The sequence below is a fragment of the Callorhinus ursinus genome, unplaced genomic scaffold (assembly GCF_003265705.2).
Source record: "Callorhinus ursinus isolate GAN/ISIS: 27379988/994484 unplaced genomic scaffold, GSC_fseal_2.0 scaffold4, whole genome shotgun sequence".
NCBI lineage: Eukaryota > Metazoa > Chordata > Mammalia > Carnivora > Otariidae > Callorhinus > Callorhinus ursinus.
In genome coordinates, this window is record NW_027397066.1 from 128,882,782 (window position 1) to 129,161,294 (window position 278,513).

The 278,513-nt window shown below is 41.4% G+C and overlaps 4 protein-coding genes across 7 annotated transcripts in view; all 4 read left to right on the forward strand.

The window, feature by feature from the left end:
* The window catches only part of MND1 (meiotic nuclear divisions 1), a 73,917-nt gene extending 39,321 nt beyond the window's left edge, over positions 1–34,596 (forward strand). For 2 of the 3 annotated variants that reach the window (XM_025874340.2, XM_073891227.1), the window contains 4 exons: positions 15,818–15,892; positions 18,458–18,572; positions 28,488–28,532; positions 34,351–34,596. In XM_025874340.2, coding sequence (XP_025730125.1) covers positions 15,818–15,892; positions 18,458–18,572; positions 28,488–28,532; positions 34,351–34,457 — 342 coding nt within the window. In that variant the 3' untranslated portion in view covers positions 34,458–34,596. The remainder of the gene's footprint in view (positions 1–15,817; positions 15,893–18,457; positions 18,573–28,487; positions 28,533–34,350) is intronic. The other variant, XM_073891228.1, reaches the window with a different exon arrangement.
* Positions 34,597–84,798: 50,202 nt separating this feature from the next.
* Positions 84,799–243,391, forward strand: TMEM131L (transmembrane 131 like). The gene is made up of 35 exons (XM_025874341.2): positions 84,799–84,989; positions 85,694–85,764; positions 93,936–93,979; positions 165,013–165,081; positions 169,532–169,655; positions 170,700–170,816; positions 171,951–172,061; positions 192,280–192,357; positions 192,553–192,706; positions 194,051–194,109; positions 194,425–194,533; positions 196,220–196,313; positions 196,816–196,969; positions 197,796–197,966; positions 199,295–199,364; positions 200,457–200,574; positions 201,663–201,804; positions 203,394–203,503; positions 204,724–204,796; positions 207,271–207,398; positions 209,307–209,449; positions 211,039–211,225; positions 211,419–211,604; positions 212,190–212,339; positions 212,701–213,326; positions 219,375–219,523; positions 228,222–228,346; positions 231,218–231,384; positions 233,152–233,334; positions 236,030–236,108; positions 237,212–237,294; positions 237,965–238,085; positions 239,105–239,196; positions 242,116–242,255; positions 242,981–243,391. The coding sequence occupies exons 1-35, from the start codon at positions 84,866–84,868 to the stop codon at positions 243,254–243,256; spliced, it is 4,827 nt and encodes a 1,608-aa protein (XP_025730126.1). The 5' UTR covers positions 84,799–84,865; the 3' UTR covers positions 243,257–243,391.
* Positions 243,392–266,089: 22,698 nt separating this feature from the next.
* LOC112825777 (toll-like receptor 2) lies at positions 266,090–266,902 on the forward strand (the record flags this gene model as incomplete). Its single annotated transcript, XM_025873923.2, has 1 exon — positions 266,090–266,902. A coding segment is annotated over one exon (798 nt), but the record flags the coding sequence as incomplete, so codon positions are not given.
* A 2,030-nt stretch (positions 266,903–268,932) lies between these two features.
* The window catches only part of TLR2 (toll like receptor 2), a 12,310-nt gene continuing 2,729 nt past the window's right edge, over positions 268,933–278,513 (forward strand). Inside the window, exon 1 of one of the 2 annotated variants that reach the window (XM_025874343.2) lies at positions 268,933–269,244. The gene's annotated coding sequence lies outside the window, so the exon portion shown is untranslated. Of the gene's footprint in view, positions 269,245–269,370; positions 269,474–278,513 lie in introns of those variants that run through there. The other variant, XM_025874342.2, reaches the window with a different exon arrangement.

A 278,513-nucleotide genomic window follows, 5' to 3' on the forward strand; every position in this document is an offset into this window, starting at 1 on the left:
TAGCCTACGTAGCCTCTATCTTAAGATATATGTTTTCTGTGCAGTTTTTTAGAAATAGGGAAAAATAACTCAAATTCAGGCAACTACCTTGACAAACTAGGGATCCCTAGGCTGGTCCCCACTGTTCTATCCTCAGTCCCTCTCCCTTCTTGCTCTGCGCATTCTTCTTGGGAAATCTCTCATCTACTCCTGTGACTTCCATTGCCATCCACATACTTTTGATTCCCCAGTTTTTGTCTCCTGCCTATACCTCTGCACCAAGCTCCACACTTGTGTGTTCAGCTACCAGCTAGACCTCTCTCCTTGAATGGCTGACAGGCAAATCACAGTCATATGTTCACAGCTCAGTTCATTACCCAAACCTGCTTCTGTGTCTTCTAGACTCTGGAACTACTGTCCACTTAGTCACCCAAACCAAGTAGTTATCTTAGGGGTTTTTTTCTTCCTTTCCTTCATATCCAGCTCATGCTAAACCTCAGTTGATGCTACACACTGATAATCTCTCCAATGTCTCCCTTTGTCTCCAGCCCTACTGCCACTGTTTTGGCTTAGATTCTCATTCTCTGGCCCAGAATTTTGAATTATTGTCTTCACCAGTCTCCCTGTCTCCAGTCTTCACTTTCTCCTATCTGCTATCGTAGTTATCTTTAATGTCCTTTGGATGTTTTCCCACTCTTGAATAATAAAGTCCAGATTCCTCAGCCTGGCTTTAAGGCTCTCTGTAATCTAGCTCCTGCCACTGGCCAATCTAATAACCTGCTGTGACCCCTTCGCTAGCCCTACAGACCAGTGACACTGAATTGTTTACAGCTTCCTAAGTGCTACTCGTTTTATATCTTTGTGTTTTTACATGCTGGCCTGGCTCGCTCTTTTTACTAGTGCAGCTAACAAACTCCAACCTGCCCATTAGCCAGGGACATATATCCATTAAGACCCACCTCAAGAATCTTTCCTGAGTTTTTATCCCCTCCTCCTCAACAGTTTAGAACTTCTTTGTGCTTTGACCATCTCATATATATTTCTTTTATAGAGTGAAGTCTTTATGTGCCTTATTCCACAGCAGACGTTCTTTGAGGGCAGAGATATCTTAATCATGTTTTTTCCCCAGCATGGAATGCAATTACTGAGACATGTAGAGACATAATAAATGTTGTTGAGTGAAAGCATAAATCAATACAGCTTACTGTTTAGTTTCAGTCCCAACTATTGTGTTCTTGGTCTAGGAGCCTTCCTCCTTGGCCTGTAGTTTTTCTTTGTCTTCCAGTCTACAACATATAGCAGTAAAGATGATTTCCACTAAGTAGCCTGATGGGTGGGGGGAGGAATTCAGCCTTGGAAATGTCATATATATGAATGATTAAGCATGAATTTTAAACTCCATACTTTCTTTTTACCACCACTTTACCTGAATTATAGTTTGCTGAACACTAGCTCAGCATTACCCAAAGTAATTCTGTGGAATGGATATATAATATGTGTTAGTTAAAAGGAAAGTTCTATAATCAAAGGTATTGGGGGATCCTGGATTAATAAAGATAAACTAGTTTATTTGAGTTCTCAGATCCTATAATATGCTGGTATATACATTGTGAATCTTGACCCATTTTCTTTTTTTTTTTTTAAGATTATTTATTTATTTGAGAGAGAGCACGAGCAGGGAGAGAGGCAGAGGGAGAGGGACAAGCAGACTCCCCGCCAAGCAGGGAGCCTGACAAGGGGCTCAATTCCAGGACCCTCAGCTCACGATCTGAGCCAAAGTCACGCTTAACCAACTGAGCCACCCAGGTGCCCCTTACTTGATCCATTTTCATGAGGGATTAATGTTCCATGGAACACACTTTGGGAAATGCTGCCCAACATTATGGTTCTTTTATAAACATGAATCAGGATATTTTCAGCCACAAATAACCGAAAAGTAGATCCAAATTGGGTTAAATAATAGGAGTTCTCATATAAGAAGTTTGGAGGTGGGCTGTGTCAGGATTGGTTAATCTAACCACAGGTTGATGACTGGCTTCTCTGCCATTTTTTGCTTTCCCTTTTTGGATGCAGGTAGCTACTACAGCTACTATGTCTTCCATGACAGTGTTCAAAGCTGGAAGAAAGAAGGATGGATTTGCTTCTTGTACGTCTCTTTTTTTTCCAGGAAGAAAAAATCCCAGAATGCCCCCCTTTCCCAGCTAGGCTTTTCTTTATGTCTCATCGGCCAGCTTTGAGTTACGTGCTCACGCTGGAAGTGTAAGCCCTCATAATTCATCCTCTGCGACTGGAGGAGGACCCGCTTCTCTCTGAGCACACTATTACTCCAATCTGAACAAAGCTGGAGTTCTGTCTACAAAGAAAGGCTGTAGAGAGGCAACTAACAGAGCCAGCCTGCAAAATTATATCTTTGTGTCATGTCTTTTACATTGAATGTTCTTATTTTCCCCATTGTCTCAGATAATCAAGAATAAATATACATTTGATGAGATTGAGTGACTAAAAAATTGGGAGCGTATGAGTATATAAACTAAGTATTTTTGTTGGTGAAGAATTTAAACTAATAATTACAATGGGTAATATTATAGCTGTGAAGCTTGCATGACTTTATGCTCAGAATTGGGAGATTTTTGATAGGACTTACGAATTCAGAGATTTCCCTTTTATATTTGTTTGTTTATATTTTCTTTTGTAGTAGGTAGCTTTAGACTAGGCTTTTTAAACTTTCCTTCAGGAATTATTTTCCTTTGCTATTGGAGCTAGTTGCTGGATGTTTGAGAAGCCTGACTCTAGAGCTATAGAATTCCCTGTACTCTTCTGTGCTTCATGTGAGTTACAGGTTTGTGACCTCCATTTTTCACTCATAACTATCTTCTCCCCAAATCAGCCAACCTGGAAAAGATTTACTCCCCAAAAAAACTGAGCCTACGATTTTGATGTCATGCCACCAAGTGGTGGCAGTGTCAAGATATAAGAATATATATATTAATTACTTGGGATAGCCCTAATTTCAATTAGTTTGGCCTGTCTTACCCTCAAAAAACATCAATATTTTATACATTTTAATGTTTCAATATTTATAATGTCTGTGGCTGCTTTATGTATTTAGAAGTTTCATGAAAATAGCCCTATTAGTTGGCTGTTTTTTGTTTGTTTGTTTATTTGTTTGTTTGTTTAAAGTATGGTTCTTACTTGACCAAAGGGTATGGTTCAAACTTCCAGGCCTATATTTCAACAGATTCAAACAGGGCTTTGTTCAGGCTCCCTAGTATTTATATTTATTTGTAACTGTAAATTTCCTACACTACAACTCTTTGAAAAATAGGTTTAGATTAGATGCAAAACAACCTCAATTTAAAAATTTTTTTTTAGATTTTATTTATTTGACACAGAGAGACATAGCAAGAGAGGGAACACAAGCAGGGGGAGTGGGAGAGGGGGGGAGCCCGATGCGGGGCTCAATCCCAGGACCCTGGGATCATGTCCTGAGCCGAAGGCAGACGCTTAACGCCTGAGCCACCCAGGCGCCCCCTCAATTTTAAATTTTGTTAATTATTACATTTTTATTTTTTTTAATAAAAAATAAATTTATTTATTTATTTATTTGAGAGCGAGCGAGCAAAAGCAGGGGGTGGGGGGGCCAGTGGGAAAGAATCTCAAGCAGAATCCACACCAGGCACAGAACCTGACATGGGGCTTGATCCAAGGACCCTGAGACCATGATCTGAGCTGAAACCAAGAATTGGACACTCAACCGACTGAGCCACCCAGGCGCCCCTAATTATTGTATTTTTAAAAGCCATATCTATCTCACCTTTCAATAATTTCTAACAGACTTGCTGCAGATCTTAGTTTGGTTGACTAGTCACGACTCTTGCATTCGTTTACCATCTGAATGTGCTGGGTTGCTCTCTCTACTCTGCTAAGGCTAATTTGGCTATGGAAGAGAAGACTTTAGGTTGCCTTTTTAATCCTTTGAAATCCAAGTTCTTGTGATTCTTTCCACTATAAGAGGCAGAAATAGAAAAAGAAGAATGGGCTTTATTTTCTTAAAAAGATAAAAACCTTTATGAGCAGGTCCTCTAATCACTGACTTTCTCAACACTGTTGTCTCTTTATGACTTGTTCTTTGGCTTTATAAATTTAATGTGGAGTTTATTATAACATGACCTAAATAGAAATTTAAAGCTTTAAATTTAAAGCCTATTTAAATTAAATGTAACTTTGAGCTTAAACTCTTGAACTGATGTTTCTTAGCAAGTAATTTGTTGTATTTTAGATTGGTGGCTTCTAATGAAACTAAATTACTTAAAGAAACTAACTTATTGGATCAAAACATTTTAAATAGCATTTCAGCAACATTTTTATTAACAATTTTAATAGTGGAAATCTTAATTCTTGTAAGTATTCAGAAATGGTAAGAGTAAAATGTGGGCATATTATTTCCCGGTGCTCTTGAAAGGCAGTATGAAAATAACCAATTCCTTATGTAAAAATAATTTTGCTGATTTTACCATCTATGTAGATCTATTGGTTGATTCTGTCAATTATTACATAAAAGTATGGAATTGGCCAGCAATCCTGGAGTGTGTTGGGTATGAGTGTCCCCATGGGCTACATGTGAGCCATAGTCAAAAGTGAGGGACCAAGAGGCCACTGGAGCTATGTTCACTTCTGCCCAGAGAGCACTGGAACCTAGCATAGTCTGTGTGGAATGAACCTCTGAAAAAGCAGACTGGAAGGGAGTGAGGGGCAAGCAGGAGAAGGGAGATGGTGAGTTGTGGACTGTTGTGTAGCCCTCAGAGGAATAGAATGTATCTTCTGCATCGTGTGGATTATAGATAGGGGGATGCGACAGGGAAGCCTACAAAGAACCCAGGAGTTTAGCCATGCAAGGGTTTAGCTTAAACATCTGTCAGGCCCAGAGAGCACTGAGGCATGTTAGCAATAGTACCTAGTCTATGCTTATTTTCTATCCCCTTTACCTATTTTCTCTCCCCTTCTCCAGGCCTTGGTAGGGGTGGGGGACTGCAGAAACTGCAGTCAGTGGACTGGAGAGAGAACAGAAACTCTAGTCTGGGAAAGAAAAGAGGACATTGTGCCTCTTCTAGCAAAAGACCCACTGGCAGCCAGCTGTGGCTGAAAAGGGAAATCTTACCTTTAAATCAAGATTGAAAGTATTGATTATTTTGTTAGACATTGTAATTTCTGAATCAAGGCTTTTCTTGACAACTTAAAATAATTGTAGATATTAAGAGTCATCAGGGAAGTCATGGACTCCCACCTCTTCATCCAGTGGCAGAGAAGTACTTCCCTCATTGAGCTGTTTTTAAAATGGCAGTTGGGGGCAGGAATTAAGTTGCTTTTATGATTTTACCCCATGAGTACAGTGCAAAATATGTATAGGTTATTTTTTAATACAAAAATATTAATAATACAAATCTCATCTTTATACCTAATTCTAAGTCTCCCCTTAATTAAAAAAAAAAATTCACCTATTGAAGAAACAAGTATGTCATTCCAGATAATTTTAGGCTTGCCCTTCCAAGTGGATTTTGGGTTTCCTTCTCAAGCGTATGAGTTTCTTAATAGAGATTCCCTATCTAGGGGATATTCTTTTCTTTTTTTTTAATTTTTTTATTAACATATATTATTTGTTTCAGGGGTACAGGTCTTTGATTCATCAGTCTTACACAATTCACAGTGCTCACCAGAGCACATACCCTCCCCAATGTCCATCACCCAGCCACCCCATCCCTCCCACCCCCTTCCACTCCAGCAGCCCTCAGTTTGTTTCCTGAGATTAAGAGTCTCTTATGGTTTGTCTCCCTCTCCGGTTTCATCTTGTTTCATTTTTCCCTCCCTTCCCCTATGATCCTCTGTTTTGTTTTTCAAATTCCTCATATCAGTGAGATCATATGATAATTGTCTTTCTCTGATTAACTTATTTCGCTTAGCATAATACCTTCTAGTTCCATCCACGTCATTGCAAATGGCAAGAGTTTGGGTTTTTTGATGGCTGCATAATATTCCATTGTATGTATGTATGTGTGTTTATATACACACACACACACCACATCATCTTTATCCATTCATCTGTTGATGGACATCTAGGCTCTTTCCATAGTTTGGCTATTGTGGACATTGCTGCTATAAACATTGGGGTGCACGTGCCCCTTTGGATCACTACATCTGTATCTTTGGGGTAAATACCCAGTAGTGCAGTTGCTGGTTCATAGGGTAGCTCTATTTTCAACTTTTTGAGGAACCTCCGTACTGTTTTCCAGAGTGTCTGCACCAGCTTGCATTCCCACCAACAGTGTAGGAGGGTTCCCCTTCCTCCGCATCCTTGCCAACATCTTTCGTTTTCTAGGAGATATTCTTGCCCACAGTGCTGATAGACGTAATAATTCCCATTTATTTTCATTATTCACTGGGGTCCTCTTAAAAGGAAGAGCGGATGTTGGTAGACAGTAACCTCTGCTGCATAGCCCTCATCTCTGAGTTTGTCATATTAGAACCCAGTTCTCATGTCAGAAGGGTCTAATCCTCCATAACTTTGTATCTGACTTGCTTCACTTCATCAGTTGGATTTTGCATGTCTTTGGCTTTCAAAATATCTGAGTGACTTTTAATTGGATTCCAACTATAGTTGCAACTTCTAAGTCTATTTTCACTGTACTATAAGGCTTCTGGTGGACTTTCTTTATCTTCCATGTCTCTTAACTACTTTTTATTTTTTTATCACTTCCCTAGAAATCAAAATAGTTCATTTTCAGAGAGTTCAATTTCAAATAGTTCATTTCCAAATCGTCTTGCCTTTTCCTTCTTATAATTTCTTTAGTTTTCCATTTCTCCTTTTATTACTTAATCTTATTGAACATACATACTTCTGACATTTCTAATTGAAAGAATGCTTATTTCCTGTTTGTTGTGTACTGCTCTGACTCTGATAGTTCATTTCTTCACATTGTAATTTTGATTATCGTGATCTCATCTTCAGCAGGTATATTATGTATGAGAGTTTGAGTTCTTTGGGTTCTCAAGTATGTGTTTACTGAGTGGCTTCACTTTCCCTTTGTGTTGCTTTCTTAATGCAATCCTCTCTTTAGTTCCTGTGTCCATTATTTAAGATTTCTGGTGTACTTTTCTCATTTCCAGGTTCTTCAGTGTGCTGCACGGGTTGGGTTGCTGGAAATGTGATCTCCCTGTTAAATGGAGTACTAATTTGCTAGCTTCACAGAGTGTTATTTTTTTTAACGAGCACTATCCTATTGCTTAAGGAGAAACAGTTCAAAAATATTCAGCAGTCAGTGCTCACTACATGCCTTGAGTTATTTGTTACTATAATTAGTGAAAGATTCAAGCCATAACTGTGTATATAGTGGGCACTTCATAAAAGCTTATTGAATGAATAACCTTCCTGGCATATGTTACTTTATTCTGCCCACTCTTGTTCCTTGAGACTTAGTTCTATAACCCAATATAGAGGAATAAGAATGTTTTAAATCTGCTGTCTTCCAGAATAATTCACAGCATTCATTGTTAGCCAGCAGTGAATGAAAATAGACTATTATTAAAGCTTTATGTGTTGTAATAGTTAAAATGTTTACCATGGTAATGGCAAAAAAACCCAAATTTATTTGGCATCAATGATAAGGGTGGAATTAATGAGTCATTCAAATTAAATTTTTTCAAAAGTAGAGCATAATTCAGGCATCATTTAATCAAGATTGTGACTCTGTTTCTCTGCATTTTTGTTGACTTTGCCTTTTGTGTGATACCCCTGTCCTGAAGTTGGTTTTCTAGACTGTTGTGAGATGGCTGCCAGCAGTGATTTGGGCTGTTTGCTTCCTTGTAGCCTTGGATTTTAGAATCCGGAGGGCAGGAGAGAGTTGTTTCCCATAACCATTAAAAAAAAGACTGACTTCATTCTGATTCATACCACTTGAAATCAACTACTGTGGCAAAGAACATTCCATACAGTGATAGACTTAGGCAAGGGGTCATTGGCTGTCCCTCAGTAGCACCCAAAATAATATTAAACCCTAACAAGAAATGGGCAAGACATACATGAAGAAAACTACAAAACTCTACTGAAGGACATGAAAGACCTCTTTAAAAAATGGAGCAATATAGTCATAATGAGGAAACTATAAAAATGTCAATTTATGTCTGTATAACTAATGTGGTAACTAAAATCCCATTGGATTATTATGGATGATTCTCAAGTTCATGTGGTAGAGAAATTGTAAGAAGGATCAAGAAAGTATTAAAGAACAGTGAGGTGGGATTCTACCTTTTAGATATCAAAACAAATATATTGCTATAGTAGTTAAATTTGCTACTTGTGTAAGGGTAGACAAACATAAGTAGAGCAGTAAAAAGCCATAAACAGGCTTATGTATACTTGTTTACTTTATGACAAAGATTCTATACATCTTTATCAGCTCAGTAGAGAAAGGACAGACTATTGAATGAGTTATAGAGATAATTGGATATCCATTGAAATGAATTGAATTTAGAGCCCTACCTCACATCATTTCCAAAATAAACCAGAGGCCTTTTACAAAGTGAAAGGTCAAAAGAATACTCTACAAATAATAGAAGGAAATTATTTGTACAAAATTAGTTTGAGAGGCTTTTCTATGCAAGACACACTATCTGGAAGCCAAAAGGTAGATGATTTGCCTAAAAAAAATTAAAACTTGTACATTGAAAGACAACATTAAAAGTCAAACATATATAACCAAATGATTACCATCTCTCACATAGTTCCTAAAAATATAAGAAAAGGATAAAGTGGGGTACCTGGGTGGCTCAGTCAGTTAAGCATCTGTCTTTGGCTCAGGTCATGATCCCAGGGTCCTGGGATTGAGCCCCATATCGGGCTCCCTGCTCAGTGGGGAGCCTGCTTCTCCCTCTGCCCACCGCTCCCCCTGCTTTATGTTCTCTCTCTCTCTCTCTCTCTCTCTCTCTCTCTCTCTCCCTCTCCCTCCCCCCCTGTCAAATAAATAAAATCTTTCAAAAGGGGGTAAACAATGCAATAAAATAATGGTCAAAGGGTATTAAGTCATTGAAAAAATACATATGGGGCGCCTGGGTGGCTCAGATGGTTAAGCGTCTGCCTTCGGCTCAGGTCATGATCCCAGGGTCCTGGGATCGAGTCCCGCATCAAGGAGCCTGCTTCTCCCTCTGCTTCTCTCTCTCTCTCTCTCTATCCCTCTGTCTCTCATGAATGAATAAGTAAAATCTTTAAAAAAATACATATGATCAGTAGGTAGATGAAATGCTAAATCTTAATAATCAAAGACATGCAAATTAAAACAGTAATGGAATGTCATTTTCAGCCATCAGATTATCACTATTTTAAAATGCCAGTAACCACTATGGGGAAACCTGCAGGGAGTAAGCCTGTTACATACTATCAGTGAAGGTCAAAATGTCTAAAATCAAAGTTAAACATTTACTTCACACATGTTATAAAAGAAAAAACTATAGATAACAAATGTTGAAGAAACTGAACCCTTGTGCATTGCTGGTGGGAATGTAAAATGGTGAAACTATTGTGGAAAACAGCCTAGTAGTTCCTCAAAAAGTTAAACATGGAGTGACCATATGATCCAGCAATACCACTTTGAAGTATATGCCCAAAAGAATTGAAAGCAAGGAAGGGACTCAGATACTTGTACACCAGTGTCCATAGCAGCAGTATTCTCAATAGCTAAAATGTGGAAACAACCCAAATGTCCATCAACAGGTGAATGGATAAACAAAATGTGATATATACATAGAATGAAATATTTGTTATTCAGCCTTAAAAAGGAATGAAATTCTGACATGCTACAACATGGATGAACCTTGAATACATTTTGCTAAGTGAAATAAGTCAGACACAAAAGGACAAATATTGTGCGATTCCACTTAACTGAGGTACTTAGAATGGGCAAATTCATAGAGACAGAAGGTAAAGTAGAGGTTACAAGATGCTGCATGGAGAGGAGAATGGGGAGTTATTCTTTAATGGGTGTAAAGTTTCTGGGGTGATGAAAAATTCTGGACATGGGTAACGGTGATGTTTGCTCAACATTGTGAATGTACTTCTACCACTGAATTATATACTTAAAATGGTTAAGATGTTTAAATTTTATGTGTATTTTCCACAGTAAAAAGTGCTAAGACTGCCTTCAGCTCAGGTCATGATCCCAGACTCCTGGGATCGAGTTCCGCATCGGGCTCCCTGCTCAGCAGGGAGTCTGCTTCTCCCTCTGACCCTACCCCCTCTCATGCTCTATCTCATTCTCTCTCTCAAATAAATAAATAAAATCTTTAAAAAAAAATGTGCTAAAAAAAAGTTACATGTTTATGTCTTGAGCCATCAATTTTGCTTATACTATATGTTATAGAAAGTCTTATATGCATGCACGGAGATTTATGTCAAATGACGGGAGTGTTGGAGGCTTGCTATAATGAAAAATGGGACATTAGTAAAATAGCTATTGATAATAGAATAATAAACTAATAGTATGGAGACAGTAGAAAAAGAATGAAGACATCACCAGATGCTGGTGAGGATGTGGGGCAATAGGAACTCTCATTCATTGCTCTTGGGAATGCAAAATGGTACAGCCACTTTGGAGGAGAGTTTGGCAGCTTCTTATAAAACTAAACAGACTCTTATGATCCAGCAATTGCACTCCTTGAGATTAACCCAAATGAGTGGAAAACTTATGTACATGTCAATGCTTATAGTAGCTTTATTCATAATTGCCTAAATTTGAAAGCGACCAAGGTGTCATTCAGTATGTAAATGCATAAATAAGCTATGGTACATTCAGACAATGGACTGTTATTCAGTGATTAAAAGAAATGTATCAAGCCATGAAAAGACATGGAGGAGCCTAAATGCATATTACTAAATGAAAGAAGCCTATCTAAAAAGATTGCATAATGTATGAATCCAACTACGTGACATTCTGTAAAGACAAAACTATATAGACATTAAAAGGATCACTGGTTGCCAGAGGTTGGCAGGAGGCAGGGATAAATAGGCAGAGCACAGAAGATGTGAAGGAAAGGGCGCCTGGGTGGCTCAGTTGGTTGAGCGACTGCCTTCGGCTCAAGTCATGATCTTGGAGTCCCGGGATCAAGTCCCGCGTCGGGCTCCCTGCTCAGCGGGGAGTCTGCTTCTCCCTCTGACCCTCCCCCCTCATGCTCTCTCTATCTCATTCTCTCTCTCAAATAAATAAATAAAATCTTAAAAAAAAAAGATGTGAAGGATAGTGAAAATACTCTGTATGATACCATACCAATGAATACATATCATTATGCATTTGTCACAACCATAGAATGTACAACACAAAGAGTGAATCTTAATGTAAACAATGGACTTTGGGTGATAATGTGTCATTGAAGGTTCAATGGACCACTCTGGGGGGGAGGGTTGAAAATGGTGGGCTTCATTTGAAAATGAAGATGAAACTGTTTCTTTTGTCTGTGGGGGCAGTTTCCAAGTAACCCCCTGTACCTTCCATCCAATTTTGCTATGAACCTAAAAGTGCTCTGAAAAAATCTATTAAAAAAAATTAGGAGCACCCAGGTGGCTCAGTCGGTTAAGCATCTGACTCTTGATATCGGCTCAGGTCATGATCTCAGGGTCAAGGGATTGAGCCCTGCGTGGGGGTCTGCGCTCAGTGAGAAGTTTGCTTGAAAGTCTCTCTTTCCCTCCCTCTGCCCCTCCCCCCACTTGTGTGCACGTGCTCTCTCTCTAAAATAAATTAAAAAAAAAATGAAGTAGGGACGCCTGGGTGGCTCATTCAGTTAAGCATCTGACTTTGGCAGGGGTCACGATCTCGGGGTCCTGGGATGGAGCCCTGCCTTGGGCTCCGCGCTCAGCGGGAGTTCTGCTTGTCCCTCTGTCCATCCCCGCTCTCTCAAATAAATAAATAAAATCTTTAAAAAAAATTAAGTAGACCTACGTATATATGTTGACATGGAAATTTCACTAAAAACAGCAAGTTACAGAACATAACAAAGTATAAACCTATATGTGTTTGAAATATTCTTTATATTGACCTATATCTGAAAATAAAGCAAAGGAATGGGACAAGAAGGATGCCCACTAGACTTTACAGGGGTCACCTGTGGAGACGGGATTCTGGGCTTGGTGCCGAAGTGGGGAGCAAAAAGTCACTTTGTTTAAATGCTTCTGCATTGTTTGAGTCTTTTAAGATAAAAATATTCATTTCTTGAGAATACATTCAAATATTGCTTATAATGGGAAAATAATTTTCTAAATAATAGTGACATATGCTTATTATATAGAAAGTTTAAAAGTATGTTCCACAATACAGAGGTAATCATTTTTAAAATTTTGTGCATTTCTTGCATTTTTTTCTGTCATTAGACTCTCAAATGTATTGACAGTTTTGTTTCCAGCTTTTAAAAAACTCTATTCTGTATTTCACAGTGTCATTAAAAATTCTTCCAAAACATTTCCTTTGGCTACATAATTGTGGCACATTCATACCATGAAATAATTGATTTAACATTTCTCTATTGTTAAGGCAATTACATGGCTCCCATCTTTATATATAAATGTCTTTACACTGTTCATAGTTTTCTTTATTACTGATGCCTAAATGAAATATCACCTTAAAAAGTGAATTTTAAAGTTGTAGGTACTCTAACAAGATTTTTTAAATATATAAAATATTAAAGTAAATGATACTGCTCTTTTTTCTTTTTTTAAGGAGCAACGAGACATAAAACCTATTTTTCCCTAACATACTGTATTTGAATTTTGATAAAGCAGTAGACTCATCTGGTTCCTCTTGCTGTTAACTCTTTTCTGCATTCCCTATTGCCTGACATTCTTTCCCACCTATGAAAACTTCTCTATTCCTTCCCTAATGCTTTGAAATCTTTTTATTTCTTAAAAGGAGCAAATCAGAATTCCAGTGTAGCCAGCTTGAATCAGTCTTTCTGTTCTTATGAATAGGCAGTTCCTCCAGGCAGTGAATTAGCTCTTTAGAAAACATTGGCATTATGTTTCTCAACCCTGAGTGTCTGTATAGGTGGTCTGGAATGCATTAAAGAGAGGCATTTGTCAGATCCTCAAATCTAAAGATGAAATTCTCTTCTTACTACTTATGAGTCGTTTTTGTTGTTGGTATTGTTTGTTCTGAATCACTGGGTTTTACACAATTTTTTAGTGAAAGTTGGAAATGGATTTGGTATAGTATATAGTTGGCTCTTGTCTTATTTATGGAAATGTATATAGAGTGTTCTTCAAAGGAATTTTATGCTGAATACCTTTCTGGAATATAGAGTATCACTCATTTTTCTATTTTTGTAAATGCGGACTTTTGTATTTCTTTTAGTGACAGAATTATTAAGATTTTCTTTGTTGTTTCTAGTTCAGGCTACAATACTTAGCAGTAATTCATTTTTGCTGATGAACTAGATAATAACCTCCCATATATTAATATCTTGTGTATTGTAGTTGGGTTGTTATTTTAACAAAACAGGTTTTTGTTAAGATCAGTAGTTCTCAAAAATGTGGTGCCCCCAAACCAGAAAGCATCAGCATCACCCATCACCTGGGAGCATGTTAGAATGCAGACTATTAGGTTCTACTTCAGACCTCCTATTCAGAAACTGGGAAGTTGTAACCCAGCAACCTGTGTCTTAATAAGCCCTTCAGGTGATTCTCATACATGCTGAAGTTTGAGGACTGGTTTAGGTAATATCTATACGGTGGCTAAAAATATCAGCTCTTATCACTTGAAAGCCTGGGTTTGGTTTAATTCCAGGTATGTGTTAAGAACTATAGCATATTGCTTCTAAGAGATGTGTAGATGAAAAGCTGTTGTAAGGGCTGCCTTACAAGAGTTGGTTTCATTGTTTCCGGTAGTTGAGATTTTAAGAACAGAGTACCAAGAATCCTTCACCATGGAGCTGAACCAAGTTGCTTCAGTACTTAGGATAGATAGCAGAATCTTCTTATTTGATCACATCATTTAAGTTGTGCCTTCCTCCATTACCAACATCCTTAAAATGACAAACCATGAAATCACATTTAAAGCAGATATTTTCAGAGTTAAGGAATTCCCGAATTAGCTCTCTTTCAAATGCTTTTAAGTTATAAATAATTACAAACAGACATACAGTACCTGGAAGACACTTCATTAATGTAATTAAGATATATATCCGCTATTTATTGGCTTATTTCTGTATAATTATTAACTATTTGGATAACATCTACCTATCTAGTTATTTTAAGAACATTTTTAATGGCAATATGTTATGCTAATAGGTATATGTATTTTTTCACTGGAAGATTCTCTATTCCTGAATTTAAATGTCACATGTATTTATTAATTATTTCAGGTGAGTCCTGCAGGGTGGAATATTAACTTTTTAAACATGGTGTTATTTTATAAATGGAAGCCCTTGTTTTAAAGAACCAGATCTCCTTGTTAAATTTGGGACTTTAAAACTTTATTTTGGCTCCTAAATGTATAGCAGATTTTTTTTTTTTTTTAAACTTAGGAAGATAATTACTCTCAAGAGGTATAACTGGTTTGGTGGTGGTGTCTTCTTGGCATCAGAGATGGATCTTGTTCATGCTGTGGATTAGAATCAGTGACTAGGTGAACCATTAAAGGAAAGCTGACAATGTTTCCTTTATGCATATTGAGAAATGGAAGATTTCCTAAAGCCAGGGTAAAGCTACTAACTTTTTGAAGATACCATTTGTGATTTTTAATCTATGACACATAATAAACATTATTTACCCTCTACATATAAGTAGGTCATATTGTAAAAGGTCAGCTTCTTATAATCAGCTTAAAGAAGTCATTCATCCAATTATTAATTATTTTCTAAATGTTTGTAACTCAAGAGTGAGGGAGGAGTAAAATATATTTTAAGGAGACTCTTACCCAATCATATGAGGCTGAAATTTCTAACTAGCAAAAGATGTGGTAGAGAATTTAATATTGGGAATATCCTGTGATTATTTAGTCATGGGCTAGGTGAGATTAATAAAATTGAGAAGACAGGGAAGCAAAGTTTTGAAATTAGCCAGTCCTTTTTGGGGTGGGCTCAGCCACATGCTAACGGATATTCTATATTATGGTCTCTTTATGCTGGTATTATTTGATCCATTTCCACATACAACTTACTACTTTCCAAGCTTAGTACAATACTTGAACTGATCATTTTTAAAGTATGTAAAACATGCATAAAATCAGCAACAGCTCATAGATTTTTTTCTTCTTTAAGAATTTAGTATATCAAGTATGTAATTCCTCATAACGTACCTGATTTAAGAATAATAAGTGATGCATTCATTTTTGACTTTATGTTAGTGAAACAGGCCATAATACTACAAATCTATAAGAAACAGTCTAGGGTATTTTCAAAAGACTTTAGGCAGAAGTGAAATGAAATTTGAAGGAAGAATTTATATAAAACTTTTTTTTTTGAATTTTCAAATTCAATTTCTAACTAAATAATATACCTCAAGTTACTTGGCATGGAATTGGGGGACCTGATAAATAAAGATTGCAGAAAAGATTGAAAGCGTATTATTCACTTTTCTGACTGGATAAGAGGAAATATTTTTGAACCTTTTTTTTTTTCATTCTGCCCTAATGATTCATGGTACTTGGTTTTCTTCAAATTAGAGAAGTTAGTTCCCATTGTAGTCTTTGACTTGTTTGTTACACTGACTTGGGGCTAAAAATAAATCTCATTTTGACTTCTTGACTCATAAACTTCATGTTAAGCAAGTTTGTCTTAGAAAGCCATTTTATTTGTTTTAATTTTCTAGTTATCTGAGGGAAACCAAAAGCACACAAATCTGCAGAAAAGCATTGAGAAAGCTAAAATTGGCCGACATGAAACAGTAAGTTTGTAGATTCTTTAATAATGTCAATTGTAAATAGAAGAGTAAGAACTTAGAGCTTCCTGTGAGGAGTGTACCATTCCTACCAGAAGAGAGGTGAGTACAGCAAAGGACATGAACATTGGACCTGATAGGATTCACTAATTGTAAATCTACGTTTATTTTTTATTATTGTATTATATTGTATATGGCAACATAGCATAGAAGCATAAACCCTGAGCCAAACAGCCTGGGTTTGAAACTCTCCTAAATTCTCTGTTCTCAGTTATCCCAGTTGTAAAAATAGGGGATAAAATCTACCTCATTAGGTTATTGTATGGATTAAACTAGCTAATATTGCATAGCACTCAAAAGAGTACCTGGTACAAGGTAAGCCCTTTATAAATGTTTATGTAAAATTTTAAGAGTCATGTTTTTTAAGTCTTGGCACAGAACAAATTGACAACTATCAATATATTATCCTTGGGGCTTTGTAATATTTCTAAATTATTTCAATGAATATTGACTTATTTTAAAAAGTATTATGAAGTATTATGTTAGGGGTTTTTAAAAATCACTTTACTTTCTAGTTTCATCATTATCTCAAGTATGGATTTATGACTTGAAAAAGTATTAAATATCTACATGCACCATGAAGCATTCCATCTAGGCCTCTATTTGTACCACTTAATTGTGAAAGAGACTCAAAAATAGTCACATTGTAGAAAAGAATACACCACAGGCTTACAGTGGCTTTTCAAAATTATTTCACATACCTTCTTTTATGTGAATAGTCAGCAGTCACAGATAGGAAGTGGAGAATGGTAATTTTTGAAGAATATTTAAGGGAAGGTAAGATCTGGGCATAACCTGAAGCTGTTGTATTTCTTTCATTGACAGTAGCGATTACCATTTCTTTATTTGATCCTTTTTTTCTTCCTTAATGTTGGCAATAAATTGTAGGTGCACCTTCAACTAATATTCATGCCCAGAAGTTGTCTGCTGAGTGTTACCCAGTCCCCTGGATCCATTGTACCTGGGAAAAATCCTTGTGGGTGCTGCAGATTCTCAGAGGAGTATAGTAGTTTAGAAAGGCTCCTGAGAAAGATGAACTCTTGTGTTCATCCTGAGCACACAAATCAGGATTTTTCAGAAACACCTAGCCCCCATTTACTTGGCATTATTCATGGTGATGATGTTGCTGCTGATGACGATGAAGAAGAAGAAATAGCTAACATACATAATCTGCTCTCTGTGAGCCAGGCAAATACTATCCCAGAGCATTTTATATTCATTGAATCCTGCCAACAGTGCAAGGAGGTAGCCACTATTACTATCTCCATTTTTAATTTGAGAAACTAAAGGCACAAAAAATTAACGTGGCAAAGATCTAGTAACAGTCTGAGATGTCTCCCAGTTCAGGGTGTCTGGAGAGTTATCATTGCTTTCACATAGATTCTTCACCATTTGCTGCTTTTCTTTTTTCATTGTGGAGCATGCATAATTTGGCTGTGGATGGCAAATAATAACAATCTTAACATTATCATTATTTTTAAATCTCTTCTGAGTTGTGCTAATACAGTATATACTGTAATCATGTGGTGGCTATTTACATTTAAATTAAAATAAATGCAATTAAATTTGGTTTTTCAGTAACAATAGCCTTATATCATATACTCAGTAGGTCCCATGTGGCTAATGTTTCCTGCATTGGAGAGCACAGATCTAGAACGTTTCTGTCATTGTAGAGTTCTGTTGGACTATGCTGCTTCAGACCATGCTGCTCTGTGTATGCATTCCCTTGTACAAATGCTAGTAAAGGAGCCTTTCTTCTCTTTGCAACAAAAGAGAACAGTTACAGGCAAAAGTCAAAAAATACAAGCACCAAAATATAAGCTAGCAAGAAACCTTAAGTAAGTCCCATCAAGGCAATTTAAACTCCACTTGGCTCTGCTTCAGGCTTATCCTATGAATCTGTACCATAACCGTTCACACATATGAATTGAAAACTATGGCACTGTGACTTCTACCTGTTAGAACTATGGCTAGAAATTTCAAATGGTGTTTATTGGATCTTGTTGTTTTAAAAGCTTTATTCTGGTTTACCTTTAAAGGAAAATGATAGGAGGCCACTAACAATAATTTCTTATTTCTGATATCTTTAAATATCTTTAAAGGCTAATCATCCTTAAAGGTTGAAAAATTGTCTATCACACTTTTAAGGAAAATTGTATAATGATGATGTTGCCATAAAATATTGTATATATTGACACAATCTTATGAAACTAAGAGGCAGTATCTTTTCCTAACATTTGATAATCATCTAATAGATGATTTGCTAATCATCTATTTATGAGCAGTCCATTCTACATATTAATTCCCATTCAACTAGTCAAAATATATGAAAGATGCTTGAGATTTCAGAGAAAAATAAGAGTTGAGTTGTATGTGTATATGTAATACTGTCCAAAAGCCTAGTGTACATTAGTTATGAGAAATAAAATGAAAATGTTTACAAAATGTATAACCTTACAACACGTGGTATTTCGCTTGTTTTAATTGTACATAAAACTATTTTGAATGCAGGAAGAGCGAACCATGCTAGCAAAAGAGCTTTCTTCACTTCGAGACCAAAGGGAACAGCTAAAGGCAGAAGTAGAAAAATACAAAGAATGTGACCCACAAGTTGTGGAAGAAATACGTAAGTTTATATCACACTTGGAAGGTTTTTTAATGTTTTTTTTTTAATTTTTAGAGGGAGGGGAAGAGAGAGAGTGGGGGGAGGAGCAGAGGGCTCCATGTCCAGTGTGGAGCCAGTCACGGGGCTCAGTCTCACAACCCTGAGATCATGACCTGAGTCGAAACCAAGAGCCAGATGCCAAACTGACTGAGCCACCCAGGTGCTCCCCCCGCTTTTTTTTTTAATTAAAAAAAAAATTTTTTTTTCTTAGAGTGCACGTGAGGGGAGGAGCAAAGAGAGAATCTCAGGCAGACTCACACCTTGAAAGTTTTTAACTTTGTCAATGAAAGAGACTTTATACCTCTAGTTACCTAGTAACCATTCTTCATGTATATGAGAAAATCAAGCCATTAATGGTATTAATATTACATTAATATTTCCTTTAAAGAGTCTTAAGGCATTGAATAGTGATAACTTTGAAATCATAAGCATTTTAAGAAGAAGGAAGGTAGATAAAGTAGAAGGATAAAGACAAAAAATACAAGTTTAGGAAACTGAGGAGTCAGAGGAGTTAAGGTGCCCCAAGTACATTGACTCGAGAATGAAACCCACCATTATCTTCTAGGAGAGATAATACCAAAACTATGATTTTTCAAGTTACAGAAAATCAGTCTGTGCATTGACTTGCCTTTTGAATATACCAGTAATGTTTTCCTCTACTTGAAAACTAATCTCCAAAGCTTTGTTTTGAATAATTTTTATATATTTATGTAAAGATAGAAATCTGAATATTTAAGGAAGTGAAAGAATATATTATAAGGACACTGCATGTAATTGCTTAGGAAAATATGTATAACTTTCATCCCATTTTTCTGTCTTAGCTTGTCTTTTCATTTAGGGAACTCTACCTAGTGGAACGTTTATTTAAAAAAAAACTGATAGTATGTGATTGAAGGCTTTGAGAGAAATCAAAAATATTTGGTACTTTAAAATTAGCTTGAGAATAATTTGATTAAGGGGGAGGACAATTAAGTTGTCCCTGATGGTAGTCTTTGCAATTAAAAAATATTTGAGCAGTTCAGTTTGTGCAATCTAAAGTTAAACTTAATTTTAGAGACAGGTCGCTGCTTTGTACATCTGCAGGAGGCATTAATCACATACGTGTAGTCCACAGTCTAGTTGATGGTGTGTATTGGCCCTGGTTCTGCTGATTACCCAGGGCGATTTTCAAAAAGAGGTGGGGGCAGAATAACCTCTCTTCCCCTGAGCCAGTCATTTTCTGTAAATCAAGTACTTAGAGAGACGTGTTTGCTCTTTCATGCTGCCCACAGATTAATTCATTTATCATCATCCTGCAGAATAAAGTGCTAGCCAAATCTACAAAATGAACCACTTTAATCAGTCTTGAAGTTTTAACTAATATCAAATGACCCTCCTTGAACATAAGCACATCAAAGCAACAAGAGACAAGGTAGGAGGTTGCTATGGGAAGGCTAGGCCTTCTCATGAATCATCTTTAAAAGGAAATGTATGCTTCTTGTTAAAGAAGACATCAAATGTGTCATGAAAGAAACTTTGAGAACAGTTTTCTTCCCCAGATTTAATGCCTTCAGGTAATTTAGTTTTAGGATCAGCGTCGCTGTGCCCTCTAGCTCTTCATCACGAAAATTCTGTTTTCGCAGTTATGAAATCTGGTCCTTCGTATATTACTCTTATTTGGTTCTGCTTTCCTTCATGATTTCAGTTTTTTGTGTTAGGGGACTTTTTCCTTGATGATACCAATTTTTTACTTACCCAATTTCATTCTCTTTTCTTTCAAGGACCTACAACTCACAAGGCTTCTGCTTTTCTACTTTGTTGTCCCCGTTATATTGCCATTGCTCTTTCCCTGGAGACATGACCCTGACTGAGATCACCTCTACTTGTGACCTCCTATTTTTATAGTCCTTTTCATAATTTTGATTACTTCTGTCCACTCAGGAATCACTAAAACTTATTTAGTCTTACAAAACTACTCTGACCTATACTGATGGTGATCCTAAGCTGGTGGATATCTTGAGGTGCAGAAAATCCACAAGGGTAGAGAATTGTGCCAGACTGATTCATGAAGAGGGAAAACTTTTATTTCAGGCGTGTAATTTCAGATGTTACAGTTCTTGTATCTCTGAATCAATCAGCAATTTTGGCAATTTCCTCACCTCTTAGAAAGGTGAAGAAACTTGATGGAAGAAATTTCAGGGTATATAAATGATGATGAATTCTCTGGAGAGTAGCATAGCATAGTTGAGGAGGAAGTTCCAACTGTAACATATAACTGGTTCCCTGACCTCTGTTCTCCATCTTAACCCTTATGGTTGGTATTTTTCAACCTAAGGGAAAACATGTCAATGTGTATGAGAATGATGCAGGCTATGAGGTCTAAGTCATTGAGAAGAAAATGTTTTCTGGGTAACAGTGAGTTAAGAAACTTTATCATTTTTTATCAACATCAGACCTAGGTTATCTTTTTGTATTTAATTATGTAGTCACATAAGATCTGTATTTGGATCCTGTAAAATTTTGTAATGATGAATTCATTACATGTGTATTCATTTTTGACATTTTTACATTGTGCATTTCTGATCTTTATAGGGGAATGAGAGAATAAGGGTCCTTCCTTCCTGGCTTTGTATTATTTTTATTTCACTCTGTTAAAAATATTATCTATTTTAATAAAATACATTAATTATAGAGAATTACAACTTATTTAATGGACAGCAGTTATGTAGGATAATTCCGTTATTCCCTAAATATATTTTAGATGTGTAGGTAGGATATTTTTTCCTGTGGAAAGCTACCAAACTATAATCAGAAGAAAAAAAATCTTATTAAAGCCTGAACACCTGTAAAAAGAATTTTAGACTAACTTCAGTTCATACTTTTATAGAGAAATGTCCAATTCCTCTGTTTTAAAATTCAGAACAGCTAACAAATAAAATTTTATTCAAATGTGACACTTCTACTTCCAGGCAAGATAAAGTAGTAACAGATGGGATTTATTCTGCCACCTGAAAAACAACACATAAAATATATGAAATAGGTTTTAAAGTTATGTGATATCAGATAATAAAGGACAATGATTCTTAGAGAAAGAAAACAAAGTAAGTCTTAAAATTGTGTCGGTTTATTTTATTGCATTTCCAGGCTGTGGCACAAAGAAGGAGAACCTAGGCAGAGCCCTGCAAATGGAACTGAGAATCAGGGAGACCAGTGTGGCTAGAGTTCACAGGACAGCATACTAGAGAGGAGAAGTTACACAGAAAGAGGTCCCTGGGTGTCTACAGAGGGTTCCCCTCAAGTATTCGGTGAATGCAGGTGAAGTAATTACCCAAAGCTGGGGAAAGAACAATTTCAGAGAATTAGTGGGAAGAAGTACCCGGCATACACACAGGACCAAGAATAAAGCCTGTTCTCACCAGGGCGATTGGAAGAATGTATAATTCACAAGGCATCAGGTGGAGCACTCAAGAACACCTTGCCTCAGTTGGCAAGCACTAATTAGCCCTAGACTGAGCTTTGTTCTCCATCCATCTAACAAACCATAACAGCCAAGTCTTGAAAACATCAAACTATTGCAAAGTAACTTATATGCATCTGAGAACAAAGCTAAAGAATATTTCTAGAAATACAAACATACCCAGCACCCAACAAAATAAAATTCATAGTGTCTAGCATATAATGAAAGATAACCAGGCACACAAAGAAGTAGGAAAAGATGTTCCTTAGTGAAAACAATAATCCTTCAGTCAAAAACTGATCCAGAACTGACACAGATAGAATTAGAAGACAATAACATTAAAAGCTATTATAAATGTATCATATCGGGGCACCTAGGTTGCTCAGTCAGTTGGGCGTCTGACTCTTGGTTTCGACTCAGGTTGTGATCTCATGGGTTGTGAGATGGAGCCCTGCATCAGGCCTCTGTGCTCAGTGGGGAGTCTGCTTGGGGATTCTCTCCCTCTGGCCTTCCCCCCCTCCCTGCCTGTGTTCTCTCTCTCTCTCTCTCTAAAGTAGATGAGTAAGTCTTTAAAAAAAATGTGTATGTTCAAAAAGTTAAGTAGAAACATGGAAGATATAAAAAAGATTTCATGTTAAACTTCTGGAGTTGAACACTACAATGTCTGAAATGAAAAATACACTGGACTGAATTAATAGCAGATTAAGCTGCAAGAAAAAGGATTAGTGTATTTGAAGACATAGCAGTAGAAACTATACAAAATGAAACTGGAGAGGAAAAATAAATTTTTTAAATGAATGTAGCATGACATGTAGGACAACTTCAAGTGACCTAATATATTTGTAATCAAAGTCCCAAAAGGAGTGTATGCTTGGGGTGGGGTATGTGTGTGTGTACATTTGTCCAGGCCTGAAAAATGTTTGAAGAAATAACTGTCAGAAGAAATGAAGGCTATTTTTTTTTCAAATTTGATGTAAACTATAAACCCACAGATTCAAAGAAATTTAAACATTTAAGTAGTAAATGGCAGCGATCTCCTTATTACTAAATCTAGAGAATTTTTTTTAGATTTTAACTTCTGTTCCCCCACATGAGATTATTTCCTTTTGCCAAAGAGATTATTGTTTTTAAAACATGCTTTTTGATAATGAGGGGTTTCATAGGATTTGGGCTATCATGTTATTGCAGAACAGATTATACTGGATTAAAGGATTATGAGTTTCACAAATTGATTTTAATAAGATTTGGTTCTTAATAGTGTGGCTGTTGCACCCATGTTACAACAGTCAGACTAATCTCTAAGTCTGTCATGGTTTATTTTGTAACAGTTCCTCTGATAAGAGTTGTAACCTTTATATTCATGTAGCATAGCTATGTATAATCTTACTTATTTCTCAATAATTCTTGCAGGAAATATTTATATTTCATCATGCTAGATGACTTATTGATATCTATTTCAAATAAGTTTTAGCAAGATTGGTTGCAAATATCTGAGAAATGAGAAGTCAAAGCAATAATGTATAAAAAATAAAATTTAATTTTAGCTACTCTGACCATTACTTAAGTGAGAACAGATAAAATAAGTTGTAGTAAAAATTGAATTCCTACAAAAATACTTGAAAGTAAATCTTAGAAGTACTTAAGAAATTTTCTTAGAAATGTCAGGATGACAGTGAAAATGATGGAATAAGGACCTATGAAAACTTACCCTTCCATGAAAGCTGGCAAAAATTGTCACAACTTTTCCAGAATTCTAGAAACTAACCAGTGATTTACCTATTCAAGAAAAAATGGCTGAATCTCAGCAAGAATAATAAGCTTTATGGTATTTTAACTTGTCCTATTCTCATCCCCTACTCTCTAGCTCAGCAGTAACCTTGAAAAATAACAGCCGTGCATTCCTGGTATCAGAGGGAGTAAAATGGAGCTGGAGCTTTTTAAGACCCTTATTTCCCCCAAATTGTCACTATTTGACATCTTTGGTGGTTTTCTGAAAGCCACCAATAGGAAGGATTGTCCTTATTTGATCTGGCTTGTAGTATGCCTGGTAAGCAAACTAGAGACTTTAGTAGCCACACATAACAAAGAATACAGACTTTACAGAATTAGTTCAGAGAAATCACTAAACAAACAATAACAACAAGTACCAAAAACAACAACCTTGGGAAGGGGGGGATGTATCTGATTTCCAGAGTCGCCACATCATATTACTTAAAATGTCCAACTTTCAACAAAAAATTGCGAGATATTCAAAGAAAGTATGGTTCATGCACATGATGTTGGACTTGCTAGGCCCAGAATTTCAGTCAGCAATTTTAAAATATGTTAAAAGAGCTAAAGAAAAACATGTCTAAAGAACTGAAGGAAAGTTTGAGAATGAAAACTCACCAAGTAGAAAGTATCGGCAAAGATACAGAAATTATTAAAAAGGAACCAAATGAAATGCTGGAGTTGAAAACCATAACTGAAATGAAAATTTCACTCGGGATTAACAGCCAATTTGAGCAGGCAAAAGAAAGAATTAGTGACTTGGAGATAGTTCAACAGAGATAATTCAATCTGAGGACAGAAAGAAAAAAGAATGAAGAAATATCAACAGTCTCAAGAGACCTGTGGCACAGCATCAAGAGCGCCAACGTATACATAAAGGAAGTCCCAGAAGGAGAGAGGAGTGAATGGGACCGAAAGAATATTTAAAAAAAAAAAAAAAAAAAAAAAAGCTGAACCCTTCTCAAATTTGATGAAAAACAATCTATACATAGAAAAAACTTAACAAACTCCAATTTAGGACAACCTCAAAAAGATCCACATATAGACTCACCATAATCAACTTGTCGAAAGATAAACAGAGACTCTGGAAAGTAACAAGAAGGAGGTGACTCATCATACACAGGGAATTTTCAATCAGATTAACAATTTGTTTTTTATTAGAAGCCATAGAAGCCAAAGGCATTGGGGTGATATATTCAAAGTGAAGGGGGGGACATAACTGTCCACCAAGAATTCTATATCCAGAAATATTTTCCTTCAAAAATGAAGGACAAAGTAAGATATTCCCAGGTAAACAACTGAGAGTTTGTCACTAGCAGACCTGCCCTAAAAAAATATGGGAGTCTTTCTCATTGAAGTGAAAGGACACTGGACAGTAACGTGAAAAAATAAAGCACCTGGTGAAGGCTGCTTCATAGGTAAATATAAAAGACAGTATATATGTATTTTTGTTTGTATCACCTTATGGTTCTCTTATTTAAAATACAGCTGCATAAAGCAATAATCATAAGGTATTTTGTTGGGCATGCAGTATATAAAATGTAATTTGTGATAGTAACAGCATGTTTGTCTCATTAGACAAAAATTTTGACAAAATCCAACACCCTTTCATGATACAAATACCCAAAAAACTAGGAAAAGAAGTGAACTTCCTCAATTTATAAAAGGGCATCTATAATAAATCTACAGCTTACATCATATTGAATGGTAAAAGACTATATGCTTTCCTCAAGGATGACCTTCCTTACCACTTCTATTCAACATTGTACTGGAAGTTCAAGCCAGGGCAATTAGGCAAAAAAGAGAAATAAAAGACATTCACATTAAGTAGTAAGTGAGGTCAGCAGGTTGTAGGATACAAAAATCAATATACAAAAATAATGTATCTTATATGCTAACAATGAACAATCTGAAAATGAAATTAAGAAAAGTATTTACAAATGAATGAAACACTTAAGAATAAAATTAGTCAAGGAAGTGCAAAACTTATACTGAAAACTACAAAACATTGAATGAAACTAAAGACCTCTATAAACAGACATTCTGTATTTACAGAAAGACTTACTATTGTTAAGATGGAAACACTCCTCAAATTGACCTACGGGGATTCGATGTAAAACCTATCAAAATTTTAACTGCTTTTTGGTAGGAATTGGTAAGTTGATCCTAAAATTCATACGAAAATGCAAAGGACCCAGAATAGCCAAAAGAATTTTGAAAGAGGGATGCCTGGGTGGTGCAGTCAGTTAAGCAACCAACTCTTGGTTTTGGCTCAGGTCGTGATCTCAGGGTTGTGAGATTGATCCCTGTGTTGGGCTCTGTGCTCAGCTCCAAGTCTGCTTCTCTCCTTCTGTGCCACCCCCCCCCGCCGCGTGCATGTGCACACGCTCTCACTCTCTCTCTCTCTCTCTCTGTCTCTCAAATATATAAATAAATCTTTAAAAAGAAATCTTGAAAGAGAACAGTAAAGTTGGAAGACTCAAATTTCCCAATTTCAAAACTTCCTACAAAGCTACAATAATCAAGACAGTGTGGTGCTAGTATAAGAATAGACATGCAGGGGCACCTGGCTAGCTCAGTCAGAAGAGCACATGACTCTTAATCTTGGGGTGAGTTCAAGCCCCACATTGGGTATAGAGATTACTTAAAAAAAAAAAAAAGTAGACATGCCGGTTAAAGAAATAGAATTGAAAGTCCAGAAGTAAACCCAATTGATTTTTAAGAGCAATAGTGCCAAGACTATTTAATTAGGAAAAAATAGTGTTCTCAACTAATGGTGCTGGGTATAACTGGTTATCCATACCAGTTGCAAATGAATCAAACTGGACTCCCATCTCAGTCCATATACAAAAACTAACTCAGATCAAAGAACTGAATGTAAGAAACTATATAACTCTTAGAAGAAAATTTAAGTATTTATCTCTGTATCCTTGGATTAGGCAGCAGTTTCTTGGATAGGACACCAAAAGCTCAAACAAACAAAGGAAAAACAGATCAATTTGACTTCATTAAAATTAACAAATTTTGTGTATCAAGGTATCTTACCAAGAAAGTGAAAAGAAAACCCACAGAATAGAAGAAAATATTTGTAAATCCTGTATCTGACAACTGTCCAATATCCAAAATGTGTATATTTTTAAAAATTACAACTGAACAATTTTTGAAAACCCAATTTAAACATGGGCAAAGTATTAGTTTTTCCAAGGAAAATATGCAAATAGTCAATAAGCATAGGAAAAATGCTCAACATCATTAGTTATTAGGGAAATGCAAATCAAAACCAAAATGACATACTACTTCACATGCATAGGATGGCTATAATAAAAAGAATGGAAAATAATTGTTGGTGAGGATGTGGGAAAATTGGAACTTTTAGTTTGCTGGTGGTATTCTTAAAATGATACAGCCCCTTTGGAAGACAATTTAGCTCTTCCCCAAAATGTTATGCATAGAGTTACAATATGTTCCAGCAGTTCCATGCCAAGTATATATCCAAGAGAACTGAAAAAAATGTTCACACAAAAATTATTAAATTATTCATATTAGCAATAAACAACCCAAATGTCCATCAACTGATGAATGACTAAACAAAATGTGGTATATCCATACAATGGAATATTATTTGACCGTAAAAGGAATAAAGTATTGATACATGCTACAATGTGGATGAACCTTGAAAACATGATGCTAAGTGAAAGAAGCTAGACACATATTGTATCATTTCATTTATATGAAATGTCCAGAATAGGGAAATTCATTGAGATGGAAAGTAGATTAATGGTCTCCAGGAGCTGGGGGAAAAGGGAATGTGGAGTACTACTCATGGGTATGGGATTTTCTTTTGGGTGATGAGAATGTTCTGGAATTAGGTAGTGGTGATGGTTTTACAATCCTGTTCTAAAATCTGCCGAATTATACACTTTAATATGGTGAATTCTGGAGTATATAAATTATCTTTCAATGAATAAATGCCATCATAATCAATAGTATTTATGCGGGCGCCTGGGTGGCTCAGATGGTTAAGCGTCTGCCTTCGGCTCAGGTCATGATCCCAGGGTCCTGGGATCGAGTCCCACATCGGGCTCGCTGCTCCTTGGGAGCCTGCTGCTCCCTCTGCCTCTCTCTCTCTCTCTCTCTCTCTCTCTCTATCTCTCATGAATAAATAAATAAAATCTTTTAAAAATAAATAAATAAATAAATAGTATTTATGCTCAGTTGATCATGGGACTGTTATGTGCTATGTAGATTAACTTGAAAGACATAGACATAGATACATTTAATAACAAGATGTATAATATAAATTTTTTTTTAAGGTCAGGTTTACTGTAATCTAATATATACTCTAAAATTCTTACCATTAAACTTAAATTATTTTATCCTCTTGATGTTGTAAATTATTTGAGAAACACATCTTACACTTATCTTTAAAGGAACACGTACAGTAATAATGGACATTTAGGAAAGGGAAATTGTTTACCTTGACTATTCATGACTAATATAATTGAAACCAAAATTTTTTTGGGGAGTTGAGCAGGATTGTTGGATACAACATGTCATGTGTCACTATTTGAGCTTTTTACATAAACTCCTCTTTGTATAACCTTTTGTTCATGTAAAAAATGAGTCTATAAATACATGAATATGATTATTTATATATATATTTTTTTCAGGTCAAGCAAATAAAGTAGCCAAAGAAGCTGCTAACAGATGGACTGGTATGTATTATAATGGTACTGCTAAGCTATAGATAAGCTTTTTCCACACTTACTATGATATGAAATGCAGAAGCTATTTTGCCTAGTTTTGTTCAAGAAAAGACCTTTCCAGAAATGTATATATTTTTTTTTAAGATTTTGTTTGTTTATTTTTAAAGCACTCACACGTGAGAGCAGGGGGAGGGGCAAAGGGAGAGGGAGAGAGAGAATCTCAAGCAGACTCTGCACTGAGCCCTGAGCCTGACGTGGGTCTCAATCCCATGACGCTGGGATCATGACCTTAGGCGAAACCGAGTCATACGTTTAACTGACTGAGCCATTCAGGCATCCCTGTATTAAGTTTTTATTAAATCATTACATTAAATCATTTCAGTTACTTAAGTTTTTTTTTTTTTAAATCTTACTATGAGTCATTTTGTATGTAAAATACAACGTATTTTTGTAAAACCAATGACTGCTTGCAGTTTAATTTTTGTGTAATTTTTCTTAGATAAGTCACTTGGGCTAATCACTGAACTTTCATGATATTAGTGCAAGATAAAACTTTAAGAATTTCATGGAATCCTGAAGATTTGTCTTCTTGCTCACAATAATAACAGCTAACATTTGTTGAGGGCTGGACTATAAGCCAGGCATTGCAAAGAGTATCTGTGGTGCATTCTCGTTTTATCTCTGCAACAATCTTGTGAGGCAAATAGGATTATCATCCCTAATTTTAGAGATGGAACTGAGGCCATCAGGAGCCCATGGTGACACAGGGGCTAGGCAGTGAACAGGAATTAGAATCCAACTTTTCTGATCCCAGAGTCAGAGCTCTTTCCACTACATGATATTGTCTTCTCTGTGTACGTGCTTTCATATAAATGCCTCATTAATCCATTTGCCAATGGATACACCCTCTGGTCTATACCAGAGATGTTCTAAGAAATGAGAATTAATAAGGCATTTTCCCCTGTGTCTTAAAGTGTAGAAGAAAGTTAATAAAATAAGGATTGTTGTCAATTATATACAGGTATGATTAGTATTGTTAAAATCTATCTACAAATAACACTGATGTTTTTCTAGTTCTAAAGTAATGGTAACTGAACTTTTACCGTCCTGGTAAGAGTCCATAATACCTTCACATGTACTACTCATCATCATTCTATTTCTCTGGGAGAGTATGGTTAAGATCGTATTGACACAGATGCAGAAAATTTAAAGTGATGCCTTGAGTCAAAGGTGATTAGTCACTGGATGTACAAAGGTTTGAGCCAGGTTTCCTGACTCCATGTCCAGGCTTCTGTATGTCACAAAACATTTAAGAATCATGTTTCCTTGTCTATTTTAGAATTAATTGATAAAATCATTGTAATTGGCCTTTGGTTCCTATAAAATTGCAATCTTGTTTATTACAAAGTAATACATTTCATCTCATAAATAATGTAATGCTTTAATGATAACAGAAGAGGGTAAAAACAGCAAGCTAACATTAAAGAAAAGAGAAGAATGAGATGTGTGTCCAATAAGTATAAATAAATAATAAATACAGTGATATCAATTTAAATTTGAGAAATACAAAATTTTAAATGAGCAAAAAAGACAAGTGGACTTGTAGGTTAAAAATAAGAAAGTGATTTCCCCCAGTACTTCTCAGCAAAGCAGCTCAGCAAGCAGTAGGAACAAGCAGCCTGTGTATATGGTGGGAAGAACTTGACTTTGAAAGGAATCCGGATTGTGTTCTTTAGCTGCTGTATCACTTATTGAACTTCTCTGAACCTGCTTCCTCTGTGTAGATTATATCTACCTTACGTTTTCGGAGAATTAAATAAAACAATTTGTAAGCCCTTTCACACAATGTTAGATACATAGATAAATAAATACTCCCCTTTCCCATTCTTCTCTTAAAAAAATCCTTTCATGTTTTGCACTTGATCATAAACGTCCAGTTATGATGAAAAAAAGGAACATTTTGAACTTCATTTTCCCCTTACGTTATTAGTTGAGAAAGAACCTGAAACTTTTAAAATCATATAGGAAGGAAGATATTTTTAGCACAGCAGAAACAGCTGTTAGGAATTGTGTAAGACTGATGAATCACAGGCCTGTACCCCTGAAACAAATAATACATTATATGTTAATAAAAAAAAATACTTTGTAATAAAAAAAGTAAAAAAAAAAAAAAGGAACCATATTTCCATTTGAAGTTACAACTTGCTCCTTCCAACATAAAAGTGTTATGAAAATCATGGAGTTAAAACAAATTACACCTCAGAAAACCAACCTCTCTTCAAAACAAAAAGAAAACATCCATAATATTTGTAACTAAAGATTGTTACCTACTTATTAGTTAAGGGTTTGCTTTCCTTTTACCTAAAAAGGCCCTTAAAATGTGTGTAGAATGGAAGATACTTACTGTTCAGTAATTCAGTATTTCAGTTTTATAAAATGAGAGCTTACCTTAGGGTATAAATATAACTAGAAATATCACATCTAAATGATTTATGTATGGCATTAAATACACCTTAAATGTGATTTAACAACTTTCTATAAAACCTTGCTTAATACTTAAGATAGTGGAGTTTTTATGACTTTGTGTGAGAGGCATCTCAATGAGTGAGGAGGGGGATAGATGTTGTGAGGTCCTAAACACAGACTCATGTTTATGATATTGCCCATCCTATTTCTGCATATATCCTGAGGATGCCACCATGGAAATGAACAGAAATCCTGCTAGTCTTAAGGCTGTTTCTTTAAAGGAAAAACAAACAAACACTATTTCTTATCCATTTATAAAAATTTCCACATAATAGGAACATTTTATTTGACGAGGAATGAATTATCAAGATTTCAGGTAACATTGTCTTGAAGGCATAATGTGGTATATCCCCCATACAATGAAGTATTATTTGACCATAAAAAGGAATGAAGTATTGATACATGCTACAACATGGATGAACCTTGAAAACATGATGCTAAGTGAAAGAAGCTAGACACGTATTGTATCATTTCATTTATATGAAATGTCCAGAATAGGGAAATTCATTGAGATGGAAAGTAGATTAATTGTCTCCAGGAGCTGGGGGAAAAGGGAATGTGGAGTACTACTCATGGGTATGGGATTTTTTTTCTCTCCTGGTCCAGGTTTGAAGTCCATTCCTTCAAGTTTCCTGCATTGTTGCATCTGTTCTCTCATTTCCCGGCAAGCTTTCTGTGCTCTTGGAGCCTGTTCTGGAAGCTGTACACATAATACTTGATCTTTTCTCTTTAACATACATAACACTTTAGAATTATTTAGTAATAAGTTGATTTTTCTCTCTCTCGTGTCAGCTTGAAGGCCTAGACTCTCTACCTAATAGAGTACCTGTAACACGCTTTATCCCTGTCTTACACCGTTCATGAACGATTTCTCTGTAGTGGGTGATGCTGTTTGTTAGCATTTTATCCACAGTAGAACTTTCAAAATTGGGAGTCTGTTCTCAAACCCTGCCCCTGCTTTATCAATTAAGTTTATCTAACATTGTAAATTCTTTATTAGTCATTTCAACTGTATTCACAGCATCTTCACCAGAAGTAGATTCCATCTCAAGAAATCACTTTCTTTGCTCATCCATGAGAAGCAACTCCTCATCCCTTCAGATTTTACCATGAGATTGTAGCATTTCAGTCCCATTCAGGCTCCACCTTGAATTCTAGTTCTCTCGCTATTCCCACCACATCTGCAGTTACTTGCTCCACTGAAGTCTTGAACTCCTCAAAGTCATTCTTGAGAGTTGGAACCAACTTCTACCAAACTTGTTAATGTTGATATTCAGACATCTTCCCATAAATCATGAATGTTCCTAATAGCATCTAGAATGGTGAATCCTTTCCAGAAAGTTTTTAATTTACTTTGCTCACATTCATCAGAGGAATCACTTATTATCCATGGCAACTATAGCTTTATGCAGTGTATTTCTTAAATAAGATTTGAAAGTCAAAAGTACTCCTTGATCCATGGGCCACAGAATGGATGTTGTGTTAGAGCACAGGCAGAGTAGATTTAACAGAGTCCTTAAGGACTCTAGGATTTTCAGAATGGTAAATGAGCACTGGTTTCAAGTGAAAGTCACCAGGGGCATTAGCCCCTAACAAGAAAGTCAGCCTGTTCTTTGAAGCCAGGCGCTGACTTCTCTCTGGCTATGAATGTCCTAGATGATATCATCTTCCAGTAGAAAGCTGTTTCATCTACATTAAAAATCTGTTGTTCAGTGTAGCCACCTTCATGAATGATCTTAGCTGGATCTTCAGGAGAACTTGCTGCAGCTTCTCTATCAGCACTTGCTGCTTCATCCTGCACTTTGATGTTAGGGCGATGGCTTCTTAAACCTCATGAACCGCCTTCTGCTGGCTTCCAGCTCTTTTTTCTGCAGCTTCTCCAAGTCTCACCGCTCAGCCTTCACAGTACTGAGGAGACTTAGGGCCTTGCACTGCATTAGGCTTTGGCTTAAGGGAATGTTGTGGCTGGTTTGATCTTTTATCCAGACCACTCCACTTTCTCTGTATCAGCAATGAGGCTGTTTCACTTATCATTTATGTGTTCACTGGAGTAGTGCTTGTAATTTCTCTCATGAACTCTGCAATCACGACTTGAATGTCTGGCACAAGGGGCCTAGTTTTCAGCCTGTTTTGGCTTTCTCACCAAGCTTAATTATTTCTAGCTACTGATTTAAAGTGAGGGATGTGCAACTCTTCTTTCACTTGAACACTTAGAGTCCGTTATAGGGTTTATTCATTGGCCTAATACTACTGTTGTGGTGTGTCAGGAAATAGGGAGGCCTGAGGAAAGGTACAGAGACAGGGGAACAGCCAGTTGGTGGGACAGACACACAAAACCTTATTAAGTATGCTATCTTATATAGGTGCAGTTTGTGGTGTCCCAAAACAATGACAATAATAACATCAAAGATCACTGCTCACAGATCACCAGAACAAATATAATAATATTAACGAAAGAGTTTCAAATATGTGAAAATTACCAAAATGTGACATAATATATGAAGTGAGCAAATGCCATTAGAAAAATGGTGCCAGTAGATTTCCTCGACACATGGTTGCCATAAACCTTCAATATGTAAAAACTGCACTATCTTTGAAGTACAATAAAGCGAAGTATAATAAATGAGATTAGATATTTGGATTGCTTTTATTTTTTTCTTTTATTACATTGGAATAAAGATTTAACCATAAATCTTTGTACACAATTTATTTTGTTTCCTTGGGATAAATTCCTATAAGTAGATATAACACTTCTTCAGTGGCAAAATGCTTTTTAAATACCCCCCTAGAGGACACAAAGGATACATCTACTCCTATCTTAGTCTTCAGATAGAGGAGAACTACCTTCTATTCTCTTCCCTTCTCCCTCACACTGGCCTGATTATCTGGAAAGCGTTATTATCTGTGGGGAAATGAAAAAGGTCTGGAGAGAATGTGTACCCTTTGGGAACAACAGGAGCAATTGTAATTCCTGAGGTAAGAGTCCTGGCCTCTGCTGTGGAAATGTGGAAGAAACACCATTGTTAGCCTTTCCCTGTTTTTGGATTATTCTTAAGTCAGGTATTTTTTAGTGGCAACTAATTTGCTGAATTTTTAAATATGCGATCTGGTTGCTCAAAATACTAATTAAAGTATTTTCTTTCTTCAGAAATGAATTGCTATTACTTTTCAAAATAAAGCACACTTCTTATGTTGATACTTCTGAAAGTAATAGAAGTAACAAAAAAGGAATATAATTATATTTGACATGTTTTATGATTATGTTTTCAATTCTTATAAATATTTCTCAATTTTCTTTTAGATAATATATTTGCAATAAAATCTTGGGCCAAAAGAAAATTTGGGTTCGAAGAAAATAAAATTGATAAAAACTTTGGAATTCCAGAAGACTTTGACTACATAGACTAAAATGTTCGATGTTGGTAAAGGATCTGTGTCCTTGTGAATATGTAATTTTTTAATTTATTGTCCAACTAAATGTACTGAATTGCCATTTACCTGTAATTGTGTTTATCATTTTATTAATTTTAAATAAAGTATAAAATGGAGATGGTTTTCACTTTTTTTGATCTATCAAAAGCAGGATTATGACCATATTACCAAGTGGTCATCAAAGTAGGATAGTGCAAATCCACTTAGGTTTACAAATAATTTTTTAGAGTTCAAAGACATCATGACATGACAACATTCTTTAGTTTCACTCAAATATTAAATATTGAGAACTAAGGGTACCTTGGAAGTTTCTATTACAGACATACACCCACACATTAACACTTGGAACTAACCTTTAAAACTTTAATGGTTGCTCTACTGTTTTTTATTATTTAGTGGGAAAATGTATGTGATTGATTTTCAGTATACTGCATCATATTTGTGAATTTCCTATAGAAAAAATACTCAAGTTTAGAGTTAGGTAGTAATTCCTCAGTCATGAAAACTACTTTCTTTTGACTTTTTGATGCCCTTTTACTGTAAACAAGCACGTGGTCCTTCGTCCTGTTTTATGTACTTTTAAGATATAGTGGCATTAATATGGCACATATCACCAGCTAGAGTTCAGGGATTTTTTTTCAACTACCTAAAAAGTAAATTAAAAATAATTTGTTTTGTGTATATAACTTTTTTTCCAATTCAGCTTGGGTATTTAGAGTATTGTAGGCACTCCAAGGAAAGCTTAAAGAAAAAAACCAAAACTAATGTGTGTAATGCCCTTCACACATGCCTTAATTTTTTCTCATACTAAATTTGATGTTCTTTTAAGTAACTTGAATGAGATACTCCATATGTTTGAAAAGACCCAAACAGCATCCAAACCATTTGTTAGTGAATCTGGCCTTTGTATTGCATGGAATTGCTCTGGGCCTTCTTAATTACTTCCTGGAGGATGGGGGGAGCAAATTGGTCCATCTTTGTTCTTTGTTCTCAAGAGTACTTTATGTTGCCTTAGGGCAACAGCTCTTTTCACAGGAGAAAATATTTGATGTAAGTGACAGAGGGCAAAAAATAAAAATAACCAGTCATAAGCCTTTCCCAAAAACACCAATTGTGGGAATTCCAAAATTTCTCAGACAGTTTGCTGTTTATTAGGAAATGTACTTCTTTGTTGAAAGAGTATGTATGTTCCAAAAGGGAGCCATTTCTAATCCCTAAAAGATTTTGTGTACCTTTATAAAAATTGAAGTATAATTAACATACAATATATTAGTTTCAGGTGTACAGTGTAACAATTGGGACATTTGTATACTTTGCAAAATGATCATAGGAAGTCTAGTTACCATCTGTTACCATATAAAGTTATAAAAAATTTTTGTGGTCCAAACTTTTAAGATTTACTCTTAGCAACTTTCAAATTTGCAATATAATATTATTGACTCTAGTCACCACACATTACATCTCCATGACTTATTTATTTATATAACTCCGTACCCCTTGGTCCACATCTCACATTTCACCTACCCCAACACCCTCCCCTCTGGCAACCACCAACATACTCTCTGTATCTTTGAGTTTTGTTTGGTTTTGTTCTGTTTGCTTATTTTTTTAGACTCCACATATAAGATTCCATGCATTTGTCTTTCTGTCTGACTTATTTCACTTAGCATAATACCATCTAGGTCCATCTATATTATTGCAAATGGCAAGATTTCATTCTTTTTTATGGCTGAGTAGTATTCTGTTGTACCACATCTTCATTCATCCATTGATGGACACTTAGGTTGTTTCCATATCTTCACTATTATAAATAATGCACTGAACATAGGGCTGCATATATCTTTTCAAATTAGTGTTTTCATTTTCTTAGGATAACTATCCAGAAATAGAATTTTGGATTTTAGTTCTATTTTTAACTTTTTTAGAGAACCTCCATACTCTTTTCCATAGTGGCTGTAGAAATTTACATTTCTACTAACAATACATGAGGATTCATTTTCTCCACATTCTCACCAACACTTGTTATTTCGATAATAGCCAATCTGACAGGTGTGAGGTGATATCTCATTGTGGTTAGTGATGTTGAGTATCTCTCTGTTCATGTATGTGTTGGCCATCTGAATGTCTTCTTGGGAAAAATGTATCTTCAGATCCTCTGTCCATTTTCTAATTGGATTATTTTTATTTGTTACTGAGCTATATGAGTTCTTTATATTTTGGATATTAACCCCTATTGGATATGTGATTTGCAAATACCTTCTCCCATTCATTAGGTTCCTTTTTAATTTTGTTGACTTTTTTTTCCCCGTATAGAAGCTTTTTAGTTTGATGTAGTTCCATTTGTTTATTTTTAGTTTTGTTGCCATTGCCTTTGGAGTGTGATCCAAACAAAATATCACCAAGAGCAGTGTCACGGAGCTCACTGCCTATGTTTTTTTGTAGGGTTTTATGGTTTCTGGTCTTACATTCAAGTCTTTAGTCCATTTTTTTTTTTTAATGAGTAAGTTTTTAAAGATTTTATTTGAGGGAGAGAATGAGAGAGAGAGAGAACATGATGGGGGGAGGGTCAGAGGGAGAAGCAGACTCCCCGCTGAGCAGGGAGCCTGATGTGGGACTCGATCCTAGGACTCCAGGATCATGACCTGAGCTGAAGGCAGTCGCTTAACCAACTGAGCCACCCAGGCGCCCAAGTCTTTAGTCCATTTTGAGTTAATTTGTGTGTATGGTGTAAGGTAGTGATCCAGTTTCATTCTTTGCATGTGGCTGTCCTGTTTTCCCATCACCATTTATTAAAGAGCCTGCCCTTACCCCATTGTATGTTCTTGCCTCCTTTGTCATAAACTGATTGACCATATATACTTGGGTTTATTTCTGGGCTCTCTATTCCATTGATCTATGTGTCTGTTTTTATGCCAATACCATACTGTTTTGATTAATTTGGTTTGAAATTAGGAAACGTGATACCTTCAATTTTGTTCTTTCTCAGGATTGCTTTGCCTATTTGGGATTTTTCTGTTAGTTTGTTGTTAATTTATAAAGATGTAAAATATTTTTGTATATTAATTTTGTACCCTCTAGCTTTACTGAATTTATTTATTATAGTAGTTTTTTGGTGGAGTGTTTAGGGCTTTCTATATATAATATCATGTCCACAAATAGTGATAGTTTTACTTCTTCCTTTTTAAATTCAGGTGCCTTTTACTTCTTTTTCCTGCTTTATTGGTCTGGTTAGGAGTCCAATACTGTGTTGAATAAAAGTGGTGAGAGTGGGCATCCTTATCTTGCTCTTGATCTTAAGGGAAAAGCTTTCAGCTTTTTTGCTGTTGAGTATGATGTTAGCTATGGACTTGTCACATATGGCCTTTATTATGATACGTCATCTTCTGTTTATATCCACTTTGTCAAGAGTTTGTATCATAAATCGATGTTGAATTTTGTCAAATGCCTTTTTTACATCTGTCGAAATGATCATATGATTTTTATCCTTAATTTTGTTAATGGTGTATCACACTGATTGATTTGCAAATATTGAACCATCCTTCCATCCCTGGAATAAATCCCACTTGATCATGGTATATGACTTTTTAATGTGTTGTTGAATTCAGTTTGCTAATATTTTGTTGAGGATTTTTGTATCTAGGTTCATTAGGACTATTGGCCCCTAATTTGTGTGTGTGTGTGTGTGTGTATGTGTGTGTGATGTCCTTCTCTGGTTTTGTTTTCAGGGTAATGCTGGTTTCATAAAATGAGTTTAGGAGCATTCCCTTCTCTCCAGTTTTTTGGAAGAGTTGAGAAGGGTAGGGTAAGTATCAAATCTTTGAATGTTTGGTAGAATTCACTGGTAAAGATGTCTTAGTCCTAGGCTTTTCATTGGGAGTTTTTTAATACTGATTCTATGTTCTTACTAGTAATCAGTCTATTCAGATTTTTTATTTCTTCCTGATTCCATCTTTGAAGATTGTATACTTCTAGGAATTTATCCATGTCTTCTAAGTTGTCCAATTTGTTGGTATATAATTATTCATAACAGTCTCTCATGATCTTTTGTATTTCTGTGGCATCAGTAGTAAATTCTCAGCTTTCATTTCTGATTTTTTGAGCCCTCTCTTATTTTTTCTTAAGATTTTATTTTTAAGTAATCTCTACACCCAGTGTGGGGCTCGAACTTACAACCTCAAGATCAAGAGTCACATGTTCTATCGACTGAGCCAGCCAGATGCCCCAGCCCTTTCTTATTTCTTGATGAGTCAGGCTAAGGGTTTATCAATTTTATCTTTTCAAAGAACCAGCTCTTAGTTTCACTGATCTTTTCTCTAGTCTCTATTTCATTGATATTTGCTCTGATCTATATTATTTCCTTCTACTAACTTTGGGCTTTATTCTTTTTCTAGTTCCTTTAGTTGTAAAGTTAGATACTTATTTGCGAATGTTCTTGTTTCTGGAGGTAGGCCTGTATGGCTATAACCTTCCCTGTTAGAGTTGCTTTTGCTGAATTCCATAGAGTTTAGTATGTTGTATTTCCATTTTCATTTGTCTCCATGTATTTTTTTATTTCTTCTTGATTTGTTTGTTCTATTGGTTAAGTAGCATGTTTAATCTCCATGTATTTGTGATTTTTCCAGTTTTCTTCTTGTAATTGATTTCTAGATTTAAACCATTATGGTCAGAAAAGATGCTTGAATGATTTCAATCTTTTTAAACTTGAGACTTGTTTTGTGGCCTAGCATACAATCTGTCCTGATGAATGCTCTATGACATTTGAGAGAAATGTGTATTCTGCTGCTTTGGCAACTTTTTTTTTTAAGTCCATTTTATGGGGCTAACATAAGAATGATTGAGATGGGGTATGTACGTGAGCCAGCCAGAGGGTGTGCTACCCTCCCAAGCCAGTAATGTGCTTTTTTTTTTTTTTTAAGATTTTATTTGTTTGAAAGAGAGAGCACAAGTGGGGTCAGGGCAGGGTAGAGGGAGGGAGTCTCAAGCAGACCATGCTGAGTGCGGAGCCAAAACTCTGGATGTTTAAACAATTGTGCCACCCAGGCAACCCCCAGTAATGTGGTTATTTTTGTTTCTGGGTTATTTATTTTATTAATTATTATTATTTATAAATAATATAGAATATAAATATAAATATAATCTAAATATTATTTATTATTATTAGTAGTAGTAGTATGTTCAGTTAGCCAACATATAGTAATATGGTTTTAAATGTTTAAACTGACTCTTTGGGAGGTGAGATGGGGCCTGATTTATATTATTTGCCTATTTGTGTGGTGTAAATACTCCCAGTATAGTCAATTTCAGATTACCAATGTGATGACACTGCAGAGTTAGGAAAAGATGCTCAATAGCACATCATTCTGTAGTATTTCTACCATACAGATATAATAGATGCAAATAATGTCAAGGATACAGAGAAGGGTATGTAAAATAATTAGGGAGTGATGAGTTTTTACCTTCAGTATCATTGTTTTTAATATATAATGGTTCATCATAGTTTATGAAATTTAATCTTTAGAGATGGCTGTGTTTAACAGGTGGTTCACAGTTACTTAACACTTGGCTTGCCTACCCTAGCCCATCATTGTTCTTAATCTTTAAGAGCTGCATTTAAGTTTGCTCTTCCCTGAAATTAGAAATATTGATAAAGAGGCATAGGGGCATTGGTCCAGCCAAGCTCTAGGAAATCCTTAGTCCCAGGGTGGTTTTGTTATTGATGTGAAGACTGAGTACAACTGGGTTAGAACTAGAGTCAAATTACTAGTGATACATGATCAAATTTGATTTGGTAAATAATGCTATAACTGATACTCCCAATATCTTTCCAAATGAATTGTGAAGTTTAAAAGGTATTTGAGAGCTGATATCCATCTAATCAATCTTCTTCACATGTAGTTATTTTTTTAAATCTCACTATCCTATTTTTAAAGAATCCTAGGAAAGAGATTTTATAGTCTCCTAATAAGTTTCACAGTTGTTCATGGCCAGATCGTATCACTGATGTCCCTTCTGAGGATGGTCCGGGATTGATGCAATCTGTAAGGATGAATTGGATATGACTTTTCCTCTGATGTTTGCCACATCATTAGTTTAATGGGATTATAAAGTTCTTGGCCTGTCTCAGAAATAGACGCTATTATCCAACTTTATCAAACATGCTTCTCTTTAAGGGATTAAAAAAGGAAATGAGTACAGCTGCCAGCCAAGAAACAAGAAACCACCCTTATAAATCTTGAACACAAAGTCTAAATTGTAAACCTGATAAAACTGGAGGTTTTTTTGAGAACATGATTGGAATAAAATAGGAAACATTTTTCAGCCAATATGGCATCATTTGTAAGAGCAATTAAAATGTGACAGATGGTAGGAATGTATCTTAAAATCATGCATAAACTTCTTTTCAGGATATGCTTTCTGAATATTTTCCATATACCGGGAGAAAAATGTACTAACTACATTATGAAATGTCACACAGCAGTGAGTTTAAATACACTTATCCCAGCTTAATTAAAAAATATATATTTATGAGAGATAGAAGTCAGATAACATGGCTGCCTTTAGAAGTATCTGTTGAATCTCAAACTATTGATTTCTGTTAACCAAGATAAGCAAACTACAACCCCTAGAGCCAAATCCAAGGCCTGATTTTTACAGCCCTTGAGCTAAGGATGTCCTTTTACATTTTTTTAATGATGTAAAAATGGACAGGAATATGCAACAAAGGGTGTTTATGGCCTGCAAATCCTAAAATTATTTACTGTCTGACCCTGTACAGAAAAATTTGATCCAAAACTCAAAAACTGGCAGCCTATGGGCTACATATGACCTGCAGAGTATGTTTTATTTTGCATAAACTATTTTTTTTAATTTAAATTACTTGCCAACATATTCACATGGAAAATGTCACATGCAAATTGAGATTTTTCAGCTTCTTTTGGAAACTGGATGATTTAGTAACCCTAAATCTTCATTCCACATGGCAGCAAATCAACTAGAGGTAGTAGGACTGACTCAATGGTAATGAGTTCTTTTCTTGGAGGAATGCCAAGCTTTCTTCTGTATTTTTTTTAAAGATTTTTTTATTTATTAGAGAAAGCACACACGAACTGGCGGGGGAGGGCAGAGGGCGAGGGAGAGAATCTTAAGCAGACTCCCCACTGAGTGAGGAACCCAAGTCAGGGCTAGATCCAGGACCATGAGATCATTACCTGAGTGAGCTGAAATCAAGAGTCAGATGCTTAACCGACTGAGCCATTCAGGCGCCCCACAGCTTTCTTCTTTAAGTTACAGTTTTATTTCAGGTTGACGGTCTGACCTGAGATCAAACTTTAGTTTCAACTTTTCAAATTGCAGAACAAAAAATCCTGGTGCTATTTAAAAAAAATTTTTGTATTAAATTTATAAATTAACAGGGAGATTTGATATCTTCATAATGATGAAGCATCGTATTCAAGAAGCAAGAACAAGTGATATCTTTCCACTTGCTCAAGCATACCTTTGTGTTTTTCTAATGATTGCATAGTTTTTTTTCACATAGATTTTTTTACATTTCTTAAGTGTATTCTTTTTTTCCCCCAGTTTCAGTTTTTTAGTTTTTTTTTTTAATTGGAATATAGCCGACATACAATGTTATATTAGTTTCAGGTGTACAACATAGTGATTTGACAATTCTATACATTACTCAGTGCTCACTATGATAAGCATAGTCATCATCTATCACCATGCAACATTATTACAATATTATTGACTGCATTCCCCGTGCTGTACTTCTCATCTCCATGACTTACTTATTTTATAACTGGGAGTTTGTACCTCTTACTCCCTTTTACTGACTTTATCCATCCCCCCTACCCACCTCTGCTCTGGCAACCACCAGTTTATTGTCTGTAGTTAGGAGCCTATTTTTTGTTTGTTCATTTGTTTTGTTTTTGGAATTCCACATACAAGTGAAATCATATGGTTTTTGCCTTTTTTCTAACTTATTTCACTAAGAATAATACCGTCTAGGGAGGTGGGGAGATAGGTTAGCCTGGTGATGGGTATTAAAGAGGGCATGTATTGAATGGAGCACTGGGTGTTATACGCAAACAATGAATCATGGAACACTACATCAAAAACTAATGATGTAATGTATGGTGATTAACATAACATAATAAAATTAAAAAAACAAACTTAAGAAATATACTGAATTTGGTAAGCAAATAAGTATATATTAATATATTGAAATTAGCATAACAAAAAGAAAATTTGATTTATTTGAGAGAGAGCGTGTGCACACATGAGAAGGGGGAGGGTCAGGGGGAGAAGTAGACTCCCTGCTGAGCAGGGAGCCCGATGCGGGACTCGATCCTGGCACTCCAGGATCATGACCTGAGCCAAAGGCAGTCGCTTAACCAGCCGAGCCACCCAGGCACCCCCAAAAAAGAAGAAAACTTAAAGGTGTAATTCTAACACCCAGATATAATCATCGCAGTATCTTTTATGTTTTTACTGTTGGTGAATGTGTTTCTCAAAAACAAACAATTTTATAATTTTAAATTATAATTTAAACTATAATTAATTATAATTATAAATATATAATTTAAGTGATAATTATAAAGTGAATCATAATTTGCTTCCTGCATGAATAGTGTATCAGGAACATCTGGAATATCTTTCCATGTCAGTAAATGTGCATCTTCAGTACACTGCTCTCAACCATTTTTTTACTCCAACACAATTGAGGGATTAAACACGGTCTTGATAGTGATATTCAGTGTCAACTTTTTTTTTTAAGGGGTGAAGAAATAGGATGCAGAGGAGGAAACAAAGATGGTCAGTTATGTAAAAAAAAAAAAGTGGCAAATAATAATCTGCGACATCACTTTTAATGATTGTATAAGTTATAATGTTTTAAAAACAAAACAAAACAAAAAAAGAGTAATACCCTCTAGGTCTATCCATGTTATTGCAAATGGCAAGATTTCATTCTTTATGGTTGAGTAATATTTCATGGTGTATATATACATCTATGCATTTATCCATCAGTGGACGCTTGGGTTGCTTCCGTATTTTGGCTGTTATAAATAATGCTGCAGGACTGTGTATAACTTTTCAGATTAGTGTTTCATTTTTGGGGGGTAAATACCCAGTAATGGAATTCCTGGCTCATATGATATTTCTATTTTTTTTTAGAGTTTTATTTATTTAAGTAATCTGTATACCCAACATGGAGCTTGAACTCACAACCCTGAGATCAAGAGTTGCATGTTCTTTAAAAAAAAAAAAAAAAAAAGCCTCATGCTCTTCTGACTGAGCCAGCCAGGTGCCCCTGATATTTTTATTTTTAAATTTTGAGGAAGCTCCATACTGTTTTCCACAGTGGCTGCACCAATCTACATTCCCATCAACAGTGCACAAAGGGGTCCCTTTTCTCCACATCCTTGCCAACATTTTTTTATTTCTTGTCTTTTTGATATTAGCCCTTTTGATTGGTATGAGGTGATATTTAATTGTGCTTTTGGTTTGCATTTCCTCTGATGATCAGTGATGTTGGGCATCTTTTCATGTGTCTGCTGGCCATCAGTATATCCTTTTTAGAAAAATGTTCAGGTCCTCTGCCCATTTTTTAATTGGAGTATTTGGGTTTTTTTGGTGTTGAGTCATATAAGTTCTTTACACATTTGGATATTAACCCTTTATCAGATATATCATTTGCAAATATCTTCTCCCATTCAGTAGCTTGCTTTTTTGTTTTGATGATGGTTTCCTTTTCTGTGCTACAGCTTTGTGTTTTGGTGTATTCCCAGTAATTTATTTTTGCTTTTATTTCTCCTGCTTGAGGATACATATCCATAAATATGTTGCTAAGGCTAATATTCAAGAGATTACTGCCTATGTTTTCTTTTAGGAATTTTATAGTTTCAGGTCTCACATTTAGGCCTTTAATCCATTTTGGTTTATTTTTGTGTATGCTATAAGAAAGTGGTTCAGCTTCATTCCTTTGCTGGTAGCTGTCCATTTTTCCCTATACCACTTACTAAGGAGACTATCTTTTCCCTGTTGTCTAGTCTTGCCTCCTTGGTCATAAATTAATGGACTATACAAGCATGGGTTTATTTCTGATTTTCCTGTCTTGTTCCATTTATCTATGTGTTTATATTTTTGTGCCAGTACCTTACTATTTTGATTACCATAGCTTTGTGGTATATCTTGAAATCTGAGATGACTATACCTCCAGCTTTATTCTTTCTCAAGATCGCTTTGGCTAGTTAAGGTCTCTTGTGGTTCCATACAGATTTTAGGATTATTTATTCTAGTTCTGTGAAAAATGCTCTCGGTATTTTGATAGGGATTGCATTGTATCTGAAGATTGCTTTGGGTAGTATGGATATTTTAACAATATTAGTTCTCCCAATCTATGAGCATGGTATATTTTTCTATTTGTATCATCTTCAACTTCTTTCATCAGTGTTTTATAGTTTTCAGAGTATAGGTCTTTCACCTCCTTGGTTAAATTTATTCCTAGATATTCTATTCTTTTTGGTATAATTGTAAATGGGATTGTTTTCTTAATTTCTTTTTCTGCTACTTCATTATTCATAGAAATGCAACAGATTTCTGTGTATTTTGTATCTTGCAATTTTACTGAATTCATTTATTCTTAAAGTTTTTTGGAGTTTTCTATATGTAGTATCATGTCATCTGCAAATAGTGACAGTTGTACTTCATCTTTGGATGCCTTTTATTTATTTCTCTTGCAGCTAGGACTTCTAGAACCGTGTTGAATAAAATTGGTGACAGTAGACATCCTCGTCTTACTCCTGATTTTAGAGGAAAAGCTTTTGTTTTTTCACCATTGAGTATGATGTTAGCTGTGGGTTTTTCCTACATGGCCTTTATTCTACTGAGATATGTTCCTTCTTTTTTTTTTAAGATTTTATTTATTTATTTGATAGAGAGATAGCGAGAGAGGGAATAGAAGCAGGGGGAGTGGGAGAGGGAGAAGCAGGCTTCCCGCTGAGCATGGGAGCCTGATGCGGGAAGGTCCCAGGACCCTGGGATAATGACCTAAGCTGAAGGCAGATGCTTAAGGACTGAGCTACCCAGGCACCCAGCAAGATGTTCCTTCTAAAACCACTTCGTTGAGAGTTTTTATCATGAATGGATGTTTTATTTTGTCAAATGCTTTTTTGCATCTGTTGAGATGGTCATATGGTTTTTATCCTCTCTTTTGTTAATGTGAGGTATCACATTGATTGATTTGCAAATGTTGAACCACCCTTGCATCCCAGGAGTAAATTCCACCTGATCTTGGTGATTGATAGTTTTAATTTGGTTTGCTAATTAGCTAATTGCTGATATTTTGTTCAGGATTTTTGCATGTGTTCATCAGGAATATTGTCCTGCAGTTTTGGTTTGATTTGGTTTGGTTTGGTTTTGGTTTTGTATTGCCTTTGGTTTTGGTATCAATTCTGGCCTTGTAGAATGAATTTGGAAGGGTTGCTTCCTCTTCTATTTTTCGGAATAGTCTGAGAAGAGTAGGTATTAACTCTTATTTAAATGTTTGGTAGAATTCACCTGTGAGGCCATCTGGTCCAGGACTTTTGTTCGTTGGGAGTTTTTGATTACCGGTTCACTTTCTTTACCAATAATTGGTCTGTTCAAATTTTCTATTTCTTCTTGATTCATTTCTGGAAGATTGTACATTTCTAGGAATTTATCCATTTTTTTCTAGGTTGTCCAATTTATTGGCATATAATTTTTCATAATATTCTCTTATAATTCTTGGTGTCAGTTGTTATATCTCCTCCTTCATTTCTGATTATGTTTGAGTCCTCTCTCTTTTTTTCTTGATGAGTCTGGCTAAAGGCTTATCCATTTTGTTTATGTTTGCAAAGAACCAGCTCTTAGTTTCATTGATTCTTTTCTTTTTCTTAGTTTTAAGTTTCATGTATTTCTGCTCCAATCTTTATTATTTCCTTTATTCTACTAATTTTGGACTTTGTTCTTTTTCTCGTTCCTTTAGGTGTAAGGTTAGATTTCTCCAGATATTTCTTATTTCTTGAGATAGGTCTGTTCACTATAAACTTTCCTTTTAGAACTGCTTTAGTTGTGTCTCAAAGATTTTGTATTGTGTTTTTGTTTTCATTTGTCTCCATGTATTTTTTGTCTCTTTGATTTCTTTGGTGACCCATTGGTTATCTTGTCTGTAGCGTTGTTTAGCCTCCACATGTTTGTGGGTTTTTTCTAGTTTTTTTCTTGTAATTGATTTTTAGTTCCATACAGTTGTGGTCAGAAAAGATGCTTGATATAATTTCAGTCTTCTTAAATTTACTGAGACTTGTTTTATGGCCTAAGATGTGATCTCTCCTGGAGAATGTTTCATGTGCATTTGAAAAAAATGTGTATTCTGCTGTTTTAGGGTGGAATGTTCTGTATATATTTGTTAGGTTCATGCGATCTTACCTGTCATTCAAAGCCATTGTTTCCTTGTTGATTTTCTATCTGGATAATCTATCCATTGACGTAAATTGGATGTTAAAGTCACCTACTATTATTGTAATACTGTCAGTTTCTCCCTTTATGTCTGTTAATATTTAAAGTCTATTTTGTCTGATAAAAGTACTTCTACCCTCGCTCTTTGTTTTTGGATTTTTTGTTTTGTTTTGTTTTTGCCTTCCTTTGCAGGGAGTATCTTTTTCCATCATTTCACTTTCAGTCTGTATGTATATTTAGATATGAAATGAGTCTCTTGTAGGCAGCATATATGAGGGTCTTGTTTTTTTATCCATTTAGTCACCCTATGTCTTTTGATTAGAACATTTAGTCCATTTATATTTAAATAATAGGTGTGTACTCTGCCATTTTGTTCATTGTTTTCTGGTTGTTGTAGTTTTTCTCTGTCCTTTCTTCTCTTGCTCTTTCCCTTGTGGTGTGATGGCTTTCTTCAGTGTAATGCTTAGTTTCCTCTCTCTTTATTTTGTGAGTATGTATTACAGGTTTTTGATTTGTAATTACCATTAGGTTCATAGATAACATCCTATATGTATAGTAGTCTATATTAAGTTGATGGTCACTGTAATAGAATTACATTCTAAAAGCACTAAATTTTTATTCCCTCTATGTGTTTTATGTATATGATGTCATAGTTCACATATTTTTATTTTGTGTATCCCTTGACTAATTTTGGTAGATATAATTTATTTTTCTACTTTTGTATTTTAACCTCCATACTGGCTTTAGAAGTAATTAATCTACTACTTTTACTATATATTTGCTTTTAACTATAAAATTTTTTCTTTTCATAATTTTCTTCTAGTTATGGTCTTTTCTTTTCACTTAAAGAATTCCCTTTAACATTTTTTAAAAAGGTTTATTTATTTATTTTGAGAGAGAACATGCATGAATGCAGGGGTGGGGAGCAAAGGGAAAGGATCTCAAGCAGACTCCCTACTGAGCACTGAACTCAACTTGGAGCTTGATCCCATAACCCTGAGCCCACGACCTGAGCTTAAATCAAGAGCTGGACACTTAATTGAGCCACCACGGCGTCCCCCCTTTAATTAAGTTTCTTATAAGGCCCATTTAGTGGCCATGAACTCCTTTAACTTTTGTCTGTAAGACTATCTCTCCTTCAATTCTGTATGATAACCTTGATAGGTAGAATATACTTGGTTGTAGATTTTTTTCCTTTTGGCAGTTTGAATATATCATGCCACTCCCTTCTGGCCTGAAATTTTTGCTGAAAAATCAGTTGATAGCCTTATGGGATTTCCTTTGTATGTAACTGTTTTCTTTTTTTCTTGCTGCTTTTAGGATACTCTATCATTATTTTTTGCCGTTTTAATTATTACATGTCTTGTGTCCTTGAATTCAACTCGTTAGGTGCTCTCTGTGCTTCCTAGACCTAGATGTCTGTTGCCTTCCCCAGATTAGGGGAGTTAGTTTAGCTATTAGGGATAGCTAATTTAGCTAATTAGGGATTAGTTTAGCTATTATTTCTTCAACTACATTTTCTGCCCCCTTCTCTCTCTCTCATCTCCTTCTCCCTATCGTGCAAATGTTATGATGCTCAATCACATCCTTAACGTATTCTCATTTTTTATTATTCTTTTTTCTTTTTGCTCTTCAGCTTGACTGCTTTCTAATACCCTGTCTTCCAGATCACTGGTCTATTCTGCATCCTCTAATCTGCTGTTGATTCCCTCTAGTATATTTTTCATTTCAGTTATTGTATTCTTCAGCTCTTAGTAGTTTTTAAAAATATTTCCTTTCTCTTTGTTGAAGTTCTTAAGTATGCTCTTAAGTATTTTTTCCTTTTTGTTGTCATTGTAAATGGAGTCTTCTCTTCCATCTTTTGTTCTAACTGGTTATTATGTATCCAAAGGCTATTGGTTTTGCATATTACAGTTGGTCCTTAAACAACACAGGAGTTATGGATGCCAACCCCCACACAGTTAAAAATCCACATATAACTTTGGACTCTGCAAAAACTTAACTACTAATAGCCTCCTGTTGCCTGGAAAACTTACTGATAACACCAACAGTTGATTAACACATTTTATATGCCATACGTATTATATACAGCATCCTTACAATAAAGTAAGCTGGAGAAAAGAAAATGTCACTAAGAATATCATAAAGAAGTGAAAACACATTTACAGTACTGTATTTGTTGAAAAACATCCACATATAAGGGGACCTGTGCAGGTCAAACCTGTGTTATCAAGGGTCAGCTGTAATTTTACGTCCTGCTATCTTGCTTCTTTTTTTGAATTTGTTTGTAATTCTCTGAAGTTTACCAGGTATCCTATCATACCATCTTCAAATAGACATAGTTTTGATTCTTCTTTTCTAATTCTTATGCTTCTACTTCTTTTCTCTTATCTAATTGCAATGGCTAATATCATTCATAAAACTGTGGTGGAGACAGAGGACATCTTTTTTTTGTTGTTTCTGACCTTAGTAGGAATGCCATTTGTATTTCTGCATTAATTAAAACGCTGGCTTTTTATAATTTTTGTAGTATATAATTTATAATGTTAAGTATTTGTCTAGTCCTATTTTCTCAAATACTTGTATAAGGAAAGGTTGTTGAATTTGTCAAAGGCTTTTTCCCCTTCTATGGAGATAAGTATATGATGTTTCTCTTTAAGATCATTGAAAAGGTGAATGATATTAATACATTTTTTAAGGCTCAACCATCCTGGCATAAAACCTACTTGGTTATGGTGAATTATTTTCTTTTTTTTTAAGATTTCATTTATTTATTTGACAGAGAGAGATACAATGAGAGAGGGAACACAAGCAGGGGGAGTGGGAGAGGGAGAAGCAGGCTCCCTGCTCAGCGGGATCATGAAGACCATGGGATCATGACCTGAGCCGAAGGCAGACGCTTAACTGAGCCACCCAGGCACCCCGAACTATTTTCTTAATGTGATTTTAAAATCTATTTGTTAACATTTTATTTAAAATTTTTGTATCAGTATTTATGTGATACTGATCTATAATTTTTTCTTTATGTGCTATCTTTGCAGATTTGGATATCAATGTTTACTTGCTTCTTTAAAAAGATGTGGATGTTTTCTTTCATTCTGTTTACTCTGAAACAATTTATGTTTGTAACATTGGGACTCTGGTCTCGAAAGATAGTTAATTATAATTTTTTAAAAAGATTTATTTATTTATTTTAGAGAGAGTGTGCACGTGAGTGGGGAGAGGGACAGAGGGAGAAATTTTCAAGGAGATTCTCCATGAGTGTGGAGCCTGACGCAGGACTCCAACCCACAACCTATGAGATCATGACCTGAGCCAAAACCAAGAGTCAGACGCTCAACCGACTGAACCACCCAGGTGCCCCTAGTCAATTATAATTTTAAATGAGCAAAAACAAAAATTAGATCATTCTGTACATAGAGATCAACAGTATTTTGTTTTTCGTTTAAAAGGTTGTGTTGAAGTGTGTTTTCAAAAAGTTTGTTTTACTTGCCATGTAGTATTTATTAAGATATACTGAAATTGACAGACATTTGGTCTATTTTCAGTTTTATGCTATTTCCAACAATATTTTCAAAAAACATTTCCAAGAATATCTATTTGCACATTTGTGGGAGTTTTGACGATGAATTCCTTGACCAATAAATAAATAAATAAAATTAAGAAAGAAAGAAAAGAAAAAAGTCCCTATTCATGAGGAACTGATCCTCTAAAAAGAATGAAAAATATAAGAGCTGAATTTTATAGAAAAGAAGAGGAAGGGTAATGGCTTTGCGGACTTTTTAAACTGCTTTTTCCATGGGTTTTTAGAAAGGAACTCTACGTAATTTTTTATTAAATGGATCTGTATAAAATGAGCTGGGAATCTATTATGAAAAACAGATTGTAAAAAATACCGCCTTTTAGCTGGAACCTATTAATAAAAAGAAAATTTGTAATTATTGTTCACATGTCTTTAGGTTAAAGATTGGCTTTCAGAAGGTAAAGCCTAAATGTTTTCTAAACAACATCTCTAAAATATAACTTACCAATTTGGAGACTGGATTTGCTGCAGAAAGGGTGAGTTATTTTGCAAGCCTGAACTTGGAAGGCATCGTGTTTCTCATAACATTTTGAAAAGTCACTATGGGAACTTTTTACACATTTAAATTGAACAGATGTGTAATTTTTTTCTGTCCAGTTGTGGTTGTTACCATGTTTAAGTAAATGTGCTTCTTGCTTACATGGGTTTCCTGTGTTATGTGAGCTCTGGGGAGCCACACCTGACTGAGTTTAACTTGCTTAGCAATTTCCATCCGAACCGATTTGGTTTGATTCTTAGGTCAACTGGAACAAATATTTTGCCCTTAAGTCCTCTAATAAAATCAGTTTGTTATGGGATTGAAGTGGCCTGTTTGTTGGTTTGCTTATTTGTTTGTGTTTAACAGATAAAAATGTACTTTCTAACAATTCCCTTAGTGGATCCAGAAAGATAACTTCTTTTTTGGAACAGTGTCAGCATTTGGCAATAGCACAGCTTCAGGGAATAAAGTACCAGGATATCAAAATTATTTTGCATAACCATAACTGAACGTGTCTAAGAGGTTGCTTAACTTTTCTCACGTATGAACAGAATAGAAGCAGTGACAGCCACTTTATATTGCAGTGTTATAATAAGATCATTTTAAAAGGAAGGCGGTAACGTTAGAACCAAATATATTTGGAAAGGTTGGACGACCTTCTCTGTACTAGACAAAAGCTCCTGGAGAGCGTGTTGATTTTTCATTTCTATAGGCCCAGAGCACCTCACACAGGATTTGACACAAAAGACTTGCAACTTCATCATCTCCTGCCCCAAACAGATGCTGAGCATTGCTTATCAATGCTTTGACTTGAAGTTGTAATTGGCCTTCATTCCGGAAGGTAGCTCTTCCTCTCAGCCCCTACAACTGTTTCAGACATTTGCCACCCCGACTTCTCTGCTCAACCTCACTTTCCTCGGTTTTCTCTGTTAAAAAAAAAAGCAAAAGCCAGGGCACCTGGGTGGCTCAGTCATTAAGCGTCTGCCTTCGGCTCAGGTCATGGTCCTGAGGTCCTGGGATCGAATCCTGCATCAGGCTCCCTGCTCCGTGGGAAGCCTGCTTCTCCCTCTTCTACTCCCCCTGCTTGTGTTCCCTCTCTTGCTGTGTCTCTCTCTGTCAAATACATAAATAAAATCTTAAAAAAAAAACTTTTAAATTTGAGCCCTTCAGGCATACTTTCAGCTCTCTGACTGTCCTACATCCAGTTATTTTCACACCCGAACTTCCTGTGTAGACCATCCTCTCTGCTGTTGCCCATGATCCAGCTCCTTCCTGGTGGTTCAGAGACTTTGCTTCATTTTTCCTCTTCCCCTTCTCTCCGAATCTCTTCCCTCTTTTTCGCCACAGCCTGATCTTTCCTGACTCATCTCTCCAGGGTTTCATCAAACTGTATTACTGGAGAGAATCAAATACCATTCCTTCTCCTTATATTCTGATGCCCTAGGATTTAGCTAAGTTGTTCAAGGCATTTCTTGAACATATCATTCACATTCATTCAACATACCTTTTCTCCACCCATTTAATCATTTGAATATTTATTTTAAGAACTCTTATTTGCCGGGCATTATTTTAGATGATGGTATAAAGATAAATGAGTCCTATAGTCTGTTTGCCTCAGAGAATTCTAATTGAGTGAGGTAAACACATAAACAGGCAATTATAAAGCTATGAAGAAAGCCAAGGAGAGGAGCGTACATGGTGTTACGGTAACACTGAAAAGGAGCATCCACCTCACCAACCTAAACCCACACTTTCTGGATTTAGATCCATACATACAAAGTTGACTCTGAGTCCACCTCTAGATATCACTGTCCCTATTCTGGATCCCAATTCTCGATATTTGTTTGATAAATCCACACCAGGAAATAGCATTATATTTTAATAAGTAAACATAATCATTTTAAATAATAAGAATATATCTGTGTAAATACATGTAATTGCTTCTCAAAATTTACAGGTCATATGCTACCTTTTAACATAGTCATATATATATATGTATATATTTGCTTGTATACGCACAAAAATATCTGAAAGAATTCACAGGAAACTTGTGGTTAATTCTGTGAGAGGTAGAGATTTTTTTCTCTGTTCCTTTGTATAAATTTGAACTATATATTACTTGTTCAAAAAGTTAAATTATAACAGAGAAATCCTAGAAGTCTCCACAGTCTGGCCTCGACTTTTCCAGGCTTATTTTCCACTTAGTAACAGGAAGCAAATCTAGCTAGTTCTGTCTCATCATTAGTATGCAAACTTTGCTCAGCTGAGCCCCTCATCAAGTATGCCCTCTACCTAAACCCATTTCTCCAAGGTCCAGCCCAAGTCCAGCATCCTTCATAAGCCTTCTGAGACTGCCAGCTCCCGGCGACCTCTCATAAGACTCCATGTAGCGAGTTAAGGTATGTCAGTTCTTGGGGCACCGGTCTTCTATTGCTCTGTGAAGTTAACTAAATGTTCATGTTTGGATGTCTAGCTGTATCCACTAGGTTTCCAGCACACACCTCCTTACATCATCCACATAGAAAGCATTTCATATTTTTTGAACCCATTAATTCAGTCCATTCCTTGGTGGGGGGGGGCAGTTACTGCTTTAATTAAACTGTTAAATGGAAAACTAAACAATAAGCTGTTGGAAGTGTTCCCTAAATCCTTGGACTATGGAATAGTGGATTTGGAGTTAGACAAGCTTGAGTTCAAGTGCTGGCTTCAACTGGATGAATTTAGGAAGTTATTTAATGTCCCTAAGCCTTTGTGCCCTCTTTCTTAAATGCAGTTAAAACAACTGGCCTCACAGATGTTGAGTCTGGAGAATTACGTGCAATAATGTAGACACAGAAATTAACACTGTGCTAAATAGAAGGTAGTTACATCATTCTGAGTATTTGGGAAGTTCTTGCTAGGAGACAATAAAATACCCCTCAATGCAAATATAATGACAGAGGTCACTGTCACAGGTGCACTGTCTTCCAGTGCCTGGGCTCCACCAGACCTCAGTCTCTCCTTGGAGTCCTTGTTGTTGCTGCCGGTGAAGCCCACTTTCCCCCCACGTTCTCCCTCCCCCGTTTCACACCACCACAAACTCTCAACCAGCCTCTACAATCAGGGCATTCTCCACTCCTTCTAGGACAAGGGAAGATGAGTTATGGGAAATCCCAAGTAGGAAAACAGGAAACATTTTCTTATAAAAAGCATTGTTATATGTGGTAGTTAGGGTCTTTAGTAAAATTACTTATGGGCAAATGGGCTTCTTTGGCCATATCTGGAAATCTAAACCACCCCATCTAAAATTGTTTCTATGGGAAACTATGTTCCACGTGCCTGACAACTGACTTAGAAATGAGCTATTGGAATGCAACTTGTTTGGGGACTGTCTGTGGGTCAACATTCATAACTCCTTGTCAATGAAAAAGGAAATGACATTTATTCTGCTATTACTGAAACACACAGCACATGTGTTTCTATGACTGTTTCTCGAGGACACCAAGTATCTAACGTTATTTTAAATAGCAGCCACATAAACCCATTAGATTGAATTGATATTCTGGGTCTTCATTATATTTAAGTTACTAACTCCAGGAACTCAAATGTGCTTGTTAGGTATCTCTTAGACATTTTTAGAATTTAATATTTTTAAGGAAGGCAGACAGAGCCTTTCCTTTTGCAGCGCTCCCCTTGTGGTTATATAAGCACTGTGCTGAAGCGAGGCCTCCCTCCCCTTTCCCTCCGGGGAGGCTTCTCTGCCCATGTATGGTAACTGTTCCACAGCAGTTCGTGGGACTCAAGTGAGCAAGTGGAACCCTTATTAGGATCCAAGCTTAAAAGTTAAACAGCCCAGGGACTAAGATTAACAATCTCCTGTGTGTAGAACCTGGTAGATACTGTATGGAGCAACTAAACTGACTTTGGGATAAGGTTGTTCAGGGAAGAAGAGGCATGAATATAACTGATCTATATGAGGTTGCTATTCTAACAAAAACCCAATTTCCTGCCCTGTTTTAAATTCATCCTGTCCTAAGTCCCAAGAAAGCATGTTTCTAACTCTCTTACATTTCCATTTTGTCTAATTACCCCAAGGAACATCAGGTGTGTCTTTTCTTGCCTTTTCTATTTTCTTGCATCTTCGTGTATATGTACAGAAGCAACTTTCATGTACTCTTTGCTACTGTGTCCGGGGGCATCTCGAAAGTCCTCATAGGAAAACAGACGATTAACCCGGGGCGAGTCTTAAAGATAAGGTATTCTGGAGCAGGGCAGATGAAGACAAGAAAGGCCAGAGATTCTATGAGGTGATGTTTATTATTACATAATATTATGTCTATTACAAAATACAGAAAGAGAATCATTTTAAAGGATGAGATAAATAGAAGTTCTAAGATTTTCTTCCCAGAGCCCATCAGCCCGTCCTGTACACTCTGTAGGTGCAGGACCCATTTGGGAGATACTGGCGTGGCATGTGGAGGGACAGCAAGACTGGGAGAGGGGAGACGGGTATGTTTACTGTGATAATCCAGGTAAGAAGTGGGTGGGAGCTTGGGTGAGGGCAAGGAAGGCAAGACGTGGACAGATTTTAAACATATTTTACAGGTTAAATAGAGAAGACTTGATGTTTGGTTGGATGGCATGGAGGAGAGGGTCAGGGTGAGGAAGAAGACAATGCTAAAGGTGCCTCCCAAGTTTCTGGTTTGAGTGACACTTAAATGAGAGCGTCAATTTACCCTTTAAATGTAGCCGAGTGTTTTGGAGGGAAAAAAAGGAAGAACTCTTATGATCATTTTAGCTCTCTCTCTCTCTCTCTCTCTCTCTGTGTGTGTGTGTGTGTGGTTTATTTTTGTGACAGGCATTACCTCGAGCCCTCATGTTTTCTGTCTCGTCTTCCCTTTCTCTAAGGGCAGGAAATTCCCATAGAAAGCCAAGGCTTCTAAGACCCCACTTTTCTGTTGCTTCCTCTCTCAGGTACTAAATATCTTCTGGGTTATAAAAGTTACAGGAATACTTTTATTACTTGCAATTTTGTTTGTGATATGTATATTAAAATCATCTAAAATACATATAAATTTTTTAAAAAACATTTTATTTATTTGAGAGAGCATGGAGGGGGACAGGGAGAGGGAGAGGGACAAGCAGACTCCCTGCTGAGCAGGGAGCCCCACTCAGGGCTCCCTCCCAGGACCCCGGGATCATGACCTGAGCCGACGGCAAACACTTAATGGACTGAGCCACCCAGGCACCCCTAAAATACATATACATAATAAATAAATTATAACTTTTTCCCACTGATCCATTTTATGATGGTACATTTTCAGAACCACTTGAGTCTATTTCTCAGCATACAGTACACTGAAAGTAATGCTATTCACAGGTTTCTACAAAAATAAAAATGTTGAAAGAGTTTTGGTTATTCCATATGTAGGTGGCAGGCATCTTTTGCACATCTTCGGAGCTCTGGCTGGGAATCCCCTCATTAAGAGAGCCCTTGGGCTCAGTACTTCTCTGTAGGCAAATGTCAGCTGCAGCTCCTGTTAAAAAATTCCTTTCAATGGCACAGCCACTTACAGCGATTCTGAGGATCTGGAAAGATAATGGACTTAAGAGTGTTACATAAACTCCAAGTTCATATATGAATGTATGTTACTGTCTTTAAGACAAAATCACTTTTAAATGCTCCTGGGGTAGCAACTTATATAGAAATTTAATCAATCACTCAAAGAAATGTGAGAAGCTGTCAGACCCACAGTCCTGTTCCATAATTAAAAGTCTGCTTGAATGATTTTGAGTTCGGAATGAAATTGAGTGATTTGGAGTTTGGAACATAGGAGAGAAGCAGGATGTTTCTCCTAGATGCATACTGAGCAAAAATAGGTTTTTTTTAAATGCCCTGTTAGATTCTTATAATTACTTTTGCTTCGCTCTCTTAGTTAGAAAAATTAGCAAGCAAGACACAGATTTGAGCCTGTTTAGTGATGCTAAAGTCTAAGGGGAAATACTATCTATAAACTTAGAAATGTCTTGCTAATTTTCTCCACAAGAGAGAATTTGCATAACTCTTGAACTAATTTTAGAGACATGCAGCTTTGTCCTCTACAGGTATAAGTTTTTATAAAGACTTGACAACTGCTCTGGGGAGACAGGGGTTTTCTTTAATCAGTCAGATATCTAAAAGTCGTTTGTAACTATCACAAATCGTGTTCAAAAACTGCTGCTGAAAATGGGACCTGAAGTTAGAGTTGGGGTCTTCGTGATCTTACTTTGCAGACTGGTGACTGGTGCCCGCCATTTCAGTGGCAGCCCTGGAAAGCAGAAATCCTGGCTTTTGTTCAAAGGCCTGAGCCCCAGAGAGGGTTGTGGATTCCTGCTTGTAGGTAGACTGTTGGTCTAAAGGCAAGGGGGAACAGCGATGAGTGGGCAGAGTCAAAATGTCTTGGCCAAAAACACGAAGGGAAGATTTCCTTGCTATTAGAAAGAAATTCCTCCAGGCTGGGTGGAAGAGGAAAGAGAGGGAAAGTTGGGGGTCCTAAGAATGCCAGGGACTCTTGCACTGCTTCTTAGCTGCACCACTAAGAAGAAGGCGAGTTCTAGAGGGATATGGCTCTGAAGTATGTAGATGGGCAAGAATTCCCACATCCCAAATATGGCCCTGAAGCTGCCAAGAGCCCTTGGACCTGAGTGGACCTCTTTGCAGCAGGTGACATCTATGAACAGAAGATCAGAGGCACAAGCCCTTGATACTGTGTAAGACCCCAGGGCTGTGGCATAATCTTGGGGAACAGGGAGAGAGCCTCAAAAGGGGCTGAGGTTCAATCTCTCATCCAGCAGGATGGGGCCTTAAAATGGGAAACAAATTGATACAGAAAGTAAAGTACATTGAGCTGTATTTCTTACAAGAAGGAGTTCGTGGACTGAGATTTAAGACCATTACAAAGGGCCGACTTCTTTTTTGTATAAAGTGCAGAAATGCACTTCAGTTTAGCATGTCCAGGCAATTGTACTGATTCCAGAATAGTAGGGACATGAATGAATGAAGCAGTCTAAAAAGGAACGATATGGAAAGGCTTCTCAGTGCCAAGTCAGAGTCATTTAAACAGGGTCAGCTGACACAGGACTTAGACATTTATATAGGTTTAGAATTTCTGACAGGTAGCAAAGGGCCTGATGATGCTTGAGGTTTCAGAGGTGGCTTACCCACTAAAAATGCTGACATATCTATTTTTCCAGAAGACACCATTGAGGTGAAATGGGACGTGTGGCTCTGAGAAACAGTGGGAGGTAAAGCTTTCCCTATGAAATTCCTCTTTGACTAGCCAGAGAGCAGCAGATAATTTCACATGAACAGGGGGGTTATCTTCCCTCCCAGCCCAGATGTCTGGCGGGAGCTAGCAAATGGAAGCACCCAGAAGGTAGACCTGACTCCCTCAGCCAATGTCTGTGCTGGGAAAAAGCACCAGGAAGAGCCAGCCGGGCTTGCAAGTATGAACGGTGTTACTGAAAGCAGAGTGTCACATTTGTGGTATAGGAATGGTCTGCCAGTACTTTGGGGGAAATGGACTCAAAAGATGTGAAGATGGAGAGGGTAACAGTAGCAGGGAGGTAGGGACAAGCCCAGAAGAGCTGTGAGGGGAGAAATGAAAGGGAAATGACAGGAAAGGGAGAGAGGGAGAGGAGAAAGCACCACTGAGTGGGGATTTCTGATGGGACGGGAAGTGAAAACTATAGAAATAGAAAGAGGAACTTGGGGACCAGAGAACTGTGTTTCCCAGCGCGCTCCCTTGACTCCTCTCCCGGCAAAGAAGCAACCATATTAGGGGAAAGGTAGACAGGAAATGTCCCTTTGCCCCCTAGCCCCTGCTTCTGTGGCTGGATCAAATACCAGCTCCGTAATAGGGTACTGCCTAGGCTGGAATGAGGGATGTTCCCAGAGTGGAATGTGGCCCGTTTGCATTCAAAGAAGAATGAAGTTCCCATCCAACTTTAATGCTAATGCTTAAAAAAGAAGAAAAAAAGATTACAAACTGTCACTTTTTTATGTGGTGTTCATGAGGGACAGACAAGGGTAGGAAAGTAGGAGGAAAGCAATGTCTTCCAAGACGTTATTTTATCAGGCGTTTACTCAATTCTTGCTCCAGGCTAATTGTAAAAATAAATCGTGCACCTCTACCTGCGGCAGGCGGCTTGCAAACTGCAGGTGCGCTTCTGGACGTCACCGTCAAGTTCCCCGTTGTGATTCAAAAGATATTTACCGTGAGCTAAACCAACTTTATGAATCTCACACCATGTTTTGGGAACTAGACGTAGATTGCACCATGTTGAGACACCTAGAAAAGAGCCAGCGTACAGAACTGTCATTAAAACAATTTAAAGTTTAAAATCGTGGTGAAATATACATAACATCACATTTATCATTTGAGCCATTTTGAAGGGTACAGCCTGTGGCAGTAAGTACACTCGCATGGTCATGCAAGCCTCATCACCACCCATTTCCAGAACGTTTTTTTCATCTTCCCAAACCGAGACCCTGTACATTAGGTATTAAACAATAACTCCCATGCCTTCCCCAGTAGCCCGTGGGAACCACACCCTTTCACTGTATCCATGAATCAGCTATTTGAGGTGCCACATGAAAGCAGAATCAGTACAGTGTCATTCTGTGACTGGCGTATTCAATATAGTATAATATTCATTCTTACTGTAGCATGTGTCAGAATTTCCTTCCTTTATAAACCTGAATGGACCTATACTTTTTAAGGGGGAGGCATGATACAAAGGATCTCCTTTTCCTAAAAGAAAAAAAAAGTTCATATCCATATCACTTTTTAAAACCTGCCACAGCTGTGACTAAGATTTTTTTTAGTTTTTTTTTTTAAGATTTTATCTATTTATCAGAGAGAGAGAGGGAGAGAGGACACAAGCAGGGGGAGAGGCAGAGGGAGAAGCAGGCTCCCCACTGCACAAGGAGCCCGATGTGGGGTTCCATCCCAGGACCCTGGGACCATGACCTGAGCCGAAGGCAGATGCTTAACCAACTGAGCCACCCAGGCATCCTGATTTTTTAAAAGTATTTATTGGTTTGCAAAAGGAGACTGGAGCTAGATTTCAAGGTAGCATTGGTTAAGTTCCTCTTAGTTTCTGGAATGGGTTCTTTTTAATCTCACAGGCAAGAGACCAAATCCAGACTTTTTTTTCCCATTAGTGGATGAAACTGAGCACTCAGCTAGTCTTCAGTCCCTCTGAGTGTTGCTTCCCCTCTACCTTTCCTTGGCCTTCCATCCCCATAATATTTTCTGGGTAGAAGATATGGGGGTAAAAATAGGAAGAGGCATGCTTCTGCCCTTTTGATTAGAATTCCTTATACAGGAATACCATCCCTGGATCCAAATTTTGGACACTTTTATGCTAAGTGTTGAGCGGGGTTCTGGTCCTTAGATAAAGTGGATTAAAGAAATTAATAACTTTCTCCTTTCAGCTCTAACCTTAATTTCGAAAGTCTATGCCTTTTACTGAAATAAGATTCTCCTTTTCAGCTCTAAAATTGCCATGGGGTGACTTTTGACCTTATTCCCCCAAAACAAAACATCCTTTTTCTTTAATTCACTGCAGGGTGCCTGCATAATGGCTGATGGGAGGGCATGATCAGTCTCACCTTGCATTTTGAAATGACCAGCTGGCCTGAAAATAATCTCCAAAACAACTCAGACTCCGAAGTTTCTGTTGTTAAACACAGTACCTAGGCAGGACCAGGAACAATCAACAACTCATTGGCCCATCTAGCCATGCCCAGAGTGGGAGCCTAAGAAAATATGAACATTTATTTAAGCCAATGCACAGATATGATTCCTGTGACAATAATGCAAGAGAACTATCAGAAGGAAATGGTAGATGCTACAGTTTTTAGACCTTTAAAAAGTTTTAAAGATTTTTAGAGGTAGGGACGCCTGCGTGGCTCAGTAGGTTAAGCAGCCGACTCTTGATCTCGGCTCAGGTCTTAATCTCAGGGTCATGAGTGCAAGCCCCATGCTGGGCTCCATGCTGGGCACGGAGCCTACTTGAAAAAAAAAAGATTTTTAGATATATTTTCTTTTAAGATAATCCTTTCATGTTTCTTAGAAGTCATTATGAGTTGCTTTAATCTAAATTTATTTTCCAAAAGATTGAAACTAGTGAAGACGTCTATTTTCAGGCAGAACAATCAAGTCAGTGTTTCTTCCACCTCTTCAGGATGGCCAAGGAAAGGAACGGGATGGCTCCCTGGAGTTTCAGTTCACAAGTTAGTTGTCCACTGATGCTTCCATGAATAAAGTTGGAAGGAAGATCTCACTTTGGGAGCAGAGCAAAGAGGACCTGGTAGGAGAAAAACCGGGAATGAAGAAGCCCCAAGAATTCCTATTCCTGGACTCCATTCTTTGGGACATTTTTGCCTGATGTAAAGAAACATTGTCCCACCCAACCAACTTTACTGATGTGCTGCTCCCCAGCCTTAACTGGAATTCCATATAGAAGCAGCCAAGAAGGCACTGACCGACCATTACATCCTGTTGCTCTGCATCTGGGTTCAAGTCCAAGGTCTGTCTTCTTACAGCATCCATTTCTCCTTTTTAAGAATTCTTTACTTTTGCAGGAAAACTAAAGATATTACCTGAGTCTTAGAAAAGCAGGCAAGTGAGTATATTTGGGGGCTGTGACATACGAATTTTCCTAAAAGTGCTATTATTTAGCAATTGGAAATGTGTTAACTCCAGCTTTCTTGCACAGATTTTGTGTGGGTGGTTTTGACCATTTTTAGATGTACAGTTCAGTGGCATTAAGGACACTTTATGGTTATTTTAAAAAGTCTTCCACTGCTCTCCAAGCAGAGGCTCCTACTTTTTGTATAAGCCGCATCTTACGGATAGTACTTAGAAACCCTTCATTTCTCAACTTCACTTTAGCAAAATTATGAGTAGTTTATCAAGCCTTTTAAAAATAGAGATTCTAAAATGGAGTGGCTCAAAGAGTATGTCTTTTTCTTACTGGTCTATTGCTCTTCTGACCTTTTATCCACTAAAGATAGCACTTGGGTTGATCTTAAACTTGTTCTCCCTCAAGCTAAGTGATTTCATTTTGTCTATTAATAGGTATCATTGCCCACACTTTAGTCATGGTGGTTCTCACAGTGTTTCTTCTCTGAACCCTATCCAAAGTTATTTATATCGCTTAAGTTTTGAAATCTAGAAGTAATATCTATAAACTCAACTTAAAATAAAACCAAACAAAACTCACTGAGGGTTTACCAGAATAGGTTTCTGGATTGGGGTCACTAGTGCAAGAAGGAGTTACTGTTCTAAAAGGGCTGTTGAGTTTCACCCTTTCTCTTCCTGTGATTGCTCATTCTCAGCGCCTCTGTCCCTCTGCCACCTCAGATCCAGTCTTACCTTAAAACTCGACTGAAAAAAACCCTTCTTTCCTTAATTCCTCACTGTTGAAAGAGTATGGCAGTAGGGTACAAAAAATGAGAGTGTTAAACTACATTTTCCAGAGTGACAGGATTGAAACTATCCTGAGCTGTTTTCACATCTCATGTCGGGTGATTGATTTGCTTTTTTGTTCAGAAAATGTTGGCCTTGTTGAACACTGCATCTGAAACCAATGATGCACTATATGTTGGTTAATTGAATTCAAATAAAAAAAAATGAAAGTATTGGCCAGACTATGAATGACATCTTAATGGAGGACAAGCCACCCAAGCAAGAGCAAGGTTGGTGTTAAGATCATCTTGGTGATTATTGGTGCTTATGCCCCTTCCCAGCATAGTCCCATGAATGTGGGTCCTTAGGGGAGAGTTGTTGGCTGAATAAATGAATGAAGGCTAGGTAGGTTTAAGAGAAGGTGACATTCTAGCCCCTAGTAAGCCACGTAGCACAGAAGTGGAAGCAGGGGCATGTAGGGTAAGTCAGAGGGAAAGTAACGTTTGATCAAAGGTGAGGATGTGGGCCAAGTGAAGAAAATGAAAGCCTGAGTGAGTTTGAATCTGACCATGTCATCCAGGCTGTGACAACCCCAAATGTTTTACAAAGGGCTTGGAAAGAAGGTATGTCATCATAATCCTAGAGAGAAATCAATGAAGTAATTAATTAATTAAAAGGAAGGTGAGAGAAAGCAAGCAAGCCAGCTCTTTTGCCTGTTCTCACCTGCATTTTTGCATACTTGTCACCCCTTATGGGCACAATCCTAATTGTTCAGTGTCTTCCTAATACACTATACATGGGTATAGCCATACCCAGAACAAGGCCGCGTCCTTAAAAGTACACTTTGTCCTAAAATTATTCCTTTTTAAAATGCACTTCATGTAAAGTTTCTAGTTTCTCAGAGTTGGCAAACCTTCAGATTATCCTGTCATATGCATATTGAAGCCATAGTCACCAAGTACTTAGTAGGCAATACATGCTTCAAATTACTTGGTTAACATACTGTACTCCAAGTCCAAGTGGCCGATAGGCTTCATCCCCCAGGGGAACATTTGCGTTTCAAAGGAGGGTCTCATTAACTAAGTGAAACTAACTGATGGAATGATTTCATACCTTTCTGTGCCAATTCTGGGCAACCTCCTTCTTCTCTCCCCACCATCAGGCTGGAAATAGAGGAATTGGCAACTGGTCTCCTAGTTATGTTCCTATTGTCAGCCACGGGAAGCCAAGGCAGCTTCTGTAGGGGGAAAAGTCATAATAAAACCATGTTTAGAAAGTTGACTAGAGAAGGGATGTTTATTGTAGATTTGTATGAGGGCTCCAGGAGGTGATCTCTGCTGCGGCTGTTCCTGGCGCTCATAGCCATTTACACTGAGTTCAGTGGAGAAATAAAGGTAGGCTCTGAGCTCAGTACTCCTGAGGAGTGCCACCTGGTTCGGAAACATGTACCGAGTACATAAGATGCCTCAGGTACTAGGGACATAAAGACTGGTAAGATCGAGAAATGGGTGCTCAAGTCTACTTGAGGGAAACATCGACCAGGGGGTGACCAACTCTACGTGGGGGAATATAGACGAGAAGGTCATTGACTCTACCTGAGGGAGCTGGAAGAAGGCTTCAACAAGGAAGAGAGACTGGGCCTCACAGCATTTCTTATCCTGTGTGATTATAAAATCTACCATTTATCCATCTGGCTTCACCACTCTGCTACTCCTTGAGGGCAGGACTGGCCCTGTTACAGGTACAAGGGTAGTTTCATGCACTACTTGGCATAGCAGGATCATTGCTATAATTACTTTTGAAAGAATAAATTGATCAATGTAGAAGAAATGGAGAAATGCAAAAGATAGAAGAGGGTTGGATATTACACGTGGAGAGAGAAGAGCAGAGCAAAAACGTGGGATTGGGAAACTCAGTGGGTTTTTCAGGAAACACCACCCGTTCATTTCTGGAGCTTGGGGTGATTTGGGGAGAGGAATTGAAGAAGGAATGCCAGAAGTGCAGCCAAGAATCAGAGTGTGGAGGGCCTTGTAGGATTTGGACTTTATCCTGTAGGCAATAGAAACCCATTCAACATTTTCCAGCAGGGAAATAACTAGATCAAATCTGTGTTTTAGAGGAATCACCGGCAAGCAACATCAGGATGAACCGGAGGAAAGGGAGGTTAGATGTAGCAACCATCAGCCGTCCTGCCAGCGGGGAGGGGAGCGACAGCCATTGAAGAGAACATTCGAGTAGCACTGATAACTGTGGAGAGAGTTGAAAGAGGTGAAGCCAACATCTAGTTTGGTGTGAGCATTGTGCAAGAAACCAAGACAGGTAATATCAGACAAGAAGCAGGTAGGAGGAAAGAGAGATTATTAACTCCACTTGGAATATTTGGAGTCTGAGGAGACAACGCATTTCCAGGGAGAGTCACTGTGTATGCAGTCAGTAATATGAAACCTGGAAGAGAAGCTGGGGCCAGAGATGGAGTTTGGGGTGCGGTCGTTGGAGCCATTTGATGGGATGAGAAACCCAGAGCGATGTATGGAGAGAGAAGAGAAACAATGAAGCCCAGGGGGACTTGAGATATTCTTCCCCCCTTTTTAAAGTTCAGTGCCTTTCTCCCTGTTATAAACATATCTGAAAACCAACAACAGGCCCAAGTCAATGGAAATGACCCTGGATTTTTTTTTTTTTTTTTTTTTGGAAGTTCTCTAATTTCTGGCACTGGAAGAGGTGAGCTGGCCTTTTTAGAGGCAGGACTACTTCCCTGGGAGTTGACTGCTGTGTAGTTTTAGGTAATGCAAGCACTTTCGTGGAGTCAGCTCATTCAGGAGTTGACCGACAGCCCTTGAGATGTCTGCACACGAAAGCCGGTTATAGGAACCAGCCCAGCACGGAGGGGAAAGCTTGAGTCAGAGTGGCTGAACAATGGAGCTTTCAAAATGCCTCTTATTGTTACCTGGCTTGAGATGTCTGCGGTTCTGTGATGGTGGGCAGTCTAAGCAATTTCTGGTAGTGACCAAAGGAGGCAACCACAGGCAACACAGGCCTGGAACGTGACAGTGATAAAATCTGTGGTAATTCAGGCCATGTAGCTATTTTTGCGTGAATTCTTGGTGAAGGAGATGAGTAAGAGAATTAGAAGTTGGAGATTATATAGAGAACAGATGGGGGGGGTGCCAGAGGCAGGGGGTGGGGAGTGGGTGAGATGGATGAAGGGGCTGGAAAGGTACAAACTTGCAGTTATAAGAGGACTTAGTCGTGGAGATATAATGTACCGCGTGGTGAGTATAGTTAACATGCTGCATTATATATTTGAAAGTTGCTGAGAAAGTAGATCTTAAGAGTTCTCATCACGAGAAAAAAAAATTCTATGACTAAGTGTGATGATGGATATTAACTATACTTTCTGTGGTGATCATTTCACAATATCTACCCAAGTCATTATGTCATCCACCTGAAACTAAAATGTCATATGTCGATGATATCTCAATAAAACTGGAAGTAAAGGGGCACCTGGCTGGCTCAGTGGGTAGAGCATGTGGCTCTTGATCTCAGGGTCATGGGTTCGACCCCCACGTTGGATATAGTGATCACTTAAGGAAATTTAAAAAAAAACTGGAAAAAAAGAAGCTGAAGAATGTAAGAACTTAAGGAAAAATAGTTACTGGGGGATTAAACTCAACAATGATCCCATGAATAATATCATTTGATTAAAATAAGTCATGACGGGGCGCCTGGGTGGCTCAGTGGTTATGATCCCAGGGTCCTGGGATGGAGCCCCGCATCAGGCTCCCTGCTCCGCGGGGAGCCTGCTTCTTCCTCTCACTCTGCCTGCCATCCCCCCTGCTTATGCTCTCGCTCTGTCAACTAACTAACTAACTAAATAACTAAATAAAGTCATTACAAATAGCACATTAAAGATGATATAGCAGAAGTACTTGGCTGGGAATATGGTCAGGTTAGGTTTTCTGGAGAATGTGGAACCGGAACTGGCCCGTTAGTGACAGGCAAGACTCAAATGGGCAGAAGTGGGGGAGGGTGGTGGGTTATCACAGGCAGGAAGAATGCGGGAGCACAAAAGAACAAGCTTGTGTGTACACTAGAATGGTAATTGGGAGACACGGTGGCTATTTTGACTTTTTCTTTTTCCTTTTTTTGGCTAGGTATATAGTAAGGAGTAGCAGCAAGAACACGGAGCCAGAAGACCAAAGGATGGAGATTTCCAGTGATTTCAAGTGAACTAGAGGGGTTATATGTAGAAAGTACTGTAAGAAAAGACAGCAGGGTGGTCTGCCTCTCTATGAGGGATAAATAGCAGGTTTTCAGGAGACTATCCTAGCAAGGGCCTTCCAGGTGTTTCCTAGTAATTACCTAAGAAGTTTTACTGACTGCCATGATTGTATTCTACTACTAAGCAATAATATTAACAATATCTGTTAGTATTTCAGTGCCTCTGATATGCCTGTCACCGTTCTAAACTAATAAATGAATTATCTCATTTGATCTTCCCTACAATACAATGATAATAAGCGTTATTATTATCCCTGTTTTATGGATGAAGACACCGAGGCACAAAGAGGTTAAAATCTTGCCCGAAGTCATGCAGAGTGGAAGAACCAGGATGAAACCCAGACTTCAGAGTCCTACTGCCTCTGAGAGTACCTGAGGGGTGTTCAATAATGTCTTCAGACTCTGAATAAATCCCCTTAGTGTGAAGCTGGTATGACCGCTGTGAAAAGGTCAGCAGGACATCTATGCCTGTAGTCACCTTCCCCTTCTCTGGGTCAGCGTTTTCTGAGAAATGTAACCTCTGGGCGTGGGACTAACATTTCCTCCGTTGGAGATAAATGAGAGAAAAAGACCCTCCTCCTTTTGTTACCCTTGTCCCTCTCAACATTATGATAATATAGTTTTTACTGCCTGGAGATATGAATCTACAGAATTCATTAAGAACTCCGGTGCTTTCCCTTGAATCCCAAGCAATTCTGCTCCTTGTCTTTCTCACCACCTTGCATTTGGGGCACACACTACATGTGGTGTTAGAGTTGTTCATTTTTTTCCCATATCTGTCACCCGTACATCCTGGGCAGCCTTCCTGATGACTGGTTTACTTTGCGTATTTGTTTATTCAGTTTTTCCTATTTGGAGTGAGGTACTTCTGGGAAAAAGCTATTGGATGACCTATTTTTCAGTTCATTTCATAATTGCTGAGTGTCTACAAATGTACCACATGATTGATGAGCTCTGTCCTGCTTACTGCCTTCTCACCCCAAGGGAGTCCTGAAAACCCTTTCTAGACAGTAATCCAGCAATACACACTGCCTTTACCCAAACAATCTCACTTTCATGGGAAACCACAGTCTTGTGGAGATGAGGATTTCACACCATGTATCTCCTTTATACTGGCCTGAAGGTCAATAGCCACCTTATCTTAACGTTGAGGCGTGATGAGGCTGATTCAAATGTGCCAGTATATTTACATGTAGTTGATGGCCTCTCTTCCTTTTCTTTTAGTTGAGGTATAATTGACATTTAACATTATCTTACTTTCAGGTGTACAACATAATGATTCGATACTTGCATACATTGTGGAATGATCACCGTGGTAAGTCTAATTACCATCCATTACCATAAACAGTTACAAATTTTTTTTTCCTTGTGATGAAGATTTTTAAGATTTATTCTCTCAGCAACTTTCAAAGATGCGATACAATATTATTAACTATAGTCTTCTTGCTGTATACTACATCCCTGTGGCTTACTAATTTTATAACTGGAAGTTTGTATTTCTTGACCCCCTTCACCCATTTTGTGCTCTCCCCCAGCCCCTGGCAACCAATAGTCTGTTCTATCTATGAGCTGGGTTTTGTTTTGTTTTGTTTTTAGAATCCAGGTATAGGGGAGATCATACATCTTTCCTTGTCTGACTTATTTCACTTAGCATAATGCCCTTGAGGTCCATCCATGTTATCACAAATGGCAAGATTTCATTCTTTTTTATGGCTGAATATTATTCCTGTGCGTGTGTGTGTGTGTGTGTGTGTGTGTGTGTGCGCGCGCGTGCGCGAGCGCATACATATCATATCTTCTTTATCCATTCATCCATCAGTGAACACTTAGGGGGCGCCTGGGTGGCTCAGTCAGTTAAGCGTCTGCCTTCAGCTTGGGTCATGATCTCAGGGTCCTGGGATCGAGCCCCACATCTGGCTTCCCGCTGGCTCAGCGGGAAGCCTGCTTCTCTGTCTCCATCTGACCCTCCCCCCTGCTCTCTCTCTCAAAAATAAATAAATTCTTTAAAAAAATAAAATAATTTTTTTTTAAAATGAACACTTAGGTTGTTTCTGTATCTTGGCTACTGTAAATAGTGCTGCTATGAACATGGGGGTACAGATATCTTTTTGAATTAGTGTTTTCATTTTCTTGAGATAAATACCCAGAAGTGGAATTACTGGATCAATCGGTACTTCTACTTTTAATTTTTTGAGGAACCTCCATACTGTTTTCCATAGTGGCTACACCAGTTTGCGTTCCCACCAACAGTGCACAAGGGTTCCCTTCTCTCTGTGTTCTTGGCGACACTTGTTTTATTTCTTGTCTTTTTGATAATAGCCATGCTGACAGGTGTGAGGTGTTATCTCGTTGTGGTTTTTGATTTGCATTGCCCTGATGTTGAGTACTCTTGCTCCTAGCTGAGATAATAGGTCCTGGGTCTGATCTTTCACAAAGTGAGGACGCGTTCTAAATCTTGCCCAGTGTCATACCCAGATAACTGTGGTGTATTCCTGCACTTTAGAAAAGGATGCTGTTAATAGTGGAAGGTAAACCAACTATTACGTGACCAGGTAGAGCGGTGGTATTGGATACCGGTAGGAGTGGGGGCTCTTTCTGGGTTCAAATTTCAGCCCTCCACTCACTAACCGTCTGATTTAACTAACTAAATCTCAGTTTCTCTAATTAACTAAATCTCAGTTTCTCTATCTGCAAATGGTAGCTAGTACTAGTAGTATATACCTTGTAGCACCATTGCTATGTTTAAATAAAATCAGATGCTTAGCACAGTGCCTGGCAAATAATAAGAACTCAGTAAAATTTTTTTAAAGGAAAAATATAGATTTGTGGATAAGCTGGCTATTTCATTTTATTGCCATCTCGGTTGATGACAACTCTACTTTTCTGGTTGCTCAGGCCAAAAAGTTTAGAGTCATTCTTGGCTCCTTTTTTCCTCTTTACATCCCACATCCAATCTCTGTTGGGAAATCTTACTAACTCTACTTTTAAAACCTATCTGGAATCTGACTACTTCTCAGCCCCCACACTTGCCAATGCCCAGCCCAAGTTACCATCATTTTTAGACCAGATTACCCCATTAGCCTCCAAAGTGGTTTATTTCATCCTTAGACAGTCTATTCTCAACACAGCCACAAAGGAATCCCCCCGAAATGTATATCAGATCATGTCAGTGTGCTTAAAACCGTTCACAACTCTCCGTCTTTCTGGAAGTAGAAGTATACTTTGCAGCACTGACGGCGGCCCGTGAGGCCTGGCTAATCTGCCCTACACCCCCTCTGCTCTTTGCTCTCAGATCTCCTGCACGCTCTCCCTCTCTGGCCACGCTGGTCTCTTGCGCGCATACTCCTGTCACAGGGTCTCGGCTGCACTCTGCCTGGAATGCTCTGCTCCTTGATGGCTGCAAGGTTGACTCCTGCTCAAATCGTTGTCTTTTTAATGAGGCCCACCTTGAGCTCCCTACTTAAAATCATGTCTCGGACTCCCACCATCCCAGCCCCTCCTTGAGTTATGCAGGAGAAATTTCCCAAGCCCTGCTCCCACTGGTTCTTAACTACTCTCATCTCACAGCCATGAGAGGACACCTCCTTCCTTCCAGAGAGTTCCAACATTCTGGATTTGGACTCGGGTCAATGAATCCAAGTGCTTATAGTCAGTGGCTTTTACAGCAAAATGCTGACCATGATATCCGTTGTACTGGAATAAGTAGAAATAAACATAGGAGAACATTTTTCAAGAGGGACTTTTAATATGTAGACTTCCATCCTGATATTTTGAGAAGGATCCACTTTTATTGTTATAGAATTCAAATCTAATTTTATTCCCATTGTTCATAGTTTGGCTTTTCAGGAAATGAAAACACCTATTATACTTAATAGATTTGAATCATTCTTTCTTATTATAATCTTACGCATTGTCTCTCCCAAGGGGACATAATTTCATCTTTTAAAAAGTATAAAAGGTTAAATTTCCTTTATTTTGATCATGTACACTCCTATTTCAAACATTATTGTTTTCATTCCCTCAAGGTTTTAAAGTAGCAAGATCAAACACATAAACTTGGAAATGTGCAGGAAAATCTTTTATCTCAGAGAAGGACCAATAAGAAAATGAATCTCTGTATTTGAGACATAGGGGCGACCTTCAGCAGGCACCACCAGCCCAGTTCCTCTACTGTGTTGTTGAAGACCCACAGACCCGGGAAGGGGAAGGGGCTTGCCTGAGCTCACTCAGCTGGTTGACCAGAAACCAATCCTAGAGGCCAGGCCTCTTGAAGGCTAGTAGAGTTAAGTCCTCATTATCCCATACCAACTCGAAAATGATTTGGACTAATTATGCAGCCCGCCAGATTTTTTTGTTGTTGTTAGCACTCGCTCATCCATGTGGGGCACACCAGGCCAGGCCGCGATCACCCCAGCACCCTTCTGAACATGATGAGATCAGATTCGAACATAGGCAGAATCCTCTTCTATAAAGTTTGAGTACTTGCTGTGGCAATTTCTCCCTCCGGCATGAACCCACTTGTCACAAAGTATTAATTGGCTGTTTCTATGTGTGCATCTGTGGTTATTTCTTAGGATCTAATGAGGAAGGGCTGAGTCAAAGCAGAGTGGGATGGGCTAATGTTCAAGAGTGAAGAGACGATAGAGACCTGGTCAGGTGAAATTATTGGAATGGCAGTTATCACCATGGTAACCAAGTTGGGGTTCTTCAGACCCTTTGGGCCTGAGGACTTCTGAGGAGATTAACCAACTTTCCTGCTTCTCCCCAAGATGTTCCCAAAGCCAGGTTGCTGGTGACACTTACTCTCTCTTCGCCCGGCTGCTACTCCCCAGTCCTCAACAGCCACAAAAATAAAGACAAGTGTTAGCCATGTTTGCTCATGACACTTAGTGTGAATTGTTCTCTGCGCTTATTTCGAATAAGGAATAAATCAATAGGAACTCAGGTCATCAATACGGGATAGCACAGAACTGAAGCTATATTTATTCCTGACATGGCCAGGTGCGCTGGGAGCCCATTTCTGGAGTAATTGCCGAGATCTGCAATTGTTTATATAGCATTGGAAATCCTAGCTCCCATGAGACCAACATCGTCAGACTGTTTATGTCTCTCATCAGTTGAACGAGAGTCACTTTATGATCTTAAATGTGAGCGCCCCTCCATCTCGCCCTATTTCCCATTAGCCAACCTTTACCAAGAGATTGGAAGTGACATCGAGGAGACTGGGGATCCTCAAGATAAAGTCTATTGTCACTAAGGTATAGAGATTTTGTAAGCTGTTCTCTGTTTTCAGAAAAACACCCAAACATATTCTAAGAATCAAAAATGTTTAGCAAACTTAGTTTACACCGAATTAAAGGAGAAAGCATGGCGTATTCCTATTTCACGATTCCCTGTCCCAGGGGCTTAGATATTTGGAATGCAGACTGTGCCCTGTTGGCAGGGATTTGGAATCAATTTACAGTGTGTGAGATGATAACACATGTTCTGGATCAGTGGCAGGGGAATGTTTGGAGCTGTAATTCTGTCTCCCTATTAGCAGGAAACCTTGCTAAACTCACAGCTGGAGAAATGCCTAAAAAAGAACTAGGCTCTGTGTGTGTGTGTGTGTGTTTATAAAGGCAACACAAAACCCAGCCCCAGGGATAAATGCTAAATTAAGGCCATCAAAAATGAAACGGTACTTTCATCACATGGATAAACTGGTATCTAGTCCAGATGACTACCTTTCTCAGCCAGAAGTGTATAAAGTGTATACCTTTATACATCTGGGCTTAATGATACAGGAGATGTTTAACAACAGTGGAGAAAGAGAACAACCCTGGACCCAGTAGTCACAAGAAGAAAATCAAATGGAAAGTGTTCATTTTAATAAGGCATGAAGGGAGATATACAGTATTCAACGGGCAGGAGTTGAAACCTGATCTCCCTGAGGCTTGAGGTAGAAGCTGACTCTTGGCCCGGGTGAACCAAACATTATGGAGACATGTAAGTGCGTGTAAGCGCAAGCATTCAGCGAGCAGAATTCAGCAGGCTTCATGAAGCCAAATGCTAAGATTAGGCAAGAAAGATCAAATGGTGTTCTTTGAAAAGATGTAGGTAATTTGCTCATAGAGATCAGCAGAAAGAACAATTTATATAATGTAACCCTACTTTCATAGTTTTCTTAAAGTCTATAGTGTTCTGTACATTTTTATTGCCCCACTACGTTTACCCTACTTACTTAGACACATCGCTTCTCTTGCAATTATCCTGAATGAATGAATGAATGAATGAATGAATGAGTGGTCATTTGATTTAAAGTATTAAGACTACAAAAATCTGCGAGCCAGTCATGGCTGATTTGGTGTTTTTAGACTATGTCACTAATTCACAACAGGATCCATTTAATAGGGTTGGCTTATACGTTACCAAAAATCTGAAAAGAGCCAACATAGTTACATGACCAAGACAAAAATCATAGCTTCAAATAGAAAAAAAATTATGATTTTACCAACCCGTCTTCAAAATTCGAACTCTAAGAATTTATAAAATCATCTATTGATTTAGAGTTATAGTTAAAGAACACACTGGCTCATTTTGCAATCCTTTTTTGTTTTTCTGTTTTGCTTTGTTTTGTTTTTTAGAGTGAAGCCCTGGTCTCCAAGGCTTTATAGTATTTATAAATCATTTCTCAGTAGGCAAAGCACTTCTATACACATTATTTCATCGAATCCTCTCGACCAGTTACCTTTTTGTTCTAAGATAACATCTGGGCTTCTTCAGAGGTAATCTGAAGTATTTGGTCTTAATACTTGAGCAACATTTTCCTGGAGTCTTGTCTTCATTACATCAACTTCCTCTGACAACCTGAAAGACTGTCTTAGCCATTTCCTGCCCAGAACCCTGTTCCTTTTGAGCCACTGGACTGTGTACCGGCTTCCTGCTTCAGGGATGTCTTCAGTTATCTGCTCACTCAGAGAGCAGAGGAAAATCCAGTTACTGATTTCCCTTTCTCTTTTAAGTAACCGGCACCAACTGCCCCAAAGACCTGTGCTATGCTCTTCCAGTGAGTGTCCTGTTAAACCTTGTAAAATTTTCTACTCAAAACTGAAAATTTAAAATCATTTGATAGAAAAAGGCAAAAACTAATTGTTTATGACCATGGCTTCCCATGGGCTCTTGGTCTGTGTTTAAATTGACACAGCCCATCCTTGACCCTGGCACTTCTATCCCTTCCAAGTGGAGCTGGGTCTACCTGACACTTTCATAAGCCCCACACTCTGCCCAAGTGCAACACGATCCTCTACCCCATCCCAGTCTCATTGCCTAGAAATCCCTTCTTTTCCAACCTTATGTCTGTGTGCTTCTTTCTCTTTACAGTATTTAAAAAGCCTATCTGTAGATATAACTATCTTAGTTATCTTTGCCATTTCCATGTTCGTGGATTTGGATCGTATCCAGTTTGGAGCTGTTCAATAACATTGCCGTAAATGCCTCGCAGAATATCTTTTATTTAAAATTATTTTCTCAAAATAAATTTCAAGAACATTAGCGTGTCAAAGGTTATGGTCGTTTGTATGGCCATAGTCTGTATTCAGCTTGTCTTTAGGAAAAAGTACCAACTCATCCTATCCCTGGCACTGTAACGGTTGGCCTTTGAATCTTTCCCAAACTGGGTTTTATAAGGATTTGGTTTTTTTGTTGTTATTGTTGTTAATTTAATCATTATAAAATAATACTGCAGAGTTATCTTAATTTGCACTTCTAAGTGGGGCTGATTTATCAATATAAAATTTCAGGACTGAGATAATTTATAATATACAGCAAAAACAATTTCCAAGGGGGAGTAGGATTGGTCAGTCCTTCAACTCTACTGGGCATTTGGGGCACTTGGGTTGCTTAGTCAGTTAAGCATCTGCCTTCAGCTCAGGTCATGATCCCAGGGTCCTGGGATGGAACCTCGTGTCGGGCTCCTTGTTCAGCAGGAAGTCTGCTTCTCCCTCTCCCTTTGCCTCTCGCCCTACTCATGCTCCCTCTCTCTCTCTCTCTCTCTCTCTCACTCAAATAATAAAATCTTTAAAAAAAAGTCTAGGGGCGCCTGGGTGGCTCAGTCATTAAGCGTCTGCCTTTGGCTCAGGTCATGGTCCCAGGGTCCTGGGATCGAGCCCTGCATCGGGCTCCCTGCTCACGGGAAGCCTGCTTCTCCCTCTCCCGCTCCCCTGCTTGTGTTCCCTCTCTTGCTGTGTCTCTCTCTGTCAAATACATAAATAAAATCTTAAAAAAAAAAATCTGTTGAGTATTTGCCTGCATGTTGGCAGGGGCGGAACTCTTGATTGCTGTTTAGCCAAATAGTTATAGTCTAGATACTTCTTTCCTCACACACAGATGATTGCCAAAGTCTCTTAACCAATTTAGTAACCCCAACTCTCCAAGTTATTTACCCACAACCTCCAGTTTAATGTGCTGCTTATAGAGAACATAGGGGAGGGGGAGGAGGGTATGTAGCCAGCTAGGACTGGGACCTCCGTCTCCCAAGTCGCGGACACTGCCCTTTCTCCTACGTCTGGCACCTTTCCCTCCTTTCGGGGACTCCAGATATCTCCGAGAGCTGCTGGCTGAGGTCGCAGGCTCTATACAGCTTTCTGACTGTGGCGGGGCAGCCACTGCTTGAGGTTCACACGCCCGCCGTTCGTGATTCTGCCCCTTTGCCTCCTGCTGGCCTGAGTGCTGGGGCTTGCCAGCTGCACTTCACTTTGGCATATTCCTGCTGTTACCTCCAAGCTATTGTTGGCAGCTGACATGCCTCAGGTTGTGTTCCATGCCTTCTGTTTGCCCACCACCCCCTCCTGGTTTCTCTTCCCGAGAGCCGTAGGACCTGCCCCCCTGTGTGGCTGCCATGACCGGCCAGGGTCCTGGGAGGCTTGTGAGTCGTTTGGAACTGACTCCCTCCACTGGTGGAGCCCCTCCCTGATCAGGGGCCTGCAGCTTCTTTCCTGAGGGAGGTGTTTAGGGGGCCTCCATTCAGCACGATGCAGTCAGATGTCATGTTTTGTGCTCTGTACGAGTATATTTTTCAACGATCCAGCAGGCGTTCCTCTCAAGTCCTTTAGGGTATACTTTGTTCTCTTCTTCAAACACACACGCACACACACACACACACACACACACACACACGTAAACGCACACTGAATGTAGTCTGTGATGCAGCAAAACGCCATGGTTACTAGCCCACAGGTGCACACTCTGGAACCAGACAGCCTGGGTTTAAATTCTGCCTCCACCACCTAGCTCTGTGACCTTGGGAAGTTACTTAATCTCTGCCCAGGTCAGTGTTTGCACCTATTATTATTGTTTTTTGAAAAGGGAGGGAGATCATACAAGAGTAAACAGATCAAAACTTACCCCAGATGTTCCTTTTTCAATTGGTGGTCGGCTTTACTTTGCAGTTGGGGGGAAAGTAAGGAAGCCCTATATTGGCTCAGGAGCCTGGAATTTAACTACATGTTTAAAAGGAAGAACTGAAATGGGGGCATTTTCACAATATGAGGGCTTTAATTTCACATTGGCCTGGCATTCAAGGTAACATGGTAGAATCCTTCTAGGGGCCATTATGGGAGCTTCTCTCTTGAGTGGCCATACAAACTCTTGGGCTTTACCTTCTTCGGGTTCTCCTTTTGGTTCTCTTAATACAGGAAATAGGAACAGGAACAAAACAACATTATGTAGCATTTACTGGGTGCCAGGCACTCTTCCACAGACTCATCTCTCTGCCACAGCTTGTGAGGTAGATGATTATCATCTCCAGTTTACAAATGAGAAACTAAGGCACAGAGTGGTTAAGTAACTTGCCCAAGACCCCATAGATAGGACACTAGATTCTACCAATGCTTCGTTTTGCTAAGTGGCCCTAGACTGGCAATCCAGGTGTGCACCTAAGGAAAGAGTAGATTGCCCCTTACTACTTCTTCTCCATAACATCTGGCTCCCTGCTGCTGACCTGGCAGCTTTTTATTTGAACTGTAAGTGCCAAACTCAACATGATTGCGATCTGAAAGCATGCAAGGTCAGGAAGCTGTGAAATTGCTTTACTGAGTGGGTTTTGAAGTAGTAAGAAATGATGACAAAAAAAGTTCCGGCTTCTTGCTTCCAAGCTATCAGGTCTGGACAGAAAATCATATAATGATAGACAGGGAAAGGACCTTAAAGATCACATTGTTTTATGGCTTCATTTTATGGGTAAGAAAACAGGTGCAGGGAGGTGAAGTGCTTTGTTCAAGGTCATGGAGCATATTTTCTAAAATTGCAGTTAGATTGTTTAGGTGGGTGAGTCAGATAAGTATTGCTGAAATACTACTGTTGAGGTTCTATCTAGTTATGGAAATTGGTAGATGGGATTAGTCTGGGAAGCTTCAATAGCCAACATGGGTTCATATAACTGAATTCATCTATCAAGGTTACCTCACCTAGATTGACCCATTTCCTCTACTGGGAATGCTGTTGTTTCTGGAACTATGACACATTCAAAGACTAGAAATTGGTTATTCAGCATTGACGTCCTCCTAACAATTTGTTAGATTTTTGGTGCCATGAAGGCCTTTATTTTCAGTGTTTCCAATTTCAGTGTATTCTACGTACATTTCTAATGATCACCAATTGTACAAAAGGGATCATAACTACCCCTGCAATCACTTGAAGGTATAAAGGTGGTATTGCCCTGGTGGCCAAGAGCATGGATTCCAGAGACAGACTTCCTGGGCTTAAATTTTAGCTCTGCACCTTACTGGTTTGTGACCTTGGGCCATTATACCTTAACCTATCTGTGCCTCCTAGGGTTGTTGGAAGGGCTGAATGACTTAATATATGCAAAGCACTTAGGATAGGGCTTGGCACATCATAAGCACTGTATAAGGGCTCTCTATTTTACTTCTAGAAAAGGAAGTTGAGTTACAAGGAATCACTTTGGACCATGAAATGGAGCTGAGAAAGTACTTACTATTTCTGCTTCCCAGACTAAGGCTATGCCTGGTTTTATAGCTTAAGTGGGAACTTAAAAAATATTTTTCCAAAATCATCCACCAAGAAACTGACTCAATTTACAGAACTGTGATTCCTGTCAACCTTCTGAAATCTTTTACATCTTTTTTAAAACAAGGAAGAAAAAAAGCCAGCAAAGAAGAGAAAAATAAATCCTACTCACTGGTCTGCATTTTGACTTCCCAAGTAGATCTTAGTAAGTGTAAACAAGTAAGTTAATGCAGCTGTTATTTTAGAAGTTTATACACATAACTTTCCCAAATAGAGTAGAAGCAAGTATGTATAAAAGTCAGATGGATAAGAACTGTATCTCCAAAAGTATGGAGACTCAAAAGAAAAATGACAGGTTTTACTGGATTTCATATTGATCTTAATTTATCACCTGGAGGGTGTATAGGTGGGGTCTGTTTTGTAGCTATAGGTAGCAATAGTAATTTATTCTTAATGACTATAGTTGCGCCTTTGTAGATTGTTCTAACCTTCCTACAAGCATCCTAAAACAAGAAGTAGAATGAAAACATGAAAAAAATGGAAGTTTCCAAGTGAGTTCTTGCTTCTTCATCTTTAGAGACAGTATGGTACAATGGAATTAGAGTCCAATTTTAAGTCTGGATTGACAATTTACTCTTCTCAATCTCAGTATCTAACATGTAAAATGGTGACAAGATTAATCCTGTTGTGTTTTCACATAAGACATGCGAGTAAAATCAGGGTCTAGTGATGGCTAGTTCTCCCTTCTTCTTAGACATAAGCAATAATATTTTGATTAGAAAATGGTCCCCCCTCTGGGAGGACACAGCACAGGCGTGGTTTGGCCATTGGTCAGTGCCTTTGTGGCATCAGAAGGCGGCTCTTCTTCCTCCAGGCATCTTGGAGCCAGAGCCCGGCTTGGTGAATCAGAGAGCTGAGGTCAGGCCCTACTCCTTAGGCTCTTCATACACAGCTGTACTCAGCAGCCCTACGTAAATGAAGAGAAGGAGCCAGATGTGTGACAGTCAGACAAAGAGCTTCCCATGTGGAGGAAATAGCAAGTGTGAAGGCCCTGAGAAGGGGGTCAAGCCTGGTGGGCTTAGGGAACACAAAGGTCCCTGGGCTGAAGAATCGTTACCAAAGGGAAGACTGGTAGAAGATGAGGTCAGAACGGTGAGGAGGAGCCAGATCTCACTTCCCTGCAGGGCAGGGATAGGAGTTGGGATTTTATTCTAATTTTATAGGAAACCACTGGAGGGTTTTGTACATAATCTGAATTGTGTGTGTGTGTGTGTGTGTGTGTGTGTGTGTGTGTGTGTGTGTGTGTGTGAGCGTTCCTCTATTTGCTAAAGGGAATGCTGCCCAATGAATTCTGCTTTAAAAAGATAATTTTGGCTGTTGTACAACCAGATGTAAGGGGCAAGAGCAGAAGCAGAAAGACCGGTAGAAGGTAACTGTCAGAGTCTATGTGAGGGATGAGGCACTCTTACATCGGGGTAGTGGTTGAGAAAGGCTAAGTGTGGGGAATATTCTGGAGGTAAGCCCCACAGGACTTGTTGATAGATTAAAAGAGTATAAAGGGAAAAAGTATTATAGATGACCCGTTGGCTTTTGGCTTGAGCAACTAGGTAGGTGGTACTGTAGTGGACTAGAAGTTAGGAAGACGGGAGATGTGCAGGTCTGGTTACGTAGAAGCAAGAGTTTGGGACATGTTAGGTTTAGGATGCTTATTAGACCTTCAGGTAGAGATGGAAATAGGCAGTTGGAAATATGAGTGTGGACTTTGGGTTAAGTCTAAAATTATAACTTGGGACTCATTAGCTGATAGATATGATTTAAAGACTTGGGACTGGATGAGTTTATCCAGAAAGAGAAAGTATAAAGAGCATCAGGACCAAGTCATAGAGTACCCTTATTTTTAGAGGTTGAGCAGAGAAGGAAGGGGCTGCCAAGCCGCCTGAGGGGGGATAAATGGGCACTCAGAGCTGTATGTTGCACACGTCAGAAGGGCCATTCCCATGACCTAACATGATGTACCTGGTGATGACACTGTCCTTTGGAGAACGAACCAGTTTGCTAAGTGATAAGCATCATTTCTCTGGAGCCATCAGATCTTTTTTTTTTTTTTTTTTTTTTTTTACTTTTGTTGCTTTTATTTATTTTGCTAATTTAACTGATATAAAATAATGCATCGTATTTTAATGCACTTGTAAAATAAACCACCTGCTATTTTACCATTTTTCCCTTGTTATATGAGCATTCTGTTAGTATCTTTGCAGCTGGTTATTGTTAATGATGATGGCTTACTTTCATTTTGGTTTTGGTTGACTTTTCCTTTTTTTCACTTGGGATTGTTTTTAGCTATAAGTAACAGAAAACTTGACTACAGTGAGAAGGGGGTTACTTCTGCTTACCCAAACAAGTTATCTAAAAGCAGATGATCTAACAATTCCATAATTGCAGCAAGGCTCCAGACTTCTGCCTTTCCAATCCGTTATCCTCAATGTGTAGCTTTCTTCCTCAGGCTTGCCTGATGGCTGCAGACCTCTGGGCATCACATCTATATTCAAGCAGGAAGAAGCACACAGAGTAAAAGACCTGTCGTAGCTGAGCTTACTCCTTTTCATGATGAAAACAAGAGCTTTCTTTGAAGCCATGCCAGTAGAGGTCTGCTTATATCTCATTGACCAGAAATAAGCCAAACAGCCATGCCAAGTTACAAGGGTGACTGGGAAGATGACAACTTTTTGTTTTTTGTTACGTTTTGTTTTGTTTCTTTTTTGTTTTTCACTCATGTATCCTTCATTTAATCACATTTAAGCCTTTAGCGTGACCACATTCAAGGCATCCTGTATAAATCACATTCTAACCTACCTTTAAAAATTTTGTCTTTAATTTCTTAGAAATGTATTATTTATTTATTTATTCATTCATTCATTTGGGCATGGAGAGAGAGTATGAGCAGGGGGAGGGGCAGAGGAACAAGCAGACTCCCCACTGAGCAGGGAACCTGATGTGGGGCTCGATCCCAGGACCCGGGGATCATGACCCGAGCCAAAGGCAGACACTTAACCAGTTGAGCCACCCAGTCGTCCCCAAAATTTATTTTTTAATGAAACTTTTGTTATTTTTAACTTTAATTTATGCACAAAATTTATCTTTTTCATTGTACAGCCTTATGAATTTGGAAAACAAATCAGAGAGAAAGATGATGATTTTTTTGAAGATTTTATTTATTTATTTGACAGAGAGAGATACAGTGAGAGAGGGAACACAAGCAGGGGGAGCGGGAGAGGGAGAGGCAGGCTTCCCGCGGAGCAGGGAGCCTGATGCGGGGCTCAATCCCAGGACCCTGGGACCATGACCTGAACCGAAGGCAGACGCTTAACGACTGAGCCACCCAGGCGTCCTGAAAGATGACTATTTTTAACTGTGAATACTGATGCTTGGTGTTTCATTATGGAAAAGGACCATTGCTTAACACAACAGAGTCATTTGAGAATGGCAAGAACCCTTATTAATGCACCTAATCAAGTCTTCCTGAGATGAAATGAAATAAAGTTAGCGAACGATGGGTCCCCTTAAGTCAAGGGGACAATTTGCCTCTTAAGAGTACCTGATCATAACCACTAGGTTTCTGCCTTCCTCAAGAGCTATCCCTTCTGAGCATTTCCTTCCAGCAAAGATGAGGCTAGGATCCCAGCAAGGATGGTGGTGGTTGTTTGATGAAACACTTGGTTTTGTTGTCCTGATTGGGGTGAAGCCCAAAATGGATGGATAGCAAATAGCTGGTACATGCACATTTTCATTAAGCATTCCCATTTCCAGCATGTCTGAGTGATAAATGATCACTCAGATCAGGTAATACAAATAATTGAATATCACTATCAAATTTACCATATTAAGGAAAGGTCTGGCATGTCCCAACAATGGGAATACACTATAATATCATTACTAGCATTTATTGAGCCCCTATACTAGATGCTTACCATATAGTATCTCATTCAATCTTCACAACCACCATATGACCTGGTGTGTTGAATCTTCTCTGGACTAGAGACAGATGGCCTTGACACTTCACTGTCAATTTTATGTAGAATGTGTTGAGGTGTAACTCACATTTATAGACTTGCTTGGTTTTCATCTATACTCATTAAGAATAAAAACCAGGGTGAAGTAAGTCAAAAGCATGGTCAACATCTTATATGTTTTTAAATTAAGTGTAGATTTAGTCAATTTTAGGTGTGTGTGTTTTAAGTTTTTAAAGATTTTTATTTGAGAGAGAGAGAGAGTGCACAGAGAAGGAGGAACAGAGGGAGAGAATCTTTAAGTAGACTCTACACTGAGTGCTGAGTCCAATGTGGGGCTCATGACCCTGAGATCACCACCTGAGCCAAAACCAAGAGCCAGATGCTTAACTGACTGAGCCACCCAAGTGTCCTTTTTTTCTTTTTTTAAAAATATTTTTATTTATTTATTTTGGGAGAGTTCATTTATTTAATTTTATAGGAATCTCTACACCCAGCATGGGGCTCCAACTCAGAACCCCAAGATCAAGAGTCGCATGTTCTTCCAACTGAACCAGCCAGACACCCCTAGGTGTGTGTTTTTTAAAAAAATTTAACTTATGTAGATCTAATTTAAAATTGATTAACTCTAGTGAGGTATCTCCTTAGTACCTCCTCCCTGCTTTAGTTTTGTGTATATAATTTGCATAGAGTTAATTCATGTTTACAATAATTTTTTTCAATTAACATTATCTCTACATACTTTTCCACAACTTTGCCACGACAACTTGGATATTTTTCAGCCTGTCTGGGCTTCAGTTTCTCCTCCTATAAAATTAGGCAGTTGGGCTATTGTTGAATAGCCAAAATTTTTCCAGCTCTAACATTCTGTGACAATTGCATATTTATTACCTACAGGCAAATAATGGAATAAATGACAAAGGAGTCTTCTTTGGAGAACAAGTTTACTTCAAAACATGGATGCTACTTAATGGACCATAACTTTCCTGTTGTTCATGAGTCAGCATGAAAACTACCTCCAGAGGAGGCTAAGTAGGTCAGATTTATCTAAGAAGACAGCTGTGTAATCCCGTCTCCCTCTCCAGCCCCATGGCACTGCTGATACATGCTGCTGGCTTTTTGAACAACAGTCAAATAACATTACCCACTTTGGAAAGTCCACAAGACCACGACCTGAAAATCAAGCTGGCCCTTAAAAATTTTCAGGAGGAGAACAAAATAGAGCTCTTTTTACATATGGTCCCCAGCAATTTTCCTCTATCTTTTAAGGCACTTTCATAGATTCTGTAATACCAGTCAGTGTGGGCAAGACTTTTAGTAAAAAAAAGTAAAATAGTTTAAAAATAAGAAAAAAAATTAGTAAAAAAGTTTTATACCATGACTTTTTATTAAGCTTGTTAGGTCATTAAAGTTTGCTTGCTTTCCTAAGTCATAAAAGGGCTTAAAAATACATATCGTAAATAAATAGGCCAATGAGAGAACTTTCATTTAAAAATAAACTTTGAAGGTGCAGTTACTGTCTACTGGGGCTATGCAAGTATTTTTTTTTTTTTTTTGTCAGAAGAGGACCCCTTAACACAGTGGGAGAACCTTCAGAGCTCAAGGGGCAAATACAAACCCAGAGAAGTAAAACGAAGGAAAAAAGGGACACATCAGAATGGGACCGAAGATCCTTGCCATGGAAAGGAAGATGCCGGCAGGGGGCACAGGGAAAAGGCAGGGAACAGAGTGAATACTGGAGGTGTTGAAGTTGGATAATGCAAAGTGACTTCCTTGGGAGAGCGAGGATCCATGATTGATTTAGTCCTTCTTTGGCATCTGTCCTGCTATTTGACCACTGCTTTCCCATTGTCTAGACTGTAAGGCACCAGAAACAATTAAATAGAGGATCGATGTAAGGAGACAGGTGTGCCCCAGTCACTTCCCAGCTTTCTTCTACACTGCCCATATTCTCTGAATTTCATACAAACTACTCTGGAAGCAGCAAACTAGTTAAAATCTTATGCCTGCCAATACTTCCAGGCTTTGCAAAGCGATTCCTGAATAAACCTTTGTGATATCGTTGGCAAAGGCATGATCTTAAACTTAAAAGAGATCTCAGGCATTAGACGTACTTTTTGGTTATAGGCATCAAATAGTGGGGCTAGAAAATCCATTCTCAAGTATTATGTGTATTATCCAGTTAATGTTAGAAACGGGCAACTGACCACGTCCTCGAGACCTCAACCATGTTTCAGAAGAGGCTGGCTGGACTTTGCAATATGAATCCTCCAGGGAGTTATCTGCAGGGTCTTTGAAGCTATAAATGCCCCCAGGAAGAGGCTTCCCCACCTGTCACAACCTGGACCGTCTCCACGGAGGCTGCCGGGCACACCACCGCCACGCCTCGCTGAGGTCAGCCTCTCGGGACTTGGGAGAGCTCTTTTTATTCTAAATTACAGACTTTGCAGCCACCGGATATCCTCGCTGCACAACTGGCAGTAGCCATGTGGCTGCACTAGCGTTTCCTGACAACCACGGCATTATTTCCACTAATATCCTGTCTGAGGCCTCTGGCCGGGCGACTCCCTGCTCCCCGCCTCCTACGCGGCCCCTCTCGCTTTTGGGTAACAACCCGACTGTGCCCGCGTGCCCAAAGAAAGAGAAAACCATCCGAAAGTTACTCAAATCGCACTTGGCGACAGTGGCCTGAGCGTCCCTCCCGACAGCTCTTCAGCGACCCCGTCACAGCCGCAGACAGTGCCCGGGGACGGCCGATTTAGGAAGGACGCGGCGGGGCACTGAGGGGCGGGCCCGCAGCCGTGGGGTCCGCGCCCGGGCGGGGCGTCCTGGGCCGCCGCGTTCGCATTGTCCACGTTCCCCCGCGCCCCGCCGCGTTCCGTCCCTCCCTATCTGTGGCGCACACGCGCGCAGAGCGAGCGGCGCGCCCGGGGCCCGAGCTGCAGTAGCAGCAGCTGCGGCGGCGGCGGCGGCAGGGGCGGGGCGGGGCGGGGCGGGGCGGGGGCGGCGCGGGGCGGGGCGGGGCGGCGCGGGGGCGGGCCTGGGGCGAGGCAGCCCCGGCGCCAGCGAGCGGGCGGCGAGCGCGGCGAGCACCCGAGAGGAGCGCGAGCACCAGCATGGCGGGGCTCCGACGCCCGCAGCCGGGCTGCTACTGCCGCACTACCGCGGCCGTGAACCTCCTGCTGGGCGTCTTCCAGGTCCTCCTGCCCTGCTGTCGCCCGGGAGGGGCTCAGGGACAAGGTCAGCCTTGCGCCGCTGTACTCGCTCTCCCTCTCCACCCCGCCCCCCCTTCTCTTTCTTTTAGGGAACTGCTGAAATCTATAAGAGGGCGAGGGGAGGAAGGGGAAAGGGGCAGGAGGAGGAAGGAAAGCGGTTGCAATTCTCGGCTGATAACATTTTCTGACCGCAGCGTCCCCTCCCGCGTTCCCCGCCCCCAGACAAACAGAAAGCTGGGCAGTCGCGGAGCTTGGGGACAGCGGCGCGGACCGCTAGCCGCACGCGCCCGGGCGCCTTTGTGCGCGGGCCCCGGGCGCTCCGGGCGCAGCCCCCGCTTTGTGTGGCGCGCGCTGGGGCCCCGCCGCGGCCCGGCTTCCTGCAGCTTTGTTCCTCGAGCCTGGCCGCCCGGGACCCATCCCGCAGACGCCGGCCCCAGATGCTGCGGGATGCGGAGCGCCGAGTGGCCGGCGGCGTGGCTTCCCCGTCTCCGTCCCCCTAGCACGGGAACCCCGGACCTTGCACGCTCCCCGCTCTCTGTCAGAGGGGCCGCCGACTTGCACCCCGTCCATTGTGTTCTTGTCCCCGGCCGGCTCCTCCGGTGGCCGCCGCTTTAAGAAGGAAAGGGTGACTTGTTTCGGTGAGGCGGGTGCATGGGGGCACGGGAGGGAAACAGGAAGCGTTTCTTTTCCGTGCATTAAAACGCGGTGTGTTTCTTGGTGTTCGTGCAGCGATTGAGCCCTTGCCCAACGTGGTGGAGCTGTGGCAGGCAGAAGAAGGGGAACTCCTGCTGCCCACTCAGGTGAGGACGACCAGGTGACAGGGCGGGTGTGGGTGTGCGAGGGTGGAGCGGCCGGGAGGCCATCGCCCCCCCCCCCCCCCCCCGCAGCGGCTCCGGCGCTCGGGCCACTTTGCAAGGCAAATAAACGGTCGGCCCGAGCCTGAACACCTGGCAACGGTGGCCTTCCCAGCCTCCTCCCGCGCCATGTGACAGGGCGTGAGTCACGCCCGCCCCAAGTTCAGGAGGTGGGAGCCGAGGCCACCTCAGCAGAGCCGCGGCCAGCGGCAGCCTTGTGCAGGGGAAGGGCGGGCCCCTCGGCAGGGCTGTGGTCCTGGGTGCGCGAGGGACGTGTGCCGTGTTCCCTAAGTGAGCTGGCGCCGTGTGCCCGAGGACAACAGGGAGACTGATTTCAGAAGTGTTAGTGAGTGGCACTTGCCGTTAGCGTTAAGCAGCTTTGCAGTGAAGATGGGACTTTAAAAGATTGTAGTCTTGGATTTTTTCCAAGTGCCTTTAATTCGTGTAGGTACACCCTCTTAACAACTTGAATTTCAGGTTTTGGGGGTTCTTCCCCCCCATTTGATACAAGGATTGCATGTGGAGAAATAATTACTAGCATTTCATTGAGAATCTGTGGCATCATACAGGGTTTACTTAGGGCTGAGGTAGCTACGGTGCTGCAAAGCGTTGTGTTGAGGTTTAACTTTTAATGTTTGACTGCAAATGTGCACATTTAAATATAATATTGTTGACTGCTTTTCAGCAGCAACTGTAGTGACCCCCAAATACTTTTTTCTGGAAAAGGGAGAGTTGAATTATAAGGGAGTATTCAGCTTGTGTGTGGTCATTTTTAAGATGTTCATTACTTCCCACATTGGTGGCAGCACTTAATTCTGTGTTGTCTCTTGTGGCTCTTTGGAAAAACAGGATGTCTAGCTATAAGTTCACGGCTGTGCGGTTTTACATTTGAGTTTCTCCCTCCTATGTGAAGCAGTGGAGTGCTGGTTTTGAGATACTCAGAATACTCACTTTAACCAGGACTAATGAATAACAGCTTCAAGGCAGAGAGGTGATTTTTAGAGGAAAATTTTCCTGGACCTTCCCTGAAGGCCAGCATGCTGAATGAGACCAGTCCTTTGAGAAAAAGCCTCATCGGGATGGAGAGCAAATAGTCTGTCCTTCTCTTAAAGGTGTACCCCAAATGGATTTTTTTTTCTGATTATAAATAACAGATGTGTATTGTGGAAGGTTTGGAAAATACAGAAAGATAAAAAGAACCACGTAGAAATTGTTCATGACTCTACTGAGAGATCCACGTTTAAAATTTGACGTTTTTACTTTTTAAAAATATGGTTATATTTGTGTGTGTATCAAAATTGTTCAAAAGCAGCATTAATAACATTCTGGGCTGGAGACTGACTTCTGTGTTGTGAAGGCTGTCCTGAGTGGACTTCTGTGTCCTGGGGGCTACGAGATGCCCAGCAGTTAGAGCATCTCTGTCTCTAACCATTAGATGCCAGTGGCACTTTCTCCTCCCCTTCCCCCCAGTTGTGACAGCTAAAAATGTCCCCAGACATTGCCAGATGTCCCTGGGGAGGAAAATTGCCCCGGTTGAGAAGAACTGGTGTGTATCTATATGTATTTGCATTTTTTACTCAATTGTGGCCTGTACTCCTTACTGGTTAGTGTTGGAAGCCAACCCAGACAGAAAGGAAAGGAAATTATAGACTCTTATTTGTTGCAGCATTAGCTGAAGATTTAGTCACTGTGCTCAGAGATGGAAATGTCAAGGCCTATGATATGATTAATGATTTTATTTATAGGCTTAAAAGTTACTTTATAAAATTCTTAATTTGTGGTTTTTATATGTTGAATACAGTTTGTTTTGGTAAAAAAAATGCACACAATTTAGAAGCTGTCTTTCTGGAACACTCACTATAGAAGCATTTATAACTAAGCTGTTTTAATCAAAGCTATAATGAAAGTGAAACTGATATTCAAAATAATTTTCTAAATACTTCGTCTCTATATGTGTATCTTTTAGACACTGTTTTACTCCGCATGTACCTGGGTGGGGATGGGGATATATATGAATCTGTGTATATCTATCTATGTAAACTGCGGGTATATATGCATGTGTATCTATCTAAACTGCATATATGCACATGCGCACGTATGTATATAAACTGCAGAGTGTTCTGAAGAAAGTTATTTTTAGAGAATTCTCTTCAAAGTATTTTGACTTTTTTCCCACAAAAAGCTCCCCCTGTGTGTCATGGAGTTAGCTGAAAAGAGAGTATTTATAGGTGTTTTTTAAATTTGAGGGTTTCTGCTTAATTAATTTGTAGGTTGGATTTCTTTCACTCAGGAAGACTCCGAGGCAGCTGCGGAAGCTAAGATTTGTCAGTGATAGGTGAACTGGGAGCACCAGAAGGTGTTGCATTCAAAAATCGAATATTAACATTTGTCACCCCGAAGTATTTATACAGTTATTTGTTTTGGAAATGTTTTCTGGTGATTGGCTCTTCTTTTTTTTTTTTTTTTTTTTTTATCTTATGGGTCTTTAAGTGATCAAGGACTAGAAAAATGCATCATTAGTAAAACCAAATACAATAATTGAATTTTTATAATCTTCCAGACCCTTTGGATAGGCTTCCAGGATTTGACTCCGGGTTCCATCCCTTTTCTCAGTCTCTTCATCCACAAAATGGGGGTAATCCTCTGAGATCAGCAGTGCTTGAAGTATCTTGAACTTAGTAAGCACTTTATGTATGTTAGCTATTATTTTGGTGTACTTCTCAGCTGACTACTAGATTTGGTCACTGGAGGGCATGGGACAGCTTTCCTGCTTTGAAGGGGTTGAACCAGTGCAGAGAACTCAGTACTATTATATGCTCTATGGTTGTATAGATATGTTTTGTTACTTACATTTTTTTGTTATGTGCTGTTTTACGTGGTAAGATACTTGGTGTGGGAACAGAAAACATTCTTCCATGATGATAATGAGAAGGAAGAAAAAAAACCATGTGATTTTATTCTTAGATTTACAGAATTTTTCCTCTCTTCTGACTTTACTTCGCCCATACTTCAATACAAAGTGGTGATGGTTGGGAACCAAACAAATGTTTTCATTAGCTTATTATCAAGAAGTGATGGCGTGTGTGCAAGATACTGCTCTGTGTACCTGCTCAATTCACCTTCAAGGTAAAAACCCTTCTGTGATGCCCTTGACCTGCTCTGGCTCTCGGGGCCTTCCTCACCTCATGTGTCGCTCCAGTCAGTCCTCTGGGATGCTCTGGGATGCTCGCTCCAGCAGGCCCCACATGTATCTGCTGAATGAGAGTACAAATGCTATTGCCCTGCTGTTCCCAGAGAGCCAGTGTGTCCACACTTCTAACTCGGCAGTGGCACTGTTGTCATTTCTCTCTCTCTGAGTTTCTTGAGTGTCTGGATTTTTTTCTTTGCCTTGCCTGTGCCTTCTTGCCCTAACTGGGTTCCCTGTGAGAGAGTTTGGGCTTCTAAGCTTGGTGGTCCCATTGTGGCCACACCGTTCTGCATACAGGAGGCCTTGAGTAGCTGGCCCATGAGTTCTTCCTGGGGCAGGAGAGGCAGTCCTCAGTGTCTTGTCCTGTTTACGAGATTAATTTCAAAGATGGCTGGCAGAGTGCCTGAAGTGTTGATTTCCTATTATTGTTTTCGGGTTTGGGTTTTTTTGTTTTTTTGTTTTGTTTTGTTTTGTTTTTTGGTGTGAGTTCTAGCAGCAAGAAGGGCAATCTAGAATTTGTTCTTCTAATCCATTCAGACTTTGCTGAGATGAGAAGCCTCCCTCCTAACACCCCTGGTTAGATTTGGGACACTGACATTGGTGCTGAGTAGGAGCAGCTGTTACTTGATAGAGAATCATGTTGGTCTGGTTTGGGGTGGCTAGGCTTAGTGCTTTTCTGGCCATGTTTGTTCATCTAGCAGACACTTAGCATGGGCCTGACCCAGTTAGGCCCCTGGGATACAGTGATTATAAATAAGAAAGTCTCTGCTTTTAAAAATCTCATGTCTTACCCCCTTATGTCTGAGGGTATAGGTAACAGAAACTGGTAGAAAGTGAAACAGGAAATAGTACATTGAGTATCTGAATTCTTTATTGTCTCAGCTACTGTGTTATTTAATAGCATCTTGCTCCCGTCAGTGAATCATTGACTGGTATTTGGAAATCTTTTTGTTATAGAGATTTATTTTTGGTTTAATCTACTTCCACTATCAACATAAAAAATAATACCTGAGTTGAATACCTAGCATTGTTTAAGCACTTTATGAGTTATTATTACTCATGTTAATACACTTCAAACTGTGAAGTGTTATGACTTGACTTTACAGATGAGGACACTGAGGCACAGAGTCATTAAATAATTTGCCCAAGCCTGAAGGAATGTGGCACTGGTATGATTTGAACCCAGGAGGCGTTGAGCTTCAAAGCCCATGCTCTTGGCCACTATGTCACTGTATGTGTTTTAGCAGTCTCACTGGGGAAGTATTGTGGTGGTAAAGTTCCCAGGTCTAGGGGAGATACCTTCATGTTCTGTTTTGAGTTAGAAAAATTTGCTTCATAAAGTTTTTAAAAATGGTCATATCCACTAGTATTTTTGAAATTTTTGCTTAAAAAATTTTTTTTTATTGAGGTATAATTGACATATAACATTAAATTACTTTCAGGTGTACAACATAACAGTAAGTCTAGTTTACCCTCTGTCACCATACGTGGTTACGAAAAATTTTTTTTGGCTTATGATAAGAACTTTTAAGATTTACTCTCAGTAACTTTCAAATTTGCAATACAGTATTACTCACTGGTCAAATGCTGTACATTACATCCCCAGGACTTATGTAGTTACTTTATAACTGGAAGTTCGTACCTTTTGACCAACTTCACCCATTTCGCCTCCCCAACCCTCTTGGCTCCCCAGTAGTCACCAGTCTGTTCTCTGTATCTTTGAACTTGGTATTTGTTTTTAAAATATTTTATTTATTTATTTATTTTAGAGCGCGAGCAGGGGGAGGGGCACAGGGAGAGAGAGAGAATCTGAAGCAGAGTCCATGCTAGCACCGGGGCTCGATCCCACGACCTGGGATCATGACCTGAGCTGAAACCAAGAGTCAGAAGCTCAACTGACTGAGCCACCCAGACGCCCCTGCTTTTGTTTTTGTTTTTCACATTCTGTATTTGAGAGCGACCATAGGTATTTGTTTTTCTCTGTTTGACTTATTTCACTTAGCATAATGCCCTAAGGGTTCATCCATGTTGTTGCAAATGGTGAGATTTCATTTTTTTTATGGCTGAGTAGTATTTCATTGTATGTGTAAGTACACATATGTACATACGCATGTATACGTATATATGCACATACACATGTATGCACATCCACACGTACCACATCCTTATCCGTACATCTTTCAGTGGACACCTAGGTTGTTTACATATCTTGGCTGTTGTAGATAATGCTGCTATGAACATGGGGGTGCAGATATTTTTTTGAATTCGTGTTTTTGGTTTCTTCAGATACATACCCAGAAGTGGAATTGTTAGATCAATTTTTAACTGTTTGAGGAACCTCCATACTGTTTTCCAGAGTGGCCGCACCAGTTTGCTTTCCCACCAACAGTGGACGAGGGTTCCTTTTTCTCCACATCCTCGCCAACACTTGTTTTATTTCTTGTCTTTTTGATATTAGCCATTCTAACAGGTGTGAGAAACAGCTAGACTGTCTTTGGCTCTGCAGACATTTATTGAGCGTGTGCTGTGGGCCAAGCACTGGTCTAGGTGCTGTGGATGTCAGGTCGAATAAAAGGCAAAACCACTGCCCTGGTGGAGCTTGCAGTCTAATGGAGGCATATAGATGGTAAATAAGAAGTAGAATACATTGTAAGTTCTTTAGTCTGTTAGAAAGGCATCAGTGCTATATGGTGGCAGACCAGAGGAAGATTCAGGTGGTGGGAGCTGGAGTTTTAAGTTAACAAGTTGAAGTAGGTCCCTTTGAGAAGGCCTCTATTTGACATTTGAGCCAACCCTCGAAAGCCGTGAGAGATTTAGAATAGCTAGTGCAAGGGCCCTGAGGCACTGCCAAGGGGGTGGGGTAGGGAATTATAGGATTTGGCTCCCGCCCTTTGAGAGCCCTGGTGGTGTCGGGGAGATAAGGCTGGTAATATCCTGAGATAACATTCAAGTGCTGAAATGTAGGAACTGAGAGGAGAGAGGAGGAACACTGTATATTGGCAGAGTCTGTTAAGACTTAGGACTGGGAGGGCCGCTTAGAGAACCGCATTAGTAAGGGTGTGAATGGGACCTCCTCTAGATCCTTATTTGAGTGACAGTGTTTTTAAGCTGATGTTTTAAATGGGGGTCCAGAGCTCCTGATGAAGTGTGGCTGTAGAGATTGGGATGGGTATGTCAAGGGCATTTGACAGTTGCCCAGTTCCAGGTTAAGGAGCTTAAAGTACATCTGAGTAGCAGTTAGGGATGGTGGTAGGCTCTTGAGCAGAGATTAATAGGACATTGGATGCTGGGTCCATACCAAGTGGGTGGTAAGTCGTGACTGATGTTGCAGAAAATTGGTCTTGCAGAGACACAAGGGGTGGATTGGAGGTAGCAGTCTTAAACAGAGCAAAAAGCCCTGTATGTGCCAGTAATGGAGGCCTGGGGTACTGATGGTATGGGCTGCTTTGCTGGCAGAAGGGATGGAAAAGAAAGCACAGGTCTGTACCGTAGTTCAGATGAGTGAGTGGGTCATTATGGCTGGAGGTGAAGGAAGGAGAGCAGTACAAGATGATCGTAAGGTTTGTCCATGGGTCAAGGAGTGTGGTGGTATCCTTGACAGCGGGAGGCTGCTTAGAACAGAAACCACTTGGCACGGGCCTCTGATGTTGATTAGTCAGTGTTGGTCATAACTGTCTCGGGGGAGACAAAATGGCATATGTGCTAGAGGCATTTGCCGGTAGGGCTGGAGCTGTAAGTGAATTCATCCTACGGGTATCGTGGAGTACCTGCCACGTGCTGGCCACAGCTTGGTGCTGGACTCACCAAAGCTGCAGGAGTCTTGCTCTCAGGAAAGGTAGGCATTCCCTGAGTATCTACACGTGTGATTGGGTGAGGAGTTGGGGCTGGCCATAGGGATTTGAGCCCCACGGTGATAAGCAGGTGTCAACATTCTGAGGGAACTGGTATAGGGAGCCTGGGCCCAGGAAGACTTGCCGTGACAAGGAGGAAGAGGGGGTGCAGAGAGGCAGTAAGTGCCGAGAGCAAGGGTTAGAGAGAAGCGGGAGGACCAGGGAGGCTCAGTATTCCTGAACCCAACAGTGGTGAGCTTCGGGAAAGAATGGTAAAGATTGTGTCTGTCAGGCAAATACATGTAGTATTTAATCGGATCTGCCCTTTTGTTTCTCTTTCAAGTGACTTTTCTTTTTGCCCTCCTAGTACATGACACGTGGTCAGATTTTGGCCTGGTAAGTCTGGGAGAGGATTTTGGAAATGCTTCTGAGTGTGATGTTTATGCCATTTATAAAATTGGTCAGCCTTTTTATGTTAATGTCACAGTATATCAGGTATCCATGTAGGGGATTCTGAGCTAATCAATCCATTTTCTGTATTATCATTAAACTTTATTTTGTGTGATTAAAGTTAAATGTTAAAAAAAGGCACTTGGAGAGAAGAGATGTCAAACTAGTGTTGAGATTATGTTTAGGTCATGACTTTAAGCAGGGAGAATCTTGACTTACACTGTCTAAGGGATCACTTGGCAATTTATGGTTTTTAGGAGTGTCATTCTTTCAATAAATACTCACTGAATGCCTGCTGTGTATCAGGCACTATTTTATTATTTTTATTTTTTATTTTTTTAAAAGATTTTATTTATTGAGAGAGAGTGTGAAAGGGGGGAGGAGCAGAGGGGGAAAGAGAGAGAAAATCTCAGGCAGACTCCATGCTGAGCATGGAGCCTGATGTGGGGCTGCATCTCACCACCCTGAGATCACGGCCTGAGCCGAAATCAAGAGCCAGGTGCCCACAGGCACTAATTTTAGACATCCATTACAAGTTCATCATCCATGTGAAATTTAAGAACTGTTTCTTTTGTAGATTTTTGTGTTCTTTTGAAATAACTGCTAAACCATGTTTTGTTTTGTTTTGTTTTGTTTGTTTTTATCAATAGGGTGATTCCGAAGAGAATATGGAGGAGCATTCTCAAGAACAGAGGTAAGAAAAACAACAGGAGCAAATACCTGCATGCTGAACATTGCTGCCCAGTTTGGATGCTATCTGAAGTCTTGGTATATGTACGTTTGTGTTTACGTGTTTAATAGATCAGTGATGTACCTTGTTCTTGGCGTTGGGGTATCTGTACTCTCTAATAATTAATATGTCTTTGTTTTAAAATAAGGTTGTACAGAAAGCTGTTAGAAATATCTCCCCTTCCCCCATCCTCAACTTTGCCTTTTCCATGGCACACTTATGCTGTTCTTCTTGTTCACAAATAGCTGTTGAGCATCAGGCACAGTGCTGGGTGCTGGGCATAAAATATTGAACCAAACCTGTGTTGCATGTAGTGGTGGAGTCAGACATTACTGTAAATAAAACAAAATGGCTGTGATTATAATAACTATCAACAATGAGATTGCTGTGGTATAGAATAGTGAGGAAGATGGGGTGGTCAGGCAGGGCCCCTCTTAGCAAGTGAAATTTGAGTCTGGAGGATGTGGAGGAATAGCCACATAGCAAACAGAGGGAGAGTGCTCTGGGCAGAGGGGGAGTGGTTGGTGCAAAGGCCCTGAGGCGGGAAGCACTGGCAACATCCCAGGAATGTGGAGAAGGCCAGTGTGGTTTGTGGGATCGTGAGGTAAGGTAGGACCTTAGAAACCACAGCAAGGAGGTTGGGTTTTATTTTTTTAAGGGTGGTATGATTTGTTAAAGGATTTAAAGCAGGGGCTAACAAATCGAAAGGTGTAAACTACATTTTTAAGAGAATACTTTTGGGGTGCCTGGGGGGCACAGTCGCTTAAGCGTCTGCCTTCAGGTTGGGTCATGATCCCAGGGTCCTGGGATTGAGCCCCACATCGGGCTCCCTGCTCAGCAGGAAGCCTGCTTCTCCCTCTCCCTCTGCCCCTCCCCCTGCTTGTGCTCTCTCTCTGTCTCTCTCTCTCTCTCAGATGGATAAATAAAATCCTTAAAAAAAGCGGGGGAGAAGAAGAAGAAGATAGCTGGAGGGGAAGAATGAAGGGGGGGGAATCGGAGGGGGAGAGGAACCATGAGAGACGATGGACTCTGAGAAGCAAACTGAGGGTTCTAGAGGGGAGGGGGTGGGGGGATGGGTTAGCCTGGTGATGGGTATTAAAGAGGGCACATTCTGCGTGGAGCACTGGGTGTTAAGCACAAACAATCATGGAACAGTACATCAAAAACTAATGATGTAATGTATGGTGATTCACATAACAATAAAAATTTTTTTAAAAAAGGATACTTTGGTCATGGGGCAGTCTCCATCACTTGTCAGATTGGGATGTCTGGTCCCTTGGAGGTACATGGAGACTCTTAAGTGGTACCTGGGCACAGGGATAACTTTCAGAGAATCAGCTTGTATTTATTTGTTTGTTTTAAAGATTTTATTTATTTATTTGCAAGAGAGCACAGCAGGGGGAGCAGCAGGTGAGGGAGAGGGAGAAGCAGGCTTCCCACTGAGCAGGGAGCCCGATCGATGTGAGACTCGATCCCAGGACCCTGGGATCATGACCTGAGCCAAGGGCAGACGCTTAACGAGTGAGCCCCCCAGGCGCCCCGAGAATCAGCTTTTAGATCCCACCGTCTACAGATAGTCTCCTGCAACTGATCTGAGGTTGCAAGTTATCCTTTTCCACTTCTTTTGTAATCTCTCTTTTCCACTTTACAGAAGAAAGGCCTACTTCTTACCCTGCCCCCATCTTACTATGGGCTCCATCTTGGGCGGACAGAGGTGTGACTTGAAATACTGGCATTGGTCAGGAGAAGCGATTAACTCCGATTAGATAACAAATTCTTTTGTAACTCTGGTGGTTTTCAAATCTTTCCACAAAATTGAAGGGCACAATCAAATTGGCAGTTGATAGATCATCAAAAGTGATTTTCATGATAGATCACTGCTTTTTGGATAAACAGTGAGGGAGTTTAGAGAATGTAGGGACAGTACTGAAACGATGCTCCTTCCATTCACATCCGTTGTCGTGAACAAGCTTTTTCAGTGCTTACATTTAACAAAAAAAGTGGACAAGAAAAATAATAGTCACATGAATCGATGATGGGGGGTAAGACACTTTCATCCATTTCATTAAAGAATGCATTTTCAGTAAATTTGTCTCAAGTTTAATCACCTATCAAAATTTATAAAATTTGTTGATCAGTTGTATACTAATGAAAATTATAATGATAACTCAATTCAGAAGAAAAAAATATTTAACACTTAAACCCTGTCATCACAGGACATTTTTTTAAAAGCCTAACATTTCAGCTGAAACCCATAGTTTTGTTGTAAAAGGCTTTGAACATAATGATGTATGTATTAGGTTAAAATCTTTGGAGGGAATATCCAGCGATACAAGAACGCCTATTGGTGTGTTTAAAAAAATGGATGATGATTGGGCACCTGGCAGGCTCAGTTGGTACAGCATGGGATTCTTGAGCTTGGGGTCATGAGTCGGAACCCTACGTTGGGTATAGAGATTACTTAAAAAAATGAAGGATGGCAGGGCGCCTGGGTGGCTCAGTTGGTTAAGCGACTGCCTTCGGCTCAGGTCATGATCCTGGAGTCCCGGGTTCGAGTCCCGCATCGGGCTCCCTGCTCGGCGGGGAGTCTGCTTCTCCCTCGGCCCCTCTCCCCTCTCATGCTCTCTCTCTCTCTATCGCATTCTCTCTCTCAAATAAATAAATAAAATCTTAAAAAAAATGAAGGATGGCAGCTTTCATTGCAGTAGTATTTAAATTACATTGAATATATTTTAAAAAGTGATTGTGTTTTATTTAAAAATGCCATAATTTATAATATGCCAGGAATTACATTCTTTGCAGCCATTTAAATTCATCGCATAAAATTTTAAATATGGGATAAATATATGAGGCAGAGTTCAGAGTTTGTCACAGTCCTCTGTTGGAGTGTATGGGAGGGAGCAAGATGAGGCGAGGATTGCTGGTGGTGGTTCAGATGAGGCTGGTGGGAGTGGGGATGAAGGGAGGCGATAGGAGGTTCTGAGATGAATTTTGGGGGTGGAGCAGATTCATTAGTTGCTGAATCAGGGGAAGAGAAGTCAGTCATGGAGGGCTTCTAGAATTTGGCTTGAGCATCTGAAGGATGACAACTGAGATGGGAAAGGAAGGAAGGGAGGGAAATCAGGAACTCTGGTTGGTTGTCTCATAGGAATGTCAGACTTGATATGACTCGTCGCCGTGGCCATGGCGCTGTGAGCCCCGAGAGGCCTCCAGGGCTGGGTGTGTCCAGCCTGTAGACAGCCGTGTTGCTCACCTCAGCCTCTGTTCTCTTCTGTAGATTGTGGCGTTCTCTCCTTTCTCATCAGTCAGAACTAGTTTCTTTTCCTCTGTTTTCTGTCGGACTTTAAGGTACTAGTAGATTTTATCCCCATGGGTCTTTTGACCTAGGGTCAGACTGTTTGTGAAGGTGTGTGGGGAGGCAGAATGGCAGCTGTGATTTAGCACAGTGGCTTTCAAACTTTTTGACAGTGACTCATGGTAAGGGAGACATTGTATATCATGCTTGCCTACCTGCCCATAGACGTATATGTGGAAGTATGAATATGTATGCATGCTTTGTTTATTTATAAAATGGTGCTTACCTGTACTACCTGTGACATACCCTTTTCTATTTCATTTTTTTATTATAAAATATACATAACATTGGCCATTTAAGCCATTTTTAAAACGTACAGTTCTGTGGCATTGAGTACATCCACATTGCTGTGCAGCCAGTCCCTACTACCCATCCACAGAAATTTCTAGTTCATCTTATTTTATTTAAAAAAAATGCTGCTTGCCACTACTGGATTGATATTTAAATTTCTTAATCATGATTCCCATTTTGATCAGCCCTGATTTATATATTTTAATCTTCTCAATATTAAATACTCCAGTATTTTGCTGGTGCTCTCCTTTTAACTTGGCATCCAGGCCTCTTCCTCTTTGTTTCTTCTGGCTTTTTTTTCCCCGCTTGGGATTTGTTCCTTGTGTGTAAAGACTAGATCATGACACGGGTTGGATGGTGCTACTAGAGAATTTTCTTTGTGTCCATTTCCTGAAAACGTAGGTTCTGGAGCTCTTTCCAAGAATTCTCTCTCTTAGGGGCACCTGGGTGGCTCAGTTGGTTAAGCAACTGCCTTCGGCTCAGGTCACGATCCTGGAGTCCCAGGATCGAGTCCCGCATCGGGCTCCCTGCTCAGCGGGGAGTCTGCTTCTCCCTCTGACCCTTCCCCCCTCATGTACTCTCTCTCTCTCTCTCATTCTCTCTCTCAAAATCTAAAAAAAAAAAAAAAAAGAATTCTCCAAGTGTAATGTCCTGTGATAGGTAAATGAATCGTCTAAGTACTTAGTATTCACTCACCTTTACTGCACTGTTGGGAAATTTTTTAAATGAAAATTTTAATACCTCCAAAGCTCATATAACATCTTGCTACAGTTAAAATAGACCTTTTGTTTTAGAATATGTTTAGATTTACAGAAAAGCTGTAAAGAAGGTACAGAGAGTTCTCATAGAGCACGCACACACTTTCCCCAACTGTTAACATCTTCCATTATGCTGGCACGTCTGGTTCGTTACCATGAGCTAAACTCCACACTATCTGAACTTCACTTGTTTTTCCCTGATGTCATTTTTCTGTCCAGGATCCCATCCAGGATACCACAATACTTTTAGTTGTCATGTCTCCTTAGGGCCCATTTGGTTGTGACAGTTTGTCGGACTTGTTGGTGAAATCTTAACTGTTTTGAGGAGTAACGCTCAGGTATTTTGTAAAATGTCCCTCTGTTTGGGGCTGCCTGATGTTTTTCCTCCTGGTCAGATTGGGGTTACGGGTTCTTGGGGAGGAAGACCACAGCTCTAAATTGGTATTCTCATCACATATCAAGGATATCTGCTGTCAACATGGCTTATCACTTTGATATTGACCTTGATCACCTGGCTTGTTCACCTCTGTCCATGCTACACTCTTTGGAGGCAAGTCCTTAAATGGAATTAAGCTCCACCTACACAGATTATTTGGAATTCTTCTGTATGGGAGATTTGTTTATTTTCCCTCATTTATTTATTCAGTCATTTATTTATATCAGTCTGGACGTACAGATATTTACTTTATGCTTTGGACTATAATTTGATACTAGATTTGCCCTGCTAGTTTAATGTCCTTTATCCTAAATCTTATTTGTGAAGTTATTACGACCTCTTTACACATTTTTAAACATTTTTGTGATTTGCATTTTAATTACTACCCCACAGTGCCAACTTTCATTGAAAAATAGAACTTGAAGTCAGTAGAGCCAATGCTTAGGAATTCTACACCACGAGTGCCTCTTCTCTGAGGAGCACCTTGGGACTCCAGATTGATATGACCATAAAATAGAGTTTCAAGGTGTCCCAAGAAAAGTGTAGTGGCACTGACATCTATCCCTGGTGAGAATCTAGATCTGAAGAGGGCTCTGTGTCTCTGCCCAGGGCAGGGCCCCGAAGCAGACCACCATTAATCCTGGGGTGGAGGGTTCTGGAGTCGCCAGCCTATGATCTCAAACACAGTTTGGGAAAGCTTTCAGGGAAATTGGCCTTGCTGAAGATTTTGTTTGTATTAACTTGACTTAATCTTCTGTGAATGCTATGTAATTGTATTTGGTTGAAAGCCAGGAAAGCAATATTTGAAGGACTTCTCCCCTCTTGTCTCTGCGTCCCCGTTTTTCTCCCGGGGGTTCTCAAATATCAGCAGTAATCTGTTCCTTCACTGAGAGTGAGAGATTGCATTTGGGACTCAGCGATGAGAACCAGTGAGAGCGGACTTCAGCTCTTGCTGGAATTGAATGCTCTCTGGGAAGCTCGTCTGGCTCTCTGTACATTGCTCCCATAAGCCTTGCTGGCGTACATTTGTTAGAATGGGAGAAGTGTGAGCAATGGCGAAGTGAACAGTATAGTACATCAGCGTTTAAAAATGGTTATATAAAAGTCGTAAATACCGACTGGCCAGGTACAGTGTCGGTGGGAGTTGTCATTGTGTTGTTTTTTTTTTTTTAATGTGTTTTTATATGGTCAGTTAACAGCAGCAAACTGTGTTCGCCTGAATCCGTTTACATCAGTTAAAGGCCGGTCCTAAGAGTCAGAACATGAAGAAAGTCTTGTTAACCTTTCAGCAACATACTGAAAGAGATAATTGCAGACAAAAATGACTTAATCGCTAGAGGAAACTTCCTTTTGTCAGTGACGGGGATTTCAGAGCCCCCACAGGGAATGGAACTGCTTTTCACTTTTCTTTGTTCTCCTTTAGAAGTTGAAAGCTGTTTTTTTCAGGACAACCCCCAAGTTCCTCACCTGTTGACAGGATCTTAGCTTTTTAACCTGAGTGTGCCTCCCCAGGGTTCCCTTGTGGACATTCTTCTCTTCCCATCTGCCATTTCCCTGAGGTGATCTCACCTGTTCTCTTGGGGCTTTATCTATATAGAAAGAACTCAAACTTAGATTGTACCTTCTAGCCAGGGGTCTCACCTGTCCAGTTGCCCACAGAGAGCTCCTTTTAGCTTTCAGGTGCTGCTCACTTACTGAGCTCTCGGGCTCAGTTCCTTCTCAGCCCTCTCCAGCTGCTGCCCCATGCATTCATTTGTAGAAGCCAGAAACCAGGATGCCCCCCCCTTGATTCCTGCCTGCTCCCCACCCTAGTCGACGACCAGCCGTGGCTGGATCTTCTTCCGATGGTCTGCTACCTCCGAGCCTGTTCTCCACCTTTCTCCCTGAGTAATGTATCTCAGTTATACCTCCTTTCCTGTCATTCCTCCTACACACAACCTTGCCTTCGTGAGGAAGTGCAGACCTCCGAGCATGGCTTAGAAGGCCTTTTGTGACCTGTGCCCTGCTCACTTCTTCAGCCTTCCTGCCCCTGCTTCTCCCTTCCCCTCTTTCACCTGGGCTCATACTCTCTCTCTTCTCATCTCTGGCTAAGCCCCTTACCTGACCAACTCCGTAGAGCACCATGGCACCTCTAATACAGGGCATATCTCTGTGTAAAATCGCCTGTCTCAGGATTGTTCTGAGTCTCATTCGACTGGTTCCTTAGCACCCAACCCAGTACCTGACACCCTAGGTGAAGAACTGCTCAACGAAGGGATGCAAGCTCCTAATATAAATTTAAGTCTTTTAAGTTGATAACTTGTAATGTTTCACATGTTCTTCATATCCAAGCCCACAAACCATATTTGCCATTGAAGTCAAAGCAGTGGTATTGGTATCAGAGGTTGTGGTTTTTAAATTAGGTCATTGCAGTTGGTGTGTTTTTAAAGAGAATGGGTTATTAGTTCTACCAGTGTGTGCCCCGTGGTACCTTCTACAGAGTCGTGTGGGCCCTGGGAGGGTTGCAGAATGAATGCATTCAGTCATGGTCTTCATTGAAGGCCATAACAGTCTAAAGTAAATTTTCTTTGACTGTAATAGTTCTGCTAATTTAGATATTCTTAGAATACAAGCTTTTCAACAGGGTTCTTGGTATATATTAAAATTGTTTTCAAGTCACAAAAACCTTTTTTTTTGTTTTTTTTAAGATTGTGAAATTTTTAGCAAAGCTTTTGAGACTTATTTATATAATTATTTAGCCCTCAATTGGAATTAATTAGAAAAATAGTATAATAGGATCAGTATCCTAATTCTGATTATCGTTGAAATTATTACTTCCCCTAGATTTATTTTTTTACAGACTTTGGAGTGATTAGGCTTGTGCTAATTTGTATCTTTATATTGAAAAAGATATTTGAACCAATTTTAATAATTCCAGGTATATTTTGAAGGGTTAATCTAGATTAAAAATAAGCAAAACATTTCATTAATGTTCATGGTCGCATAACAATAGAAGTAGAGTTGAAGTCTGGAGAGCCTGGGTATGGTCCCTAAACGTGGCATATCCAGTGCCAGAAACTCGGTGTTCATTACCTTAGACTAGGGATTGCCTTTAGGAGGAGTGTCTTAATTCAGCACTTCAAGTCTGACTCTCACCTGGCTTCACAAGTATCTCAGCTACTCGTCACAAATATTTCACAGTCAGGTATCTGTGGAGTCTTCAGTCAGGTGTGCATCCTGAAGTAAGAGCTAGGCAGATTCAACAGCCCAGGAAGACTTGCCCATGGAACTGACAACATGGTTATTAAAAAGTACATAAAAGATTTGTAAGGAGCTTATTTCAGACCAGAGTGAAGTTACACTGTGAGCAAGAGAGAGACTTGGGTGTTTTGCCATTGGGAACCTAACTTCTATCTTCAAGAAAGCTTATCGCTATATGGTCAGAGATGAGCTGACATTGTGGTTGTCTTGGGCTTCTTTTATGCAGGGAGAATTATGCTTTGGGTTGCTCTTTACTCGTCATGGTGGGCTGATGAGAAATAAAAGTACTTTTCAGATGGATCCCAATATATTGGCAGCAGTATCAGTCGATTCTGTGGAGGCATTCTGGATGTGTCGTGACCCCAAACTTCATATTGCTTAAGAGGGTGACAACAGAGCTTGGGATTTCAAGGTTCAGAGGAGAAAAATAATTTCCCAAGGCAGTATTCTCTGTCTAGGAACATAAGTATGAAAATAATAGGGTCTCCCGGGAGCTTGTTACTCTAGTTTTAAACGAATTGTCATCAAATTATTCTTTTGTTGTTACAGTCTTCCACATATGAAACATGCCTCTAGAATAATAGTGACTCCCACCCCCACCCCAGGAAATGTAACAAAGGAATGGTGCCACTTCACGAATAATTAGCTAGGATCGTCTAGACAGTAGTTCCCAGATGTAGAGAAAGATGGTTTCGGAACCATTGCTTTTGAATTGCCTTTGCAGACTCATTTATGAAGGATATAGGGAAAGTCTTGTTTGTTTATTGTGGCCCTGTCCCAGTTTACCCCTCCAAGTAGTGGGGTTGTAGTTTTAAAAGTCTGCTGTGAACATTAAAATTCTTAGAAATTAAAAAAAACCCACATTTTTGATTTATTGGGAATTTTAAGTCACTTTAAAATTACTCATGGTTGTTTCCTTTTTTTCCTCCAAAAATCTTTTAGTAAAATGTACGTTTTGGGAAGATTGTCTGTTTACCTCATGGCATTATTTTCTCTGCTACACACATATACATCCCAGTTGGAGAAACATGGTTTTTGTGCCATACATGCTTTTTCCCTCATGGCCAATTTCTGTTGTATTTACCCAGGTTTTCAGATATTTCAGTCAAAGGACATGGCTCTGGATGGCATGTGGCTCTTGGGCTAAAACTAAATGTTATCTATTAATAAACTATTGGGACTACACCAAACTAAAAAGCTTCTGCACAGTAAAGGAAACCATGACCAAAACAAAAAAGCAATCTATGGGATGGGAGGGGATATTTGCAAATGACATATCTGATAAAGGGTTAGTATCCAAAATATATAAAGAACTTATACAACTCAATATCCCAAACATGAATAATCCAATCAAAAGATGGGCAGCAGACATGAATAGACATTTTTCCATAAAGATGGCCAAGAGGTACATGAAAGATGCTCTACATCACTTATCAGGGAAATGCAAATCAAAACCACAATAAGATCCACCTCACACTTGTCAGAATGGCTAAAATCAAAAACACAAGAAACAACAAGTGTTGGTGAAGATGTGGAGGAAAAGGAACCCTCGTGCATTGTTGATGGGAATGCAAACTGGTACAGTTACTATGGAAAAGAATATGAAGGTTCCTCAAAAAATTAAAATTAGAAATACCGTATGATTCAATAATTCCAGTACTGGATTTTTACCCAAGAAAATGAAAACACTAATTTGAAAAGATATATCCACCCCTGTGTTTGTTGCAGTGTTAGTTACAATAGCCAGGATATGGAAGTAACCCAAGTGTTCCATTGATAGATGAATTAATAAAGAAGAGGTCATATATACATATATACCTGTATAAAATGGAATATTTTTCAGCCATAAGTAAGAATGAAATCTTCCCATATGTGACAACATGGAAGGACCTAGAAGTTGTTATGCTAAGTGAAATAATTCAGATAGAGAAAGACGAATACATTATGATTTCTCTTTTATGTGCAATCTAAAACACAAAACAAGTGAATAATGAGAAAACCAGACTCTTAATTACAGAGAACAAACTGGTGGTTGCCAGAGGGGTATGGGTTGGGGGATGGGTAAAATAGGTGAATGGGATTAAGAGGTACAAACTTCCAGTTACAGAATAAGTCATGGAGATGAAAAGTATAGCACAGGGAATATAGTCAATAATATTGTAATACTATTATATGTTGACAGATGGGGACTATACTTATTTCGGTGGACACTGAGTAACATAGAGAATTGCGGAGTCACTATGTTGTACACCTGAAACTAATATAGCATATGTCAACTATACTTCGGTAATTTTTTTAAACATCAGAAAAACTTCACCGCCCCCCTCAAAAAAACCCTAAACTTATTCTCTAGGAAAGATGATTTGCCACCTGTGAAATGTCCAAAGAAACCCACTGCTGCATTTGAAGGTAGTTCCCAGAGAACGGCTTCAGTAAAAACAGAGACATTGTGTGTGGCCTCTCATGTTGACTGTTGTGCAGATGTACATAGTAAATAATTCATGTTGATGTTATGCCCTGTACATCGTTAACTTTTCAGGTTGTACTTGTGGTTGTTGGTTCCTTTAGCTGCCACTAAATTATTGATAATAGGTGAAGTCCAGCTTGAATAACAATCCATTATCCCAATTAATAGTTATGGCAGATGTATGTAGTATGAAGCTTTGGTGAAGTAATTCCTCTGGGATCATGATTGATCTTAAAACCAGCTCTTAAAACCAGGCTTTGCTAATTCAGTTAATCCATTAAAAATTGGATTTAAGTAATTGCCCTTGTATTATACTTTATAGTTCACAAAGTACTTTTACATGCAATGTCCTTGGTTAACTAGGAATTCCCATTTTATAGATGAGGAAACAGGTTCAAAAAAGCAAAGCAGTTTAAGATTGCAGAACTATGAAGTGGCAGAACAGGCACATAATCTGAGGTGTCCTCTCTCTAGATACACTGGTTTACTTTCATCTAAAGTGATACGGGGGACGGTGCCTGGGTGGCTCAGTCACTTAAGCCTCTGCTTTCGGCTCCCTCTCCCCCCTCCCCCGCTTGGGGGTGGGGATCCTTCTTGTCCCTCTCCCTCTGCCCCTCCCACCCCCCTTGTGTGCTCTCTCAAATAAATAATAAATAAAATATTTTAAAAAATAAAGTGATACGGGTTGGAAGATGATTTTCCCAATTAGTCTGCTCTCTGTAGGAGACCAAATCTAAGATTGATAGGTGGAAGCAGCTGAATTCTTTAGGAAGCCCTGATATTATATGGTTCCTAGCAAACCGCTGAAAAAAAATGAGTATGCTTCTTGTAAGAGAGACCCAGAGTTGGGGCTTGAGTACAGTAACACTTTACTGTGTGTTAGCTTCTTTCATTCTCTATTCTTTTTTTTTTTAAAGAATTAATAGAGAGAGTGCACGTGCATACACACACACACACACACACACACACAAGCAGGGGGAGGGGAGAGAGAATCTCAAGAAGACTCCTTGCTGAGCTCGGTGCCCCACGCTGGGCTCGATCCCATGACCCTGAGATCATGACCTCAGCAGAAATCAAGAGCTGGAGGCTTAATCGACTGAGCCATCTAGGTGCCCCATCATTTTCTAAGTGCTGCTTATCCCCTGACATTCAGTTGCACGGCTTTTGAAATTGGAAAATATAAATATGGAATTTTAGGATTACTCTGTGCAACACATACCACTGTAATGTGTGCTGAGAGGTTGTCTTTAGCCCTCCCATGGACGTGTTACCCTGTTTGCTTTGCTTTGTGATTAGGTATTTTCAGCTTCAAGTAACAGAAAACCCTGACTCAACCAGCTCAAACAATGAAGAATGTATTTTGTCACCTAACAAGAAGCCCCGAGGCTGGGTGGTTCTAGACTGGTTTACTCAGCAGGTGAGCGTCAGCACCAGGCAGCCAGATTCTGCCAGCTGTCTGTTCTGCCGGCTCACTGCTGCCCAGCTCCCTTCAAGGTTGCAGGAGGGCTGAGGCCTCACAGCCTCATGTCCTTCCCCGGAACAACCAAAGGCAGGTTCAGAGAACCTTCATCATGTGCCTCTTTCTCAGGAGCACCCCTCAGCAGACCTCCCCTTCCATCTCACAGGTCAAAAATGGTCCACGCTCACCTTGAACTACGCTTTGAACTACCCACCCTTGACAGCAGGGTTTACACAGTTGCCAGGGAGTGGCACTTACTGACACCACGGAGGCTGTCCCTGTGTGGGAGAAGGGGATGGACGGTGGGAAGGCCTGCAGCGGTGCCTGCCTGCCTGCCGGCTGCAGCCTGGGGCTTGTTCTCAAGGAGGAGTGACAGGTCCGAGGCTGTTGTTTCTCAAAGAGGAGTCCTGGGACCAGCAGAATCAGTACCACCTGGGAACCTGTTAGACCAGTTCCCAGAGCCCACCCCAGGCCTACTGAATCAGAAGCTCCAGGGGAGGGGCCTGGGATCTGTTTTAACAAGCCCTCCAGGTGATTATGATGCATGCTCAAGTTTGAGAATCATTGGTCCAGGGTAAGGCATCTGACGAAGAACATTTCAAAAGTCACCTTGGTTGAAGATTAAATAATGAGCAGCAGAAACGGTCTTGTTGGTAAAACAGTGGGGTGGAACTTTGGAGACAGAGGTTGCTTTTTTTTTTTTTCAGCACAGCTCACTGTCCCTGGCCCAGGATTTTAGTAAACCTAGACTACTTACATGTTCTTTTCAGATGGTATCAAGTTTCAGCCAGTTGATCCAATTTTTCTAAAAGAGCTCTGTCATGGTTATGGGGCTTGGAGGTGGGGTTCCAGGTTGAGCTTTAGTGCCCACCCATCGGGGTCCACCATGTGCTGGCACGCCTGGTAAACAGGTGAGTTAGGCCATTGCAGGTCAGCTTCCAGGAGAGAACTGAGGAACTTTCTCAGGGATAATTCATTCATTATAAGGGAAGTGAGTCTGGCAGAAAACCTTGGCCCAGTAACAAAAAGTCTCAGTTATTGGATGGGCGTGGCCACTCACAGTACAGGCTGGTGTGTGTACTCAGCTCTGTCTCCTGGCCCCGCTCCCTCTGGGCACGTGGCTGTGTGTGTGAGAGAGTGAGAGTGTAGAGTTAGTGTGTAAGGGGGATGTGGGGCATGAGGAAGGATATTACTGAAGTAAAAACTGAAAGAGGTGTGCTAAAAATTCTGTGAGAAACCAGGGTGGGCGGAAGCAGAACAGGCACCGCCCACAGGGAAGGGACCTTCCCCGTCCTGCCCGACGTCCCCCGCTCCCACCTCAGTCATGGTCACGGACACTTGCATGGGAGCAGGGTGGTGCTCAGGGCCAGGGGTGGGAGCTGGAGGGAAGGAATAAGTCCAGACCCGGGCCTAGGAGAGCATAGCCTGTCGTGTGACGCTTTAAGAGAGTTTCCCCAACCAAACCACACACTGGGGATTCCCTGCAGCTTTTTCATGGTGCCGTGGGAGTATTTGCCAGCCGAGGGGGCGGGATGGAGGAAGGCAAGAGAAGGAAACCCAAGTTCAAGGGCAGTGTATTCCCTCTTCCCAGGGCTGCCATAACAAAGTACCACAAACTGGGTGGCTTCAAACAACAGAAATTTATTCTCTCCCAGCTCTGGAGGCCAGGAGTCTTGGACGCAAGGTGTCGGCTGGGCCACGTTCCCTCTGAAACCCGTAGGGGAATTTTCCTTGCCTTTGCTTCTGCTAGTTTGCTGGTAGCCTTTGGTGTTCTTGGCTTGCAGCTTACCCACATCATTCTGGTCTCTGCCTTTGTCATCACACGGCGTCCTCCCCGTGTTTCTCCATGTCCTCTCGTGGCCCTCTTAGAGGGACAGCAGTCGTCTTATGGGAGAGGCCCGCTCTACTCCATGATGGCCTGATCTTAACTAATTATGTTTGCGAGGCCCTATTTCCAAATAAGGTCACGTTCTGAAGTACAGGGGGTTTCCACCTGTAACACTCACTCCTTTGTGGGCCCGCGTAAGGTCTCCCCATCTCCTTTTCCTGCTCTCCCCCAAGTTTGGGGTTCTCAGGAAATAACTGTGCTCTGTTGACTGGCGGTGATTTTTGGTTTCCTAGGGCTGCTCTTCCGGGCCCACGGCAGCTTTGGATTGCCGGAGCTCCAGGGGCGGCTGCAAGCCTCATGCATTTTCTGACCCAACTCTTTGAACCTGGCCTTTGGTCCTATGGATTTTATTTCTGAATCTTTTTTTTTTTTTTTTGCACATCTGCAAGAACCTATCCAAGGGAATTCTTTATGCTATTTACACATAGTCACAAGTGTTGGGAACACAAGTATCTTCTCTTCTGGATTTTTTTTTTCTTGTGGGAAACAAGTGGGTTGCCGAGCATTTCAGCATATACTGAAGCTTCACAGGCAAAGCCTTGAAATCGAGCCGCACTCCTTTGATGAGAATCCAGAAAAATGCAGTTACGGAGACTGCTGGCGGGCTGTGTGCACTGTGTTGGTCTCTGTGTGTAGATGCCTTCAACTTGTTTCCTTACTGGTTTCAACTTAGCGCAGACAAGTGCCTGTGGGTTGCCTCGCAAGCCGAAGCAGATCCCCGTGAGCCGTTTATGGGTTTGGTGGGGGAATCCTCTTGCTATTTCCTGGAAATGCTTGTATCAAGATTAGTCCCTTTCTGCTTCCACGTATTTTAACTGCAATCAGCCTGGTGTATCACAGTGCTTAACCACGAGGAGTAGCTCTGTTATTGTGAACTTTCACACTTCGCCTCTCAGTCCACTTTCAGGTGGATGAATGTCACATCCAAATTGCCTGTTAGTTGGGCTTTCATGTAACTTAATTAGCAGATTTGTGTTTTGGGAAAGTCTGATCTGTGATCTCAAAATTGGTTACGGTTGGTGTAATTCATGGGTAATTGGGCGCCTTCACAGTGACTCCTCCAGTCATTAGAGGGCTGGGGTGGTTTGCGGTTGAAATGGGAGAGAGGGAGAAAGCATTGGGCTCCCCATGCCTAATCTTTTAATCCATTTAACCTGGGTTGTCAGTTTGGGCTTCGTTTTAATTTGAAAGTATACTTAGGTAGTTGGGAAGGGGTTTCATTAATTCACCACAGTTAGACCATAATTAAGGGAGGAAGGTTATCCTTAATTGCCTAAATTTCTTGAAGTTATAGTGGGTACAGTAAGGGTCCGTTAAAGTTACGCTTCTCCTCGTTGGAAACCAAAATTCTAGTCTTAAAAAAATGAGGCTAAAACCAAACAAAACAACCATCACAAAACCAAACCCCAGTTCAGAGATGTTTCGTGGGCATGGTCCTCATGAGTTCTGAAATGTATCCGTGGCACATGGAATAGGGCTGATGGGCACACAGATACCAAGTAGTAACCTGGTTTCTTACTGAGTTCAAGGTCTGTCACTTGAACACACATTATTTACAATTTCTTTTTCTTCCTGCAGAGAGATTCTCCAGGAGGCCTGCGCACCTGTAATATTGACTAATAAAAGAAAAGGGGGAGTAGGTAGGAAGTAAGTGGAACAGGAGACTGGTTAAAGAAGGGAGAGTCTGGATTGTGGGCATTTTTTTTATACCCTTCGTTAGGGATTTTGATCAGGTAGATGGTGATTACAGTGTAAATCCTATGAAATTAAGTCACCAGTGTTTCGGATTATTTTCTCAGTGGTCCATGTCAGTTTTCCGTCCCTCTGTAATCATTCAGGTGATTAGTAAAAATTACTTTTGCTCCTCCAAGTCTGTTTAGGGACAACTTTAAATATTTTTTTCCATTAGTCATTTTATTCCAATGTGTATGGTTTGTAGATTTATTTTTTAATATAATGCTTTTTTTAAAGGTTTATTTATTTAAGTGATCTCTACACTCAGTGTGGGGCTCAAACTCACAACCCTGAATCAAGAGTCACGTGCTCTTACCAACTGAGCCAGTCAGTCACCCCAAAATTGTACTTCTTTTTTTTTTCCCCTAACCTGATCAGTTTAGTACTTTTTTTTTTAAGGTTTCTTTTGCTTTTCTTAATAAAGACTTTTAGTACCCAAAAGTTATTTACGCTACTACAATATTAATTTTCTACACCGGTATAACTTTTGGAGTATTTTTCTTGTAATGGCTAGTTTGGGATATATTTGGCAGCACTCAGTACATGTTATTTCTACCATAAAATAGAAACCTGATTAAGAGCAAATAAATTAAATATTTAGCTTTTAATTTTTATGGAAATCAAAACCCTAAAATTGTCATAGAAATTGAAGCCCTGAAAAGTTAAGTCTGTTTTGGCCTCAGGGAGGGGGCTAAAAGGGTCAGGCTGACTTGAGCATTTTACTTTATGCCACAGCACAGGGGGTTGGCCGGCCGGCTTGCTGCCCTTGGAGGGACATCCTCCCAGAGGGGGCGTCTTACATTTGTACAAAAGCACCATATGGGCAAGTCCTGAACTTCACTCTGCTTGCTACAGTTTTATTATACTAAGCATATATTCCTTTTGTAGCCTAAACAATTCATTTAGAAATTAAATTAAAATGTTAATTATTAAAACTAAGTATGCTTTCACATACTGGGTTTTCTATGCAGCTACTAACATAGCACACTTTTATTTTAAAGCACATGGCTCTGTATTCTCATTTGCTCTGAATAAGCTTGAAGAACAGATCTCATCTGGAAAACGGGGATAATGAAACCAAGATTCTGGGTGTAGAAACATTTATTAACATTTAGCATTTCCGTTTTTGGGTTTTGTTTTGTTTTTTTAATAAGTACTAGCTTATTTAATTCGTAGGACCCTCCCAAGAGAACATAGCCTTATTTCAATTTTACCGTGACTGTTGAGACCCATGCCTTTCAAGGTTTCAGGTCTTGCCACAACTGAGAGGTGTTGGGGCTGAGACTAGAGTCAGAGTCCAGGGATCAAGCCACCAGACTTTGAATTTCTCACATTCACTGTGTGATGTCAGTTGAAATGACTACAAAATTCTCGCTTGCTCTCATTTTTTCCTTTAGTTTCTCTGTGTTCTATGATGAGTAGAAAGAAAGACAAGATAGAAGAGTACCACGTAATTACATATATTGAAGTGTTAATTCATGTAAGCTGGGCTCTGGAGAGGCAGAATAGAGTTATGAAAACTTTGACCATAAAAGATTATTAAAAAGAACATTTTTTTAAAAAGTTTTTTTATGTGAAAGAGAGCATGCACGGGCCTGCATGAGCGCATGCCCACCGGGCAGGGTGAGGGAGGGAGGGGAGAGAGAGAGGGAGAGAGAGAGAAAATCTTCAAACTGACTCCCAGCTGAGTGTGGAGGCAGACTTGGGGCTAGATCCCACAACCCTGAGATCACAACCTGAGCCGAAGTCAAGAGTTGGACACTTAACCTACTGAGCCACCCAGGCGCCCCTAAAAAAGAACATTTTAAAAAAATACATAATTTAGCTCAAGGGGGCTGATCAAAACATCCATGATGATGGTAACTTATAATTAACATGCTGGCTTGATTGTAGATAATTCTTTTTTTTTAAAGATTTTATTTATTTATTTGACAGAGAGAGACACAGCGAGAGAGGGAACACAAGCAGGGGGAGTGGGAGAGGGAGAAGCAGGCTTCCCTCTGATCAGGGACCGATGCGGGGCTCGATCCCAGGACCCTGGGATCATGACCTGAGTTGAAGGCAGACGCTTAATGACCGAGCCACCCAGGCGCCGCAATTGTAGATAATTCTTAATAGTTAAATGCCTAGTACTAAAATATTTTTCTTTCGAGTTCACCCTGGATTAAAAATAGAGGGAGCTTGTTGAAAATTTGAATTTTCACTCACTTGTCCAAATCATTACATTTCCATATTATCCAAATCATTACATTTTCCAAATTAATGATGCCTCAGTTGGAGAGATCTTCAATGACTATTTTGAATCTATATTACATAATACATATGCACAAAATTTGCTTAAATCACTGCCTAAGTCTCAAGGTTATACATAAAATAACTCAAGCTTGCCAAATTGGACCTGGAGAAAACGAATATTCTGCTGTAATTTACTGATTAAAAGGCAATATGCTGGTAATAGGAAACTGGCATTGCATGGTTACTAGAAAGCCCCCGAAGCATATTGGTTAACTAGTAGCTTATAAACTCAGGCTCTAGTCTCAAGGAATGTATAGTTTTAAGAGAAAGAACACATGACTTTGGCAACACGTGAAATAATGTGTGTTCATGAGCCAAGTTTTTAGTTTAGTTCTTTTTACTTGCGTCTTTTCTGGCTTCCTGTAATGTTGGGGGAGGGCCGGGGGCAGCGTGGAAAAGACCAGAAGAGAAAGTGGGACAAGGATGGGTGAGTGGAAGGGTAGTGGGTGGGAGGGAGAGCAGCAGGTGGAGGTGAGGAGGAGACAGCTGGACAGGAGAAGTAGGGACAGGAAGCGAAAGAAATGAGCCCAGGTCAGGAACCTGAGGTGTTTTACGTGGGCAGTGCTGTGAAATAAGATGGTGAGACACAGGCGGATATGGTAATGTTTACCTGAGGTCGGGTATTTTTTCCAGCCTCAAGGTAGGAAGTCGCTCAGTGGCTGAAGGGTGTGCTTGGAGCCAGACCACCTTGGTTTGAATCAGACGTCCTACTTCTTAGCGGGCCGCTTTCGGCAAGCTGCCAACACGCTCTGTGCCTGTTTCCTTCTTTAAAATAGGGGTATTCTTAAAACTACCTACTGCATAGTTTGTTGTAAGAATTAAGTAAAGACACGTAAGGCGTTCAGGACCGTGCCGTGCCCGTCGCTGCCCCCGTATGGCCTGCCGTGGGATTGGGAAGGCGCTCAGCACGTTAGCGGTAACCTAACGCTGGAACTTCGGTGCGCTGCTCTGGCCTCCACCCTTCCCTGGCTTCCAGGGGAGGACGCTCTTTTTAGGACTTGGCTGCATTTGAGAAGCTGGAACTAGTGTGGGGAAGGCCCTGGGCTCAGGGTGTGAACCCTGTCTCTGTAGCTTACCAGCCGTGTGACCTTGACCCTCTCTTCTCTCGTCTGTAAAATTGGGACAACGTGAGCACCCACCTCACAAGGTTGTGAGGATCCATTAAAGGGGTTACATGGGCAGTTGGCAGCACCTCTCAAAGTGTGTGTATGCTTTAAGATACTACACTCTTTTAAGAGTTTCTTGAGGAAACAGGAGGATACATCGTTCCCGAAGACGTACTTTGGTTTCTCTTCAGATCGTATAAATCTTTCACCTTTTGCAAAGACGTACTTAAAACAGTGTCCATCTATTTGTATTGAAAAAAAATTGTGATCAACCTGATTTGTATTGGGAAAGAAGTAGAAACAACTTATATGTCCAAGAGGACATCCATGTAGATAACGTTGTAGTAAAGTATTTGAGAAAGTTGTTCATGATACTGAATTTTTGACAGGAAAAAAAGGTGATGGACAGACGTTAACTAAGCTGACTGTGGTGATCATTTTGCATACTGAATCATTCTATTGTACACCTGAAACTAATATAATGTTATATGTCAGTTTTACCTCAATAAAAAAAAAAAAACCCTTGTAACTAGAGGTACTAATGTTGACTGAGTCTGTGCCGGGTTCTGTGATACAGTCCCCCAGATATTGCTTTGTTTTGTCCTCATAACAGCTCCCAGGGATGCAGTTCAAAACACGGAACCACCTGTATGCAGTCTGCAAGAATGCCCTGGACAGTATCCAGGGTTTTCATTTGGGAGTGAAATGTTATTTTTATTTTTGCTTATTATGCCATAAGGTACATCATTAGAAAATAAGACATCTTGAATTAGGAAAATTCACAGTAAAGGGAGGAAACCAATAAAGAAGTAACGAATTGTAATCCTTGATACGCTATGAGTGCCGGGAGCCAGGGGGAGCCCCTTCTGCGGAGGTGAGGCCCTCGCTTCATGTAGTCTCACCTGAAGAGTGGGAAGTTGTCTTCTGGAACCTGAGGAGTGATTGTGGGGCAGGGGCTGGGAAAGGGAACAGTAGGAAGAGCTGCTTCGTTAGGAGTTTGGGAGGGTTGAGGAGTTGCTGTTAGAGGAGCTGTAACAGAGCTGACGGCTGTAAAAACAGCTGTGGGCCGATTCGGGCCATGTTGTAGACCCAGCTCTGCGATGGGGGTGCTGGGAGCTCAGCGTGGGGGGCGGTGCTCTGCCAGATATTTCCCCGTTGGTTGCTCAATTCTGGGGAGGTGTGAAGTGGTCCTAGGAGAGGAGAAGTAGCTCCCTAGCAAACACGTAGGGAAGCGTCTTAGCGCGGTAACGGGGTGTCTGGACCGGCGCTTAGGGAGTGGATGTCAGCTCAAGCAGGAAAAGAAGTCTGAAGATGAATTCCTAGAGTGCCAAGCCAGCCTCCCTGCAGGGGGTGTCCCTGAGAATCGCAGAGGTGGTTGGTTGAAGAGAATCCCATGCAGAGTCAGGGTATCAAAATAGATTAGGCTATAGATTTAATGGATAGACGTTCTTAAAAAAGGATCAACCAGTACTTGCCCAGGCATTACTTCAGAAGACTGCCCTAAACTACACTTTCTAAAAATGAAACACAAGATTTTTAAATCACTGACCACTTTATTTAGGCTGCTCTATTACAGTGGGGATGGGGAGACCCACTGAGCCAAAGGGATGGTTACCTTCCAAGAACCCCAGCCCCCCAATCTTATTATTGAGCTGGGGTGGCCATGCATGGCAGGGAAGACTAACCCTAACCCCAACCCCAGAGACATATTTCCGTCTAAGTCATCCCCCTTGGCATAGATGGGTACCTGGTGTGACCATGACAATGTCATGGTTGTTCCCTCCATTTTGCCAGCACATAATTTAGGGTTAGATGTTTATGAATGACAGTTTTGAAGGCAATGTTGTTTGAAGACTTTGGGGAAAGTTTTCCTCACCTCAACACCAGTGAGGGTGTGATGCTGAGGGGATGGCAAGGTGGAAATTTTCCACAGCTGGACCCACCTGCCCTCAACTGTCTAGGACTTCACGTCATGGGAGTCATGTGAGAGAAATCTTCTTATTTACCTTGTTCTGATTTAGGCCTCATGCTGCTTGAAGCTGAAAACATCCCGTTACATGTACTATGTTTTAGGTACCCCTGTCTGGCCCTTGAGAGAAACCTGTGACTCTAACCCAGTTTAAAGCTTTTTGCTCCATGGAATTATCCATCTAGAGAGTTAGTTTCACTAAGTTAGGTCTCCCATTTTGTTATTCATATTTTCAAAGACATGTTTTTAAAGTCTGCATCTCAGGTAAAGCATTTTCCACATTACAGTTGAATCGCCTGTGTGTTGGAGCTGCTTTGTCCTATTGTGGAAAAGAAAGTTATTTGTGTGCTGAACACACAGATTTGAAATTAGAACATGATGACATGAATACCACATACATAACAACAACCAAACAAACCACGCAAACCTCACACACAACATATACATAGCAAGCACAGTCCACACTCACACCGCACACAGCACACGCACATCACACAGAAGACACACACACATCATGCATAGACAGTAAACGTACTCCCCAAATAAATTGGCTCTTCTTGTCATGGACTGTATTCTTTCTACTCTTTTTTTTTTTTTAAAGATTTTATTTATTTATTAGAGAGAGAGAGAAAGTGAGCACACGAACAGGGGAGGAGCAGAGAGAGAAGGAGAAGCAGACTCCCCGCTGAGCAGGGAGCCCGACGCGGGCCTCGATCCCAGGACCCCAAGATCATGACCTGAGCCAAAGGCAGATGCTTCACTGACCGAGCCACCCAGGAGCCCCTGTATTCTTTCTACTCTTTACTATCTTCTCTGCTTTTACAAACACAGAAATACTTAAAATTGTTTCCTTTTTTGTATGAAACATGTCAAAAATAAAGAGAACTTGAAAGAACTGTGCAATGAACACCCAGTTACACATCTCCTAGATTCAGCTTCTACTGACATCCTTAGAGCTTTCAATAGCAGGGGCCCATGTTTGAGCATTTTGAAAAGAAAAATGTTATGTTGCCTTCTCTTTTCATTTTGTTAGATTTAAGGCACAGCTCCCTTTCAGCCTGCCTGCCACTCTGAGTCTCTGTAAGTTTGAGGAGGCGGGTGGAAGAAGATGTAGGAGGATGGAAAATGAGCATCTTGCTTTCTTCACAGACATTGCTCAGTGGGTCCTGGATGGAGCCAGGAGTTTTGAGGCATCCTGTGCATGGGGGCCCTTCCCCTTCAGCCCTTTATATGCTTTTCGCTGCTCCCCACAAGGATGAAGAGACTGCGAGGGGCCCTCCCCTGCTGGGAAGTCTTCCTAAAAGTCCACTTTGGGTAGAGAAGCAGATTGCAGCCACGGAGCCAAGAAGGGCTGAGGCCAACCTTCCCTGCTCTCCCACTCATTTCCGGCTCGCTGTTTAATTTGAAATCCTGGAACATGTGTTTTAGTGAATCGGTTCATAAAAATGTTTTCTGCAGGATTCTGGAATAGAGGCTGCACATTCTTTAGTGCGCCATACATGGATAATTGCACTATGTGAGTGTGTGTGTGTGTGTGTGTGTGTGTGTGTGTGTGTATGTGTTTGAGAGAGAGACAGTGTGTGTATGTAGATTGTATTTCTGGAAGTGGGTAGGGAGGTAGAGGGTGAAGACAGTTCTTTTAAACTCTCTTCACAAGATGCAAAATGTTTTTTCCCTTAGTATTTATGCCGAGGGTAAACAATGAAGAGTTGAGATCCTGTGACCCTCTGGATCCCCAGGGTCTTCTCACTTGGCCCTTCTGGGCAAGGCTGGGCCTCTTCTTTTTCTGTTTCAGTCACTTTGGAAACTAGTTAGAAGCTGGAAATTGAGAAGTTGCCATTTAGAAGTTTATACAACATATGCAAGAGAGAATCTGTTCCAGACTTTGCAGTTATACCCACTTTGAGCTTTTCCCACCCTTCCGTGGAACAAAGCCCCCTGGAATTAAGTGAGAGCTCACTGCGCAGCATGGCTGATCGGCACTTGTAGTGTGTATGTAGTGTGTAAGCCTGGACTGGGTTGTTCTTTGCTTTGAATGCTGTCTTAGGTGGAGAACTTGTGCTTCCTCTCATTTTCTGAAACCTTTATTTGGCTTATCCTAGCCACAACCCATATTTTTCCTCCTTTTTTAGTGTTTAGAGAGGTGGGTTAGACCTGAACTCACTGTTTTGTGGTACCAAGACTATACCTTACATCGTACGAGCACTGGTCCCGGGTAGTCCCTTTCCCACAGAGACTCATCTCAGGTGCTGTAGCTCAGCATGTCCTCGGGAGCTTTGGAAGTTGGCCAACACTCTTCTGCCCATGGCTGCTGACCGGCAGCATCATACAGCATGGTAGGTAAGGCCTTGGTCCATCCTTCCTCCTCTGGTGCATCACTCTGGACAGGAATCATCTAGCTCTGCCAGTGAAGAAATAAGTCCTTTGATGACGCCCTTCACACTTGACTGATGATTCAACTTCAGCTTGAAGACTTCATGTGATGGGGAGTTCACCACCTCTGAAACTGACTTGCTGTTTTTGAGCCTTTCTCATTATTAAGATGATGTTTGTGATTTCATGTTTACCGTCGTAGGCCTTCCACCAGTTGATTCCAGCCTGTCGTCTGCAGCAACACAGAAAAAGTCTGCTCGCTCTGCAGTCAGACAGACAGTAGTTCTGCACAGATCTGGAGACCATTATCAAATCTGATTTTAGGTTCATTATACCTGATTATTATTTTGTTACTTCTTCAGGCTAAATTATTCCTCACTTTTTTTTCAGTTCTAATGTTAATTTGATCTGAACTTTTTTTTAGTGTGAGTTTGGCCAATACTGGATAAAGTGATTCAGTTGAGATCGGAATGGTGCCATATGCAATGAATTCTTTTTTTTTTGGTCTGGACTCTGCTTATTTTAAGGAGGACTAAGATTTCATTAGTACTTGTATCAGTCTCTTCCCACAGGGACCATGTTGATTTTACGGCCAGACAAAACCAAGAACAAAACAAAACAACCCCTTAAGCCTTTCTTTTCCTCTTTTCATTTTTTTCTTCTTTTTACCAGGAGCTGTTAGGTTCTCTTTCTCAACATAGTGGAGAGTTTAAGTAGTCAATTGCCTTCTTAAAAAAAAAAAAGCCTTCAAGTACTTACATTTGGTCTTGTTAAGGTTCCATTTTGTTGATTCAGACCTACCTTAGCCTGTTGAGACCAAAGGAAAACATACACACGCACATGCGTGCTCTTTTATTCCTAGTTGTGAAACTGATTCCAGAGTAACTGCATGACTTAGTCTCCTCTCTCTCCCAAGACCTCGTTAGATATGACAGGAATTGAAAAGGTGGAAAAAAGCCCATAATGAATAAATGTTTGGGAGAGGAGCTCTCAGTTGTTAAGATGTGTCAAAAAAAAATTCTGGAAGATTGAACATGGGTCAAGATGGTAACTGACGGAGGAACCAGAGAAAAGTCTACAACATGGAAGTTTAGGGGGCCCACAGAGCATACTGTGAAATGTCAGCATGACACAATAAAGAGAAGATTCTCAAAGGTTTTAGGGGAGGGTGGGCGGGGTTTGGCAGGGACCACATCACTAGCGTCTTCACAGTGGGAACTGGGTGCTTGACTGGGGATAGGGGCTTAGTACCCGCACCTTCCAAGGTTGTTGCAAATGTTAAAGTAAATAATGTCCATAATGTATTTTCCGGCCTGTGGTGGGAACTCTCAGGATGTGTGTGCAGGTGTTATTCCCCTCCTGACTGTCACTGCTGCTACCATAATGGTGAAAAAGTATACCAGTTAGGTTAGGATCAGCAAACCTAGTGGCCTAAACAAGATGGAGGTGAAGTGAATGGGATAGGAGTTTGCTTCTTGGCCGCTCATCTGAGAGAGCGGGGGAAGGGGGGCAGGCCAGCACTCAGGGGATAGATAGCTCCGTGGTTGTCAAGGTTTGGCTCCTTCTGTCTCCCACTTCAGAATGACTGCTCAACCGGCAGGGTTCTGTTTCTGTGGCTTCCAGGAAAGAGGAGGGAGCTGCGGTGGCATTCAGGCTTTGACTTCCCTTTAAGGTCACTTCCTGGAAGTAGCCCCCAGATTCTAACATACATTTCATTTCCAGAACTTCGTCAGCATGATTGCCTCTCCGTTGCAGGGTCGGCTGGGAAAAGGAGTCTACTCTGCAGCCACGTGCCTGGTTTAAGAATGACTTAAGGGGCGCCTGGGTGGCTCAGTCCTTGGGCATCTGCCTTCGGCTCAGGTCATGATCCCAGGGTCCTGGGATCGAGCCCTGAGTCGGGACTCCCTGCTCCGCGGGGAGCTTGCTGCTCCCTCTCCCCCTCCCCTTGCTGTGTTCCCTCTCTCACTGTGCGTCTCTCTCTGTCAAATAAATAAAATCTTAAAAAAAGAATGACTTTTAAGGAGGAAGGGAAAACAACTATGGATGTTGGCAGCTAGCATTCCCTTTGTCACAGTAAGCCTTTACTTACCAATATGTTAGGTCCTCGACTTCTGGAATACAAGATTTGCTCTAACTCATTGGGATTTAACCCAAAGGTCCATTAACATACACACTTATATGCTTTGATTGACCTGTGAATTATTACATGTTAAACTGGGCATTGACCCACAGAAGCTTTTAATATGGCCGACGTGCATTTAAACGTGCCCTGCTGGGGGCACCTGGGTGGCTCAGTTGGTTAAGTGACTGCCTTCGGCTCAGGTCATGATCCTGGAGTCCCGGGATCGAGTCCCGCATCGGGCTCCCTGCTCAGCAAGGAGTCTGCTTCTCCCTCTGACCCTCCCCCCTCTCATGCTCTCTCTCTATCTCATTCTCTCTCTCAAATAAATAAATAAAATCATTCAAAAAAAATTCTATAAATGTGCCCTGCTGAAAATGCTCAGCTTAACATTACTTTTTTTTTTTTTTTTAAGATTTTATTTATTTATTTGAGAGAGAGAGAATGAGAGAGAGAGAGAGAGCACAAGACAGGGGGAAGGTGAGAGGGAGAAACAGACTCTATGCATGGAGCGTGACGTGGGACTCGATCCTGAGACTCCAGGATCATGATCTGAGCAGAAGGCAGTCGCTTAACCAACTGAGCCACCCAGGCACCCCTTAACGTTACTTTTGAAAAGATCTGTGGTTAAGGGAAAAATTGGAAATCACGAAATCACCGGTAATAGTTGGACATTACCCTCTGGTATGGAGACCATTCATGCAGATTGCTTTGACTCTTAGCAGCATTTGGTGTTCACAGCTTGTTACTTGATCTCTCTGCCCTGGGAGTGCTAACTCTGCTGTCACTCCTGGGAAATCTACATCTTAGATTTTTCACATTATTCCCATCTGTTCGGAGGATAGCTTTGGGGTCTGTGACCTTATTCCTAGATACGAAATTTCTAGAAAGCCGGTTATTGCAAAGTCTCCTCTTGCTGGATGATTTTTTTTCCCCTAGTCTTTCTGACCATGTTTATTTCTATTGACCCAAATACTTGAGATTTATTTTTAGTTGGAACAACTCCAAGATGCCTAAAGATTAATCTTAAACTCTGTAAACTGTGCATTAAAACGAAGACATAATTTCAGTTTCTCACACTTAACTTGGAGAGTGCTTTCTCACTTAGGAAACTTTTCAAGAGCCTTAACACTTAGCAAATGTTCATGTGATGTTTTCCACTACTGTAACTTTTCTTGTTTCATTCACTTTTTCCCTTAATCATTTTAATTTTTTTTTAAGATTTTATTTATTTGACAGAGAGAGACACAGGGAGAGAGGGAACACAAGCAGAGGGAGTGGGAGAGGGAGAAGCAGGCTCTCCACTGAGCAAGGAGGCCCACACGGGGCTCGATCCCAGGACCCTGGGATCATGACCTGAGCCGAAGGCAGAAGCTTAATGACTGAGCCACCCAGGCGCCCCTCCCTTAATCATTTTTGAAATGCAAAGGAATTTTCACATTTCAGGAATCTGGTTATTATTCTTTCCTGCTCTTGAAACATAACCTAACTTTTAAACATAAATTAGGACAGGATTAACCATATTAAATAGGAAAGAATTAAGGTTCAGTGGCACAAATGGGCAGCTACTTGAAATATAACAAAATGAGTAAATTCTGTGAGTTACTATCATTTTTCAAATTCAGACATTATACAACTGCTAGGAGATAGCTTTGAAAAATCTGTTAGGATATCCTATTGGATACACTGAAATATTAATAGAAAAAAGCTTTGGGTATATACTAAGTTAATGCCTTAATTTGGTTTTGTGGCCAGAGCCAGGACCCAGGAGTCAGAGAACCTGGGTCCTGCAGGTTACTAGTGATATAGTTTGGGGCAGGTCATTTGCCTTCTGAGTATTTCACCACAAGAAGCGAAATAAGGCTAATGTCTGTCCTGCCAGCCTCGTTGCAAGAATGTAATAATACACTGGTTGTAAAGTGCTTTGAAAATGATTAAGGGTCATGAAATGTAAGGTTATGTTATGAAAGAGTCACACCTGAGACTAGAAGCAAATCTTTAATAAGAAAACAGAAAATTCACTGCTTTTCAAAATATATTGTTTTTAATACCCATATTGAAGCCCTTGCTTTTAAATGTATAATGAAGACTCGCTGTTGATTATTTGTGTTTTATCCTACCCAAGAGAAAAATTGGCTTATTAGGATGATAATTATTGTGTTGCTTGGCTAGTGTAATATAAATTTTCTTATAAATGATAGCTTTTTTCCTTTGTCCCCTAGAACTGGCAAACTGTTGTGATTCTTTTAACTGGGTTATAAGATTTGTTTCTAAAGAAAGCCTTTTTTTTTAAACGAATGAAATTTAGGTTATATGAGAAGTAGAATCCTTGACTTTTTGCCTCTTCACCACATTTACCACTGGCAACATATCGTTGTCAAGGGTGATGGATGCATTCACTTGAATCTCAGCTTGTTTTTCCAGAGTGACCAGCCTTGCTGAGTAGTAAGAGAGGTGAGGGTTCAGGGAGCCATGTGGGAAGAGAGGACGGGGTTGGCTAGGTGCAAGCTGGAAGGATGTAGAGCGAGGGTCAGGAGACCCTGGTAGGAGGATAAAGACGACTTAGGTGTATTTTGTGCTCATAAATATTTGCAAATAAATTACGCTAATCTGTAACGAACTCCAACACTGTAACTTCAGTCTTGAACTACGTTGTGAGTAAATACATGTTTGTGCATCGTTTGAAGTAACATTTGAAAGCATGTTATGTACTGAAGGGGAAAAGAAAAATGTCCTGTTACTCACTATTCAAGTTCGTATTCTGTTTGGAGAGTAAGTTTTGAGCTCATGACCTGCTAATGGGTGTGGGTTAGTACTACAGTTTTATCACCCAGCTAAAATGTTGTATACCACTAAAATGAGTTGAGTGGTAAAATTATAAGGATTCAGAAAAAGGGAGCCAATCTGGGGTGAGAATGGTGAGTAGGGCATGCTCAGGATGTCGGGAGGGGTGCCTGGCCAGAGCATGGGGCTCATTTTGTGGTGTCAAACATAAGTCTCCTGGATAGGTCGTACCAGATTTCGATAGCTTGAATTCTCGCCTGGGGAATTAAACTATTCCATGAAGCAAAAAGGATCAGAGGAAAGTGTTGGAAATAGAAGATGGTAACAAAGAAACAACAACTTAGGTATAATTGGACTGTGAATAAGAAAAACAGAATCATGCAGTGGTACTCCTATTTATTTATTTATTTATTTATTTATTTATTATTTATTCATAGATTTTATTCATTTTTAGAGAACATACACATGGGGGAGGGGAGAGGGAGAGAAATTCTTTTTTTTAAATATATATACATATATACTTTATTTATTTGACGGAGAGAGACACAGCGAGAGAGGGAACAAGCAGGGGGAGCGGGAGAGGGAAAAGCAGGCTTCCTGCCGAACAGGGAGCCTGATGCGGGGTTTGATCCCAGGACTCTGGGATCATGACCTGAGCCGAAGGCAGACGCTTAACGACTAAGCCACCCAGGTGCCCCGAGGGAGAGAAAGTCTTAAGCAGACTTTGCCCTAAGCGCGGAGCCCGACATGGGGCTTGATCTCATGACCCTGAGATCATGTCCTGAGTTGAAACCAAGAGTCAGGCGCTTTAACCAACTGCACCACCCTGGCGCCCCAGTGGTACTAATATTTAAAATCCAAGAAAACTTTCAGAAAAGAAAAGAAGACCTGAATGTATAAATTGGAAGAGCCCATCAAGTACCTAGGCAAATTAACCCCAAATGATCAACTCGGAGATACAGTCTAGATAAAGTATTTGACTTCAGAGAAAAGGAAACAACATTCCCAAGGATTGCTTGCAAAAAGATTAAATAGTATACGAGGGCAAAATGAATTTGACCATCGTCACCTTTCTCAAAATGACTTCCAAAGCAAGGTCACCGTGGAGACACATTTTCAAGAGCTTATGGAAACTGATAACCATGCAGTTATATCCAGCCAGCCTGTCCCTCAAGTATCAAGGCTAGAAAAACAGCTTTACACATACACCACCTCGGGAATAATGTACCTTTGAGCTGTTGTTGAGGAATCTGTAGAGGATGAACTTCGTTTAAGCAAGAATGGCTAGAGCATTTCGTATTTTGTTTGCAGATCTAAGATTAAAATCTTCGGAAGGGGCAGTGATGGGAGAATGAAAACCTTCCCTGTAACTGTAGTTGGGAGCTCTTGAAGGTTGTTTTCCACCGCAGTGTGTGTTCCTTAGAAGCGGTTGCTGAGACAGAGTTTGGTGTACAGGATATTTATGAAGGATTAACACCTGGGGAAGGGAGGGGGCAGAGGCAGGGTTAGGCAGAAGGAGAGGTCAGATTGCCGTATAGGTCTGCAACACTGAGGCCAGCACCACAGGGAGATCTGGAGTGTTTATGGCGCATCAGGGCTGTCCGGTGTTGGGCACAAATGGTTGGACTTTTATACCCTTGTCTTCATCAGTCATTTGATGTGGACTGCCCTCTGAAGGGCGTTTATGGGTGGGTGGCTATCGGCGGCTGAGGCATACCCTGAAGGAGCTGCCTGGTAGAGGCCTTCTGGCCCACAGCCATGTCGGTAGCACGTCTCCATGTCCGCCATGCTTGTTATTTCTTTAGTAGGAAGACAAGCGTCAAAGTGATCATTTAGAAGATGAATTTCTTCTCATTGGTGATGGTAGCCGCTCCCTTACCAGACCAGTTCTAAACATGATTCAACCTAGATCCCAGGACTGGCTGTAACCTAGTATTCTGCTGCAGTAAATGCCTTTAAAACATGTAGAATTGGGGGGCACCTGGGTGGTTCAGTCAGTTAAGCGTCTGCCTTCGGCTCAGGTCATGATCCCGGGGTCCTAGGATCAAACCCCGTGTTGGGCTCCCTGCTCCGCGCAGAGTCTGCTTCTTCCTCTGCCTCTGCCCCTCCTCCTGCTTGTATTCTCTCTTTTTCTGTCTCGCAGATAAATAAGTAAAATCTTTAAAAAAAAATGTGGAATGGATTCTGTGATTGGCAACTAAAAACCCGACACATGCGTATAATGGATTTTGGGGAAAACAGCCGAGAGGCTAGGGGAGCAGTTAGACCATTGCATAGTCCAGGTGGGGACTAATGAAGGCCTGAACGAGAAGAGGCTTAGTAGAATGGAAGAATGGATTTAAGGAGAGTATGAAAGAAGGAATGAATCACACTTACGATGGTTAGAGTAAGGAAATGGTGGGGAAAATCAGATCTCATTCAGCATTACCTCTGGGGAATGGATTTGGGTGTGACATAGGGATGGTTGGGTGTATGTGAGTAGTAGGCAGGCGTACTTTTCAAATTATACCCTACTGTATGTTGTGTTTATTATATGCTTAGAATATTTTTATGGTTTAAAAAAAGCTTTGAGCCTGGAAGATTAGAAACATTGTAGTGTTCAGATATCAGATTTTGGTATGTTTATTGTGCATGAGTTTGAGCCTATTTTTTTCTAATCGGAGAAGTCACAGTAAGTCAAATGAAGGAAGGCTATGAAGACTGGAAATGTAAAGTTAGAAAATTAGGTACATGTTCCCTCTGAATCCTCAGTTCAGAACTTGTAAAGCACAATGCGCTAAGTTCTTTAAATGTTTTCTTCTCTATCTGTATTGTAGATAATATCCACTAAACAGCTTCCCAGGGGAGATTGATTAATGATATATCTCATTGGTTTCCTTGAATTGAGGAACGTTATTTAATGTTTAGATGGCCTCTTTTAGCAGAATCAGACCTATAAATACAGAGAACAAACTGATGGTTGCCAAACCAGTAGGAGCATGGGTTGAAGGGGAGTGGCAGATACAGGCTTCCAGTTACAGAATGAATAAGTCACAGGAATAAAAGGGCACAGCCAGAGCAATAGACTTGGTGATACTGTAATAGTGATGTAACAGGATAGGTGGTGGCTACACTTGTGATGAATATAGCGTAATGTATAAACTTTGTCAAATCACTAAGTTGTACGCCTGAAACTAATGTAATATTGTGTGTCAACTATACCAAAAAAAAAAGTAGAAGAGGCCTCTTTTCAGAAGTCAAAAAGATGGTGCCTTTTATCTGCATAGAACTCTACCACCTATGCTTTTTAAACCATTAGTAATATATCTTAAGAATTAAAATAGGGCACTGGGTGTTATGCACAAATAATGAATCATGGAACGCTACATCAAAAACTAATGATGTAATGTATGGTGATTAACATAACAATAAAAATTTAAAGAAAAAAATTAAAATAGGTTAACCTTGGGTTAATCTACAGATCAGAAATAAACCACTCCTCCACAATTAAAAACTAATTTTAATATTTAGATATGAATTAGTTGAGGGTTAGGTTGAGAACCCTCATCATACTATAGAATCACCTGGGGAGTTTTTTTTGTTTTTTTGTGTGTGTTTGTTTGTTTTAATACTGATGTTACTGGCCCCACCCTAAAGTAATTGAATCAGAATATGGGCAGCCTGACTTGAAACTGCTGCATCGGATTGCTTTTGTAATAGACCCAACAGCTGCTTTTATGGTGCCGTTGTTTTGATCTTGCTGGCTGGAATAAGATCTGTTAGGAAAGGGATGACAATGTGCATTTTGAAGAAGGCTAAATTTTCATTTTAAAATGAAAGCACATCTGATGATGTGAAAAGTTATGAAAATAGCTCTCAATATTAAGATTTTGATACCCAACTCTCGTTTTCTTAAAAATATGTGTATGAAGCAGCCCAAATTAGAATCAGACTTTGCATAATTTTTTCTTAATCTTTATCCGTGCTTCCCTGTCACTCCCATCTGCCTTTGACCTTGAGGTCTATCCATGTAGGAGTCTTAGAGCAGTGGCCTTCAGATCCAAGAGGATGCACAGCTAGGGGTACTTGGAAGCCTTTTCAAGGGATATGCAGGCACCTTTAATTTAAAGAGAATTCATTTCAGATTCTTAGACCTTGAAAAGTAATCAGTCCTAAAATTGACCTGCCTCAGAAAATGCTCTTGGCTCAGGTGGTATGCTGGTTCTCCTTTCATACCTCCCCTTTCAGAATTACCTGTCTTTCAAGGAAAGGCATACCTCACACTTCCCCCAATCATCATGGTGCCAAGCAGAGGGATGATGAAAATATTGGTGTGGCTGCTGAGAAAGGGAATGACTCTAAAGGAAAATGGTCCCTTTGCAAATAAGTTTCCTATTCTCTACTGTCCATAAAATTGAGAGAAGACTTATTGAGTGGTCAGCTGATAAATTATTAAATATCACACCCATGGATGCATATTATTACTTTGCTAGAAAAATCTTCTTCCATTTCCATCTGCCTATTTATGTGAACCCATTTTCTCAATGCCTACATCTGTAAGAACTAAACATAATAGATTTCATGTGGAATCTTGTCTCATTCCAGTAATAAGTTATAATCCACAAAGAATGAACTAATGCGAAGGCAAGTCCCATCCATGTCGTTAAGATACACATTTCCAATAAAATTTTACTTACATTGAATAAATGTATTATTTTTTTGGTCACTTTTGTCCTTACAATAGTTATTGTATTGAACTCAATTTAGATGAAAATTTTAACACTGAATTTTATGGTTAAATACCCAAATCTCAATTTGTTTACAGATTTTTGTTACAGAGAGGTGGGATAGACTTAGGCATAAAAGTACAGTAAGAATACTGTAGGGAAAGTTAAATGGAAAGATGAGATCAAGGAGAAAGGGATATGATGCACAATTTCCAACTTTTGAAGAGTTTATTCATTTATTTTTTTAAATGGATATTGGTATGTGAAAAATGCCAATGGAATTTAGACTAGAATAGATATTTAAAAGTGATGTAATTGTTTTATTTAAAACTCAGTATTTGCAATATGCCAATATGCCAGAAATTATGTTCTTTGCAACCATTTCAAGTTACAGTGTGAAATTTTGAATGTTAACTTTAAAATGGTGTAGAGTACATAGTTTTTCCAAATCCTTTTTGGGATTATGCAAACAAAAATGTGAAGAACCCTGGGCTAGGCCTGTCGGGGCAGGGGTGATGAGGAAGACAGGGTTATTATTTTTTTCCTTGGTTGAAATACCTGGAAAGAGGATATGACTGCATGTTTTTAAGCCTCTCAGCAATAATTTAACAAAAGAAGATAGTTGCCAAACTCTAATAGGACATCCAAAAATACCCTGTCTTTTCTAAAATCACTTAATTTCTTCTTCCCTGAGCCTTTATGCCATTTGTGATGTCTCCCTGTCTTTTCCCTTCCTCCTGCTTAAGATGAATCTCTTTTAGATAAGCAGGCCATTTGTGTTCTCAGGAGATGTTAATGGGTTTTGTTCTGTTTTTCTAAACAAAAACTTTATTTTTTTTACATTTTTTTTTCTTGAGGTTGTAACATTGACACACAATGTTATGAGTTTCAGGTGTACAACGTAGTGATTCCACAAGTGTATCCGCTGTGCTGTGTTCACAAGTGTCACTACCATCAGTTAACGGGGTTTTAACTTACCGGTTTGTCACGTGCAGATGCGTCTTCATGTTCTGCTAATTTTCATTTTTTATCTGCTGGTTTTAGTTATCAAAGAGCCTAGAGAGATTGGGAGTGCCTAAGGAAGTAGTTGGAGCCCCGGAGAGAGAGTCCGGATATACTGTGGTCTCATTTTGGCTCTGTTGCTAGCAAGCTGCTTGAATTTGCAGTTACTTTGCAGACTGTCACGTTAGCCTAAGGGGGCGGAAATTGGTGTTTGCCTTTCTTGTTGCTTTGGCCAGAGCACATTTGTGTACTTCTTAGAGAAAATTGCAAGACTCAACTACAAAAGCTTCTTTCTGTTGGTTCTAGGTCTCCACACTGGGTAGAAGAGGAGCTCTACTCTATCATTTTTGGGTTGACAATTTTGAAAAGATAGAACCAGAAAATATTTATCAAATGAGTAAACTGAAGATTGAAATAAGGCAGAAGGCATTTGGTTTGCCTTTTGTATTTTGTGTGCAGATTAGGTATTGGGGAAACAGTATAGATATTCTTGTTTTCCTACATTTATTCTGAATTCCTGTACTGATGTTTCAGAAGCTGTCATAACATAAAAATATTGAGTAATATAACAGTTGTAAAATTGGTCTCCATTCAGACATGTCTTCCTGCTTAGTGCTAGCTTCTGTTCACCCATTTCCCATCCGGTCGGTAGCTAAGTGTCTTTGTGTTGGCAGTTGAAGATGAGAAAATTGACAAAGAGTGATTATTTGATGCTTCAAAAGAGGGCGCTTTAAATATCAAACCTTAGGAGATACCCTTGTGAAAATTTCTGTGGCCCTTAAATATTTTAGCAAAGATTACCTGTGTGTGACTCCTTCTATGTCCTATCATACCAGTTTTTGTCAAGAATTATGCTAAAAATTCTCAACTCTTGACTCATTCTTCGTTCCTGTTGAGACTTACTTAGGGTATACGGTTGGGATTATAACAATATTTGTTAAATATAAAATGCTTATTTTCATAACTTAGTTTTGTTTTTTAAGATGTCAAGCCCCAAATAAGTCTCCTCTCTCTCTCTCTCTCTCACTGTTGTGGATTTTAAGTGGCTTCCTTTGAGTAGCTTCCCCCCCACCCCCGCCAGGTACTAATTTTCCCTCAAATACAGCACAACATGGGCTTTGGCAGCATAAACGTGGGTTTGAATCCTGGCTTAACCCCTGGCCATGGGCAGCCTTCGCCAAATAAATGTGTACAAGCTTTGATTTCCTCCTCTGTAAAACGAGACTAATGGTACCTTTCTCAGAGTGTTGTTGAGAGGATTTACTGACCGTAGGCACATAAAGCGCTTAGCGTGGGGCCTACACAATAGCCAGCGCTCCGTGATAGGACCAGAGGCTGTCCTTCTTTAGTGGCCTGGCATCTCATTGGCTTTGTGCTTGGCATTTGTGTCAGCTGCGATGAGAATGGCTGCTGCTTCTTTTTTTTTTTTTTTTAATTTATTTATTTATTTGACGGAGAGACACAGCGAGAGAGGGAACACAAGCAGAGGGAATGGGAGAGGGAGAAGCAGGCTTCCCGTGGAGCAGGGAGCCCGATGCGGGGCTCGATCCCAGCACCCTGGGATCGTGACCTGAGCCGAAGGCAGACGCTTAACCGACTGAGCCACCCACACGCCCCAAGGATGGCTTCTTAATGATGTGAAACAAATCAAGAATGCATAGTGATGGAAGTAGGAGGGCACGTTTCTGTTTTCAAAGTGGAAATACAGGAGTTTTTTTATTTTAAAGGTTGTAATCAGAATAGCTAATTTTTGAGGGCTTGCTTTGTGCTGAATACTCTTTAAAGCCCTCTACAAATGGAAGCTCATTTAACTCTGAATACAACTAGGAGCTAGATACTGTTAACATGGGTACCCATCACTATCCCCATTTTAGAGTAGGAAATCAAAGAGAGTACTTATTCAGGCCCAGCTGGCAAGTATAATGCCTGTTGTTAAAAAAAAATTTCTCAGGAAATGCTATATAAAGAAGAAAACTAAAGCCACCATAGAGTACTGAGATAACTTTTTAAAAATAGCTTTATTTAGATAGAATTCACAGTTCACACAGTCCCATGTGAATGTACCTGTTAAAGTGTACAGTTCAGTGGGTTTTAGTATATTGGCAGTTGTGCAACCATAACCATAATCTAAATTTAGATCATTTTCATTACCCCAGAAAGAAACCTCACACCCCCTCCAGCCACTTCCCATTACCTCCACTCCAGTCCCTGGCAGGCACTACTCTATTTTCTGTCTCTCCGGATTTGCTTATTCTGAATATTTCATATGAATGGGAGCATACACTAGGCAGTCTTTTGTGACGGGCCTGTTTCATTTAGCATCATGTTTTTGACGTTCACCCACTCTGTGGCATATATCAGTACTTTGTTCCTTTGTGTTACAGACAAATATGTCATTGTATGGATGTACTGATTTTGTGCATTTGGGATGTTTCCAGTGTTTTAGCTGTTACGGATAATGCTGTTATGAACACTGACTTGTGTGTAGGTTTTGGTGTGGACATATGTTTTCAATTCCATTGGGTATATAGGGAAGGTAGCATTTCTGACTCCTATACAACTCTGTGTAACATTTTGAGGAACTGTTAAACTGTTCGCCATAGTGTCTGCACCATTGTACATTCCCACCAGCAAGGTAGGGGAGGTCCCAGTCTCCCCACGTCCTCACCAGCACTTAATTACCAGACATTTTGATTCCACAGCCTTGGTAGCTGTGATGTGAAGTGATAATGTCATTGTGGTTTAGATCTGCATTTCTTCAATGACAAGTCATGTTTAGCATCTTTTCATGTGCTTAGGGGCCATTTGTGTTATTTTCTTTGGAGAAATACCTATTCAAACCCTTTTACCCATTTTTAATTGGATTAATTGTATCTTTATTGTTTGGTTATACAGTTGACCCTTGAATAACTAACGGGTTTGAAATGCACAGGCCCACTGATACATGGATATTTTTTCAGTAAACCCAGTACAATACTGTAAATGTATTTTCCTTATGATTTTTTAGTCACATTTTCTTTTCCCTAGCTTACTTTTTTTGTGAGAATATAGTATAATACATACAACATAGAAAATATATGCTAATCAACTGTTTATGTTATGGGTAAGGTCAACAGTAGACTATTAGTAGTTAAGTTTTTGGGTAGTCAGAAATTACATGTGGATTTTCAGCTGTACAGGAACAACCCCCACATTGTTCAGGAATCAGCCATATACTGTAAGGTTTTAATGTATCCTGCCAGCACTTTTTTTGCATTAATAGTGTGTCTTATTTTTCCTATATATTTTTCCCTTTTCTTTCTTTCTTTCTTTTCTTTTCTTTTTCTTTCTTTTTTCTTCCTTTCTTCTTTCTTTTCTTTTAAAGATTTTATTTGACAGAGAGAGACACAGCGAGAGAGAACACAAGCAGGGGGAGTGGGAGAGGGAGAAGCAGGCTTCCCGCTGAGCAGGGAGTCCGCCCGACATGGGGCTTGATCCTAGCATCCTGGGATCGTGACCTGAGCGGAAGGCAGACGCTTAACCACTGAGCCACCCAGGCGCCCCTCCTATATATTTTTCAGTGGGATTATTTGACATGTACAATTTTGTAATTTTATTTTTTCGTTTTCCAGTTTTAATGAGAAGTAACTGACATATACCACTGTATATATAAGTTTAAGGTGTACGGCATGATGGTTTGACTTATGTGTGTTGTGATTACCACGGTACATCTCATTAGCGTCCGTCGTTTCATATAGCTAAAATAAAAAGAAAAAGCAAAAAAAGAAGAAAAAATTCTTTTCCTTGTGATGAGAATAACTTTTAGGATTTACACACTTAATGACTTTCCTATATCTTACTATACAGCAGTGTTGAGTCTAGTCATCACACTGTATGTTATATGCCTCAGAGTTATTTATTTATCTTTATAACTGGAAGTTTGTATCTTTTAAACACCTTCCTCCAGGCCCCCCCACCTCTGGTAACCACACATCTGATCTCTTTTTTCCCATGAGTTTGGTTTGTTTTTCTGTTTGTTTTAGATTCCACATATAAGTGAGATCATATAGTATTTGTCTTTCTCTGACTTGGTTCACTTCAGCATGATGCCCTCAGGGTCCACCTATGTGTTCCTGAATGGCAGGATTTCTTTGGGTGTTTTTGTTTGTGTTTTTTAAGGATGAATCCTCTTCCATTTGTGTGTGTTATGTGTGTCACAACTTCTTCATTTATCCATCACTGGGCACTTAGGTTGTTTTCATGTCTTGGCTACTGTAAGTAGGGCTACTATGAACATGGGGGTGCAGGTCTCTTTTTGAGTTAGTATAACTTGATTTTAACTTTCATGTATTGTGACCATCTTTTCATGTCTGTATCTAATTACATCACTTGTAATGACTGCGTTGTAGTTCATATGAACGTTCTATAATTTGAAGTCTCATCCTTTACATATGGGATGTATTTGAAAGGAAAAAAAAAAAAAAAACACCCACGACGCTGCATCTGCACCTTTGAACACTTGTGCACTCGTATCTCTAGGGTACCTTCCTTACCAGAACTGGAACTGCCGGGTCAGAAGGTGGGCAAGTTTTAAAGCCTTTGAAAAATATTCCCTAATTGCCCTCCAGAAACATTGCGTTCCAGTTAATACTCTCTTGCCAGTGGCTTTAGGACTCCTGGTTTCCCCACAGCCTTCCTAACACTATCAGTATTTTTGTTAATTTTGAATCTGAGGGCCCCAACTGGTATTCTGTACTTCTTTAAATTTGCATTTACTTATTAATGAAGTTGGTTGAAGTCTTTGTTTCCCATCACTGTTCCCTGAGCCTGGAGATTTCCTTCTGTGCCTCTTCCAGATAGCTCTCTGCCTGAGCACCCCTGGTCTAGGAAGCTTTTCCTACCCCTTCCCCCACCTGCACAGACCCAAACACCGTCTGTCTCTCTTATGCTCACTTGCACAGGTCCTCCCCAAGGCCCTGGGAGGGATCCGAGGAAGGTGTTCACATAGTTATGGTTTATTTATTAAATTTTCAAAAGTAAGATGTATTGTGTAGTTTTTCTTCTTTGAACCCCTGCTGCAAGCCCTCCGGTAACTTTCAGAACCCCATAAAAGCTGGATCTCTCTGCCTGGGATATGTTACATGTTCAGTACAAAGTTGGGTTGAATGGCACACACGAAGTTTAGTGCTCATTAGCTTTTTTAGTATTTGCAAAGGAACTTTTGTTCATCAGAGGCTTGGTTCCTAGTAGGGTCATGAAAAATATGGTAGCAATGAAAGAAATACTCTCTGAAGGTTTTTAACAGTTAAGATTAATTTTGTGGGCGGTATGTGTGTTTATGCAATCATGTGTTCCCAAACCTTGTTAATCAGAAGTCAGAAATCTATTTTGGTACGTTCCTGATTTCCTGTGATAACCCAGTCAAATTACTCATTGTCCGTACAGCCTCTTTCTTAACTCACTCTGATTCACCTCTTTTAAGGCCTTTAAACAGAGGAGGAGTCTTTTAGAACCCTATATTTTAGGTCTTGAAAATTTGCCCAGCTTGAGTGATGGGGTATCAATGTGATTAACTTTACTAGTTTTTCCACATTTCCTAAGCTAACTATGTGTGTGTATTGACTAATGGGGTGAAAAAACTCAATAAACAGTTGAATAGAAAATTTCTGACTTGCTTTCAGCGAGACCTGAGACCTGGAGCTTGGGGGTTGAACACGCAGGGCTTTCACTGGACTCCAGTCTGGTTCACGTTTAGAAGTGAGGTCGGTCAGCAGGTGTTTGAATTCTCACACGTTCCCTAGAACATGCTATACCCTGTGATTGGAGGATCGAACACATAAACATTAGAATGTTTCCTCTCATTTTTCTGAGCACCTTTGGAGAGAGAGCTCTGGTGGATCCTGCTGAGTATTTCAAAAGACAGTGTTTGGGGAATGAGAGAAAACCATGGCAGCAGGGGCCGAGGCAGGATGTCCAAGAGCCGATCCAAAGAGAAAACTGAATCAGAAGAAGCTGAGCCCATCTCGAGGTCTGTGAAAATAGGGAGCAGACACAATTAGCTGAGAAACTGTTAATGGAATAGAGGAGTTCGAAAATGTAATGAATAAATTAGTTTTTGTCTCAGCATTAGATCAGTCTGGAGAGAAAAATGTACGTAACAAGTGCAACGTTGCAGGGTCAGGGTATAGACGAGCGAGACACTAGCATGACATGTGGAAAGGGAAAATCGGGTAAATTATTGAGAAATGTCCTAATGATTAAAGTCATGTGTGACAGTTTCAAAAAATTATACCAGGCTTTGGAATATGTTGGCATATGTTTACTATAAAAAATCAGTGGCCTCACTTGGTGCTCAGACTCTCTTTTCCGTATTCCTAAGCCCTATCAGAGCCGGTTTTCAGCTTTCAGAAGGAAGCTGTGACTCCAGGGGACATTACTTAGCTACAAGCTGATCAGGCCTCCTCTCTCGTGTTTGCTCCCTTGCAGGGCAGGCACCTGGAAATCCTGGTTGTTAAGGCCGTTACAGATCTCGAGAGACTTTAACCTGTGGTTTACTTGTTGTAGTTGAAACTTTTGAACACCTTTCTTACATTTCCTGTGATCAGTTTTTAGTATCTATGTGTAGTACTCTTGTCCCTGCCCTCCTGGGGGGAGAATTCTATACGTAAAGGACTTGTCAAATTGGTGATGTGGTCAGACAGCTTTAGGAACATGCGAGACATGTGCTGGTGAGCCAGAGAGGTGTGGTAGTTGTGTGGGATACTTTTTATTCTTTGTTGAGAGCTTTGGTAGGGAAAGTTCTCTGGGATTTCGACAGCAGTTGTTCTGATGTCATGTGTAAATATTGTCTTTTTGAGTTGCTTGCTTGGGGCCAAGCTTTCAGTAAAAGTTACTGAAGTGATAGAGGCTGCGATAGAAAATTATTTAATGGCATTGCGTACTTATTTTTGAGGTTGAAGACTTTGTACTTGAATCTGCATACATAGGTCTCTCACTTTTTTTTTTTTTAAGATTTCATTTATTCATTTGAGAGAGAAAGAGCACAAGCAGGGGGAGAGGCAGAGGGAGAGGGAGAAGCCGACTCCCTGCTGAGCAGGGAGCCCGATGTGGGGCTCAATCCCAGGACCTGGAGATCATGACCTGAGCCGAAGGCAGACGCTTAACTGACTGAGCCACCCAGGCGCCCTGATCTCTCACTTTTTATTCTTGCCACAGAGATTGTGAAGTTTTCCTCAAACTTCAGGTGACATTAATGCCACAGAAGGAGAAAAGCTGAAATAAGAGTATGCAGACACGTTAAAATTACAATGGAAGGAGTTTGAGTATATGTACCTGTCCAACTCTATTAGCCAACACATTTCGACTATGGAGAATGAGTAATTTTAAAACTTTTATCCTTGGCTCTACATAGGAGGGGAACAACAGGCGCATGTAATTTTAAAGCTGATACATGAATTTAGTACACATGTAATTTGGCCAGGTCCCTTTGACAGGGACAAAGGAAAAAAGGCTCCATTAGACAGTAGGGTCAAATGGCTGTTCTCCCCGTCAGAAGTAAGGGGCTTTATCAGGCTTTCAGACAGAAATTCACTGTGAGTCTCGAGGAAGATGGCCTGTTGGCTCCTTACATACTTTTTTACACAAGGACCCTGAAGAACCTGTAGTACCAAGAGTCTGTGATGTGTCAGAAATAGGATTCGATGTGGTGGACAAATAGGGAAGTTTGGCCTTCCTTGATCATAGGGAGTTTACACATTTATGCATGTGAAAACAAAACCACCAGGGTAAAGCCCAGTCCATAAATGCCAGGCGAATGGTACAGCTGTCGTTTGCTCACGGGGAGATCTTGTCAGGCATTCGCTTCGTGGGGGCCTGCAGTGAGAACTCTTATGTGCGGGGACAACCAGGGCCCGTTTCCTCATCTGGGCTAACTCTGGGGCTTTGGGGTTTCTGGAGGCCTCGAACATACACGGTCCATCTTTCCTGGTTGCCAGTTTTACTTAAAACTTGGAAGGAAGATTTTTATATTAAAATAAACCCAACAGTTAAGAATAGAATGCTTGGTTTGCATCCATCTTAAAAATAGACGACTGGCCTTTAAATATTTGTCACACTTGAGGTGGGAAACTGGGAAGGCCCTAGATCCCTGGTGCAATTCATTCCCCTCTGTCAGGGGCGGTTAGTGGGGAAAGTTTGAGAAGCGCTGATGAGAGATTGGGAAGGGCCAGCTCCCGCAGCCTGCTCTCCTTTCCCCAGTGACTCAGTGGGTTTAGGGAGCAGTGGTTTCAGTTGGCTGATAATGGTCTCCGGTGTACTAGGGTTCTTGAGTGAGATGGATTCATTATTAAATGCAAATAATTCAGGGGAGTCTAGGTGGCTCAGTCAGTTGAACGTCTGCCTTTGGCTTGGGTCATGATCCTGGGCCTGGGATCGAGCCCTATCCACCCCACCATGTTGGGCTCCCAGCTCAGCAGGGAGTCTGCTTCTCCCTCTCCACCTCCCCCTGGTGGTGCTCTCTCTCTCTCTGTCAAATAAATAAATAAAATCTTAAAAATAAGTGCAAAGAATTCAGCACTACTTGAAGTATTTTGTCTTTAGAATGAGTTAGGGGGAAACACTGTGGACCCCTCTGCTGTGCAGCCTGATTAGGTAGAGGCCAGGGGTACTGGCCGTGAAAGGATTCACTCAAGACAGAACAAAGGAGATAGAAGTCCGCTGAATACACTGCAAGGGAGTAGTGGGCAGGACAGCGGAGGAGAGACAGTCCGCCAGGAGGCGGTATGGTAGGGTTGGGGGGGCTATCGGTAAAGGGGGACGTGAGGAGCTATGGGAACCTATGGAATTTTCCTTTTTTGGGACCTGTGCCTGGTTGTCAGATGCCCATTGGTCAGCTAGGGCCTATGGCTATTTTGAGGTGGGTCGCTTGATGGGCCTGCTTGCATTCAGCCTGGTGGGTCACTGTGGGCGCTCCTATCTTATTCAGCTTTCTATTACTCAAGCTTGTTGCCTGAAAGCGGCCTCTATACCTTCTGCTTTTTCAGTTCAGGAGTTTGGATCCAGCATTTGAAATAGTGCCCTGCAGTTATAGAGCAGGTGTTCAGTGTGTGTGTGCTGAGGGGTGGGGCAGGGTGGGTGGAGTGATTTGCGACCACCCTGGGAAGCCAGTGCTTTGTGTGTATTACTTAAGGGGGGAAAGGCAGTAATGGGGAGTCCATGGGGGCCGGGGGAGCAGCACTGCCTGCAGGTTGGCGATGCACAGACTTTAGCCACTTTGAACTGTGTAACCTTGGGCCTTTTTTTCCTCATGTGTAGAAAGAGGATGACGCCTCCTTTTCTAGGGTAGCTGGGAGGCCGGAGGTAGCATGTTATCAAGTAAATATGTGTTAGGGATTCAGCTAATGGTGGTGGTGTCTGTGTTGAGGATAACAGTGCTAATGTCATTGAGGGCATACAGGGTGGCTCTGTCTCCAGGGAAAATTCTGGGCGCTCATCTTCTAGGCAGGACTCTCTCAATATGCATGTTCACTCTTGATGTTCTAGACTCTCTAGGAATTGGATAGTCTCCATTATAATTGCTAGATCCATTGTGTACTATTCAAAAAAGGGTATGTGTGTTGTTTAAATACAGATGGACCCTAGTTTAGATACAGTAAATTTCTGAAGACTTTTTTTAATATTTTATTTATCTATTTATTTGAGAGAGAGGGAGCGCATGCATGAGCAGCGGGGAGGGGCAGAGGGAGAGGGAGAAGCAGGCTCCCCTGTTGAGTTGGGAGCCCAATGTGGGACTCGATCCCAGGAGCCGGGGATCATGACCTGAGATGAAGGCAGACGCTTAACGGACTGAGCCACCCAGGTGCCCTGAAGACTGTTCTTTTTAAAAAATTATTTAATTGTTGCAAATGCTGGATCGTACAGTAGCTCTATTTTCAAATTTTTGAGGAACCTCCACACTGTTTTCCAGAGTGGTTGCACCAGCTTGCATTCCCACCAACAGTGTAGGAGGGTTCCCCTTTCTCCGCATCCTTGCTAACATCTGTCGTTTCCTGACTTGTTACTTTTAGCCATTCTGACTGGTGTGGGGTGGTATCTCATTGAGGTTTTGATTTGGATTTCTAGGAGGGAGAGGGTAGCTGGGTGATAGACATTGGGGAAGGTATGTGCTATGGTGAGCGCTGTGAATTGTGTAAGACTGTTGAATCACAGACCTGTACCTCTGAAACAATACATTATATGTTTAAAAAAAAATAGTAGGAAGGGAAAATGAAGTGGGGGAATCAGAGGGGGAGACGAACCATGAGAGACGATGGACTCTGAGAAACAAACTGAGGGTTCTAGGGGGGAGGGGGTGGGGGGATGGGTTAGCCTGGTGATGGGTATTAAAGAGGGCACGTTCTGCGTGGAGCACTGCGTGTTATACACAAACAATGAATCATGGAACACTACATCAAAAACTAATGATGTAATGTATGGTGATTAACATAATAAACTAAAATTTAAAAAATTATTTGTGATAAAATACACATAAAAATCACAGTTAACTGGCCACATCAGTGGGCTGCCATCACCACCATCCGTCCACAGGACTCTCTTCATCACTCCCCCTCCCCCAGCACCTGACAAACACTTTCTGTCATTGTAGACACTACTCTAGGCCCCTCACGTTTAAGTGGAATCTGAGTTATTTGTCCTTTTGGGACTGACTGACTTCACTTAGCCTAATGACCTCAGGGTTCATCCATGCTGTAGCATGTGTTCCTTGTTGTTTTGATTGTTCTTTGTCTTTTATTCCTTATTCTAATTCCAGAAGAAATACATGTTTATTTTACAGTCTTTCAACAGTATAGAGAAGAAAAACATTCTGTAATTCTCCTACCCAACATAATTCTTGCTGTTTCAGTATGTGCTGCATCTGCTAAGGCTGCCTCTTAAAGCAGAATGGTCTAGAGTAAAATCCCGCATATACTGAGGGAAGCTGTTGAATGTAAGTTTGGAAGACAATGAGAAATCAAGCATAAGTGTCTGTCGAGCTGTGGTGACAGAGTAGGGAGAGAATGTGGAGCGGCGAAGTGGGAACCCGCAACCACCTTTTATGAAATGGGACATTCTCAGCTTTGAAGCTTCAGCTTGTGGGTTTTGAGTTCCTGTTTGTGCCCTTTAATTTCAACTTTCTAAGTTCATAAGTTTGTAGTAAATAGGTGTCCTGGCTTTCATTATGTGCAAATATTAAGGAGACCTCGGAGAGCAGTCTCTTTCCTTCCAAGGTGGGCGGGTTGGGAGAAGAGCTCTGTGCTAATAAGCACCAGGGGAGGGAAGAGACCCGTCGTCGTCGAAGGAAAGATAAATGCGGTGCCGAGAGGCTGTGCTCTCTGGGTCCCCCGAGACTCAGCCACCACCCCTCCCGCCCCCCCCCCCCCGGTCGCTTCCAGGAAGTCCCAGTGCCCTGCTCCTTCTGCCAGAGCATCTGGTGCTCTGCCCACCTAATTCTCTCGTCTTCTGTTTGTTTCCACCTGGTGAGATGGAGTCTCCACCTGGTGAGATGGAGTTCTTTAAGAGCACAGTCCTGTTACTTTCTTTTTTTTGTGTACCTGACCTGCTTAGCTGGGTGCCCTAGCCCTAGACGGGTCTTTCACAAATGCTCCCTCAAATGAATGGAGAGCCTGAAGGTAGCTGCTCCTGAGTCACACGCGGGGCTGTGCTGTCTTGATTCTCACCACAATTCTTCTGTCCCCCAGGACCCCCTGATCTCCCCACAGCCCCCCTTCAGCACGAGCAGAGCCCTGCCTTTGGTGAGTTAGGTGATTTAAACAAGGCGGAGGAAATCCCCGTCGCCTCTGCTTCAGGGCTGCAGAGTTCCTGGGTTTCCCCTTAGCCCACTGTGATACTTGGTGGTTAGACTGTGCAGGACTTAAGGATTGAGTAGGTTTTTGTGGCGTCACCTAATTAACTTAACCATTGTGTAATATTTCCATGGTACTGTGTTTTCTTTGGTCTGAAAAGGTGCTTAAAGACCCATGTGACTGTAGGATGACCTGTATTTTTGCCTTTTGCATTTGTTGTGCCTTTAGCATTTTATGTCAAAATAATACCTGAAGTACAGTTTCCTGTGAATGTAATTCCCAAATGTTATGGCAAACCATTGGCAAACCCTATTAATTTTAAAACTACCGGAATTATGTTGCTTTTTAAGTAGAAGTATTTGTGAACCTTACGTATTTTCTGTGTTTGTCTCTATTGCTGTCTGTTGAATGGAATTCCTTCAGTAAGATGTGAGGTTAGGAGGTTTGCCAAAGATTAGGGAAGGGGGGACAGTTGTCTCAGGAATGAAATGGAGAGCGGAGGAAAGCATAATAAAGAAAAAATGAACAATCCGAAGGAAGACAGCACTGCATTGCGTAGGAGGAAACCAAATCTGATGCACGTGTGCAGGTAACACTTGGGGTAAAGAGAAGGGGAAGTGTTTGAGGAAGAGGAATTAAGGCTTTAGAAATGCAGAGGCAGACATTTGCAGAGTTGGTTGGCTGTTTTGCAGGGTGTGCTGAGGAGAGCCGTCAAAGGGAGGGTGGCTGTAAGCTTCTGACTCACCTCAGGTTTTGTAGTGAAGTTCTCAGGTGATCATTGCTTAACATATTATTATTGATAAGATTGTGGGAAATGTCTGTAGTTAGCCAGTGTTAAAAGAAAATTAAAACTTACCTCCAGATCAAGACCACACCCAGAAATGAAGCTGTCACCCTCATAGATTATAGGGAACGTTTTATTTATTTTTTTCCCCTATGCTCAGGGTGATACCCGGGGTTCCAATCAGAAGAGGTCTTAGACATTCAGTAAAGGGAATCCATTCTGGCTGAATATCAACCGTGCCCTTCCTTCATGACAGAATTTTCCCATTATATTTCTCATTACCAAATTCATGTTTGTGGTAGCAAGCTTAGGTAATTCAGAAAAGAACAAAAAGGTTAGAAATCATTACCCCACTCTGCTCAGTAAGACTGTCTTGCCAGCACCTCTCACTTTAGGTATGCTGGGCTGTCCTTCTGTCTTTCCCAGATGTCACTTCTGTTTGACTTTTTCTGTCCCTCCTGCAGAAAGTCTAATGGGGAGTTTGGCCACTGGCAGCACAGGAGTGCCCTTCTCAAAGCTTTGCACCCCAGGGACTTCCTTGCAGTTCACGTGGTCTGGGGAAAGGCTCTGATGGGCCTGCGTTGGGTCACATGCTAGTCTCCGTAGTGAGGGAGGCTGGGTCTCTAATCGGAAGGAGGGCATGGCCAAAAGTCATGGCTCCTCTGGATAGGCAGTCCAAGCCTTCTCCCACAATACTTTGTGAATTTTAAAAAGACCAAAAAAAAAAAAAAAGGTGGTTAATAAGGAGCACACAGATATATAACCTTTAATGGCTGACATTGTTTGCAGGTAAAATGTGCTATATGGGAGTTACATTTTTATTTGCTTTATCTTTGTCTTATCTTAGAGATAGCTTAATAACGGCATATGCTTTTTGTCTGTTTTAAGGGACTTTTGTAAAGTAAGCTTGTGTGGTAGTGCCTGGATTGGTTAGTAGGAGGCCCGGGTTTGTTTCTCAGTTGGCTTCTAACTGCGTTTCTGACCTTGGGCAAGGTGTCATTTGGGTTTTCATTTACTGGCCTAGAGAAGGAGAGATTTAGAGAGATTTAACATCAAATTCCAATGCTATGGCTTGATTTTATCACTTTATATTATTTAGAGGGTTTGGAGTTGTGTCCTAGGTTTTGTGCAACATTGTCATTACTGTGATTTATTTGGTGTCTTTGGCCAGGATGTGCCCCTTCGATTTTACTGCACTTCCCATGGGAAGATATGATTGGCTCTATGTTATGGTTTCTAGGGAATGTGCTGTGAAAGTAAAGCAGGGATTGTCTCTGTGTAAGAAACTTCATTGGGTGGCTCTTCTTTTGAAGACGACACTATTTGGTTAGTGACACACACTTAATGATGCTAAGTGTTTTAAAACAGCACAGTGTCCAAGTATTTGACAGGTGTCTTTTTACTGTCCATTGTGTTAGTTTATCCTGCCTTAGTGGACCACCTTACATTTATTTCTCTCTAGTTTCATCTTTTTGGTACCACATTTTGATAATCTGAGAGGCTTTGATTTTTGATCTTGTGTGTTTTAGGGTGTTAGCCACACCATTAGTGTGGGCGGCTGCTTTTTCCTATGGTCTGTTCTGAATTTCCTTGGCATGCTGAAAGACGTTGCATATGAGGCCTGTGGCATACATTCACTCACGGAGTTTATCATGTCTCTGTGAAATGGAGAGCAGTGTGGATATGGAGGGAGTTCTAGAACTGGGAGTAAAATATTGTAGCCTCAACCTACTTCCAGAACTTGGCATTAGATAATATAAAATGGATTACAGCTTGCCTCTTCGAAAACTGTATTGTTTAGTTGTAAAAATGGAAATGTATTGATAGGGAGGATTTAGTATATGAAATCAGAACCGAGAGTAAGGCTGTACTTGAGCTCCTAGCAATTGGCGTTGGTAGATTTGTGTGGGTTGAAAACATAAGTTTTAAATTTAGTGTATCCTTTTCCAGGGACTGGAGAAAACTGTGTGGCATGTTTTAAAATACTGAAAAAAAAAAAAAAAAAAGAGGACCAGTTTTAAAATAAGAGCGTCCAGTCTGGTTGCAGTAATGCAGATAAACCCATTCACCTATGGAAATTTAGGGGGAAACCTCTAGGTTTAAAAACAACAAGACAGTTAAAAACAAGGTGAGAACAAGTGTCAGCTTAAAAGCAGGTAGAGGAGGAAAGGACTTATTTTGGAACTTAAGGAGGAAATAACTGTCACTTCCGTTTTCTCTTATGTTCTTCTTACGTTCTTTAAAATACTGGTCTTGTCTCTTGTGGGTTCCCTCCTGGACCTGTCTCATAAAATGTTTGAGTTAAAGTTGTTGTGTATCAAGCAAAGCAGTTGACAATACACGCTTCAGTTTTAGAGTTTCCAAGACTAAGGGAAATAGCATAGGGGAAAGAGGAATTTGTTTGGGGTTGCGGGAGCTGGCCCCTCCCTCAAAGAGTATGGCCTAGAGATAGGGTAGAAACTCAAGAGAAATATCAGCCATAGTTCCTTATCTGATGATATGTGTTATAGATCACACCAGGCTTGGGATTTTTGCTCCCTTTCTGTAGGGCACCTTTGCGTTTAGTCTGATCTGGGAGGATCATGTCCTCTGGAAGTAGGGTTCTGTGAGGTGAGGAAAAGCCTTGCATTGCTTTTACTCCACTGGCCAGACGGCTTCAGAGACACATTCATCAGTCATCTGTTCCATCCTCTTTGGTGATTTGCAGGATAGTTTGTAATTAATTTTATCTTGGTGCTTATGAGAAATGACACTTAATCTAGTGCCCGTGAACTTTGACTTTCATCTGTAGAAGGTGGAAATGTACTATGTGTTGGCTAGCTGAACAGAGTAATAATAATAAAAAAAAAAGGTGGAAATGTTCTGTTCCATATAGAGTTGGTTGTATTTGCAGTAGTAAAAGAAATGATTGATTACTCTGAATTTTTTGTTTAGGGAAATTGCATACAACATGCTTCTAAAATGGGGAGGATGGGATGGAATCCTTTTTTTTTTTTAAAGATTTTATTTATTTATTTGAGAGAGAGAGCGAGCACACGAGAGGGGATAGGGTCAGAGGGAGAAGCAGACTCCCTGCTGAGCAGGGAGCCGGATGCGGGACTTGATCCCGGGACTCCAGGATCATGACCTGAGCCGAAGGCAGTGGCTTAACCAGCTGAGCCACCCAGGCGCCCGGGATGGAATCCTTTTACAAAAGAAATGGAAGTAACGTTTCCACTTAAATCACCAAGCTTTCGTGGGTGTGCCCCTTCACCTTCAGCATAGCTTGAAGAGAAACTTACCCTATGTATATGTTTCCACTTATTGAAAGTGAATATGTACAGTGAGAAACTTATGTGTACTCCTCATTTAGAAACTGATGCTGCTTAGAAGACAATAGGCCAAAAGATGTGAAAAGCCAATGAGAAGAGAAAACTGAAACCCTCGGTGGGGGTGGGTGGGGGAGAATCTTAATGTAAGTGCAAATATGATACCAAGTTAAGTCTAGGAGTACAAGTAGTTCACAGGAGAAATTGAATTAAGAAATTAAGGGTGCATGTACGTCTTATACTGTGGTGTCCCTCTCTGGACTGACTCCTTATGTTAGGGATGATTTGTTTGCTTTAAAAGATCTCCCTTCACTCCTTACTGTGGCCAGGTAACTGTGGGAGATTTTCTGTTACTCGACACATGCCCATGTTTTGTATTGAATTAAGTAAGATCTGATTGCAAAAACGGACACTGTGGGCTGTTACACAAGATGTTACCATATGTTCATGTCACGAGACCTCACGAATGCTTTACAAAAAGAACAAACGTTATTCTTTCAAATCTGAGGAGTTTATAATTAATATTGGGGTCAAATATACTAGTTGCAGCATCTAAAATTCTTGCTGTCTCTACTGTTCTTTTTCCTTAGGTCTCTGCTGCTCCTGAGGATACCAGCTCCTCGTGGTCAGGGGCTTTTTATCCATTCATAGCACTCATGCTGTGTTGGACATATGGTTTAGAAAATACTGTGTAAAAAAGGCTGGTTGAATTTGGGCAGATCTTGATAATGTGATTAGCATTTTCTTGTGAAGGTGGTGTTAGCATATTTTTTGTTAATCCTCTCTGTTTCGTGCAAGTGGGCATCAATTTGGTGAATGACAGGATTTGGGGGCAAAGATCCAGTTTGTTGGATGATAAAAATCAGGATCCTATAAAAGATCCAGAGAGACTGCGTTATGAGTGGAATCAAAGATGAAGAAATTCAGAGGACGCTGGGTGCAGGCCTGGGATCTGAGTGAGCCATTGTCCCCACAGGAAGGGGAAACGGAGAGAAGAAAGAACAGAGGAGGCCTTGTAGGCGAGGGAGCGTTGAGAGCGTTGAGGACTGCAGAGTAGGGAGTGCTGCATCAGGCCGTTGCAGAGTTGAGGTCTTCTGCTCAGGGTGAGCCTGGCACACCGGACTTGGCTCTGGTGATCACTGTTTAGTGCAGTAGCATGAGAAGCACATGGAAGTTGGGCCTCTGGAGGGTAGCGAAAAGGGAATGATTCTTCCCTTGCTTTGACTCAGTGGCTGTGGGGCATAGGACCAACAGTGGTGGCAGGGGCAGCTCTCAGGTCCTGCGAGCCCAGCTGACGGGGTGTTCCTGACTCAGCTGTCCCAGGACTGCTTCCTGAAGTGGTCCACCTCCCCGGTGTGACAGAGGTACCAGTATTCTTGCTGGGGCCGCTTTCCTCTTGCTCTGGGAGTCCCTCTGGAGGCCCAGCAGAGAAACCGCTCGCTTGAAACTTTCAACGAGCTCATAATCATCTAATTCCCTATATGAAAATCCCTCTCTGCTTAAAATAGCTAGCTTGTTTCCAGCAACCTGATTCTCACTGAGACTGGAGAAGTTTATGGTGAGAATGAATGAGCTGCATTGGAAACAGAAGTTTCCCTGGAAGAATCCTACAATGAGCAGCAGAGAGATGGATAAATGGATCTGTGGTTCTGTAGTGCACATACTACTTCTGCTTCCCTAATGGGTGCAAGGAGAGTGGAATTGCCTAAGGGAGCTGTTCTCACAATGCAGATTTCCAGGCTCTATCCCCAGAGATTTTGATTCAGGAAGAGGTGATGGAGTCCTGAAGTCTGTATTTTAAAAAAGCTGTTCCCAGTTATCTCTGAGGGATGGATAAATTGGATACCAGTGGACTAATTTCTTGACTCTATGAGCTGTGCTCATGATGATCCTTTTTTTTTTTTTTTAAGATTTTTTTTATTTAAGAGAGAGCACGCTTGCGTGTGCCCACCCTGCGCTAGCGGGGGAAGGCACAGGGAGAGAGAGAATCTTCAAGCCAACTCCCCGCTGAGTTCAGAGACTTGAGGCCGGGCTGATCTCACCACCCTGAGATCATGACCTTAGCTGAAACCAAAAGTCAGAGGCTCAATCGACTGAGCCACCCAGGTGCCCATGATGATCCTTTTTGAAAAGGAGGACATGTTTAGGAGTTATACATTTTTAAAGATTCCACTGCCGAGGATTAACCTTTTCTTGAATTTAATGGGATTAATTCTGTGATTGCTGCCAGAATGTGGTGGTATTTCTAGAGTGGAGTGTACAGGATTTCCTTCTTTTGTTATTACTAGAGGAAAGAAATGTATTTCTGAAGTGTTACTGAATATAGGATAAAAATTGAGTTGTTTCGAATGAGAGTTAACAATATAACTGCATACTTACAGTATTTTATTATATAAATATGGTATTTTACTGTATAGTACCTCCATTTCATTGTATAAAATACTGTTAGTATATTTTCTTATCTCTGTTTATAGTTAAAGGAAAATCACAATGGAAGCTATTTAAAATACGGAAATGCCTCCTCAGAAGAGAGGTCAAGGGATTATTTGGAGAACTGGCAAATTCGGAATAATTTAGTAGTTTGGGAGTTCATTGAGCTCTGGAGGCCAGGTGGTTTAAGGATCAGGGCTCACATGTCCATGTAGATTAATATGGGGATGGAGATAGCAGCGGGGAGAGGACGTGTCTTGGTGTAAATATTTGTTCTGTTCTTATTTGATTTCTTCACCCTCATATCTACCCTTCCCCTCCCCCCCAAAAGAAAAGAAAAACACCAGTCCTGATTTCTGCCCTTGTTCATCCTCTCATGCTGGCTTTTTGAAGGTACATGCAGATGAAGAAGGAAGTCACCATTATTCTGTGGTTTAATAGTGCCTACTCGATTGAAATTGATTAGCCCTAGATGATTGGAGTCCTCATAGCAGCGGGGGTTATATGTCAAATGGGCCTCCACTGATGGGCAAGACTGCTTTTCCTCTGCAGCTGCCAGGCTGCTTGAAATTAGGCAGAATGATTTTGCACTTGGATAATAGGCAGGAATTAACTGCAGCTCACCAAGTGCTGCATAATGATGGGAAATGTGGACGGCGCTAATCAAATGCATCTGCATATGGCATTTTCATTATGTTTAAGAGGCATCGTGTGCATAGAAAGGAAATGAGCTAGTAGGGCTTGTGTGGGTGCGTGTTTGAGAAGATGCATCTGCAGAAGTGGCCTCCTCTTGTACGCTTGAATCCTGACAGAGTGATTGAATTAGGAGGCTGGCACTGTGTGGTTGCTATAGGTTCTTAAAAAAAAAAAAACAGCTTTACTGAGACATAATTCCTATACCGCACAATTCACCCATTTAAAGTACACAGTTCACTGTTTTTTAGTTTATCTGCAGGATTGTGCAGCCATCACCACAATCTAATTTCAGAACATTTCTGTCCCTCTTAAAAGAAGCTATTGGTTCTTTCATAAAGAAAATGTAGTTTGCACTTTTTAAGAGACTTTTTTCTGGTTTTTTGTTTTGTTTTATTTTTTCGGTGGATAGGCAGATGATCTTAGGCCCTCTGCAGAATCATCCTATTTCTCAGAAAGCATGTGTTTTTATATATAGTCATAAAATATATTTTAATGTTTCAAAGGTTACTTGCTCTTCTAAATTTGGACACAACCTCATGAATATATTTTAGTTACTTGGGTTTATCTAACTACTAGTTGGGACCTTTTCAGCCTCGGGTGACAGACTCCAATCATTTGGTTAAGCATTAAAAGGAATTTGTTAGCTCTTATAACCCGGAAGAAGGAGGGTTGGTTTCAAGGAGTAAGTGAATTTTGGGATTCTCCCTCCATCTCTGATGTTTTACCTCCATGTTGGCCACATTTGCTCCCGTTGTAGCTGGAGGACTAGTGTGGGCCTGGGATACACATGGGTTCCCCACTTGTGCTGATCCAGGGCTGCAGCTGAGGGTCTGGTGCTGGGGCTCACCTCAGCTTGCCTTGGTTTTTGTGTAACTGGTATTTACAAATACGGTAGGTTTTGATTTCTTCATTTTGGGATTACAAATCTACTCATTTAAGCAGTGGGACAAAACAGCCATCTCAGGCATGTTGTAGTAACTAGTGATGCTGATTCAGATGGTTCATCTGAGGTTTGAACCAGGCCCAGGCCCTGAATGCTGCCTTCTGAAAGATGCTCTCCAGCCAAGGGTGAACAAAGTGGGTCTTTTATGGTACTAGCTTTACCCTTCCAAGATGTTCAGTGTCTGATCCACTGCCTTATTTTTCTTGATAGGTTCAATATTCTCTCTCTCTCTTTTTTAATTTCTTAGTTTTCTTTCTTTCTTTTAATGATCTATTTGAGAGAGAGAGAGAAAGGGAGCGCAAACAGGGGGAGGGGCAGAGGCAGAGGGAGAAGCAGACTCTCCGCTGAGCAGGGAGCCCAATGCGGGACTTGATCCCAAGACCCTGAGATCATGACCTGAGCTGAAGGCAGACGCTTAACCGACTGAGCCACCCAGGTGCCCATTAAATTTCTTAGTTGTCTTGACATTTAGTAAGTCACTCTAATTTGTATACTGTTGACATGACTGACTAGGCCTGACTTTTCTTTTTAAGATGAATAAAAAATATAACTTACTTGACATGGGTTTTTAAGACTGTTTTATACTAGTTTCTTTTTTTCTTTTTTTTCTTTTTCTTTCTTTCTTTCTTTCCCTTAAAATGAGATTTTAATAAAGGTTTAAATTGAAATTTGGAAAACTTTTTTTTATGATCCTGTGGTTCTGCTGTGTTATGGTGAGGCTGACTTTATACTGGATAATTAAAAAGATATTCTGAGGCCTGAATTGTGATTTTATAAATCCGTGGCATCAGCTGAAAATGTTTTCTTTTACTTAACAAATCCTGTTCAGCAACTCTTCTCTAAATACTTGGGACATGTTGGCATACAAGACAGACCAAAATCCCTGTCCTAGTGGAACTTGCCGTCAAATCAGGTATGGAAATGAGGCAACAAACCTAAAGACAATAAACAGCTGACACTGAAGGATGCTTGAAGACTATCCATGGTGTGGAGGAAGTTGGGGCAAGGGCAAGGGAAAAGATGAGGATTGTGGGTGGGGACTGTCATTAGGGTGTGGAGGCTTTTCAGAGGGAGAGATTTTACACGGATTTGGAGGAGGTAAGAGGGTTGGCCATGAAGCCGCGTGAGAGAAGAACGTTCTGACAGATGAGCCAGTGCAGGGGCTCTTTAAGGTGGGAACTGCACCTGGAGTGCTCACAGATGGCAGCGTTCACTGGAGACCTTTGCAGTGAGCAGTCTTTGCGGGAGTTCTGAGCAGAGCACAGCGACATGATCTGAGTTAGACTTATGAAGGCTGGTGTTGAGCCTCAAATGCAGGGAGAGCAGCTGAGGCCATGTGGCCAGGAATCAAGGCCATGCGGACAGGAATCAAGACATGAGGGAGATGAGGGTCCTCGGACCATCCGGGAGGTGGTGAAGGTGGTGAGGTTCTGGATATGCTTGGGAAGCAGAGCTCACAGATTTCCAGCAGATTGATGTGGGGTGAAAGGCAGAGAACGGTTCAGGATGATTCCAAGATTATTGGCTTGAATAGCTGAGCTGAGGTGTCTATTGATGGAGCCGGTTGGGGTAAGGAGTTTTGTTTTAGACTTTTTTTTTTTTTTTTTTAACGTCTTGTAGACATCCAGTTGGCCTGGGGGTGCGAAGCCCGGGGGCTGGGACCCAGGAGAGGGCTGGGCCAGAGGTGTAAATTTAGGGTGATGTTTGGAGGCTGAGATTGTACCAGATCAGCCAGTGAGGGGTGTAGGAGGGAGAGAGAAGACTTTCAGCCTGGGGGTCTCTGTCTTGAAGAAGTGGTGGAGGAAGAGGAGCCCCTGGGGCACTGAAAAGTATAACCAGTGACTTAGGGAAGTAAAGCAAAGTAACAACCAAGTGTTCTGGAATTGAAACTTCTGTTAGCTTTTAAATAACTGATAAATGTGGAAATGCGTGCTTTGAATTGATCAAAAGAAATGATTACAAGTGATGTCTAAAAAGAATATGCCTTTCTATTGCTCTTGAGTTTTCTAAAAACATGTAACTGAAAAATTTTAATATTCTCAGAGATGCTTAAGGGTTTTGGAGAATCGGGAGAGGGAGGTGTTCCCGTTAATTTTAGTATTGCCTTCTCCTGTTCCTCTGTGTATTCGTGCTTGGGGCAGTTTTTGTTTCTTTTTGTTTACTTGTTGGCAGCATTTTTTTTTTTCCACGGTGCTATTATTATCTTCGAAACACAGTTTTTATTACTAAGGGAGCCCCACTTCTTTGGGGATGGGCGTGCCTTGACAACAGGATGGAGTGGGTCAGACAATGTTGCCACCAGCTGATCTTTGCTTTCCCCTCCCTTCTCTGCTGGACCCTGGAGTCTGTGCTGGATTCATCCTGGGCTTTGTCTAGGGATGGAGAATGCTGGAAGCATTGGGGGAGATGGTGGAGACTGAGCCGGGCTGCAAGGCTGGGGCCGTTCTGACCAGTGGGAGGGTAGTAACAAGCCTGCAGGGTCAGACAAAGGGAGGGAGGGCCTGTGAAGAGGGGCCTCTCCCCTGGGCTTCAGTGACCACGGGGCTACTCTTTCTTCCGAGACATCTTCGGCAATAACACTTCAGTGCCTCAGGGGGTTGAAAGAAAAATTACAATTTAAAAGGAAAGCCCTTCATGCACTATTTGCATATGAGTGGCGCCTGTATAATTAAGAACAATTCAATTCCCTGCGCAGAATTGAAAGGGAGGCTCGGAAGGCTCCAGCTACTTTGGCGGCTGTTCAGTGGAGTGCAGCCTGGAGCTGTCAGCTCCCTTGAATTAAGTTGGAGGCATTCTGCCTGCCTGCCTCCCCCAGCTACCTACCCTCCTCCACCCCCTACCCCCCCACCTCCCACCCCTGCCAATAAATTAAATTCTAAAACAGACGCTCTTTCGCCTTGTCCTGATTTGTTTCTGTGGAGTCTATGGAAATCAGAATATCAATCTTTACTATTTTGCTTTTCTGCCAACCTTAGAACTGACACTTCTCTACTCATGGGGCAAACACTCTGCCGGGTGCTTTGCAAGCTCTTTACATATAAATTCCATTTAATCCTCACAGTGGACCTACCTACTTACCTTAATTTTATAATAGTGGACACTGACATTCTGGTCCCAAGAACAGTAGATGGTCTCTTATACTCATCTTTCCAGTTAATTCTGCTCCTCTGGGTTGGTTTCTGATTGGGATTCAGTCACCTGTAGGCCTTGGGAACGTAGCAAACTTCTTTCATTGCTAAAACCTTCTTGTCCCTTGAATTCCTTCCTTCCTCCCGAGACCAGGTAGGAAGCAGGGTACCATCGTCCCTGTTCTTCCTCTTCTGGTTTTGCAAGAGCTCCGCAGTTTGCCACAGTGTTGAAGGACTTTGAGTGCAGTTGGAAGGTAGTTGCTTTCCGACCTGGGGTTCCTGTCATCCATCCCCAGGGAAGGAGGCAGTGCATATCAATAATTGAGTGTGTTTCAAGCGGTCTTTGAAAAGTAGAATAATTTTTATTCCTTGCCTTCACGACAATGTAAGTGGTGTTGGGCTCTTTTTGGCAAGGCCCCTTCGAGGACTTATTCCTAGCAGATCAGGTGGGGACATCACCTGTGTGTTCCTTGTAGCACCGCTTATATTTCTGATGTGGTCACATCAGTATGGAATACCCTCCTACCCTGGGTTCCCTGAAGTGTCTCATAGGGGTCCTTGCATGGGATTGTCCCTCCCTGTGTGGTTAGGAGCAGAACGATAGGTTCTAAACTAGAAGGTAGTTTCTGTGTGCCCGGTCCTAACAGGAGTTCATAGACAAGCATTTCTCAGTTTACACCAGCTTGTGAATAAAGCCCCCGTAGGCTACTACCACAGTCAGTGGCTTTTCCCAGTGAAAGGCAGCCAGGAGCTATCCTTTCTTTACTTAGAATTTTCTTTGTTTTGCCATCAGGTTTGGGTTACTTTTATTGCTTAACCATGTAGCTTTCTGATTTATTGGGAAGCTGTGGTTCTGGGCCACATGAAAGGGGGATGCACTGGGAGCCCATCTCCCCCAGGGCCAGTAGAGGCTGGAAAGATGAGGAAGTTATTTAGCATTATTTCTTCAGCAGTGGCCCCTGCAGTTTCTGGCGTTAGAGAAGGGTGAGAAGCTATTTCAGTTAGAATTAAGTTTTTAGGTAACAGAGTTACAAGATATCAGTGGTTTAAAACAAGATAGATCCAAAAATCTATGAAGAACTTATCAAACTCAATACCCAAAATACAAGTCATCCAGTCAGAAAATGTCAGCAGAAGACGTGAACAGACACTTCTCCAAAGAGCACATACAGATGGCCAACAAGCACACAAAAAATGCTCATCACTTGGCATCAGGGAAATACAAATCAAAACCACAATGAGATACCACCTCACACCAGTCAAAATGGCTAAAGTGAACAACTCAGGAAATAAGAGATGTTGGCGGGGATGCGGAGAAAGGGGGACCCTCTTACACTGCTGGTGTGAATGCAAGCTGGTGCAGCTACTCTGGAAAACAGTACGGAGGTTCCTCACACAGTTGAAAATAGACCTGCCCTATGACCCAGCAATTGCCCTACTCAGTATTTATCCAAAGGATACAAAAATAGTGATGTCAAGGGGCACCTGCATCCCAATGTTCATAGCAGCAATGTCCACAATAGCCAAACTATGAAAGAGCCCAGATATGTCCATCAACAGATGAGTGGATAAAGATGTGAGATACACACATGCACGCGCGCGCACACACACACACACACACACACACACACACACACACACTGGAATATTACTCAACTATCAAAAAGAATGAAATCTTGCCATTTGCAATGACATGGATAGAACTAGAGTGTATTATGCTGAGCAAAATAAGTCAGTCAGAGAAAGACAAATACCATATGATTTCATTCATATGTAGGATTTTAAGAAACCAAACAGATGAACATAGGGGAAGGGAGGGAAAAATAAAATAAGATAAAAACAGAGAGGGAGGCAAACCATAGAGACTCTTTAACTCCAGGAAATAAACAGAGTTGCTGGAGGGGACGTGGGTTTGGGATGTGGTAACTTGGGTGATGGTCATTAAGGAGGGCACTTGATGTAATGAACACTGGGTGTTGTGTGCAGCTGATGAATCACAAACTCTACCTCTGAAACTAATAATACACAATATATTAATTGATTTTATATAAATTTTTAAAAATAAAGCAAAAAAATAAATAAGATAGTTTTCTCTCTCCCGTGTGAGTCTGGACCTCCCAGCTTCTGGCTCCAGGAGGTCTTCAGGGATGATTCCCCCCCCCCCCCGCCCCTGCTCCCTCCAGATCACCACACTGCCTTCCCTAGGGTACTGGGCCTGGTACTCAGGATGCAGGGTGGAGACTCTTGTGTCCGTGGCAGCAGGGAGAAGGAAGGAATGAAGGAGAGGGTCAGAGGGTTCCTGGAAGCTGCTGCACAATACTCCAGCTTACCTCCCACTTGTTGGAACTTGGTCCCATAGCTGTACCCAGCTGCAAGGGAGCCCAGGAAAGGTGCCCACCAAACAATTATATGAAAGAGGGAGAGAAGGAATATTACGGGCTGAAGAACAGTTCCTGTCACACCGAGCCCTGGGAAAGAAACCATGAAACCTTTACCATTATTTCTCAAGGGAAGACTGTTTTTGACATAACACATTTTTAAGCCTTCCCCCTCACTCGCTACAACCCCTAGGGAAAAAAGTAACCCAACCCTTCTGATTTGTATTAAGGAGTACTTGTCTTTCTGGGAACATTCTAGTCTAGTTTCTCTAGTGTAATTACTTGGGTTTCACATGAGAAAAAAATCAGCTTTTAAGCCATTCTGACAGTGGGATTATATCATACAAGAAGTGAGCTTGGCAATAGTAAGTGATGCTCTGTGGGCAAGTGTGTGCTATATGCCAGTGTGTTTAGTGGACAGCTTGACAGGCCAGTTAAAAGAGCTGCTTCTACATTTAAAAAAAAATATTCAGAGGGTAGGTTTGTTTTTTGTTTTTAAAGAAGACTTGACCTTGTTGAAGAGTGACATGTTGTCCAGGTATTCTGAGAAGCAGGAATGCCTGGACACACAAGTTAGTATTGTACGAGACTTAACAATGGCCGTGCTCTTCCCAGTAAGCTGATGCTGCAAGTCCCGCACTTGCTCCAGCCCAGAAGGCCACAAGGCTGGCTGCTCCAGTGACAGTTAAAAAGTGTAGACATTTCTCATTAGAGTTTTCCAGCTGGATTGCTAATAGTCTTTGTAAATGCCTGAAGATGATTTTGATATATTCCTCACATTGGGATTTAAAAAAAAAATCGGGGCACCTGGCTGGCTCAGTTGGTAGAGCATCTGACTCTTGATCTCAGAGTCGTGAGTTCAAGACCCATGTTGGGTGTAGAGATGACTTCAATAACTAAAACTTAAAAAATGTTTTAAAAAATCAATTCATTGTGTTTGAATTAAAGTGTTGTTCTGGGATGTGAAGTGATAGAGGATTATTCTTTCATTCTACCAAGAAACTAAGGAATTACCTTGTATATGTGTCAGTTTTTACCTTCTTGGCCTTTCTGTGGTCTGTGTGCCTTCATTTCTGTTTCTCCCCTTGTCTGGAATTCCTCCTGCATTTCACCTGAAGACAGAACATACAGGGCTTCCAAGCCCTACTCTATGCCTCCTCTTCCAGAACAATTTTCCTAACCTGCTCCACCACCATTTTTTCCCTCTCATGGACTGTGCCCCACCTTGTATTATATGTAAGACCATAAGCTTTTGATTCATCTCTGGAGGCTTTGGCTGTTGTAATATCTTAATCCAGGGAAAAGGAAGAAATTAATGGCATTGCTACTTTTATAATGTGAATAAGTATAGCTACCCAGTTGCTGAAAGGGTTATAGATCAGATTTAAAAAATAGCTGGTTTCATGTTCAGAGAACTAATATCTAAAGCTATATGGACACTTTGAGAACTCAAAGTTGGTTTTCTAGAAATAGACACAGTATTGCAGAAACTTTGGATTGTCTATCTGTGATTGAGAAGGAAAGTCCTTCATCCTGAGTCTTCCCATTCCCTTAGTGTTCGTGTGAATTTCTGCTTGGGCTTCTACTTCCGATGTGTAGCCTCTGGACAACTCTGTTGCTGCTTGGAGACTGAATTACTTCTTCTGGGCGCCTGGGTGGCTCAGTCGTTGGGCGTCTGCCTTTGGCTCGGGTCGTGGTCCCAGGGTCCTGGGATCAAGTCCTGCATCGGGCTCCTTGCTCCGCGGGGGGCCTGCTTCTCCCTCTCCCACTCCCCCTGCTTCTGTTCCCTCTCTGGCTGTGTCTCTCTCTGTCAAATAAATAAATAAAAAATCTTAAAAAAAAATGAATTACTTTTTCATCCTAACTTGTTGTCCTCGAGCCGAAAGGTAATGCAAAATGCGTTTTGTATTTTGCAGATTTAAAAATCACATTTAATTATTTTAACATATAGTAGAATCTAGGAAAAGATGTGACATCTTTAAACCATAGATGAGAAGCCGTACTTTGCACTAAGGCATAAGTTGGAACAGGAGTTAGGAAACATGGGCTTAATTACTGGTCTTTTCTTTTCTTTCATTTATTTATGTATTTCTTTTGCCTTTTCTTTTTTAAGTTTTTGCAAATCTAATCACTTAGCTAAAGGAGTTCTTTATGGCATGTGGACTGTGGTGTACATGTAATAATATATTTTAAAATTCTTTGAAATGAAAACATAATGCTCTTTGAGGGTTCCCAGAACCAATTCCAGTGTGTGTGGGGGTTCCCCCACATGCAACACCAAGCTATTCTAGGGCACCAGCAGGATGTCCAAGAATTCAACTCAATTCTGACACAACCTACTCAGAGATCTCAAAGGTTAAGGGGTCAGACCTACAGGACAGCCCTCTCCACTGGCCCCTCACTTCAGATGCTGGTCACAAGCCCCAGGTTGTTACCTGTGTTTCTGACTGACAGGTACAGATTGGTGGTTCCAATGACCTTCTCCTTAGGTTCGATTAATTTGCTAGAGCACTGTCAGAAATCAGGGGAACACTTAGGTTCGCCAATTTATTAAAGGATAGGTATCAACAGCCAAATGAAGAGATGCATAGGGTGGGGTCTGGGAGAAAGGGCACTGAGCTTCCATGCTCTCTCCAGACCCTCCACTCTTTCTGCCTCCCTACCAGTTCACCAACCTGGAAGCCCTAGGAACCAGTCTCTTTGAGTATTTGTGGAGGCTTTCTTACAAGTAAAGATAGACTAAGTCATTGGTCATTGGCTGAATCAACCCCCAGCTCCGCCCTTTTCCCCTCCCAGAGGAGGTTGGGGGCGATGACTGAAAGTTCCAAGTCTCTAATCACAAGGTTGGTTCCCCTGGCAACCAACCCCCCCATTCTTGGTTGGGGTCCAGCATTCATTAACATAACAGAAGACTCCTTTATCACCCTTAACACTTGGGAAATCCCAAGAGTTTTGGGAGCTATGAGCCATGAACTGTGGACAAAGACAAAATATATATGAGAAATCAGTACTGACAAACCACGATATTGCAAATGCCTTTTGAATATAAGGTCCTGTTAGTGCCACTAGAAGGAGGGGACAGACTTGAGTGGTGTGAATGTGTCAGGGCCCAGCAGGGCCTTCAGCATCCATCGCATGGGGAGTTAAGAGTACAGGAGTCAGAATCTCAATAAGTCTCCCTGGGCAATTTTGGCATACCTTGGTCCTATATCCCCCGAGGATAAATTCCAAGAGCCCCAGTGGATGCCTGAAACTAACTGCAGATAGTACTGAGCCCTATCTATACAGTTGACCCTTGAACAATATGGGCTGGGAGCACTTACTGCCGATGCAGTTGAAAATCCACATATAACTTTTGACTCCCCCAAAACTTCACTACAAATAGCCTACTGTTGACCAGAAGCCTTATTGATAACGTAAACAGACTGTTCACACATTTTGTAGGGTCTGTGTATTATATACTGTATTCTTTGTTGTTGTTGTTGTTTTATTATGTTGTGTTAATCACCATACATTACATCATTCGTTTTTGATGTAGTGTTCCATGATTCATTGTTTGTGCATAACACCCAGTGCTCCACGCAGAACGTGCCCTTTTTAATACCCATCACCAGGCCAACCCCTCCCCCCACCCCATTCCCCTCTAGAACCCTCAGTTTGTTTTTCAGAGTCCATATATACTGTATTCTTCTTTTTTTAAAGATATTTTTTATTTATTTATTTGACAGAGAGACAGAGAGCACAAGTAGGCGGAGGGGCAGGCAGAGGGAAAGAGAGGAGCGGACTCCCCACCGAGCAGGGAGCCCGATGCGGGGCTCGACCCCAGGACCCTGGGATCATGACCTGAGCCGAAGGCAGATGCTGAACCGACTGAGCCACCCAGGCGCCCCTGTATATACTGTATTCTTAACATAAAGTAAGCCAGAGGGAAAAAAATGTTAAGAAAATCATAAGCAAGAGAAAATTCATTTACAGTACTGTATTTATGGAAAAAAATTTGTGTACAAGTGGACCCGTGCAGTTCAAACCTGTGTTATTCAGTGATCAGCTGTGCTGTTTTTCTTCCTAATCATACATACCTGTGATAAAGTTTAATTTATAAATTAGGCACAACAGTAGATTAACAACAGTAACAAAATGGAACAATTATGACAATATACATAAAAGTTATATGCATGTGATCTCTTTCAAAATACCTGATTGTACTGCCCTCACCCTTCTTGTGATGATGTGAGATGTAAAATGCCTACCTAATGAGATGAAGTGAGGTGAACGATGTAGGCTTTTTGACCTAGCTTTAGGCTAGTATTGACCTTCTGGCTGTATATCCGAAGAAGGATTATCTGCTTCTGGACTGTGGTTGATGGCAGGTAACTGAAACCACAGCAAGCAAAACCGTGGATTGGGGGGCCAGGGCGACTGGTGTGCTGTGCTGTGATCCAGAGGGGCGTCAGAGCAAGATGTTGAACTCCGCCATGGATTCCATTTGGATGTGCCCGTAGGCCAGCTGTGGGATGGCGTCTGGTACATTTGGAAACCCGAGTCAGGAGCTCAGCAGAGGGCTCGAGTCCCCAGATACACAGTCTTGGGAAATGAATCAGTCAAACCACAGAAACCAGCTCTGGCTGATTCAAGCAGAAAAGGAATTTATTGAAAAGATGTTGGGCAGCTCTCAGAATCTCTAGGAAGACTTAAGAACCGAGCTTAGAAAACAAAGCAAGGAAGAGGGGACTTAGCAGACGGAACCACAGCCAGGATTGTGCCGTGGAAGCAGATGCTGAGGACACTGTGGTCCTTGACGCCTGCCCTGCTGGCTGGCTGCCGTGCCCGTCCCCAGAACGATTCTCCGCTTTCTTGCCTTCCTCGTGGCACCAGCTCCCGATGCCCTGCTTTAGGCAGGTGAATCTGGCCATGTCTGGGTCATCTGCCAGCATCCTGACTACACGCAGGGCTAGAAAATGAGTAACTGGCCCTTTCAGAATCCAGGAGGGGTGACGGTGGGAAGTGTGTGGTGAAAGTAAGGAAACTTGGATGCTGGACAAAGAAATGACAGCTGTCCATATCGGAAGAGGCACCCAGTTGGTGACAGCTGCAACTAGGGGGTAGGTGTGATTGGCCAGAGTGAGACTTTAGGGAGCGCTGAGGGGACAGTCCTGTGGGGGAGAGGAGCTTGACAGGCAGCTGAGAAGGAACAGCACGGAGGGAAGGGGAGACTGGGCAAGATTTCCTAGGAACCAAGGAGGGGCACTTCAGGAGAAGAGCCAGTGGGCAGATGGGAGTAACCTCAGCACTTGCCTTCCCGGCGTGTCCTCACTGATGACCTCAGCAGAGCATTTTTGGTAGAGTGAGGGGCAGGACAGCAGAGACGTGGATGGGAGGCGGTGTAGCATAGGGGCTCCTTCCCGGTCCGCCGGGCAGCGGAGTGGGCTTTGGCTGGTTGTTTAAACCCTCAAAACATGGGTTTCTTTGGGTATGGAGATGGGATAATAATGGTGTCCACAGAGGGTGCTTAGGATTACGTGGGATAGTGCCGGGCGCAGCATCTGGTCCACTGTGAGTGTTTAATAAGTGTTCTCGCTGTCACTGTTACTTTTGCCCACGGTTGAAGGGTTGAAGGTCGAAGGGTCTTCTCAAGTGAGAAGAGCATGAGTCTCTCCTTTGCCTAAGTGGAGGAGAAAGACAGCAGGAGGGGATGCTGAGGATCCCGGAGAGGGCAGGATGGGTAAGGGCCTGGAATCAGCCCAGGTTCCACCCAGAAAGGGGCTTTGGGGCATTAGTCTTTGAGAGAAGGAACGCCTCGTCCATGGGTGGTATGAACTGGGAGAACATCTTCACAACTCGATGGACAGATTGGAGTGCGGGACTTTTGTTCTGGCCTTGGGAAGGCGTGGCCATCAACAGGCAGGTATCCCATTATCAGTGAGAGCACCTCTGAGAGACCCCTGCTGGTATTATTGCTCCAGGCCTTTTCCTGTTTGCTTTGACCTTGAAGTCTGAGGCTTTGTGTAATAGAAAAAGCGAGGAAAATCATGTCCAACCAAATTATTTCCCCCCCTCTCTGGGGATTCAGTGGGGAAGAATACCGGTTTCTGCCTTCATTGTTAAGTGGTTCTTTGCCCGTAGTTACTTTGCCAGGAAGAATGGCAGTTCTAACCTTGGTACGTGTGCCTGTATCTATATTTTTCCTCTGTAAACTTCTGGGAGAAGTTTTTTTTTTTTTTTTTTTTTAAGTTAAGAGTAAGAGCTGAAAGCAACTTATAGAACTAAGATTACAATGTGGAATTTCATAACTCATGTAGTTCTAGAACTTATTTCATAAATCACGCACTTTGGGCCTTTTCGCCGAGGTCCCTAAAGCTGGGTACCTTTGGATCATAGGAGTGATTAGGGAGGGTGGTGTCTGTGCCAATGGTCGGTGGGAGCCTGTGGAGACCTTGCTCTAGAGTGGCCGGTCTCATGTGGGCAGGCTTCAGTAGGGGCTGCCCTAGGCAGGAGCTGCTTCTACCTGTGCAGGGATCCATCCCAGTTCTGTATAACGGAAGAGTACTGAAATCCCCCAGGGTGCCTAGGACTAGCAGCTGAGTCCTGGAAATACCTGTTGTTGGCTCAAGGTCCAAGGGAATTAACAGTGCATGAATCCCTACCTGGGTGGAATCTGTAGGTCTTTTCCAGCGTTCGCAGCCCTGGGCTCTGATGGGCGCTCCCATTCTCCTAAGGAGAACAGCCCAGTAAGTAGCTCAGTAGCATAACATGGCTTTCCTCGAGTGCTTCAGAGTCTAGACAATAGTGTTATTTTGCTGCGGTCTCCTTTGTTACCTTTCTTAGGCAGAGAGGGTTTGCAAAATATGTGTGAAGCGAGTCCCCTGTCCTTGTCCTCATCCAGTGGCTAAAGCCTGGTCAGGGCCCTCTCTCGAGGGATTGAAAGAGTTTGCATGGAAAGGCAGGGAGCTGTAGATGTTGGGGCTTTGAGAGGCCGACGGAAACCGGTCCATTTAGGAATATGAAAAACCAGACAGTTCCCTCCTCCCCGGAGGTGGTCACTGTTGTTTCTCAAATCCCTGCCAGAGGGTAAAGTTATTTTTTACCTGTTCAGAAAGGACGACAACAGCCTCTGAAGACCGTGTTCTGAAACACTACAGTCTTCTCCAGAAACTGGTTAAACCTTCAGGTTCCTTTAGGAGTAAAGGCCCAGCACAGACCCACAGTGCCCGAGACTCGTTTCAGGGGCGCGTGGTGGCGTGTGTCGGGCTCGTGCCCCATCCCAGTGTTCTCGTTGTCCAGCAAGGCCTCATCGCTGGCTCCCTCCCTGTCTGCACTCCACCACTCAGAGCCGCCGGGCCAACTGTCTAGTGTGTTTTCCTTGCCTGGATGGTGTTCTCCAGCTGTGGCCTGTGCTTTCCTTAGCCTTTGTGTCTTCCCTCCGGCTGTTAGTTGTGTTCAAGCGGCCTTCCTTCAGTTTCCATTCGAGGTCACTGTTCCTTGACGCCCCTGCCTCCTCGCACCCCCAACCCCAAGCCTTTCCTGACTTTTTCAGAGAGTTCTCTTGCTCTCTTTGAACTTCTTGATCTTTGAGTTTTGCTTGTTGGCCTGCAAGCCTTGTCTGGCTCCCTGGATCCTAACCTTGAGGGGAGAATCTTTCTAGAGCTAGCCCCTTGCCCCGGGGGCAGCTAGTCCTTACTGAGTATTTGCCACAAGGCTGGGTCTGCAGTTCCTGGGCCCTGTTGCTCATTCCAGAGAGGTGGAGCACTACGTTTGCAGTGATGTGTTCGTTTGGTCAGATAACATTTCTGAGTGGCCTGAGCAGTTGGTTATAGTTAACTCATTTCCATATTGAAGTCACTGGATTGAAATGTTTTAATGGGTGTGTCTGATATCAGCAGATAGATTTAATTTTCCTAGGAATACAGAGTCTGAGCATCTGAACACTCCTCTAAGGATGTCAGAGCCATGCTCCGTAAGTTTGCCAAAAAGGAAACTCTTACCGGACCTGGGACCCGAACCAAGGTCTTCTCATTTCCACAGAAATTTCTTTTCTCTTATTCTACCCACTTTTTTGAACTGTTTCTTTGTTTATAATTATATATAGAGAAAAAAAGTTAGCTGAAGTTTCTGAAAAAAGAGGAGATAAAAGAGGAAGTCAGATAATCTTAGGTAATGATATTCTTTCCAGACAGCACGTGTAAAATTCCTCCTCCGCGTGTCCTGCCGCTGAGGGAAGAGTCAGCTCTGCGGAAGGCAGGTGTCTTCAGAAGGGCTAAGGGAGTGTATGGGGCAGGGTCCATATAAACAAGAGCCCCCTCACCTCAGATGACTGTCACCTCTATTTCCTCTCCCTGTGTTCCTGTTAGGGAAGCAAAATGGCTCTTTTATTTTTCTCTTTTCATAAAGGGCTTTTCCTTAGAATTCTCTTGCTGGTGGGGGAGGGGTGAACATTAGAAATATGTGACACGAATTTATCATTTGTTTTTACAAGATGCCTGAGTTTATTTTACGCCGGATGAGGGGACTCCTAAGAGTGAAAGAGGCCAGGTGAACTGTGACATAAAAAAAGCATTCACATTACTAAGGGCACACACGCTGAAAAGGTCAATGCTGACTTTTGAGTAAAGGAGAAAAGGGAGGGAATTTTGTCTTTTACTGCTGTAGCTCATAAGGCTTAAGTTACTTTGATGTCATCGATTTGGAAATGAAAACTTTGGCATCTTTAAACACAGTGTAATTTCTTAGCTACCACTGATATTTGAGGTTGGTTGTTGATGTCCACAGTTGGCTAAATTTTGGCAGTTGGCTGCGGTTTCCGCCTTCCATCTTTAACAAATACTTGAGGGCATGTGCGCATGTGTGAGTATCGTCCAGGGCAGTACCTACGTCTAAGATGGTTTTATCTTTGAAAACTAACTTTTTAACTTAGGCAGTGATGTTAAATCTCCTTGTAACTTGATCTCCTTTCCAGATTGTAAAGTCAGGTGAGTTGAAACTGACCAAAGAGAGAAATGAATCTGTTCTATGACTTTTAGGAAGAAATATCGACATGATTTTACTTCTCCATTATGAGATTAAAATAGGGTTTTCTCCGAAGTTAGAGAAATTCTGGCTATGTTTAGTCCTGTTGCTTTAAGTTGGACCTTACATATCTGATTTTTGTTGGGTTTGTAAAACTTCCTGATTGTGGGATTGAAAAATCTCTGTTGTGATATGAGATGGCCCAGGTTTATATTTCATTTGTTCTATTCAGAGATAATTACTGCTACCCGTTTGGGACTTTTAAATCCCCAGGTCAGCTCTGACTCAAGCCCAATTGGCTTCTCCATCTGTTCTCATTACTTTTCCTGTTAGGTGACAGTCTTCCTCTTAGTAACATGATCTAATATTTATTGCACTTTTAACTGTGTGCCAAGCACAAAGCAAAGGCATTATTATCTGCTTTTAACCTCAGGATAACTGTATGGTAGATACTGTTGTCATCTTCATTTTAAAATAATAAGGCTGGAACTTTTGAGAAGTTAAGTGATTGACCTGCTCCCAACTAGAGAGTGGTGACCTTGGGCCTGGAATCTAAGTTTGTCTACACTCTGAAGCCCAAACCCTCACCCAGCCACTAGACTGCCTTGGTTCCTTGGATAGGTCCTGTGAACTTGGATAGGCCTGAACTCCATACTAGCTGCATGTTTCTGACCTCGATAGATCTGCGTTGGCATTCTGGCTCTCTTCGTAGCTGTGGGATCTTGAGTGAATTGCTTAAATCCTTAAAACCTTGTCTGCGTTCAGAAGTTGGGTGTGAAATCTGATGGATAAATCCACTTTCGGTACGCGAGACAGGAAGAGACTATAATTATTTTACTTATTACTTATACAGTGGCCTGACTTTTCTAAGATAGTTTTTGGCGTGCGAAGTTGCCTGTTTTCTTTTTCTTCTGGAATGCTGAGCCCTGGCCACCTCATCTGATGTTGGCACTTCTTTACATCCGTCACCTCCTGGGGTTCTCCAAAACGTTTCTGGAGGCAACTAGGTGTGTTAGTGGCCTTTTGGTACACAAGTCATGGAGTGAGTCCTGGCCTTTTGGGGTTGGAGGGAGACCAGTAAACAGCATACCTCTTCTCTGCTTAAGTTCAACACCAGTGGAGAGGTGGCAGAAGTTGGGCAGATGGAGACTGAGCTGTCACCTTGATTTAGAGAGGGGAAGTAAAGTGAAGGGAGGAAGGAAAAATTGCAGCCAGGATTCTTCCTATCAGATGAGGATTTTGGAGGGGTTCTTTGGTCTCTGTGTTGTTTGCATCTTCAAGGAAATGGGAGACGGGCTTGCTGAAGGTCACAAAGCTTCTATCGGCCAGCAGCTCTGAAACTCAGATGTCCACTCCTGGACCAGTCTTGGGACCATGTTTGGTGGAGCACTTAGGTGGTGGGAGGAGATAAGGGAAACACTGTATTTTGGAAAGTTTGCTGGAGTCTTTGAAAATAGCTATACATGTTGCATTTCGGGGCTTCTTCAGTTAAAAATTTTTGGATTACATGGCTTTTAAAATGTCATATGACCCAGGTGCCTGGGTGGCTCAGTTGGTTAAGCGTCTGACTCTTGATTTTGGCTCAGGTCATGATCTCCGGGTCATGAGATTGAGCCCTGAGTTGGACTCTGTGCTCAGCATGGAGTCTGCTTGAGATTCTCTCTCTGTCTCCCCCTGCCCCACCATTTGTGCATGCTCTCTCTCTCTCTCAAATAAATAAATATTTTTTAAAAAATAAAATGTCATATGACCACTGATAGTTTCTTGGTGTATATATCGCACATACACATGCACATACATATACACATGCTTTGCATTTTAGGTCTTTAAGTATATTTATGTATGTGTATGTACATTATGTTATGTCATATATAATATATGTTTTTTCTTTTATTTGTTTTCTTTATATGTTTTTGGGTATGTTAATTTGTGTCTTGGTTCTGAAGAAAAATCATCATAATGATTAAAAACTGCAGAAAAATGACTGCCATGTGAGGTTTTATGTAAAGATTATTCTTAAAAATACAGATTTGGTGATGGTTTTGGCCTTGAGGGGCAACCCTGGCTACACTCCCCATCCTTTCCCTGTTACAGATAGTCTACTAATTTAGAGGCCAAATCTCTTTCCCTCTCCAGCCCGTCACCTCCACCCACCTTACATGTATGTCTTTTCTTGATTTGGAGTTTATGAAAATAGTCATGTTATTCAAATGCATCCAGAAATGAAGCCTATTAAAACTTAAATGCTTCCCCATTTTTGCTGAATGCTTACAGAATCTGTATATTTGATACGAAGTTATATTAACCGTCATCTAATCATCTAAAAGTATCTTAAATTTTTGCAGCTGTAGAATTATATTAGACTTCTAATAATTCAATTTTTACATTTAAAACCAATTTAGACTCATCTATAAGGGAGTAAAATTATATCTCGTGAGAGCCATTGCCCTAAGTATATACTCTTAACTCAGCATTCAGATTTCAAAACTACAACAAAATTAATCTGTCTTGTCTTTTCTTTTTTAGCTTCTCAGACAAACTATTTAGTGGAAAGGGCTTACATTTTCAGCCATCAGTTCTAGATTTTGGAATTCAGTAAGTATCTTCTTTATAATTGTTAGTAACTTGTTTAATGTGCATTATTTGCTCTCAGGATATCATTTATATATATGCTTAAAATATATTAACATATTTAAAATGTATTTATATATCTATATATAAAATATTAAGTACATTAGTAATATAAGGGATATTGACCTTGGGACTTGTTAAGAGGAATATTTTTGTGAAAAGGAGAGTGTAAAATTGTTTTAGCCATTTCTTCAGTTTTTAATAAATACTCCTTATAATGTTTTATAGTGTTTGGAATTTAATAAGAAGTCAATATTAAGTCCTGTTTTTCTATAACAAATCAGGTCATTTTATAGTGAAAAACACTAAATACTGATGGTTTCTGAATTCTTTTCATTAGATTCATTTGCTTGTTTTTACTTCTCGTTATACTTTGTTAATGCTCTGTGCAAACGTTAGTTGTTACCAGTAAGACTTTGGAAATAAGTCAAGTGGGGAAGACAGCATATAAACTGTAATTACAGTGCATCACATTCAGAACCAGGAAGATGAAGCGAACGTGACTTGAGTGTTGGGTGAGGGACTAATCTGAGAACTTGGAGAAATTAGGAGAAGGGCGATGCTGGGCCGAAGGGAGAACTTAAGGACTCTTGTTGGCGTTAACACTTAAAGTGGTTGAAGTTCGAAACTTCAGGTGTTAAACGCCCTGGGTGCAGCATATCTTGGCACTGAGAAGATACAGTTTCACGGTCGTAGAGTTTCAAGTATGGAAGTAAAAGTGTTTCAGGTGTCAAAGCTCTGCTTGCTTCAGCAGCCTGGAACATCAGTTTCACAAAGAGCTGTTTTGAGTTACAGGATGAGTTAGGTGAATGAAATAGTAGGCATGGTGCTGGGAGAGCATCTGGGGGGAGTTAGTGGTGGGCTCCTGGGGTGTCCTCCTTGACTCATCTGGATTGCCTTCTTTCCCGTTCCTTCTGATCAGCAAAAGATTAGAGCTGCAGTAAAGAAGGAATTTTAAATGTAAAAGTACCTTGTTGAGCTTTTAAAGGAGATTCTGTAAAAGGAAGAAGAGAGGAAAGTGGGAAGGGCGCTTGCTGACTTTACCAGATTCTAGGTGTCTGGTTTTTTTGTGTTTGAATTTGTGTATTTTTACTGTTAGGTAAAGAAACGTTCAAAGCTGAATTTATGATAAAACCTCACTGGTTTGAGATTCTGAAAGATTGCTTTACTTAGGTGAAAAGTCTTTATCGTAAAAGGGAGCTTTAATGCAGGACCTACTTTTAAAAAATATATATTATACAACATTGCACTGTATGTTAACTAACAAAATCTAAATTAAAAATATGGAAGAGAAAAAAGAAAAAATATATTACAGATTGGTAGATATAATAAAATGAATAGTAGTAAATACAGTTAGATGAGGATAATAACTCCAGTTCATAGGATGCTAGCTATGATATATTTATCCTTCAGGAAGATAACTGTGATCAGTGCACATGGAGGGATGGATGTCTTGGCTACAAATGTTAATTAGCTATATGCATCCGTTTTTGGTCCTGATGACTTGAAGCAGGTTGAAAAGCAAATGTTTAAAATGTTTTATTTGCAAAGGTTATTTACACTTTAGCCTTGACTCACCTTTGGATGGTTCAGTTTTGTTTATGTAGTACTTTATAGTTCTCAAAGTACAGTTGTGTCTCTTGTCAGTTGAGTCTTCTATCAATCCTAGAAGGATAGTGGAGTAGTGGGGGCAGGTATTATCTGAGAGAGAGAGAGAGACAACAAGTTGCTTGTGTGTCATTTTCAAATATCTCTGTACTTGAGCATGGACTACAGATGCTCATGAATTTGTTGCTGAGCAGTAATGTTTTTTGCCCAAGGGCGTTTCACTAGAAGTGACAGAACAAGTCTTCTGATTTCTAAGCCAGCACATTCCATGCTATTTTTTTTTTATAAGTGAGCTCTAGGATATGATTATGGGAATAAATTAATTTTGCTTAAGTTTTTTAAAAATCCTGGTAAGAACAAACAGTAATCTAAATTAGAACACTTCTTTTTTTTAAGATTTTATTTATTTATTAGAGAGAGAACATGAGTGGGGAAGGGGCAGAGGGAGAAGCAGGCTCCCCGCTGAGCAGGGAGCCCGATGTGGGGCTTGATTCTGAGACTCGGGATCATGACCTGGGCTGAAGGCAGACACTTAACTGACTGAGCCACCCAGGCATCCCAGAACACTTCCAAAATTAGTCAAGTTTTTTCTTACTTTTAAACAAATGGTCTAATTTATAGGCATTAGATTCAGACTTCAGCCAGAGAGTTCTTCTCTTGATTTCTTTAATGCCTTTGCTCAGCTTTTGCTATTGTTTATTTCGAAGCTGACCTTGGGCAAACCCCATCACTTTTCATAGCTTTGGTTTCCCTCTGGGATGCAGAATCAGGATTGTGAGATTCATCTGCCTTCTGCCCACCTCTTAGGGTTGATTATAAGGGTTAATATTCCGCTGGTCCAGAGATGAAAAGTGCTAATCATTCATAAGAGATTTTAATCATTCTTTTATAGTATTAAATTAATAGAGTATCTTCCAGTTGTCACTAGTGGAGGAAATTCTTATCCTCATAACAGTTTTAAAAATAGAATTAAAAAATAGAATAAAAATAGCACAGTGGTAAACTAGGTCTATGTTAGGTCTGGTGAGGTTTCTGGTGGATGCGGTCACTGGGCTCTGTAGAATTGCTGTTTGGAGTCTGATTTCTAATGTGTTTTTGTTTGGGCAACATCTGTATTTTTTTTTAACTAAACATCTTGTATTCCAGTGATATGAATGGGATATAAAACTTTGAGGATAAGTAGTAAGAACTTTGCTGATTGAGTCGTATTATTTACCTAAAACCTAAAACGATGGAAGTCTTTGTTTATTTAACTTAATGGAGGGAAAAGGCAAATGTGAGCCCAGCACTCCCAAGGCAGGGCTCTGAGTTGACCCTTTATGGTAGTATAAAAAAAAAAATTTAGTTGTATTAGTTAAGAACATTAAAATAATAATAATAATAAAAATTTTTAAAAATCAAGGTTTTGATCACATTAGTGTGTCTTTTACTTATAACTGGATTAAAGGACATATTTTTTAAAATACACATTGACTATATTAAATCTTCAGTTAAGACTTGTGATTAAAAGTAGGAGGTGTGGGGTACCTGAGTGGCTCAGTCGGTTAAGCATCTCACTCTTGATGTTAGCTCAGGTCTTGATCTGAGGGTCATGAGTTCAAGTTCCGCATTGGCCTCCGCGCTGGGCTTGGAGCTTACTTTAAAAAAAAAAAAAAAAGTCGGAGGAAAAGCTGGAAGAGGAGTGTGAGGGATTTGATGGCAGGATACAGTAGTTTGGAAATCCCATTGTACATAAGACAGCATGTACTTCATTTTCTCTAAAACACACAATTCTTAGTATCAGAGAAATACAAGTATAATGTAGATGAGTTTTTAATATAGAATATAGTTTTATTTCTAGGCCATATTAAAGAGAGCTGGATACTTGGGTCCCTGCCTCTGAGGGCATTAAAACTGGAGAAGTGGCTTCAGTGAAATTTTTGTGGCTCTCTGCGTATGACAGTGTGACTTAACTGGTAGCAACCAGAAGTAAAGGATTCCAGGGAACATGGCACATAGGTGGGCCAGAGATGGCTCCGCTCCTTGGCAATTCCTTTGCTAGCCTTGCAGGTGGAAAAGAGGAGGAAGGAAAAAATCAACATGAGTGTCCTCATCAGTGAGGGTGTTCGCTGGAAAGCAGATACTCTTACCTTTAGTGCATGAATGTTTTGAAATTAGGTCTAAAACTTCCGTGTGTGTCTGTTTGTGGAGGGAGGAGCCAAAGCTTTCCTCAGAATTTTCTTAAAAACTCATGATTTAAGTGGATAAGAACAAGCTATAGAAAGTGTTGCTGAGTTTGCATTCTTCTTAGAAGAATGGTCTTTAGCAACAATTACGTTTTCCTTTCGTGAGAGTTGGTAAAGTCTCTTTGTGAGTAGAAATCCATTCCCCACCCCCACCAAAGCCTCTTTAAACTTATCACTCAGAGAAGAAACTCTAAACAAACTGGGTTTTTCTATGAGTATGGTTTCTTATCTGAACCTATTTTCATTTGAATTAGAGCCCCGTTAGGCGAGAACCTAGTTCCTACTCTGTATTTGCAAGCATTTTAATGGATTGCGTTCTTCTAACGCCAAAGTCAGTGAGGTGTTCCCAATGGTTGGCCTAAGTGTCTAATAAAAGGATTCTTTTAAAAGTTTTTGACTTGTGAATTAAATGTTTTATTAATAGCAGGATTTAATCATTGTTGCCTTTAGCTTTAATGAACATCAACAGCTTTTTGGGTTTAAAGTATATACATGTGTGAGTGGGTGGAGAGATGGGTGGATGGATGGCTGTATTCACCACCACACAATCCATTGGTTTTTTCTCCTTGTTCCCCTCCTAGGTTCCTGGGTCACCCTGCAGCAAAGATTCTCTATGCTTATAACCCTAGTAGGGATAGTGAGGTCGTGGTGAATTCAGTGTTTACAGCTGCTAGACATTTTCATGTGCCTCCTGTTCATTGCAGGGTAAGTGTTGATGTACTCTTTGAAACTGCTATGGCAGGTGGCCAGGTTTTCTTGCTTTCTTTGGCCTGAAGTTTTTACTTTCTGCTCCCTGTCTCCGCTTTTTCTGCTACCCACACTCTTTCCTTCTGCGTGTTTGCTTTAGCATTTATTTTTTTCAGTTGTCCATAATTTTGGTGGCTCTTGATATCTCCATGGAAAAAAAAAGTTTAGAGTCTAAACAAGGTATAATGTTGTATATCTAATAGGACTTTTTCATAGTTAAAGAAACAGTATTATGTGTCTTAAAATGACTACAAATGCTGAACCATTTAGTAATTAATACAAGTTTTAGAGTCGTGATCTCTTGGCCTGGGAAACCTACTAGAATAGGACTCCTTTCTAAATGTAGGAATAGAAAGTAGTGAATGGCCCTTAAAAAGCTAATTTGCACCATAACAGAGAGCTACCAAGCCCTGATCTTCTGGTAGTTTAGATTTCAGTGGTCTTTAACTTTCAGTGAAGATCCCAATTACTAGTGGGTTTTATTTGTTTATTTAGCTTACTTATGTCTACCTGATACACCGTTTTCCTTTTAAATATCGAACCAAGGAGATGGTGCAACAGGGAGCCCAGTATTGTGTTTATGATAGTCTGTCCAGATAAATGCAGCTGCTGACTTTCATTAGGAATTGGCAGGTTTGTACATCGGTGGCTCCTTTTACTTAAGTAGAGTTAGAGCTGTGTTTGATAAAGGCCGTTGAACACATGGGTGCAGGAGAGGAGGGAAGAGGAAGAATGTGAGGGCGCGGGATTCCCAATCCGAAGTGAAAGGACTCGGCAGCGGCCTTGCTGTAATTCTGTGGTGTGTTCTTTGTCTTTGATACATTATCTTCGACTGTTGGATTTTGATCCATTTGGTGATTCTCAGGGATTCGTGATACTTCTGAATCAAGGGCACAGAATATTTAGACATCTGTTAATGGAAATTGTCAAAAAGGAGGTCTCTGAAAGACATTTTTTTACAGAGGTCCATTCCAAATGGCTAATTTGGTACCTTCCTTTCAGGTAATTCCAGCAATGGGGAAAACATCCTTCAGAATTATTTTCTTACCTACTGAAGAAGGAAGCATTGAAAGTTCTTTATTTATTAATACCTCCTCGTATGGAGTCCTTCCCTATCATGTAAGTAACTTTTCCCTCTAGTCCCTTGATTTGGTTGTTGATTTAACAGAGGGGTTTGGATATTTTATAAAAGACTTTTGGAAATGTTGCCACCTGCTTTATGTCATTAGAATATAAGATTGTTAGTGATGTAAACTCACCAGCTTTCCCCCTTCTTCTGCCTCCCATGCCATACACAGTTGGCTGTCTCGGGCTCAGAGCACAGAGCTGAAACTCTCACTATGGATTTTTGAACGGCATTGGAACAAAACAAAGAAGGCTACCATATCCTATTTCTATTATAAAATAGAGTGGGCTTTCAGAACTCTGCCCTGACCTCATGAGCAGTCCAGAGGGAGGAGCTTATAAAGGCAGTCCCTAGTGCTTCTGCCCCCTTCCCTCCTGGGCTCAGGAATATGTCTAATCAGGGGACATGGTCAGTTCTCAGGGAGCTTGCTATTCATATCAAGGTACCAGGGATGGAGTGTGAAGAATCTTTTTGTTGTTGTTCACAAAGTAGTTAGGAATCTTTTTTTTTTAACTTTATTTTATTATGTTATGTTAATAACCATACATTACATCATTAGTTTTTGATGTAGTGTTACATGATTCATTGTTTGAGTATAACACCCAGTGCTCCACGCAGAACGTGCCCTCTTTAATACCCATCACCAGGTTAGCCAGAACCTTCAGTTTGTTTCTCAGAGTCCATAGTCTCTCATGGTTTGTCTCCCCCCTCCGATTTCCCCCCTTCATTTTTCACTTCTTACTATCTTTTTTTTTAAACATATAATGTACTATTTATTTCAGAGGTACATCTTAAGTGGTATCTGTGACATCTTTAATAGGATGTGGCATCAAGCCAAGGTCTATCATTTTTGTGGTTATTTCCTACTGGTTTCCATTAAACACTTGGTCCCATATCAGAAAAATTGTTTATTTCTGGAAAGATTTGCTACAGTGAGGAACATTCAGCTTAAATATAGCAACTTTTGTTGCTTTCTTTTGTAGATAAAAATATATAATAATTGGATTAATAGGATCTTAAAGACCAAGGTGGTGAATACAGATTTCCTTTGGAAAGGTATTTTAACATTATGACAAGTATGTTTCAAAACGAATAGGGGAGTAATTAACTTTTTTTTTTTCCTGAAGGTATCTGGAATTGGCACTCGAAGAATCTCTACAGAAGGGTCTGCAAAGCAGCTACCAAATACTTACTTTCTGCTTCCACAGGTCCAGAGCATTCAGCTTTCACAAACACAGGTAATTTTAATAGTAGATTTATTTTGAATTCTGGTAAACACCACACTTTGTAGTCCTCTAAATTGATGTATCTTTTGCAGCCCTTTTTATATAGGATTGTTAGAGATGTTAAACTCACCAGGTTTCAGAATTGGGATTTTATTATTTTCTGCTTTTTTGAAAAAAAATCCTGACCTGTATAGAAATAATACATATATGTGAAGTACCAGTGGAATCCATGTGCGTCTTGTGAAAGGCTGTATAGTCTATGGTGTTGCTTTCTCATAGTTAGCTTAATCTTGTTTTTGATCATTTGAAATGTTTCCAGTTTTTCATTATTATTACCATTAGGCCATGTACATGTTTTATAAGTTTCTTTATTTCCTTTTTGCCTTACCTATTTCTTTGGGGTATGTTTTGTAAAGAGAGATTCTGTAGTTAAAGAGTATGAACCATTTTATAGAGCTTGTTAGTTGCTTTTTAGGAAGACAGAACCTCCATGGTCACCAGTAGTGATATTTTTTCAGGAATGTCTTACTGTCTTCCCCTCTCCCTGCTTCCAGTCTTTCCTGAGTGTGGCTTAGTGGAAAGAAATGTTTTTGATGTTTTAGAATGTGTATCCAGTCGACCTTGGAACAGTGCAGGGGCTATGGGGGCCCACCCCCTATGCAGTTCAAAATCTGTGTATAACTTTTGACTCCTTAGAAACTTAACTACTACTAGCCTACTGTTGACCAGAATTCCTACAGATAACATAAAGCTGATTAACATGTATTCTGTGTTGTAGGTATTATATACTGTATTCTTAGAATAAAGTAAGCTAGAGAAAAGGTTATTAAAATCATAAGGAAGAGAAAATCCATTTATAGTACTGTACTCTATTGAAACAAAATTTGCATAAAAGTGGACCTATACAGTTCAACCTGTGTTGTTCAAGTGTCAAGGGTAATGATACCTTAATGTTCTTTCAATATGCATTTCATTAATAGCATGTAGGGTTTGATCATTTTTCTCCTTTGTCTTATTTCCTGGCAACTATGGATAACTTTGGAAATTGAGAAAACTCTTGAACCAGTGTATGATGAACTTTGCCACCTTATCTACCCTTTTCTTTCTGATAAGTGAATAAAGAACATTGCTTAGAACTTTGTGTGGGTCACAGTAGTACCTGGGGCTTTCCTTCATTGAATAGTCTTACTGCACCTCTGCTATGGGCATGCACTGGTTTAGCATTTCCATCTTCCTGGAGCTTACATACCAGCGGGAGGACAAGCAAAACTAATTTACCTGTAATGTAATGTCTGGGAGATTTGTCATCATTTTAGATAATTCTTGGGGATTTTTAGTATTATTTTTATTTTTATAAAATTGAATAACCCCCTTCCCAGGATTTTAAGGATGATTTCTTAAGGTTTGCAAGTTTGGATTTGGTTTAAATCCTAAAACCAGTGGGGATGTATTGAAGGGTTTAAGCATAAGAATGGCATGATCTGACTTGCATTTTTGTAAGGGGTTGAAAGGGCGGAGTAAATGTAACTTGCATCTGCTTATAGCATAGGTTTTTCCTGCTGAACATTTTTAGCCTTATCTCAGGGCCGTCCTTCAGCAAAGGGGGCGGCTGAGAATGGCCAGGTTTCTCTGGTTACTGAGACTGGAAGTTTTGAATGCCAGATTCCATATTAGTGGTGATAAAAGTATTGAAACAGAGACAGGTGTTCAGATACCTTAGTTAACAGGAATTAATTGAAGGGAGGATACAGGGCATTAAGGGAGAGAGGCGGTGACCATGCGGGCCTCTCTATGAGGTCTGCTGGAGAACTTGATGTGAAGAGAGCTTGTACGTTAACACGCTGTACCTGGCAGATCTTGTCTGCTGGCCATGACGCCCACTGCCCTTTCCTGCGTCCAGGCTGTCATCATCCCTCTCCCAGGCCACTCTGGTGGCCCCATAACAGACCTGCCAGTATCTACTCTGGCCCTTTCAAAAGTCTTTGTCCCCCAAATGCAGATTGGACCACACTTATGATGTGATAATATGCGCTACATTTCAGAGTTTGTAGATAAGACTCAAATTTGGGGGCTGATCTTTTGTTAGAAACCAGTATTTTGAAGATCTGAATATCAAAAATATCTCTTAAAAGGCAACTATTTTAATCTTCCATTTTTACTGTGATTCAGAAAAAAAAGAAACTATTTTTCAAGGCTTACTGTATCTAAAAAAACCCCTGCAACATTAGACTAAAGAAATCATTATGGCATGCCTCAGAAAAAATTCTGACTATAATATTTCTGTACTGAAACTGCATACATATATGTGTTTGTGTGGTGTTTTAAGTGGGTATAAAATTGCCAGCTAACCTTCCTCAGAAACAGATGTCTTCATTTTGATGTTCTATCTGTCTTTTTTAAGTTTTCTTCTTTCTGTTTTTTGGTGAGAATCCATCATCTGGGTGAGTGGTTCAGTTCAGCTTCCTTCAAAAGGGAATAAAGGGTCTGGAAGGTACTCATAAAATCACCTCTGGTTCAGTTTAGAGCTGGAAGGTAGATCTGCTAGAATGCTGGAGATTAAGAAGGTTTAGGCAGAAATTAGGATGTCATCAGCTTTGCTTTCACTTACCTCCTTAGCTCCACGTGAAGAGAAATAACTTTATTGTGTTTAGGAATATAATTTGAAGTTGAGAGAAGAAATACAATTGCTTTATGTGAGTCCACTGAATCGTAAGAAAACTGAGACTAAGGTGATAATAACCATTTAAAAGAATTCTCACTCAAACAATAATAGGGCCAAATAATTTTTAAATTTTTTTGTGTGTGAGTAAAATGTACAGCCTGCTTATACGTTCAGGTTTATGTTGCATCTGGGCCTAAATAGGGTTGGATTTCAGTTTAACTGAGTATTAAAAAAATTATCTGGCTCAAACATAGTTAACAGAAGACAAAGACGTGCCCCCAAGGATTCACCCAAGGATTCCTGAATATAAAGTGTCTAAAAGGTGAAGGCTCCAAAATGTGCAGATGCTGCTTGATTCTTCCAAGCTATAGAAATGCTGATCAGAGAAGGAAAAACAGCAGAAGTATTTTGTAAAGCTAGGAGTGTGGATCAGAAAATGTGCTTCCGGTGCAGCCTTGAGGAGACATAAATGAAATGGCATTTTTAATATGGCCATAAGCTACTGTTTCAAAACGTAAAAGAAATTTGAGTTATCAACATCCTGAGTTGTCAGGAGGATCACGGAGACATCAGATATTTTGCTGTTGCAAACCCAACACAATTCTATCATGAGAAATTCAGTCGGAAACAACAAGAGACAGATGTGTACCTTTGTACGGCATTGTGACGTGTATATGGCCTGAAACACTTGATGCAGTTGTCTCCACTGTAACTCAGATGTAAGGAAGCAGAACTAGGTTTTGGTCATGTACCAGGATGGCTAGAGAGCTTGGGAAGCTAAGTACGAATAATGAAAGCTGTTTATGCCTGTCCCTCACTTAGAACCTCAGCTCTGCAGGGCAGAGATCTTTGTTGACTGACACATTGTAGGTGCTCAATTAGTAGGCATTGGCATGACTGCATGAAATTCATTTTTGTACATTTTGTACATCCAGGGATTAACAGGAAAATTCTAGCCAAATAAAATTATAAAGTACAAAAATGTACATAGTTTCAAGGAGGCTTTAGAGAGATTGCTAGAAAAACGTATATAAATAGGTCATTAAGGGAGAGCTAGGGCTACATAGGGAGCATTCTGGAACCCTTATAAATTATTTTTCCCTCCATGCTGTGCATTACAACTCCAGGACTTATTTCTTTTATAATTGGGAGTTTGTACCTTTTCACCACTTTCACCCATTCTGCTCCCCCTACATTCCTCACCTCTGGCAATCACGAATCTGTTCTGAGTTCAGTTGTGTGTGTGTATGTGTGTGTATGTTTTTTCCCTAGAGTCCACATATAAGGGAGATCATGTTTGTTTTTCTCTGTCTTACTTCACTTAGTATAATGCTCTCAGGGTCCATCCATGTTGTTGCAAATGGCAGGATTTCCTTTCTTTTTATGACTGAATAATATTCCATTGTATATACGTATTACATTTTCTTATCCATTCATCCATTGATGGACACTTAGGTTGTTTCCCTGTCTTCGCTATTATAAAAAAACAAGAAATGCTAGGGGCGCCTGGGTGGCTCAGTCGGTTAAGCATCCAACTCTTGATCTCAGCTCAGGTCTTAATCTCAAGGTCATGAGTTCAAGCCCTGTGTTGTGCTCCACACTGGGCATGGAGCCTACTTAAAATAAAATGCTACAGTGAACATGAAAGTGCAGATATTTTTCCAAGTTAGTGTTTTCATTTCCTTTGGATAAATACCCAGAAGTGGAATTGCTGGATCATAGGGTAGTTCTATTTTTAATATTTTGGGGAACGGTTGTATTGTTTCCATAGTGGCCGCACCAGTTTACATTCCCACCAACAGTGCACTAGGGTTCCCTTTTCTCCACATTCTTATAAACTTTTTTTTTAAAGATTTTTTTTTATTTATTTATTCATGAGAGACAGAGAGAGAGAGAGAGGGAGGGAGAGAGAGAGAGAGAAGCAGAGGGAGAAGCAGGCTCCCAAGGAGCAGGGAGCCCGATGTGGGACCCGATCCCAGGACCCTGGGATCACGACCTGAGCCGAAGGCAGACGCTTAACCATCTGAGCCACCCAGGCGCCCTCTTATAAACTTTTTATATGTATATGAAGAAGTGAATGTTGATGGAAGACAGAGGAGCTCTTTCCACTGGGGATCAGCTAGCTGTATTGAGTTTTTCAGATACAGGGGGTTGTACTGCTCTTTCCTCACACTTCCTTAAAATTGCTTCCTGAGGTAGCAACTAGAAATTTGATGGAATCAGAACACCTTAGCTCACATATCCTTGCAACTTACTGCAGATTACCTCATGTGAATATACTGTGGCCGTAGTTGGTGTTACTCTCCCCTAAACTATTAAAAGATTCAGGTAGCTGGGGCACCTGGGTGGCTCAGTCAGTTAAGTGTTCAACTCTTAGTTTCAGCTCAGGTCTCATGGTTGTGAGTTCAAGCCCCACATTAGGCTCCACGCCCAGCATTTATTTATTTATTTGTTAATAAATAAATAAGATTTATATAGCTATGACAAAAGTCAAGTTTAAATAATGCTCAAAAATTATGGATTTATTTTAGGGATACAGGCTGGAGGAAAAATTAATTACTTGTATGAGATCAAAAAGCCAATTTTATACCTCTGTCTGTGTGTTTCCAGGCCTGGGCCACACTGTCTTTTGTTGGAAGCATTAAATGAGCATCTGTAAAACATACAGTACAGAACTTAACCTCCAGACTATAACTTTATTAAAGTACTCTGAAAAGGGCATTATTCAGTATTTTAGCCTCCTTTCCTAAAAGAGCATATATTTAGGAAAAGTAGTCAAACAGATTAAGTCCATTTTATTTGATCTTCTCTCTACTAGTAGGGGAAAAACAGTATTCATATTTGTAGTGTCATATAGATCATAACTGCTTCTGCCCTCTCTTTTTTTTTTTTTGAAGATTTATTTATTTTAGAGAGAGTGAGACAGTACAGTGGGAGGGGCAGGGGGAGAGAATCCACAAGCAGACTCCACGCTGAGCGTGGAGCCCAGTGCTGGGCTCGATCCCACAACCCTGAGATCATGACCTGAGCTGAAACCAAGAGTTGGACACTTAACCGACTGCGCCCCCCGGGCACCCCTGCTTCTGCCCTTCTAATATGAATATCCTAAGTTTAAGATACCATTTCGTTTCTTGTAATAACAAAAAATGTGTCTATCTCATGGAATAAACTAGGGTGCCAGGGAACAATTGTTACCTCATTTTTATTTTTTATTTTTTTGCAGTATGGGCTCATTTTGGTCCTTTTTGTTTGTGTCTTTTACCTGTTGGTATCTGACTTTTGCATCGCTCGGTTGAACCGGATGAAATGGCTCACTCTCTTCTGCTGGAAACAGAAGTGTGTGCGTGTGATTTGTCTTCTCTCTAGATTCTTGCTGGCCCCGTGTGTTGCAGCGGCCACTGAGTTCAGTGGGGAGGAGGGCGTAGGTTTCTGTCTGTGTGCTGCACATGTGTGTCTGCTCTTAGGAAGAAAGTAGGGGAACATGCAGACTTGAGATTGCTTTTTACTTTTTAAACCTTTTCACGTGGCCCGTCTTTTTCATTTGTTTTGCCCTTTGGAAGGGCAAAAGAAGGAAGGGTTCCTAGCAGGCGAGAAGTCACTGTCAGAGTGGGTCCGAGTGCGAGTCTGAGGTTCCTCTGCTTTTGTTGTAGTCTTGTCATTATTTGGCCCTTGGTTTATTCTAGTCATTCTCCGCTCCAGTCCACGTGTCACACGGCTGTTCTGACATCCTCCAGAACAACGCCGCTCACCGCTTCCCCTGGTCTCTGTACTAGTCGGCTCCTGTAGCTTGGCATAGGAGGGCCTCAGGACCTGCTCCAGCTTCCTCGACAGCCTCAGATGCTCCACCACTCTCTTCTCCACTCTGGCCTCCCAAACCGCTCCCTGCCGGAACGTGCCATCCCTGCTTACATACTGCCTTACCTTCACAAGCTTTCAACCCCCTCTGACTCTCACGATCCTTCTCATTCCATCCTTTTTTTTTTTTTTTAAGATTTTATTTATTTATTTGACAGAGAGAGACACAGCAAGAGAGGGAACATAAGCAGGGGGGGAGTGGGAGAGGGAGAAGCAGGCTTCCCGCCGAGCAGGGAGCCCGATGCGGGGCTCAATCCCAGGACCCTGGGATCATGACCCGAGCCGAAGGCAGATGCTTAACCATCTGAGCCACCCAGGCGCCCTCCATTCCATCCTTTGAGATCCAGTTCAGGTATCACCTCCTCTGCAGCCTCCCCAGGGTTCCAGGTGAGTCTGCGCTCTGGGCCCCATGGCACTTGGTTCAGGCCCCTGCTTGAACATTTGGGGCCCTGTGTTGTCTCCCTCCCATGCTCTTTCACAAGGCTGTCTTGGACAGGGCCTATTTCCTTTTCATTTTTATAATCTCAACATCACTTTAGTGCTTAGTACACTGAGGACCCCCAGAGTTTTTAATAGATAGGTGAGTCAGTGGACATCTGAGCTGTGATCCCCAAATAGCATATCTACCTGTTGTTGTTCCATGTAAGATTTGTATGACTTCACCTTTTCACCACATCAGCCACGTGGACCTTCACCAGATTTACTACCAGGGCAGGTGGTAATATTCTTATTTTAGAAATTGCAGAAGGGACTCAGTTTACGTTACTTGGTGGAGGCCAAGAGCAGAGCTGGGATCGGTAGAGCAGCTCAGTCTGCTGTAGGATTTTCCCCATATATAGGAAGTGTCGTGATGACTCTCATTTCTGTTGACTTAGTAATTGGTGGTCCACAAAAGACAAATAGCAAATAAAATGTGTTTTTTTTGCTGCATTTTTATAATGGCAATAAAACAATAGAAACAGCTTAAAGGCTCAACAGTAGAAAAAGGATTTGATGAATTTGATTATGTCAGGATGGTAGACTATTAAGTAGTTCTTCCAAGTTGTAATTATGATGCCTCATCTGACAAGTGAATAGTAGAATATAAGCTAGACTATACTTGATGATTGTAACTGTAAAATATATGGTGGGATAGAATACACAAATATCGTTGTGTTAGGCTTGTTAAAAGTGAAAGTTTTTATTTTTTAATGTTTTTTACAGTGGTATTTTGTTTCTAAACCATTGAGATTTGAGGAGTGTTTCAGTGGTTTATTTGGGCATAATTCAAACAATATTGGAAACTGGCATCGTCTCAATCTGGCATAGAGTCTCACTGTCGCAATAGGCTTGTCTCAGAGATTTACAAGAACTTAAGTTATTCTTGTTAGAATCATTGTAAAATAATGTTTATTGCTAAAAATAAAATGATAAGTCAAAGTGGGAAACCCAGAAAAGTTTTGAAGTGAGAGCTCATGACGCACCAAGTAAAGGTGTGTGTGTATGTCCTAACATGGTATCATATTACCAAATTATCTAAAAGTGAGATTGTGGCTATGAACAATTGCAATGTAATCATTAGATAACATGGGAAACCAGAGGAGTGAAAAATTAGACATAAGCCCCAAGACCACAGTCACTCTTGGCAACGAGAACCAGGACTAATATTTTGTCATCTGCTCTCAGTGTATTTTCTGAGTGCATGCATATGATGAGGGTTCCCCTTCGCCACCACACTCTAGTGTGGCTGGAAGGGTGTGAAGAAGAGATTCTCTCGTGTGCTGTGTGATAGCTAATGCATTTCAGGCCAGGAGTTAGTTCCTAACCTTTTCAGATTGGCACAGCCCTCACTTTTGGAGTGGTGATGTCAGGGACAGGTGTTGGGCAAGGGCTGCCCGGAGCCCCGTGCCTGCCAGGCTGGGAGAAGGTGCCCTGAGGTGCTTTCCTGCTTCTTGCCTCCTGAGGTGCTGATCCCTGTCAATTAAGTGTGGCAATCTGAAAGGGAAGCTGTAAAATCAGTATAGGGAGGGGACCAAGGAAAGTTTTTTCAATCACAATTTGACAGAAGAGAAAGGGGCACATTTCTCACTAACAAGTAAGTTATAAGAGTCTGATCTAGGAATTGGAGATGGAAGATAGAGAACAGGGAAAGGTTCTTTAACCTCTTTAGCGCTCCTATTTTCTTGATGGGCTTCCGTAATTAGTTAAATGGAAGAAACATTTTCTGAATGTGATAGCTGATAATTCCTACAAATCCATGTGTAATCAGTAATGTATTTAATACCATTTCTTTGCATGATAAAAGTTGTTTGATTTTTTTTAACATAAAAAATGATAGAGTGTCAGACTCTGGAAAAGTATTACTCTATGTTAGGTAAATATATGCCATTACTTAATTTTTGTTGACATACCTGCCTCTGAATATGGCTTTTATTTTTTAAATAACAGTAAAATAATAACAGTAAATAACAGTATTCAAAAGTTTTTGTTTTTAAACGTGTATTTTCCTTTTCCAAGATTATAAACTCCTCAAGAGCGGGAATCCTGTCTTAGCCAGTATTTGTTTTCTTATTACCTAGCACAGTCTGGCCATATAAGATGCAGTAAATAAATGCTTGATAATTGAATAAATGATCTTCAAAGGAAGAAACTATAATCTCAACTATTTATGAACTAATGAGACATGAATCTTTTTTGACTTCTTTCAAACATTCATTATGTTAGAATATTCTAGAAACTCTTGTTGGGGTATTTGAAGATGCCCAATAAATAACGCCTGTATTCCTGGCCAAGTTCTAAACTAGTGGTCATATAAGAATCAGGAGTTGGGGTGGTGCCTGGGTGATTCAGTCAGTTAAGTGTCCAACTTTTTGATTTCAGCTCGGGTCTTGATCTCAGGATGGTGAGTTCAAGCCCCGCTTTGGGCTCCGTGCTGGGTGTGGATAATACTTTAAAAATAAAAAAAAATGAGGAGTCAGGGAACCAAAATGCCACTGTCATATTGCTGATAAGCCACATTCTTGTGTATCAGCTGAGGTCAGAGAGCCTGTTCCTAACTCCCTGTTCCCTTGGGTAGATCATGGGGTGGCCCATCAGAAGGGGGGTTTGAGTCTGAAGGACAGACAGCCCTCTCGAGAGTAGAGAGGAAAGAAACCAGCTCCTCTGTGAGCCCCTACCCTTCTCCACGCTGTCTACAGTATAGCATCATGTTCTGTTGCCCACTGACAGGCAACCCCCTCTGCCTCCAAGGGGAGAGGAAGACTTGGGGCAAAAGAACAGAGAGTTCTTTCCTTATAACATTCCTCAGCTTTTATACCTGTGACCCGTTGGGCTTGCCTATTATCAAGATTGGGTTCCCCCTTCCTCTGGCAAGGAGACCAGCAGACTCCTGACAACCATGCTCCCACTTTCCTTAGTCTGCTCCTCCTCCCACTGGAACCAAACCCCCATTTCTTTGATCCTCCACAGACTGTTGGGGAGCATTGTTGAGTTTGCCCCTAGAAAGCTCTGAGATAGATTAGAATAATTCATTAATAATCTGTTCCAAAGGCACACTGCAGCCAAGGTTGAAAGTTCATGTCCTCATCTGTTTTCCATTCCAAATTCTTTTCAAGTATGATATTCAATACAGCTTATCAGAGTTTTTGCAGTGGGATCAAGTAACAGAGTTAAGATACTCCAATAAAAAAAATACCAGCCATATAAGTATGCCCCATCATAGAGATATACAGTGTACTGAATAAGAAGGTGAATTCTAAAACCAGACCACCTGGGTAAAAATCTTGTTCACCTCTGAGTGACCTTGGCCAAATTACCTAATGTCTTTGTGTCTCAATTTATCTATAAAATAAATAATAATAGCACTACTTTGTAGGATTGCTATAGCCGTTGACTAAATTCATGCTTGTAAAGTGCTTAGAACTAGTACCTGGCACCTAACTAAAATGCATTCATCACTTAAAAAAAAAGTTGTGAATCTAAACCTTCTATTGTGAAACTCTTGGAGAATTTTTAAATTCAGAGATTCAGTCGTCTGGCAAGACATGGAAAGTTCAAGGCTATAGTCCCATATCAAATTATCTTGGCTTGTGAGTTAACATTAAAAGAATTTGAAGCCCTCCCCAATTTCTTAGTTTTTGGTCTTAGCCCGAGAGGTTGTCCATGCCTGTGTGAGCTGGGGAGCCTTCAGCAGCTACGGCCAGGGCTGGCTCTCCCTAGAGTGCATGAGGCTTCCCCAAGTCACACTGGCTTAATATTAAGTCACTTGGGGCGCCTGGCTGGCTCAGTTGGTAGAACATGCGACTCTTGATCTTGGGATTGTGAGTTCGAGGCCCATGTTGGGTATAGAGATTACTTAAAAATAAAAAAATAATCTTAAAAAAAAGTATCAAGTCTCTCTTGAGCCTCTCTTGAGTCTAGAATCTTAAGACACAACAATATCAGATATCAACCTTCCATCCACAGGACTTGGAAAACACGCCTCCCATCCCAGCCCCCAAGGGACTAATTCTAAGCAGAATTATTCCCAGCCCTTCATTTTTGCCAAAAAGAGGGATGGAGGGTGGAGAGCATCACCTTGGCTTTGGCTTTAGTTTATGCCAGTTGTTCTGATTCCAAGACCTTTGCATTTAAACTCAGCAGGGAGAGATTGCCTGTCAGGAGGCTTCCCTGGAACCTCAGGGGCTTGGGGAAGCGCCACTTGTACAGACCAGCTCCTCTCGGGAGGTAGCCCCTGAGGTGCTCTGGTCTTCCCTCCGAGTTGAGCACTTGGCAATGGTGGCAGCCCAGTCACAGGTGTGTCTTTGTTCTCCTTCCTTGCACAGAACCCTTGTTTCTGGCACTCCTGTGCTGAATGGTGTGGACACCCTGTTGAGGATGGAGCAGCCTCAGTGCCTGGGCAAGGGCACTGGGATCTGTGCACACACTGGTTTCCATGGCCTCTTACGGTAGATTTACTTAGGCTCCTGGAACCTACTTAGAGAAGGCTTTTCCCGTTTAGCTCCACCTGTTTCGAGTGCAGCATTGTTCTCAGCAGATTCTTGGAGGGCAGCTGCTGTTGACATTTGGGAAGCTTAGGGCCTGGTGGGAATAGCACATTGGCGGTGAGCCACTCACTGTCTCCTCCAGGTTGTGAGTGCGCCCCTCTTTCTCTGCAGTTGTGGGCTATGCCTCCAGGATGCTCTTGGTTTCTCCTGGCCCCTCTTCCTCTCAGGAAGGCTCAGTTGAGTTTCTAGCCATTTAACCAGCTTTTTTGTTAGTCTTTTTCTTTCTCTAACACCTGTAAGGCTGCTACTGTTTTCTAGAATTGGTTCAGTCCTTTTTTCTTTTTCTTTTTCTTTTTCTTGTTCTTTTTGGTCTAGATTATATTATATATGTACATATATAATATAATCTGTCTATATATACATATGTATTTTTTTTCTCTAGATGTTCCTTTAGATATTTTCTGTGAGTTCTCCTAAAGGAAGAGAGATTAAAATCAATTAAGTTCTGGGTCTGCTAAAAGCATCTATTCAGACCAATCTTCCCTTCCTGTGTTGGAGAGTCTTCTGCAGGAGACGCCCCCCTATCACACCAACGTCTGAATCAGGCCGGGGTCAGTCTGTCTCGACAGTCTTGCCTGGTTCCCCTTGAATGGGTTTCCTCTTCTTGCTGCGCCTTCTCTCAGACTGAGTCCTGCTTCTCTAAACTTCTCGAACATGTTCCCCCAGGGCACGGGCAGTAACTGTGTCTCTGCCTGATACGCTCTGAGCATTCTGCACTGATCTTCCCGTCCCCCGTCCCCCTGGACCTGCCCAGGTCTTATGCAGTAGTCCAGGGGACAGCTGTCTCAGTCCTCAGTTGCTCTTACTGTGGATTCCGTACCTGGCTTTAGAAGTGCGTTTCTCCCTAACTTCTCTAACGAAAGCCTGGTTCTTTCGGGGGGAACAATCCTGTCTACTGAGGTCTTGCTTTTCTTCTTTCATTCCATTTTTTAATTTTTATTTATTTATTTTTAGAAAGCAAGAATGAGAGAGAGAGAGAGAGCACATGAGAGGGGGGAGGGTCAGAGGGAGAAGCAGACTCCCTGCTGAGCAGGGAGCCCGATGCGGGACTCGATCCCAGGACTCCAGAATCATGACCTGAGCTGAAGGCGGTTGCCGAACCAACTGAGCCACTCAGGCGCCCTCATTCCATTTTTTTTAAAGCTCCAATAAGCACAAAGATCTGTCTCCCTCATTTCAGTTAGCTACCAGGTTATCTCCTTCTCTCTGTCTGTCGAGCTGGACCTTTGAGGTCTCATTTTCTCATTCAAATTTTGTCTAGTTGTTCTCTAAGAGGTTAGTCTTTCTCTTAAGGGGAGCTCTCTCTTCCTCCTGCTCCATCAACCTGCCTTTTTTGTTTTGTTTTCTGTTCATCTTGCTCTGATAGGAAAACTAAACCGTGTTTCCCTAACTTTCTAGCACCTCTTTGATGTCCAGAGTGAACCGGATTGTTTCAGCCTTAGTGGTTGCCTTCTTTGTGCATGCAATAATTCTGTCAAATGGCTTCTCTGCCTCAACTCAAGATGAGAGCATATCTTCTATCTTATACACTTATTGCTTCTTTATTTATAAAATTTGCCATCTGTGTATCTGCCATTTTGGATCTTGAGCATCTAAAGCAGTGGTTAGCATTTAGATGATTAATAAATCTAGAGCCAGTGAGTTGAGGAGGAACTTTTGAGTCTGTGGACCAGTCCACATGAATTTATAACTAGAGTCTTTCATAGTTCCAATTCTTAGCCATGAAGATAATGCATAAAAAAGGTACAGATTTTGGAGCAACCTGACTGCCTGTATGGAATTGGACCCAACAGTTTCTTCAAGATCTGGCTATAAAAGCAGACGGTCCAGCTCTGGAAGCTCTCTCTATTGTGAGGGGAGCCCTGACTAGGACATCTTTTCCTTTTCCTTTTTCCTTCTCCCCCTCCCTTTCCTTTTCTAGTGGTAAAGTATATACACCATAAACTACCATTTTAAGTATGCAGTTGAGTGGCATGCAGTACATTCACACTGTTGTGCAATCATCACCACCATCCATTCTAGAACTTTCTCACCTTCCCCAACTGAAACGCTCATACCCACTACATAGCAACGCCCATTAACCTCTCCTCTCAATCCCCCTCTCAGATCTGCCTTCTGTCCCTATGAATTTGACTATTCTAGTCCCCCCCCATATAAGTGCAATCACAGAATATTTGACCTTTTGTGTCTGGCGTATTTCACTCTCTTGTAATGTTTTCAGGGTTCATCCATGTTCTAGTATATGTGTCAGAACTTCTCTTTTAAGACTAAATAACATTCCACTGCATGGATACACCATGTTTTGTTTATTCATTCATCCATGGATGGATTTTGGGTTGTTTCTGCTTTTGACTACTGCATGTAATGCTGGTATGGATTTGGGTGTACAAATATCTGTTCAAATCCCTATCACTTTTGGGTATATACCTAGAAGTGGAATTGCAGATCATTCAGTATCCATGTTTGATTTTTTTGAGGAACCACCATACTCTTCCCCACCGCGTGATCCTTTCCTCCATAGCCATGGCTGATTTTTGCCATGGCTATGCCTATTTAGGTAAAAGCTGTGCCCACAGGGGTGCCTAGGTGGCTCAGTTGGGTAAGCGACTGCCTTCGGCTCAGGTCATGATCCTGGAGTCCTGGGATCGAGTCCCACATCGGGCTCCCTGCTCAGCAGGGAGTCTGCTTCTCCCTCTGACCCTCTTTCCTCTCGTGCTCTCTATCTCTCATTCTATCTCTCTCAAATAAATAAATAAAATCTTAAAAAAAAAAAAAGCTATGCCCACATTACTCAAGGTCAAGCTACCACTGCCTGCATCACAAAGCCCAAACTTTTGCCAAGCCTGGGCCCAGGGTCAAGTTCTGAGCCAGGCCTTCAGGACCCACTTGCCATTTGCTTAAGGCCCAGCAGCATCCAATTGTCTAAAAATAGCTGCTTGCCTTTGGATCAAGCCACCATATGCTGCATGACCTACCAAGGTGCAAATCCCACAAGGCTGTCCTGAAACTGCCAGCCCAGCTCGGAACAGTTAAAAGCCAGCTCCCCAAGTGCAAAAGCCAGAGTGTTGCACAATACAGGCCACTGTCACTTGGTCCAACGAAAAGTCTCAGGATCTAAGTGTTCACTTGTTCTCCACATTGCTTTTTTTGTCTGTTTTTCAGGGTCTCTGGCACATTTCAGGAGGGTGGAAGGTGGTGGGCAACAAATGGCTCTTCTCTTCTTTTGGGTTCTGAACCAAATGTGAAGTAAGACAAAAAGAACTTGAAGTGTTTAAGAAAAAATAACAACAACCACCCACTTCTCTTAGAAACCAAAGGAGAGTGGAAGAGGAGTTTCCCCTCTTACAACTTTGATGTGGGAAAAATGCTTCCCAGAAGCATTTATTTGTTGTGGAATTTTACTCATTTAATGCATTAACTGTGAATGAACAAGAAAGGACAATAACAGTCCCTTTGGAAGGTCTACTCTGTGCCCTGTGCTGTGTCCTGTGTATCTCATTTAGGGCTCTTAACATAGCTGCGAACTCACTAACTCTGTGTTATCGAAGAAGAAACTGAGTCATAGGCAGGGTAGGGGATGTCCCTAAGGTTTTGTGGCTGGGGTTTCATCTCGAATTGAATTCACGGCAAAGCCTTCTCTAAAATAGATGTGGATAAGAGGAAAAGCAAGACATGTACATTCATCCCCTCCCCCCCCTTGAAACAGAAAAACAAATTCCAGCCATTTCCTCGGTTTTTACAGATATTTTAGCGAGGGTTTGGGCAATGTTAGGTGAATTTTGTTCCAGTGGTTAAGTATCTAAGGATTAGCAAGGCAGTGGTTATGGGGAGGGCTGAAGCCCCGTTGCTGGTGAAGGGTGAAAGCAGCCCTACGGTGCTAATAACTCTGCTGAGCCCGTCCGTTGTGCAGAAAACACTAAATTAGGAGTTTGGTTATAGAGCATGGCCGCTGTGGGGAAGGGACCCAAGAGAGGGCCTGTTTTGTGCAAGCTCATTTGCTATATAGACTGTATTGTACCTAGCACTGTATATGTGGGCCACCCTCTGGACTGGTCACATGGCTTATACAGGATCTGGGTTCCTGCTGACACACATGCTGGTGTAAGACGTTTACCTGGATAAGAACCTTTAAAATTTAGCGTTCAAAATTGTGGAAGGGGAGAAAAGCAAGACCTAATATTGGAATTTATCTATAATTCTTTTATATATTCCTTAACTATTCCTTAAATACAAGGTTTCTGTGTGTGGTCATTACTATGAATGCCATGATTTCAAGGCCCTTGATCACTATATTATAGATTCTCATATGCTTTTGTTAAGATGTTGGTTTATTCTTGTTAGTAGAAGTCCTCTAAGAGGGCAGGACTTCAAGTCTATCATTTTCTTCCTCTTTACTTGTACACGATCCCCCCACAAGTCACACTCTGCCCGGGGCCTGCCGCACAAACACCAGTTTCTTAGCAAGAAGAGAACTAGGTGATTTCTTCTCTCTTAGATCCAGTTAACTAGAGTCATAACACAAAACCATGGGAATATAAGCCGTTACAAAAGGGGGTTTTTAACACTGCCATTTTCTGGACTATTATTGCATAATCTCCCGGTAGGGTTTTCTAATACGTGTTTCCATGGTGAAGAACTTTCCGGCTTTTAAGTTTAGGAGAAGTAGACTTGGTCTGTTCTGATTTACTTAGAAAAAGTACTGACCTGTGTTAAAAGACCTGCAGGTTTTTTTCTTCTGGTTTTCACTAGCCAACCTTAGGACCTTTGATAAGTCATTTAACCCCACCAGACCACATTTCCCCCCATCTTCTACAAGAGAATAATACCATATACTTTACATGGAAATTACCAATAAATTATTTTATTTTTTAGCTGTAAAATTTATGAACTAATTTGTTAAAGTGATTTGGGGGGTTTGAAAAGTAGAGAAGTAGGTTTCTGTTTTCCTTTTATAATCTGCCCAGGCACACTCTTGGATAAGGGGATGTCCCACCATCATAACAAATGTGCTCAGCTGGGTCCCTTTCAGAGAGAATTTAATCCGTGTGTGTGTGTGTGTGTGTGTGTGTGTGTGTGTTTGCCCCAGGTTTCAGAGAGAATTTAATCCGTGTGTGTGTGTGTGTTTGCCCGTGTGTGTGTGTTTGTGTGTTTGCCCCAGGTTTCAGAGAGTATTTAATCCGTGTGTGTGTGTGTGTGTTTGCCCCAGGTGGCTCATGTTTTGGTTATACTTTACTTTCTTAAGTCAAGATTACAATAGTTTTGTTCTTTTGATAAAGACATGAACTGTTTAAATTGCTCTTCTAGAAAAATTGGCCTGCTTTAGGGACAGTTTGGAGGTGCTGCGACTCCCCCTTGTGGGACTCTGAAATGTTCTACAACAAATGAGACAATTTGGTAGTTTATTTTTGTTATGCTTCCAGCTAAGAGAGGAATCTTACTTAAAATGGTAAATTATAAATTCATCTAGAAACTTATCAAGAATGACCAAATACTGGGCTTTATATTACATCAGATCACTGTGCAAATTGGATTGTTTAATCGTGTTCAAAAATCATAATTTTGAACTTACAACATTTCAACGTTTGAAGAAATATTTTAGGTAAGAGAATTACCGTGTGAGGTTAAGGCCTATAATTAAATTACTGTAAATTTTCAAAAAACACAACTATTATAAATGCATATGTTGAAAATGTGTTGATATGGGTTTTTCTTTAAACTTTTTTTTTTTAAGTTTTAGGTCAGAAGTACATGTCAAATGACAGGCTTTGGTATATTCTTTTATTTTATAGCTATTGTTTATTATTTTTAGTTTCTTGCCCATTTCAAGCTTGCCTTTTTCAAGCAAGCATCTGTGGCTGTGTGCCCACTTCTCTTCATTCACTAATTGAATATTGAATTAAGTGGTAGACATTGTGGTAAAAACATCAAACAAGGTGCTTACGATCTGGGGAAGACAGACCTTGAGCAGGTTGTTACATTATAATGAGGAGTGTTCAGGAAGGTCAGGGAAAAGGTGCTGTGGGTATAAGTAATGGACAGTTACCCCAGCTGTGATGTCAGGGAAAACCTTGGTGAAGGGGTTATTTGAGCTGGGCATGAAGGTTTAACTAGGTAGAGGAAGGCTGGATATGGGGATGTGAGTTCACAGCAGAAGAATACATTCAGAGGTTGAAGGCAAAACAGAGCAGAAAGCAGACCAGTGAGGCTGGAGCATAAATAAGGAGGTAGAGACTGGGCAGGTGCCTGAGTTTTGAAGCTACAGTAAAGGATTTGGTCTTTGAAGGGTTTTGAGCAGATAATGGCGTCACCTGATTGGCACACTTGTAAACTCACTTTTGATGCATTGTGGAGACCGGAATGGAGAGGGCAGAGGTGGACACAGGGAGACTAGCCTACCTGTCTTCCTCCCTCCCTCTCCTCCTCCTTTCCACAAGGACGAGCGTCCTTAAACTTTTTCTGTAAAGGCCTAGAGAGTAAATTTTGGCTTTGCAGGCCACACTGTCTCTGGTGCAAGTACTCATCTCTGCAGCTTGTAGCATGAAAACAGCCACAGACAATACACAAAAGAATGAACATAGCTGGGTTCCAATAAAACTTTATTTACAAACAGGCAGTGGGCTGGATTTGGCCCATGGGCATAGTTTGCTGACCTCCGATCTCCTCGGTATTGGGAATGAAGAGAAGTGAATGGATTCAAGGGTACTGAGGAGGTAGGGTCAGTATAACTTGGTTATGGGTTTGTGTGAGAAGGGTAAGTGAGGAGGTGGAGTGAAGTTTGTTTGCAGGTTTCTGTCATAAATAACTGTATGAATAATGATGCCACGATGACACGCACAGCAAGGGTAGCTGTCTCGGCGAGTGTGAGCATTCAGGAGGTTGCCCGGCCATTGGTTGGGCATAGGTGTGTGGAGAGGTCTGAGCTGGAGAGAGAAGTGCAGGCAGCTTCAGTGTGTCACAGAGCTTGCCTGGAGAGAGATACTGAAGAGGGCAAAAGACAGAATCCGGAGTAACTCTTAACATCTTGAGAGGAGAGGGGGAAGAGCCACAAAGGAGGCGCCAGAGAGGAAGGAGAAGAACCAAGAGAAGCACAAGTGGATAATGGGGTTAAACTGGCAGAAGACTTGGGCAAAATGAAAAGTGTCTCTTGGATTGAGATATGAGGCGGTCATTTATAACTTTGCGTAAAGCAATTTCAGAGAGTAGTGGGCTTTTTCTTTCTTTGATGGTGGGACTCATTTACAAAAAGACAAATTCAGAAATGTAGTTCTTCCTTAAGATTTTAGGTTCAGTTTACAAATGGTATTGTTCTAAGTCTAGTAGATACTAGCAATTACTTTTTAAAAGAGCTTTTGGTTAATATTTGGTCCCATTTACAAGCTTGGCTAAACTCCTTAACTATCTTTACTGCATTTTAAAATGCATTATATTTGATTCCAATTTTGGTACTTTATTTTTTATTTTTATTTTTCTTATAATTTTTTTAAAGATTTTATTTATTTATTTGAGAGATAGAGAGAGGGAGAGCCCGAGACAGGTGAGGGTCAGAGGGAGAAGCAGACTCCCCAGTGAGTAGGGAGCCCGATGCAGGACTTGATCCTGGGACTCCAGGATCATGACCTGAGCTGAAGGCAGTCGCTTAACTGACCGAGACACCCAGGCGCCTCAATTTTGGTACTTCATTTGCTGAATGACAATTGCACTAGTTAAAAATGTGTTTTTTTTAACGTAATATACTTAGGTAATTCTTAATAAATCTAACAAATTAAACACCATCGTGGTGGTTCTACTTAATACTAAATCTTCCTGGAGTGAATAAATGCTTACCCACAATTAAGTCAGCCAAGGATTTGGGGAATGCCCCTTACTATACTGAGATTTCCTGGTGTCCTGACTGTGGCTGCCAAGCCGAGTGCCTTTTTTTATTTTATAATCACTATGCCAGACACATCAGACTGAACAAAAAAGGAGCCCTCACAGCTTAGGTTGTTTGGATTTACATGCCTCACTACCTGACTGCTCTTTGCCTTCACTGTATGCAGCCCCCACCTTCCCACCCACATGGCTATGTTCCTGGGTTGGGGTGTGCATTTCCTCCTCTTAAAGATATGCCAGCTATCATCCCATGTGGCTGTTAAGATCTTTGAATTTGATGAAATTCTGCGTTCTTTTCATTTATTTTGGTCTCTTCCATCCATAGCTCTTTCACATATTAAAAATGATCATGATGGCCAGTGGAATTTTAGACCCCTCTGAGTGTTTTGTCACCACTTCTAATGTCATTCTACTAATGGAAGGCAGACATAAGAACAGTTAATTGGCTATTACTGGGTGAACCTACTTTGAAATGAAAGACTCCTATGTTGAAACAGAATGTTCAAAAAGTACAAGAAATGCCAAACTACAGTGTTCCTGTGTATATTTAGAACATATTTATCTCCTTACTGCCATAATAGGAATTTTCATGTTGCCCAAGGGAGAGCTTATGATTTCCATTAGAATGTAAGCTCAGTGACAGTTTTCTGTCTTACTCATGTTTATTTCCAGCTACTAGAATAATACCCAGCATTTAGCAGATACTCAAATATTTATTAAATGAATGAATGTCCTGAATAAATGATAGTTTACTACGAATATGAGATTGAACTTTTTGCCTCTTTTAAGTGTTTACCCCCGTTTTTTCTTCTTTTAGGCAGAAACCACTAATACTAGCCTCTTGCAAGTGCAGCTGGAATGCAGTTTACATAATAAAGTGTGTCAGCAATTAAAGGTAAACTAAAAAATTCACTGTTTTTATCCTTCCTTTCCTGCCTCTTGGCTTGGAAATCAAAAATAAAATGACATATTTTGCTTTCAGAAATGCACATGCCCTTGCTTTTCTTTTCCTGAATTTGAAATCACCAAGTTTGGATGTTTTTTTTTTTTTTTTTGAGTTTTTCCTTTTTTTCCATCCCTCCAATCTCAGAGTTGTTATATGGAATCTGATGATGTTTTACGGCTACAAATGAGCATAATTGTGACCATGGAAAACTCCTCAAAAGAATTTGAAGAAAACACACAAGATTTGTTAGATCATCTTTCTATTATTTATGTAGCTACAGATAAATCTGAGACCTCAGGTAAGGTGGAATCTTTTAAAATTTTTATTATATATTTTGATTAACGTGCATCATCATTCTTAACAGCATTGACTTGTAGATTCTATCATATATGCAATGCAAGACAAAGAGCCTTTGCTTTCATTACTAAGAGATTGAAACTAATTGGTTCTGAATCTGCAACTGCTAGTAAGACTGTATTATTTTGGAGTAAATTAAGTGGCAACTGCGAACCATTCTGAGTTTCCTTGGGAATAATTTTTCTTGGCATTCTGGAGATAGTAAACAAGTTAAACAGGCACAAGAATCTAATATAAATATTCACAGAGTATTTTAAGTCTCCTGTTTCTTGTTCCATTGTTACTGATTTGCAGAAGCTCAGTTAAATCATGCTGTTTTGTACTTTTAATAGTTGATTGGGTGCTGGTTGTTCCTGGATGCCTGGCAAGTGAGGATAGTGAGAATTTTAGTGTTCATTTCTATGAATTTTGTCTTTGAAAATGTGTGTGCCATGTACCAGAAGTTACCTAGTTCATCAGTTTAAGTTTCTAAGAACTTTGGTAGGCAACACACGTTATATAGTCCATAACATTTATCACATAGACATTTGCTATTATCCATTGGTTAGCAAGGCTGTGCTGGTATATTTGTATATATATGTGTGTGTGTACTTGTGTGTATATGCGCACACACACACACACACATATAAACATATATACGTATCTGGAGAAAGAATTGTTAGCAAAGCATAATTTTATTTGGGAGTCTTAATTGTTGGTCAAGCGTCATTTACTTTCCAATCGTCAGAATTGGTTATAGTAGTAATGGTTCAGCAGGAGAGCTGCCCTGTCCTTGGGCTCATAGTTTTGGTGATTCTCAGAATGGCCAGGTAGACAACAATGTAGAGAAGACCCCTGTCCCATGGGGAGCACTTTTGGTGAAGGTTAAAAGGAAGGCTGTGCTTTGAGATCCCAGGGTTTTGTTTTTCCTCAAATATGATCATCTAAATAAGGAAATGAGGGACTGTCTAATCAACGGGAGGACATAGCTTTATTTAAAGCTATCCAGTTGGTTAGTTTCATCCAGAGGAGTTATAGCATGGCCCTAAACTCAGAGTTTCTCCACGGGTAGTTCATCATCAGTTAGAGATCCTATATTTGAAGGTCAGTCTTTTTGTATGGATCTTTTTTCTTGTGACTTAAAAGAATACCCAACAGAAAATAGCTCCCTGTTTCAATTGTAGTGTTGAAAAACGAGTCACATTTTGTATAGAAATGTGTAATACGGTATTTTAACTCCTATGTTAAGGTGTGAGAATGAGATGGCTCTTTGTTTTAACCTCATTGCTCTGATTTTTTTGGACAGATGATTCGGCAGTAAATATGTATATATTACATTCAGGAGACAGCCTTATTTGGATACAGGTAATTGTAAATGCTTACATAAAGTAAATTTTAAACTGACAAGGGTGTGTTTAGTTGGAGAGCATGAGGATTTTTCAGGAACAGTTACAGAAACACTTGTCTCAGTTCTCTTTTGCTTTAATTTATACCCATTTTCCCTTGCTTGGACCCATATTAGGATGAAGGTTGTCAGCACCCCCTTCATACTGTTATAGACACATATGCTGAGCAGTTACTTGTATGCCAGCCTGAGCCACTTATTCTTTTAACAGAGTTGATTCAAATGGGATAAACATTCACCCAGCTGAGGATAGTAATATGGAGTTTTTTTTGTAGGATGTACATCATTTCTCACAGAGAGATGCTCTGTCCCTGCAGTTTGAACCAGTCCTCCTACCTACTTCTACGACAAACTTTACAAAAATCGCCTCTTTCACTTGCAAAGGTATAGATTTTAAAAATATCGGAGATTGTCTTTTTTATTTTCATTATCTAGTTATGATCATTCTTTCTATGAAATGACTTAGAACTACAGAGTAACAAGTAAGGTTTTCAGAAAGCGAATGGGTTTGATTATAATACTGCAGCCTTAATAGTTCTGAGAGAGAGAATCACGGAAAGAATGATTGTTGGTGTCACTTTTATTCTGCCACATGTGTAGGGGTTTGCATTTAAAGCTTAACTGCCCCAGTTGTGTTTCTTGGTGCAGAATGCGATGCAGATCTAGTGAGTATAAACCCAGTCCTCACTTTGGGTTCTTACTTATTTACGGTAAAGTTCTGTAAAGAAATGCAGATGGTCTTAAACATATGAAAACATGCCCTGCCTCACTTATATTTCAAAAAATGTTAATTAAAGCAACACGTGAGATATAATTTATTACTTAGATCAATAAAATAAAAACATTGTTAATATTCTGTGTTGGTAATGACTAGGGGGAAAAACAGATATTTTTGACAAGAGTATAAACCAATGCAGGCTTCTTTAGAGGGAAAATTGACAATCTAAGAAAATTTAAAATGCACATAGATGCTCTTTGATCCTTCTACATCAAGGAACCGTCTGCAGATATACTCATGTACGTATGCACAACTGTACCTACAGAAATGTGCACTGTTGGTGACAACAAAGCAGTGTCAATATCCATCGATAGGGGGCTGGTGAATTGTGCGTGTCTTGTTTTTTAAGGGGTGTCTATGTACTTGTGTATGTACAGAACACTGGATGGATGCATAAGAATCTGCTAACAGTTGTTTCCTCTAAGATGATTGGGAACTCAGGAGTGAACAGTAGACGTTATTTTCACATTTTTGTTAGTGTTTGAATATTTTCTTGGAGCCATATCTGTAGCTTAAGAAGAAAAAAAAGACTAAGGGAGCCTGGGTGGGTCAGTTGGGTAAGCATCTGCTTTCAGCTCAGGTCAAGCCCTGAGTCAGGCTCCCTGCTCAGCAGAGTCTGCTTCTCCCTCTCCCTCTGCCCCTCCCTCCTTCACGCGTGCGCCTGTGCTCTCCCTCTCTTTCTCTCTCTCTCAAATAAATAAATAACCCCCCCCCAGAAGACTTGAGTATTAGTATCAGAGTTAAGAATTCAATACCAGTGTCTTAATATTACAACCTAGCTCAAGGAAAGCTTGAAAGTGTTGTTTTGATAATTCACAATGTTTCGGACTTCATTCCTACTTTCACTGTGAAGCTCCTTCTTGCTGTTTTGGTTGTCTTCCTTTCTTGCTCCTATCTCCACATGCTGCACCCCACCCAGCTGAGCATCATTTTTCACTTTTGTCATCCCTGGCAGAACTAAAGACTTTATTTATGGTGAATGCAGATCTTTGTAAAGAGAAGCCACAAAGCATTCACTCTCTCTCTCTCTCTCTTTTTTTTTCCCCCCAAAAGAAGAAATGAGAGGTTGGTTTAAAAAAGGGGTGGATGGGGGGGTGGGTGGCAGACACCGTGTTCTAGATGATTGGCAACAAGCCAGCAGAGAAAAAGATAGGAGTGTTTGAGAAAGGATTTTACCATTGATATCTGATGCACTGTTTCAATGGAGGCTGAAAAGCAAAGTAATTAGAAAGTTATAAATAAAACATAGATCTTGTTTTTGTTCACATATATTTCTTTGTGTCTCAAAACAGCTACGTCATGTGACAGTGGGATTAAAGAAGACACGAAAAAAAGAAAAAACACTTCAACACTAAAAGCATGTCTCTCCTCTCCTGTGGTTCCAGGGTAGGGTAATGATTCCACTTTCCCTTAATCGTATGTTCGTTTGTTTGTTTTCATCTCGCAGTGATTTGAAAATATTACCGATAAGATGAGTGTATGATTCTCTCTCTCGGGACTTGCCTTCCATACATCAACACAGCTAACAAGCAGTGGGAGGGCGGACTGCAGACTGGGGGGGGGGAAACCGGATGGTTCAGTTAGCGGCGCAGGTCCTGGGCCAGGGAGCCGAGCTGGGTGTGGGATAAAGAAGAGGGCGTGCCTTTGGGTCCTGGCTTTGCCCTGGCGGCCTCCATGAGCTGGCCTGGTCCCTCTCCCTCTGGCCTTCAGATGCTCCCCTTGTGGGCGTGAAGGGTGAAGAAGGCAGTCTCGAAGCTTGTTTCCTAGCACTACCAACCTTCATGCTCTGACATTTTATGATGCTTCTCTTTTTGCCCTCAGAGGCAGGGTGAGTGCTGACAGTTGTCTCAGGCTCCAGGCTGATGGCGTGTCTGTCCTGTGTTCACAGGTATTTTAGAATGGACTCCTCTGCAGCCCAGTTTCACATAGAGACTCATGAGAACACATCAGGAGTTTGGTCAGTGTGGTACCTCAACCATTTCGACCGTGGCGTTGTATTACAGGATGTGTTTGTTTCCAAGGAAACCAAGCACATTTTAAAGGTACATATGGTATTTTTATCCAGGTTTTAGCCTATTTTAAGCTTTATTTAAGGTCAGATGCTATGAAATTAATATTTATAAAATTTCATTTTTACTTCTGATTTTTAAAGCAAGTATTTTTCTTTCAGTATTTTCAGAGTTACCTCTGGGACCTCTCTATTTATTTTTTTAAGCTGTTGTTCAAGGAGTTAAAAGGGACCAAGATATATTCTTAAATAATATTTGCTCTTATCATTGTTCAAAAAGATTACAGTGTATAATTTATACTAAAAAGATGGTATTTATTAAAAGCCTAATTAATGACAAAATAGACTTTTTCAAAATACTACCCCATGAAAATTTCAAGATTACTTTTGTGAAATTTAAAAGCAGTAGCATACACAGCATTTAAAACCTGTCATTTATATAAAAATATTTCAATCTTTGACCTGAAAATAAGTGAGTAAAATTATATTTTTAAAAGTACAGAAGACCTTTAGCATCATACTTTATAATGGTCTTTTTTTTTTATTATGTTATGTTAATCACCATACATTACATCATTAGTTTTTGATGTAGTGTTCCATGATTCATTGTTTGCATATAACACCTGAGTGGAGATTCAGGACGTGCCCTCTTTACTACCCATCACCAGGCTAACCCATCCCCCCACCCCCCTCCCCTCTAGAACTCTCATTTAAAAAAATTTTTTTTTATTATGTTAATCACCATATATGGAACACTACATCAAAAACTAATGATGTAATGTATGGTGATTAACTTTATAATGGTCTTAATCCTAATTAGTGTTAGGAAAAGTAATTTCTCTTGCTTTTTTTCTTTTTAGATTCTGAATTTCACTGGCCCTTTATTTCTACCTCCAGGCTGTTGGAATATATTTTCTTTGAAACTTGCTGTTAAAGACACTGCCATAAACCTATTCACCAATGTATTTTTGACTACAAACATAGGTGCCGTTTTTGCAATACCTCTACAGATTTACTCAGCCCCAACCAAGGTATTGTTTACAACACTATGTGTTATAATTTTCATAATAATTACTGTTTATTAACTTACAGTGCTTGGGTTTTATTGGCAGAGTTAAGCTTAGAGTTCTTGAAGACTATCTAAGAAATTTGAAGGATATTACCAGGCCAGTCTTATATGGTCAGTTGTTTAGATATGGAACTCTTTATTTGGAAAGAGTTTCTATTTTTCATAAAGTAATTTGAGGTTCTTGAATAAAATAATACAAATAGATTAATCTCATTTTCATTTGTTTCCAAAATTTGAAGAGCAAGGAATATATGCTTGCTATAGAAAACGCAGTTGAGCTTTTGGTGCATACTAGCAGTGAATTCAAGTAAACTAGACGGTCAGATGCTTTAGTTAGGCCTCTGGTAAGTGACTCTCAGTTGCTTGTAATCCTTGCATTTCTTTAGTGGGCCAAATCTAAAACCTGAAAGGGTTATCAATTAAAATGCTTTCTAAAATCTGGGTAAGCCATATTTAATTTAGATCTTATCTTAAACATGTCTCATTTTTTTCTTAATGTTTATTTATTTTCATTTGGTTACTGTTATTGCTTCTTTTTAATCCAAGCTCTTCTGTATAACACTGGGTTCTAATTTTTCACTATGAGACATTCATGCAACCATCTTTATGATTTTTCTCACTTACTAGCTTTGGTGTTTCATAGATAGAAATGCCTCATGCTTAGCTATGGGCTTAAAGGTAGGACCTCTAAAATTAAACTACACAAGATGCAAGCTTAATTCCATTCATCTGTATTTCGAGCAGGGGAGATTTCTTAGAAATCTCCTTTTTCCGATCAAGAGTTGCATTTTAAGAAGAGCTGCTTGTGGGAGGGAGGAGGCAGGTTTCACATATATGTGGAAGTAGGAAGTAGCAAGTCTGTGCTTTCCCAACATGTGGGAAGTGGAACATCAGTTTACATGTCCCAAGTGGTTTAGGAGTTACTATAGATTGGTATACTGTTTTTCAGAAGATTAGAGTACAGTTTAAAAAACAAAAAACCTGTCAAGAGTGTCCTGAGATTAACCTCTAAATCAGAAGGCAGCTTTGTGTCTTTGGGGCCCAAGGATCGTCCCTATGGGCATTGAGGATTGTGCAAAATCCCCTGCCGTGATCCTGTCTGTGACAGACAGTTCAGAGCACTCATTCAAGGAGCAGGGAAGCTAAGAATTCACTTTCTTGTTGTTTGGCTTCTGGTTAAAGAGAAATTCACTGAGGTGGAGGCCATTGTCTGCTTCGCATTTGAGTGCATTAGGATTTTTATGTTTAGTGTTGTGTTTTAAGTTATTCATATATTACTTTTCAATCTAGGAAGGGAGTCTGGGTTTTGAAGTGATAGCACATTGTGGCATGCATTATTTCATGGGAAAATCAAAAACAGGTAAGTATTTTGCCCTTAGGCTTTCTATAGAACTCTAGTTTGGTGTTGGGTGGGAAGTAGTGAGGAAAAATAGCATTTGTAGATAGAATAATTAATACTGTAAACATAATTGTGTCATATTTTATTCTTAAAGAGCATGATCATTCACAGAATGACTTGAAATTGTTAAGAATCCTCCAAAAACACCCAAGGTACTTGTGTTAATAATGTCCCCTTGAACTTTTTGTAAGGGATTTTTTTTCCAAACACATTATTTGATGGTCACAGCAGCCTTGTGTCCAGGAATAATTGGAAGGTTCCAGTTCTTTTATAAAAGGGCTGACTACAAGTTAGTAAAAATAACCTGGAATTGCATTTGAAAACTTTAGTTATAGGAACATAAACATCTTACAGGGGGTGCTAGTTGTGGTGTGAGATTGAAATACATAGTGTTGATATAGAAGCTCTTTCTCGTCCTTCTCCTGCCTTCTGATTTATTAAGATATTTAATGTAAGGAGACTGTTACAGTACAGTACAAGATGTCTTTGGGGAGATTCCCACTTTCTCATCCTGGTACGCTCTTTAGCACAGATCAGACAGAATGGATAAGTAGAGAGGGCGAGGTGAACGGGAGGCCAGTTTGTAAATATAAACATGCACCTTCTCCAGGCCCAGCCCCTGGTCTGTGCCCTTCTTTGGGAGGACTGCTGTTTGTCTATCAGCACTGATCCTAGTCGCTGAAAGACTTGGATGATGACGAGCTCTGTTTACAGGGAAGCAGTTTGGCCTGTTAGCTGGAAAGCTGTTAAAAATCATCCAAGAATAATTTTAACTTGTTTCAGGCTGTATTCATGAGCCATGTGTCTTTTATGTTATTACCTTTACATAATTCGGTTTAGTTTTGTTTTATACATGTTTGTTTGATTTGATATGTCATTTGCCATTGGGTTAGAGGGACTCCTAGTAAAGTACAGTCAGAGGAAAGTGGGGGAGGGGATGTTGATTCGCTTGGCAGTCCTCTCAGTTTGAGAAGTTTGACAGCCTGTGGCTTTCTTTCCTAACTGAATTGCATTTTCTGTACGTCTAAATATTACATCTGATCTAACTTGTAGAAAATCCTAATTGGGAAGGGAGTCTTTCTCTGGATCGGTCTACCTGGGACGTGGATTCAGAACTTGCCAATAAATTGTATGAAAGATGGAAGAAATTTAAAACTGGTGACGGCTGCAAGTATGTCTTTTGTGTTCACCTTTGCTTGTCTCTTTTCTTCAGCACCGGGTCAGGGAGGGGGAACACTACTACGTAGTACTTTATTGAATTTGCACGACTGAGTTTTTAATAATTAGTATTTCTCTTGGGCCTTTTATTTTGACAAATTTCCAACCACAGAAACGTTGAAAGTATAGTACCATGAATACTCAAACATTCCTCATAAATCCGGGATCCATTCAAGGACCACGCATTGCATCTGGTTGTCATGTTTTCTTAATTTTCTTTAGACGTGTATCTCTGCCCCCCCTTCCTTCATCTTTCATAATGCTGACACTTTAGAGAGCCTTAGCCAGTTGTCTTAGAGAACCTTCAGCGCTGTGGGTTTCAAGTTTACATTCGCTTTAAACATTTTTGGGAAGAGTGCTGACTACTTGGTTGGTATTATGTCCTTACCATTGCATCACCTCGGAAGGGACATATATGTCAATTTGTCCCATTGTTGGTTTTGCTAAGTTGAATCATTTGACTCTCCCCATTGTATGTGTGACAGATCTCTCTCTGTTATAGATAGATTTTTCCTTTAATAAATAATTAATAAATAATATGTGCCATGATAATTTGAGATCATATAAATTTCCTGTTCCCTAAGAGCATGTCACCCCATGATCTTAGCATCCATTGATAATTCTTGCCTGGATTGGTTAGTTGTTAGATTGATGGCTGCAAAAATGGTGATGTTTCTAATTATTTTGTTTATTCTACATTCTTCTTGAGCATCCCTGTGGATTCTTTGTTCATTACCACCACTTACCACCATTATTATTTTTGATGCTAAATTGTCCCAGATTTGACTGATGAGAGCCCCTTCAGGCTAGCTTGTTGGTAGCCTCAAATGTTCTTACCATTCATTCTTTGAACACTTCCTTGCTTTCTAGTAAGACAGGATGTTTCATGATCATCTTGTATTTTCTCTTCCCCAGACTCATAATAAGCCATATTTTTCCCCAAGACCCCTTGTTCCATTTAGTGGGATTGATATTTAGTGACTTCATTTTTTTAATGTCAAAATGATTTTTCAAAGTAATTTTTCTTTATGAATTACACAGGAGGACTGTTTTAGGAATGACACGGTTTGGTCGCTTGAAGAAATCCAAGGAGTCGGAATCCTTTGTTTTCTTTCTGCCTCGTTTGATTGCAGAGCCCGGCCTGGTGTTGAACTTCAGCGCAACTGCCCTGAGGAGCAGCGTGGTGAGGGTCGCGTGTCTCCTTGTCAGCAACGCCCCAGCTCTCGGGTTCTTGAGTTACCAGAGTCTTTCCACCTTCAGAATACTGTTTCAGAACCAAACATAATTTAAGTTCATTTTTAAGTGACACACATAGGCTGTTTAGTGCATTTAGTAGGGAGGTGTCAGAAGAACACAATGAGTAAAACTCAGAATGCATGAAACGAATACATTTTCTGAAGCTTGTTTTCGATTCAAAATCTATCTGCCAGGAAAGTGTTCAGCTATGAACAACAGGGCAGGTCTTTTTTTTTAAGACTTTATTTTTATTTTTACATAAGATTTTATTTATTTGTCAGAGAGAGAGAGAGCACAAGCAGGAGGAGCAGCAGGCAGAGGGTGGGGGAGAAGCAGCTTCCCCGCCGAGCAAGGAGCCTGATGCAGGACTTGATCCCAGGACCCTGGGACGATGACCTGAGCCGAAGGCAGATGTTTAACCAACTGAGCCACCCAGGCGTCCCTTTTTTTTTTTTTTAAGTAATTTCTACACTCAACGTGGGGCTCGAACTTACAACCCCGAGATCAAGAGTCACAATGCTCTATGCTGAGAAAACCTTGAGTGACACAGGCTTATGTAGAGGTAGCTTGTTTCATGCGACAAGCTCAAAGGAGAGAAGTCCAAAGTGGTTGTAGCATCAGTGAGATGCCATCGGGAGCCCAGGCTCTGTCTGCCTGCTACTCTCTGTCCTTAGTGTGTCCACTTCCTCCCTGTGTGTGCTTTCCTCGAGGAGCTCAGGAGGCCCGGAGGAAGGCACAGGCAGCGAAGGGACACCAGCAGGCTTCCATGTGTGTCTCCAGTCTCACTGCCAAAGAGCTGCCTGCATCACGTGTGGTCTGGGTGATAATTTACCCTTCGTGAGGTGCTCACTGGGTTTCTTAGGGGTGGCATCTGAAGACTCTCCAAAAGATGTTCATTTTGAAATGATTTCAACTTAAAAGTTTCAAGAATAGTACCAAGAACTCCCAATCACACTTCACAGAGAGTCACAAGTTTTCCACGTTTGCCACATTTGCTTTATCATTGCTTCTCTCTCTTTCTCTGCATGCGTGCACACACACCACACATTTTTATGGGCCATTTGAGAGTGTCTGACGCTATGCCCCTCTTGTCTCTACTTCAGTGTGATTTTCCTAAGGACAGGAGCGTCTTCCCACATGCTAGAGTGTAATTATCAGAATCGGAAAATGTGACATCAATCAGCATAATGTTTGCTGGTCTGCAGTCTGTATTCAGATTTTTCCAGTTACCCCACTCACATACTTTATGGTAGGCTTCCTCCTCCTCCCCCCAGTTCAGGATCCAGTTCAGGATCTTGAATTGCACGATTGCATCTTTTTTTGTCACCCCTGTAGTCTTCCTGAGCCTTTCCTTGCCTTTTCTAGCAGAGACATGGTTGAAGAAGGCAGGCTCTTTATTTTCTAGAATGTCCCTTGATTTTATTTGCACGATGGTTCCTCATGATTAGATTCAAGTTATGAATTTTTTGCAGGATTATTTCAGGGGGCGACGCCGTGTCCTTCTCCGGGTTTTGATTTGCCTTTCTCTGTATCTAGGTGAAGTACTTTGTGGTGAAGAACCCTTCCTCTTGGCCAGTCTCCATGCAGCTCCTGCCTCTCTCCTTGTACCCCAAGCCTGAGTCTGCAGTGCGCCTGCTGCAAAAATGGTAAAGCTCCTAGTTGAGGACTTCCTGACAGGGTTTGGGCACTATTGTTATGACTCAGAATTATTCTAAGTCCTTCACATTTTTCACCCGGAACCTGTATGCGGGTATACACAGTATTAACCCCGGTACCTGGACACCCAGCTCCTTGGGGGATATACCTGGATGGAAATTGCCACTTCCCTTTGCTGTGTGGCATCTTTAGTGTTACCATGTCAAGGCTACTTCCTGGCAGAATATTATTTTCTTTGGCCAGGGAATCTCTTGGACTGTGATTTTCCCGCATATACTCTAAAATTTAGAAACTAAATCGCAGTGATCCCTGGGCGACACAAGAAAGTGAGTTTAGCATTTTATACGTTTTAACTGAGTGTTAGAAAAGATGATCATTTTAGTTCGTGTCTAAAAGATGTTAGATGTTCATGTTACATCTTATTTTTACAAAGCAATCGCAGTTTCACTTAGAATGTTTCCTTCCTTGGCTTCGTAGAACCTACTCTGATCCCAGGGTTTCTCAGCTTCAGCGCTACTGATACTTTGGACAAGATGATTTTATGTTTGGGGGAGGAGGGGCTGTTCTGCGTTTTGGAGGATGTTTAGCAGCATCCCAGGCTTCTACTCAAGAGGTGCCAGTAGGATCTCCCCAAAAATGTCTCTGGGTATTGCCAGATGTCCACTGGGAGATAAAATTGTCCTTGGTTGAGAGTCACTTCCTGTCAGGTTCCATATGGACCATTTGGAGGAAAAAAAATGCTTCATATTTAGAACTTTTTTTTTTTTTAAGATTTTATTTATTTATTTGACAGAGACTGAGACACAGCGAGAGAGGGAACACAAGCACGGGGAATGGGAGAGGGAGAAGCAGGCTTCCCGTGGAGCAGGGAGCCTGATGTGGGACTCGATGCCAGGACCCTGGGATCAAGACCCAGGCCGAAGGCAGATGCTTAACGACTGAGCCACCCAGGCACCCCCATATTTAGAACTTTTGTTACTATATGCTTCTTTACATTATGTGCTACCACAGTCATTCATTCAACAATAATTTATTGAGCACTTAACAATATGCCAGGGAGAGTGCAGGGGCCTGGGACACGGTAGTGACAGGATGGGGTGAATTTTGTATGCAAATACCTGTACTCACATAATAGGTGTATGTGCACACATATTAGTCTCTCTTTATTGGCAATCTGAATGTTATTTCAAACATTTTTTTCTCTTTATAGGTTTGGCACCGATATGCAGATGATTAATTTCACAACTGGTGAATTCCAGCTCACCCAAGCTTGCCCTTACCGGGTAGGATGTCCTTTTTAAATAGAAAGAGAATGCTAACAGACTGTACACATAGCATATGGGCTCTACTGATTTATGTTTTGAGCGTCTTTTCATAATATACGTGGCTTTCTTATTTTTATATTCTAGACCTTAAGCACACATAGCAGATTTTTCCAATTAACGAATGCAGCAGGAGCTGTGTGGTTCATGTTAGCCTGTAAATCATTTTAATTTGATAGTTTGGATTCATGTGAGTGAAGAAATAACAATTGAATCAGGGCTATGTAGAAAACCATAAAACTTGAGACCCCAGAATTTACAATTCTCTTCTAGATTCCCCATCCAGTTTTTTTTTAATGGCTGCATAAGGTAAAAATACACTTAAAAAAAAAAAATCTTCTCCTACCAAATTGGCTTCATGTTTTGAGCAAGTTACCCAGCTTCTGTGATGTTCATCTCATCTGTAAAAAAGGATTTCTCTGAAATTCTTAAGCCTCAGGGCACTCATGAGGTCTTGCACAAATACTTAGGGAGAAGGAGTAAACATGTCACGTGGTGAGGATGTTGTCTGGGCACTTGGTGGCCTTGTTTCTTAGTTTCCACCCGGTAGTTCTGTGGTTCTTTGTATGGAGCCGAGTGTTTTCCTTACAAGTATCCTATGTGTGAGATCAAGTCAGACATGGAGCGTCTGTTAAAGGATGCAAGCACACATAGGCACACAGCTATATTTCTAATACACACATACTTAAATGCCTTGGGTATTTTCTTCTTTCTCTGCACTTATCCACCTGAAGATACACTGCTGGCTCTAGGTGAACTTGAATAGCAGAAAGAGGGAAACCAGATAACCTCCAACTAAGAGTTAAAACTCATCAAAGCAAGTTTTTAAGTGGATTTAACAGAGACTTGCAATAGGAAGCACATCACAGCAAGTGTTCCTTTGTCTTTGTAAGCGGTCTGGGTGGCTGCGTGGTCTTGTTTTTGTTAGTGAGCCTGCAGTACTCGTTCCCTCTCGTTCTCCTTTCCACCGAGCAGCCTCCCAGGGCTGTTGGGGGGTAAATTAGTCCAAAATACTTAGAGATCTTTTGCCCCCATGGTTGAATCATATATAATTTGGAATTCCAGAAATAATGCCAAATTCCTTTTACATATAAATGTTCTGTTCAGATTTGAACAAATGGTGCAACTCACTTGGAAAAAGTTTTTCGTCTGTGATTGAAGGTTTTCCCCAAAGATAATACACCTTTTGCCATCAAGGACACTATTACCATCAAGAATGGTATCAGTGCCTTTGAGACACTTAAAAATTTAACTCAAAATTCTTATTAGAACTCTGTCGTGTAAAGAATAGCACACATTTTTTTTAATGTTGGTGTGCTTTTAGAAACGTAATTCCTTTAGTGAAGAGCAGGGGGGATTGGACAGTCAGGTCTCTGAACCCAGGCTCATAACATGGGCTTGCTGCGTGACCCTGAACAGACTCCTTAACCTCTCTATAGTCTCCTCTCTCTCACAGTAATGTTGGAAGATTCAGTAAGGTTTACGGAATGCTCAGCATCTTACAGACCTTATACTCCCGTGCGTGGCATATAAGAACTATTTAATAAAGGGTGTTTTTGTTATTAGAGTTTTAATGCTAAAAATCAGCAGCTTTTTCTTCAATATTTATATTGGATATATGTAAAGCAGGGTTTCTCCCCTCATGAAGTTTATAATTCTAGTGAACATGAAACAAGTACCATCCCTATTTCTTCTTTCAGATAGCATGGGGACATGCCAGCAACAGTTGCAGAATAAAACAAATTTAAAAATGAGGGACGCAGAAAAGAGAATTATTACCATGAAGATTATATGATTATAGCGCTAAGAAATTAATAAATTGTTTTTAGTGAGAAGGATCTGGAAAAAGCAGTGGAAAGAGGAAAAATGATGAAGACCTCAATCTTGAATACTAAATGTAGAACACAAGATTTAGTCAGAGTTAGAAATCTTGGGGAAAGTCAAGGGGGACATGAATAGAGCTCTTTCTCGTGAGTGCAGAGACTAAATGTAATAAAGATGGTTTCTGTATAAACCGAAGCTCAATATGAAAGAGAAATTTAGGGTTGTCCAGCAGTGGTGGGGTGTTTGGTCAGCTCCTCATAGCATTCAAGCAGAGGCTGTTTGGTCTGTTTTCTGAGTGATGTTTTCTAGTCAGAGCATCTTGGCAGAGAAGGCTGCTTCTGGCCGCAAGTCCCCTCCAAGCCAGGAAGCAAATCCCCTTGCCAGCCTCCATGGCAGGTTGTCCTGCAGCCTCTGCCTACACTTCTCAGCTGTGGTTCAGGAGCTGTTGGTTGGTGTGAGCTCTCAGGGTAAACAGGTTCAGCAGGTCGATGAGGGTAGTCACATCTGGACATTAAAAGAAGAGCAATCATGGTTATACTCTAAAATGCATGTAATGAAGACAGAAGCTTGCTTTACAGGATTCCATTTAATTGCATTTATTAAATTTGCAGGGCATGCATTCTGAGGAGTCCAGGTTTGGCATCCTCCACTTACATTTGCAGCCTCTGGAGGTGAAAAGGGTCGGTGTGGTTTTCACGCCAGCTGACTACGGGAAGGTTACGTCACTCATACTAATCCGGTAGGTGTGTCCCCGTCACGGAGCCTGTTTGTTTCCCTCTGACTCATCCATCCAAGTCTCTTTCTCTCAAGGATACGTACTCTGTCTAGCCAAGAGCTGACATTGACCTCTCAGGCCGGTAGGGATGAGGCCGTGTTGCATGGCCGGCAGAGAAAGGCTACCTGAGGCTCCATGCTTACACCCCCGGGGCCTCTGGCCTTGAAAGGTAGAGGCCGTGTGTGTGTCCTTCTGTCCAACAGCCACAGTGTATTTTGCTCAGCATCCCATCTGTTGCTGTCTCCAAGGGCAGAACACACACACATACACACACACGCACACACACGTACTTCTCTTACCTTAGCTTAGAGAAGTAATCGAAACACTGCTGTGTACGTTTTCATTCCGCAGTGTTTGGATTTACTCCACTTTCATAGCTGCCTTGCTTCTGGAATTCTCTGTAGCCCCAAAGGACAATGGACTAAGGATTATTGAGCCCATTGGCTTTTTTAAATTTCTTTTTCTTTCTTTTAAATGACAGTGGTTGCTAACTGATTTAAGCACCCAATGTTTTTCATTATTAAATCTTTTTCATCTTTAGGTAGTCTTTATTGAGAGTCTTCTTTCAAAAATTTACAGTAAATACAGATGTTTGTTGAAGCTCTCTGTATTGGTGAGAAGTCTAATTTTTAATAAATGACATTTTAGTTTCTTTTTAAAGCTTTTCTAATATCAGATCAGCTGACGAAGACTTTCCTATTCTGGACTTCCTTTAATATAGCACATGAGTTTGTTGTTCTACAAGTGAATGCCCCGAAAAAGGAAAATGTACTAAAGTTTTTTTAAAAGAGTGTGTTCTATTAAGCGTTTTAACTAAGACTTCTCATGCCCTGCAATGTCTTTCATCTTAAACCCATTCTTGATTGAAGACCTAAGGTCCTGGGAAGTGCAGAGATGAACTTTACCTCCTCCCAGGTTAAACTCTCCTGGCTTCGAAAAGTCTAAATTATTTATAGTACTTAATTTATTTTTGATGTTTCTGTATTGATAGTATTTTTCTGTAGACAACAACATAACATAACTTAAAGGTTTTTAAAGGGTTAAAGATTCTTAATCCTTTAGAGAAAGATATAAAGATACTGGTGTTTTTTGCATAATTAGGCATGAATTCCTTCTCCGCTTCTACAGTATTTGCATTAATGAGGACTGGCTTTCACTCTAGTCCGCATCATTTAAACTTCTGTCCATTTTACTTTTTATGGCCTAGCAATCATGGTTTCAGTTACTGAAAAGGCAAAAGCTAGTCTGAATTTGTGTTTGATGACTAAGAACTTATAGGTTATTTGTGGGATGACATTATAAATCTTTGGTTCAATAGAAATAATAGGATTCTATTTCTGGAATTATCCCTAAGGCAGAATTTCCTACAGTCATTATTACTATGAGAACTCCTTAATTCACCCTGTAAGCAATTTTTGTCAATTAGCCTAAATTTGTTAATATTTCTCATTATTAAATCTTTCTCATCTTTGGGTAGTCTTTATTGAGACTTTATATTTTCAGTTTGTTTTTTTTGTTTGTTTGTTTGTTTTTTTCCTCTTGGAGGTCTGATCACCACCCTGGTGGCTGGTTCTTAGAAAAACATGGCTTTGCAGTCTCAGGCCAAGTCAGGAGAGTGATGAGGAGCATTCCCTCGTTCTTGCTGTAGTCAGCCTCAGCCTGCCTGGGCTCTTCTGAGCCCATGGGCAGCTTCCGTTGCCCATGGACACCCTCTAATTCCATGAGATGGCCAGAGGTGCCACGGTATTTAAGTTGATTTTCTCTTTCACATTGTTACACTGTTCTTGCCAACTAGGAATGTTGAAGTCCAAGTGCACCGTGTCTTGTGACTCTGTTGTAATGCCTTTGTGTTTGTATGGGTTGCCCCACTAGGAATAACTTGACGGTTATTGACATGATTGCCGTGGAAGGGTTTGGAGCCAGAGAGTTACTGAAAGTGGGCGGAAGGCTTCCTGGCGCAGGAGGTTCACTCCGATTCAAGGTGCCTGAGTCCACGCTGATGGACTGCCGACGACGTGAGTTCACATGCCTGGCCCTTGGACGGCGAAGGCTTGGTGCGAAAGTCAAGGGCAAAAGGATTCCATAAGAAGATTTTTAAAATTGACAGTGAATTCATGGCATTGATGCAAATAATTAAATCAGGCGAACATCTGAACATATATGATAGGCTAGTACTGCTTAGAAAAATAGCCTTAGATATTTAACCCAACTTAAATGATACCTATATAAAAAGTATAATTGCTAAATTATCAGTATAGTGATGGATATTTAAGATAAATAGTATGAAGATGTCAGTTTGGTTATCGGCTACATCTTCATAATAAAATCACACCAAAATGATGAATGGCGAGAAGAGTAAAGGTCTGCTAACTGGTAGAACTTTATGCAGTAATGGAAATGCTCTATATCTGTGTCACCCAGGACAGCAGACACAAACCACATGTGGTTAATGAGCACTTAAAAATATAGCCGATGTGAGTTTTTAGATTTACTTAATTTTAATTTTAGCCATGTATGTCTAACAGCTACTGCATTAGACATTGCAGATTTTAGAAACTTACCTAAATGTTGCATTAGAAATTTCCAAATTGTGCATGTATTTAACTCAAATGCTTCTGAATTATTTATATTAGTTTCAAGAACTTCCTCAGGAACTAAGACAAAAATCAAACAATAGATGTAAAATGTTTTTGGTAAATTCCTCGTTTTCCTATTAATATTTTGTATTTCTGGAATACACTGAAAGCATTTTAGTGTAACACCGTGCTTCCTATGGAGAAAGCTAGTTGGTGAAAGTATTGGATAGTTTGTAACACTATCTAATGCCTGATTGGAATTTCTTTTTTAAGAAAACTGTGCTAATTGAGCATTGAGTTTGAAAAGATTTACTGATCATTTGCGTTCAAAATTCATCAGAGTATTCACTTTTCCATTCATTCATTCAGTAACTTAGAGTTGACCTTGACAGATGAAATTAGGGAAAATTATAAAAACTATAGAACTACATAAAATTTTAGTCTTTTTATGGAAAAGATTGTGGGTTATAAATTTATAGGAATAATTTAAAATTGTGGTAATTCTTTTTTAAACTCCCCATATAAAATGTGCTCTCGTTCTTTTGCAGAGACTTAGTGACTTACTTCCTCTGAATGTAGTGGGTGTTTGAACTGTGTTTCTAGAAGCACAGACTCTTGCTCTTAACTGGTCCCTGTTCACTGTGAGGATCCCGGGAGCAAAGTGTGCATGGTGTCTAGGGGTATCCAAAGTACTTGGCTTCTGAGAAGAATAAACTTCTAACCTTAACTTTTAATAAGTAAAAGAACAAAGAAGAGATTCTGATTACTTTTGGTACCTAGGAAGGTCATATAACTTAAGAAAAATCTTGACTAATTAAATGTTTTTATTGTATTCTGGTAGTATAAGAAAATCTATGACTGTTCTAGAAATTAGATAGAAGTTGTACTTTGGGCTTATATTGCATTTTTTTCACATTTTAATAATATAGGTCATGGTTTATTGATTCAGTAAATGTTGATTCAATAAATGACTCTGAATAAATTTTGTAGTTCATACATACTAAATATCACTTTTTATCCTCACTTAGAACTGAAAGACAGCAAGCAAATTTTATCTATTACAAAGAACTTTAAAGTTGAGAATATTGGACCACTTCCTATAACTGTGACATCTTTGAAAATTAATGGGTATAATTGCCAAGGTTATGGATTCGAAGTGCTAGATTGTCATCAATTTTCCCTGGCCCCAAACACATCCCGGGATATCAGCATCGTGTAAGCATTGGGTTTTAACCTCCCTTAGGTTTTGTGGTGCATTTGATAATGTGGGGAAGAAAACCTTTTTTGCATTGGTAAGACATGTTAAGTTGTTTTTATATAAACATATATTGTAAGTAAGAAATATGACTGCTATCGTGATTATTTTGTTTTGTGCCTAAAATGAAAACAATTCCTGTTTTGTTATCAGGTTTACTCCAGACTTTACCTCTTCCTGGGTCATTCGAGAGCTGACTCTTGTAACTGCCGCAGACCTGGAGTTTCACTTCACTCTCAATGTGACCCTCCCCCATCACCTCTTGCCTTTGTGTGCAGACGTGGTTCCAGGACCCAGCTGGGAGGAGTCGTTTTGGAGGCTTACAGTCTTCTTTGTCAGGTATGCTACCACCTTCAGGAGAGTTGCATGAAAATGTACTTTGCCTGGGTGTAAAAAGCATATGAATTGTCAAAAAACATATTCAAAGTGTGTGAATTGAGTGGAATTTACATTGCTTTGTGAACCTCAACATATATGAAATAGACAAAGTAGTAACTGGTGAACTTTAAGATAATAGTAAACTTACTGTAGGAGATTCATGGGACCTAGAAGTATGAGATCCTTGTGCTTCTTACGCTTCTGTTGGCAGTCACGGTGGAAAACACAGATGTTACTCCTTTTGGCTCGGCGCAGTGGCAGTTTGAGATTGGAAGACTAGAGTGGCCCTTTTGAAGTGATTTTGTCATGAAAGTACCTTTGAAAGTGGAATTGGAATGTCAGACTTATAAATGTGCACATTTTTAGAAACTTGGAGCTTTTTAAATCTAAGTCACATCAGAAATGATGTGATACATTTTATGGAATTTCAATGCTATATCTTTAGACATTTTGCATCAGCCAACCACTGCTCTTCTGTAAGAGAGCTGGTCTTTTTAATGCCCGTCAGAACCATGCAGTAATGAACCTCGTTGCTTTCTTCCTCAGTTTGTCCCTGTTGGGTGTGATTTTAATAGCCTTCCAACAAGCACAGTACATTCTTATGGAATTCATGAAAACAAGACAGAGGCAAAATGCTAGCTCATCTTCACAGCAAAACAATAATCCGATGGATGTAATTAGCTCCCATTCTCACAAGTAAGAATTCTTGTAGAGTGTGTGTATATGTGTGTTGGAGAGGGGGGAGGAGCTCTCACCTTTGATATTACTCAGTTCTGATTTTAAGGTAATATAAATATTACTCTGCTTCCAGATTTGTCTTCCTAAAATTTTCTTGAAGTCATTGTCTGGCAGCTGTAACAGTTTTTACAATAAGATAGACCTCCTATAAGGACTTAGTTTGTTAAACTCACAGGCCTTTGGAAGAAGGAGGGAGAGAGAGTACTCCTTAATACACACAGTATCGAGATTGCTACTTCTCTCTCATGGGTTTAGAAACAGAGGGGTAGGGTTTGATTCCATTTGGCTTTCTGTTAAATGTTTTTCTTCTTCAATTCAGAAGCAATTGTAAGAACTTCCTCGATACCTATGGCCCCTCCGATAAAGGCAGAGGGAAAAGCTGCCTTCCAGTAAACACTCCACAAAGCAGGATACAGAACACCCCAAAGAGGAGCCCAGCTACCTACGGTCATTCTCAGAAGAAGCATAAGTGCTCAGTGTATTACAGCAAACACAAAACCAGCCCATCTGTCACCAGCAGTGCTAACACTACTGCTGAGGAGAAACAGACTCCGGCCCCGAGCAGCTCCTTGTCTGCTCCTAAAGAGGACGTGTGCACTGATGTTATGGGCGAGAACTGGGTCAACCTCAGATACGCAAACGGCATCAATGTTGACCTGCAAAAGAATTTAACCCTTTCCAAAAACTTACTGAATAAAGAAGAAAACACACTGAAAAACACAATTATTGTCAATAATACTTCTTCAGAATGTCATATGAAGGAGGGAATACAGACATGTATGTTTCCTAAGGAAACGGACATTAAAATTTCAGAAAACATAGCTGAGCTCAAGGAACGAGAGCTCTGTCCCCTGAAGACCTCTAAGAAACTACCTGAAAATCACTTGCCAAGAAATTCACCTCAGTACCAGTCAGACTTGCCAGAGATTTCCAGGAAAAATAATGGTAATCTTTTCATCCTCCTGGATGATTCTTTTCTCTGGTTTGTCTTCGGTCTGTTTTTCGCAGAACTTGTTCTCACCTGTGATTTTAGTTTTAATCACGGATGCTGCACAAAGTTTTAGCCAACGTATGAATGTTGAAATACAGTTTGTAAAATGAGAAGTTTAGGACGAGGCACCACGTTTTTAGAATGTCATGAGTAAAGAAGTTTACTTTTTAGTACATATGTTTAGAGGGATGTGAATGTCCTATTTTACTGTTGGGAGGCTATGGACACCGTTTTTAATTACTTTCTATCGTGGATTTTCAGACTCTTTGTGAAAATTAATCAGCCCGTAAAATATTTCTGACCAAACAAAACTTACCAGCTTTCTATATTTAACAGCTGCTACCATCTCACATTCCCTGGCCCTGGTGCTTCTCTAATTGTGTCCCTTGGTTAAAAGAAGACAGATGTTCTCTCACAACAAATACAGTTAGTGAAGGCTTAAGCAGGACGAGACTCAGAAAACCACCTACATGTAAAATCGCCATTAAGCTGTAACTGACCCCTTTGGCCTTTGGCATAAGAAAGAGTGCTTATTTTTTTTTTTTTTTGACCATACTGACCATTTTAATACGCACATTTCTACACCTGTTAAAAGTCAGATTTTGGGGGCACCTGGGTAGCTCAGTCATTTAAGCGTCCCGAGTCTTGATTTCGGCTCAAGTCCTGATCTCAGGGTCATGGGATCAAGCCCTATGTTGGGCTCCGCTCTCAGTGGGAGTCTGCTTGGGATTCTCTCTCTCCCTGTCCCTTTGCCCCCCCCCACCCCCAAATAAATAAATATTTTTTTAAAAGTCAGATTTTTGACACTTTTTAATCTGGAAAAGTCCGTTACATTTAATCTTAATTGAAACACCTAAGTATAAATAACTTAATATTTTATACTCCCCGTTATTGGAGAGAAAGTACAGAAGTGTTATGGATAGGCCAATTCTGATGAGCTTTAGGCATTTAGTTAAAAACCCAAACTGAATTTTAAGTGTTGCATCAAAGGACCTGTCTCATTGAAAAGAAAGCTGGAGTGCCCTGAGTGGAACGTGGTTTAGGCAGCTGCACATGTATTCCTGGTGCATCTTGTTCCAGCCAGTTTGCACCGTTTCCCTGGCCTCAGCGTGTGTGTTTGGGGCGGACTCCTGTCTGCAGGTCAACACTGTCCCCCGTGTTCCCTCCGCCTGGCGTGTGAGGACGCACTCTGAGTGATGTGTTCAACCAGATCTTCAGATGAAATCCTAGCGTACGTTGTCAGAGCCTGTTTGATGGTGGAGTGGGCGGGGTGCCTCTCATTCCATTTCTCTAGGGCCCAGGCGACAAAACCTTTGTGAAAGGGTGAAATTAGGGGCGAGTCCTACTGAGCTTTTCCTTGTTTTCTGTCATTTGGGCCCGAGCACAGTATTTGACCGAGGCTGCCTCGACACAGACTTAAAATCATAGTTGTTTGGGGTGCTTCTGTGGTCCATTGCATCCGTCAGGTGTCTGCATAAACGTGGCTCTGGATGCAGCACCTGGGGCATGGTGGATAGATGGGTGGGGAAGGACCCCCTGCTGCATCGTAGTACACTGGAGTGGTCGAAATGTAGAGGTGCGGACCCGAATTGCGGTGCCACAGTCGGTCAGAGGGCTTGAATTTGTGCTTCAAGACCTTCCTGCCCAACACTTGATGTTTAATGCCCATAGTTGAGCCTAGATGACCATGGAATAACTTCTGCAAGTGTGAGTAAACTTAATATGGGAGTCCAGAAACACAGGATTTGCTTAAATCATCGTAGATGGCGGTTCTGCCTGGAATCTTCCCCTCCGGTGCAGATTATTAGCCTGTTTGTGTTTTAAAGGGAAACACGCATCTTGCAATAAGAAGTCTTTCAAAACTGCTCTTTGGTGGGATCAGTAGCATGTTAAGTGGTATCAGAGTGATTGTTGATCAGATCAAATAAGAATCGATGAAAGAACTTCGTTCAGACCAGCACATTCAAAGGTGCTAATTGACAGTGCTGTATTTCTCTCCAGAATGAATATATCAGAGGAGAGTCCTCATGGGGAAAGCCGTTCATTGACATGTATTTTGTTCTGTGTTCCGTTCACAGCACTATTCTGGGAAAATAGCAAAGAGGTTAAAAAGCTAAACATATTGCCTGCCATCATTTTACAATTTGAACATTTTAAAGAATTTGCAATGTTAAAGATAAGAAAGGACTGAGTAATCCAGAGGAAGAGAATTGTAGTTTGAAGGCAGGATGTGGAGTTTTGTTTTGCTTTGTTTTGTTTTGTTTTGTTTTGTTTTTAAGTAATATCAAGGGTCTGGGGTTCTTTTTTCACATTTTAAAGGAAAGCATTGTAATAAACTGGCAGATGGTGAACAGGCATATATAATCGTCAGGGAATCCATAACGTGTGAAGAATGCTCAAGGATGAGAAAACCGTTTATACATGAGAACTTTCCAAGTTTTTGTTTCCAACTTTGAGCTTTAGTTCTTTTTTTATTTTGAAAAGTGTTTTCTTTGTGAAAAACATGTTTCCATCTTAAAATCATTCTAGAATCTGAAGAAAATAGCCTCAGTCTTAGTAGCTGAACTTCACCCAGCCGATGGCGAATCCTAAGTTCCTGGCATTTTGTTTCCTGTGTCCCCCACCAGAATGGGGACTCTTCCCTTTGCTCAGGGGGAAACCACATCCTTAGCTGTTTCTCCTAAACGACACAAATGTTCCGTAGAAACAAATCTAGTGATAAGATTGCCTTTGGAAAAAGGGGAAGGGGACAGGCAGTCTATCCTAAGAGTGCCTGAAGTGATTTTATTAACCTGACAGATGTCCCTGAGGCACCTGAGGAATTGTGCCTTCTCCTGTTCTGAAGCTTTTTTTATTTCTCCTGAGGGTAACATATTGTGTGAGGAAAAAAACATTCCAAGGTGTTTATTAATGGCCCTGGCACTACATGCTCATTTTTGTTGTTGAGAAACACAGACTATTTTCTGAATAACAGAAATGTGTCTCATCCCTTTCCTCTTCTTTCTCCAGCCTTCTTCTGAGAGGCCTGTAGTAAATCATAAATTAAAATTCCCCTTAGAAATGAAGTCTGTTGACAGATGCTTCAGAGCTCTGTTTTCACACACTTGTTTTTTGGCATCCACCTGTCAAACAACAGCTCAGTTCTTCAAACATTTGTTAAAACGTGTTGCAGACTCTCTTGATCATCTGACAAGAGTAGAGCTTTATATGTCATGTAAATGATCATTTAAGTATGTCTCTTTTCAAATATTTATTATTTTCTAATTGTACGATCAAAATTCTAGATCTGTATTATTTCGGTCACATAAAGAGTAATGAGCTCTGGAATTAAGGCTAAAGATAAACAGCTGGCCTCAGCACTACAGAAGTGGAAAAGTTAACAGATTATTTTATTGCTTTCTGCTTATAATAATATGAAGGATAAAAACTTTTAAATTTAATAATACCCTAAGCCTTGGAATTAATAATACATGAAAGATTTCTGTATTCTCCAAATTTCTGAAATCCCAGTATTGGAGAAATTCAAAAAAATAGCCTCATTGACTTATAGATACTAATAACTTAGATTAGCAGTTGGCTCAAAATAGAACACGATTGGATTTGATACCATTAAAGCTTAAGCAGGATTCTGGTGAGTTCACTTGTTCCTTGTTTTATTCGTGTTTTTATCTTCATGGCTCAAACACTGACTCTGTGAGATGGGTGTGAGAAAGTTGTGTAACACCGTAAGTAATCACAGTTAATAAGATGACATGGATGCCTCCATTATTAAATGAAGAATATACTCACGAAATTTTTAAATTCTTAGATATTGTCATGCTAGAATTTGTCAAAGACTTAATGAAGAACTGCTTATTAGAATTCCTTTTACTACTTCTCCTGATTCCCGGCCCCATGGAAGGTGTTACTAAGAGTGGGTGCTTTACCACTTTTTTGGGGTAGTTCAGTATTGGATATTAAGTTTGGATTCTTCCTGAGAACGTATGATGACTAATACTTTTAGTGCTCTTGTTGGCCTGAAAAAAACTCAAGGAAATCCATTTTCTCATGAATTAAGACTCTAGGAAAGTTAGTGGCACATTTTTGAGGAGAATATATGTGTTCTTTTTCACATGTATGGTTTCCAAAATCCAGATTGATGTCCTTAGTTATGATTTATTTTTCTGTTTCAGACCCTGTTGCCTTGGTTTTTGGCTCTTTTACCACTTCATCGTGGTGGATATTTTCCTCTGTCGGTGTCTTAAACACCCGATTTGTGTCATAGAGGAATTAATGCTTCCCAGCATTTTTATAGTTTTATAATACCTACACGATTTTCCATTAACAAAATAAAAGTATGCTTACTTGTCAGTGTTATTTGCAAAATGTATATATCTTGCTTTGAGTGAGGTCAGCTTCAGAGTTTCAGAATCAGAGGGGATTTGACTGCTCCTTTCATTTTGTGGGCAGAGACCTTCCCTGCCCCAGGTCCCCAAGCAGGGCCAGATTGGAGCCTCTGCTGAAGTCCAGTCAGGCATGCATCTCACCAGAGCCTACGGCCTGCTTTGCTGTGAAATCTTTGCACTGTGGTCATCTAAACTTTCTCAGGTTGCAAAGGTGTGGTAAGGGTTTTCTCAGTTAAAGAGAAAAGGAGAAGGTGTTGAAATACTTTGTTTTCTGTTAGGACACTGAGGACGGTTATTGTGGGGTTGAAGTTGATCTGACTTTATTTTGAATTAAGGGATAGAAGAAGAAATACACTGATGAATGAAATCACTTGAAAGAAAAGTGGGAGAATCGTGTTTTCAGATGAAGTCTCTTCCAGCACCCACTTTTGCCATATGATTCACCTGCTGCTCATTGTCAGCATGTAGACACTGGTCACTGGGGGCAGGTGGGCACGGACTGTGGGAGGAGGAGCTGCCCCAAAACAGGTCATGTGTTTTTGATGGTGATCGTTTCCATGTATATGTCTCCTGGTTTCATCTTTATAATGGTCAGAGGAGGCAGAGAAGGTGGTATTTGCATTTTATAAATAAGAAAACTAAAGAAGCTCAGGCAGCTTGAGATTTACTTTGAAAACTAATTTATAGCTGAGTCATGACTAGAAGGCAAGTCCTTAACCCCCCTCCCTCCCTCCCCCAACTTTTAAAAAAAATGTAAAATAGACATAACATAAAATTTACCATTTTAGTCATAAAGCTCAGTGGCATTAAGTACATTCACACTGTGGTACAGCTGTCACCATCATCTGCTTACAGAACCTTTTCACCATCCCAAAAAGAAACTCTGTAGCTGTTAAACAGTAAGTATCTGTGTTCCCTGCCCCCCAGCCAGCCCCCCACCATTCTGTCTCCATCTCTATGAATTAGATGACTCTAGCTCCCTCAAATAAGTAGAATCATTGGATGTTTGTCTTTTGGGGACTGGCTTATTTCACTTAGCGTAACGTCTTCTGGGTTATCCATGTTGTGGCATGTCTCAGAATCTCATTGCTTTGTTTCCCGTCTCAGGCATTTTTTTTTTTAAACTTTGAATATGCTTTATTATGCCATAAAGTCCCAGGAAATATAAGAAATATAATTTCTGAATGGAACTAATAATTTCATTTTTGAGTGTCCCATTGAATAGTATTAAGTGTATTCACGGTATTGTGCACTGATTCGTTCCTCTTTAAGGCTGAGTGGTATTCCATTGTGTATGTACCATGTTTTGTTTTTTCTGTCTGTTCATCCATGGACACTTGGGTTGTTTCTACCTTTTGGCTGTTATGAATGATGCTGCTATGAATAATGGGGTACCCCCTCACCTTTTTTCCTTGACCTCTTTTAAATACTGTTTGTAGAACTCTTCATGTAAGTGCATTTTTACTGGTAAAACACTTCCTAGAGCATCATGAATGTCAGGAACAATCCTCAAGTCTAAATCTCAATTTAGATGGCTTGGTGTAGGAAAGAGATTTAAGTATGAGAACATGAATGGAAATAATTAGCTAGAGATTCAATCATTTTTATTTATTCAAGGGAATAACCAGCAAGTGCCTGTCAAGAATGAAGGAGACAACTGTGAAACTTTGAAGAAGGTTGACACAAAGTCTTCCTCGGAAAAGAAGATTCACAAAGCATCTAAAGAAGACATTTGTTTTGAGAAGCAGGATGTACCTTCAGTCGAGGTCTGTATTCCATTTTCTCTTGACTTTTAGAACAAAACCCATGTTTAGGGCTGAGAGTGCAATTATCTGTCTAGTAACTGTACATGTGTATTTCATACCTTTTAGGGGGGCCAGTTATCATGCATTTGAATCAGCATTATAAATTGTGTTTGGAAAGTTTTCTTTATCTTCTAATTATATAGGAGATACTAAAATAATTTATAGTAACATCAGATAGCTTTTATTCTCAAGGGAAGCTGTTCTTAAGCAAATGGGTTAACTCCTGGCAAAGATGATGGAGTAGAAGCAGATCACCTGTCTCTTCTCTCTGGTTGTTACTCAACACTCATTATTGGGCCTGCTCTTGCTGTGTTGGAAGCATAAGCCAAAATCCACAGGAGTGGGATGCCTGTCTAGCTCAGGTGAGGGGGCCCTAGAACAACAGACCCGCAGAAGAGAAAGCACTGTTGCACACCATCCTGGCAAGCCCTGCACCTTCCTGCCAGTGTAGGCTAATGAAAAGCATCTGGAGAACAGAACTGAGCCTTGTATCTTGTAGGTGAAAGCAGACGGGTCCAATGTAAAGGTGGGAAAGGTATTCAGGAGAATTTACCTACTTTACATCAGAACAGAGGTATTTGTGTATTAGTGTAAACCCAGTATGAAAAAAAATAGCATTCTGACTATGCTGATACATACCATCTGCTGCACACATGCACGCACACACAGAGTAAAAGTGAATGAGAGGAGTAGAGCACAGAAGACAGGTAAAGATCCTAATCTGTTTTTTCCTATCCCATGTACATAGCAAATCAAGACAAACTTTCGCCATCTACACCTAAGTTCATCTGTATAGGAAACACACAACTTGGCACATACATATATATTTGTGTATTGGCAACTGAATATGTCATGAATGTGTAACAGCAACATTGTGTTTTGCAACTAAATTTTTTTTATCCAGTAAAATACATTACATTAAAAAAAAAAAAAAGATCCTAATCTAGAAGAAAACCTATCCAGAGACTGGAAGGAAACTCTGAGAATACTTCACACTATAGTTAATGAACTCAATAAAATAAGAGTTTTTTTTAAAAGGCAAATTAAGATACTAGGATGAGGTTAAAAGAGGTATTATATAGCTAAGTAAATAAATGAAGACCCAAATGACATTTCACAGTTGCCAAAAATAGAATTGCTGACCCTGAGAAGGGCTTTGAGATAATCAGGGTGAGTGTGAGGGAAAAAATTGAAGAGCTGGAAACATTAGATATGGGGCAAAGAAAGACAAAGCAGTCCAACATAAGAATAATGAGTGTTTAAGTAAATGGCCCAACAAATGGATCTGAAAGGTATTCAGAGATGTAATGGAAGAATATTTTCCTGACACGAGGGGAGAATTGAATTTATAGATGAAAGGGCACACTGTGTATACTAGGAAAAATTGATACGTAATAATGGACATAGGCGCAGCCTGGCTAAATTATTGATCTTGATGCATAAAGAATGGTGCAAAGGCAGGAAGATGGAAAAACACCAACTCAGGGTTGCCTCAGACTTTGTAGAAACATCTAATGCCACAGAACAGTGGAGCCATGTCTTTAAGAGAATAAAAATGTGAACAAGAACATTCCAGACAAGTTGACACTCAGGTACAAGGGAAGCAAGGCAGGCATCCTTAAATACAAGAGAGCTCATCATGAGTCTTTCTTAAAAGATGAAGTTAACAGAATTTAGCCAACCAAGACAGAAGTAAAAATAAAGACCCGGGGCGGAAGTAAAAATAAAGAAGCTGTGTTAATGGTCTGTTGTTGAGATTTCTATCCATTTTATATCCAGAACTAAGACTAAACAGTTGGCAATTATAATTCCAGAACAGATTGCATATATTACAACTTTAATAAAGCAAAAAAGTAACATAAGCTGCAAAAACAGGAGGTGGTATTGAATGGTAGGTGACAATGAGTTTTAATTTTATTTTTCTTGGTGGAGAGTCAATACTATATAAAACTGAACATATCGTTTAACAGGGTGAAAACTTAGGAAAATGTCTTTCATGGTCTTTTGCTTAACTTTAGAGAGATCCTTAAGGAACTAATGTATCATGTGGAGAAGAAACAATTATTTGAAAGTTGGTAGTTCCTTGGGTTCTACTTCAGTTTATGTTAAATTCAAATAAATCCGAACCTTAAATTTTTATTTAAAAGTAATACATCGTCGTGTTCACTTCAGCACGTATACTAAAAAAAAATAATACATTGTCCCAGTGTTATAAATTATTCCCATCGTCTGTCTTGCCATCCTAACGTGTCTGTAGGTTCACAGAGAGTTGGTAAAAACAAGATTTGCCAAATAATCAATGGCAGACTGTGGTTATTCTGAGTGGTGGGATTTGGGGTGATCTTTTTCCTTCTTTATATTTCTGCATTTTTGTTAAACTTTATAACAAACATGAATTTTTCATTTAAATAACATGAAAATGATGCAAAATAAATATATCCTAGACATCCCCAACTGGAAATTTGCAGGCTTTTAAGAAGGACACATTATGTCCAAGTAGTCAAGTGCCCCAATCCGGATTGTACAGAGTGGAAGGGATTTCAGAGAGTGAAAAGTCAGTTTAGCCTGCAGCGGGCACGGAAAGCTCCTAGAGAAGGTAGAAACGCGGACAGGCAGAGAAGGGAAGGTGGGCAGCAGCCCCACTGAACCCCACGGCATAATCAGGAGCAGTAGGAAATCCTCTTTGGGAAGAGACTCAGTCAGGAATGTGAAGCAAGAGTGGGAGTCATTCCAGATGGCGAAGGCCTTGGCTCACCAATTCCAAGTTTGGACTTCTCCACTCAATCTCAGCTGGCAGTGCAGATGGTGAACTAGGTGAGCCCAGCAGTCGGAAGTGATGATGCTTGCAGAGAAGCAGAGCATGGTCCCTTGCCTGCTAAGGAACTTCAGAGTCATATTCCTTAAAGCACATGTGTCCAAACAGAATGTCTTCTCGGAGGATTTAGCTTGAGCGTGGCCAGTTGGGGAGACCCTGATGCAAAGGATAGGGAGCTAGGGAAGGTTTCTGGACTGGGGCGTGGATGGGGGGAGGGCTTTGGGTAACCAGTGGAAAACAGCCTGCAGGCTGTGATTTTCTTGAAGGTCATAATTGAATCTTTTTCAATTCAGGTTTACAAAGATGGGCAGAATGCCTATTATAGAGATCATAAAGTGCCGTTTAGTAAATGCTTGAATGAATGTGTGAATAATGCATTTTTGGAGGATCAGTGTGAGTGTTTTGGAGGCTGGGTTGGAGCGGGCCAAAAAGGACACCAGCTCTCTTCTAACAAGGAGGCTGTTACTCTACTGGGAGGTGTGACGTAAGGCTGTGTTTGGGGAACGACAGGAAGAGTAAGTAAGAGTTTAGAAGAAAAACTAACAGGATTTCCCCTTCCCTAATTGTATAAAGGAGAGGAACTATCTTTTCTTACATAACCATTTGCAAAAATAACTCCTAAGTTTTAAGTCTGGCTAACGAGAAGATGGGGGAATTCTGACTTATGCAATGAGTTCATTTTTATGTTTCTCAAAGCAGTGTTGCATATTAAGAGCATGGACTTTGCAGCCATACTTCTTGGGTTTGAATCCTGGTCGTCATTTATTTGCTCTATAACATTGGGCGAGTTACTTAACATCGCAGTTTCCTTATCTGACAAATGAGGGTACTGAGAGCGTGCCTACATCCTAGGGTTGAGAGGAGCGGCTGAGTTAACATGGTAAGTGCTTGGAGTAGCTCACGTACCAAGAGCCGACAAGGGGTCAGTACAAAGGGAATGACTGTGTGTGATTGTGACCGACAGCGGGAGATACGGAACCAGAGCTTACATGGCAAACTAGGGCCTGGAGCTTGAGATTTGGGAGCTGTGCCTGTGGAGGTTAGAACTGAAAGGCGACCCTGAGTTCTCTGAGGTGTGGTTGGCATAGGGAGAAGAGCGGGGCCTCAGTGTGAACCCTGGTGGTGGTAAATCTGCAGGTGGCCCGAGGGTGCAGGTATACCAGATGTACAGAAAGCGAGGCCATGAGACTACAATGGGCCGTGCTTTCAGGAGCAGAGAGAAGTCATTGAATTTGAGGTAGGAGGGAATGGGTGAAGTTAAGAATTGGAACTTAGCAGCCTCTTGCTAGGGGCTTTGGAGACTTCCATGTTGCCCTGCCATGTGATGCAAACCAACAGTGAGATGTAATGACTCGGTGGCTGCAAAGCCTATGTGCTGGGCAGAGCAGGTGGAACTCATGCCAAGTCTGTCCATCCGTCTGAGGGCCATCAGGAGGAGGTGGCCCCAGGAGCCCTGCTGTGTGGTGCTGCCACGAGTGGGCGCCATTCCTGGGCTTCAGACTCCATCCGAGGCCCCCATGCCAGACTCAGCCCTCTACCCTTGTGCCCTTCCTTGTGGCAGGTTTCTTAATTTCTTCCTGTTGTTTTCTTCTCTGCGTATCTGCACCATTCCATCTTTGGGGGCATGGGCTTTGTCTTTTCTCTCTCTATCCCGGGAGTGCAGACTTGACTTGTGCACAGTCCCAGGGGTCGAGTAAGTCCCTCCTTTCTTTTCTGGTCCGGGAGCCCATGGAAGAGAGACCTGTGCAGCTAAAGATGGCAGCCGGCTCTGCAGAAAGGCTGCAGCGAGCCAGAGGATCTGGGGGACCATAGTCCCCATCGTTTTTTTTTTTTGTTTGTTTGTTTGTTTTGCTGTCTCTGTGACTTACTCCCCGTTTTGCAAAAAGCTCTTTAAAACCCTGCGAGTGTGCTTTCCATTTCATTGTTCGTTTGGAGAAATCATTCTCAATAAACACATTCCCAAGGGCAGTATTCAGTGTTTGTTTTTCTTGTACATTCTTAGGACCTAACTTTGCAGCTTAGAAAATTGTATAAATCTGTCTATAGTACATGGAGAACATTCTTCTAGATTTATTGGCAGAGAAAGTTGAAGCCCAGATTTGAGAGCTTTTACAAACTAAATTTTAACCCTAGCCCTGCTGTTTATTTTTTTAAAGCAGATTTTTCTTTCCCTTAGAAAGGAATTCATGATTATTATAAAAGCATGAAGGGGGGGAGAAAAGTGTATACAAAATGAACCACTTTGTACATTTTTCTTTATGCAACTTTTTAAAAAACTCAGGACCATCATTATGTATATGTAGCTTTGTTAATAATGTTATAATTCTACATTTTCTCATGTTCAGAACAAGGGGAACTTTGTTTCCAGTGGTTATATTACATTCCATCATTTAACTGTGCCCTAATCCTAAACCATTTGCTTGCAGTCGGACATTAAAGTTATTTACAGCTTTATTTTCATAAATAGCACTGTGATGAACTACATTGTTCTTAAGTCTTCCCTGTATACCTGATATATCCTTGTTAGAGATTTCTAGAAGCAGAATTAAAGAGTGCCTTCCCGTGTGCCCCAGACTGCTTTCTGGAAAGGTGGTCCTGACTCTCATTCGCACTGATGAGATGATGCCAGGGGACAACGCTGACTTCCTCTGCTCCCACCGGCACCGTGCTGTGTTTCTTGCAAAATCTTGGTCAGCATGATGGGGAAATGACTGTGTTTTGGTTTTCATTTCAATTTGCATCTCTTACCAGGGAAAAGTGAGCACTTTCCTTCATTTCCTTTTTTGTAAAATTCTGAAAAACAAGTAAAAAAAATCATCCATCCGAAATCCTACCCCTGAAATTCCTGCCTCCCTCTCTTCCTTCTTTCTTCCTTTTCTTTCTTTCCTCTTTTATAAATTTGGAAGTGAATGTCTCACCCAGTTCTGCTTGCATTGCTCAGAGGCAGACTCTGTTGAGGGCGTTGCCTCCCCAGGCCTCCGCCTCCCCAGCCCTCTCATAGTGTCTGCAGGCACAAACATGCAGTATAAACACACTTGTGTTTTTTTAAAGCCAGCACGGAAAGAGGAGATACAAGCTGGTCTATAATCTCCCTTTCCTAAAAACATACTTTATTATTAAATATTTTGGATAGAGTCTTCATGGTTTTTTAGCCTTTTATATTTCTTTTGTGAATTTGCCTTTCATGTGCTTTGCCCACTCTTCTATCGCCTGTGTTTTTCTTATTTGCCGTCAGAACATATGGCATGGTATTGACTCTGCCTATCAGTGTGTCTGGTTTTTTTTCTTAGTCTGCCCTTCTCTCTTATTTTTTATTTGCTGTTACTTCTACACAGCAGCTTAAAGATTGTTTTATGGAGTCGGTCTGTGATTTTTCTCCTTTGATTTCTTTGTTGGCTTTTATTAAAGTTTTAGGAAATCTTTTTATTTGCCCAACCTGTAATCAGCAAAATTGTCCCTTCCATCAGGGACTTCCGAGAACTTCACTAGTTCAAATAATTCAATCATGTGAGAATAAGACGCCCTCTAGAAAGTGCTTGCTATGTGTCAGGTTATTTGCTCCTCACAACAGCCTGCTGGAAGATGCAGGAAACAGGCAGAGAGAAGCTGAGTAACTTGCTCGAGATCGCACAGCCAGTAAAAAGCCTGGAGTGAGCTTCACTTCAGGCTGCGCGGCCTCAGAGCTGTGCTCTTGCTTGCAGCTCTACCTGGGCTCTTCCCCTGGTTGGGTCTGCCTCCCTGTCCGTGTGACACCCTCCCCACCAGGAAGAAAAGAGCCGAATTCTCCCTTTATTCTCCCTCTCATTTCTTGACAGGTCTGTTGCTTTGGGTCTCTGATGTCCTCACCCTGCCCCCCCCCCGCCCCCATCTGCTATGTCCAGGGCTAGCTTGTTCTCCCCGAGACGGGGGCCCTTCCCCCTCAATGCCGCACTTCCCAACCCCCTCTCCCTGCCGTACACGCGTGCGCACACACACACACAAAGGCCATTCATTAGTTTCTCACTCCCCCACATGTCCTCCATCTCTTCCCTCTTTTGTCCACACCCTTTTTCCGTCCCCCGCTTTGTTTGCTCATGGACACTGCTTCTCGGTCATTCCATGCACCCGAGTCCAGCGTGCCGAGCACTCTCCCGCTAATCACTCTGGCTAATGTTCAGAGGCAGTAGCCGTGCCTCTGACCGCCCTGTCGCAGGTCTTCTGTAGTCCCTCTTGTTTGCACAGGGTGACAGCTCTCACCAGATTGAGTGGAGAGAGGCAGCCAAGTGTCAGAGTGACTACTGACCAGGTCACTCTTTCCCTGACCCCACTCAGAGACAGATCCTTTCTTTGTATGTGACTCTGGAGGGACACAAAGGCTCAAGGTCTTGCTGTGTTGAACAGCCTTTCTTGGCCCAAGGAAAGGGGAATCCCTTTCTCCCCCAAGGCTAGAAATATACGGGGACCAGTACACGAATAAATATGGTATATAGCTAAACTTTAACTTTGGAGAATGTCTGATCATATGTTATTAATGTGTTTGTTTAGCCTCAAACTTGAGCAGTTAGCATTAAGATCCTCTAAGATGGGGCTTTGTGTGTTTAACTTGTCACGTTTTTAAAATACCTTCAGAATCAGAAAAAAGTTAATACCTACTTACTGGGGGAGAAACTAAAGGAGTATTAAGAAAAAAACAAAAATCCCATTCTCCCACCACAGGTACAGTTACAATTTCATTTTATTTCTAGTATTTATTGTAATAAGCCTGCTTAATGGCTTTCGGTACCCCAGATATGTAACGTATAGGCATTTGAATGAAACCTTTTCTTTTTCTTCTTCCAAGTCATGTGTGTCAGGCAAGTGTATGTTAGAACATCATACATTCCTACTCTGATTTCAGGACCAACCTTCTCAAAAAAGAAGGTAAAACGAGCCAGTCTTTATTCTTTATGAAATGTGAATCCTAAAGGGTCAGTAGGAAGAGGAGTCTTGGAGCTAGGGGATTTGCCTCTGGGAGGTCCCTGCAGGATACATTTTTCAAGCCCTGGGGTCTCAATTTGTGAGCTCTGTACCACCTCCCACCTGCTGACAGTGCCTCTGCTTTAAAGGGGCAGAGTGGTGGAAGGAAAACAGTACGAGAACACTCAAGGCAGGAGCTACTTCAGAATGCCAACAGGCAGGGGACTCCCCCTCCCCTCGGGCCAGTTAACAGACTGTGCCTAAGGTAAAAGGAGAAGACCCAAAATAAAGAAACAATTACATATATATACACACACACACACACTTATGTATATGTATATATACACACATACACTATACATAATTTATAGGTATGTATTTCATGCTAAATTAAGTTTTTCAAAACCGCATTTAAAAAACATCAAGCATATTCTTATTTACAAAAGCTTAAACTATTTGGAACACTCAGTGGAGATTGGCTGTCTCCTAAAGTTTCTGTAAACAAGTACACAAATTACTCCTACCTTGAGTTTTTACATGATTTTTCTTCAGTAGTAATTCATGTGAATTGCACATACCAAATTAACAGGTGAATGCTGGAGAATTTATTGCTGCTGAAGTTAACAGCAAGCTGACCCTAAATTGCTAACAGATGTTTTCCCTTTTTAGCCCCATTGGAATTCTGAAGGCAACAATGTTTCTTCTTTTTGCAGAGATTGAGGGAGGTAGAGAAAGGGGAATGAAAACAAACCGGAGATTGAGAAATGTGTGCCTCCATTTTCACCAGTGTTGGAACATTCTGAATTTGTATGGAGTTGGTCTTCAAAAGTTAAAAAAAAAATAAAAAAGGTTTTAAATGTATATTTAGTCAGTTTAAACCTTCATTTAAGGTTTCTTTTTTCTCTGTAGCAAGAAGATCCTTATAGGAAGAAGAAGCTTCAGGAGAAAAAAGAAGGAAATTTACAAAATTTAAGTTGGAATAAAAATCGAACGTGTCGTAAAAACAAGAAACGGGGTGCTGCTCAGGTCTTGAGGTGTGTTAATTTTTACAATCCCTTTAAAATTTTCATCTTATTTTTTACTCTAATTTTACACTTAGCTGTTACCGTTTAATCTGTTTTTGCGATGTCAGATACTGAGAAGAGAATATTGACGTAAAAGTACGTTATTAAAATTAATATGTATTCTTGTTATGTTTTCATTTATATTGTTAAAATACCTTAAAGTGAATAGATTTTTCGTGTTTTTACCTTAAAAAATGCTCAAAGCTATGGGAGGTTTTAAAGAAAAAGCATAAGGCCTCCTCTGTGCCAGGCTTTTCGTTCTGCCTGTGAAGTGCAGGAGCGTTTGTGGGGCAGGTGGGTGCCGACGCCTCCCCTCCCCAGCGTTACCCTCACCCATGGGGTCCCGTAGTGAAAGAGAAGAGTCACCAGAAGCTAGGTTCTTACATTTCTGTAAAGTGAGGGGCCGAGACATGTGTTTTGCTGAAAGCCCCAGAGTTGGTAAGGGGCAGAGCCAGAATTGGTATTCTCCTTTGGAAACCTTGCTTCCTTAGGTCACTCAATCTGCCTAAGCTTTCATTTTCTTATTAGTAAAATGAAGGCACTGAATAGTGTTTATGTGGGAATCCCATATTTTTTTTTCAACAGGTCATTAGTGCATACATTCTTTTTTTTTTTAAGATTTTATTTATTAGATAACTAGTGGGGGGTGGGGGTTTGGCAGAGGGAGAAGCAGACTCCCCGTTGAGCCGGGAGCCCTGTGCCAGACTTGATCCCAGGACCCTGGGATTATGACCTGAGCCGAAGGCAGACGCTTAACCAACCTGTAGTGCATACATTCTGACTCCAAATCCATCTGGTGGTATAGTCTATGAATTTTGATTTCTTGGGTTAGACTTCTAAACACCCAACATGTGCCCAAGTCGAGAGCCTCCAGTAGAGATGCTTTCTCCTGCCTTTTCCTCCCAAAGTGCATGGAAGGAGCTTTTCTGGTGTCTCTTGCACTGACAGTGCCTCCTTCAAGGACCCTAGTTTTATTTAGGAAACAGTTCCAGGTCCCCGACTCCTGTATGTGACTGTCCTTGAGCAGGGAATAAAACCCAGCCCCTCCTGAGTAATCCCTCCATCCTCACCACTCTGGCTTTTTCTTCTTTTGAGTTCTGGCATCTGGGGATTTCTTTCTTGTAGGCTCAGCTAGGTATTTGTATGTGTTTCTGTCAAATTGTTCTCTGGTGGCTCCCAGTCTTTCTGTGGAAGGGGCCCCACCTTGCTGCAGTCGCGCTTGTTGTGGGAAGGGGACTCGGGCAGCACAGCTCACATGGAGGCGAAGACCACAGGGTGGGGAGCATATTTGGTGCTGCTCATGGCGTCTGTCCCTAGGTCCCTGAGGTGGCCACGATCTGGAGCTCAGAGCCGATGATTCAGCAGTGTCGTGTTGTACACTCTGCTGGAGCACGGTCAGGCAGCTCCAAGGGCCCTGGCTCACACTGGGCAACAGCAAAATGCAAACATGAAAAAAGAATAGTCTCATTGTTAGTTTGTTGTTAATACCAAATACTAACTGTTGATTGGTAATTATCCTTTTAATTTAGGCTAAATTATTTAAAAAACTGCAATGTGGTATCTTATAGAAAGTTACACCTTATATTCTTTTTACATGTATTTTCATTAAAAAAATTGATTGATTTAGATCACTTTAAAATATTACATTTTGGGGGCGCTGGGGTAGCTCAGTTGGTTAGGCGTCTGCCTTTGGCTCAGGTCATGATCCCGGAGTCCTGGGATCGAGTCCCACGTTGGATTCCCTGCTCAGCAGGGAGCCTGCTTCCTCCTCTCCCTCTGCCCTTCCCCCTGCTTGTGTGCATGCTCTCTCTCTCTCTCTGTTAAATAAATGGATAAAATCTTTTTAAAAATTAAGTATTATATTTTCCTGATAAGGACATACAGGAAAATACAAAAATCAAGTGGAATTTCACCAATTAAGTGTCAGGGTATATTTCTGTAAGCCGATTTCTGACATGCTAAAGAAACAAGTTGTTAAAAAAGAACTGTTAAGTATCTTGTAGCTAATCAGAACGTTCTGGGAACATGATGCTTAAGAAGTAGGTGGTTGTCAGATTATCTGTTTCCTTGGCTCTTGCTTCTATTACACTCTTTACCTTGAGGGGTCAGAAACCGGTGAAATCATGTGCTATGGCTCACATGTTTTGTCTTCGTAACTGCCGTCCTACAAACCTGCCACGAGGTACTGAAATTGGACCATGTGAGTAGCCATCTACATACTCCTATGGCATCCTCTACCATTTCTAAATGTTTAGCCATTTGCAAAACCATTACAGTTCTTTCCCCCAAGGAGTTCACGGTCTAGTAGAGAGATGTTATCATTGGGCCATGAATTCCTTAGGGAAAGAACTTTATGCTTTGTAAATGCTACAGCTCTCCTAGCAATACATGGCACGTGGTAGTCATTCAACAAATGTTTGCTAAATGAATGGATGAGAAAAGATTTAAATTAACCCCCAGACAGCAGGGAGTAGGTTCATCTACTGAGAATCATACTTTACATTAAAGCCAAGGAAGATTGGGCCAAGAGTCCTGGGTTCTGGTCCTGGACTTGCCACTTAAGAAATGATAGAAGGACTCCTTTAACCTTGTGGACTTTTATTCCTGTCACTGTGAACTAGGAAGTCGATTAAATGAGCTCCAACTTGATTGTAGTTCTAAAACAGCAAAATCTTTGTCTTTTTGATATCCTTCTCTTCCTCAGTGTCTTCTCCCCCAAAACCCTAAGAACAGAGGTCTTGAGTTGTCCCAGGTTCATATTTTCACCTCTGATAAGTCTCCTGGAAAGCAAGGATGGATGGATGATAACATTCAAATGTGATATTTTTGTGGTTCTTCTAGGCCCTCTGAACAGAGTGAATTAAAACTTGTGTGCAGTGAATTTGAAAGGTCTGAGCTGAGCAGTGACATCGATGTCAGAAACTGGTGTATACAGGAAAATCCTGGGGAAATTTGTAAGACCGATGCTGGCATTGGAAGCAGCTTACCTGCTGCACAGGGAGAGGCGGGTATGTAACTATATTGAGCTGTGAATGGTGCTTCTGTCGGAAGTTTTGATTCCTCTAGGAAGGATCCAGTGTAAAGAAATGGGTCTTGACATGAACAGACACTTCTCCAAAGAAGACATAGAAATGGCCAACAGACAGATGAAAAAATGTTCAATGTCATTGGCCATCAGGGAAATTCAAATCAAAACCACATTGAGATACCACCTTACACCAGTTAGAATGGCAAAAATGGACAAGGCAAGAAAAAACAAATGTTGGAGAGGTTGTGGAGAAAGGGAAACCCTCTTACACTGTTGGTGGGAATGCAAGCTGGTACAGCCACTCTGGAAAACAGTGTGGAGGTGCCTCAAAAAGTTAAAAATAGAGCTACCCTATGACCCAGCAATTGCACTACTGGGTATTTACCGCAAAGACACAGATGTAATGAAAACAAGGGCCATATGCACCCCAACGTTCATAGCAGCAATGTCCGCAATAGGCAAACTGTGGAAAGAGCCGAGATGCCCTTCAACAGACGAATGGATAAAGAAGATGTGGTCCATATATACAATGGAATATTACTCAGCCATCAGAAAGGATGAATACCCAAGTTTTACATCAACATGGATGGGACTGGAGGAGATTATGCTAAGTGAAATAAGTCAAGCAGAGAAAGTCAGTTATCATATGGTTTCACTTATTGTAGCGTGGAGCACATTAGGAGAAGGAAGGGAAAAATGAAGGGGGGAAATCAGAGGGGGAGATGAACCATGAGAGACTATGGACAAACTGGGGGTTTTAGAGGGGAGAGGGGTGGGGGGATGGGTTAGCTTAGCTTACGGCAGCCCAAATGGGAAGCTATCAGGATGAGACTGGAAACCTGAGATTCTTTTGAACCTGGGCAGGCCTCTGGTGTTCCCCCCTCCTCCCTCCCCCTTCCTCTAAAACCTGGCCATTCTCCACTCTCCCCATGCAGAGTGTTGAAGGCATAGCGGTTGCTTACTCTGGGGGATGGCCAGGTGGGGACCGTGTTCTTCTCACACACCTGAGTCAGGTGGTTCCTGCAGACCAGGCTGCTGGCCCACCTGAGAACTGCTGGGCAGAGTCTCTGGGAGTGGGAGGTAGAGGGCACGCAGAGCTAGGTCCAGGGTAGGGCAGAGCATAGCAGGAGGCTCAGGGGCCGCTGAAGCTGGCTGTACCCGTGGGGTAGGGGGCGGGGGAGTGGTCATCCTCCAGGCCAGCACCCGTGTCCCCAGACACACATCCGCGTCAGTGCATGCAGGCTGGCAGACACACAAGCTGACAAGAGTTAGGGAGTTTCTCCGTCCTCTCACTCATTCCCTTGACACGCATGTTGCTTTTTGGTCTTATTGGAGGTTCTTTCCACCCACACATAAATAATAATTTGAAGCTCTTAGTGGAAATCTTAATAGAAGACAGCGGGACTTTACCCATAAATTTCCACTCCGGTTGAGTAGGCTGTTTTCTTTCCCAGAGTGTTTATTTCCAGAACCATTGTTAGATCACAGTTATCATTGGTAGGGACGGTCCGAGCCCCGGACATGTGTGAGCGTCCATCCCCTAGGCAGAGCTCATCCCCTACAGTTCCCCCACGTCCCGTCATTGGTGTCAGGTAACTTCGTTCTTCTCCCTGGGTGAGCAGAGGTAGAGCAGACCCTGAAGCTGAACGTGGCCTCCTTCCTAATTCTAGCTCTCTCCTTTGATGGGACGTGGCATCCAGTTGAAAACTGTTTAACTAAAACGTGACGCCTCTCTGCCTTCCCACAGAGGGCTACTACCCGAAGCCCGGGGAGAAGTGCATGGAGAAGTCCTGCTCTGATTCCAGCTCGGACTGCGGCAGCTCCTCGGGCAGCGTGCGGGCCAGCCGGGGCAGCTGGGGCAGCTGGAGCAGCAGTAGCTCCGACGGGGACAAGAAGCCCGTGGCGGGCCCTCAGCACTTCCTGCCGGCCGGTGAGTCCTGGGGGGCTGGGGGGGGGCGCCCAGCCTGCCAACCGCCCTCGGCCAGCCCGGTACCAGGCCGGGATCTGCTTTCCAGCACCCGGAGCCCCACGCAGGGCCACAGGTTGGAGCCGCAGGTTGGAGTACCGGCTTCACTTTGGATTTCATTCACTCTCTTGTTTTTCCCTCCTTCCTTTTTCTCCCCTCCTCACCCCACCCCATCATCATCATCATCATCATCATCATCATCATCATCATCATGTCAGTGTCTTTGAAACAGTTCAAAGAACTTCCACATTTATTTTATTACTTGCGTGTTTTTATTATGGTAAAATATTTGTAACAGATTTTACCGTATTTAAGTGTAGCATTCAGTGGCATTAAGAGCACTCCTATTGTGTAACCATCCATTCCTCGAATCCTTTCATCAGCCCAAACAGACTCTGCACTTTTAAACAATGGCTCTCTGTTCCCCACTCGCCGCTCCCCCAGCCCCTGGAAGCCTCTCTGCTACTTCCTGTCTCAATCACTTTGACTACTCTAGTGTCTAAGTAGAATCACACAGTGGTTGTCCTTTTGTGTCTGGCTTATTTCACTTAGTGTAATTTCTCCAAGGTTCTTCCATCCTTCCTTTTTAAGGCCAAATAATATTCCATTGCATGTACCTACCGCATTTTGATTATCCATTCATCTGTTGATGGCCACTTGGGGTGTTTCCACCTTTTGGCGCTTGTGAATAATGCTGCTGTGGATATTGCGGCCCTCTCTTTATTTTTGAGAAATTTGAAGATTTGGGAAAGGTCAAAGATCATTTTTTTTAATAATGCCTTATAGTCTGTTCCACTTTCACCTCCTCAAGAAAATCACTGTCCACTGTCGTGAACTTGGAGTGTATTCTTCTAGTCCATATTTTATTTTACCTTCATATGTCCACCAACAAAGTATAGAATATTTGTGACTTACATAAAGGAAATCACACTTCAGTGTATCATTCTGCATCTTGCTTCTTTCACTGTGTTTTTTTAAGCTCCGTGACCATATAAAGATGGAGTTCATTCCTTTTCACTGTTGTTTTCAACATAGTAAATTTAGTCTTTGTGGAAGGAAACGGTGGTGAGGTTGAGAAGCTCGCATGTGTGAGGCCCTCGTTCCCCGGTCACACTCGCACTGCTCCCACATGGCCTTGAGAGGGAGGGCCAGCGTCCCCGGGCCAGGCCGAGGTGTGAGGCCCCGGGCTCAGAGAGGTTGATGGCTTGTTCCACACCCCAGTTTGCTCACCGCCAGGGGCTCAGCTCGATCCCTGTCTCCTCCGCCAGACAGGCCGCTTCAAGCCACAGACAGCTCCCTTCAGCAGCCTCTGGGCTTCTCTCTTCTCTGTCTCCTCCCCGCGGTGAGACCTATAAAAGGTCTTGGCTGAGAGACCAGGGCACAATAGCCATAAAAACCTACACAGGGCACCCACGTGTATCTTCAGGCTGTGTTTTGTTATCAGCTGCCTCACCTCCCCCCCACCAGGAGCCTTTGAGACATTGTTTTCTTAATGACCCCCATAAAATTTTAATATCACTGATATGCCCTGTTTATTACTGTGTACTGTGCTTTAGGCATAAAGAGATAAGAGCTTCTCAGAAACATAGCAGTCCTGCCGCTTCTGGGGGACACTGTCTTCCCTTACGTGGAGCCGCAGGCCCATGTGCTTTGATAGCGGGGATGCGTTTGGCCTGAGGAAGCTTGGCTTTCACAGCCTACACCAAGCACAGCTCCATCCACCACTGAAGACAGAGTTTGCCTGATGATGCCAGCTCAAGATTTTTAAAAATCAGTCCTTAGTAACAAAGAATAGAAGTGCAGTTTTTGCTTAGGGAAGGCCAACAGGAGCAAGATGGTAAAAATTATTGATGGTGTTGCCGTACTTAAAACGTAGTTTATAAGTTGTTTGAGGGTTATGTACCATCAGGAAAATGCCCCCAGTATAATTAATGGTGTAAAAGACCATAAAGACAAAGTATATATGAAGTGTGACCCCAATTTTATACATATGCATACACATAAAAGAGATTATAAGGAAACATACCTGATGTTGAATGGCAGTATAATCGCAGGTGACTTCTGTTTTTCTTCTCTAAACTTAGTTTATTTTCATAGGTTTCCTACAGTGTCGCTTTTATAAACTGCAGGGGTCTATTTATATAACAAGACTTCTTTTTTCTTTTTTTTTATATTTTATTTATTTATTTGACAGAGAGAGACACAGCGAGAGAGGGAACACAGGCAGGGGCAGAGGGAGAGGGAGAAGCAGGCTTCCCGCTGAGCAGGGAGCCCGATGCGGGGCTCGATCCCAGGACCCTGGGATCATGACCTGAGCCGAAGGCAGACGCTCAATGACTGAGCCACCCAGGTGTCCGCAAAATTTCTTTTATCAGAAAAATCCTTATGAGAAAGTTACGTAATATTAAGTTTCAGCTTTTTTCCATAATTAAAACACTGTGAGTCCAAAATCCATAAATTTAAGTTAGTAAGTTTTCAATGAAAAGATAAATACAATAGAGAGTTTTAAAAAATAAAATTAGTAATGTGAAAATCAGTTAAAAGTGAGAAATAAATTGCTCATTCAGGGTTAGTGATAATTAGCAGTCTGCCCTTTAATACATAATGCAGTTAAATTACATTTGTAAAAGCTTGTGATAATTTTTTTGCTTTTATGCAGGAGACAGTGTTTCACAAAATGACTTTTCTTCAGAAACTCCCATCTCCTTGAATCTTTCTCATAACATCTGCAATTCCACGTAAGTTTTTAACTTTCTAGCTCTTATAGTGTGTTTTATGTACTATCTTTTTTCTGTCACTGCTGCTTGCTGCTTTGTACTTGGTTCTGCGGGTGAAAATAGGAAAGCTTTTTAAGAATGAAAGAAAGTAACATCCAATTTCGCTCATAATTCAGAAAGTAGGATCCTTCCGAGTAAACATGTTTCGTGTGGGAGCCCTGTTGCTGCCAGTGATAAAGCCATGTTAGAACACATCCCATTTCTGGGGCGCCTGGGTGGCTCAGTCAGTAAAGTGTCTGCCTTCTGCTCAGGTCACGGTCCCAGGGTCCTGGGATGGAGCCCTCCATCGGGCTCCATTGGGCTGGGAGCTCAGGCTCAGCGGGGAGTCTGCTTGTTCCCTCTCCCTCTGCCCCTCCCCTAGCTTGTGCGTGCACTCTCTCAAATAAATAAATCTTAAGGAAAAAAAAAAAAGAACACATCTCATTCCTGAAAGCAGAAAGAGAAACTGCAGCTATTGTAGGGATGGGCGTCATCTACTATCTGCCAGGACTTGAAATAAAACTGAGACTGATGACGTAGGGAGTTTTGCAAGAAGCTAGCCGATCCTCCCATGGTTATGACTCCACTCTGTGACGATTGCTTCCCCCATCGAACAAAATAGACAAGTGGCTTTTGTTGAGCAGGGCAAGAGGAGAGGACTCAGCAGGCAGAGGGTTTTCGAGTGAGAACGTGATCGCAATTCCTTAGGCGCCGATCGCGTTGCGAGAGGACGGGAGGCTCTCGTTAACATTAGGTGGATGTGCCTGTGAAGGAGGAAGTTCAGCAGGGGGACGAGGCAAGCTGTCGACTGTTTTGGGAGCGGTGGAGCGTACAGTAACTGGGGATTGATAACCTCCTGCCGGCTGGAGCTGGCCTCAGTTACGCTGATTCTGTTGTGTATGGCTTTGCTGGGTCTTGGAAATTTGATATCCCTTAACCCTTCTCTGGTTGTGTACCTTTGTGTCTCCAGTATTTCTGTTTCTTGGGGGAAGAATTTCTGTAAAACTCAGACTTGGTTGAACAAAGTTGGTATGTCCTTGCACAGAAGAGATCTGTAGATCCTCATTTTCTCACTTTCTCCACAGAAACATGAATAACCTCCCACAATATGCAGAACCTCCCTGTCCCAGCCTTCCTGCCGGGCCCACAGGTGTTGAAGAAAATAAAGGTGAGACGCAGACCCTTGCTTCAGGCACCAGCCAGGGGTCCCTCCACATGGCAGGCCAGGGAGCTGGTGAAGACGAGCAGGTGGCAGGGGGTGCGGGCCCTCTCGTCCGAGCCACGTCACCGCACTTCCGTGCACTCTGCGAGGCACCTGCTCTCTGGGTCGGCGTCGTCGGGGGCCTCTGACTCAGGCTGCCCCTGCCTTGTAGCCAAGGTGCTCATGTCTCCTGTTTTCCTCTAGTGCCTGGGCTTCCCGCGTGGCTAGGGTCGGGGGTTGTGGCAGGATGAGCCCGATGTTCACTCCCCGTGGCATCATTGAGCTCTGCTACACGGACTTGCTTTTGCTTATATAAACTCTGCTAGATTTGAAAACTGCCCCACACCTTGGAGCCGACTTTGAAAGCATGGGCTTCTGCACTGTCCTTTGGATACATTTTGGACCTGCTGTTGTTGAATTGTTAGTGGAACAGTGGTATTCTCCTTAGACCCCATCTTTCTGCTTTATATCCTGAAAGTATATCCCGAAAAGGGTCAGGGAAGACAGAGATGGTCAGCACGTGTGGGTGACTTGCAGGGAGTGTTTTCTAGAAGGAAAGAAGAGAAGATGCAGGAAGGGTGGGATGAGGGCCGAGGAGGGAAGAGGGTAGGCTGAGAGGACCTGTTCTCTTCCTTAGGTCTTTACCCACCTGGAGACCTGTGGCCCACGCGGCCCGTGTGCGTGACCAGCAGCTTCAGCTGCGCTGTGGAGAACAGCATGCCTGGCGTGATGCAGGGCCCGGCCCCCGTGCATGATAGGTACGGAGTCTCTTCTCTGGTCGTTGCCTCGCTTAGCCTAGGGGCTTGCCGTGGGGACTGGAGTCCCGTCTGTTAGGCAGGCCTTGCAAAATTGGGGGCCAGGCTTCCCTCCCCCGTGCACCTTAGCTGGGTGTTTCCATCTGTCTCTTGAAGTTGCGTTGTGATGTCTTAGAAAACAACAAAGCCTGGGTGCGAGAAACATGAAAGGAAATAAGAGCGACATAGCTGCTGACCACATCGTTACTTTCCTCCTTAAGTTGAAAAGATGGTCTGTTAATGGAGGCCTGTTTGGAAAAACAGTCACAGCTCCTACCACCTGACAGAGCAGAGATTTCCATTTTTCCGTGGCATTCATCACGAACACATTTAAAATGTTAAGGAAGATCAGATAGTTTGAGTATTGAAAGACTGTGACATTAGAGCAGTTTCTTTAATTTACTATTGGATGTCAAGGACATTCAGTGGTGAGAACATGAGAAAATGGTGGCATCTATGTTTAATCGCGGAATCTATTTGAGGTTTTCTTTTTTGGTTCAGTTTATTACAGTGGTATTGACTTTCTTCTATCATGAGACTCCAGTTTGTAATCGTGATCGAAGTATCTGTCACGAATCAGTCATGCTGCTTTTGGCCCCCCTGAGAGGAATGCAGGCCCTGCCCCTGGTGAGGGGGACGCCTTAGAGCCACGCCTGCTGAGGCTGAGAGCCTGGGGTGGCGCCGTCGCTCTCCCAGAGAGCTCCGAAGCCACGGCCTTGGATTCTGCCTCCGGGTGGACTTAGCCCACCTGGTGATCAGGCGAGCGCGCTCCCCGCCGGAGCCATCCGTCCTGCAAGGCCCTGTCATTGGCGGGGAGCGTTCAGTCAGGAAGTCTTTGATCCCGGGACTTGAGAAAGTACATCTTTTCTCTTCCAAAACAGGGATGAGCAGTGACTAGGAGGCTGGGCCATGAAATCGTTCTCTTTCTTCACTCGGGTCTTTTGATGTCCTGCTTCTGAAACGAGACCTCTTGTGTTTTGTAGCAGTTTCATTGACTGGAGCACAGCCTGTGAAGGCCAGTTCCCCAGCGTGTACTGTCCGTTGGAACTGAACGATTATAATGCCTTTCCGGAAGGTAAAAGCTGCTCAGACAATCCGATGCCATTCTTTTACTTTCAGAAAAGTCGAAGCAAAAAGTGGATGGACCTGAGGCACTAACTGCAGAAGAATGTACCTTTTTGTTTGTTTTTAATTTTAATTTTAATTTAATTTAATTTTATTGTTATGTTAATCACCATACATCACATCGTTAGTTTTGGATGTAGTGTTCCGTGATTCATTGTTTGTGCATAACACCCAGTGCTCCACGCAGAACGTGCCCTCCTTAATACCCATCACCAGGCTGACCCATCCCCCCACCCCCTCCCCTCTAGAACCCTCAGTTTGTTTCTCGGAGTCCATCGTCTCTCATGGTTCGTCTCCCCCTCCGATTTCCCCCCCCCTTCATTTTTCCCTTCCTTCTCCTAATGTCCTCCATGCTATTCCTTATGTTCCACAAATAAGTGAAACCCTATGATAATTGACTTTCTCTGCTTGACTTATTTCACTTAGCGTAATCTCCTCCAGAATGTACCTTTTTAAAAGCAACTTCGATATAATTGACCCAGAACATTGTATTAGTTTCAGGTGTACGACGTAATGATTGGCTATTGGTATGTACTGGGAAGTGATGGCTACAGTAAGTTTAGTCACCACCCATCCCTGTACATGATTACACATGTTCTCTCTGTGAGGAAAACTTTTTTTTTAAAAGATTTTATTTATTTGAGAACGAGAGCACAGGCCGGGGGGAGCGGCAGAGGCAGAGGGAGAAGCAGGCTTCCCGCTGAGCAGGGAGCCCGATGGGGGGGCTCGATCCCAGGACCCCGGGATCATGACCTGAGCCGAAGGCAGATGCTTAACGACTGAGCCACCCAGGCGCCCTGTGAGGAAAACTTTTAAGATCTCTCTTAGCAACTTACAAATACACGATAGGATATTGTTAACACTGCTCACCATGACTGTACACTCTGTCTCCAGGATGGATTCATCTTATCATGGGGAGTTTGTGCCGCTTGAGCACCTTCATCCATTTTACATACACCCCACTCCCCTCCACCCCCTCCATCCCCCGCCTCTGACAATCACCAGTCTGTTCTGTGTATTCATGAGCTTGGTCTTTTGTTGTTTTACTTGTCTGTTTGTTAGGAATGTGCCTTTAAGAACAAAACAGGTGAACATAGGGGAAGGGAAGGAAAAATAAGACGAAATCCGGGAGGGACACAAACCACGAGAGACTCAACTCTAGGAAACAAACTGAAGGCTGCTGGAGGGGAGGGGTGGGGTGACTGGGTGATGGGCATTCAGGAGGGCATGTGGTATGTTGAGCACTGGGTGTTCTGTGCAACTGGTGAATCACTAAATTCTATCCCTGAAACTAATAATACACTATATGTTAATTAAATTGAATTTTTTTAAAGAAAGAATGCACCTTTAACAGTGAGAACCTTTGAGAATGACCTTACAGGAGGCTGCCGAGTAGCTTCATGTGGGTTCAGTTGTGCAGGCCTGCCGTGTATAATTTTCGGTGGTCTCAGATAGCCCTCTCAACCTGGCTGTCTGGGGGCTTCTACGAAGAACCCTGATCTATTTAGTCCCTCAGATTTGGTAGACCTGGGTCATTTGGATTTCTGTGGACTTAAGATTGTAGATTATCCACTGGGGGGCTGAGGCTTTAGATATTTGGTGTACTTTTTAGGCAGACAAGTCCTGAGTGAAATGGAAACAAGTACGGGCTTGTTCCTCAGCAGGGCCTAACTCTTCTTCCCCTGGGTGGTGCAGCCGAAGGACAGAATGGAGAGCCAGGAGGGGAAGCTGTGGGAAGTTGCAGATGCTTGGGCTCAAGCATCGGTAATAATAAACACTAAAAGCTATGAGATTTCCCTGATAAGCTGCAAAATGTTCTTATTATACATTACAGCCTGATCACAATTTCTCATAGTGGGGCTACCCTTTTCAGGGAAGCTCTAAGCCGGGTAAGTAGATGGACTTCACCGGATTTTGATACCTGCCTTGCACCATGCTAGCCACAGGGGGGTGCTGGGGTGACTCTCTTCCCGGGCTTGGGAGGCTTGTGTATATTACCGCAGTACCCCGTTACCCGTGTTGTGCTTTCTGTGGTCTCAGTTACCCTCGGTCCGCTGCCTTCCAGAAGCAGATGATCCTCCTCCTGACGTACTGTCAGAAGGTTGATAGTGGCCTAATGCTGTGTCACAGTGTCTGTCATTCACCTCACCTCCTCTCCTCACGTAGGCACTTTATTACCTCACAGCCTCACAAGAAGGGTGAGTGCGGTACAACAAGATATTTTGAGAGGGAAAGAGAAAAGAGGGCCCATTCACATAACTTTTATCACAGTATATCGTTATAATTTTTCTATTTTATTAGTTAATCTCTTGCTGTGCCTGATTTATAAATTATACTTTACCCCGGGTATTTATGTATAGGAAGAAAACAACGTACGTAGGGTCCGGGAGTATCCGTGGCTTCAGGCACCCACTGGGGGGTCCTGGAACATACCTCCCGTGGATAAGGCACGGACAGCTGTACCTTCCTGCTTAGCTGAGAAGTGCTGGTTCCATGGTGTATGTGCAGGAGGCTGAGGTCGGCACGACAGGTAATAAAAGCAGATGTTAAGGACCGGTAAGAATGGACACGATTCCAGGCTGCAGGAGTGTTGATTAGAAAGCCTCCCATCACACTGTCAAATACAGAACATCAGGGCCAGAGGAAGACCTTCCTGAGGGCTTCCTGAGGGCTTCCCAGGTAGCATATCTGATAGGTTTGACCTTGCGAATGACAGTGTAATGGCCCGCCTGGTTCCCATGGGGTGAGTATCTACGCCCGTCTTTACCTTGGCACTACGGTAAGGCCTTGAAACTTTTGGCCTGAGAGTGAGAATTCAGATCTTGCCGTAAAAATGTTTACGTATGTTGTTGTCTTCCACTCTTTGTAGAAAACATGAATTACCCCAATGGCTTCCCTTGTCCTGCCGAAATTCAGACAGACTTTATGGATCACAACTCTCCATCTACCTGGAGCCCCCCGCCCAACATGCCGACTGCCTGGGGACATGCAGGTCTCCTCAATTCTCCGGTCAGTGTCGTGGCCCCAGGGCAGCTCCGAGTTCTTTCTGGTGCTTCTTTAATCCTGGTCTCACTTCACTTCAGAGTCAGGTTCAGATCGGCCAAAGCCCGGCTTGTTTCCTTTAGATCACAAAAGCCAGGCTAGCCCCCCTCTGAAGGAGCCTAGTGCGTAGTCAGACAGGTGGGGGCTCGCAGACGTGCGTGGTTTAGCCACCCTGAATGAGAAAGGCGTCCCAGAGGACACGGAGGAGCGATGCTGTGTCCGTAAAATTGAGTTTGGGCCAGGAAGCCCCCTGTGACACAGCTGTGTTTATAAACACGGTCCTGCTGACCTTTTCATCTGTGCTCAGGGAGGAACGGATCCAAATGACCAAGAGGTTGGTCAGTGGTCCGTGAGTGGCTCCTGAGGGCTTCCTGCTTGTCAGCACCCTTCTGAGCCTAAAAGCCTCGTGCCGCCTCCCTCTCACATCCACTCAAGACACTTTTTACGGATCGAGGGCATTTGACCTAGGGGGTCCTTCCTTGGGTTGAAAATAAGTTTACCCAGTGAGATGAGGATTTCACAACGCTCTATTTGAGAAAAATGGCGTTGAGGCAACCCAGAGGGTTGAGAATAGTTTAATGACTTCCCGGTGACTTGGATGGGTACCACTGTGGTGTCCACTGGTGTGCCTTCAACCTTGATGTTGCCTTTCTAAAAAATTTCTTTTTTTCCTCTCCTCATGTACACCTCAGCCCTACCTCACAAGCACCCGAAGCTTGTCTCCAATGTCTGGACTTTTTGGTTCCATCTGGGCCCCGCAAAGTGATGTATACGAAAGTTGCTGCCCCATCAATCCCACCACGGAACATTCGACTCACATGGAAAACCAGGCTGTCATGTGCAAGGAATACTACCCAGGGTTTAACCCGTTTCGTGCCTATATGAACCTGGACATATGGACTACCACAGCAAATAGGAATGCAAGCTTCCCACTGTCTAGAGACTCAAGCTACTGTGGGAATGTGTGAAAAGAATTTGGTTTTTAAACAATGTGAATAAAGAGGCTTGTGTTTTGATTACTAGCGTAAACTGGTTGTTGAGATAGATTATGACATTGGTGGATATTTTGGCACTTTTATATGAAAATAAATTTTTTTAATGAAGTCTGGGTGCTCTATTTTCTTTTAACCCATTACAAATCACTGGTAGAAACTTAAGCATCCATATGTCATCACTTCTTCGTAATTGAAGAAGTGTGTCAGAGATGCCAAATGTTTTAAATTGGAACACGGGGTACTTCTAAGAAGGTAAGAGTTGAGAAAGGAGGGGCTGCTATGGTTGTCCCCTCCTTGGGCATCAGAATCCTCCCTGCCCTCCCCCCGGGGAGCTTCAAAAATGACCTTCATCTGGTGACATTCCCAGAGATTCTGAACTGACCCGTGGGTCAGACCGTCGGGATTCTGCTTCAGGTTCTCCACGGACTGTAAGTGCAGCCGGTGTTGAGATGCCCAGCTGAGCAGCCCGCTCCCTTGCCTGGACAGACGGTGCTCAGGGTGGAAGGGTGGCTCTTTCCGGTCCCGGCCGTCGCAGCTGCTGGGCGAAGCCGAGAGCCTAGCTGCGCTCTGCCTGTTCAGGAGCACAGGAGTGTTCCCTGCCCTCTGTCCTGCCTGTGTGGGGGCAACAGCAGCAGTGGGGACATTCTGGCAAGTGTTTGGTTTCCCCTGGGCGAGCGGGCTTACTCCAAATACAAAACCTCGGGGGAGTTAGGTAGCCAAAGCATGTTTGCCAGACCAGTTTGTATCTGCTTGTCAGTGACTTTAGAAAGCCATGAGATAGTGGAAGTATCTATGTGCATGTTTAAACTTTGAAAACCTTTTTAACTTTTAATAAAAATGTCTTCTTTTTTAACCTTTTGTCTTGTCTTTATTGGAAATTCAGTAGCAGACAGATTCAAGTGGAGTGCTGGGTATGCTGGCTTTGGATCTCTCTTTGCCATGGCTGCCAGGGGGCCTGGGACAAGGAGGGCAGCATGCTGCCCACTGGGGACTGCCCTTCTGTAAGGGGTGCCTCCAGGCATGCACAGCTGCCAGAGACTACTCAGGTGGCCAAGTAAGAATCCTGATTTGGGTAAAGCAGACTTCCCACCCCCAATGTTGAATAATGTTACAATAATTTAGGTTCTAGGTATATACCCAAAAGAATTGAAAGCAGGGTCTTAAACAAATGTTTGCATACCCATGTTCGTAGCAGCATCATTCACCATAGCTAGAAGGTGAGAACAACCTAATTGTCCATTGACAGATGAATGGATAATCAAAACATGGTATGTACGTAGAATGGGATATTCAGCCTCAAAAAGGAAGATGATTCTTACCCATGCCACAACGTGGAGGGACCATGAAGACTTGATGCTCAGTAAACTAAGCCGGTCACAGGACAGTTACCATATGATTCTACTTGTATGAGAGAACGTAGGGTGGTGAGGTTCATAGAGACAGTAGAGTGGTCACCGGGGCTGAGGGGAGGGGGGTGGCAGTTGTTTAATGTGTACCCGTTTTCGTTGGGGAAGATGAAAACGTTCTGAAATGGATGGTGGTGATGGTTGCACAACAGTGTGAACGTACTTCGTGCCACTGACCTGCACACTTCAAAATGATTAAAATGGGAAGTTTTGTGTTAAGTATATTTTCCCACACACAAAAATAACTTAGGTTGATGAAAAAGCCCCCAAGCATTTTCAGAATCAAATTGAAAACTCCCAGGGAAGAGAGAGATGTTAGATGTACATTCTGTATCTACTTTATTTTTCTACTTTCATCGATCCCCCAATTCTCTATCAGGAAAACGTGAGAAACCAAAGTAAGCGTTTCCTCCCCTCTGTACGAGAAAAAGTAAATCTTCACTTCGACTGGAAGATGGTCTTTAGCCCTAAGACTAAAGCCAATGGCTGCGTGGCATGTGCGCAAGCGGGAGAAGCCAAGTCCAGGTTGTGCCCCTAATGCAAGGGGCGTGGCCTTCTCTTCCTTTGTCCTCCCACTGGCATCGTGGCCTGGACTCCTGACCCTGCTAAGGGTCTGTGTTACAGCATCACACCCAACACAGCCTTCCCCACTTGTCTGGTTCCCTGTTGTTCCTCACACCTGGTGTGGGGTCTGGTATAGAGCAGTGAGTGTAAAGGAATCGGGGGAAGAGGGGGTTACGATTACCTGGCAGTCGAAGTGAGTCTTAACTATTAAAGAATACTCCAATTCTTCTGTGGTTGAGAGACAAGCAAGGGCCACCAGCAAAGCAGCCAAGGTAGGAGAAAATGTTACCACAGTTCTTCACATATGAGTGAACTTTCAGACGTCAGTCTCCATGCATAGAGTTCTTCATGACCACTGTTGTCATCCTGGATTACAGTGACAGTGGGGAAAACTCGAGAATCACTTGAGTAATCAAGGAGGTAGAGGAGAAGACTGACCCTACCTTCTAGGACTTTCAGTTTGAATGGAGAACTCCCCGAAGAGCCTGCCCTTTGGGGCCAGGCTTCCCGAAGTCGAACTCCAGCTTCACCACATTTCTTAGTTTCTCCATGCCTGTTTCCTCTTCTGTAAAATGGGGATGACAGTGGTAACATACCTCATAGAGTAGTTGTGAGGATTAAATGAGTGTTTAAATAGTAAACCCTCGATTGGCTGCTACTAGTATTTCGTATAATTACTATCGTCAATTTCAATGACAACATGAAACAACAAGACCCAGGAAATGAAGTTTCAGGGTGGGCAGGGGCAAGTGAGGCAGGCACTTTTTACATTGCTGATGTGATTATAAATTCATTGGCAGCGTATATCAGGGACCTTGAGGACTCTTCTAGGAATTGACTCCTACAAAAAAATAGTACAAGATGTGCACAAAAATCAGATACTAGTTTTCTCTTGCTGCCATTAAAAATTCCCACAAACGTAGTCGCTTAAAACAACACAAACTTCTCATCATCTTAACAGTAGTCGGTCAGAAATCCAACCCAAGTCTCACCAGACTAAAATCATGTTGGCAGCACTAGATTTATTCCCATATGGAGGCTCTAGGGGAGAATCGGCCTTCTTCCTTGACCTCTCCAGCTTCTCCAGGCCACCCATGTTCCTCTGCTCGTGGCCCCCTTTCTCCATCTTCAAAGCCAGTAATGTAGCATCTCTCTGGTAACTGCTTCCTTCCATTGTCACATCTCTTTATATGATCTCAACTGGGAAAGATTCTCCTATTTTCAGAATCCATGTGATTAGACTGGGCCCACCCAGATCATCTCCCTATCTCAAGGTTCTTAATTTATCCCATCTTCAAAGTCCTTCTGGCTGTTTTTACAGGTTCCAGGGGTTAGGATGTGGACTTCTTTGGTGTGGGGGTCTTTTTTCTGCCTACCACAAGTGATGTGTGAGCATATTCATTACAGTGTTTAGAACAGCGGTGAATTGGAAATAAATGTTCTACAACAGGAATGTTTAAATTATAGTTCACATGGATGTTAGAATTCTAGGAAGCCTCTAAAAACTGTAAGACAATGATATAGGCAGTGAAAGAATTAGGATACAACGTTATATACAGCATGAATATGGATAGTTGTTTTACATATGAATATGGATATTTTATACAGTGTGACTATGATAGTTTATATGGCAGAATATGGAGTTGGAGGGAATGATGCACCATCTGGTGGGTGGGGTTGCGAGTGGTTTTTCTTTTTTGTATCTTTTTTTTTTGTATTGTCTATTATAGGAATGTATTAATATTTATTACTCTTGTCTCCCAAAATTTTAATTAAATCTGAAGGGAAAGTATTTTATTTAACAGTGGGGAAAAGTAAGCATGTTAAAAACAAATAACTGAAGTCCTAATAAAAGTTACATCATGCTATAAGAAGATATAATTTTAAGGAAAAGGCAAAGTGAAACTTTGACTAAGCATTCCCCAATAAAAATCCTATAAAATGAGGTATGTGGTAATTATGTGGGTAAGGATTAAAGTCACATAAGAATGTCTTTAAATACTTGTATAGCCAGCATACAAAATGCAAAGCAGTCTAATTATGATGAATCGAAATACTAGACAAGTTTATAAAAGTCACCTTTAAAATACAACTTTGTTAAAATACATGTAATACTTATGCCAACTCAAATTAACATTTCAAAATAATAATTTCTGTGTGACCTAGATATTTGAGCCATTTAATCCTCCCACTAGAGTACAGAGGTCAGTAAAATAAAATGTATTATTTATGGATGTAGAATGTATGTATTACTTATAAAGGAAAATTAATTTGGAAATTAAAAATAATTGAAAACTTTGCTCATGTCACCTCATCTGGCCATTCGGATGTGTATGCCTTCACTGTAGATGTAGAACTTACTTAAAATCTTGAAAACGATGGAAGGAACTGACCGAGCACTGTGGCCTCCACTGGAGGGGGAAGTGAGCCCTCTGGCTACATTCAGTATTAAAAGAAAAGGAGCAAGTAGTCCTGGGTCAGGCCAGGTTCCCCAGTCCATCGTGTGTTCTCGATCCACAGAGCTACGGAAGCCAAACCAATCACTTGTTTGCCTTCCTGCTTTCATTTAGGAAATTTCATTACATCAAAATAACAGGTAAAAATTCAGAACTGAGTTGATATTCGTTGGGATAGGCTGAGTTATAAGCGGCAGTAACAAACTGATCCCCAAACAGGTTCCGAGGACCCTGCAGGGCAAGGGCCCTCTCGCGTGACTCAGCCATTCAGGCCACTCTGCCGTCTCCACCCTGGAAGAAAGCGCTGGGACGACTCAGCCCACTCTCCGGTGCTTGGGCCCAGCAGCGACCCCCCGGACTTCACTTCTCACAGCCCATTGGTGGGAGTTGGTCACGTGGACCCCCTCGGCGGGGCTTGGGGGGCGCATAAGGACTTCCACGTGTCTGAAATAGGGGCGCTGGATATTGCTGAACACCGTTGATGTTAAACCAACAGGATACAGGCTTGGGGATGGTTTCTTTATTTCCCTCCTAATTGGAGAAATGTTGGTGTCAAAACCCCAGGGTGGGCAACAGGGCCTGGGCCTCCTTCTGGGGAAAAGACCTGCAGTGCCAGTCGTGGTGTGACTTGGGGCCCTGGCCGTTTGGGCTAATCCTTGGGAGTTGCTCAAAATCCAGCGCTGAGTCCCTGTGGTACCCAGCACCCAGCCCTCCAGGCTTCCATATACGGGGAGCTGAGGGCCACCCCCCCTTAGCTAATGGGGATCATGTGCCTGCCCAGGAGCCTAACCTGGCTCCAAAACACAGTGTGTGCTCCTTACCTTGCTTTTATTTCAGAAAAACATAAATGTTAGTAATGGGCACAAATGCATGTCAACTACTGAATAGCTATTCAAACAAACAAACCTTTTGCCATAGTAACTAGAACGCCCCAAACCTTGGGAGCCATGAAAGGGCTCATTGCTGGATGAAATCGAAGCAGAACTTTGAAAAAGAGGTTGTAGTGACACCGCGGTAGAATGTTGGCTTCCTGATGGTAAGTGAAAGTCTTACCGAGTTCTGCTGGGGGCTGAGAGGAAGGCGGGAGCGGTCTCGAAGGCCATGGTTTCTCGCGCTGGCTGCGCCCAGGGGGACGGCGCTCGGGTGTCGCTGGAGCTGTTGGGTGGAGGCCGCCTCCAGAGGCTGCGGAAGCTGGCTGCCCGCAGGAGGCAGCCCACTTGCAGGGGTGGGAAGGAGAACGGCTAGGCCGCTGTGGGGGCAGGAAAGGGACTTGAGAGGCAGGTGGAGAAATGTTTCCGAGAAAACTGGCCGTCAGGATGGGCCAGAGTGAGGCTGGCAGCGTGGAAGGTGGCCATCCAGGACAGCCAAGACCAGATGTCTGTGCTCCGACCCAACCCGAGATTTTGCTTCGGAAATGACGAGGGATGACGCCTTCAGCACCCACTGTCCTCTCTCCCCTCCTCACTGGCTTATCACCTTCACCCGTGTATCTTCAATGGCTTACATGAGACTGACTTTTAAATCCGTCATTTCCCTGCTTTTTAAGCAGAAATACTGTTATTGTTTGTCCTTTCTGTAGAAAATATGAATAACCGAAAGGAAAAAAAAGAAAATCATTATAATCCTACCACCCATCAAGAAGCACTTAACATTTTGGTATGTTTCCTTCCAAACTTTGTGTGTGTGTGTGCGTGTGCATGTGTGTGTGTCTGTGTGTTTTAAAAAATGGGATACACACACTATTCTTTTCTTCTCACTTCATATACTGTGAAAGGCTAGACTTAGTTCTGAGTGCCTGTTAGACATCGTACTGGCATTTTACACTCTTCATGTCAACACCGGGCCTACCACTTCCAGTCTGTCGCTAACCCAAACCTCTGCCTCCGTTTGTTCATTGAGGGACTGATTCATTCAACATCTGAGCCCACAGTAGGGGCCCACGCACTCGATAGTTCAAGGTAAGTCAGCCCAGCGTCTCTCTCTTTTCCTAGCCCCTCACACTTAATTAGTCGCAGCATCGCTCATTTATTTAACAGATTTTTATTTCATTGGTCCTGGCATGCTCCGTAGGTAGCCTGTGACCTCATGGTCTCCTCACTCAATAAAATCGAGCATCTCTCATGTGCCAGATTTTGTGTTTTGCTCTGGGCATACCGAAGTGAACAAGATAGGCATGGTCCCTTCTGCCATGGTGCGAACACTCCAGAGGAGGAAATAAACAATACATCTGTGTATTAATTATTTATCGGTGCATAACAAATCACCCCAGAATTCAGTGATTTCAAATGACAACATTTATTACCACACAGTGTCTGTGGCTAAGCTTGGGAATTCTGCCTCGGGGTTTCTCACGAGGCCGCAGTCAGGGTGTTGGCTGGGACTGCAGTCATCACGTTAAGGCTCCCCTGAGGGAGAACTTGCTTCCAAGCTCATTGGTGTGCTTTCTTGCTGGTTGTTGGCTACAGGCTGTCTCGGTGTTTGGCCACATCCACCTGTCCATTGGGGCAGCTTCATCAGAGTAAGCAAGGAGAGAGAGAGAGAGAGAAAGAGAGAGAGCGGGAGAGGGAGAGGAATTACGCTCTTTTAGAACACAAGCTCAAAAGTGACATCCCATCGCTTTGCCATATTCCATTTGGTAGAAGCAAGTCCCTAGGTCCTGCCCATACTCAAGGGGAGGGCTGACTCTCAGCAAATGAGGATCTGGGAAAGCCATTTTAGAAAGCTGCCACCCTTCGTCATAAATAAACAAGGCAATTCCAGACTGTGGTCAGCACTAGGAAGGAAATCAGATGGGGACAAGACAAAGAGCCCCCTGGAGCATTGGGAAAGGTCCTCCTGAGTGAGGGGTCACGGAAGACCTTGGGAAGAGGTAACAGGTAGGCAGAGACCTGAATGACAAGAAAGCCCATCTGAGAATATGCCTTCCGGGCAGAGGGAACAGGAAGTGTGAAAGCGGAGACCAGTGACACGGAGCAAAGTGAGGTGAGAACTTTATAACAAACGCATGAGGCAAATATTATGTGCATTTTAAAATAGTAAGTAACTCCTCTAAGATCACACAGCTTGGAAGTCACATAGCACACACATGATGCTAACTAAAATCCATGTTTTTGCCACACCGGTTCCTTGCAGTCCATTGCAGAATTCACTAGAAGGGATGATGGCCGGTGATCAGCCAACCCAGTGGCCCAGGACATAAAGCCAAAATAGTCCTGTGGCAACTGGGATAGTTGGTCATTGTAAAGGGAAAAGATGGCCAGCAGGCTCTTTCATGTGGCATGAAACCCAGGTGAGCCAACAGCCTTGAGTCAGCTGGGTAGGACTCGGCTGCGTCTTTTGTAGCTAAGAGAATAAACTGAGTCATAACCCCACCTTGTTGCTAAAATCAGATGTTTATATACTGCTGCTTTGTTTCCTTTTGTTCCTCTCCAGTCATTCCTGTGAGAGGAGCTGGCCTAACACACAGGGGCAATCAGGGAATCTTCGAGCTGGGAGAGGCCTAGGCTGGTTCATGCCGGTCTTCAGCCGCTGAGCAGGACCTCGGGCTCAGGGCAAGGCTCCTTGCTCCCTTAGACATCTTTCCCCCTGGGCCTCTGCTTTGGGCAAAGCTACCAATAACTTTGTCCCTTCCTGAATCACAGTCCAGTGCTTGGCCCGCGGAAGGTACTTCATGAAAGTTCAATGCCTGAATGACAGGACACCTACCTGTACACAGCAGCGTGGAAAGTGTCTGAGAAGGGCCACAGCAGCCGAAGATGGAAGCTGAGCTGTAGCTAGCTTTTTTAAAAGATTTATTTATTTATTTATTTAAAGATTTATTTATTTTAGAGAGAGAGGGTGCGTGCACGCGAGTGAGAGAGTGTGTGCGTGCGGTCCGGGGGAGGCACAGAGGGTGCAAGAGGGGAGCAGACTCCCCACTGAGTGGGGAACCCGACGCTGGGCTCAATTCCACCACCCTGAGGTCATGACCTGAGCCAAACCAAGAGCTGGATGCTTAACCGACTGAGCCACACAGATGACCCACATTTATTTATTTGAGAGACTATGTGTGTGTGTGTGAGTGTGAGTGGGGGGAGGGGCAGAGGGAGAGGGAGAGAAAGAAGCAGACTCTCAACTGAGTGGGGAGCCCGAAGAGGGGCTCAACCCCACAGCCCTGAGATCATGACCTGAGCCAAAATCAACAGTCGGACGCTCAACCGAGTCACCCAGGCGCCCCTGAGCTGTAGCTATGTCTTTGCTGGTCACGTTGCCATACCCTGGTGACCTGAACCAGGAAGTCAGTGGCTCTAAGATATCCCCGGTGGGATTTGGCATCTCTCATCAAGGCAGTGGATCCTCCACTTCTCCATGAGATCTGACCTTCCAGACCAGCCCTCCCTTTTGAACCTCTCCTAATATAAATTCTCCCACTGGCAGTTCCCTTCTGCTCCGCATTACTCCTCGTCTCCTAACCCCTGGCCTCGCTATTCTCCCGTGAGTGGGTGACGAGACTGGGCCCTGGGCCTTCTCTCCCTCCCTAGAGAGCTCCACACTCAGCTGCAACCTTCCTTCTATGCTGATGACCTCCTAAGGAGGTCTCAGACCAGACTGATTTCAGTTGGACACAGGGTAGATCCCACCCACCATCTCCCCTGTGGTGCACAGCACCTCTCTGTGATTCCTTGCCTCATCATCAGGCTTGGCCTAATGTCTTGTTTCGGCCACTGAAGGTGGGCAAAGGTGACAATGTGCCAATTTCCAAGAGAAGCTCTAATAGGCCCTGCATGGTCCCTCGTCTTTTACTCTTTCCTTCTGCTGCATAATAGCATGCTCAAATAGAGGCTTCTCTTTCAGTCTAGGATTCAGAAGGAGAAAACCAAATACCTACTCTCTCTGTTTTCTACAGAATATCAGAAGTTGATAGGATCATAAAAAGCACATCATTGAAAGATATCCATTTGCAAGTGGGATCAGATCTCTAAGAATGACTGGAAAGGCGACTTCTGTCCAATAATTATTCAAAGTGAAATATAGAATTAATACATTCTGAAAGAAAAAATAAAATAGTGCAAAGATCCCATCTCAGAGGTACTTCTGGGAGAGCCAAGGTTTTAAGAGAGCACAGTATGCTCCAGCTGACCAGCGCTGGTTTATAGGGTACGGGGGCTTTTTGTTTGAAAGATAAACTATTGAGATAGTGTTTTCTGAACAGAGCAACCAGGAATGGTCCTTTCAGTATGCCAGACGATGTCACACTTCCACTCAGCACCTACTCATGGCTTCCCATGATGTTTAAGTGCCATAGCACCCAAGACTCTACATGATCTGACTGCCCATCACCTCATCTCTCTCCTACCCTGTCTTTGTTACTTTATTCCAGCCATATCTCAGACACACCGAGAATGCACCAGCCTCCATGACTTTGCACTGACTCTTCTCCATCTGAAACACTCATTCCCTGGACAGGCACGTGACACTCCCTCCCTCCCTTCAGGTGTCTATCCAAGTACCACCTTATTAGAGAGGTCTTTCCTGATCATGCCCGCACAGAGACTGTACTTCCTTGCCCATTATTACTTTGGACAATGAATTTTCGCAAAAATCGCGTGTGTCACTCCTGGGTTGAAGCATTTAAGAGCCAGTATATAACACTGATGTTTATCCTCTGATGTTTCAAGGGAGCAGACCACGTGTTCCAGATGGTTTGATCACCGGAGGATGTAGCCTGAATTATGGAGTAACTGCCTAGAGCAAATTTCCCTGGAGACTTGCCGGGACCTGCAGTGGAGTCTGTGTTTGTTACAGCGGCATAACCTGTGTGGACTGATACACATTCGCGTGTGCCGTCAACCCTTTCCCCTTTACACTACTTTATTTTATTTATTTATAGGTATTTATAAATAAATAAACTATAAATATAAACAAATACATAAAATAAAGTACTTAAGCATTTACTATTACTCAACATATTGTGTATTTACTTGATTGTTTGTAGAGGTCCTTAATGCTACTCACCAACTGTTTCCACCTTTCTGCCTTCTGGACGTGTCGTAACATTGTGGTTGGGTGAGGCCATGTTCTAGAGTTTCCCTTATGCACAACGGCTGGTCCCTTGGACTCATTGGGTCCTAGAATGTGGCAGGTAGACCCTAAAGTGGTCCCCATGATCCCTAAATCCTGGTGCTTATGCCTTTATATAATATCCTCCTGTCAAGTGTAGGGGGACCCGTGACTTATTTGTAACCAATAGAATATGGTGAAGGTGACGGGATGTCACTCCCATAATTATGTCACTTTGTGTAAGACTCCGTCTTTCTAGCAGACGCTCTCTCTTTTGCTGTCTTGGAAAAGGAAAGCTGTCATAAAGTAAGGGGCCATGTTGGAGAAGCCCAAGTGGCAAGAAACTGCAGGTGGCCTCATCTTGGAGCCAAAAATGACCCCAAGCAAGAAACTGAAACCTCAACCCAAAACTTGAGGAAATGAATTTGGCCAAAACCATGAGGGGAGCTTGGAAGTGAATTTTTTCCCAGTTTAGCCTGTGATGAGAGGCCCAGTCAGTACCTGGATTTCCTCTGGGTGAGAGCCCGAGCAGAGGGCCCAGTGAAGCCACGCCTGCCGTGGTGGTGTCCCCCTCTACCTGACAAGAATTAAGCTCCACGAGGGCAGAGTTTTGTTTTGTTCACTTGTATTTCTTCAGCATCATTGCTTAGCACACAGTGGGCACTCAATAAAGACTTACTGGATGAATGAAAAAATGAGAAAGAACTTTGTTTTGCTTAACTTAAAAGAGAGATAGTTGCCCATAATAAATTCATTACATAAAAGATGCACACATAGTAAATGCACTATGTATACATATTACGCGTATTGGAATGGCTATAGCAGTTAAACTTTGTCATAGGATTATTATTGAATCCTAAGTCTCATTAGGCACCAAGCTGATAGGATTTGATCTGTGGTAGAATTAACTTTATGCTAAAGCAAAAAATAGGATCATATAAAATAAGTGTTTCTTAATCCGTATCAGTAAAACAAAATTTCCATTGGTCTTAACTGTGTCAGGAGAAACTGGCTATCAGTATTTTCGCCAAACATGTCTGGAAGGGTCTGACTTACAATTTAGGCTATATAATGTACGTGAAGTCACTTAGTAGAATCTGGTGGTTTTAAAAGATGGGCCTCGAAATGAAAGTCGTGAGGACGGGCCTCAATTTGGCATAGCGCCATTTCTCACATAGGCAACTTCATAAACATACTATAAATATTTATTATATAATGATAGTTAAAATTCTCCTGAGTGATGAAGAGGCAGCCAGAAATCAAATAGGTGGATGTTTTGTGGTAAATGTTCTATTGCAAAGTGGCTTCCCTCCGTGAACTATCAGACTTCTGTGATTCCTTTCAGTACAGTTTGTGGTAGAATAATGGTCCCCCAAAGATGTCCTCACCCTCATCCCTGGAGCCTGTGAACACGGTATGCTACCGAGGCAAGAGGAATTAAGGTTGCTGGTAGAATTAAGGGTGCTAATCAGCTGGTTTTGAGATGGGGAGATTCTTCTGGATTATCTGGGGAGGCCCAATGTAGTCACCAGTGTCCTTACAAGTAAGAGGAGAGCTGGACCGACAAGAAGATGGAGGAGAGAGGCACAAGCCACGGAATGCTGGGGGCCTCTAGAAGGCAAGGGAACAGATTTTTCCCCTAGAGCCTCCAGCAAGGGTTGCAGCCCTGCAGACTCCTTGTTTTTAGCACGAGGAAGCCCATTTGGAGTGTCTGCCCTCCAGCACTCTGTAAGATAGAAAACCTGTAGGAAAGTCTGGGTGGCTCCGTCGTTAAGTGTCTGCCTTCGGCTCAGGTCATGGCCCCAGGGTCCTGGGATCGAGCCCCGCATCGGGCTCCCTGCTCGGCGGGGAGTCTGCTTCTCCCTCTCCCTCTGCCTGCCACTCCCCCTGCTTGTGCGCTCTCTGTCTCTCAATCTCTGTCAAATAAATAAATAAAATCTTTTTTTTTTTTTTTTTTAAGAAAACCTGTGTTGTTTTAAGCCCCTGAGTTCGTGGCCATCCGTGAACTCAGCAACAGGAGATGAAGAACAACGAAGTACTGGAGATTTCCCCCTCAGTGCAAACTAGCCGGTCTCATTTCCGTGGATGCTGGCAGAACACACGTGGCCACCGGGCCAGAGACAAGGGGCCGCTTCTCCCTGACTAACGGCAGGGCAGCTGCTGGGCGGGGGGTGGGGGTGGGGTGGGCAGCTTTCTGCACAGTTCACCGAGCCCAGATTCCCACAGGGCAACGTGAAGGTGGCCAGGTGACCTCTGCACACAGTGGCTTGTGTGATGGGCGAGGAAGCTTGACACTAGGATCTCAAATCATTCAAACTGGGCAGCAAGCACCGCTGCCCTTTGCTCCCTAGGTACTCTGTCTTCCAAGCTAATAAGCATGAGAACAGTGGTTTGAGTTTACAGACTACTTTTCACCTCTACCATCTAATTTAAACTTTTCTTTTTAAAGATTTTATGTACTTATTTGAGAGAGAGAGAGCACACGAGTAGGGGGTGGTGGGGGGCAGAGAGAGGGAGAAGCAGACTCTCCACGGAGCAGGGAGCCAATGTGGGGCTTGATCCCAGGACCCCAGGATCATGACCTGAGCCGAAGGCAGACGCTTAACCGACTGAGCCACCCGGGTGGCCCTCCCCTAATTTAACCTTTTAAAAGCCCCTTAAAGAGGTAACATTCCCAAGAACCCGAGGCCCTGAAACACTGAATGACACACTCGGGGCCACCCACTCACCCCCATTTCCTGTGGCTTCCCCTTCTAATACTCTCAGTAAATAGATCCATTTGTGCAGCTCTTCACCCTTTGAGGGTATGAACGTCTTGTAAAAGAGTAAATTGTTTTCAGGCTCTAACCTGGTGACCTGCAAATGGCGGACACTAAATTTAGCCATAGAAAGAACATGGGCTGTGGAATTAGATATCGGTGGTTCAAATCCTGACGATGCTTCTCTAATGTCTATGAGCCTCAGGCTGCCCATCTGCAAAATGGGGTAATAATTCCTTCATAGGGATGTTAAGAGACTTGTGCCTCCTGGGTCCTGTCGCTTAGGTTCAGGTTGTCCCCCTTGGAACTACTTGCTCGATTTGTCTCTTCCCCACGACTGTGAGCTTCTTGAGGGCAGGGACCACGTCCTCTGTGCTGGTCCCCCTACGACTAGCACCATGCCTGACAAGAAGACATGCTGAATAAACATGTGGTGACTGAAAGAGTCCACCTGGCACCCAGTAGGTGCTTGATAGTTGCCCCTTCCTGCCTTCCCTCCGCAAACCCCGCCTTTCGGAATCGGCTTCCTGGACAGATCGCTGCACGCCCAGGCAAGGGCCAGTTTCCATCCTAAAGCAAGTCTGGGTTCTCCACAGTCACTTTCATTTCCTAAAACTGAAATTTCTATGACACATATTATGCAAGAGCAAATAATGCAGCCACTCATTGGACAGCAGGGAGCCGAACAGAGTCATCCGTCCCCGTTCCTGGCATAGCTGGTGGGGGCCCAGTTGTGCAAGTTTCTGAGGTTGGAAACAGAACAACTCTTCTAGTGTTTCTGCGAGCACCAGGGAAAACTGTCCTGGCAGAGCTGTCCCTCATTCTTGGAAAAGAGAGCAATGCCCCTTTCCTCCCCAAAGCCAAGTCCCATGATTCTCTCCTGTGAGAGGGAGTAATGATAAGTCACCCCTGGGCCCGCAGACTAGGCCTGTAGCCCTCCCTGGACGAAGAGGCAAAATGCCTCCACAATTCAGGTTTCATGAAGTGGGTTCCTCCCCACCTCCTTTTTCTATCCCCTCCTGTTTCCTGGACTCGAGCCTCTACTTCGGAGGGGATTCCCCTTCTTCCCAAATACTTTCCTTTTCCTGTTCCAGCTGAGCCTGCCTGAGGCGATGCTGTCTGCCTCAAAACAGCACCTCTACTCATTCCAGCAACACCTTTACTTTCCGAGGGAAACTGAGCTCATCCCATTGATAAGAAGGAGACAACATTCACATCAAAGTCAAAAAGCCCAGTAATAATTACATTTCTTGGTGTATGTGCCTTTTATCAAAGGGGCTTCTTAATCCAAATCCAAATCCACACCCATTCATGTCATTTAATTTTCTCTCCAAATTTTTATTCTTTGTCAACACAGCTTTGAAGCTGTGTGATTTCAGGGCTAAAAGTTCCTCAGCCAACCGACCTCCAATCCCCCTTTCTCTTCTCATTCCCCCATCATTACCTAGTTTTGCCTACTGTTTGTGCCCTGATATTGACAGACAGCTGTGTTTCTCCCGTTGATTTTCCATAAAACAAACACATTTATTCACTTGGCTCTACTTACCAAGCAACCCATATCTCGCATTTACAGATGCCGGCACTGCGTGCGTCCTGCCTGGGGCCTTGCCTGATTTCCACGACTCTGTGACATTCACTTAGCAAGGACAGGACTCGGGTGAGATGGTGCAGTCAGCAACAGGGCTCACCGTCTCTGCTGGTAACCACTGCACCACACTGCCGTCCTGTTCTATCTTCATGTTGTCAGAAATGTTTTAAAATCACTCTGAAATATTTTTTTCCCACAACAGACCAGAGCTCTGGCATCCTAACTTTCCACTAGGCTCTCTGGACCGTTTGATAGATGAACAGTTAAGGTAGGGCTCGACCCCACTGTACCCATAGCAGGCTCACATTCCTGCTCTTTCCTCCTTACCTGGTGATGGCATCACAAAGCTCAACAGGTTCTGGGGGTGTAGGGGTAGGAGCCCCTTGAATCAGGAAATCAAAGGTGACAGGAGCCAGAAGTGACTATAGGATATTCTTTTCCCCCAGGACAGTGTCCTCATTATTTACATCCTGCTCTGTCAACAATTTGATTTGACTGGCCGAACCTGCAGCAAACTAGAGAGGATGAAGTTCCCGTAGTTTAAATCCTACGGCCTTTCCTAAAAAGAACAGCTAACACTGAGTGTTTACCAGGTTCTGGGTGCTGGCTTCTGGGTATCATTCCCCCTAGTTAACACGTGTGAAAACTGCTAGATCTTAAAGCTAACACGTGGAAGAGACACAGCACGGGCCTTCAACAGGCCCCGTCTCCATAATCCCATCATGCTGTGGAGGTGGGGGCGCAACGGGGTGCGCGGAGCCCTGGAAATCAGTCCATTCAGCTTTGGATGTGCGCTGCATGGGCCACCGTTGGTGGCTGCCCCGAGCCACTCCGGAAGCTGATTTACGGTAGCGACTCGGAGAGAGTCTTTTGGAGCTGGCGTCACATATTTTTAAGAACCTGTATATTTCGGTAGGAAAAGGAAGTGAAAAGCTGCCATGATAATGATGGTAATAATAGCTGATGATTATTGATCTCTTTCTGTAGGCCAAGCATTCTGTTAGCTCATTGGATACATGACCTCACTTAAGCAGGACAGAAAATCAGCTGGCATTTCAGTGTCCCGTACTCAAGCCATCATTCAATTATCATTTAACTTTCTTCCTGGACTTAGAAGAGTAAATGACATCCTTGTAGGCGACGTTTGTGCCGCTTATGATTCTTCCATGTGGCAATCATCCTTGAAATGTGCAATGCATTTGGGCCACGTTTGTGTAAAGAAATCTTGCAACAAAATGGGCACACAGAGACACATCCCATCAAAAATTCAGTTTTCTAGTAGTTGAGTGTTTCCTAACATTCTCATTGAATAAGTGTAGCAAGATGATGAAGCCGGGGAAGATGTCTATGGAGATCTGGTGAAATGCATGTGGGCTCTGAAATCAGACAGATGGTGGTTCCAATCCCAGTTGTGTTACTTAGCAGGTTCCTGAGCCCTTCTGAGCCTCCTTGAATTTAAAATGAGGGGATACCCGCCTCATAGACTTGCTATAGGATTAAACAAACACACGTAGAATAATGAGCAGAGGTCTTGGCACAAGACAGAGTCTCAACAGGAGTAATTTCCTTCCACTCCTCCATCCCCACTTTGGATTCGACTTGCCAAACTTGGTAGTGTTCCCTGACTTCTTCTGTACCCCAATTTACAGGTCCTTATTTCCTGATTATCTTGATTTGCTCATTTACTTACTCAAAAGTTTTTATCAAATGCCTATTATATGCAAGTTACTGGGTAACCGTTGAGGCTGCAATGAAGAACTAAATAAAAACAAATTCCTTTTCACGTCCTGGTGAGAGATTCAGACATTAATCATACAAGTGGGTAGGTAGTTAGAAAGGGAGATAAATGCTGTGAAGGTTAGGGACACATATCTAGGCTTTAGAGTAGAGACATGAGGGTGAGTCGAGACCAGAAGTGAGGGTGTCTACGGCAGGGGGGGTTGGTGTTGGGGGAGTGGACAGTGGTGGTGAAGGGCGTGTGGTAAAGGACAGCATTCACAAAAGGGCTATGCAAGGGACGTGTGTAGGGTGGAAACTCTGTGTGTCTGAAAACCTGAAAGACCAGTGTGGCTGGCACACCGATGGTGAGGGGGAGAGGGGCCAGAGACCAGGAGTTTAAGCAGAAGCCATTCCACAGACCCCGCAGGGCTGTGCGGTCCACCTGGATTAGGATCCTCATCCCAAGAACAATCCAGAAGTCACAGAAGAATTTTCAGTATGGGGGTAGCGTGAAATGATCAGATTTTGCGCTGCAGAAAGATCATTCTAGGAACTGTACTGTCCAATAACGGTAGCTACTGGCTACTCGTGGCTCCTGAACACTTGAAATGTTGTTGGTCTTAGTTGGAATTTACTGCAAAGGTAAAATACGCACTGGGTTTCACAGACTTAGTATGAAAAGAAGAATGTAAAATGTCTCATTCATTTTAACAGATTGATTCCATGTTGGAATGATAATATTTTGGGTGAAATAAGATGTAATTAAAACCAATTTTACCTGTTTCTTGTTACCTTTTGAAAACGGAGCTACTTGAAAATTTAAAATGACACGTGTAGCTTGCACGTTTGCCTCCCATTCTATTTTCGTTAAACGGAGCTGTTGGATGCAGTGTGAGTGAAGGGGTACAGAGAAGGTGAGGTGGACCTGGAGCCTGTTTTAGAGTAAGGCAGCTGGGTCATGGTCGCGGGAATAACAGGAGTTGGGTGGATTCAAGGTAAAATCAGTAGGACTAAGTCCTGTAGCAGGTGCATCTGGATGAATGGTGGGCACCACATGTTAACCTAAAGACCGCTGGAAAAGGGCCGGCCCTGACAAGAAATAATTATGAGCTCAGCTGTGGATATGTTCTGAGACAGCCAAGTAGACAGATGTCTCACCTAGGCTTGGGTGAGATGTCTGGGCGGGAGACTTAAATTTGAAATGAACTGGCATGCAGAATGGGCATGCCTGACGTTCCTTAGGAAGCAAGCAGCCAGTGAGGAGTGATCTGGAACCTAGACTTGGGATAGAGGGTAGGGAAGGCTAAGTTTGAAAAGGAGAGTTGAAGGGGAAAACTAAGTGTGTGCGGTCCTGGAAACAAAGGGAGAGAATGTCTTAAGGAGGAAGGAGCGGTCAGCAATGCTGTCTGCCAGGACAGGTTAGGTAACGTGAAGAATAAAAAATATTGGGAGTTAGCAACATGGCGGCCATCGATGATCTTTGCAAGTGCTGCCTGACACGATAGGCTGTAGAGGAGTGCAGACTGGGCAGGAGGTGAAGAAAGAGGGACGGTGACTATAAAGAGCTCTTTTCAGAATTTGGACCATGAAGGGGGAAGGAGGGAGAGAGAAAGAGAGAAGCTTGAGGGAGATGAGGTTTTTTGTTTGTTTTTTAAATAACCAGAAGAGACTTGAGCAGGTGTAAATATTGTTAGGAGTGGTCTGGTTGGGGTGGAGTGGCAGAAAGTACGAGAGGGAGAGAACACAGGGAGGGAGAGCATTCCCTACTGGACCGAGCTGGGGGTGGGGTGGGGGAGGGGGGTGGACCGACCACACTGGGACAAGGGATCCCCCTTCTACTGTGGCAGGAGGGAGGACGGCGGGTGTGGATGGAAGTTCAGAAGTGGGAAGTTGAGGAGATTTCTTCAGATGGCTTCAGTGTGCTCTGTGAAGTAAGAAGTAAAGTCATCCCTGAGAGGATATGAGGGGGTGAAGATGGATGGTCAACGGCGGGAGGAGCGTGCTGGAAGTGTCACATATGGTGGGGAGTGCGGGGGCCTTAGCCAGAGAAATGGAATAAAAATGCCTGTTGTCCTCTAAGAAAACAGGCAGGAGGGCACTTTTAGGTTTGGGATTGAATGTTATACAGGAGAAACAGAAACAGGAGGAGAAGAGACAGTGGTGGCTCTAGAATTTCTATTTGGTAGAGCAAGCTGATTCAGGGGTGGGAGGGCGTGAAGCGTTTTGTGTAGGGTTTTACATGCTATTACAGTGAGGAAACACAAATTGTTCATACTGAAGAACAGGGAAGCCTTATGGAGACTGGATAAGTCTTAGGAGGTAAAGCCCTGATCTTCAGCCCCGTGTTTGGCAACACCAAACGAAGGTGTTAGGAAGATTGTGAACAAGAGGGGCTGTGCCCTCTCTCAGATCCCCAAGGCCTCCTGCTGGCACCCCAACCACCCCCACCCCAACCCTGCAGCTGGCGTGAATGTTCCGACTATCTGGCAGCCCCAGTCAGCTGGGTATGTTCCCCATAAAGAGACGGAAGGAGCTCTTTCCCGCGGAACCAGAAGTTTTTAGGCCAAGTACAACTCTCCATATGGTGTTGAGAGAATGGGAACCCCGGGGGCTGCTGGCCCCTCTGCCTGTGAACGCCAGCTTGCGCCAAACGTTTGCCTCAAGCTGCACTGAATGAGCAAGGAAGAGAAGGAAGGAGATGACGAATGGATTGGGGAAAGAGGAAGGAAATCAGTGGACTCTGAGCAAGATGCAAGAGGCCCGAGCTAGTCATTGAGAGCCTGGTCGACTGTAAGTAATGACCAAGTCCAGGGAGTGGCCGAGGTAGTGCAGAGGGAATCTTCTGGGAGGAGGAGGTAAAGGGACAGAGAGGCTTTGGGAAGAGTGAAGCCCCCTGGGCTGCTGGAAGATCTTGGGAAGAAGAGTTCTATGGGCTGGTGTCAAAGCCTTCAGCAAATGGGAGGAAGGGACTAGGGAGTCAGCAGACGGGGACAGACATAGGAGGCCAGAGGTCAGAGGGCATGCCAGGAGCCCATGGCCCCAGGGAAACGGATTTTCTTACAAAGGATTGGGGAAGTAACAGATTCTCAGGGAACAGGGTTCCTGGCTCTAACGATGCCCTTTGCAGAAAACCATGAGACACCATGGAACGATAGATTTAATCCCCTCGTATGAACTGGGATTTAGCACAGATCATTTTAGTGACCTACATGGGCTGGAACTGTTACATGGTAAATAATGGACACACGGTTGGATCTTCACCAGTGACTGAAAGCTCAAAGGAACCATAGCCAAAGGAAGGGCAGTCCACCAAAGAACGTGGAGGGAAAGTCTCTTTCTCTCTTTCTTCTTCCATTTCCCAAATAGTTGCTGAAATACTTACAAATTCTCTACATTAAAGAAAAAACAGGACTTTTATGGACTTTCTGTTCTGAGTTACCATCGATGCTTCTAATCCTGAAATATATACCAAGAAGCCTGAAATCAGTGTAGATCAGTCACTCGGGCCAACATAGGAAACAGTCAATTTTATTTGGAGAGATTTTCTTTAATCTATCTTCCCTCCCTCGCTCCCTCCCTCCTTCCCATCCCTTCTTCCCTCCAGAATGAACGTTGAAATTATTCTGCCAAGAATACCTTATTTTCTGGAATCATTACAGGATCATGAGTTTAGTCCTTGAAGAGACCTTGTGGAAGTTGGGTGGTGAATTGTTCTGAACAGGCACGGAGTGATATTAGGAAGATGGCAAGCTGAAGATGAGCATTACATAAGGGATAAAACTATCTGAATACAATATAAAAAGATTTTATGGTGTTATGTTTCTAGGTCATTTGGAATTTCTGAGGTATTTAAGCAATTTAATTTTCTTTCCATCAATAAATATCTTATTTAGAGCTCTTTTGGTTGTGAGAGAAATCAATGTCAACTTATTAAGGAAAAGGGAGATATTTTATAAGTGAGTCTATTTATTTTATGACTTGCTAGAGAAATTAGATGTTTTCTCCTTCCTTCTCTCAAAGGGCTAGCAAAAAGCCAGCTCCTCTCTTTTGGAGGCCTGATGTGTCTGTCTATCCTTTGCTCAAGGAGAAAAAAAAAAAAAGAGATCCTTAGAGGTCAGTTATTGAGATAATTTATGTACAATAAAACTTGTCAATCTAAAAATACAATTTGATGAGCATTGGCAAAGACATGCAGTGTGTAGCCACCACCACGATCACGAGGCAGAACCTTTCCAGCATTCCCAAAGTTCTCGGGTGCCTCTTTGCAGTCAGTCCCCTCCTGCCACCTGGCTCCCTGGCTTCTCCTGGATGACCTTTTGTCATAGTTTTGCTTTGTGCAGCATTTCATCTAAATGCACCCTACAGAATCTGTTTGCTTGTGTCTGACTTCTTTCACTTAGCATTACGCTTTTGCTATCCATCCATGTTCCTGCATGTATCAGTTCTTCCTTTTCATGGCTGAGTAGTATTCTCTTGTCTAGATAAGTAGTAATTTTTAAAATCTATTCATCAGTGGATAGATATATGAGTTGTTTCTAGCTTTGAATATAGTACACGATTTTGTGTGGCCTTATGTTTTCATGTCTAGAGAGTAAATACCTAGAAAGAGGATTGCTGGGTCACAAATTAAGTGCATGTTTAATTTTATAAGAAGTTCTCAAACTTTCCCAAAGTGGGTGTACCATTTTGCATTCCCACCAGCGATGTATGAGACTTTCAGTTGTTGCACATTCTTACCAACACTCGGTATCGTCAGTCTTTAATTTTAGTCATTCTTGTGAGCATGTAGGGGTATCTCAGTACAGTGTTTCCCCCAGTTTTATTGAGCTATAATTCACTTATATCATTGTATTAAATGTTTACAACATAGTGATTTGAGAAAAGTACATATGATGAAATGGTTACCACATTAAGTTTAGTTACCACCCATCACCGCACATAGTTATAGTTTTTTCTTATGATGAGAACTTTCAAGATCTACTCTCTTAGTAACTTTCAAATATACAGTACAGTATTTATTAACTATAGTTCTCATGTTGTACATTACACCCCTAGAACTTACTTATCTTGTAACTGGAAGTTTGTCCCTGTTGACCCAGAGAAAGCAGTCAATTTTACTCTGAGAGGTTTTGGTTGATCTTTCAAGGTTCCAAAATGTTTAGAAGTGAGAGATGTTGCTTTTCAAAGAAGATGAGAGGTAACAGAAGAGTACCCTACGGTCAAGCCCATAGCGAAAAAACTAATATTAAAATGAGCTAAAGTAGTAAAACAGTAAAATTTGAAAATTAGTTATTAGAGGTAGAACTGAAAGACTGTGTACTTCAGGAAAATTGCGAGAATTTTTTTGAGATGATGGAACTTTAAAGACATGCTTTTATATTAACTAAAGATATTTACAGTCGAAACTGCCCAAGTCGGCTTGATACCTTAACTTCTGTCACAGTATTTTAAATCCCCAAGGTACTTAGATCTCAGTGAAAATCTGATAGTTGAATAACTGAAGCATTCACTTTATAAGGATATCTGTCACTCCCTGCATACCTTGAATTTAAGACAAAATCAGGGCGCCTGGGTGGCTCAGTTGGTTAAGCAACTGCCTTTGGCTCAGGTCATGATCCCGGGGTCCTGGGATCGAGTCCCACGTTGGGCTCCTTGCTCAGCGGGAGCCTGCTTCTCCGCCTCCCTCTGCCTGCCATTCCCCCTGCTTGTGCGTTCTCTCTCTGTCAAATAAATAAATAAATAAATAAATAAATAAATAAATAAATAAATAAATAAATAATCTTTAAAGAAATAAAATAAGGGGGCGCCTGGGTGGCTCAGTCGTTAAGTGTCTGCCTTCGGCTCAGGTCATGATCCCAGGGTCCTGGGATCGAGCCCCGCATCGGGCTCCCGGCTCCGCGGGAAGCCTGCTTCTCCCTCTGCCACTCCCCCTGCTTGTGTGCCCTCCCTCGCTGTGTCCCTCTCTGTCAAATAAATAAATAAAATCTTTAAAAATAAATAAATAAAAATTAAAAAAATAAAATAAAAATTAAAAAAAGACCAAATATTCTATAAAGTTCGGAAAATGTTCCTCACCCTAGAAAAACCTGACTAATCTTAATCTTGGTAAATGTACACTTGGTTCTGTACCTAACACTTATCAGTGGCCAGAAAAGGTCGAATATGCAAATTTATCCAACACAGAAGTATACAGTTTAACCCACAGTGTTTCCCAGCCACGAGGCATAGTAGCCGTTAGCAGTATCTTTTATTTTGCCACAATTTAAAGAACTTGACCCTTTCAGGTATGTGCTGAAGACACAACCAGATACTTCCTTCTGGAAAATAATACTTTCTCTTCAGAGCACCCTGATTCTTTTCACACACTGGAGGCTCTGGACGCCGGTGGTAACAATTTCCTTTGCTCCTGTGATTTCCTGTCGTTCACGCAGGAGCAGCGAGCGCCGGTCCAGATCCTGATCGACTGGCCGGAGAACTACCTGTGTGACTCTCTGTTCTCTGTGCGCGGTCAGCAGGTTCGGGACACGCGTCTCCCGGCCTCTGAATGCCACCGGGCCGCTCTGGTGTCTGCCGTGGTCTCTGTCCTGCTCCTGCTGCTTCTGCTCACGGGGGTCCTGTGCCACCGCTGCCACGGGCCGTGGTACCTGAAGATGATGTGGGCCTGGCTCCAGGCCAAAAGGAAGCCCAGGAAAGCGCCCCCCAGGGACCTGTGCTACGACGCCTTTGTGTCTTACAGTGAGCGCGATGCCTACTGGGTAGAGAACGTGATGGTCCAGGAGCTGGAGCACTTCGACCCTCCCTTCAGGCTGTGTCTTCATAAGCGGGACTTCATCCCCGGCAAATGGATCATCGACAATATCATCGACTCCATCGAGAAGAGCCACAAGACCATCTTCGTGCTGTCTGAAAACTTCGTGAAGAGCGAGTGGTGCAAGTATGAGCTGGACTTCTCCCATTTTCGCCTCTTTGATGAGAACAACGATGCTGCCATTCTCATTCTTCTGGAGCCCGTTGGGAAAAAGGCCATCCCCCAACGGGAAGTGTTTGAGTTGGAGAATAATTCTAGTTTTTAAAATGCAAATATTCATACAGTGAAATATTCTCAGTTTTCAAAACTTCGTTCTAGGTTGAGTTAGAATTTTACTCTTATTTCGCACAGGCCGTATTAAGAACATTCTTCAAAAATTGCAGATGTTAGCGAAATCTTTTCAGAATAGAAAAATTTTGAGGAATGGGCATTTGTGTTTGCAAAGGTGTATAAAAGAGTGCAGGGAGGGGCGCCTGGGTGGCTCAGTCGTTAAACATCTGCCTTCTGCTCAGGTCATGGTCCCAGGGTCCTGGGATCGAGCCCCGCATCGGGCTCCCTGCTCCGCGGGAAGCCTGGTTCTCCCTCTCCCACGTTCCCTGCTTGTGTTCTCTCTGTCAAATAAATAAAATCTTAAAAAAATACAAAAATAAAAAAACAGTGCAGGATTATATTAGATTTTCATTAAGTGATTTTTGACAGATGTATTTCTTGGTATTTTATGTAACTATTACAAGGCGCTTTATATGAAAAAGACAGACTCTGAATTTTGATAACTTCATTTTAGAATTTCAGTCAGTTGCTCAAAAATATAAATATCTACCATGAGTTATCCCTTCCCAAACACCTTTTCATATTCTGTGCTCATTTTCTAACCTTAAAAAATAAGATTTATAGTGAGTTGTAGGTCTTATGCCAAAAAAAAGCAGACTGACTAAGGAATCTTGGAGTGTGATCTGGGTTTGTCGCCTAGCTGTGAGCCACGTGACTTAGGAGTTCTCCAATCACTTGAGCTGAAGGTGCAATAATATCAGAACTATTTATTTCATGTGTTCTTATGAGATTCAGATGAAAAGATATATTTGAAAGTGATTTGAAAACGTTTATGAATCTTTATTGTACACAGATGACACTGGTAATAACTTGTGGGTAAATAAATGATTTCTCCCTGACTTTGCCAGACATTCTAATTGGCTTTGGGATACAAAGCAATAACATCAATCTAGGCATTTCAACTAAAGACATAGAGAGACAGAAAAGAGGGTTTTTTTTTTTTTTTAGATTCGGGGGGAAATATTGGAAAGAAGTTTTCTGAGGTACACAATTGAGAACTCATGAGAAAGAGAGGTGGGAATTTTGTAGGAAGAAGAAAGTCTTTCAGGCAACAGCAGAGCCCGGATCATTAGGGATAGAGACAAATACCCACAGTCAGTAACCTGTATAGAAAATCAGACTCCACCCTCTCAAGTTCACATTCATTCATGCCTGTTAAGTTCGCCCCTATTGGAACCTTTCATGAGGATTAGGGATGTGGAATAGGGCAAGACAGGAACCCTGGATTTAGGGTAAAATTCTCATTTCAAATCTCAGTCCTGCCACAACTTGCATGGCATTTCTTCCTGTGTAAAAGAGAAGAATGTTTTCTCAGCCTTAATTTGTGAAGATCAAATGTAATTGTGAATATAAAGTGCACTGTATGAATATTATTAAGGCAGTTTAATTTTTAGAAGGTAGTTTGTTTCCCTTATAAATATTCTTCACTAGGTCCTGCGGCAATGAAAAAAGCCAATCTAAGACTGTTTTTGGAATTACTTTCAGAGGCAGGGATGGAAGGAACAAGGTTGTGATTTGGATTCAAAATCTTACGGGTAAGTGGGAGCCCCCCATCTTTCATGGTCAGAGTAGGGATGTGACATAGGACCTACAGTCAGTGAACCACCAGGGACTGCCCCAGGATTGGGGAAAAAATGTCCTTATCTGCTCCTCGGGCAAAATGTTGCTCAGTCTGGACAGTGACTGGTAAGCTATTTTAATATAGGCGAGCATAGCCATGCTGGTGGGAGCGGACCCTGGGGATATACTGGCCCGTGAATACATGCTGAAGCAGGGCAGGGTGAGAAGCATGAATCTGAGCTCCCGACTGGAGCGAAACGGAGGGCAATTTCAAGACTGCGTTTCCGGGAACGCGAGGCTTTGAATGCCAGAGCTTCAAGAAAATACTGGTTGGGTAACTAGCCTCTGATTTCGAAATCTTCCTCTGTGCTTCGGGAATTCACGCACCGCGGCCGCTGGCAATCTCGGTTCTCTTTTCTCCGCCCCTGACCTCCAACAGCCCCAGAGCCCTCCTCGGACCCGGGCTGCATGCCGCCAGCCGCCACCTCCGTCAAGGTCACCTGACGCAGCCCGGAGCCAAGGCCGGCGGCGCGGGGCCACAGCGCCGGGCGTGCGCACCGAGCTCGGGCCTCACCTCCCCTTGCGCGGCGGCGCGACGGGCGGTCCACGCAGCCGGCGAGGAGGGACATCCGCCCCGCGCATTTTTCCTTTCGCTGCTCGCCTCGGCCCCGGCGCGTCGCGTCCGGAGGCGGCGAGGAGGCGCGGCCCGCCTGTGGCTCCGTCGTCTCCCAGGTACGTCGGGCCGCGCGTTCTCGCCGCCGCGCCCCAAAGCTCCCCCCCCCCGGCCCCGCAGCCGTGCGCCGGCGTGCGCTGGGCGCCGAGGCGGTCGCGGGGAGTCCCCGCTTCCCTCTCGCCGGCGGGCGGGCGGGGGTTGGAGGGAGAGCCCCCCGGCACGAGGACCCGACCCGACGCCCCGGTCTGCGCGCCACCCGTCTCTCCGAGCAGGGGCGACGACGGTCAGGTAAGGGCTTGCAGGTGGCACGCGTGCGTCCGGCTGGGGGTGTGTCTGCGTTCCTTGGTTACTGCAGGGACTAAACTCCGCACGTTGGATATCCTTCGCTGTGAGAAGTGGGAAAGGGTCGGGACTCGGGATCCGCCCGGGACTCTCGCACCCTAACCCCGAGCCCGGCCTCTGCGTGTTTCTCCAGCCTTAAAGTAGCTGAGTTATGTCTCTGATGAGAAAATAACTCAGAGCATTTAAGTTTAGGTGAGTTCTTTAAATAAGAATGCCCTGAAGTACCCTTTCAAATTCTCCAACTTCTATAAATGAGAACTTGTGTTTAGAACTTACGTGCAAGACAGGATTGTGTTTTTTACTCTTTTTGGGGGGGAGGGGCGGGAATTGATTGCTTGATTAGGTGTAAACAGCTCAGCTGGCTGAGATGATGCTGTCTTGCAGAAGGTCTTGTCTGCACTTTACTAACTCAGATCTTTACCAGAAAAGCAACCGGTAGATAGGGTGGCCTGACTTGAAAGCAGAGACTAAAAAAAGGAAATGGCAAACATCCTATTTGAAAATGGCTTATTCACCGGTATTTTAAGTTTCTTCCTGTTCTAAGCAGAGAACTTTTGCATCTTTAAACTTTTTATGATGCACTCAATTTGTGAAAATTGCCAGAAGTTTACAGCATGTTTTGTAAGTTTCTAAGCTATCAGTTAATTTTTTTTAAATTTCTTTAAGAATTTGGCTTGGTTGGTTAAATATCTTTATTTTGATTTTCGTGATTGAGCATGATTTATGGTTAAACAGCATTGTGAGTGTGACATTCTTATAAAGATCTAATAAATGTAAGTTGTATTTACTCCTTATAAATAAGAGGCTTGCTTTTCAAAAATACATTTCCCCCCACAGTAGCATTTAAAATTTATATTACTTCTTCCTCATACCAAAAAGCCATGCCTGAGTCTTTGGATGCTGTCTTCTTTCTTATCAATTATTAAATTAAAAAAAATGCAGTTGTTGCTTCTTGCTGTCTACTCTTACCAGGTTTATCTTCCAAATTGCGGAAGAACATATGTTTTGGGGTACTTCTTTCAATGATGGACTATGGGTAAAAATTATTTTTTTGCTTTTGAGTGTCTGAAAATGTCTATCTCACCTTTACTCTTAAATGATAATTTAAATGGGTCTTGACGTCTAGATCGGCAGGTGTGTCTCCTCTGCCCTTTGAGGATATCATTACATTGTTTTCAGGCTAGGTGAGGAATTTTTATTTATTTATTTTTTTTGCTGGGGATTCAATATGCATTTATAATTTGGTGACTTATTTTTTTTTCCAATTCGAAAAAAGTGTTTAGTTATTCTGTCTTTTAATATTTGGATCCACACCAGCATACACGGCAGGCCTGGAGTTCTGATTTCTTACAGGAGATTTCTGGTAGGCTGGCTTTTAGCTAGGGCCAGAGGGTAGAGATTTTTTAGATCCCTGTTCACATAAGGAGTAGCCTTTTCCCTGCCTGTGGCTTTATGGAGAGTGCACTTTCAGTTCCCAACCATGCACTGGGCCCTGCGTCCCTTCACCACTCCTGCTACACCCAACCATTATGGCCCTAGCCCTGATGTGGGTATCTGGTCGTTGTTTTGCTGGGGGCCATGGACCTTCAACTTTCTCTCAATTCTGGAGCAGCAGATGTACATAGCATAAGTTGCCTGTCCTGCCAGGCTTACTTGTCAGACTGCCATCTTTTCCTGGCTCTTGGGCCAGTAATGCCTCACCGCTCTGTCGATTTTCTGAATTCTTTAAGCAGATGATTTTATACTTTTTCCAGACCCACAACTCTCGTTAGATCGGATCCCACTCAGTCTAACTGTAGCCACTGCTCTTCCCTTTCTCAGTGTCTTACTCCGCGGAGCTCTCTGCCCCACGCTGTGATGTAGAGGGGAAGTGGGAGGAGAGGGATGTGACTCTCATCTTCAGTGTCAGGTTGTTAGCGGTAGTTTTGGCATCACCAGTAATTATTATTTGTTGAAAAGTCACCATGTAAACTTCATACAAATATTAGAATATTTGTATGAAATAGCCCAAGGTCCCTGCTCTTATGAATTTTACATTTAAAGACAAAAGGCTAGGAAAAATTAAAAAATAGATGTATTTGACCTTTAAATCTCAGCTGAAAACTGGTATCGATTTCTTAAGATTGGTGCTATTTATTACAAAATGGAAATGATCAAGTAAATTTTGGTTGCCCAGAACTAAAAAAAATCATACTAACATGACTTTTTTCAATAACTGATTCAGGAGAAAGACAGTGGGATAACTATAGTACCAAATAGTAATCTCATTTCGTCTTCCCCCTGTCAATTTTAGAGGTGGGGACAGTACTGGATCTGTAGTCTTTATGGTTCGTTTCCGTTGCCCACTGTTGCAGCTCTTCTCATACGCAGTAGCTGGCTTCCTGTAGTACCTGGTTGTTTTTTTTATGGTGTCCTGGACATGCACTTCGAAAAACTGTTTGTAGGAAGAAGTTTGAGGCCTCGGATAATCTTAGCCTCTTCTAGAATTTCCCTTTGCTTCTGCAGGTACCTGTGAGCACTAGCATTCCAGAAATCGTTTTCATCCATTTTCAGAGACCGAGACTGTCTGAGCCATCCAGATAAATCAGAGCTGTGCTACAGTCTCCCTGAGGGCTCGGTTTCCCCTGGTTCAGCTTTACCTTCCCATCCATGATTGCCCCAGACCTTAACCTTAAACTCCCTGTCCTTCAAGGCTATCAGTGTCATGTAGCCTATCAGACGAGGCTTACTGTGTTCAAGGTGATGAAGGACGAGACTGAAAATTTTGGCAGAGAACTGGAAACTATAAAAAATGACATAGTGGATGGGGAAAAGAACCAAAGAGAAGTTAAATAGATGAAAATGGCAATAACCGCAAAATTTAAAAGCCATGGATGGATCTGCCAGTAGATTAAGCATAGCTGGAGAGAGAAGAATAAACTAGAAAGTGGATCAGAAGAAAACAGCAAGCCTGAAACTTGAAAGGCAAAATATGGAAAGAATGGAAGAGAAGGAGGCCTAGAAAACAGAGCTAAACTAGTGCTTAGATGAAAATGTCTGACTTTAAATGAATATATTAGAAATGAAGAATGGCTGAAGATTAATGAGCAAACATCTACCTTAAGAAATTGGAATAAGAACAGTAAAATAAATCTAGAGAAAGTAGAAGGAAGGAAATTGTAATATAAGAATAGAAATTAGTGAAATAGAAAAGAAATAGAGGATCTGTGAAATGAGAAGCTGGTTTTTGAAAATGCTAGTAAAAAATGATAAACCACTGACAGTCAAGACAATTAAAAAAGGCACAAAGAACTCATCTAAGGAATAAGACAGGACATTAAAATAGTAAGAGCATGTTCTGAGTAACTGTGTCAATAAATTTAAAAATTTAAAAGAAAATGATAAATCCCTTGAAAAAACACAATTTACCAAAAGCTGACAGATGAAGAAAAAGAACATCTGAATAGTTCCGTAGCTGTTAAGTATATTTAATGTATTTTACAAAATCAAGATAAATGTATAGATAATAACAAAAACTGCAGGCTCAGAAGGTGGCATTGGTGAATTCTACCTAAGGAAAGGAAATGTATAGGGCAGTTTTACTCTGAATATGGATGCAAAAGTTCTAAAGAAAATATTAGTAAATAAATATATCCAGTAAAATATAAAAAGGATAATATATCCAGACTAACGGGTTTATTCTATTTTTTTTTAAAGATTTTATTTATTTATTTCAGAGAAAGAGAGATGAGAGATAGCACGAGAGGGAAGAAGGTCAGAGGGAGAAGCAGACTCCCCGCTGAGCAGGGAGCCCGATGTGGGACTCGATCCCGGGACTCCAGGATCATGACCTGAGCCGAAGGCAGTCGCTTAACCAACTGAGCCACCCAGGCACCCGAGACTAACGGGTTTATTCTAAAAATGCAATATTGTCTCAACACTAAAGTGATTAATGTAATCACTAGTATTAGCAGGGTGAGGGAGAGAATTCATGTTATTATTGCAATAGATACTGGAAAACAAAAGAGAGTTTGATAAAATTCAGTATTCAGTAATCAAGAAAACAAAGGTATACAGATTGGAAAAAAGAAAAAAATTATATATGGGTGATATGATTGTGTACATAAAAAATAAAAATAATCTACAAACTGTGGAATTACTAAATCAATTTAGTAATTTTGCTTACGTGCATGGTAAACCCATAAAATTTAATTGAATATATATATACATATACACACACACATACACACGACACACAAGTACATATTATTATTTTCAAAGCTTTGAAAATATCAAATGCCTAAGAATAAATCTCATAAAATACACTCAAGATATCTATGCAGAATACCATAAGATGTTCTTGTGATAAATTAAAGAAAACCTAAATAAATGGAAAAATGTATCCTCACGAATTGGAAGATTTAGTATTGTAATGATGTCAGTAATTTCCAAATTGATCTACAGATTCATGGTATTGCCAGTTAAAATGAACAAGTTTTGTTTTTGAAACTGATAAGCTGGGGCACCTGGGTGGCTCAGTTGGTTAAGTGTCTGACTCTTGATTTTGGGGCTCAGGTTGTGATCTCACACTCCTGAGATCGAGTGCCCTGGGTTGGTCTCCACGCTCAGCTTGAGTCTGCTTGAGAGTCTCCCTCTGCCTCTTCTCCCACTCACACTTTCTCTCTGTCTCTCTCTCAAAATAAATAAATAAAATCTTAAGAAAAAAGAAAAAGGAGCTGATTCTGCAATTTATAAGAATATGCAAAGGGCCAAGACTAACCAGGCCTCACTTGAAGAACAACAACAAGCAGGAAGGACTTGCCCTCCGGGATATTAAGATATGTTATATATTTAATATAGTGTTACCAGTACAAAGATAAGACAAATAGACATTGGATCAGAATTGAGAACCCTGACAAAAATGAACTATTGGGATTTCATCAAGATAAAAAGCTTTTGCACAGCAAAGGAAACAGTCAATAAAACCAAAAGACAGCTGACGGAATGGGAGAGGATATTTGCAAATGACATATCAGATAAAGGGCTAGTATCCAACATCTATAAAGAACTTATCAAACTCAACACCCAAAGAACAACTAATCCAATCAAGAAATGGGCAGAAGACGTGAACAGACATTTCTGCAAAGACATCCAAATGGCCAACGGACACATGAAAAGGTGCTCAGCATCAGGTCAATACAAATCAAAACATCAGTGAGATACCACCTCACACCAGTCAGAATGGCTAAAATTAACAAGTCAGGAAACGACAGATGTTGGCGGGGATGCGGAGAAAGGGGAACCCTCCTACACTGTTGGTGGGAATGCAAGCTGGTGCAGCCACTCTGGAAAACAGCATGGAGGTTCCTCAAAAAGTTGAAAATAGAGCTACCCTATGACTCAGCAATTGCACTACTGGGTATTTACCACAAAGATACAAAGGTAGGGATCCGAAGGGGTACGTGCACCCCAATGTTTATAGCAGCAATGTCCACAATAGCCAAACTGTGGAAAGAGCCTAGATGTCCATCAACAGATGAATGGATAAAGAAGAAGTGGTGTGTGTATACACACACACACACACACACACACACACACACACACACACAATGGAATATTATGCAGCCATTAAAAAATTGAAATCTTGCCATTTGCAACGACGTGGATGGAACTAGAGGGTGTTATGCTGAGTGAAATAAGTCAATCAGAGAAAGACAAGTATCATATGATCTCACTGATATGAGGAATTTGAGAAACAAGACAGAGGGTCATAGGGGAAGGGAGGGGAAAATGAAACAAGACGAAACCAGAGAGGGAGACAAACCATCAGAGACTCTTAATCTCAGGAAACAAACTGAGGGTTGTTGGAGGGGAGGGGGGTGGGAGGGATGGGGTGGCTGGGTGATGGACACAGGGGAGGGTATGTGCTATGGTGAGCGCTGTGAATTGTGCAAGACTGATGAATCACAGACTGTACCCCTGAAACAAATAATACATTATATGTTCATAAAAAATTAAAAAAAAAAGAATTGAGAGCCCTGAAACACAGTCACCCCTATGAGGACATGTGGCTATTGGCAAGGGTAAATATTATTGATTGTTTCCCCAAAATGATCTTTTTAAAAATGGTGTTGGGTCAGTTGAATATCCATATTGGAAATAAAATGAATCCTGTCCACTACCTCAAATACGAATCCCTAAGAATGAAAGGCAAAGCCATAAAGATTTTGGAGAATAATAAAGAGGGGTGCCTAGGTGGCTCAGTCTGCCTTCGGCTCAGGTCATGATCCCAGGGTCCTGAGACTGAGCCCCGCATTGGGCTCCCTGCTCAGAGGAGAGTCTGCTTCTCCCTCTGCCTCTGCTGCTCCCCTGCCCCCTGCTCTTGCTCTCTCTCAAATAAGAGAAAGAAAGAGAGAGAGAGAGAGAGAGAGAGAGAAAGAGAAGAAAGAAGAAAGAAAGCAAAAAGAATAAAGAGAATATTTTCATGATAAAGATTTTTTAAACAGGCCACAAAAATCACTACTAAGAAACAAAATAGAAAAACGTAAGAACATCTGTTCATCAAGAGTCTGTGTAGAAAGTGACAAGGAAAGGCGCAGAATGGAAGAAGAGAGAGCCATACCTTGTTTCATTGCATGTGGCAGGTACTGTGTTTTTCACAAGTTGAAGGCATGTGGCAACCCTGCATTGAGCAAGTCTGTTGCTGTCATGTTTCCATGCTCATTTTGTGTCTCTGTGTCACATTTTGGTGTTTGGTGTTAACAGAAAGTTAACCATATGGATTTCAAATTTTCCATGATTATTATATTCATTATGATGATCCCTGATCAGTGATGATGACTCACTGAAAGCTCAGATGATGGTTAGCCTCCGTTAGCAATAAATCATTTTTAAATGAAGGTATGTACTATTTTTTTTAAGACATTGCACATTTAACAGACTACCGTGTGGTATAAACAGAGCTTGTGTGTGCACTGGGAAACTAGAAAATTTATTTGACTTGCTGTATTGGGATAGTCATTTTATTGTTGTGGCACTGGGCCCGCAGTATCTCTAAGAAATGCCTGTACTTGTAACACATGTATCTTCTATGTTGAGACGATATGTCTTTATATATATGTATGATATATAAGTTATTACATTAATTATTAAATATATAGAATTTAATATTTATAATAATTATTATAAGGGTGACAACCCAGTACAAAACAGACCAAACACTGAAACAGTGCACATTACAAATGAGGATTCCAAATGATCATTTGCAAAGATGTTCAGACTCATTATTAGTCCCAGAAACGAAATTTAGGCTACAAGGAGTTGGCACTACCTCCCTACCAGAATCGCTGAAATGAAAAAGACTGGCCGTGCACAGTGGTGGCAAGATACAGAGCAGTCGGATTCTCACACAGTGCTGATGGGCATGCCAACTGGGGGGGTGTCCATACATTGGGAAAGAATCAGAAATGTCTCTCTATATGGACATAGGAAGATGTCAGGCTACATTGTTAGGTCTCAAATAACTATGCATGGTGTGGCCCCGCGTATCCAAAACAGACAGGAGACGATGCAAAGCAATTGCATTGGGGTGGCCATAAAAACATCTGGCGGCAACAGCTATTAAATTTCCGAACCAAGTATGTATTAACATTATGTATGTTTTAATTCTCTGTGCCTATAAATTATGTAGCCTAGGCCTTGATAATCTCTCATTCTGTGAATGTGGGAAATTAGTTTTACCTATAAAAAGTGTTGTTCTTGGGGTTACATTTTTAAAAATGTTTTGTACAGTTTGTGTAGTGAGCAAATACAGACAAAGGAGTGCAGGCACAAGGAATGAGAGAGCTGAGGGGCGCCTGGGTGGCTCAGTTGTTAAGCGTCTGCCTTCGGCTCAGGTCATGGTCCCAGGGTCATGGGATTGAGCCCTGCATCAGGCTCCCTGCTCAGCAGGAAGCCTTCTTCTCCCTCTCTCGCTGGGTCTCTCTCTGTCAAATAAATAAATAAAATCATAAAAAAAAAAAAGGGAACGAGAGAGCTGAATGGAGCCAAAGAGGGATACAGGGCCCAGAAGGCGGGCAGAGAGAGAGAGAAAGTGCTGGATTCACGGTTGCAAGGAATCTTGCGGTGGTGGAGGGTGTGCAGACCGCTTTATTTCCTCCACATTCATCTGAATAACCCATGCAGACTGAGCACTGCTTCTGCACTTCTCTGCAGGAAGGGAAGGTTCTGATGGTCTGATTGTCCCTCAGCCCAGCAAACCACCATGCTCTGCTGGGCGTGCCGAGCATCCCTCCTGCCTGCTAGTGGTAAGTGCCAGACAAGCTTGAGGAGCATGGGACCTTTGTCTTTCGGTGAAAGCATGCTACCACCCGAGCTGCGCTCAGTGAATCCTTGTCCAGTGAGAGGTGTGGCTGGGCTCTGTGAGATCTCTAACTCATAGGGGGCATCGAGGCAAGGAGGAGACATGCTTAAATACAAGAGCATTTGAAGTGCAGGAGTCAGTGATTGCAAATCCATATGGTTAAGCCTAGCTCATTTCTTTTTTTTTTTGTTTTAAAGATTTATTTACTTATTTTAGAGAGAGAACGGGAGCACGAGCAGGGGGTGAGGAATGGCAGAGGGAGAGAAGCTCAGTGGGGAGTCCGATGCAGGGCTTGATCTCAAGACCCTAAGATCATGGACCTGAGCTGAAGTCAAGAGTTGGACGCTTAACTGAGCCACCCAAGCCTAGCTCATTTCTTAACCTGCTTCCTTATTCATCCTTCCATTCATTCATTTAGTCATTCTTTCTCGGCTCATGCTTAGTGAGTCCTTCTCTGTACTCCCAGATGGTATTGGGCTTTTAAGTCATGGCACAGGGGCAGAATCTCTGTGTTGGTATTGCTGGATGTGTCAGGGAATTCATTTGTTATCCCCGTTCATACATTCCATTTGCCTCTCTGTTATTTCCTGGTAGCTCAGTGTGTGTGTGTGTGTGTGTGTGTGTGTGTGTGTGTGTGTGTGTGTG

Bases quoted from the DNA above. Each gene is read 5' to 3' on its own strand.
- TMEM131L (XM_025874341.2), top strand. From the start codon at position 84,866: ATGGCGGGGCTCCGACGCCCGCAGCCGGGCTGCTACTGCCGCACTACC. The intron at 194,110-194,424 runs GTAATTGTAAAT...TTTTTTTTGTAG, and splicing joins ACAGCCTTATTTGGATACAG to GATGTACATCATTTCTCACA. The intron at 197,967-199,294 runs GTATTGTTTACA...TTTTCAATCTAG, and splicing joins TTTACTCAGCCCCAACCAAG to GAAGGGAGTCTGGGTTTTGA.